The 225,252-nt window shown below is 42.5% G+C and overlaps 3 protein-coding genes and 2 pseudogenes across 3 annotated transcripts; 4 read left to right on the top strand and 1 right to left on the bottom strand.

The window, feature by feature from the left end:
* Positions 1–2,636: 2,636 nt before the first annotated feature.
* On the bottom strand, positions 2,637–105,131 carry LOC120022483 (phosphofurin acidic cluster sorting protein 2-like). The gene is made up of 24 exons (XM_038966407.1): positions 104,902–105,131; positions 50,865–50,952; positions 47,625–47,714; positions 47,164–47,289; positions 44,648–44,810; positions 43,455–43,546; positions 42,510–42,593; positions 39,334–39,393; positions 36,510–36,661; positions 35,951–36,044; positions 33,303–33,392; positions 24,857–25,008; positions 23,800–23,932; positions 23,492–23,596; positions 22,554–22,660; positions 22,173–22,327; positions 21,712–21,822; positions 18,629–18,731; positions 13,555–13,597; positions 12,147–12,189; positions 11,627–11,765; positions 10,702–10,925; positions 10,316–10,429; positions 2,637–5,426 (listed from the first exon to the last, which is right to left on the bottom strand). The coding sequence occupies exons 1-24, from the start codon at positions 105,129–105,131 to the stop codon at positions 5,308–5,310; spliced, it is 2,817 nt and encodes a 938-aa protein (XP_038822335.1). The 3' UTR covers positions 2,637–5,307.
* Positions 105,132–116,567: 11,436 nt separating this feature from the next.
* Positions 116,568–122,327, top strand: LOC120022490 (procathepsin L-like). The gene is made up of 6 exons (XM_038966420.1): positions 116,568–116,705; positions 117,346–117,516; positions 117,989–118,210; positions 118,447–118,612; positions 121,786–121,885; positions 122,237–122,327. The coding sequence occupies exons 1-6, from the start codon at positions 116,568–116,570 to the stop codon at positions 122,325–122,327; spliced, it is 888 nt and encodes a 295-aa protein (XP_038822348.1).
* Positions 122,328–130,709: 8,382 nt separating this feature from the next.
* On the top strand, positions 130,710–154,280 carry LOC120022495 (annotated as a pseudogene).
* A 10,260-nt stretch (positions 154,281–164,540) lies between these two features.
* On the top strand, positions 164,541–186,198 carry LOC120022501 (procathepsin L-like). The gene is made up of 9 exons (XM_038966445.1): positions 164,541–164,602; positions 174,535–174,661; positions 176,968–177,090; positions 183,744–183,902; positions 184,424–184,645; positions 184,882–185,010; positions 185,240–185,277; positions 185,573–185,686; positions 186,039–186,198. The coding sequence occupies exons 1-9, from the start codon at positions 164,541–164,543 to the stop codon at positions 186,133–186,135; spliced, it is 1,071 nt and encodes a 356-aa protein (XP_038822373.1). The 3' UTR covers positions 186,136–186,198.
* A 6,955-nt stretch (positions 186,199–193,153) lies between these two features.
* Positions 193,154–215,973, top strand: LOC120022508 (annotated as a pseudogene).
* Positions 215,974–225,252: the final 9,279 nt, after the last annotated feature.

Raw genomic sequence — 225,252 nt, forward strand, 5'->3', positions numbered from 1 at the left:
AAAAACAAGAGCTTTTACCTTGTATTCTTTAGTGGTTCATTTAAAAAAGAAAGAATACTGTCTGTCACATCATTTAAAATAATGTTTGTGCAAAAACATCTGCAAACTTTAACTATACTTAAAAGAGCTGTAAAGCTCAATGTTGGAGTTATTTGACTGTCCAGTTTTTCTTGGTATTACTTGGTGCCGCTTGACTTCCCAAAAGTAGTGCTATAATATACAGTTGAATTCGGGATGTTTACATCCACCTTAGCCAAATACATTTAAACTCAGTTTTTCACAATACCTGATATTTAATCCGAGTAAAAATTCCCTGTTTTAGGTCAGTTAGGATCACCACTTTATTTTAAGGATGTGAAATGTCAGAATAATAAAAGAGAGAAACTTTTATTCTTTCATCACAGTCCCAGTGGGTCAGAAGTTTACATACACTCAATTAGTATTTGGTAGCATTGCCTTTAAATTGTTTAACTTAGGTCAAACGTTTCAGGTAGCCTTCCACAAGCTTCCCACAATAAGTTGGGTGAATTTTGGCCCATTCCTCCTGACAGAGCTGGTGTAACTGAGTCATGTTTGTAGGCCTCCTTGCTCGCACACGCTTTTTCAGTTCTGCCCACAAATTTTCTATAGGATTGAGATCAGGGCTTTGTGATGGCCACTCCAATACTTTGACTTTGTTGTCCTTAAGCCATTTTGCCACAACTTTGGAAGTATGCTTTGGGTCATTGTCCATTTGGAAGACCCATTTGCGACCAAGCTTTAACTTCCTGACTGATAACTTGAGATGTTGTTTCAATATATCAACATCATTTACCTTCTTCATGATGCCATCTATTTTGTGACGTGCACCAGTCCCTCCTGCAGCAAAGCACCCCTACAACATGATGCTGCCACCCCCGTGCTTCACGGTTGGGATGGTGTTCTTTGGCTTGCAAGCCTCCCCCTTTTTCCTCCAAACATAACAATGGTCATTATGGCCAAACAGTTATATTTTTGTTTCATCAGACCAGAGGACATTTCTCCAAAAAGTACAATCTTTGTCCCCACATGCAGTTGCAAACTGTAGTCTGTCTTTTTTATGGCGGTTTTGGAGCAGTGGCTTCTCCCTTGTCGATATAGGACTTGTTTTACTGTGGATATAGATACTTTTGTACCTGTTTCCTCCAGCATCTTCACAAGGTCCTTTGCTGTTGTTCTGCAATTGATTTGCACTTTTCGCACCAAAGTACGTTCATCTCTAGGAGACAGAACTCGTCTCCTTCCTGAGCGGTATGACGGCTGCATGGTCGCATCGTGTTTATGCTAGCGTACTATTGTTTGTACAGATGAACGTGGTACCTTCAGGCATTTGGAAATTGCTCCCAAGGATGAACTAGACTTGTGGAGGTCTACAATTTTTTCTGAGGTCTTGGCTGATTTCTTTTGATTTTCCCATTATGTCAAGCAAAGAGGCACTGAGTTTGAAGGTAGGCCTTGAAATACATCCACAGGTACACCTCCAATTTACTAAAATTATGTCAATTAGCCTATCAGAAGCTTCTAAAGCCATGACATAATTCTCTGGAATCTTCCAAGCTGTTTAAAGGCACTTAGTGTATGTAAACTTCTGACCCACTGGAATTGTGATACAGTGAATTATAAGTGAAATAATCTGTCTGTAAACAATTGTTGGAAAAATTACTTGTGTCATGCACAAAGTAGATGTCCTAACCGACTTGCCAAAACTATAGTTTGTTCACAAGACATTTGTGGAGTGGTTGAAAAACTAGTTTTAAATGACTCCAACCTAAGTGTATGTAAACTTCCGACTTCAACTGTAAATATGTATTATGAAGTAGTGGAACATATTTATGTTTCAGTTATGTATAGATACACTACATGACCAAAAGTCTGTGGTCTCCTGCTCGTCGAACGTCTCATTACAAAATCATTGGCATCAATATGCAGTTGACCGGGGCAGCTCTAGCAGGGCAGAAATGTAAGGAAATGACTTGTTGGAAAGGTGGCATCCTATGACGGTGCCACGTTGAAAGTCACTGAGTACTTCAGTAAGGCCATTCTACTGCCAATGTTTGACTATGGCGATTGCTCGGCTGTGTGCTCGATTTTATACACCTGTCAGCAACGGGTGTGGCAGAAATAGCCAAATCCACTAATTTGAAGGGGTGGCCACATACTGTTGTATATATAGTGTCCATTTGTATCATGAAATAGTGGAACACTGTACAGTCAAATGAGTGGGATTGACCGAAGAACTTCCCCCTTTCCGAGGCAAAAACATGAGACACCTTGACCGTCAGAAATGCATGAAGAAAGGGTCAAATATACGGTAACATACACTGTTGTTAATACTCAGCTACCACGGTGAAGATGAACAAAAAATACGTCAAATGTAATACTATCCATGTAGTATCTAATCGCAAGAGAAGCCATAGTTTTCAAACGGTTGATATTGACAAATGGGGTTACACAGTACCTCTTCTGAGCGCATGCACACACAGACACACACTTAAAATCTCCAAAACACACTTTCATCCAAATGAAATGCATTTTCGTGTCAAGTCACAAACATACAAGGTCAAAAGATGGAGAGAGGCGAAATAACTAAGGAAGGAAGCTTTGACTTCCAGGTGTCCTGTATAGCCTCGACTGAAGAGGCACATTACGTTATTTCCCTCATAGGTCTATGAGAAAATACACCTCATGAAAAAAACATCAACACACAATACAACAACATTGCTGACATTAAAATCCTGGCAATTCCCTAAAAAACAATTAAGCCTGTGGCCCTTTTTGACTCAACATTATGAGTGGGTCTATCTTTAAAGAAAGTATAAAAACAGAGAACAGTGGACAGCTATTAGTTCATTCTTGAATACGGCACGTTAGTTTTATAAAGGGATTCTTGTCTTTCAGAATGGATAAAGTTAGAAAAAAGAACACCACTTCAAAGTCACTGGTAAATAGTTTAAGAACTGGGGAATTCTTCTACCCTTTTCACACTACTGTACCAAGCCAAACTGTACTGTGTTTAACTGTGTTTTTTTTTCTTCACATGGTCATTTTGAACACAGTTCCAACAACTATAGTGGATGCTTAACCAGGCCAGTGCAGTACAGCTTGGCTTGGGTCAACTCAGTAGTAATGTGAGAAGGGTATTACTGAAAACTGCACTGCTGAGCCCTTTGCAGAGAGTAGACTAATCAGGTGTGTTAGAGTAGGGCACTGGGAACAATACATTTGTTTCCTTGCCCTCCCTTTCTCTCACTCTTCTCTCTCCTATACACGTTTGTGTCCAGAAATTCTTGCATGCACCTAGGGCCCTCTTCACAAATTCACAAGTGAAGTCATTGCATTGAACTCGCCTAAGGATACATTCCACTCTCTGATGAATGTCTCTCGTTATACAGTGCCAAGTTTCTTGGTTACTGATTGTCCCAATTCTGTTTCCGTACAATGTGCTTCTAAATCAAAAAGGCAAGTATACTAGCTAGAAAGTAGTGTAGCAAAAACTTGAGTAAGTCACTTTTCTCAATGAAAAAAGAGAACAAAATACGTCTCTTCATAGCAAGAGGGGTTCCTCTGCAAATTTCACAGCAATTCCTCTCTTAGCATCCCACCTTTTCCCCTAAAAATCAGTAACACACACGGCCTCCCGGCACACACTGCGAACACACACCAACACACCCCTTCAATCCTCTTACATTATATACAGGACATTTACCCACATAGGATTTCACAGAAATAATAATATAGTAACAAAACAAAGTGCCAACAAAGCTGCCATTACAGGTGGCCATTATAAGTGTCTAACCACAATATACACTATTATACTTAAAAGGCAGCATACATTTTTTAACAAAACTTGTTTTTTTCCTTCTTTTTTTGCTGGTGTATAAAACAGTAACATTTGACGTTGACAACAACATCCATTTCATACTGGGAACACAGGTTTGTAACTGGACAGTTTCCACAGGAAAAGGACTAGGGGGTTTGTTTACGTTTTTTGCTTAGTCAGAGCAGCCGTGGCTGGGTTCCAATCTGGTGGATTACTCCCAGCCTTCCCCACTACCTTTGGTAACTTGGAGAGCCCACGGAGCTGAACAAGTTGGAGTTGGATTCATTTCAAACTTAGACTTAGAAATCTATTTCTAATAATTACATTTTGAAACATTGGGAACCAGCATATAAGGACCTATAATCTTCACTTCATGGAGCTATTACCATATTGATAGCCTCAATACCTAGTAAATATCAAAGGACAGAAAGGAGGGGAGTGATTTTTCAGAATGTATTCCAGCTTGTCTCTCTCTATGGGAGATGAGGACTGTTCAAAGGGAACAGAATTCTTTTTTCAGAATTGAACCCAGCCCCAGTCTCTCTATGGGAGATGAGGTTCATTTTAAAGGACAGATGGAAGGGAGTGATTTTTCAGAATGGAAACCAGCCCGTCTCTCTCTATGGGAGATGATAAGGGCTGTTCAGAGTTTAAGGAGAAGGGGGTAGCTGCAGCCCAATTTGTCGACCGGCGTATAGGTGAGTGGATGTGTCGAAAGGAAAGTAATGGGCGTGTGGAAAGGAGTGGGTGTGTCGAAAGCGCTCTGTTACAGGTTAGACGGTTTTGATCGTGCAGTTTTTGTCCGGTTCTTACCACACAACTATCGTACTGCGAGAGTTTGGACTTGAGTCGGATTCGTCCAGAGGATGAGTCTGAGTCGTATTTCGCTGTTAGTTAAACACAAATAATTGCAGATTTTAAGTTGTAAAACTGACGATTGTTTATTTTTTATTAAAAGTACTGATGATGGGTGTGCTATTGCTTGTATGCGTGTGCTCACTGTGACGGTCACCCTGATATTGGCTACTAATTAGCTACTTCCCACGCCGGGACAAGCACTTGGAAAGCGAGAGCAAGGACACTGTGTCCAGGTGTTGTTGCCCTTCATGCCATGCCCATTGAGTAGACTGTATGTATGTATCAATGTGAAATCTCGATGGTTATCAATATGAGTTATTTCTTGTGTAGGCTTCTATCCTACTTGAAATAAAATCATAAGATTTTGGCACGTTAGCTACCGCTGGCGACAACTTGACACAGCTGCCCAGTGGGAAGCACCTCTGGTCAGCAGGCACCTCGATACAAACTCGTATCAGCCATGCAAAACGGTCTTGAGTGGCAACAAATCTGCTCAATTAGCTGATTATCTTTCCAATCACCCACTCCTTTCGACACACCCACTCGCCCATACTCCGGTTGCCATATTGGGCTGCAGCTACCCATACTTGGGTTTAGGTGGCAGTGATATGTCACATGGCGGGCTTGGTGTAGCCGAAGATGCCAACAGGGAAGTGCTTGACGTGAGTGGGCCACTGGGCAGCCAGCTGGAAAAACTTGACATCATTCCACTCCACGCCGTCAATGGACACTATGGAGAGAGGGAGAGAGAGAGAAAGGAGAAAGAGACGCAAAAATGTTAATTTCAACCACTTGGTGGCGATATTGCACTTGTTAAAGACTCAAAGATTGAATTGAGGCTATTCAGGGAATTCACGTTAACCTATGTATGTATGTCTTCAGCACGTACTCCACAGTATGTGTTAAAACAGAATAAGTATGTAGTATACATGTATGATTGAACACGTGGGTGCATGCTTGCGTTGAAGGGATGCAGAGTGGGGTGTTTGGGTAGGCCTGTGGCAGTCATGACATTTCGTCAGCCCCGTTTATTGTCTAATTACTGTCGGTCTCACGGTAATTGACCGTTAATTAACATAAACAGGTTTAGCCTCCACGCATACAAGCCTCTGATGTGCGCCTTTGGAACATCTACATTTAATATACACCATCAAAATAAATCAATTTCGACTGAAACATTTTTCAAAGGAAACATTATTATATAAAGACAATGTATTTCAGAAGAAGAGAATGTATATGTCATCTGGCTATGCGCCATGCCATAGGTTGTAGGCTAGTTAATTTAGCATCCAAGATATGCATAGAAGTCCCGTGGCGTTATTTTATATTATATGATTTTATAGTAAGAAGAATATAATTGAACTTAGCTGAATAAAATAGAAAGGATATTTTTCTTATTCCGGAGCGAGTGCGCATATGAAGTGGCTATGTTGAGCGTAAAAGTGATAATTTGAAACAGGTCCTATATGCTAGATTTAGATTTACTTGACTACTTTAGTTGTGTTGATACAAACCTTAGAATGTCTTAGAAATCAAAACATATATGGACTGCATGATGCGACTATAGACTATCGATGATTTGAGAAAGTTGCAAAAAAGCTTCCGCTCTGTTCCTTGCCTCAGGCTGCACACGCTGCTCTCTCATCAAGTGCACTCGAATAGTAAATGGGGCAGCTTTCCACGGTTCATTTTTCAATCATGCCGGCTATTCCGGTTTTATAGTGGAGCATGTTCTTAATATGAGCAGCTGAGAAATAAATAGTGTAGCGGCTGGGATCCTCCTCTTTTTGGTGGCAACCATCAAAACTCTGCTTTCACACGGGATAGCATATCGAAATGTCTGGACTTATAGTACCAGTCAAAAGTTTGGACACACATACTCATTCAAGGGTCTTTATTTTTACTATTTTCTACATTGTAGAATAATAGTGAAGACATCAAAACTATGAAATAACACATATGGAATCATGTAGTAACCAAGAAAGTGTTAAACAAATCAAAATATATTTTAGATTTTAAATTCTTCAAACTTGCCACAGTTTTGCACACTCTCATTCTCTCAACCAGCTTCACCTGGAATTATTTTCCAACAGACTTGAAGGAGTTCCCACATATGCTGAGCACCTGTTGGCTGATTTCCCTTCACACTGTGGTCCAACTCATCCCATGTCACGTTCCTGACCGGTTTTCTGTTATTTTGTATGTGTTTGACGGTCAGGGCGTGAGTTTGGGTGGGTAGTCTATGTTATGTGTTTCTATGTTGGTTAAAGGGTGACCTGATATGGTTCTCAATTAGAGGCAGGTGGTTTTCATTTCCTCTGATTGAGAGCCATATTAAGGTAGGTGTTTTCACATTGTTTGTTGTGGGTGGTTGTCTCCTGTGTCTGTGTTTGTCGCGCCACACGGGACTGTCTCGGTTTGTTTGTACGTTCGTTCTTTTGTGTAGTCATTTTCCTGTTCGTGAGTCCTTCGTTTTATGTAAGTTCGCATGTCCAGGTCTGTCTACTCCGTTTTGTTATTTTGTTAGTTATTCAAGTTAGTTCGTTTTTTGTCTTGTCAAATAAATCATTATGAATTCACACCCCGCTGCACTTTGGTCCAATCCTTGCTACTCCTCTTCGGATGAAGAGAAGGAGGAAGCCCGTTACATCCCAAACCATCTCAATTGGGTTGAGGTCGGGTGATTGTGGAGGCCAGGTCATCTGATGCAGCACTCCATCACTCTCCTTCTTGGTCAAATAGCCCTTACACAGCCTGGAGGTGGTTTGGGTCATTGTCCTGTTGAAAAACAATTGATAGTCCCACTAAGTGCAAACCAGATGGGATGGCGTATCGCTGCAGAATGCTGTGGTAGCCATGCTGGTTAAGTGTGCCTTGAATTCTAAATAAATCACTGACAGTGATCCATTCACCTACTCTGCGTCTCACAAAGACAAATGACCGTTGTCAAATTTGGAATCATTTCCAGATTTCCACCGGTCTAATGTCCATTGCTCATGTTTCTTGGCCCAAGCTCTTCTTATTGGTGTTCTTTAGTAGTGGTTTCTTTGCAGCAATTCAACCATGAAGGCCTGATTCACGCAGTCTCCTTTGAACAGTTGATGTTGAGATGTGTCTGTTACTTGAACTCTGTGAAGCATTTATTTGGCCTGCAATATTTGAGGCTGGTAACTCTAATGAACTTATCCTCTGCAGCAGAGGTGATTCTGGGTCTTCCTTTCCTGTGGCGGTCCTCATGAGAGCCAGTTTCATCATAGCGCTTGATGGTTTTTGCGACTGCACTTGAAGAAACTTTCAACGTTCTTGGAAAATTTCCACATTGACTGACCTTCATGTCTTAAAGTAATGATGGACTGTCATTTCTCTTTGCTTATTTGAGCTGTTCTTGCCATAATATGGACTTGGTCTTTTACCAAATAGAGCTAGCTTCTGTATACCACCCTTACCATGTCACAACAACAACATTAAATTACAAAAAATCTACAAATTAACTTTTAACAAGGCACACCTGTTAATTTAAATGCATACCAGGTCACTACCTCATGAAGCTGGTTGAGAGAATACCAAGAGTGTGCAAAGCTGTCATCGAAGGCAAAGGGTGTGTAAGAATATTTCGAAGATAAATACACAATGCAGATAAATACACCTCTTGAGAGGTCAAGAGAGTACTAACGATCAATGGAAATAGTGTTTTTTCTGTAAGAGAGCATTATTGATCTATGGGTCAGAGACATGGGAGGAATTTGTCTAGGCATTGAGCCTGAAATATGATACTTATTATTTGGCCATTGGCCCAGTTTCATTGCAAGGAATTCTAATTGGTCAACCACAGGCTAAGGCTGGGTTATAAAACTACATCCTGTCCCTTTGTTCTGTGGAGAGAATCACTGGAGAGAATCACAGGAGAGAATCACAGAAGAGAATCACTGAGGACAGGGGAGCATGAACATCTACCATCTACCTCTCCGCATGATTTGTTCTCTTTGAATTAACCTATTTTCCTCCCCTGATTTTGTTTGGGGTTTGTGTTATTGAAGAGGAACATCAACTGCTAACAGGTGGCTAATTTGAAGAATCTCAAATATAAAATATATTTGGATTTGTTGAACACTTTTTTGGTTACTACATGATTCCATATGTGTTATTTCATAGTTTTGATGTTTTCACTATTATTCTACAATGTAGAAAATAGTAAAAATAAAGAAAACGCCCTGGAATGAGTAGGTGTGTCCAAACTTTTGACTGGTACTGTATATCCCACCATGCATCAACCACTATTTGAGGAGCATGCAGCCTCTCGCTGCGTGACAGGTGATATTCCGCCAAAACTCTGTATACCATGGGCTCTCCAACCCTGTTTCTGCAGCTACCCAATGTTTATTTTGGGAAACCCAGTGCTTAATTTGGGTGTTCGGGAACATTGATAGCAACATGTTTTCACAACGAAACATAATTCATTTAAACTGTTGACAGCCCCTCTTTCTGCACACTCGAGAAAGGAATAAAGGAGAGAGAGGAGATGGAAAAGCACGGTGGTGAGATATTCTGTAGCTAAAGGTCACGTGTTAGCCTATTAATTCTGAAAATATAAAACATTTCCTATTACTAGGCTATTCAAATTCAAATTCACTATAATTGTAGGCTAACTCTGTGTGCCGCCCTGCACAACCAATGAACCAACAGCATCGCCTAGGCCTATACGTTCTCTCCCAGACTCATGGATAGAAAGTCTGGAGCGTAGCATAAGGTAAGGTAACCAGTCCATCCAGTATGCATAATAATGCACAATAATAAAGTCCACATTCAAAGGAGATTACTAGAATTTGTTTAATTTTGGAGTATAGGCGAGACCAATTACAAAGACATCTTAAATCAATGTTGTTTTTATATATTTTTTTGCCTTGCATAATAGGCCTTTGCGGTAGGCTATGTGTTGTATGGCACAAGCATGTGCTCTAATAGGTGTTTGAGTGTTTTGAATGAATCGTCACCTTAGAAAGCGCTGTCCATTTTGTTATGCTAGACTTTGAAACAACATCCACAACAACCATGTTTTCCACTCAGTTTCAACCTGTTGTTGAACTTCTTTCTTCAATTGATCATCACAGTGAGGTGAGTTTTAAAAGCCCGATACTGTTTTGATGATAAGTGTTTGATGTGATTTTCGGTTTCTATTTGCATTGACGTCAGAATGGTTAGAGGGACAATAGAGCCCTGAGTACCAGGTCATTAGGACCTGATGGTCGTTAGCGAGTTGGGTACTACTACTAACACAATCTCCAGAGGAGATTACTGTGACTCAACGGTCACGTGGAATTTACTGCGGTCATGACTCATGACTGCAGGTCACCAGTGCTTGACTTGGACTGAAATAGGTAGGTGCCAGTACTCATTTTAGGTGCAGGTACATTTTATATTTAGGTGCAGGAGCTCCACAATACTTTTGAGCACATTTTTTATTCGAGGAATAGGAGCTCAAGCAGTAGAAAATGTGATGTGCCAGTACTCAGCTCTGGTGAGCTCCTGCCCAAGTCAAGCTCTGGCGGTCAACGCAACAACCCTATGTGTGGGTATGTGTTTATGCTTACGTGTGTGTGTGTGTGTTTGTTAGGCCTGTACCTCTCAGCATGGTGTGCTGGTGTTTGGCAGTGCAGATCAGCCTGCTGATGCCCTCGATCACCTGGCTCTTGGAGTCCACCTCCTTCTCCTTGGGCTTTTTACTCAGGAATATCACTGCTCATCAAAGCGTGGGGAAGAGAAGAGCGAGAGAGGACATCAGTGAAGTAAAGAGATCTTTTTTTAAATGTTTACTAAAGAGGTAAAGGTAAAGATGTCTTTTTCACGCCGACATCAACTATTTTACAACCATAAAAAGACGTCTTCTTCACCAGGCACAAATCTTCATATAGAAAAACATAACATGCTATGAGTCGTAAGGCAGCATTAACTCTTATCACGGGTAATAACGCATTCAACCCATTGGCTTTCAGTGAAGCGCCACCCACCTTTCTTGTTCTTCTCCTTCATGACGACGGTCATGGCCATGCCGGGAGGGGGTGTCAGCTCGCCCCCGTTGGGGATGCGGGACACCTGCAGCGAGCGGAAGTTGCTCTTCAGGGTATTCTTGATGCCCACATCGCGTTTCTCGCCCTCCTTCTTCTTGTCGGCGCCGTGACATGTCCAGTAGTCCACCTGGAGCCCCATCACCTCCCCGCCTGTCACCGGAGAGCTGCACGGCGGAGGGATATGGGAGAGAAACGTTTTAGGAACGTAAACAGGAACGTTTTGTAGGCATGAAAGGGAAGAAAAAGGCCCAAACTGCGAGGTTTAGTACCATCTGAACTTGTGTGGGGCTGTAGCCAGTTTATTTTATTATGTACAACTTACAGTTCAAGTCATAAAAAGGAAGAAGACAAAGTGTACAGTAGAGCTCCAGTGAAAGACAGTACGGAACACAGAACAGTGGTTATTTCCCTTCCCCTCACCCCACACAACATCTGGTCTGCAAGGAACATCTGGATGGAGTAAGGTCATTCATCTGGGAAGTATGCGGAGTGGCAGGAAAGTGGGGTGGGGTGGTGAAGGATGGCTATCCTCTCTCACTCGCTCCAGATTGGTACATCTTTGGCCTTTTAAATTAATAATATATAGTTTACGAATGCCTCATTAAATTAATAAAATATAGTTTACAAATGCCTCATGAGCATAGTTCAACTGCTCTACCCCATCGGAACCCAAAATATAATAAGAAACGTATTAATGTGGAAGGTGTGGTCTGTACCCTGTGAAATTGTTTTATTGGCTACTGTGGCCAATGGGCCTCTGTGGGGGTTGTAGCCATAGTTATAAGGTTGACCTTCAGATCAAATAATGGTTATGAGAGAAGGGAAGATAACTTAATTAACAAGACAGCTAAGGTACAGTACGTACCCGGCTCCGGCGAGGGTGGCTGAGACGGAGGGGGAGGGGGGCGGGGTGCAGGTCAGGTCCTTCATGTAGGTTGGTCCCGGCTGGGGGGGAGGGGAGGCCAGCATATTGATGCTCCCCATCACAGCATCATCAGAGTCCACTGAGGATTAGGGAGGAGGATTTGTTCACGTCTTTTCAGCAACCAGAAAAATACATCTCTATCTGGTTTAAATCGGGTTATCTAACCAGATAACAACCAAAATATGACGTCTGTCCCATGGCGTCTTGATCTCGCCATGAAAAAGTTGCTTTACCTGGTTGTTTCAGTGGTTGTAATCCAGTTATATGATGCCTTTTAACCAGAAAACCACTCTACAGGCAAAATATTACATGATTAAGACATCATACACACAGTATTTTGCCCGCTGGGCCCCTTCTCTCTGTCTTCCCTTCTTCCGTCCATCTTATTTAAAACAAAGGATTACCAAACAAGACAAAGCAAACGCACGGTCAAAGGAAAACAAAGAGTAGGATGTCTTACTTGAGGTCGAGAGGTTGTGCTCAACGATGCCCACTTTCACCAGCTGAGGGGGACAAAAACCCAGATTGAGATGTACATTTTGGTCATTTAACAGACACTCTTATCCAGAGCGACGTACAGTCAGTACATTTAACCAAGGTAGAATACATGACCAAAAGTGTGTGGACACCTGCTCGTCGAACATCTCATTCGTGCATTAGTGAGGTCGGGCACTGGTGTTGGGCAATTAGGCCTGGCTCGCAGTCCCCGTTCCAATTCATCCAAATCAAATCAAATTGTATTGGTCACATACACATGGTTAGCAGATGTTAAAGGTGTTCGATGGGGTTGGGGTCAGGGCTCTGTGCAGGCCAGTCAAGTTCTTCCACACCGATCTCGACAAACTATTTCTGTATGGACCTCGCTTTGTGCACGACGGCATTGTCATGTTGAAACAGGAAAGGGCCTTTACCCCCAACTGTTGCCACAAAGTTGGAAGCACAGAATCGTCTACACTGTCATTGTATGCAGTACAGTTAAGATTTCCCTTCACTGGAACTAAGGGGCCTCGCCCGAACCAGGTAAAACAGCCCCAGACCATTATTCCTCCTCCACCAAACCTTACAGTTGGCACTATGGTAGCATTCTCCTGGCATCTGCTAAACCCAGATTCATCTGTCAACTGCCAAATGGCGAAGGGTGATTCATCACTCCAGAGAACGCATTTCCACTGCTCCAGAGTCCAACAGCGGCAAGCTTTACACAATTCCAGCTGACGCTTGGCATTGCGCATAGTGATCTTAGGTTTGTGTGCGGCTGCTCAGCCATGGAAACCCATTTCATGAAGCTCCCGACGAACAGTTCTTGTGCTGACGTTGCTTCCAGAGGACAGACGATTTTTACGCGCCAAGCGCTTCAGCACTCGGTAGTCCCATTCTGTGAGCTTGTGTGGCCTACCACTTCGCGGGTGAACCGTTGTTGCTCCTAGATGTTTCTACTTCACAATAACAGCACTTACAGTTGACCAGGGCAGGTCTAGCAGAGCAGAAATAGACAAACAGACTTGTTGGAAAGGTGGCATCCTATGACGGTGCCACGTTGAAAGTCACTGAGCTCTTCAGTAAGGCCATTCTACTGCCAATGTTTGTCTATGGAGATTGCATGTTTGTGTGCCTGAATTGTATACACCTGTCAGCAACGGTGTGGCTGAAATAGCTGAATCCACTAATTTGAAGGGATGTCCACATACTTTTGCATATATAGTGGAAGTAAAAAACAAACATATCCCAGTCATATCCCAGTAAATAAAAATCTGTTCTCATTGTGCATTATCGTGACAGCTTCAAATAAATGACAATTGTCAGTCCAATTGGAGATGAGCGCTCAAAGATAACACTCACGTTATTTAGTTGCAAGTGAATATTCTTACCCCAATAAATGGCACAAACTTCTGACAGGAGTCCTCGTCAGGGCTGAGGGAGAGAGAATGGACAACAAATAATAATGTTAGTCTTGGATCCAGGATCAACACACTCCCTGTTTTGGATGTGGTGGTGTGATGGGTCTGAAGGAAGAATGAATTTGTGTGTGTGGCTAAGGGATGTCCAATCGGAATCGATGAGACATGGCGGCTCCCAAGTGGTTCTGGAAAACCCAGAACATTTTGGGAAAGAAGGTCATGCAGTGATGGGAATGCCAGGGAATGCTCCTTACAACCGACCCCTAAACGGGTGCGTTGTAAGCCTGCCGTGACGTGAGCAGTGGAGGAAGGGTGGAGTGAGTGAGGGGGCTAAAATTGTTGGTGACATTGAACGTGAACCTAATATACAGGGTGAGTTCTGCAATCCCGCTGGTTTTGGTTTCTCAGTACTTGAGGTTACTGATCGGCAAAAGAAAAAAATCAACAGACGAAAATTAACAAGGACGAAAATATACAGAACTACGGCACTCGAGGACCAGCGCCGTGCACATCCACTATACATTGTGGGGCAAATCCTAACTTCCATTTAGGTACATTTTCACTTAGTCATTCATTGATGACAATGGGAGAATAAGCTAAAAGTTGACTTAAGTGGAAGTTAGGATTCGCCCCTGTATTTGTAAACGGTTGCTTAATAGACAGAGGGTTAAAGTACTGTCAGCATATTTCATATGTTCGGTCCCAGTCAACTACTTCTGCGTGAAGTTGGTAGTGCTGCCTTCGTTTTACCAAAGCTCTCCTTGCCCATTTCTCACAAATCCCCCAAAATTTGCTCAAAAAGATGGACATGGCTGGTGCAAAACCAAAATAACCTGCAAAATGAGGCCAGAGAAGGTGAATTTTTTGGAGAGCATGGTGGAAAGAGCTGTGAGAAAAACATGTTAGGACAGCAAAGAGGCAGGACAAACAGAGCATGACAAGTTCGTCTCCCTCGCGAGACACACTCGAGAGTAGCATTGAGAGTTTTCTAGAGTTTTTAGAGATGGAAAAAGCATTGACTAAAATATTGAGTATACACATCTGAGACTTTGCACCCTTGCTTTTCAAAGAGAAAGAAGACAAGTAGGTACAAACATTGTACATTGAGCAAACTCAGTCGGGCCCTTGGTGTACAGTAGTTTCCCCTGCCTATCTGACCAGAATATTATCTAGGACAGGGCTCTCCAACCCTGTTCCTGGAGAGCTACGATCCTGTAGGTTTTCACTCTAACTCTTAGCCAGCGCACCTGATTCTAATAATTAGATGGTTGATGAATCAGTTTAGTTATAATTGGGGTTGGAGCAAAAACAGTCCAGGAAAATTGTTGTAGAGCCCTGATCTAGGATAATCTTCAAGTGCGTCTCAATATTCTAACGCGGCTTCCTCTCCTGGTCTCCTGTTCTTCAATGGCACTGATCTGAAAACACATGATAGATGAAAGCATTACTCCTCTCTGCAGAGTTCGGACTCGATCGGCTCTTTTCATGTTGTGACAATGCTCAGTGGACTCTGTCCCTGTCACCAAGGGGAGACCGGGAGAGACCGGGATTATCCAATCAAAAGTCACCCTTCGTGCCTATAATACAGTGCACTGCGCCTTTTATACGCCTGGTAATTGTTAAGGTGACCTTTAAATGTTTACGTGCTCATCCTCCCTGGTGGATATAAAGTGTGTGTGTATGTCATTACACTCTTAAAGGCCAGAATTGTTTCTGAGGTGGGTCAACAGTGACATCTGAGCAGAGTTTTGAAAATAACGGTCACTCAAAAACACGCAGGTGTGTGTATCGTGTGTGTGTGTGTGAGAGAGAGTGTCACGTGGCTGGTGTTCTCTACCACCGCACTATCCACTCTTCCTCCCGCCCTCCTTCCTCCACCTCTTCAAACCACCTAATTAGATCTCCACTGTCATCTCTCCTTCATTACACTCATCCTCCTCCTCATTTTTAATCTTGTTTCATCCCCTCTTTCCTGATCTCCTCCACATCTCTTTCTCTCTCTGAGGTAATAGGAAAGAACACATCAATGTCAACCTTTCTCTCTTAGATCTCATTGCGTCGAGTTTGCCCTACCGTTCCCAACTTTAAAGACCAAAGTACGTGGGAGACCTTAAAGGTAGAGTCAGCAATGTGACGTCATCAAACACAGCAGGGCGACTTCCCGATTACAGATTTCAACGATAACAGGGTTTCAATCCACCAAGACGGTCACTATTGGCTCTTCCCAATTTGTACGTTCGGCACTCCTTTGAGGCATGCCGACATCGGAAAGATCCAATAATGGCAGCCTTGGCAGATTTGACTTTTGTTGTTGACTTTTGTAAGCAGGAAGTCACCCTGCAGTGTACAGTATGATGATGTCATATTGCTGACTGTACCTTTAATAACCTTTTCTCAATAGGGGGGCGCCATTTCGACTTTGTAAAAAAACGTTCCCAAATTAAACTGCCTCGTACTCAATTCTTGCTCGTACAATATGCATATTATTATTACTATTGGATAGAAAACACTCTCTAGTTTCTAAAACCGTTTGAATTATATCTGTGAGTAAAACAGAACTCATTTTGCAGCAAACTTCCTGTCAGGAAGTGAGAAATCTGAAATCGGGCACTCTGTTCCAGGGTCAGTTTATTAATTTGCATGTAATCTATGGGTCGACATGCACTGCATACGCCTTCCCCTAGATGTCAGTAAGCAGTGAGAATTGGAATGGGGTGTCTAGGTAGATCTGAGGCCGTACAAAAGCTCTTGGAACCGGGTGTGCAGTCTTTTCAACGTTCGTCATGACGCAAGACAGACCTCAGGATTGCATTCTGAAAAGCTCTCGTTATAGGCGTTAGATATATCCGGCTCTGATTTTATTCGATATAGGTGTTAAAAACATCATAATGTAGTTATTTTAAACCGAGTTATATCAGTTTATATCAGTATATTGCGATTTTCGGTATTTTATTTGTGCTGCGTTATGGTGAGTTGGACACGTCTTCGCCACATGGCTAATGTTTGCTGCTAATTCCAAAGTTGAAGACGACAATCTACAACCAAGCAACGATTATTCTGGACAAAGGACAACTTGCACAAGATTCTGATGGAAGCTCATCAAATAGTAAGAACTATTTATGATGTTAATTCGTATTTCTGTTGAAAAATGTTAAACTATTATTCCGCCATTAATTTCGGTGCGGTCTCGCTTTAACGCACGCTGTATGTCGTAGTAACGTTAATTTTTAAAATCTAACACAGCGGTTGCATTAAGAACTAATGTATCTTTCATTTGCTGTCCAACCTGTATTTTTTAGTCAAGTTTATGATTAGTTATTGATTAGATTAGGTGCCTCTCCCAAGATTTCTCCCGACATTTTGTTTGCAGTTTGGCTACTATTCTCATTGTATAACCACGATTTGTGCCGCTAAATATGCACATTTTCGAACAAACCATAAATGTATTGTGTAATATGATGTTATAGGACTGTCATCTGATGAAGTTTTGAGAAGGTTAGTGAAAATTTTTATATCTTTTGCTGGTTTATTCGCTATCGCTAACGTGCATGAATCAATGCTGCTGTGTGGTTGGCTATTGTAGTAAGCTAATATAATGCTATATTGTGTTTTCGCTGTAAAACACTTAAAAAATCTCAAATATTGTCTGGATTCACAAGATGTTTGTCTTTCATTTGCTGTACGCTGTGTATTTTTCATAAATGTTTTATGATGAGTATTTAGGTAATTCACGTTGGTCTCTGTAGTTATTCTAGCTGCTTTGGTGAGATTTTGTGATGGTGGCTGCAATGTAAAACTATGATTTATACCTGAAATATGCACATTTTTCGAACAAAACATATGCTATACAATAAATATGTTATCAGACTGTCATCTGATGAAGTTGTTTCTTGGTTAGTGACTATTTATATCTTTATTTGGTCGAATTTGTGATAGCTACCTATGCAGTAAAAAAATGGTGGAGAAAAAAAAGTTGAGTCTTTTGCTATCGTGGTTAGCTAATAGAAATACATATTGTGTCTTCCCTGTAAAACATTTTAAAAATCAGAAATGATGGCTGGATTCACAAGATGTGTATCTTTCATCTGGTGTCTTGGACTTGTGATTTCATGATATTTAGATGCTAGTATTTACTTGTGGCGCTATGCTAAGCTATGCTAGTCAGCTTTTTTACTGATGAGGGTGCTCCCGGATCCGGGATGAGTACCAAGTAAAAGTTAATGCGGCTGTATCTTATCCAAAATCCACATATCCAAACCAAATCCAAACCAAAAGCCAACCAAGCCAGACAAACAAACAAGTGGTTAAGACAGTAAGACATGCAAAAATTCAAATCAACACGGGGGGTAGTCGGTGCAGGCCAGATATGAAGTTAAGACGAACAGCGAGTTATGTGTGGGTGGGTTAGGCATTAGACAACAAGGGGTCACAGGTTATATTGGTGGACAAAATGCAACACAGCAGGGGGGCGGGGTCAAACGGAAGGCTGCGGCCAGATACCTGATGTAAAAATCAAAATACAAGCTTCTCTTCCTTGAATGCAAATGAAAGAAAAAGGTAGAAAAACTCAGTGTGGTAAAATGGTTCACGTCGTTGTTGTTCCTTCGTCACGAGTTCATGACTTCTGTGTGAGTCAACTGTCGCCAAATATGTGCTGTCAAAGTGGAGTCGACATGTTGATATTCTGTTGGTGCTAATTTGAATAAGCGAATGTTGTCGATGAATGTCATTGCATGTGGTTGAAATTAGCAATACTGGTGTTGATTTATTCCAAAAATAAATTAATGAGAATGTAGCCACTAAATTGAATAATCTGAAGTGTAGAGGGAGCACTTGCTATACAATAGATCATCCAAATATAGTTTAATAGCATAATAGAATAATAGCATACAAAACTATCTACATACGTAATATCTACATTTTACCAGACATTTCATAAACACACGCACACATGCACACGCGTGCATTGGCACACATATCCCCCATTCATGCTGCACTCACATGCATGCACACGTTTGCTTGCACACACACACACACACCTTACCTTTTCTGTTTGTAGGTGAGCATGGCCTCAGAGATGGGACACTGGTGTGAGACACTGGCCCCAGCCAGGTACTGAGACACGCGGCCTGCCACATCAATGTTGTCTTGGGAAACCCAAAGTGGAGGGCACAACCTATCATGTTTTTGTTTTTACACCCTTTTTAAATCCCATGTATTACTATTATTATTATTTTATTATTAATGTATTGTATTATCATTCAACACCTACAGTAATGCAACAGTAGAAGCATCATAATATACTAATATTGTGTGTATGTGAGCATATTACACTTAAAGAAGTATTTCGGTAAAACCTCCTGCTATGAATACCCTGTACATAAATAATAACTTATATATTTTGTAATAATGTTTTTAATAAATAAATACAATATTATAATTATAACAAACTAGTACATTTTAAGAACATTTAGAAAGACTTAAGCAAATTTGAAGAAAAGGATGCCTAAATTTCGACTGTAGTACTCGTGCTGCTAAAACACTAGACCACTGTTACTCCAACTTCCGGGATGCATACAAGGCCCTCCCCCGCATTCCTTTCGGCAAATCTGACCACGACTCCATTTTTACCCTCCTTTCCTATAGGCAGAAACTCAAACAGGAAGTACTCGTGCTAAGGACTATTCAATGCTGGTCTGACCAATCGGAATCCACGCTTCAAGATTGTTTTGACCACGTGGACTGGGATATGTTCTGGGTAGCTTCCGGAAATAATATTGACGAATATACTGAAACAGTAACTGCCTTTATCAGGAAGTTTATAGGAGATGTTGTACCCACAGTGACAATTAAAATCTACCCTCGCCAGAAACCGTGGATAGATGGCAGCATTCGTGCAAAACTGAAAGCGCGAACCACCGCATTTAAACATGGCAAGGTGTCTGGGAATATGGAAGAATACAAACAGAGTAGTCATTCCCTCCGCATGGAAATCAAAACATCAGTGTAGAGACAAAGTGGAGTCGCAATTCAATGGCTCAGACACAAGACATATGTGGCAGGGTCTACAGACAATCACAGACTACAAAAGGAAAACTAGCCACGTCGCAGACACCGATGTCTTGCTTCCGGACAAGCTAAAACCAATGAGGAGATGGGAGAGGCCGGACTTGCAGTGCGTTGACGCGAGTGGTGTGGTCAGTACATAACACAGTGCCACCGACGCGGCCCGCTACCAAGGACAATGGGCTCTCCTTCTCAATGGCCGACGTGAGTAAGACATTTAAACGTGTTAACCCTCGCAAGGCTGCCGGCCCAGACGGCATCCCTAGCTGCCTCCTCAGAGCATGCGCAGACCAGCTGGTTGGTGTGTTTACCAACATATTCAATCTCTCCCCGTTCCAGTCTGCTGTCCCCACATGCTTTGAGATGGCCACCATTGTTCCTGTACCCAAGAATGCAAAGATAACTGAACTAAATGACTATCGCTCCGTAGCACTCACTTCTGTCATCATGAAGTGCTTTGAGAGGCTAGTCAAGGTTCATATCACCTCCATCTTACCTGTCACCCTAGACCCACTTCAATTTGCTTACCGCCCCAATATGTCCACAGACGATGCAATTGCCATCACACTGCACACTGCCCTATCCCATCTGGACAAGAGGAATACCTATGTAAGAATGCTGTTCATTGACTATAACTCAGCATTTAACACCATAGTACCCTTCAAGCTCATCATTAAGCTTGAGGCCCTGGGTCTGAACACCGCCCTGTGCAATTGGGCCCTGGACTTCCTGACGAGTCGCCCCCAGGTAGTGAAGGTAGGAAACAACACCACTTCGCTGATCCTCAACACTGGGGCCCCCACAAGAGTGCGTACTCAGCCCCCTCCTGTACTCCCTGTTCACCCATGACTGCGTGGCCAAGCACGCCTCCAACTCAACCATCAAGTTTGCAGACGACACAACAGTAGTAGGCTTGATTAACAACAACGATGAGACGGCCTACAGGGAGGAGGTGAGGGCTCTGGGAGTGTGGTGCCAGGAAAATAACCTCTCACTCAACGTCAACAAAACAAAGGAGATGATCGTGGGCTTCAGGAAACAGCAGAGGGAGCATCCCCCCATCCACATCGACAGGACAGCAGTAGAGAAGGTGGAAAGTTTTAAGTTCCTCGGCGTACACATCACTGACAAACTGAAATGGTCTACCCACACAGACAGTGTGGTGAAGAAGGCGCAACAACGTCTCTTTAACCTCAGGAGACTGAAGAAATGTGGCTTGTCACCTAAAACCCTCACAAACTTTTACAGATGCACAATTGAGAGCATCCTGTTGGGCTGTATCACCGCCTGGTACGGCAACTGTACCGCCCACAATCGCAGAACTCTCCAGAGGGTGGTGGGTCTGCACAACGCATCACTGGGGGCAAACTACCTGCCCTCCACAGCACCCGATGTCACAGGAAGGCCAAAAAGATAATCAAGGACAACAACCACCCGAGCCACTGCCTGTTAACTCCGCTATCATCCAGAAGGCGAGGTCAGTATAGGTGCATCAAAGCTGGGACCTAGAGACTGAAAAACAGCTTCTATCTCAAGGTCATCAGACTGTTAAATAGCCATCACTAGCACAGAGAGGCAGCTGCCTATATACACAGACTTGAAATCATTGGCCACTTTAATAAATGGAACACTAGTCACTTTAATAATGTCACTTTAACAATGTTTACATATCTTGCATTACTAATCTCAAATGTATATACTGTATTCTATACTATTCTACTGTATGCTCTGACATTGCTCATCCATATATTTATATATTCTTAATTCCATTCCTTACTCGTGTGTATTGGGTATATGTTGTGAAATTGTTAGATATTAATTTTATTTTCTGCACTGTCGGAACTAGAAGCACAAGCATTTCGCTACACCCGCAATAACATCTGCTAAACACGTGTATGTGACCAATAACATTTGATATGATGTGACGCATAATGCACCATAATGCTGATAGATGTTCCTAAACATCTATAACTGTATTTATGAAGCATTACGAGCAGATCCCTATCATACATGGCATTGTGGCTCATAGTAAGCGTTAGCTGCTCCAGTTCTCTGCTGTACCTGATGTTGGGGCCTCCAGTCTGCCAAACAAGTCCCTCCAGCCGGCGTCCATGAAGATGTTGTTGAACTTGCTGTCGAACGAAGACATGTGTTTGGCCAGAGGATGAGTGCCTGCAGAGGGAGGAGCAGACTGATTAGAAGGCCACAGGAAAACAAAACGGAGTCCAACTTTTCTAGTCTGTATGTTGTTAGCCTGCTATGATACCCAGGGTCCTATATGAGATCTGTTCCTGTAACTATTGTTTTGCGTGCAGTTTTCCGTTTGACGTCAATGTATGATTTATGGGAGTCTTGAGTTATGTGTGCAGAATTGTAAATAGGTCATTATTTTCTATTGTTTGTGGACTTTTCCAATGCATGAATGAGAGTTTAAATTTATCCCCTAAATCTACTGAATTGAAATGGAATTGACGACTAACCCGAACCTGGACTCCATGGCGATTGGCTGAATTGCTGCTTACCGACAGGGATGACCAGGAAGCGGATATAGCTGAGCCAATCAGGCGTCTTGTTGGCCAGCTGCTCCACGAAGCACCTGAGGATGGTGCTGAGGTAACTCTGGTCTCCGCCCACCGCCACTTTGATGGTGGGGGGTGTCTGGGCGTTGCAGTTACAGCTAGTCAGAGAGGTGGGGGGGAAACATTGAGAAACAGTAACTTGTTTCCACTTTATAACAATGTTATTACCCCTTTATTCTGCGCTGTAATGGAAAGTGCTACCAAAACGTTTCACATATCAAAAAATATACGGGCCTAATCATGACCATCATAAGATCCACTCACCTTGGTGACCACTGAATTAAAATTCACGTTAAAAAGTCTGCAAAGGAAGTGAGTTCTTACAATCTCTGGATCCTGGTGACGATGGTGTTGAAGGCTGCATGGACATCCGCACCAGAGATGGTGCACACGATAGGCTGGCTGTGCTCATGGAGAATCTCAGATAGATACTGCAGGGAGGGAGGGAGAGACAGAGGGCAGAGAGACAGAGAGAGAGACAGAGAGAGAGACAGAGAGAGACAGAGAGAGACAGAGAGAGACAGAGAGACAGAGAGAGACAGAGAGAGACAGAGAGAGAGAGCGAGACAGAGAGAGAGAGCGAGACAGAGAGAGAGAGACAGAGAGAGACAGAGAGAGACAGAGAGAGACAGAGAGAGAGAGCGAGAGAGAGAGACAGAGAGACAGAGACAGAGACAGAGACAGAGAGACAGAGAGAGAGAGAGAGAGAGAGAGAGAGAGAGAGAGAGAGAGAGAGAGAGAGAGAGAGAGAGAGAGAGAGACAGACAGAGGTGAGACGGGGCTTGGGATAAACTGAGCTAGTCAACCAGAAGCCGACTCAAAAGACCTCAGGTCTGCGTGTGTGAGTGTACATCCACGCACGTTTGTGTTTGTGAGGGCACATGCTCCAGAGTTGCATTATGTTTACATAAGCAATGGATTCCCCCTGATTGCTAAGCCTATCTCCAGCTAGGCTTAGAGATATGAATGTCTAAAAATACCTGGTCTGGCGCATGTTCCTAAAAGGAGTATGTTTGTTGAGTGCACAGCTGATGCAAATGCTACTGACAGAATGAGTAGCATAATACACTATATGTATATGGTAAGACGGTAATTTCATAGTATTTATACAATACTGTAATTACGATTTTGTATCTTTACAATTTATTAATTGAAAAAAAAGTGGATACCAACTGATTTGAATTATTTTATATGCCCAGATAGTACCCTTGTTTTTACCACATAATTAGGCACACAGACCCCCACACAGAGAAGTAGCCTACCTGGCCCTGCCAGTCTGTGGTGTTGATGAGGATGATGCTCTCTGGGAGCTGCTCGTCAGAGATAAGGATCTGGTTCAGCTGGTCGTACACTGACTTCCTGGGAACCTGGCGGAGGAAGAGGCAGAAGTCAAAGAGATGGTCTATCTGTATACACATATGTTGATCTTGTACACACACACACACACACACACACACACACACACACACACACACACACACACACACACACACACACACACACACACACACACACACACACACACACACACACTAGCTTACTTTACTATTGAGCACACACTCACACACACCTGGACAGCGATCCTGGATTCCGGCGATGTCTCGCTGTCAATGCTGCTAGTCCTGTCACTCTGGGCCTTGGAGTTCTGCCGGTCCTTCATGGACGTGCTCCTAGGACGCCTCTGCAGCTTGTTCTCTGTTTTACTGTGAACCACAAACAGGCACCGACCCAATGAAGCACTGAGCCACAACTGAGCTAGGTTGAGTCACCGCTGAGAAATCTTAATAAATAAAACAAAATCTCCATCAATTCTAAGTAGTAGATATGCCTACAGTAGAACTCCTCAGACAATCCTGGCCATCTAATCCTCCCCCGTGACTCTCCCCAGCAAAAGCTTTTCAAGCTTTTGTTCTGGAAGCATTTTGTGAGCACAAAATGTCTCCCACGCATTATCAATGTGGTTGCTGTAAGCCAGCTACACATTCATGGTTGAGTTAAATTATCCTTGCACAATAGAGAAATGTACAAAGACACGTGTGCAATGTCTGCACAAGGCAGATTGCTTACTCAATGGATCTGACTTTGATTCATCAGACGAGTAGAGCGTCGGTGGAAGTGGCGCCAGGGGACGTCCTTCTGCTGATTCGTTTGTTTATAGATAGGCGTAGCGGGGGAAATCACTGTATGGCGCTGAACAACCAGAGGTAGACCTGATCTCTCCCTCTCTTTCTCATTCCTTCTCTCCCCCCCTCTTCCCTTCTCTCTCTTCCTCCCCCTCTCTCATCCCATCAATTGTATTTAGGGCATGTGTCTTATCCAACTCAGGCCCTGGAAAGCTACTGGGTTTGCAGGCTTTGTTCCAGCCCGGCACTAACACACCAGTTTCAAATAATGAACTAGTCATGATCAATCTGGATCACAGTTAGTGGTATCAGGTGTATTAGTGCTGGGTTGGAATAAAGCATGCACACCCATCCTTGTTTAGTCAGAGTGTAATGGTTAATAAGCAGCACTGTGTGTGTGACTGTGTGTGTATGTGTGTGTGTGTGTGTGTGACTGTGTGTGTGCGTGCGTGACTGCAAACATGCGTGAATGCATAAATGTCATACATGCAAGTGAGCAGCTACCTGGGCGACATGAGTGTCTGAGACTCGGTCTTGCAGAGTTTGGCCACTGGGCCGGGCAGTTTGTCCGTGCTCAGGTCCCAGCTGGTGGGGGTGGGGTTGGGGTTAGCCTCCCCTGGCCCTGTGCCAGCCCTAGTCTCCTCATCCTCCGCGTCCTGGACATAATGGGAGAAATATAGTTCAAAATATATACAGGAATGTAGAGTACATACTAGGGTATTTCACCCATTCTGTAACGGCAGTCTAAGTCGTCCTCCTCCTCAGACGAGGAGAGGCGAGAAGGATCTGAGGACCAATGTGCAGCGTGGTAATTTTCCATTATTTAATTAACACTGTCATGACTGTCCTGATCAGGTCAGGTTACAGGAGACCACAACCCTACAGATTATCTCTCAACCCCAACAGATGAGGAGAGATCTAAGGGTCTGAAGATGTGGGGGTTTTATGACCCCTCACACCCATGGTAATTCTGAGGCCACAGAAAATATTCCCTCTCACTATGGAGAACCAGCCTCAGAACTTTAAACATGCAATAAAGGGACTTTGGAACAATGGTTTCCGTCAACTACAATGGTGGTCATAACGATAGATGGAATATGAAAATGTATGTCATTTTTGTTTTGTTATTAAAGGTTAATAGATGACGTTATTATGAAAACATTGTAACGTTAAGAGTTTTCCTCGTATATGCTTGATGTTTATACATTGATTTGGACATTTTCCACACAACATACAAAGAGAATGTTTCGGTAGAGATGAAATGTGAAGTTAGTTGTCTAAAATTGGATTTGAGTAAAATCTATACCTTGCCCCTTAAACCTGGTACGCCCAGAGAATTGCCCTGAAGGCGGTTACGCCCACTTCTGACCCGAGGGTATAAAACCTGTGAGTGCAGAATTAACAGATATGACTAAGTGACCCGAGCTGCAGCCAAAGGTCTAAAAGGTCAACGAATCCAAAACGCAACAAGTTGAAGACAAAGAAATCTTTTTCTACCCAAGCTACGGATGAGTAGCGTGTCTAAGCGGGTGTATTCAAGCCGAACCACCTAGCCTCCACTCCCCATCGAATCGTGGTATCTACACTCTTTCATCTCTACGCTGTGAGCTCTGAGCTACAGAGCTATCTGTCCTCCGAAGACCCCTTCCAGAGCGAGGACAAAGGAACAGGCCAGTAAAGCCAAAGGACACGGACATCGTGTCGTGAGGACACCTAGAGAGGTGCGCAGGAGAAGTGTGTCATTGAGCAGCTTGAACGGTCCACGCGGGAAAATCCACGGAGAACCTCCACAAGTAATTACATCATTATATTCTAACTCATAACAGCGTCAGTTTGGGGCAAGGCTAGGGTTAGAATGAGCATAGCTGACAATTTCACCCAAATGTATATTCCTCTTGTGTACTTTCTCTCTTTCTCTCTCTTTTAAATCCCCATTTTGGGTAACACGCGCCCTAGTGTGTTGGCCCGTTATACTAAGTTCTAATCAATAGCCTAGAATGTGTTTTTGTGTATGTGTATCTTTTATCATCATTTTAGCTTTTTAGTAAATAAACATTTAACTAAGACTGGTGTGGTGCGAATTCATTAGTGAGACCCGGGTCCGTGCAGAATCCCGGGCTATACGACGTTCAGAACGAGACTGTTAGAGGCAACTGGTTAATTAGCGGCTGTGGTAAAATCGATATTCTGATATTCTTTGAGTTAATTTGGGAAATAGAAACTCAATAAAAACTAGTTTTCCCATGGTGCCCCAGGTTAATGAGTTAATAATTGCTTGATTCAGTTAATCACGCAATTAGAAACTTGTAATCATTCGATGAGCAACAGTCGCCACATTAACTAATACAACGTCACGACAACACAAAACAAGACACTATACAAAATGACAAAACAAACTAACCGTCACAGTCCTAGCTGGTGCAGACAAAACACAAAGACAGGAAACAACCACCCACAATCCCCAACACAAAACAAGCCACCTATATATGATTCTCAATCAGGGACAACGATTGACAGCTGTCTCTGATTGAGAACCATATTAGGCTGGACACAGAAACAGACAAACTAGACACACAACCTAGAATGCCCACCCCAACTCACGCCCTGACCATAGTAAACAAATACAAAAACAAGGGAAAACAGGTCAGGAACGTGACAGAACCCCCCCCTCAAGGTGCGAACTCCGGGCGCACCCCTAAAACTCAAGGGGAGGGTCTGGGTGGGCATCTGTCCGCAGTGGCGGCTCCGGCGCAGGACGAGGACACCACTCCACCATTGTCTTTATCCCCCTCCTTAGCGTCCTTTGAGTGGCGACCCTCGCCCCCGACCCTGGTCTAGGAACCTTCCCAAAGGTCCCTCCTAAATAGAGGAGATAACTCAGGACAGAGAGGTAGCTCAGGACAGAGAGATAGCTCAGGACAGAGAGGTAGCTCAGGACAGAGAGGTAGCTCCGGACAGAGAGGTAGCTCCGGACAGTGGGGCAACTCCGGACAGAGAGGCAGCTCCGGACAGAGAGGCAGCTCTGGACTGAAGGGCAGCTCCGGACTAATGGCAGCTCCGGGCTGAGGGGCAGCTCATGACTGGAGGGCAGCTCATGACTGGAGGGCAGCTCATGACTGGAAGGCAGCTCATGACTGGAAGGCAGCTCATGACTGGAAGGCAGCTCATGACTGAAGGGCAGCTCATGACTGGAAGGCAGCTCATGACTGGAAGGCAGCTCATGACTGGAAGGCAGCTCATGACTGGAGGGCAGCTCATGACTGGAGGGCAGCTCATGACTGGAGGGCAGCTCATGACTGGCGGGCAGCTCATGACTGGCGGGCGGCTCTGGCGGCTCCTGACTGGCTGGCGGCTCTGGCGGCTCCTGACTGGCTGGCGGCTCTGGCGGCTCCTGACTGGCTGGCGGCTCTGGCGGCTCCTGACTGGCTGGCGGCTCTGGCGGCTCCTGACTGGCTGGCGGCTCTGGCGGCTCCTGACTGGCTGGCGGCTCCTGACTGGCTGGCGGCTCTGGCGACTCCTGACTGGCTGGCGGCTCTGGCGGCTCCTGACTGGCTGGCGGCTCCTGACTGGCTGGCGGCTCCTGACTGGCTGGCGGCTCCTGACTGGCTGGCGGCTCTGGCGGCTCCTGACTGGCTGGCGGCTCTGGCGGCTCCTGACTGGCTGGCGGCTCTGGCGGCTCCTGACTGGCTGGCGGCTCCTGACTGGCTGGCGGCTCTGGCGGCTCCTGACTGGCTGGCGGCTCTGGCGGCTCCTGACTGGCTGGCGGCTCCTGACTGGCTGGCGGCTCCTGACTGGCTGGCGGCTCTGGCGGCTCCTGACTGGCTGGCGGCTCCTGACTGGCTGGCGGCTCCTGACTGGCTGGCGGCTCTGGCGGCTCCTGACTGGCTGGCGGCTCTGGCGGCTCCTGACTGGCTGGCGGCTCTGGCGGCTCCTGACTGGCTGGCGGCTCTGGCGGCTCCTGACTGGCTGGCGGCTCTGGCGGCTCCTGACTGGCGGGCGGCTCTGGCGGCTCCTGACTGGCGGGCGGCTCTGGCGGCTCCTGACTGGCGGGCGGCTCTGGCGGCTCCTGACTGACGGACGGACGGCTCTGGCGGCTCCTGACTGACGGCTCTGGCGGCTCCTGACTGACGGACGGCTCTGGCGGCTCCTGACTGACGGCTCTGGCGGCTCCTGACTGACGGACGGCTCTAATGGCTCGGGACAGACGGGCGGCTCTGAAGGCTCGGGGCAGACGGATGGCTCAGATGGCGCTGGGCAGACGGATGGCTCAGATGGCGCTGGGCAGACGGATGGCTCAGATGGCGCTGGGCAGACGGATGGCTCAGATGGCGCTGGGCAGACGGATGGCTCAGATGGCGCTGGGCAGACGGATTGCTCAGATGGCGCTGGGCAGACGGATGGCTCAGATGGCGCTGGGCAGACGGATGGCTCAGACGGCGCTGGGCAGACGGATGGCTCAGACGGCGCTGGGCAGGCAGGCAGCTCAGACGGCGCTGGGCAGACGAGCAGTGCAGGCGGAGTTGGGCAGACGACCGACTCTGACCTGCTGAGGCGCACAGTAGGCCTGGTGCGTGGTGCCGGAACTGGTGGTACCGGACTGGAGACACGCACCTCAAGGCTAGTGCGGGGAGCAGGAACAGGGCACACTGGACTCTCAAAGCGCACTATAGGCCTGGTGTGTGGTACCGGCACTGGTGGTACCGGGCTGAGGGCACGCACCTCAGGGCGAGTGCGGGGAGAAGGAACAGTGCGTACAGGGCTCTGGAGACGCACAGGAGGCTTGATGCGTGGTGCCGGAACTGGAGGCACTGGGCTGGAGACACGCACCACAGGGAGAGTGCGTGGAGGAGGAACAGGGCTCTGGAGACGCACTAGAAGCCTGGTGCGTGGTGTAGGCGGTGTAGGCACTGGTGGTACTGGGCTGGGGCGGGAAGGTGGCGCCGGATATACCGGACCGTGCAGGCGTACTGGCTCCCTTGAGCACCGAGCCTGCCCAACCTTACCTGGTTGAATGCTCCCCGTAGCCCGTCCAGTGCGGGGAGGTGGAATAACCCGCACTGGGCTGTGTTGGCGAACCGGGGACACCATACGTAAGGCTGGTGCCATGTACACCGGCCCGAGGAGACGTACTGGAGGCCAGATATGTTGAGCCGGCTTCATGGCACTTGGCTCAATGCTCAATCTAGCCCGCCCAGTGCGGGGAGGTGGAATAACCCGCACCAGGCTATGCACACGTACAGGAGACACCGTGCGCTCTTCCGCATAACACGGTGTCTGCCCGTACTCCCGCTCTCCACGGTAAGCATGGGAAGTGGGCGCAGGTTTCCTACCTACCTTCACCACACAACCCTTTAGCCCCCCCCCAAGAAATTTTTGGGGTTTCTTCACGGGCTTCCAGCCACGCTTCCGTGCTGCCTCCTCATACCACCGCTCCTGGGCTTTAGCTGCCTCCATCTCTTCCCGAGAGCGGCGATATTCTCCAATGTGAGCCCAGTGTCCTTTACCCTCCAGAATTTCCTCCCATGTCCAGGATTCCTGTGTAGTGGGCCGCTGCTGCTCGTACTCACGCTGCTTGGTCCGAGTTTGGTGGGTGGTTCTGTAACGGCAGTCTAAGTCGTCCTCCTCCTCAGACGAGGAGAGGCGAGAAGGATCTGAGGACCAATTTGCAGCGTGGTAATTTTCCATTATTTAATTAACACAAAACAAGACACTATACAAAATGACAAAACAAACTAACCGTCACAGTCCTAGCTGGTGCAGACAAAACACAAAGACAGGAAACAACCACCCACAATCCCCAACACAAAACAAGCCACCTATATATGATTCTCAATCAGGGACAACGATTGACAGCTGTCTCTGATTGAGAACCATATTAGGCTGGACACAGAAACAGACAAACTAGACACACAACCTAGAATACCCACCCCAACTCACGCCCTGACCATACTAAACAAATACAAAAACAAGGGAAAACAGGTCAGGAACGTGACACATTCTTTGGATTTCCATCCGCTGCACCGTGTTCCCGCTGATTAATTAACACTTTACTTAACAGTCCTTTTCCAGTTGGTATTGTCAGTGGGAATTCACTGACACCAGAGACACAAGTCACGAAGGTTCACCCTGTGCGAGTTGAGAACACCTGTTTTACAGGTAAACTCAATTATCTGCATCCCATACGGCACCCTATTCCATTTATAGTGCACTACTTTTGACCGGATCCCTACAGGCCCTAAATGAGTACACTACACAGGGAATATGGTGCCATTTTGGGGTGCAGCCATTGAGATCATTGTTTTCTCAATAGGATCATTCCCAAGAGGTAGCAACCAAAACCAATACGTAACAGACGATGAAATGCACAAAGTACCTAGAAATCAGCTATTTCTGTGCAGGGTACCCGTTGTCGATGCATTTCAATGTGTTGTCATGGTGACCGTGAAAACATCACATAACGCCTGGCAGATGTCCGTGAACACATTCACATGAAGCTCAGTGTGTGCATGTAAGTATCATGTGTCAGTGTGTGCATGTAAGTATCATGAGTCAGTGTGTGGATGTGTGTGCATGTAAGTATCATGTGTCAGTGTGTGAATGTAAGTATCATGTGTCAGTGTGTGCATGTAAGTATCATGTGTCAGTGTGTGCATGTAAGTATCATGTATCAGAGTGTGTATATGTGTGCATGTGAGTATCATCTGTCAGTGTGTGGATGTGTGTGCATGTAAGTATCATGTGTCAGTGTGTGGATGTGTGTGCACGTAAGTATCATGTGTCAGTGTGTGGATGTGTGCGCATGTAAGTATCATGTCGCAGTGTGTGGATGTAAGTATCCTGTGTCAGTGTGTGGATGTGCATGCACGTAAGTATCATGTGTCAGTATGTGCATGTAAGTATCATGTGTCAGTGTGTGGATGTGTGTGCATGTAAGTATCATGCATCAGTGTGTGCATGCATGTATGTGCATGTAAGTATCATGTGCCAGTGCGTGGATGTGTGCGCATGTAAGTATCATGTGTCAGTGTGTGGATGTATGTGCATGTAAGTATCATGTGTCAGTGTGTGCATGTAAGTATCATGTGTCAATATGTGCATGTAAGTATCATGTGTCAGTGTGTGCATGTAAGTATCATGTGTCAGTGTGTGCATGTGTGTGCATGTAAGTATCATGTGTCAGTGTGTGCATGTAAGTATCATGTGTCAGTGTGTGGAGGTGTGTGCATGTAAGTATCATGTGTCAGTGTGTGGATGTGTGTGCATGTAAGTATCATGTGTCAGTGTGTGGATGTGTGTGCATGTAAGTATCATGTGTCAGTGTGTGGATGTGTGTGCATGTAAGTATCATGTGTCAGTGTGTGCATGTAGGTATCATGTGTCAGTGTGTGCATGTAAGTATCATGTGTCAGTGTGTGGATGTGTGTGCATGTAAGTATCATGTGTCAGTGTGTGGATGTATGTGCATGTAAGTATCATGTGTCAGTGTTTGCATGTAAGTATCATGTGTCAGTATGTGCAAGCAAGTATCATGTGTCAGTGTGTGCATGTAAGTATCATGTGTCAGTGTGTGGATGTGTGTGCATGTAAGTATCATGTGTCAGTGTGTGCATGTAATTAGCATGTGTCAGTGTGTGGATGTGTGTGCATGTAAGTATCATGTGTCAGTGTGTGCATGTAATTATCATGTGTCAGTGTGTGGATGTGTGTGCATGTGAGTATCATGTGCCAGTGTGTGCATGTGAGTATCATATGTCAGTGTGTGGATGTGTGTATCATGTGCCAGTGTGTGCATGTAAGTATCATCTGTCAGTGTGTGCATGTAAGTATCATGTGTCAGTGTGTGGATGTGTGTACATGTAAGTATCATGTGTTTGGCCACTGAAAATCTCAACCTTGGGCCCCAAACACAAACCTCCTCAGAATCCCTCCTTCCCTCCTTCTCTAAAGAAATGCGTTGTCAGGTGCCCCTCGTTGCCGGGGTTCCCGGGGTGAACGATTGCAGAGGAGGCAACGGAGCGTGAGAGACAACGATGAAGAATAACAAACACTGCTCTTCTCACGGACCAATACATACGCTGACGCCCTCTCTACAGCCAGCTGGACCTGGGCCTCAGAGTGGTGTCGGTGTGTTTATACATAATGTGTGTGTATGTGTGTGTATGAGTGCGCTCGTGTGTATGTGTGTGTGTGTACACAATGTCTGTGTGTGTGCGCGTACATGTATGCTTGTGTGCAATAATGGAGGTCTTTGTGGTAACAGTGTAAATGTACTCTTGTTCGCATCAAACTGGTCGAGTGGAAGATAAACAGATGGGAGCTGATTTATGATAATGGACAAAACAGCAGTGCAGAGAGAGAGAGAGAGAAGAGAGAGAAGTGAGAGAAGCAAAAATGTTTAAGAACCCCGGATCTATTTCCCCCATGTCTACCGTATTTTGTTCTGTCTACATTTTAGGAATGTTTACTGACAATTGCTGTTTCCATCAGGCCTGTCTTGAGTTTTTTATCCGACAGGTACATTACTTATAAAAATGGTTTGATGGAAACATGGTTAGTCAGAAAGAGAAGGAATGGGGGAAAAAAGACAGGTAGAGAGAACGACAGACATCAAATGAGAGAACAGGAGCGAGTTGTGGCAAAGAGACAGGCAAAATCAGAGACAAAGTGGAAAGCAAGAGAGAAGTACTAGAAAGTCCTGAAACAGATAGAGCAGCCCAACCACTGAGGAAGAGAGAAGAGCAAAAGAGACAAAGAAAGAGAGAAAGAGCACTTGGGAACAGCACAAAATATGTTAAGCCTACAGGGATCCTCCAGAGGTTACCCGGTGTAGAGTAAAGTTGTCCCTAGACACTGATCTTGGGTCAGTTTAACCCCACTTATGGTTAAGGTCAGAATTGGGGGAAGGGAAGCTGATATTAGAGCTGTACCTAGGGGCAGCTTTCCCACTCACCCCCGCAGGAGACTCCAATCCGGCGCTGTCGTCTGTATACTTGGTCCCTATTAGGACTTTGGCCCTGTCCGGGGTCAGCAGACCTCCACCCTAAAAGGAGCAGAACACAGGACGCAGTTACCAAAACCGCCTGCTAGGGGACGCCCTTGAGCATATCCTAATTCCATGTCTCGAATATAGAAAAATAAATCACATGAACTCTGTTCACAGTGAGTTTTCATATGCGCCAGCTGGCAGCGAAATAGCTGACTACTAACCCGTAGGTGGCTGGCTACCCCCTTAGCTGGCTCCTTTTTCTTGACACAAGCTACATCAGACTTTCAGGAACACACTGTGTTCATGACATTTCTATCTGCGACATTCCACAAGTTTGCTTACCTAAAGCTGGAATCCTTAATGGTGAAACTGTCACATTTCTTTGTGATATTACAACAACAAAGAAGTTACGGCAAACAAAGAACACTCTTTTCTTCCCCTATGACATCATTGCATGTGCAATAGAACAGTAAAATATGTACTGCCATTTTTTTTTGACCCACGTCTCGCCACGCTCCTCACCGCTTCGTCGACAAAACAAAAACAACAAGAATGGCGGTGGGTCAGACAGTGGAACTGTTTCCCCTACTGCGGAATCCGTCTTTAACGTGCGCAAATGTCAAACTCTGAAATGCCTTTATTGATACTTGGTGCTCACATATTTGATGAGACAATCAATGTTCTAGCTAGAATAGATCCATATTTTGTGGGAATGTTTGACTCGCTTGAATTAACGACAGTTCCTCCTCAGTACAAATCATTTCTGCAGGGCTTAGGACACCGTGCACGCAGAATCAATCTGGCCTTACTCAATGTCTGACACTCACACTAAGAAACCACCCACACAGTTACAAAGTGTCTGGTGCAGTACACAGTACTACCATACATACAATTCCGAGAATATCCAGGAATAACCATCTAAAATGCCTGGCATATGGATGCCACATATAATTGACTATTTAAAGGGTATAGCTACAAATGTACCTCATCTAAAATACCTGGCATATGGATGTCAAAAAGAATGTAATATTTATAGGGATAGTTCACCCAAGATACAAATGTACCTAAACTAAAATGCCTGGCATATATATGGACGCCACAAATCATTACTATTTAAAGGGATAGTTCATCCTTCGAAATGCCTGGGGCTTCATTTATCAATCACATGTAGCCACAAATCCGTGTGTAAACCATGCGTGAGATCATTTCCACACAAAGTGTGAGATTTATTTGCTTGAGAGTGTGTACATTTATGCACAGCCATGACAATGCGTACGCACAGTGCCAAGTGGTAGAAAAAGGGAACTGCTTGTCAAGCATAGAATTGGGAAAATACACTGAGTGTACAAAACATTCAAACGCATGCCATTCTGGTGCACATTAAAGTGCTATCCCAATGGGCACTTTTCAGCGGGAGCTTGCTGATCGGTATCTCACATCCCTGGAGGAGCCAATGTTTTGGACGCAATCATCAGCAAAACGAACTGTAACATACCATTTCCACACACCATCGCGCAACAGGTTGAAGTCGAGACGGGTTTCTTTGCCATCAATGGGTTCCCAAATACGAACGGAGCAATAGAGGGCGCCCACGTCGCACCGCCCCAAAACGAGTTCAACTAGGTGAACAGAAAAGGGCTTCCACTCTTAATGTGCAGGCGATAGGTTGTGTGACGCGTAAAAAACGCGGCTGAATGTCGTGGCCTGGTGGAACCCACGACTCGTTCATTCTGCAGAACAGCAACGTTGGTCTATACGCCTACAGGAGGGAGCTGTTGAGGATGGATGGCTTACTGGTGACTGTTGCCCACTCATTTGAAGTATATTTGCCATTGTTAAAGAAACTTGAGTTGTCCTCTTTTTGTAGCTATGTTTTTATTTGTTCTGGTCAAACCACAACTGAGCAAACTAAATAAAACCTTTTGGTTGTACTCTATTTCAGTCTAGGAGCAGATTTTTTTTCTTAGCTTGTTTTGGTTGGGCCGTTGTAGGCTATTTCATGGTACGGCGTTGTATATTACCTACTGGCATTAAAGGGATGATTTTGCTCATATATGGTTAATTTGGGGATGTTTCGAAACGCAAATAGCCAAGGTCGTGCACAAGCACCGAGGCTGAGAACATTTGGTATTTATCAACGGTTATCTCATACCGGTGTGTGTATGACGCTCGTAGGATTGTTTGATTTTCGATTTTTAGGAATAGTTTCTATGCAATATTGATAAGTGATGCCCCTGGCATATATATGGATGTCACAAATCACTACTATTTAAAGGGATAGTTCATCCAAGCTACAAATGTTCCTCATCTTATAGATGGCTAAATAGAGATAAACCTGGAGATCTAAATAGACAATGGATCTGGATAGTCAGCAACCTACCCATGTTTGCATAGCTTCAGAGCATTTGAGCGTTGTTGGGTTAAAAAAACAAATGGGAGCGGTAGGACACGTGTTAGCATTAGCATGCGAATCCAAATTATATTTAAAAGATAGTCCAGCAGAGTAACAAACAAAAACATTTGTGTGTGTTAGTGTGTGTGGCGTGGGATTGTTGTGACCTTATGCTCCAATGGCAACAAAGAGGAGTGAGTGTGTGTGTGTTCTTTCTTACGATGCAGGCCAGGTCCCTGGCCTGGCTCTTTTGACTGTGCAGACTCCCAATCTCAGTCTGGGAGCTCGAATGGGACATTCCCTCAAAGAAGGGCCTGGGTGACAACCACATAAAAAAAACATATTTGAAACTTTCAGAAAAAAGACATACTTGAGAGACTGTGCTGAGGTGGATAGTAGTGACACTAACTTGTGTACCCATTTAGGTGATGTTTTCATACTAGTCATTCAGCTGCAGTTGTCTCTCACGTTTCTCCCCTGCAGCGACATTCTTTTCTCTCTCTTTTGATTTGATGTACAGTAGCAATGCACAAATAAACTCCCCTTAACACTGAGGAAAATATGAGTCTTCACTTTGACTAAAGTGTGAACATTATATGGGGCCCTGTTTGAGTTTAGCTGTACTCACAACATTTTGTGCGGCCATATTTTAGTGTAGGTGTACTGGCGACATGATGTGGGGCCCTACTTGAGTTTGGGTTTATCTGTATTTGAGACATTTTGTGGGGCCTTACTTTAGTTAAGGTGTACAGCACCGATAACATTTTGCCAAACCTTACTTGAGTTTGGGTTTGGGCGTGCTGAGGACACTCTCGTTGTCCTCCATCTCAGGGCCGCTGTCACTCTGGTTGTAAACCTCCAGACTATCATAGAGCAGGTCCAGATCCTCCTCCACCTCCTGGGTCTGGTCCACTGGGTCCGAGTCCAGAACCTAGCAACAACAAATGGACAGTGAAATAATCAGTCAATCAGTCAATCTTTTATTCATCCATCCATCCACCAATAAAATCACTTCCAAAGAGCAAGTAATAGCACACTGGCAAGGAATAACTCCTTTGGCTGATGGAGTTGAAAGTTCAGAGTAGCACTGGTAACTCAGAAAATAGTTGTATACATACACCACCAGTTTATTAAATACACCACCCTGTTCACGAAAATGGTTCGCTCCTACAGACAGTGACAATAGCTTGCGATATAAATCAGGCAGACAGGCATCCAGTTACTGTTCCATTGAATGTTAGAATGGGCAAAACGAGTGACCTAAGCGACTTTGAGCGTGGTATGATCTTCGGTGCCAGGCGTGCCGGTTCCAGTAACTCAGAAACGTCCGGCCTCCTTGGTTTTTCACGCACAAGTGTCTAGGGTTTCCCGAGAATCACGCGACAAACAAATAACATCCAGTTAGCGGCAGTCATGTGGGCGAAAACAGCTCGTTGATGAGAGAGGTCGAAGGAGAACGGAAAGAATCATGCAAGCTAAGAGGCGGGCCACAAACAGGCAAATAACAGCGGAGTACAACAGTGGTGTGCAGAAAGGCATCTTGGAACGCACAACTCATCAGTCCTTGTCACGGATGGGCTATTGCAGCAGACGACCTCACCGGGTTCCATTCCTATCAGTTAAAAACAAGAAGAAGCGGCTCCAGTGGGAATGCGATCACCAACACTGGACAATTGAGGAGTGGAAAAACATCGCCTGGTCTGATGAATCCCAGTTCCTGTTGCATCATGCTGATGGCAGAGTCAGGATTTGGCATAAGCAGCATGAGTCCATGGCCCCATCCTGCCTAGTGTCAACGGTACAGGCTGGTGGCGGTGGTGTAATGGTGTGGGGAATGTTTTCCTAGCATAGGTTAGGTCCTTTGATACCAACTGCTCAATGTCTAAACTCTACACCTTGTAGAATCCATGCCACAAAGAATTCAGGAAGTTCTCGAGGCAAACAGGGGTTCGACCCGGTACTAGATGGTGTACCTAATAAACTGGCCACTGAGTTTATATATCTTTAGCCATATTGCTATTGTAACAACATGATGAATACATTTTCTCTACAATAGCAATTTGTTTTCTTTGGAAAAATGACAGGTCTCAAAGGAGGAAATTGTGATTTTTCCATATTTCCCTTTAGAATTGACAAACAGCTGGCGTTATTTGGAATACTGTAGTTAGACTTATGAAGCTATTGTAATGGAATATGCATACAGAACGCATATAACACAGATCATGTTCTTTCAACTAGGAGAGTATTTATATTATTTGTCAATTAGTTCTGAAATGATTTGGAGCACATAACAAAATTGATTTATTTTAGAGGCGCAAAACATTTTAATTAATTTCCACAGGCCATACATTACCGACTTGGTTGTCTCTGTGCCTTTTATGAATCATTACCGACTGAGATGAGACCAATTAAAAATATCGAAACATCAATTAAAAACTCACTGCTAAGCGATAATAAATCAGTGTTCTGTTGTATATCTTGAATTTAGTTTTTGTTGCAGGAAGAATAATTCATTTCCCCTCATATTCTCACTAGCTGAATATCTCAATTTATTTTGACTCAAATGACGCTCATAGTTTGTGATTGGCTTTTACAAACGAACCCAACGTCTTTATTGGTGCAGTAATAAACTAGTGCTGCCAATCAAGGGGTCCCACACCCCTGCTACTCTCATCAGTTCCAAGTGAAGTGACACTCAATGAGTAATTTACAAGTATGTAATTATGATTCAATATATTGGCAGGTGATGAAGCACAACTTTGGGTTAGGGAAGACGAACAATGTGAAACACTGGCTCTAATGGACAATACTTTTTCAAACGTTTTCAATTATTTATATATTCCGACGACAGGATGCATGACAAAGCTGTGACCGGGTTCAACCAATTGTTCCATAGAATGTCCTGTCAGTAAAATAGGTGTGTTGATCCAATCCTGCACATAACCAACCATTAATGAACCCAGCCAGCCCTGTACACGTTGAACCATGGGTTATGTCACAAATGGCACCCTACTCCCTACATAGTGAGAGATGGGCCCTGGTCTAAAGTAGTGCACTATACAGGGAATAAGGTGCAATTTGGGACATACAAATGATACTACAGTTGCCTTTCCTACTTAGGTCACTTCCTGCTTGAAGGAGAGGTAATATCGTTAAGGAGTTAGGTGATAAAGGAGAGCGGCGCTCTCAGGGCGAGACTGGTAGACAGTGAGCGAGGTTAGGCTAAAGAGACTACAGTGGGCCTACAGTAGCAAAAGCGCTTAAATCAATTAGATTGATCTGTAAACAGAAAGGGTCAAAGACAATACGCTTCATATATCTGGGACTTCATTAACAGATTGCATGGTATAATGGTATAGTTTTTTGGTTGGTAGAACCTTTTCATAAAATGGTTCTTCGAGGGTTCTTCGTTGGGTGATAGGGTTCTACATAGAACCAAAAATGGTTCTACCCGAAAACAAGAAAGGGTCCTCCTACAGGGACAGATGAAGAACACTTTATGAACCTTGTAGCATTCTACAAAAACATTGAAGCAGCGGCAGATGAATCCCTTGCAGCGTGTTATTCATATAAAACAGAACAGTTGAAGCGTGCAGTACTAACCTCATCCGTCACTTTGAATCTCTTCAACAGGGCCACAAACTTCTGTTTGAAATTGGGTTGCTGTAAAATGGGAGTGAGAGAGAGGGTGGAGGAGAGGGAGGGAGAGGAAGAGAGAGTTTGGTGTCAACAAGAGTACACCAAGAACTTGTCAGAATGATCATTTTTAGTATGATCCCCATTTGCTGACGCCATGACGTAAGCTAATCTTTCAGAGACGTCAGTGTAACCAACAAAGCTGTCTTCAAACTCATGTGATGACAGCTCTATAATACTGAGAGCTCAATAAATCACAGTGAAGTTAACACAATAGACTTCTGAGTCTAGTCTTCACCGCCAAATGTTATTACGCTCCGGAGTGAAGTTTCCCATAGGTAAAGATCTAGGAAAAGCTTCCCCTTCCCCTTCTCCAATCCTAACAATATTCATTCATTGGGAAAAAGCTAAACTGACCCAAAATCTATGTCTAGGGGCAATTTCACCCTAGTCCCATTAATATGCTTATCTGAAGAGTGCCAGCATCTGAAGAGCACTAGGATGCGCCATTAAAAGTCACTTAATGTTCACACGGCTTAGTGGCTTCGACCTCGGTGACCTTATGTGAGCATTATTCGCTGATTCACCAAAGGCACATTAGGTCATTGGAGAAAGCCAGACATGTCATTATTAACAACATCAAGGATTATTGATTGAAGCAAATACCCAGGCCTTGGGAAAAGTATTTGTTAAAGTCTGCGTTTATTTGTGATTTATGTTTGTGTGTGTATGTCTGTGTGTGTTACCAGCTCCCATGTGTTGGGTCTCAGTTTGTGCGTGTTGGTGCCTGCCTAATTTGTATCCTTAGTTGGTGTTTTAGTCTGCGTCATCTACACAGTGTTTTGGTCTAAAAGTGGAGGTTGAACTCATTCCAGGACAACTCTCCTGTCACTACTGCTTAGATAAGGATTTGGGAGACAGGAGACATCTTCTGTGCCATCCCTGAAGAGGACAAGACTGAGTAGCAGACCTAACACAGACACACCTTAAAGAGATTACGGTGGACTCTTGATGACTGCACCCATTTGCACTGGCTTGGAACATTCGAGACAGCACACACTAAACCTGAGCATAAAGTTATCAGGAGCAAGGAATTGGGACCGAAAAACTGTATTGCATTTAAATGTAGTTTGTACTTACAGTGCCTTCCGAAAGTATTCGCAACCCTTGACTTTTTCCACATTTTGTTGAGTTACAAATTGGGATTAAAATGGATTTAATGGTCTTTTTTTCTTTTTGACGATCTACACAAAATATTTGGTAATATTAAAGATTCATTTTTTAAAGATTAATGAAAAATATTACACTAATATATATTGATAAAATAATTAGAATCACCTTTGGTAGCGATTACAGCTGTGAGTATTTTTGGGTAAACCTCGAAGAGCTTTACACACTTAGATTGTACAATATTTGCCCATTATTCTTTTTTAAACCCTTCAAGCTCTGACAAGATGTTTTTTGGTAATTGACAGCCATTTTCAAGTCTTGCCATAGATTTTCATGCCGATTTAAGTCAAAACTGTAACTAGGCCACTCAGGAACATTTAATGTCGTATTGGTAAGCAACTCCAATGTATATTTGGCCTTGAGTTTCAGGTTATTGACCTGCTGAAAGGTGAATTTATCTCCCAGTGTCTGTTGGAAAGCAGACTGAACCAGGTTGTCCTCTAGGATTTTGCCTGTGCTTAGCTCTAATCCATTTATTTTTAACTCCTGAAAAAATTTGGTTCTTGCTGATGACAAGCATACCCATAACATACCCATAAGAGTGGTACTCAGTGATATATTGTGTTGGATATGCCCAAAACATAATGCATTGTACATAATGCATTGTATTCAAGACAAAAATGTAATTTATTTGCCACATTTTTTGCAAACAGGATGCATGTTTTGGAATATTTTGATTCTGTACAGACTTCCTTCTTTTCACTCTGTCATTTAGGTTAGTGTTGTAGAGTAACTACAATGTTGTTCATCCATCTTCAGTTTTCTCCTATCACAGCCATTAAACTCTGTAACTGTTTTAAAGCCACCATTGGCCTCATGGTGAAATCCCTGAGTGGTTTCTTTACTCTCCGGCAACTGAGTTAGGAAGGACGCATGTATCTTTGTAGTGACTGGGTGTATTGATACACCATCCAAAGCATAATTAATAACTTCACCATGCTCAAAGGGATATATATATATATTTTTATCCATCTACCAACAGGTGCCCTTTTTTGCGAGGCATGGGAATTTCTCCCTTGTCTTTGTTGTTGAATCTGTGCTTGAAATTCACTACTCGACTGAGGGACCTTACAGATAATTGTGTGGGTTACAGATATATATTTTTAAATATATATATTTTTAATATAACCTTTATTTAACTAGGCAAGTCAGTGAAGAACAAATTCTTATTTACAATGACGGCCTACCAAAAGGCAAAAGGCCTCTTGTTCAGGGGCAGAACGACAGATTTTTACCTTGTCAGCTCGGGGATTCAATATAGCAACCTTTCGGTTACTAGCCCAACGCTCTAACCACTAGGCTACCTGCCACCTCAGATATGGGGGTAATCATTCAAAAATGATATTAACCACTATTATTGCACACAGAGTGAGTCCATGCAACTTATGTGACTTGTTAAGCACATCTTTACTCCTGAACATATTTAGGCTTGCCATAACAAAGGGATTGAATACTTACTGACTGAAGACATTTCAGCTTTACATTTTTGTAAACGTTTCTAAAAACAAAATTTCACTTGTTGTGTGTAGATCAGTGGCACAAAATCTCAATTGAATACATTTTAATTTCAGGCTGTAACAACAAAATGTGGGAAAAGTCAAGGGGTGTGAATACTTTCTGAAAGGCACTCAAAAGGATTCGACAGTGCTGTTCTAAGTGAGTCAACATGCATAGTATGAAAAAGCATGGTATGAAAAACACATCATCATTGAAAACAATCCCCTTCCAAGAGTTTGTACCTGCAGACCCTGCCATCACATGGACAGGTGCTGTACCTCAGGGCTCTATGCTGGGGCTGTTCTCATTCTCTCTGCACTAAAATAAACTTACAAGCTCGGCTTGATGTGTATTTGAATGAATTTATCCAACCACATTGTAAAGTTGTTGATATAGGGAGGCCCCCCCATCCTTACCCTTGTCATGGATGTTGTTCGAATCATTTTCCTCCGGTTTTTCTTTGGCTTCCTTTGTACATCATCATCCTCGTCGTACAGGTCCTATGAAAGAGAGTTTTGTGTCTTAAAGATCAGTGTTTTACAACCCATGGGAATGTACCTTTTTGTTCCAGCCCAGCACTAACACACCTGCACATCAAGATGAGTTGAATCAGGTGTGTTAATGCTGGGCTAGAACAATAAAGTGCAGCACTGTGAGCTATAGATTGAGAAACACTAGGCCAATGACATTTTGGTCTATAACTACAACTAGAACCCAGGATAAATAGTATGCAGGGACTTACTGTATTGGTATTGCCGTGGAAATTCTTACACAGGGACACTCAAAGTCAATCTTAAATTAATCATTGTTTATTGTCAGCGCACTGGAGAGGTTCCAACTAACTCAATGCACCATAGTACTCAATCAGGAGCTCTGCCTGGGCAGACCCAGCAGTTGTCTTATATACGGCTATACATGGACAAGTTATATTTGCATGATTTAGCATAATTAATTCATCATTACCGTTTTGTTTCATTCATGTGACCAACCAATACTGTATCATAACATGTGACAGACGAACACCTCACGAGGCTTCTCCTCTCTAAGCTGAGACCTTGAAAATGAGATATCTTGCGTTTGTTCTCAAAACAAGGTCTGGACGTACTGCCAAATTGCAGCTACTGATAAGTGAGGATTTGTACAGTCAGCCACTTGCATGAGCACAGAAATTGGTTATTAGAACAGCACATGAATAGTAGACAGAAGTTTAGTTCAAAGAAAAGCACAAACATAGAAAGTCCCTTACATTCCATCCTCTTACACAACGACAGTATACAGTGTGTATTTTTGGGTGTCCATTACAGGTAATTAGAGCTGGAGATCTTCCCAAACAGCAAAGTGTAAGATGTGCTGTGTCTCACCACTGGTTGAACAGCATCGTCGCTAGCTTCCTGCTCCGAAGAGTAGCTGTCGTCGTCATCCTCTGAGTAGTTATCCATATCCGGGGAGCGATCTGGAGTCAAAGACAAGAACAAAAGTTGCATGTCAATTCTCCATTCACTCACTGGGAAACTCTGGAGAATTTAGCATTGATTTTAAATGTCTATGTTCCGTTGCTCCACTCAAAGGCTCTGAGCTAAAAGGAAGAGGTCAAGTAAGTTTAAATGCCTCTAATGTCACTCCATACTTCCTCAAGGATGGGAAAATAGAATGAATGAATGAGTTCAGTAACATTTTTCAAAAGATTTCATATAGCTTGCTGGGCATCTGGATAATATTGCATCCTTGACAGATGATTTTATTTTGGGGTGCGGGCCATCAGTTTCACAGTGAATTCCTTTACATTAGTGCAGCTGACATCTGTATCGTTTACTCAGCGTCCATTTTGGCTCTGGGAGCACGAGGATCCTGAGGGAGCATCATGTGCCAGGCTGTAACCGCCTTAACCACTGAAAATAATATCCTGCATTTTCCCTCAGTAACATTGGTCCTAATGTACTTAAGCTGTCATGGTTAGGGATTTAGGCACCGATAGTAACGATGGTCTGTGGACACAGGCAATATGTTGGAAGGACCCTTCCCATGGGGCGATTAGTGGGTCTGTGGTGGGCTTATTGCACTTCAGTAAATAGACTTTTAAGTAGTGAATGTATGGAAATCTCTAGAGTTACACAAGGACGAGTGAAACATTGAGACACTGAGAGGCTACACAGAATACGTTTCTTTCAAAAGCATTTTCTTTCGAAAAGTTAACATTTGTGAAAACGAGTTGTCAATATAGAAAGACGTCTATTAAAATGTGCAATTGCCAAGGAAATGGTTTCACTCACATGACTGTCAGGCTAAGTGCAATGTAAATATGCACTTATTATGCAATTAAAAGCCCTGTGATAGACTAGCGTCCAGTCCAACGGGTGTACTTGTACATCAAGCTGACTCATGCTACAAAAACAAGAGATAGGCTCCTGCCCCAAGGGCCGTTCTGACTCGGACAAGGATACTTTATGCAATTAAATAACATTATGCCAAAAACATCGGTTTTCAGGATGAATAGCTTTCCTCAGTGTGCGGGCCAAACAGTTGTGATGATAAGCACTGATTTCCAGGTCCCCACCTAAGGCTTTGGCCTTGGTCCCTGTCTGCCCGCTGCCGTCCTCATGGTCAATGGGCTGACTGGACAGGGAATACACACTGAGCTCGGCCGCACGCACCGGCACCTCCTTCACGTTGCTATGGAGACCCAGGATCTGGGCTCCATCTGTCGGGTGTTGCATCACCTAAACACAAGTCAAGACAGAGAAGTGTGTGAGCGACATACAAGTGTTGTTGCGTTCATTCATACAGAACAATGAGTACCTGAGTAAAATACATAATGCAGAAGCACACACGCACGCACACAGACATACACACACACACATAGACACACACACAGGCACACACACAGCCATAAACACAGACACACAGCCATAAACACAAGCGCACAAGCGCAGGCACACACACATTCATAAATTTGCACATACACACGCACGGTCAACTGAAGCACACAGTTTTTGTTAGAAACGGGGCAGCTTTATTTTCCTCCCCATGTTTTCTTCCTCATGTCTCACCCAATCGGATTTGTGCCTCTCACCTTGACACAGTTCGCTCTAAGCTCTAGGCTGTGTACCAAATCGCATACGGTGCCATTTGAGAGGCAGCCCTGGAGTTTCATTAACCATCAATCACTGCGGCAAGTTGCATCGAGAATGAAAGCCCCAAATGTTCTCCAATCACTGCGGTCATTCAAACCCAAGAGAAAGCCTGACAGCACTTTGTTCATACAGTCACATCTCTACATCTCATTCTCTCCGGCATGCTGTATTATTCAGTCGTTTGCGGAGGCGGAGTTTGAAACTAATTGCGAGTGTATTGCGGATGGGGACCTGAGGAAATGTAGCTATGGTAGTCCTGTAATGTAATTGGTGGAATGGGAAAGCATGCCTACATCCGGGGGCATTGTTTAATGTTGGCTGGTGGCTGTGCGGAATAGTTCATGGATGTGCATATAATGACATTGGCTGGTGTTCAGTCAATTTCAAATAGTGGGTTTCTGAATATCGCTTCTGTTCACTTTATGCATTCGGTTACAGTTCCTTGTTATGGCCGGTTAATAGGTTCCTTCTTGCTTTGCCAACTTTGAATTTAGCACAGACCTTGCTAAAAATGGATTCTGAATTGGAACTGGTAGAGCAGCCTGGTCTCATAGACTAGACGTAACATAATATACGTCAATCAAATTAGTATGATATGTTACATTTGGTATGGTTACATAAGACAGAAGGTTACTTAATGCAAAAACGAAAGGAGGGTGGTGGGTCAAGGTGGATGGGTAGGCCGTAGGCGTATAACGCAAACGTCTAGCAACCCAAAGGTTGCGTGTTAGAATTTCATCATGGACAACTTTAGCATTTTAGCTAATTAGAAACTTTGCACCTACTTACTACTTTTTGGCTACTATGCAGCTACATAACATGTTAGCTAACCCGTCCCCTAACCTTAACCCTTTAACTTAACTCCTAACTCTAATACTTTAACCAACCTCCTAACCTAACCTTAACCCTAACCCCTAGCCTAGCTATGATATACATGGAGTTTTCGAATTTACGTACAGAATAATATGAAATGCTCTGAGACCAGGTTAGGTGGAGTTGCTTATGCCTCCTGCAAACCAATAAAGCCAGGCTATGTGTTGAGGTATAAGTGTTTGTTGGGGTATGTGTTGAGGTATAGGCCATGCCAGAGTGCGAATTACACCTGTTTTGAGTGCACGCACTTAATAATAAAGACATAATTTAAACTGTAAAAATGTATTACCTTTTAATGTGACATGAACACAACCAGTCATGATATTTTCATCTGATTGTCAAACAAATCTCTTTAAAAAGTAGGAATGTTCGTCCACTCCAAAATAATTCCAGCATCCAAACTGCATACTCGCGCCATTTTATGAATGGAAATAGACATCTGTTACAAAACACCAAAAAAGTGTGCCTAATGATATTCCGCGATTGCCATTGATTAGGCCTACATTAATTGATGCGTCTTGCTGACAAATTGAGCTTTTTTGTAGCCTGAAAAGTTGGGACACCTGAAATGCATTGGAATAAAGGCTATTTTTCTCAAGGACGTATGGCAAACAAATGGCAAAAAATGAGGAAGTACAAAGGAAAATCTATGCGGAAAGGAGCTCATCTAAAGCCGAAATTCAGCACTACTGGATGGACAGCGCTGCTACAAAGAAATACTGTTATAAACCATGAAAAAAGAGGTGGGGGTGTTCATTTCATTGGAAGATTTTATTTTCATATTTACCACTGTAAAACCTATTTACCACTGCATTTTAAATGAATAGGAGAATTGTTAAATTAGCATTATTTAGAGACCCCCCAAAGTTTGACTTTTGTTGCATTTAGGGGAGCTAACATCTCATTCAGGGGAGCTAAGCCCCCCCTTGCCTCCCCCGTATTTCGCACCATCGGCCCTGTTTCCATAGTTACGGATGTATAACCCCATGACAAGCAACGTGCGTTTGACTTAATTTGCTGTTGTGATAAAAAACATTGGTCACAAATATTAAGCTGTTGTCTTTACCTCTGCCATATTTATGACACCCACAGCTAAGGTCTTATACCCCAGGATGGTACGGTTTTTATATCGCTTCCTCCTCTGCAGCATGATCTGCAATCGGTTGGCGTCCCTTTTGAGGAAGTGGGGATACTAGGGGGGACAGAAAAGGGCGTAACACACATTAGATGTTACAGGAGATTACATCACACCTTACATCATGTCTGTAGCCATGACAATGTTTTTCTTCAGTCAGTCATTTCTTTGATGCCTTCAGATCCGCCACCTCAGATAGGCTTTGAACGCCAACCTGAGGTGTAGGAAATACACAAAAACTAAAAAAGGGGGTATGATATGTTTACACAGGCACTGCCATTAATTTAGGAAAAAGTGCTGTACATCAACCATTGGCTAATGAAAATAAGTATTTCAGTCACATAACGGATCACTCTTTGATACTTTTGAAAGCCATGTTAACCTGGCCATACCTGGAGTGAGAAGGTTAGCTCAAGGTCAGTCTCCATCAGTCCGTCTGGGGGAAGGACATACTCGTTGGACCTCAAGATGCGCTTGGACCCCTGTGGCGGAAGATTTAAAGAGAGGTACAGAGAGAGATAGGGATCTAATGGCGAATGAAACAAAGACATTTGGTGGTAACACTTTGACTTTGCAATGTTCCTTTCCCTGAGAAACGTGTATAGAAACTAAATTCTAAAACGTACACATTCCTGTGTCAAAAAAGGAGTGTTTGCCAATGATGCCTAGAAGGTAGGGGCTAAAGTTTAGGGGTTGCTTCTGGACAGGGTCTTGGAGTTGCATGTTACCTCAGTAACCTACTGATCCAGCCAATTTAAAAGGTAGACTCAGCGATATGATGTAGATACAGAAAGTCAACAGTATAATGGATCAATTTCCGCAACAACTAAGAGTGCTGAAGCATGAGGCTCACCTTCTTTGGTGCCCTCGCTAGCACGCTGTGAACAGCGTGATGCAAACACGTGCACAGATACTGTGTGCGACTGTGAGAGAGCATCTCGCTCATCTCAATATCTCCGGTGCTGCTCGTGTCAACGTCATTTCGCTGAGTCTTTCCAAGCATGCTCTATCATCTCACCCCACTTCCAATACCAGCTTTCATCGTGTATCAGTGGCCGTGTCTGAATACCCAAACGTGCGTCCTAAAAAATAACATTTTATAGTATGTGGCATTTTGAAAATCAAGTATAATTTAAATGCCTGGATGTCATACTCATTTCGGTTTTGACAACAGCTGATCAATTAGATATGGGGATGAGCTACCGAAATCAATGAATAGCTGGGAAACAACACGTTCGCGAGCATGACGCAAAATATAACGTTTTATACCCTGTGCATTTTCGGACTCTGACATTGCTCGTTCTGATATTTCTTAATTTCTTTCTTTTTACTTTTTGCGTACGGGATCATCTCCCCATTCCTCTCAAGCTACAGGTGACTCTTCAATTGATGCATGTTTAGGCCTACGGTTAACTCAAGCTTACTCCAAATACGTTTTTCCAAATGCTAGCTTCTTAGCTAACAACAACACTCCGCTGTAGTGAACGGTCACTGGGTGGGGCTACAGACGATCCTTTTCAGTTCATATGCAAAGCCATAACTGATGGTGCATTTAAGACAACAGGGAACCCTGAAAAAAACATGCTCCGACTGGGAAAAATATTTTTGAACAGTCATCCAACTCAGATGAAATTCGGCATGCTAGTAGAGCTGAAGATCACTGACGTCACGATTTCCCCCAGTCTGAGCTCGTTTTGCTTCCGAGTTCCCGGTTGTACGTTGCGGCCGTAGCATACTACAGCATACTTTTTACTAAACAATACATAGTACGATTAATATGTATGCAGTTTAAGTAAGTAGTAGTCAAGCCAGAATTCGGACACGACCAGTGACATGCAGAACAAAATAGGGGGAAAAGCTTATTTTCTTTCTATCACGGTCAGTTAGCACTTTACTAACTCTCCATGCTGACTGTTTTGTTTTCTTGTGGGAGGCTAGGCTAGCTTCACATCCAAATTAACTGACTAGGAACGCAACAGGCTAATCGCTAACAAGACAACAGCACCAGTCAGCATCAAACTTCTAATGAGCTGTCGCACACAGCTGTACTACAATGGACCAGCAGACAGTTATCAGTGATGAAGCTTCACAAAACATTCAGTCTTTAGAGATGAAAGGGAGGAGGAAAGTATGTGAGGAAAACAAAACACATGGAAAAATCTGTATTCGGACCTGCATTCCTCATGGTGACTCAGCAAACAAAAAAAGGGCGCTAGCTACAAGACATTAATGCAAATTGATCCCAGAGTAGGAAGAACAGACATGTGGCTTCCAAGAGTAGCCCCATCGGCCCTGACAGACAACTACGTGCGTAGGTATGTGTTGACTTCAGACAAGTCTGCAACCAAAGCTATTGGCTAGCTCAATGACAATACAATTAACTAATTTCTGAATGCATTCAAAAATACTGAAAAGTCCAAAAACAAGTATGCATTAGCGGGTTTTAACATACGGAACCAAATCGCCAGTCTTCTGAATACTGTAGCTAGAGATACAGAGAGTGACCAAGAATAAACATTTTTTACACTATTTTTCCTCCTGTCAATGGGGAATAAAGAGCAGTCGAGACCCGTCTTTACTCCTGCCTACGCTGCAACTTTCGGTTATTTTGTGTTGCCGCTCAACATGCCGTCATCAAAGGATCAGATGTGGCCATTTTAAGTCCCTTTTCTGACAAGTAGCAGGCAGACAGGTGCTAGCTAGCCATTACAATTACCACTCGAGGAAATTAATAGACCTGAATGCTGTTCTCAGAAATATGCTGAAGTACCGAGTTACTTGAGAAGAGAGAAGCAGTGGGAAATATTGACTGACACTTCGGTCAATATATCTCTGTGTGCATCTGAAAGGTAAGCACGCCATGTACAGTGTATAGAATTATTGCAAAGATTTCTGATAATCTATGACCAGTGAATTTACCACCAGTAATTAGAGAGAACAGAAAGAACACAGTTCAACCACACGATGCTCTTTCTCTCTGACTGCATAGAACCCTGAGCAATACGCGAGCACTGGGCCGTACCGCGACCAAAGCGACTACTTTGGAATGCAGAGTGCCCCAAGTAACGGTCAGACATAACTGTCATATTTTTCCTTCCTCTCTGTTCCTATCCTGTTCCTATCGAACAAGATGTCACCTTGGTAACCGCTTGGGTAGTCCTCTGAGACTATTGAGCTTAGTGGAAGGAGAGATTCTGGAAGGTTGTCAGGTGTGAAAGGAAAAAGTATGTAGCTACGTCGCAATTCTGCCAAGATGCATGAAATAAAGGACGTAGAAAATATATGCAATGACTATAGAAATAGCTTGTAAGGAGGACCACAGAGAAGTGAAAAACACTTCCGATGTTGACCATGAGCTTTTGTTGGCCATTAGCTTTTGTTAGTTATTGCCATATTTGAGTAAATTGACGAGTAGTATTGACCTTGATATAGTCCTTTGATTTTTCTGTTCATTTCAGAAAATAGTGTCAGCCAATTGATGCAAACAGTTGTTACCAAACCATCCCATAACACGAGACTTCAACGGTCAACAGCAATCCAAGTTCCTGTGTTTTTATGGACACTCCATTTGATACTAATACAATCCGAAGCACATTACTTAAATCGTCATAATCTTCTTAAACTGGACTCACCTGTATTTTGACAGCTATCACCACAGAGCTAAGCTCTCGGTCCAGTTCTTTGAGGACGATCAGCTTCTTGAGGGTCAGGCTGCACAATCTGTGGTCAACAGGGGAGACGGGGAAGGGATTTAGTTTAGTTTCATTAATTTAGATAATTTCAAACATGCACAATGATACACAAACAGCGTCATATATGATACAGTGGTTAACTGATAGCATGTAAACAAAGCTATTGTAGGCATATTCCATTAGGGTCTTCGATGGAACATTTAGCGATGTTTGAACAAATCAATTCAAAAGGAAGTCTGCTTTACTGGTATGAATGGCAATACGCATAGTACTTTCAAAGCAAATGCAACATGTACACATACTGTAAAATTAATAATAGAGCTGAAGGAAGAAAACAGATGAAGTCATGGATCAAAATGTACAGCCGAGCGAGAATATAAAAAAGGTATAAATTCATATTTGACAACCCTTGTATTATGATAACTTGGGAAATTGAGAAAGACGCCAAAGAAATGATGAATACATACATATTTCATTATTTCACACACAAAACAAATTGGCAGTAGTAATGAAATAAAGTCATGACTGCCTATCATGACAAAACCGTTTGTATTTTTCACGATAATCACATCATTATCTTGATGCACCGCTTCATCCCTCTCAAGAGCTGCTGTCGTGAGGAAGGATGTATTTCATGTATTTCAAAAGGATAGAAAAACACGAGTGTTGAACAAAAGGTACTCGGCCCACTACATGAGATGAGTAGCGCTTTCATAGACATAATGTCTGTGGGCATAATTCTATTCAGACTAGGCATACTGTATTCACTGTGTGTGTGTGTGTGTGTGTCCATAGCGCACTTGTGATGGAGTTTTCAAAACAAATGGCCACTGGATTGATGCAAATAATCATGGTTCTGCCAGGTAGGAATAGGCTACTTTGTAGTTACCTTTTACTTACATTTCCATCTCCTCGACCATGGCTAGGCTACCATTAGCATCGTTAAAGGCTACACAAAGTGGTAGACATAGGCCCTACGCGCACTGCGGACACACAGACAGGGGCATTCCCATGCTGTTGTTTCCTCTTCAGAAAGTTGGTATATGTTTGGTAAATCGCACATTACTGTTTGAATAAATCACGATAATAAAAAAATAAAAAAGCTAATTCTGAAACGAAAACTAACGTGGCCAGGTCCATTTTAAGCCCTGGCACCCTTGCGACCATTTAAAAATGTGTGTAGCAATGCCAGGTAAAACGGTCGCAAATGCGACTGTTTTGGTCGCAGTATCAAACCCTGTATAGAGACCTAATTAGCTCTCCGTCATTAATCTAACAGCTCAAGGAGAAGATATGCTATTGGATGGTAGGCTTATTACAATATAGTACTGTTCATTAATAAATGGTTATGAATCCATATTTTGAATTTCCAAATGATAAAAAATGCCTCTAGTGCTTACGATTTTGAATGTATATATTGCTAATAAATCTTTATAAGGTTTTATTAAAAGTGGGTACTGGCAAAACTTTATCCAATAGACTTAGGCGCTCGTGCCAGATTGCTGACTATTGGTTAAAAAGCCCATATCCATAAGGAAATAGAAAAGACACTGTTTGTGAGTCTAGCAACATTAACACAACACAAAAAAACTGCAGGCAGTGAACCATTGAACCTCAAATGTATGAAAACAAGGTAGACAATAAAAAACATCTGCACACCATCTGCATGCTACGAAGAGATATCTTTTTAATTATTACAACATTTCAAAACGGCAATAGGTCTCCGTCAGGAGACCAGGAAACCAATGTACGCAGGCAGCCACATGAAAACATGACAGAAAAGTAGGGAAGAAAACGGATATTGTATTGTCAGTTCAGCTCTGAATACGAGTGCTGCTGTGAGCTTCATTCAAATCTCACAGTGGCCCTTAGCTCTTCGTTTTCCCCTCAGACTGTAAGTGCGCCCGAAATGGCAGCCTATTCTCTAAAGTGCACTATGGGCCCTGGTCAAAAGTAGTGCACTAAATGGGGAATAAGGGGCCATTTGGGATGTAGCCTCTATCGAAGTACTGCATTGCCAGAGTATGAGTCATACAGGAAGCCAGAGACAGCTCCTATTCTTCCATTCTAGTGCATTTGGAGGAGAAAGTAGAGCTGGGGTTGAATGAATGTGTTTTCTTTCCCCTTTTCACTCTCTCTCACACTCTCTGTGACGGGGTGGCAACCTTGGTCAGCAGAGTGGAAAAACATTCACTTTCCAATTCCCCATGCACACAGACACTTACTCAGAAACACATACACACGCAAAAAAAAAAATACAATGGAAATGCAAGCACTTTCAACAGACTTACACCAAAAAACACACATCCTCTGACCCCAATCCCCCCCACCACACACACACTGTCACGCCCTGACCTTAGAGAGCTTTTGGTCTCTATTTTGGTTTGGTCAGGGTGTGATTTGGGTGGGCATTCTATGTTCTTTTTTCTATGTTTTGTATTTCTTTGTTTGGCCGGGTATGATTCTCAATCAGGGACAGCTGACTATCGTTGTCTCTGATTGGGAACCATACTTAGGTAGCTTTTCCCCACCGATGCTTTGTGGGTATTTATTTTCTGTTTTGTGTCTCTGCACCTGACAGGACTGTTTCGGTTTCGTTCATTCTCTTTGTTATTTTTGTTATAGTGTTCAGTTTAAATAAAAAGCATGAACACTTACCACGCTGCGCTTTGGTCCGATTATTCCTCATCCGACGACACCCGTTACACACACATACACACAACCGAGGGGAAGTTGGGGTCACAGTCTCTGTCTTTGAGAATTTGGACTCGTCTGGAGTGTAGTTGACAGGCAAACACAAACAGGCCAATTCAACATCCAGCACTGACAGCACACACACACACACACACACAACAAGAGACATGCACATGCACACGCTCACAGGCAGACCATACAAACACAAATACACAAACGCACCCAAAGAGATGCACACAAACACACATGGACACAAAGGGGCTGGAATGTTCGGAAGCAGTCATGGAGAAAACTTTGCGCTAACTCAGCACAAAGCCAGACCACCTGATTGAAAACATTCTGTACCGGCCATTCATCGGCAGGACAGAGCCAGAGAGAGAGAGAGAGAGGGGGGAGGGGGGCTGGATCGACAGAGAGATGAAAAGAGAGGGTTGGGGGAGGGAGATTGAAATGTCTGGACATTCCAACACAGAGGGCAGTACACAAAAACTATCACAGTACCATAGAAAAAAGAAATGGACGAACATATTCAAGATAGATCAAGTGCAATATATTATACAAGAAATCGAACTGGATGGAATATGGGCAAAAATGCATCAAATGTTTTTTTTAATCTTCGACATAGAAATGCTACCAAAAACGATTTACTGAAACTTGTTACAAATGATGGAGTCAACGATGATTCACTAAACAATATTTTGAAAGAAGAAGCAAAGTATTTTAAGCATTTGTTTTTATTTTGGTCTCCTCCATCTCCAGTAACGGAAGTTAATTGTATGGATTTGTTTTCTATTAATAATGTAAAATTAACAGCTGTACAGAAAGACACATGACACGGCCAAATTACAGAGGAGGAAATTCTTGACGCAATTAAAGCCTTTAACTGTGGCCAAGCTTCCTGCCATCCAGGACCTCTATACCAGGCGGTGTCAGAGGAAGGCACTAAAAATTGTCATAGGCTGCCTAGTCATAGGCTGTTCTCTCTGCTACTGCACTGCAAGCGGTACCGGAGTGCCAAGTCCAGGTCCAAAAGGCATCTCAACAGCTACTACCCCCAAGCCTTAAGACTCCTGAACAGCTAATCAAATGGCGACCCAGACTATTTGCATTGCCCCCCCCTCTTTTACGCTGCTGCTATTCTCTGTTTATTATCTATGCATAGTCACTTTAACTCTACCTATATGTACATATTACCTCAATTACCTCGACTAACCAGTGCCCCCGCATATTGACTCTGTACCGGTACCCCTTGTAAATACAGTTGAAGTTGGAAGTTTACATACACTTAGGTTGGAGTCATTAAAACTCGTTTTTCAACCACTCCACAAATGTCCTGTTAACAAACTATAGTTTTGGCAAGTCGGTTAGGACATCTACTTTGTGCATGACACAAGTAATTTTTCCAACAACTGTTTAAGTACAGATTATTTCACTGTATCGCAATTCCAGTGGGTCAGAAGTTTACATACACTAAGTTGACTGTGCCTTTAAAAAGCTTGGAAAATTCCAGAAAATGATGGCATGGCTTTAGAAGCTTCTGATAGGCTAATTGACATCATTTGAGTAAATTGGAGGTGTACCTGTGGATGTATTTCAAGGCCTACCTTCAAACTCAGTGCCTCTTTGCTTGACATCATGGGAAAATCAAAAGAAATCAGCCAAGACCTCAGGAAAAAAATTGCAGACCTCCACAAGTCTGGTTTATCCTTTAAGGAATTTCCAAACGCCTGAAGGTACCACGTTCATCTGTACAAACAATAGTATGCACGTATAAACTCCATGGGACCACGCAGCCGTCATAACGCTCAGGAATGAAATGCGTTCTGTCTCCTAGAGATGAACGTACTTTGGTGCGAAAAGTGCAAATCAATCCCAGAACAACAAAAGACCTTGTGAAGATGCTGGAGGAAACAGGTACAAAAGTACCTATATTCACAGTAAAACGAGTCCTATATCGACATAACCTGAAAGGCTGCTCAGCAAGGAAGAAGCCACTGTTCCAAAACCGCCATAAAAAAGCCAGACTACGGTTTGCAACTGCACATGGGGACAAAGATCATACTTTTTGGAGAAATGTCCACTGGTCTGATGAAACAAAAATAGAACTGTTTGGCCATAATGACCATCGTTATGTTTGGAGGAAAAAGGGGAAGGCTTGCAAGCCGAAGAACACCATCCCAACCGTGAAGTACGGGGGTGGCAGCATCATGTTGTGGGGGTGCTTTGCTGCAGGAGGGACTGGTGCACTTCACAAAATAGATGGCATCATGAGGCAAGAAAAGTATGTGGATATATTGAAGCAACATCTCAAGACATCAGTCAGGAAGTTCAAGCTTGGTCGCAAATGGGTCTTCCAAATGGACAATGACCACAAGCATACTTCCAAAGTTGTGGCAAAATGGCTTAAGGATAACAAAGTCAAGGTATTGGAGTGGCCATCACAAAGCCCTGACCTCATTCATATAGAAAATTTGTGGGCGCAACTGAAAAAGCGTGTGCGAGCAAGGAGGCCTATAAACCTGACTCAGTTACACCCGCTCTGTCAGGAGGAATGGGCCAAAATTCACCCAACTTATTGTGGGAAGCTTGTGGAAGGCTAGCCAAAACGTTTGACCCACGTTAATCAATTTAAAGGCAATGCTACCCAATACTAATTGAGTGTATGTGCACTCCTGACCCACTGGGAATGTGTTGAAAGAAATAAAAGCTGAAATAAATCATTCTCTCTACTATTATTCTGACATTTCACATTCTTAAAATAAAGTGGTGATCATAACTGACCGAAGTCAGGGAATCTTTACTAGGATTAAATGTCAGGAATTGTGAACAACTGAGTTTAAATGTATTTGGCTAAGGTGTATGTAAACTTGAGATTGCCTGCAATGACAACAAGCTCAGTCCGATGATGCTGTGACACACCACCCCAGACCATGACACCATGACAGACCCTCCACCTCCAAATTGACCCCGCTCCAGAGACAGGCCTTGGTGTAACGCTCATTTCTTTGACGATAAACGCGAATCTGACCATTACCACGGGTGAGACAAAACCGCGACTCGTCAGTGAAGAGCACTTTTTGCCAGTACTGTCTGGTCCAGCGACGGTGGGTTTGTGCCCATAGGCAACGTTGATGCCGGTGATGTCTGGTGAGGACCTGCCTTACAACAGGCCTACAAGCCCTCAGTCCAGCCTCTCTCAGCCTATTGCAGACAGTTTGAGCACTGATGGAGGGATTCTGTGTTCCTGGTGTAACTCGGGCAGTTGTTGTTGCCATCTTGTACCTGTCCTGCAGGTGTGATGTTCGGATGTACCGATCCTGTGCAGGTGTTGTTACACGTGGTCTGACACTGCGAGGATGATCAGCTGTCCATCCTGTATCCCTGTAGCGCTGTCTTAGGCGTCTCACAGTACAGACATTGCAATTTATTGCCCTGGCCACATCTGCAGTCCTCATGGCTCCTTGCAGCATGCCTAAGGCAAGTTCACGCAGATGAGCAGGGACCCTGGGCATCTTTCTTTTTGTGTTTTTCAGAGTCAGTAGAAAGGCCTCTTTAGTGTCTTAAGTTTACATAACTGTGACCTTAATTGCCTACCATCTGTAAGCTGTTAGTGTCTTAACGACCGTTCCATAGGTGCATGTTAATTAATTGTTTATGGTTCATTGAACAAGCATGGGAAACAGTGTTTAAACCCTTTACAATGAAGATCTGTGAAGTTATTTGGATTTTTACAAATTATCTTTGAAAGACAGGGTCCTGAAAAAGGGACGTTTATTTTTTTGCTGAGTATATATATATATATACAGTCGTGGCCAAAAGTTTTGAGAATGACACAGAGTAATTTTCACAAAGTCTGCTGCCTCAGTTTGTATGATGTCAATTTGCATATAGTCCAGAATGTTATGAAGAGTGATCAGATGAATTGCAATTAATTGCAAAGTCCCTCTTTACCATGCAAATGAACTGAATCCCCCAAAAACATTTCCACTGCATTTCAGCCCTGCCACAAAAGGACCAGCTGACATCATGTCAGTGATTCTCTCGTTAACACAGGTGTGAGTGTTGACGAGGACAAGGCTGTCTCAGGATGGTAAATTGGTGGGTGAAGATATCTTGTCTAGTGGTGTGGGGGCTGTGCTTTGGCAAAGTGGGTGGGGTTATATCCTGCCTGTTTGGCCCTGTCCGGGGGTATCATCGGATGGGGCCACAGTGTCTCCTGACCCGTCCTGTCTCAGCCTCCAGTATTTATGCTGCAGTAGTTTGTGTCGGGGGGCTAGGGTCAGTCTGTTATATCTGGAGTATTTCTCCTGTCTTATCCGGTGTCCTGTGTGAATTTAAGTATGCTCTCTCTAATTCTCTCTTTCTCTCTTTCTTTCTCTCTCTCGGAGGACCTGAGCCCTAGGACCATGCCTCAGGACTACCTGGCATGATGACTCCTTGCTGTCCCCAGTCCACCTGGCCGTGCTGCTGCTCCAGTTTCAACTGTTCTGCCTGCGGCTATGGAACCCTGACCTGTTCACCGGACATGCTACCTGTCCCAGACCTGCTGTTTTCAACTCTCTGGAGACAGCAGGAGCGGTAGAGATACTCTCAATGATCGGCTATGAAAAGCCAACTGACATTTACTCCTGAGGTGCTAACTTGTTGCACCCTCGACAACTACTGTGATTATTATTATTTGACCATGCTGGTCATTTATGAACATTTGAACATCTTGGCCATGTTCTGTTATAATCTCCACCCGGCACAGCCAGAAGAGGACTGGCCACCCCTCATAGCCTGGTTCCTCTCTAGGTTTCTTCCTATGTTTTGGCCTCTCTAGGGAGTTTTTCGTAGCCACCGTGCATCTACACCTGCATTTCTTGCTGTTTGGGGTTTTAGGCTGGGTTTCTGTACAGAACTTTGATATATCAGCTGATGTAAGAAGGGCTATATAAATAAATTTGATTTGATATTGCTGCCAGTTAGATTGAACCTAAATCAACCATTTATCGGATCATCAAGAACTTCAAGCAAACATTTTACACAGTATCTGACCTATTTCTTTTTTATTTTATTTAACCTTTATTTAACTAGGCAAGTCAGTTAAGAACAAATTCTTATTTACAATGACGGCCTACCAAAAGGCAAAAGGCCTCTTGCGGGGACAGGGGCTGGGATTAAAAAATATATATAACTATAGGACAAAACACACATCACGACAAGAGAGACAACACAACACTACATGAAGAGAGACCTAAGACAACAACATAGCAAGGCAGCAACACAACAGGACAACAACATGGTAGCAACACAACATGGTAGCAGCACAAAACACGGTACAAACATTATTGGGCACAGACAACAGCACAAAGGGCAAGAAGGTAGAGACAACAATACATAACGCAAAGCAGCCACAACTGTCAGTAAGAGTGTTCATGATTGAGTCTTTGAATGAAGAGATTGAGATAAAAGTGTCCAGTTTTAGCGTTTGTTGCAGCTCGTTCCAGTTGTTAGCTGCAGTAAACTGAAAAGACGAGCGACCCAGGAACGTGTGTGCTTTCGGGACCTTTAACAGAATGTGATTGGCAGAACAGGTGTTATATGTGGAGGATGAGGGCTGCAGTAGATATCTCAGATAGGGGGGAGTGAGGCCTAAGAGGGTTTTATAAATAAGCATCAACCAGTGGGTCTTGCGACGGGTACACAGATATGACCAGTTTACATGACCTAAACAATGACCTTGACAATGACCTAAACAATTTTCAGGACAGACATCCCAGCTAATAAAGTTTTACAAATAACTAAAAAATGCTACTCACAGATGGCTAAATGCTCAACACTTTATATTAGACAGCAAGGCTCTTGATCCAAGAGGGGATTCTCTGCTGTTTCCGGAAAGCGAAGCTTGATTTTGGAAGAAGCTAACCACTTAGTTAGACAACTAGTTACTAAATGAGCAAAACTGCAGAGTATTTAGTATATTTTAGACAGTTAACTTAATAGTTATAAGATGTCCAGCTGGCAAACATTTATTTCTGAATTCCATACGGTAACTAGATCACCTGGTGCGTGTTGCACAACAGTGAGAGACAGTGACTCACCAATAGTGTTCGTACCATGTTTTGTGCCGCTACCATGTTGTGCTGCTGCCATGTTGTGTTGCTACCATGTTGTGCTGCTGCCATGTTGTGTTGCTACCATGTTGTTGTCATGTTGTGTTGCTACCATGCTGTGTTGGCATGTGTTGTTGCCATGCTATGTTGTTGTCTTAGGTCTCTCTTTATGTAGTGGTGTGTTGTCTCTCTTGTCATGATGTGTGTTTAGTCCTATATTTCTATTTAATGTATTTATAAAAGAAAATGTAACTTGGAGGACTGAGATTGAGGCCAATGCTGACCCCACATCAGCAGTGTGTAGCCCTTTCCTGCAATCAAATGACCTCGTGGCCTCATGGGTGGAATGTTATTCATATCTTTCATTATTTCATCATCAATAAACAATACAAATCCGGTGTTTCTGTGTCAAACTGTTCTGTTTTATTTCAGTCTTCTGCGATGTATATAAAGTGTAATATTGGGACGCAAACTCAAAACTGAATACATTTCAACTCTATATCGCACATGTTACAGGTGTCTTCTTTTTGTTAAGCCCGTAACCACGTGTGTGAGGTATAGACTTTTGTTTCAAAGTAGATTTGTTTAAGACTACCAAGAAACACTGTGTGACCCTGATTTAGCCCACTGCAGTAAAAGTTTGAGTCAGAACAACTGATAAAGATTAATATCAGGGTAGGGAGAGGTGATCCCACATCAGTTGTTATTGGCAGAACTACTAATAATGGCATACGGTTGTTAACTGGGGATAAGTTGTGGCATCAGGGCAGAAAGAAAGCCAGACATAAGGGCTTATCCCGGGTATTGATAGTGTCTCTGTCCCCGGGGAAACATTTGTGGGTTAATGGGAAAACTAAAAGCTGTACTTAATTACTGTGTGTGTGTGTGTGTGTGTGTGTGTGTGTGTGTGTGTGTGTGTGTGTGGCATATGTGAGTGAGAGAAATAATGAATTGAGAAACGCTGCTGTATTGAACCCCTTTCCGACTGAAGTGTACCACAAGGTTCTGTATTGAACCATCTTAGTTCTGCAATATACTGCACTGTAGTCTTATCTACCCTTTCTTATGCTATTATATTGCACTCTCACCTTTTCTTAACAGTAACAACACATCTAGGCTTCCTATTTGGAAAATGCTAATGGAATTACAACTTAATGAAAGATAATGGAAATGCAGCAGGCTTGAATTCGGCCCTTATGTCTCTGCAGTATGGCTGCACAGAGACAGTGACACTACCATAAAACCCAATACACACGGATAAAGTCGTGTGTTTCTGAAAATACGGACTTGTATGAAGCCATTAATGGAGTCCTTTAGTATTTAATTTTCCAATGCATTATATGTGGTTCTTGTCAATGTAGTATTTCCCCCAGCACTTGGCTCAGTGAATGAGTGATATCCCTGACCTTATGCAAACACATACTACCACACATACACCACAGACACAGACACGCACTCATATGCATACACACACACACACACACACACACACACACACACACACACACACACACACACACACACACACACACACACACACACACACACACACACCAACCCGCACCCACCCACACACACATTCATGAAAAACACCCTGGACTCTCGAAAGGACAGTGGCAGAATTGCTCCTCACTACTGTATTCCCCCCCCGAGTCGCACCACAGATGTATAGAAAAGAGAAAGGGCATTCAGAGCAGTCAGAACACAAGAGGCTGATTGAAGTGATCTGTCACAGACATATCCATGCAAGCTTTATAAAATAGAACACACACACACACACACACACACACACACACACACACACACACACACACACACACACACACACACACACACACACACACACACACACACACACACACACACACACACACACACACACACACACACACACACAGGGAGTCTTTATGTGGCCCATTCATACATTGTGCCCATATGTCATATTACTAGAGGGGGGTGCTATAAATAATGGAAGGATGTGAGGAGGTTTGTGATTGGCTGATGATACTGGAAGGAAGTGGAGAGGACGTGATTGGCTGATAATACTGAAGGATGTGGGGAGGAGGGTTGTGATTGGCTGAAAAAGCAGCTCGGAGTGTGTTTGCTGACTCTTCTCTGCACCCCAAGGGAGTCTCAAGGAGAAGTAAAACACAGAGTTAGAATATACTATATTCAGTGGAGGCTCCTTAGAGGAGGAAGGGGAGGACCATCCTCCTTAGCGAATTGCATAAAAATATAAATGGTAAAACATAGAAAAAGGTATCCTTTTTGGATAAAACCATGTCACCAAATAATTGATTAAAACACACTGTTTTGCAATGAAGGTCTACAGTAGCCTCAACAGCACTCTCCCTCTTACCACAGACTTTCCTGAAGCAATCAGGATGGAGAGCACCACAGATCTCCTCAGAGGGAGCTTCAATAGATTTATTCTTTCTTTCCCCTAATTGTCATCTGACCCTTTTTGTTGAAGTTAAGTTTTTAGGCTGCACCATGGTGTAGCCGGAGAACAGCTAGCTTCCGTCCTCCTCTTGGTACATTGACTTCAATAAAAACCTAGGAGGCTCATGGTTCTTACCCCCTTCCATAGACTTACACAGTAATTATGACAACTTCCAGAGGACGTCCTCCAACCTATCAGAGCTCTTGCAGCTTGAACTGACATGTTGTCCACCCAAACAAAGGATCAGAGAATGAATCAAAAAATGTGGTGAGTAGTTGACTCAAAGAGAGAGAAAGACAATAGTTGAAAAGTTTTCAACAAATTAATTAATTAATTGACTAGGATGTTACTTTAGCTAATATGGGGACAATGATGTAGGCTGTGTGTAGCGGTTATGATATGGTTTGGCTTGGAAAGTTTTTTTTGCCTGGTCACATACAGCCGTCATTGAAGTCCATAAACAAAGGAAAAAGGTGAGAGGAGGAGAGTGCATAGAAGCTAGAATGAATACAACATGGCTGCTATGATTATGGACGTATTCATTCCGCCGATTCCGTTGAAAAAATGTCTTAAACGGAAGTAAACGAAACTGGGATAAAAATACCTGAATTTGTCCAATAAAAACGAATGATTACATCCTAGATAAGCTAGATGCAGGCAAGAGTGTGCAAGACAGTATTGAATGTGTCACAGTCTGTCCATGTGTCACTGTCTGTCATCTCAAATGTTTCCCTCGACCTGTGTGCACCTACGTTGTAAACGATCATTCATAGGCTAGGTTGTAGCAACCTCATGATGGGTATAGGGGAAATGTGTGTATCATGTAGTAGACTAAACTACGATGTTACATTGAACTGGGTGAATGGAATATGAATGACAGTCATCCAACATGCTATAATAGAAATAATGAAACCATTTTTTGTCCTCCCTCATCATAAAATGCACTAACCGCCACTGACTGTATTAAGCTTACGTATGGTCAGAATATGGAGTAAAACACACACACACACACACACACACACACATACACACACACACACACACACACACACACACACACACACACACACACACACACACACACACACACACACACACACACACTTGTATTGGCAATCACTTGACAGAATGAAGCACACATATCATCACACAACTGTACTGAAAAAGAGGGGACAAATGTCAAGAGGACATCGTAGCTCCCAAAATATTATATAATTTCTTTCTATTATTTCTGCCTTTGATCATGACCCAATACATTGTCTGTGGAGTTGCTAATCTCTCTGTAAGGGCCTTGACACATTAGAGAGAGAAGCAGGTTGCTTCCTGACGAGTTGTTCAAGGCTTTAAGAAGATTAACTATGATTGGTCTAGCTCGTTCCATTTCAGTACCAAAACAGGGACACAAAAACACATGGCTCCTAATCTCCCCGCCTCCCGCCAGGAAGAGGATTGGACGTTGAATTGGTCGGATTCTACTTTTGGATGTCGGTGAAATCTGCGGCTAAAGGTTGTGTTATTGTCATGCCTTTATATTATGTTGTGGCTGTACAAGTGTATTTTACAATTATTTAATTAAATCAAAATGTCAAATCAACCCACCCGTGAGTGACAATTACCTCAGTGTTTCCCAAACCTTTACGATCGATCCCCTCCCACTTGCTGTGATTTCATGTGGTTACATTTGAATATTTCAAAGTTGGAAGCCGTCTAAGACTATTGGCTATAGACTGTCAATAGATTGACTACCTCCGATGACACAGCAAAAAACGAATTAGGAGTGTGCACCATATCCATTTTGATTACAAACTACTTTTCTCTCTCTCTCTGCTGTGCCCTACATTATGCCCACAGCCTTGGGGGTTGTGTAATCCTGTGGTCGTGCCACACAGACATGGCACAATATCAACAATCCTCAGCTTGTGACATTTACAGGGGGTGGCCATGACTCTTCAGGCTTTACGAGCTAATGTACTACTCAATTCCTTCCAAAGCAAGTCCAAACATGCTAGCTCTGACACATTAAGAGCAGCTTCATCACCTTTATGTCACACCCTGATCTGTTTCACCTGTCCTCGTTATTGTCTCCACCCCCTCCAGGTGTCGCTTGTTTTCCCCAGTGTATTTCTGTGCCAGTTCGTCTTGTATGTCCATGCCTACCAGCGGTTTTTTCCCCATTTTCCTGCTTTGCCCTTTCTCCTTTTTCTAGTCCTCCCGGTTTTGACCCTTGCCTGTTCTGGACTCTGTACCCGCCTGCCTGACCATTCTGCCTGCCCTAACCTCGAGCCTGCCTGCCACTCTGTTCCTCCTGGACTCTGATCTGGTTATGACCTTTTGCCTGTCCACGACCATTGACTTGCCTATTCCCTTTGGATTTATTAAACATCTTAAATTCCAAACATCTGCCTCCTGTTTCTGCATTTGGGTCTTGCATAGTGTCATGATACTTTATTGTTCGGGTTAACACTGGAGTGATAGATGTGCAGATGATGATGTGCAAGTAGAGATATTGGGGTGCAAAAGAGCAAAAAAAAGAACAATATGAGGATGAGGTAGTTGGGTGGGCTATTTACAGATGGGCTGTGTACAGGTGCAGTGATCGGTAAGCTGCTCTGACAGCTGATGTTTAAAGTTAGTGAGGGAGATATGAGTCTCCAGCTTCAGTGATTATTGCAATTCTTCCCAGTCATTGGCAGCAGATAACTGGAAAGAAAGGCGGCCAAAGTAGGAGTTGGCTTTGGGGATGACCAGTGAAATATACCTGCTGGAGCGCGTGCCCGGGTGGGTGTTGCTATGGTGACCAGTGAGCTGAGATAAGGCGGGGCTTTACCAAGCAAAGACTTACAGATGACCCGGAGCCAGTGGGTTTGGCGACAAATATGTAGCGAGGGCCGGCCAACGAGAGCATACAGGTCGCAGTGGTGGATAGTATATGGGGCTTTGGTGACAAAATGGATGGCATTGGGATAGACTACATCCAATTTGCTGAGTAGAGTGTTGGAGGCTATTTTGTAAATGACATCGCCGAAGTCAAGGATCGGTAGGATAGTCAGTATTACGAGGGTATGTTTGGCAACATGAGTGAAGGAGGCTTTGTTGCGAAATAGGAAGCCGATTCTAGATTTAATTTTGGATTGGAGATAGTTAATGTGAGTCTGGAAGGAGAGTTTACAGTCTAACCAGACACCTAGGTATTTGTAGTTATGAACATATTCTAAGTCAGAACCGTCCAGAGTAGTGATGCTAGTCGGGCGGGAAGGTGCGGGCAGCAATCGGTTGAAGAGCATGCATTTAGTTTTACTAGCATTTAAGAGCAGTTGGAGGCCACGGAAGGAGAGTTGTATGGCGCTGAAGCTCGTTTGGAGGTTTGCTAACACAGTGTCCAAAGAAGGGCCAGATATATACAGAATGGTGTCATCTGCGTAGAGGTGGATCAGAGAATCACCAGAGCAATAGCGACATCATTGCTATATACAGAGAAAAGAGTCGGCCCGAGAATTGAACCCTGTGGCACCCCCATAGAGACTGCCAGAGGTCCGGACAACAGGCCCTCCAATTTGACACACTGAACTCTATCTGAGAAGTAGTTGGTGAACCAGGCGAGGCAGTCATTTGAGAAATCAAGGCTATTGAGTCTGTCGATAAGAATGCGGTGATTGACAGAGTCGAAAGCCTTGGCCAGGTCGATGAAGACGGCTGCGCAGTACTGTCTTTTATCGATGGCGGTTATATCGTTTAGGACCTTGAGCGTGGCTGAGGTGCACCCATGACCAGCTCGGAAACCAGATTGCATAGTGTATAAGGTACGGTGGGATTCAAAATGGTCGGTGATCTGTTTGTTAAAACCTCTTAGCGCTAGGGGTCAGATTTTTTTTATTTTTTTCAAATAACGTACCAAACGTAAACGGACATTTTCTCTGGCCCAGATTGTAGAATATGCATATAATTTACAGATTAGGATAGAAAACACTCCAAAGTTTCACAATCTATGAAAAAATTGTCTGTGAGAAAAAGAATATTTATTCTGCAAGCGAAATCCTGAGAAAAAAAAAATATCACTTAATTAATTTAAATCATCTTTGTTTCCTTTCCCCTCTAACCTCCATTTAAAGGGGTATCAATCAGATTCTTTTTCCAATGGCTTCCTCAGGCTGTGACCAGGCTTTAGACATAGTTTCAGGCTTTTATTTTGAAAAATTAACGAGATTTTTCAGAAGTAGTCAGGTGTACTCTGAATATTTCCTGCGCGCCAGAGGGGAGCTCTGCATTTTCCTTTTGTCTCTTAATGAATAGGTTATGCTCCGGTTGAAATATTATCGATTATGTTTGTTAAAGACAACCTGAGGTTTGATTATAAAAAACATTTGGAATGTTTCTACGACCATTTCGGGTACTTTTGGGGATTTGTCAAACGGAACACGGCTTTTGTTTTCTCAAAATATTGCGCAAACCAAATGGCGGTGTTTTGTGATAAAAGTAATATTTATCGAACAAAAATAACATTTGTTGTGTAACTGGGAGTCTCGTGAGTGGAAACACCCGAAGATTATCAAAGGTAAGCGATTCATTTGATTGCTTTTCTTACTTTCGTGACCAAGCTAGCCAAGCTAATATAAGGCTAAACTGTTATAGCATTGAAAGCTACACTCACAAAAGCTTGGATTTCTTTAGCTGTAAAATATATTTTCAAAATCTGACACGATAGGTGGATTAACAACAAGCTAAGCTGTGTTTTGGTATATTTCACTTGTGATTGCATGATTATAAATATTTTTAGTAATATTTTTTAATCTGATACGTTTGGAAATTTCCGTCTTCCTTTCAGGACCGGAATGAGGCTGTAGTTTTTTTCATCATAACGCGCAACCCAAATGGCGTTTTTTTGTGATAAAAGTAATATTTATCGAACAAAAAGAAGATTTGTTGTGTAACTGGGAGTCTCGTGAGTGGAAACGTCCGAAGATTATCTAAGGTAAGCGATTAATTTTATTGCTTTTCACACTTTCGTGACCATGCTAATTTGGGGTTAGCTGATGTAGCATTGAAAGCTACACTCACAAAAGCTTGGATTTCTTTCGCTGTAAAATATATTTTCAAAATCTGACACCATAGGTGGATTAACAACAAGCTAAGCTGTGTTTTGGTATATTTCACTTGTGATTGCATGATTATAAATATTTTTAGGAATATTTTTGAATTTGGCGCCCTGCAATTCAGCGGTTGTTTAGGAAAGTGAACCCGTACTCGGTATCCGTAGATCAGAGAAGTTAACTTGGCTTTCGAAGACTTTAGAAAGGCAGGGCAGGATGGATATAGGTCTGTAACAGTTTGGGTCTAGAGTGTCTCCCCCTTTGAAGAGGGGGATGACCGCGGCAGCTTTCCAATCTTTAGGGATCTCAGACGATACGAAAGAGAGGTTGAACAGGCTAGTAATAGGGGTTGCAACAATTGCAGCGGATCATTTTAGAAAGAGAGGGTCCAGATTGTCTAGCCCAGCTGATTTGTAGGGGGTCCAGATTTGCAGCTCTTTCAGAACATCAGCTATCTGGATTTGGGTGAAGGAGAAGCGGGGGGGCTTGGGCAAGTTGCTGCCGGGGGTAGGGGTAGCCAGGTGAAAAGCATGGCCAACTGTAGAAAAATGAAATTCTCGATTATCGTACATTTATCGGTGGTCAAAGCTAGCCTTTGAATTCCTAACTGACTTTGTATATTGGTTCCTGACTTCCCGGAAAAGTTGCATATCGCGGGGGCTATTCGATGCTAATGCAGTACGCCACAGGATGTTTTTGTGCTGGTCAAGGGCAGTCAAGTCTGGAGTGAACCAAGGGCTATATCTGTTCTTAGTTCTACATTTCTTGAATGGGGCATGCTTATTTAAGATGGTGAGGAAAGCACTTTTAAAGAACAACCAGGCATCCTCTACTGACGGGATGACGTCAATATGCTTCCAGGATACCCGGGCCAGGTCGATTAGAAAGGCCTGCTCGCTGACGTGTTTTAGGGAGCATTTGACAGTGATGAGGGGTGGTCGTTTGACCGCAGACCCATTACGGACGCAGGCAATGAGGCAGTGATCGCTGAGATCCTGGTTGAAGACAGCAGAGGTGTATTTAGAGGGCAAGTTGGTCAGGATGATATCTATGAGGGTGCCCATGTTTACAGATATAGGGTTGTACCTGGTAGGTTCCTTGATCATTTGTGTGAGATTGAGGACATCTAGCTTAGATTGTAGGACGGCCAGGGTTTTAAGCATATCCCAGTTTAGGTCACCTAACAGTACGAACTCTGAAGACAATCAATTCACATATGGTGTCCAGGGCACAGCTGGGGGCTGAGGGGGGTCTATAACAAACGGCAACAGTGAGAGACTTATTTCTGGAAAGGTGGATTTTTAAAAGTAGAAGTAGAACTGTTAGGGCACAGACCTGGATAGTATGACAGAACTCTGCAGGCTTCTCTGCAGTAGATTCCAACTCCGCCCCATTTGGCAGTTCTATCTTGACGGAAAATGTTGTAGTTGGGGATGGAAATTTCAGCATTTTTGGTGGCCTTCCTAAGCCAGGATTCAAACACAGCTAGGACATCAGGGTTGGCGGAGTGTGCTAAAGCAGTGAATAAAACAAACTTAGGGGGCAGGCTTCTGATGTTAACATGCATGAAACCAAGGCTTTTATGGTTACAGAAGTCAACAATTGAGAGTGTCTGGGGAATAGGTGTAGTACTGGGGGCTACAGGGCCTGGGTTAACCTCTACATCACTAGAGGAACAGAGGAGGAGTAGGATAAAGGTATGGCTAAAGGCTATAAGAACTGGTCGTCTAGTGCGTTGGGAACAGAGAATAAGAGGAGCAGATTTCTGGGCATGGTAGAATAGATTCAGGGCATAACGTACAGACAGGGGTATGGTAGGATGTGAGTACAGTGGAGGTAAACCTAGGCATTGAGTGACGATGAGAGAGGTTGCATCTCTGGAGGCACCAGTTAAGCCAGGTGAGATCTACGCATGTGTGGGGAGTGGGACAAAAGAGCTATCTAAGGCATGTTGAGCGGGACTGGGGGCTCTACAGTGAAATAAAACAATAAAAACTAACCGAAACAGCAGTAGACAAGGCATACTGACATTAGAGAGAGGCATAAAGCAATCACAGGTGTTGATCGGGAGAGCTAAGAAAACAACGGGTAAATGGGGTGACAGGTAGCCTAGCGGTTAGAACGTTGGACTAGTAACAGAAAGGTTGCAAGATCGAATCCCCGAGCTGACAAGGTAAAAATCTGTCGTTCTGCCCCTGAACAAGGCAGTTAACCCACTGTTCCTAGGCCGTCAATGAAAATAAGAATTTGTTCTTAACTGACTTACCTAGTTAAAAAAATGGGTAAATGGCGATGATGGGCAGAGAGGGTCAGTTAGGTATACAAAGGACCTGAGTTTGAGGCTGGGGCCGACAGATAAACAAAATGAGGTACCGTGTCGGTGAACAGTCCAGCAGGCATCAGCTGCGTGGCCGAGTGATCATAGGGTCCAATGAACAGCAATAGGTGAGTCAGGGAGCCGTTCGGTAGTCGCTACTATGCTAGGCGAGCGGGAGACACGGAGTTCAGATAGCTAGTGGGCCGGGGCTAGCAGATGCGTCTTCTGCGACATTGCAACGGAAAAGCCTGTTGAAAATACATAGGACGATTACGTCAGCAGACCAGTTGTGATGGATCGGTGGGGCTCCCTGTCGACAATAAAAGGTCCAGGCCAATTGGCAAAAGAGGTATTGTAGCCCAAGAATTAGCTGGTATACTTTGTTGGCTAGCCAGGAGATGGGCCTAGCTCAAGGCTAACTGGTGTTTGCTTCGGGACAGAGGCGTTAGCCAACAATAGCCCCTTGGTTGCGTGTAATGGTCCAGAGCTTGCGGCAGGAATCCGGTGATGTGGTAAAGAAAAGCAGTCCGATATGCTCTGGGTTGATCTCGCGCTGTACAGACTGGCAGGTATTGACCGATATTACAGCAAACAATTGGTTTTACTACTAAACCTACAACGTTACTTGCTGCTGGCCACAAGAAAGTCTTGACAATATAGTTTCTATTGGGTATTTATTCAAGAGATACTTGAGCTATACTTAAAAATGCTAACAACGTAACCACAGGCATTTACTGCAATAAAAAACTGTTTATCCGCTAAAGCTACTAGCCTAGCTTTGCACATGAGAACAACAGTCATTAACAACAGAACCAATCAATTCCTTCCATTACAGTAACACTAGCGCTTAGCAATGACAGAGATTAATTGCATCCTTTGGGTTGTCACTCGGGTAGGCAAAATCACATGAGCCACACAAACCAAGAGAATGTGGTTCTATGCACTCAATGTATTGTAAGCCACTTTGGATAAAAGTATTTTAAATGGCATTTAAAAAAATATATGTTATGAATGGGGGGATGCTAATAATTTGCTAGTGATGGATGCTAATGGCTAAAAAGTGTAAATTATCTGGATTTGGGAGTGCAAATGGGGAGGCTGATAGAACTGTTTTTGTCTACTGCTGAACCACAAGCCTCGGATAGATTTAAATACATTTGAGATATTGGGAGTCAGAGCAATGATGAACAGTGCCTTCAGAAAGTATTCATACCACTTTACTTTTCCCACATCTTGTTGGCTTACAGCCTGAATTTAACCTTTTCACGTGTGAGTTCCAAATATCTCTAACGTTCGCCCCAGCGTGAGTATTTTTTATGTGCATGATGTCAGAATGTACTCACTGTTCTAAAATGTGATTGTTACGCAACAGGACAGTTAACCCGTGCTGACCTCAAATCAAGGCACGCTGCCTGCTAATTATCTATAGGCTATGTCTCAACTTGTCAATTTCAAATAATTTTCTAACAAGTTTGATTTTCTAACAACAGTTTGAATTTAGGTGTGCTCCGCCTCCTCTTTAACCTCTAACGAGTCACAAACCCGGATCCGGGATCCCCCCCATCAAAAGAGCTGACTAGCATAGCCTAGCCTAACGCCACAGGGATATCATATAACATAATTTTCATGAAATCACAAGTCCAATACAGCAAATGAAAGATAAACATCTTGTGAATCCAACCATCATTTCCGATTTTTAAAATGTTTTACAGCGAAAACACAATATGTATTTCTATTAGCTAACCACAATAGCAAAAGACTCAACCGCATATTTTCACCATTTTTCTACCGCATAGGTAGCTATCACAAAACCGACCAAATAGAGATATAATTAGTCACTAACCAAGAAACAACTTCATCAGATGACAGTCTTATAACATGTTTTACAATAAATCTATGTTTTGTTCGAAAATTTGCATATTTGAGGTAGAAATCATAGTTTTACATTGCAGCTACCATCAAAAATATCACCAAAGCAGGCAGAATAATTACAGAGAGCAACGTGAAATACATAAATACTCATCATAAAACATTTATGAAAAATACATGGTGTACAGCAAATGAAAGATAAACATCTTGTGAATCCAGCCAATATTTCCGATTTATTAAGTGTTTTACAGCGAAAACACAATATAGCATTATATTAGCTTACCACAATAGCCAAACACACAACCGCATTCATCAGCAGCAAAAGGTAGCGATCGCAAAAAAACAGCAAAAGATATAAAATTAATCACTAACCTTGACCAACTTCATCAGATGACAGTCTTATAACATCATGTTACACAATACATATATGTTTTGTTCGAAAATGTGCATATTTAGAGGTACAAATCTTGGTTTTACATTGTGAATACGTAGCAGAAATGCACAAAATTTTCCGGAGATATTTTGGACAGTCACCTAATCTAATCAAAGAACTCATCATAAACTTTACTAAAAAATACATGTTGGACAGCAAATGAAAGATACACTAGTTCTTAATGCAATCGCCGTGTTAGATTTTTAAAAATAACTTTACCATAACAAACAGCTTACGTTATAGCGAGACAGCGCCCGCAAAAAGGAAGGAAAATAGGACTAAACATTTTCCACAGAAATACGAAATAACATCATAAATGGTTCTTACTTTTGCTGAGCTTCCATCAGAATCTTGTACAAGGAGTCCTTTGTCCAGAATAAATCGTTGTTTGGTTTTAGAATGTCCTCGTCTCCTGACGAATTAGCAACCTTAGCTAGCCAAGTGGCGCGAAGATGTCCATCTTCACCTAACGCAGAGAACGGAAAACTCCAAAACTCCCGATAAACGTTGAATAATCTGATAAAACTATATTAAAAAAACATACATTACGATGATATTATCACATGTATCAAATAAAATCAAAGCCGGAGATATTAGCCATCTATACCGAACGCTTTTCAGAAGCCAATGCTGATGTCCTTCCCGCGCCTTGGTAGACAAAGGAAATTGTGGTCACGTCATTCCAAGAGCTCTTGTTCGACCTCAGATCAAGCTAGACACCCCATTCCACCTCCCACTGCCCGTTGGCATCTAGTGGAAGGCGTATGAAGTGCATGTATATCCATAGATTTCAAGCAATTGAATAGGAAGGCCCTGGAACAGAGCCTCGATTTCAGATTTTTCACTTCCTGTCAGGAAGTTTGCTGCAAAATTAGTTCTGTTTTACTCACAGATATAATTCAAACGGTTTTAGAAACTTGAGAGTGTTTTCTATCCAATAGTAATAATAATATGCATATTGTACGATCTAGAATAGAGTACGAGGCAGTTTAATTTGGGCACGATTTTTTACAAAGTGGAAACAGCGCCCCCATATTGACAAGAAGTTTTAATTCACTCAAGAAGTAGCCCAAGAAGTAGCCCAACAGTGAACTGTTGCAGACAATTTATGTTTGAGGATTTACTTCTCTCTTTGATGAGAGCCCAAGCACTTCCCTTGTGTTTCTCCTGATCAAGTATGAAGACATTGAGCATCTGTAGTCAGAACAGGCCTCGCACAAACTTTTTCCCATGGGTAAATTTTCTGGCTGGCGACCGCATTGCCTTCATTGTTGTTTTCCTTACAAATAATAACTTTGGACATGTGTGCGTGCGTTCCTATCAAAGTAAGTGCCTTATTTTCAGTATATCGTGTTGTCGTTTCTACTGCAGCATACCATATGTATGTATGGAGCAAAATGTATTTACTGTTGTATTCACGTTTTCAAGTACTGTTGACAAATCATGCATTCTGATTCTTGTATTGATTGTGGAGACGTGTGTAAAATACTTTTTTGAAGATTGTCCTCATTATGATGAGCTAATGCTAAGTTATTTGCCAGCTATGTGTAGCGCCATGTTTGTTGACATCATCCAATGCATTCTGGTTGTCACATAAGCGTATGTCAGACCAAAGATGTACTAAAAAATGAGGTGAAGGGATATTTCACTCGACTGACTTATAGTGCTTTCAAAACAACTGGGAAATTTGAGGTCAAATCATGACGTCAGTGATCTTCAGGTCGGAAAGTCGGAGCTCTAGAAAGAGGCCCAAGTCGGATGACGGTTCAAAAAGATTTAAACAAGTCGGAGCTCATTTTTTTCCAGAGTTCCCAATTGTCTTGAACACACTGAAGTCTGAGATTTCCGAGTTCCCAGTTGTTTTGAACATAGCATCAGATTGTAACTATGGTACCTCAGAGTTGCCAGCTCAGAATTCCCTTTCCATGGGGTTTTATTTTTTATTTAGCATATAAACTTCTCCGCCCCCCCCATTTATTGATTAATCCCGCATTATATGAATATTTCCTTCAAGTCATGTGTTCCGGTTCTTGTATCCACTAACAAGTACATAGAAAATGTGTATGCTGAAAAGTGGCCAAACTGAATATTTTTCAGAAAATGGGCGCAGCCATCTTTGACTTTGACTTTGTTTATTTGCGTCTTATAGTGAATGGCATTCTGGGATATGGGAGTTTTCACTTAACAAATATTTAAAAAACATCATAAAGAATTTAGCTGCTGTTAGCTTAGCTGACATGCATCTCATGACGCCGGAGAAGATGGCTGACGTTTTACATGCCCCTAACCAATAGTTTTTTTGTTCGTTTTTTTGCATTGTTTGTGACCTACTTTTTTACTTATTCTGTACATAATGTTGCTGCTACCATCTCTTACGGCCAAAAATAACTTCTGGACATCAGAACAGCGATTACTCACCACGAACTGGCAGAAGCTTTTTTTTTAACGAGTCCGACGAACCCGACGTGAAGGTCATACTGTTTTCCCAGGAACAGGCCGAAATCCCCGTCATTTGCGTGAAGAGAAGACGGAGAAAAAGAGGTCGGGCTGCCTTGTGAGAATTTGTAGGCGATCGAATAAACCCTCACTGCCTTCCGTTCTACTAGCTAGCATGCAATCATTGGACAATAAAATCGACGACCTACGAGGAAGATTAAACTACCAACGGGACATTAAAAACTGTAATATCTTATGCATTGCGGAATCGTGGCTGAACGACGACATTATCAACATACAGCTGGCTGGTAATACGCTGTATCAGCAGGATAGAACAGCTGCGCCTGGTAAGACAAGGGGGGTCGGACTATGTATATTTGTAAACAACAGCTGGTGCACAATATTGAAGGAAGTCTCAAGGTTTTGCTTGCCTGAGGTAGAATATCTCATGATAAGCTGTAGAATACACTATCTACCAAGAAAATATTCATAAGATAGTCTCGCTATTGTTATTTTACCGCTGCTCTTTAATTACTTCTTGCTTTTATATCTTATTCTTATTCTAATTTTTTTAACTGCATTGTTGGTTAGGGGCTTGTAAGTAAGCATTTCACTGTAAGGTCTACACCTGCTGTTTTCGGCGAATGTGACTAATAAAACTGTATTTTATTAGTTTTTTATTTTTACACTTCTCCCTTGTGCTCACCAGAGGTGTGGTATATTGTAAACAAGTCTAGCTATTAGGTCGCTAACTTACAGTTGAAGTTGGAAGTTTACATACACCTTAGCCAAATACATTTAAACTCAGTTTTTCACAACTTCTGACATTTAATCCCAGTAGAAATTCCCTGTTTTAGGTCAGTTAGGATCACCACTTTATTTTAAGAATGTGAAATGTCAGAATAATAGGAGAGAATGATTTATTTCAGCTTGTATTTCTTTCATCACATTCCCAGTGGGTCAGAAGTGCACATACATTCAATTAATATTTGGGAGCATTGCCTTTAAATTGTTTAACATGGGTCAAATGTTTCAGGTAGCCTCCCACAAGCTTCCCACAATAAGTTGGGTGAATTTTGGCCCATTCATTCTGACAGAGCTGGTGTAACGGAGTCAGGTTTGTAGGCCTCCTTGCTCGCTTTTTCAGTTCTGCCCACAAATTTTCTATAGGATTGAGGTCAGGGTTTTGTGATGGCCACTCCAATACCTTGACTTTGTTGTCCTTTAGCCATTTTGCCACAACTTTGGAAGTATGCTTGGGGTCATTGTCCATTTGGAAGACCCATTTGCGACCAAGCTTTAACTTCCTGACTGATGTCTTGAGATGTTGCTTCAATTATCCACATAATTTTCCTTCCACATGATGCCATCTATATTGTGAAGTGCACCAGTCCCTCCTGCAGCAAAGCACCCCCACAACATGCTTCACGGTTGGGATGGTGTTCTTTGGCTTGCAAGCATTCCCCCTTTTCCTCCAAACATAACGATGGTCATTATGGCCAAACAGTTATATTTTGGTTTCATCAGACCAGAGGACATTTCTCCAAAAAGTACCATCTTTGTCCCTATGTGCAGTTGCAAACCGTAGTCTATCTTTTTTATGGCGGTTTTGGAGCAGTGGCTTCTTCCTTGCTGAGCGGCCTTTCAGGTTATGTCGATATAGGACTTGTTTTACTGTGGATATAGATACTTTACGGATACAATTTGGATTTTTTGTCTGCCTGTTTTGACTGCGTTTGAGCCTGTGGATTACTGAAGAAAACGCGCGACCAAAACAGAGGTTTTTGGATATAAAGAGACTTTATCGAACAAAAGGAACATTTATTGAGTAAATGAATGTCTGCTGAGTGCAACCATATTGTAACGGTACTCGTCCTCGTCTAATGACGAGTATGAAAGATCGGACCAATGTGCAGCGTGGTAAGTGTCCATTTTAATGAAATCCAACTGAACATGAACACCCTAATTGACAAAATAACAAAAGAGAATGAACGAGACTGAAACAGTTCTGTATGGAAAAATCACAGACACAGAAAACAACTACCCACAACCCATAGTGGGAAAACAGGCTACCTAAGTATGATTCTCAATCAGAGACAACGATCGACAGCTGCCTCTGATTGAGAACCATACCAGGCCAAACACAGAAATACAAAACCTAGACTACAAAACATAGAATGCCCACCCCAACTCACACCCTGACCAAACTAAAATAAAGACATAAAAAAGGAACTAAGGTCAGAACGTGACACATATGAAGATCATCAAAGGTAAGGGATTCATTTTATCTCTATTTCTGACTTATGTAACTCTTCGACTTGGCTGGTTACTGTTTGTAATGATTTGTCTGCTGGGCTATGTTCTCAAATAATCGTAAGGTATGCTTTCGCCGTAAAGCATTTTTTAAATCTGACACCGTGGTTGGATTCACAAGAAGTTCATCTTTAAACCTATGTAAAATATGTTTGTTTTCTGAATTTTTATAATGAATATTTCTGTATTTGAATTTGGCGCCCAGCAGTTTCACTGGCTGTTGAAGAGGTGGGACGCTAACGTCTCACGTACCCAAGAGAGGTTAACAAGAAATTTGTGGAGTGGTTGAAAAACAAGTTTTAATGACTCCAACCTAAGTGTACGTAAACTTCAGACTTCAACTGTATGTTTGTTTTTTTGTTTTAACTGGATGTTGTCAGTGTGTTGTTTGGATGATATAGTTCACATTTATCTTTTACAATAAAAGGTGAAATTGAGGAATAAAGTTGTGATGACCTTTGTTTCCCATCAGTACAATTTTTTGTTGTTGATGCTTTTCAGACAACAATGTTGTTTAGACGTGTTTGTTGTATCATACGTTCTGTTGCTACTGTTCCAATCACATATTTGCAATGGTACGCTGCAGGGTCTACGCAACAATGATCACAAATATGTGATCGTACGCGTCAAAGGTCAAAACAAAGAAGGGAAGGGGGGGATTGTTTGGTTTCATAATACGACAGCGTTATCTGAATGCATGACAGGAATCTATGCTTTCAGGGGGAAACCATAACATGAACTTTGCAATGTTTCCTCCAACATCTTACAGTCACAGCAGCCTACCGAAGGATGAAGGACGTGCAATGGAAGAAAAAGCATGTTGTGGTATTGTAATTTGGTGGTACCTGCGACAACCAAACTTGATGGACAATGTTGATTGGCAGGTGAAATGATGTCCAATGAGGTTACAAGGTTAAAGTTGGAGGCAGAATCAGGTCAGCACCGTATTGTCCAATAAGGTTGCGGGGTGAGCCCAACATGCACACCCCACATGCACATCACAGAGTTTTTTTTCTCTCTTCGGGCACACGCTACAGAGGCTTAAAAACAATGGCGTGATGACATTGTACAAAACTGTACACAGTTTTCAGGGACCCGCTTTGGCTTGTTAGTGCTACTTTCTGAACTACTCTGGTTGAAATGATACAAATCCTTTAAAACGCATCTTTAACATTCCTCTTGCAACATTGAATCCCAGTTTAACCAAATAAAAGAGGTGAATAAGTGACATCTGTCACACTTGCATTGCAATATCAGTGAGTATTTAAGGTAATGATTATTTTGATATGGTAATCATTCTGTGGAAAAATCTAATATTATTTACGATAAGGTAGGTCAACTCTGTAGTGTCCAGCCAAGTGCCCTGAGACTTTAACTGACCCTTTTAACTGAGCCAGCCTTACTGACCCTATACTGACCTGGGGCGGCAGGTAGCCTAGTGGTTAAAGCATTGGACTAGTAACTGAAAGGTTGCAAGATTGAATCCCTGAGCCGACAAGGTAAAAATCTGTCGTTCTGCCCCTGAACAAGGCAGTTTAACCCACTGTTCCTAGGCCGTCATTGAAAATAAGAATTTGTTCTTAACTGACCTGCCTAGTTAAATAAAGGTCAAATAAAAATTCCTGCGGCGGTGAAACATTGTGTTCTGCACTGCTGAGACAAGTCCAGCTAAATGTGAATGAAACAACAAGAGCGGAGTCATCACGGACTGGGTGTGTGTATGTGTGTGTGTTTTGTGGCCGAGAGAGAGTTACCGCCACAGCCACTCTCTTTCAGGCCCATTCACTACTAACTCATGCCCGTGCCACCCCGAGGGCAGGAATTGAGTCAAACAGGAAGTGACACAAGCTAGGTCAAACTTTAGTGTAGCAGTCTTTAGTGTATTTGAATAGGGCTGGACTAAAACAAATTTCAAGCACAACATCTGCAGTGATAACATTAGTTATAGTGCTTGGCTGGGGGAGGAAGACAGCAGGAGTTGAATTCAGGTTTTATATAAATTCCTACAAGTCTGCTGTAGCACAGGAAATGCTTGAATGAACATCTTCAAGTAACTGACTGCCAGGCTTGATGGCTGGTTTCGTGGCGAGATGGGAGTGGGAAGAGCCACCATCTATCTAAGTCTGTGGTTTCCTACCTGCCTTTGTGCTCCATAAACACGCAATAAATACTGGACTCAGAGCCGAAGACATAGGGCCCAGTAACCCAGCACGAAATCGACAGCGCAGTTTTCATTAGGCACCAAATGGAAGAAAACAGACTGAAACAGGATGGAACTACCCAGACTCCTATAAGCAGCGCTAATTTTTATTGTCTGTTGCAAATCTCAAACGTTTTGCCTCAAAGAATATTGCCCTGGCTCTAACGGCTCGGATGGAATGATAACAAATGAGAGGGTTTGTATCTGTGGCCTTAGCCACCGGACCACAGACTAAGCACATCAATTCCACACCGCTGCTTCAGAATCAATCAAATCAATCAAATGTATTTATAAAGCCCTTCTTACATCAGCTGATGTCACAAAGTGCTGTACAGAAACCCAGCCCAAAACCCCAAACAACAAGCAATGCAGATGTAGAAGCACAGTGGCTAGGAAAAACTCCCTAGAAAGGCCAGAACCTAGGAAGAAACCTAGAGAGGAACCAGGCTCTGAGGGGTGGCCAGTCCTCTTCTGGCTGTGCCGGGTGGAGATTATAACAGAACATGGCCAAGATGTTCAAACGTTCATAGATGGCCAGCAGGGTCAGATAATAAAAATCACAGTGGTTGTCGAGGGTGCAACAGGTCAGCACCTCAGGAGTAAATGTAAGTTGGCTTTTCATAGCCGATCATTCAGAGTTAGAGACAGCAGGTGCAGTAGAGAGAGAGTCCAAAACAACAGGTCCGGGACAAGTAGCACGATGACAATGACATGAGTCTCCGGCCTAAAACCAGAGCCAAGCATTCGTATCGATCTGTCTGTTTCTGTCCCTTCATATAGGCATCAAAACTGATCAGAGGCCAGTTTTTAGTTAACAGATGATAGTATTGATCACTCAGCACTTCTAGCCTGACAATGTTTGGACAGCTGGGGAAATCTGTGTAGTTGTGTTGGTTGGGAAGTTTATCACGCACACACGGACGCACGCACACACGCACGCACACACGCACGCGCGCACACACACACACAGCATCACTAATGCCACTAATGGCTGGTCGGAACTCAAGAGTAAGTAAGCCCGGGATACTGGAATGCACTATTTCCCCATGCTTATCCTGCTTCCTGCCATCAGCACAGTGAGACAGAGCATTCCATAAGTCAGGCTCACCCCCCTGCAACCCCCGATGGACCTCTCACCCTGCCCTTCCTAGTGATTCAATAAAAACATGGACGACAGGATGTTTCATCCTGAATGGAGATGGGGGTGGCTTGTACATGGATTATTACTCTGTGGAGTTAAAAACCGGACATAGGCCTATCTCAAGTGATTCCCTGTATGTGTTCTTAGGTGCATCATGAAGCAGGGGGTGGCCATTCATATCCACACAGCTGATGTGGGAGGAGGATTTTGTTCCCATCAATCAGTACACCTGATTCAACTAATCAAAGTCTTTGAATGATTAGTTTAATCAGGGTGGTTACTAGGGATGCACGATATATCGGTGAGCATATCGGAATCGGCCGATATTAGCTAAAAATGCCAACATCGGCATCGGCCCGATGTCTATTTTAACGTCGATGTGCAAAACCGATGTCAAAGCTGACGTGCATACCTATATAACGTAAGTAGATGGCCTATTGACGCCACGAAAAATACAGCGCTACACAGAACAAAAGCGCACACTTCCAACAACCAAACAAGTTCAAGTTGAGCAGTCATTTGACAGAGTAAGAAAATTTCAGCGAGACAATTCAAAGGCGAAATTCATTAACGGCAAGATAATGGAATTTATTATGCTACTTGCTATGGGCGTCACAACTGACATTTGGACCAGCGATGTCAGTCCCATGAGCATGCTGAGTCTGACAGCACGGTGGGTCGACGAGGATTTCATACTGAGGAAAGCTGTATTACATGCTCAAGAATGTGCTGGTTCTCATACCGCTGCTGCCATTTCAATGGCATTTGAGAACATGTTTGAAACATGAACACACTCCTAGCGCCATTCGAACAACTGAATCGAGAAATAAGCTCAACTGCGTCTGCAGCAGACGTGATACCCTCTGTCATGGCATTGAAACGCCTGCTCAACAAAACTGCCGACACAGACCGTGGGGTTAAAACGTACAAAAGTACTCGAGGCTGTGAACAAGCGAATCGGTGGTATTCTCTCTGAGCCTCTTTACTGTGTCGCCACCATGCTCGATGCTAAGTACAAGGACCGCTACTTCGATGCAGACGAAAAACAGGGTTTACCTGAAATGTTACATACACAGCTGGACAAGATGGAAACGGACACAGTGACAGCGCGCACCGAGGAAGAGAGGCCACGGACAGACAGAGCTGAAACTTCACTGCATGGCATGTATGATGGGGACATACGTAAATGGCAACAAAATAACGTTTTGGTCAGTGTGGTGTGTAACCTTTATTTAACTAGGCAAGTCAGTTAAGAACAAATTCTTATTTTCAGTGACGGCCTACCCCGGCCGACGCTGGGCCAATTGTGCGCCGCCCTATGGGACTCCCAATCACAGCCGGATGTGATACAGCCTGATTCAAACCAGGTACTGCAGTGACGCCTCTTACACTGTGTGTTAGACCATTGTGTCACTCAGGAGCCCAATGTGTATTGTATGTTGACTTTGACATGCTGTGGCTTTCGGTTGCCTAGTTTGCTATTCATACACATATTTCATTAGGGATTATATTAAATATATATACATATAGCAATCAAAGAAAATATTTCAAAAATCTCTCAAATGAATACTATGCAACCATTCAAACAACTGCATTAGCATGAGCATTTAAAAAACAAACATATTTCACTTAGTCTAAGGTCGCGTCCTCTCCTTTAGCTGTTGAGTCTAAACTATATTCACTAACTGAGTCCGTGACACTTTCCCGGTAGATTTCGGCTGTAAGATCGTCCAAAATATGTTTACCTGGACTTTGATTTAGCTTTTCCAGTATTAGTAGCCATATTGTAACACTTTGTTTTCATAACACACAGATATGCATAACGCGCTGCGACATGTTCTTGCATAGATTTCCAGTGGCCACTCGACTGCTGTACGCGCGAGGTTAGCTCGAAAGTTTTTCACCCCACAGAGGGGCATCACATACCCTTGTAAAGCACAGCTCATTGGCTATCTAGCTAGCTAGGTTTCAAAACGATAGATGGTCATTGGATCAAGATACAGTCAATCAAGTGAACACCGCCCGTCTCATCGGCACGCAATGATGTCGTGTCTTCCTGGCTAAAATTGGCTTGCCATATGATATACTGATATAGCAAATATAACAAAGGCTGGATATACTGATATAGCAAAGGCTGGAGTGTCTGAGCAATAAATACGAACCTAACTTGACTGGTTGAAACAATGTTTAGCGTTCGATTTTCACAGATTTCTTTCTTTGCAAGTTGAACGAGTGGAAATACAAAATCGATGGATATTTTTAGGATATGAAAAAGGATTTTTCCTTTTTTATCTCTGGGACCCTTAGGATGACAAATCAGAACAAGATTTCAGAACGTAAGTACATAATTTACCTTCAGATGTGGATGTATCCAACCTGTCGCCGTGATAAAAGTGTTTTGTTGTTGTGCACTCTCCTCAAACAATAGCATGGTATTTTTTCACTGTAATAGCTACTGTAAATTGGACAATGCAGTTAGATTAACAATAATATAAATTCTCTGCCCATATAAGACACTTATATGTACCGGAAAATTGGTTGTTGTTTACAACCACGTTCTAGTCACATATGCATATTGAGCAACAACTGTCCCGTAGACGTGACACCGATCCATAAGAACTTCCACCCAAAAACGATATTTTGGTATTTGTTTCATTAGTCCATTGTTGATATAGTCTCAAAATGTTTTGCATGTCAGATACATGTTAAGATACTGTATCTCTCTTCCTATCTATCTCCCTATCCCATTCCCTCTCCCTCTCTCCCACCCTGTCTCTCTTCCTATATCTGTCCCCGTCTCTCTTCCTATCTCTCTCTATATCTCCCCTTGTCCCTCTTTGTATCTTTCTCTTTATATATATATATACATATTTTGCCAAAAGGATGTTGACATCCCTTCAAATTAGTGGATTTTGCTATTTAAGTCACACCCGTTGCTTACAGGTGTATAAAATTGAGCACACAGCCATGCAATCTCCATAGACAAACATTGGTAGTAGAATGGCCCATACTGAAGAGCTCAGTGACTTTCAACCTGGCACCGTCATTGGATACCACCTTTCCAACTAGTCAGTTCGTCAAATTTCTGCCCTGTTAGAGCTGCCCCGGTCAACTGTAAGTGTTGTTATTGTGAAGTGGAAATGTCTAAGAGCAACAAAGGCTCAGCCACGAAGTGGTAGGCCACATAAGCCACATAAGCTCACAGAACGGGACAGGTAAGTGCTGAAGCGCGTAGCGAGTAAAAATAGTCTGTCCTCGGTTGCAACACTAACTACCGAGTTCAAAACTGCCTCTAGATGCAATGTCAGCATAAGAACTGTTCGTCGAGAGCTTCATGAAATGGGGTTCCATGGCCAAGCAGCCGCACACAAGCCTAAGATCACCATGCACAATGCCAAGCATCGGCTGGAGTGGTGTAAAGCTCGCCGCCATTGGATGCCAGGAGAACGCTACCTGTCCCAATGCATAGTGTCATCTGTTAGGTTTGGCAGAGGAGGAATAATGGTCTGGGGCTGTTTTTAATGGTTCGGGCTAGGCCCCTTAGTTCCAGTAAAGGGAAATCTTAACGCCACAGTATACAATGACATTCTTTACAATTACAACTTTGTGGCAACAGTTTGGGGAAGGCCCTTTCCTGTTTCAGCATGACAATGCCCGCGTGCACAAAATGAGGTCCATACAGAAATGGCTTGTTAAGATCAGTGTGGAAGAACTTGACTGGCCTGCACAAGCCCTGACCTCAACCCCATCAAACACCTTTGGGATGAATTGGAACGCTGACTGCGAGCCAGGCCTGATCACCCAATATCAGTGCCTGACCTCACTAATGCTAGTGAATGAATGGAAGCAGGTCCACACAGTAATGTTCTAACATCTGGTGGAAAGCCTTCCCAGAAGAGTGGAGACTGTTATAGCAGCAAAGAGGGGACCAACTCCATATTAATGCCCATGATGACCAGGTGTCCATATACTTCTTGCTATGTAATGTATTTCAAAATACAGAAATACAGCTGGTATGATGCATTTTGAATCCTATGATGCAGAGTGTCTCATATGATGCGAGTCAATGAGTCAACGTAGTTTCCTTGCGTATTTCAACAAACATTTTAATGTATGATTTTCTTGTGTCAACGTGGCTAGTTGATTGAATTTGCAATGAGTCATAACCGTTCACAGGTAAGCCATTTTTCAATTCTGTATTTTTGGTGTAGTAGGACTACCAACAAAATATCTGTGAACTGAGGAACAACAGTTTTACTACAGTAAGTCCAACTTTATAGCGTTGAACGGCTGGTGCTCTATTGCTCTGCTGTAGTGGCTTTGAGGGGAGCTCACGCCCTGGTTTCACATTGCACCCAAATGTTAGCTTAGCTGTCTAGCACTCTGGCGTCGAAACAGCTGCAGAAAGAAACACATTCTACAGCAGGGGTTGTAAACCTCAGCTTATCCACACTAGACCAGACTATTTTCCTGACACACACACACACACACACACACACACACACACACACACACACACACACACACACACACACACACACACACACACACACACACACACACACACACACACACACACACACACACACACACACACACACACACACACACACACACACCTCCACATTCTAAAGCACAACAAAGATCCTGTAGGTGATTGCCATAGTTCTGTGCTAGTTTTTAGTTTTTGGAAAAGAGAGCATGTGCTTCTGATTTGGGGTGAGGCCTTTTTGGTAATTCCTCCAATAACAATATGAAGCTGGGCCTCTTTCACTTGGATACACATGCACGCACACACACGCCCTAAAAGCTGATTTGAAAAGAATACACAAGCGATTGTCCACTATAGCTCAGACAGCATAACAACAAAAAATTGCACAATGTGCATAATATGTTGGCATTTCTGATGACCAAGGACCAGATTTGGAAATATTCACCACAAAAACAGGCCACAAATAACAACACAATGTCAAAAGCATTGGCATTCAACAACGTGTGTGTATCGAATGCTAACTAGGTTAGCGTCAGGAGGGTGAATGCTCTGACCATGTTCCATTCCACACATTAAAGGGGCCTGAGGCAATGACATCAGAAACTCACAATTTACTCAAACCCGTGGGGTTCGGTTATCTGCCTTAAAGCCAGTAGTTGGCCTTCGGAGAGCACGGTATAAAAAACGAGCACAGTCGGGGTCCGTAAGCACTCCCTTTCAAATTGCAATTAATTCCGCACAAGGTCTGCCTACCATAGTAGTTTTAAATATTGAAGAGGAGTCAGAGCGAGACAGAGAAATACTTTTTTTTCTACTAGCACTGACTTTACTGATAGCTACCTTATTGAGGAATAATGTTCTTACTATGACTAGGATATGTGGTTGTCCCACCTAGCTATCTGAAGATGAATGTACTAACTTTAAGTCGCTCTGAATAGGAGCGTCAGGCTAAATGACAAAGATGTGAATGTAGAGAGAGAGATCAGCACCAGCTGAATACAGACATCAAATCCACTGACAGGGGATAAGGAATCAGGATCTTTAAATCGGGGATTTGCGCTCAGCGCCAGATCAAGTAATAGAGTAGATTTTCCTTTGGTTACAAAAGTGCCATGCTTTATTACTGAACTAAGTGGATTCTGTAGGTTGATGTTTTAAGCATTAAAATTGAAGGGAAAAATATTAAAGCTAAAGGGCAATGGCTCCAAAGTTCAACCCCTTTTTGGGGCAATGCTTTACAAAGACCTCCTTCCAGGTTAACTCACGGGCTGTGTCTCAAATGGCACCCTATTCCCTAGTAGGGCCCTGCTCAAAAGGAGTGCACTATATTGGGTATCGGGTGCCATTTGGGATCACCCCTGCTGTTTGCCTTTAACCAAAAAGAAAGTATGCAACAGTGGGCATGCTGGTTTTGATTAGCACCTTACAAAGGATGTTCCATATTCAACTCAGTTAATACCTTACCACCATTCGTTGTGAAACTTATTCCATTTTCCATAGGTTGCCATTGAGAATCACTTGATGTCGTACTATACAATAGACAATATAGGCCAAGGATTTTGTCTTAGTTGCGAGTATTAGTTGAGAAACCCATTCCATTTTCCATACAGGACGCATTTGAGAATTGCTGGTTATCGTACTATACATTAGCCTATACAGTATTTTTGTCACTTTCACTATTAAATAGATCACTCCATATCGTACAGCACATTCAGTTAACTCAAACCCCGTCCATCTTAAACGCAGCTAGCCCACTCAATGAGAAATAATGGGTCCTGCACCAATTAAACACCAATGAAACCACATGAATAATAGAGGCGCTATTGGCTGGCTAACCGGATTTCAGCACACACATTTAATTACTGTGGGTCCATCTATTCCTGGGTGGGTTCTCCGTCATTTATCTCTCCCTTCTGAGGAGAAACCGCGGTTGGGGTGTGCGTGTGAGTGGTATATCAGAGACATTGTTTAAAAAAATATATAATGTGTGTGTGTGTGTGTGTGTGTATGTATTAGGGCTGGGTGATATATTGAATTAATTCAATTCATTCAAATGTATGTTTTAGCGCAATGCTTCAGATGCCTGTATCGCGAGAATAAAGGTTTTTATACTTTTTTTTTTTTTGAGGTTTCCGTCTTTTTGATTTTGTCTCCTCCGCTCCTTCTATGCCGTGTGCACCTTTCCGTTTGCTATTTCAGCCACAACCATTGTTGACAGGTGTATAAAATCGAGCACAGATGGCGCCGGAGGAGATGGCCGCCAATTTACGGTCTCCTAACCAATTGTGCTATTATGTGGGTATTTTCGCGATATTTGTAAATTATTTTGTACATGATGTTTCTGCAACCGTATCTTACGGAAGAAAAGAGCTTCTGGATATCAGGACAGCGATCACTCACCTCGGATTAGACAAAGATTTTTTCAACAACAACAACAAAAAGGACTCACAGGATATTCTCCAAACACCCCACAGGGCAGACATCCCAATTATTCGCAAAAGGAAGCGACGCAGAAGACGAAGAGCCGGATGCCTCGTCCGGACCCGCAGAAAGCGAGTGGGAAAGCCGACGTTACCGTCAATACTACTCGCCGACGTGCAATCATTGGACAATACTAGACGAGGTACGATCACGAATATCCTCCCAACGGGACATCAAAAACTGTATTATCCTATGTTTCACGGAATCGTGGCTGAATGACGACATGGATATTCAGCTAGCTGGATATACGCTGCACAGGCAGGATAGAACAGCACACTCCGGGAAGACGAGGGGGGGGGGCTTTTGTAAACAACAGCTGGTGGATGAAATCTAAGGAAGTCTCTAGATTTTGATCGCCTGAAGTAGAGTATATTGTGATAAATTGCAGGCCACACTACTTGCCGAGAGAATTCTCAGCTATACTTTTCGTGGCTGTTTATTTACCACCACAAACAGATGCTGGCACTAAGACCGCACTCAGTCAGCTGTATAAGGAAATAAGCAAACAGGAAACCACTCACCCAGAGGCGGCGCTGCTAGTGGCCGGAGACTTTAATGCAGGGAAACTATAGTACGGAGAGGGTAGTGAGGTCTGCACAACTCATCACTGGGGGCAAACTACCTGCCCTCCAGGACACCTACACCACTCGATGTCACAGGAAGGCCAAAAAGATCATCAAGGACAACAACCACCCGAGCCACTGCCTGTTCACCCCGCTATCATCCAGAAGGCGAGGTCAGTACAGGTCCATCAAAGCTGGGACCGAGAGACTGAAAAACAGCTTCTATCTCAAGGCCATCAGACTGTTAAACAGCCACCACTAACATCGAGTGGCTGCTGCCAACATACTGACTCAACTCCAGCTCACTTTAATAATGGAAATTGATGGAAATTGATCAAAAATGTATCACTAGCCACTTTAAACAATGCCACTTAATATAATGTATATGTATATACTGTACTCTATATCATCTACTGCATCTTGCCATCTTTATGTAATACATGTATCACTAGCCACTTTAAACTATGCACTTTTATGTTTACATACCCTACATTACTCATCTCATATGTATATACTGTACTCGATACCATCTACTGCATCTTGCCTATGCCGTTCTGTACCATCACTCAGTCATATATCTTTATGTACATATTCTTTATCCTTTTACACTTGTGTGTATAAGTTAGTAGTTGTGGAATTGTTAGGTTAGATTACTCATTGGTTATTACTGCATTGTCGGAACTAGAAGCACAAGCATTTCGCTACACTCGCATTAACATCTGTTAACCATGTGTATGTGACAAATAAAATTTGATTTGATTTTGATCTGACTTAAATCAGTTCTACCAAATCTCTATCAACATGTTAAATGTACAACCAGAGGGAAAAAAATTCGAGATCACCTGTACTCCACACACAGAGACGCGTACAAAGCGCTCCCTCGCCCTCCATTTGGTAAATCCGACCACAACTCTATCCTCCTGATTCCTGCTTACAAGCTAAAAATTAAAGCAGGAAGCACCAGTGGCTCGGTCTATAAAAAAGTGGTCAGATGAAGCAGATACTCAACTACAGGACTGTTTTGCTATCACAGACTGGAACATGTTCCGGGATTCTTCCGATGACATTGAGGAATACACCACATCAGTAACTGGCTTTATCAATAAGTGTATTGAGGACGTCGTCCCCACAGTGACTGTATGTACATACCCCAACCAGAAGCCATGGATTACAGACAACATTCACACTGAGCTAAAGGGTAGAGCTGCCGCTTTCAAGGTGCGGGACTCTAACCCGGAAGCTTATAAGAAATCCCGCTATGCTCTGCGACGAACCATCAAACAGGCAAAGCGTCAATACAGGGCTAAGATTGAATCATACTACACCGGCTCCGACGCTTGTCGGACGTGGCAGAGCTTGTAAACTATTACAGACTACAAAGGGAAGCACAGCCGTGAGCTGCCCAGTGACACGAGCCTACCAGACGAGCTAAACCACTTCTATGCTCGCTTCGAGGCAAGCAACACTGAGGCATGCAAGAGAGCATCAGCTGTTCCGGACGACTGTGTGATCACGCTCTCCGTAGCCGACGTGAGTAAGACCTTTAAACAGGTCAACATACACAAGGCTGCGGGACCAGACGGATTACCAGGACGTGTGCTCCGGACATTCTCTGACCAACTGGCAAGTGTCTTCAATTACATTTTCAACATGTCCCTGAATGAGTCTGTAATACCAACATGCTTCAAGCAGACCACCATAGTCCCTGTGCCCAAGAACACAAAGGCAACCTGCCTAAATGACTACCGACCATTATCCCAGAAACCCTAGACCCACTCCAATTTGCATACCGCCCAAACAGATCCACAGATGATGCAATCTCTATTGCACTCCACACTGCCCTTTCCCACCTGGACAAAAGGAACACATATGTGAGAATGCTATTCATTGACTACAGCTCAGCGTTCAACACCATAGTACCCTCAAAGCTCATCACTAAGCTAAGGAACCTGGGACTAAACACCTCCCTCTGCAACTGGATCCTGGACTTTCTGATGGGCTGCCCCCAGGTGGTGAGGGTTGGTAGCAACACATCTGCCACGCTGATCCTGATCTGTACTCCCTTTTCACCCATGACTGCATGGCCAGGCACGACTGCAACACCATCATTAAGTTTGCAGACGACACAACAGTCACCGACAACGACGAGACAGCCTATAGGGAGGAGGTCAGAGACCTGGCCGGGTTGTGCCAGAATAACAACCTATCCCTCAACGTAACCAAGACCAAGGAGATGATTGTGGACTACAGGAAAAGGAGCACCGAGCACGTCCCCATTTTCATCGACGGGGCTGTAGTGGAGCAGGTTGAGAGCTTCAAATTCCTTGGTGTCCACATCAACAACAAACTAGAATGGTCCAAACATATCAAGACAGTCGTGAAGAGGGCACAACAAAGCCTATTCCCCCTCAGGAAACTAAAAAGATTTGGCATGGGTCCTGAGATCCTCAAAAGGTGCTACAGCTGCAACATCGAGAGCATCCTGACCGGTTGCATCACTGCCTAGTACGGCAATTGCTCGGCCTCCGACCGCAAGGCACTTCAGAGGGTAGTGCGTACGGCCCAGTACATCACTGGGGCAAAGCTGCCTGCCATCCAGGACCTCTACACCAGGCGGTGTCAGAGGAAGGCCCTAAAAATTGTCAAAGACCCCAGCCACCCCAGTCATAGACTGTTCTCTCTACTACCGCATGGCAAGCGGTACCAGAGTGCCAAGTCTAGGACAAAAAGGCTTCTCAACAGTTTTTACCCCCAAGCCATAAGACTCCTGAACAGGTAACCAAATGGTTACCCGGACTATTTGCATTGTGTGCCCCCCCCCAACCCCTCTTTTACACTGCTGCTAGTCTCTGTTTATCTTATATGCATAGTCACTTTAACTATACATTCATGTACATACTACCTCAATTGGCCCGACCAACAAGTGCTTCCGCACATTGGATAACCGGGCTATCTGCATTGTGTCCCACCACCCGCCAACCCCTCTTTTTACGCTACTGCTACTCTCTGTTCATCATATATGCATAGTCACTTTAACCATACCTACATGTACATACTACATCAATAAGCCTGACTAACCGGTGTCTGTATATAGCCTTGCTACTCTTATTTTCAAATGTCTTTTTACTGTTGTTTTATTTCTTTACTTACCTACACACACACACACACACACATACCTTTTTCGCACTATTGGTTAGAGCCTGTAAGTAAGCATTTCACTGTAAGGTCTACACCTGTTGTATTCGGCGCACGTGACAAATAAACTTTGATTTGACCATGCAATCTCCATAGACAAACATTGGCAGTAGAATGGCCTTACTGAAAAGCTCAGTGGCTCGTGAATACAGTATATCGTGAATCGCCCATAACTTTGAAAAGATCGAGATATGATTTTTAGGCCATATCTCCAAGCCTTAGTGTGTATGTGTGTGATGCACATGTGCACGTACGTGTATGTGGAGGTCCCTGACCTCCCATCTGTTCTAGAATGGGCCACCCATTCTCTTCCCCTTGCCTGAGATGAAAAGGTGGATTGGACCAAGATATGTGACAGAAGACAAGCCGAGCTCTTCCTTTTTAACATACAGACGTTTCAAATGTCTAGAATGTCCTTCTATGGATGAACAGATACTTGTCCCCCCAAAGATGGAGGAATTGAGGTCGGGTGAAGTTGCCCCTAGATGCTGATCTTGGGTTAGTTTTGCATTTTTCCCACTAATGGTTAATGTTGGGGGAGAGGAGGTGGATCCTTTAATAATAATAATTTTTTATTTATTATTAAATTAAATTAATCCTAGATCTGTCCCTATGCGAAACTTCCCTATGAAGGTCACAACTAACAGTTACTATATGAGAAAAGGCTAAATTGATTCCAATATTGGTCCAAACTCAAATGCCCACCTCTTTATATAAATGGAGTAATAATATACCTACTCATGTTATTATCTGTGTCAGTTACTAACACAACTATTATGTTTTTTGACTTGACACAAAAATGACTATCTACTAATACAATGCCGACATTCACCAATGCTTGCACATATACTTACACTACATATACTTTAAAACTTTATTTATAGATTTTCATATATAACAACAAAAACAGTACAACCCCAACCCCTCATTCTCCCATCCCCTCCCTCCCTCCCTCCCTCCCTCCCTCCCTCCCTCCCTCCCTCCCTCCCTCCCTCCCTCCCTCCCTCCCTCCCTCCCTCCCTCCCTCCCTCCCTCCCTCCCTCCCATCTATCCCCTCCCTCCCTCCCACCCTCCACTCCCTCCTAACCACCCACCCGCCAAGGCATCTATAAAAGTAAGTTAATAGGAAATAAAAACATAAACAAACAGTAATAGAAACAAAAACAATTTTTAAATAAGTTCAATAAAAATTCTTATCAGCACAAATGGCCACTAGAACAGACATGACTGCTTACCAAACTATGCAAATTACACTAAGTAAAAGACAGGCTCTCCACGTATTGTATTAATGGGGACCAGGTTAAGTCAAACTTTTGTCGGGACCCATGCACAGTGTACCTAACCTTCTCCAGAGGCAGAGATGACATCACCTCCTTAACCCACTGCATAAAGGAGGGCGGCTTTGCAGACTTCCAGTGAAAGAGGACAAGGCGGCAAGCTGGCAGTGAGCTAGCAGCGAGGTAGCATTCTGGTCTAGGGGAAGTACCCCAAAAATGGCAGTGACCGGGTTGGGGCTAACAGTTGTATTACACATATGTGAGAATGCCTCTGGGGTCCCAGAGGCCACTCAAAGATTGGCATGACCAAAACATGTGCCCCACAGTCGCTGGACTCTGGTGGCATCTCAAACACTTGGGGTCAACATTTGGGTATATTTTTTCCAATCTGTCATTTGAGTAATGGAGATGGTGCAAAACCTTAAACTTAAACTAGGTGTTTGTATGTCTATGTTGGCCTGATATTGTTCCCAATCAGAGACAGCTGTTTATCGTTGTCTCTGATTGGGGATCATATTTAGGTAGCCATTTTCCTCATTGTTAGTTGTGGGATCTTGTCTACAGTAAGTTGCCTTTGTGCAGTAGCGTCACGTTTCGTTTGTGCTTTTGTTGTTTTGTTGAGTGAGTTTCTCTTTATTGTGGAACTCTATGCACGCTGCGCCTTGGTCTCATCATTACAACGATCGTGACAGAAGATCCCACCAACAAAGGACCAAGCAGCGTGCCCAGGAGGAGGAAGTATCCTGGACTTGGGAAGAGATCCTGGATGAGAAGAGATCCTGGACTTGGGAGGAAATCCTGGCAGGACAGGATCGCCTTCCTTGGCGGGAGTCGCCTAGGAGCATGAGAGGACAGCAATGACGTCGGGGAGGTAGGCCACAGAAACCCCAACAATCTTTTTTGGGGGGGGGCACATGGAGCAGTTGGCGAAGTTGAGGGGTGAGTCAGAGACCTTCGAGGAGTTGTTGATCAAATTGGAGGAGAGTGAAGAGAGAGCGCTGTTGGTTTGGCGTAGTATGCACGCTGCACCTTGGTCTCATCATTACAACGATCGTGACAATAAATCCATTCCTTATGCAAAAGGATGATGTGTGGATACGCTCAATACTATGCTCAATACAGGTTTGCAGTGTGTGCAAACCTGGTCAAGAACTAAAGGAAACGTATGATCTCTGTAATTGCAAACAAAGGTTTCTGTACCAAATATTAAGTTCTGCTTTTCTGATGTATCAAATACTTATGTCATGCAATAAAATGCAAATTAATTACTTAAAAATCATACAATGTGATTTTCTGGATTTTTGTTTTAAATTCCGTCTCTTACAGTTGAAGTGTACCTATGATAAAAATTACAGACCTCTACATGCTTTGTAAGCAGGAAAACCTGCAAAATCGGCAGTGTATCAAATACTTGTTCTCCCCACTGTATGTCTTGCTCCCAAGCAGGTTTTGTATTTGCAAAGGAAGGCGGATTAATGTTCTGTATTATGTCGTATAATCTGGAGATTGTGCCCTTCAGATAAGGGTTAAGATCTAAGCACCTCTCAACTGGACACTTAGTAGGCTCGAGTGTTTGCAGGTATCTAAAAAAGTGTGTAATGGGAATATTATGGTCAACTCTCAGAGTATCGAATGAGACGAATGTGTTATCAACAAATAGGTCACAAAAAAACACCAGACCATTCCTATGCCAGAACTGGAATGCCGTGTCAATCTGTGACGCTGGGAAGAGATGATTAGATGTTAATGGAGAGAAGCCGCTTGCTTGTTTAAGGCTAAAGTGATTTTGGAATTCGGACCAGATTTTAAGGGAGTTCTTAACAATGGGGTTCAAAACATGGGTGCCAAGGTTCATGGGCATTGGGGAGCACAGGAGCAAGACCGGAGAAGTTGGAAGGATTGAATGTAACTCCATGATGGCCCAAGTTGGGCCATCATGGAGTCATTAAAACTCCTTTTTAAAACGTCATTAAAACTCGTTTTTCAACCACTCCACAAATGTCTTGTTAATAAACTATAGTTTTGGCAAGTCGGTTAGGACATCTACTTTGTGCATGACACAAGTAATTTTTCCAACAATTGTATACAGACAGATTATTTCACTTATAATTCACTGTATCACAATTCCAGTGGGTCAGAAGTTTACATACACTAAGTTGACTGTGCCTTTAAACAGCTTGGAAGATTCCAGAGAATTATGTCATGGCTTTAGAAGCTTCTGATAGGCTAATTGACATCATTTGAGTCAATTGGAGGTGTACCTGTGGATGTATTTCAAGGCCTACCTTCAAACTCGGTGCCCATTTGCTTGACATCATGGGAAAATCAAAAGAAATCAGCCAAGACTTCAGAAAAAAAGTCTGGTTCAGTCTTGGGAGCAATTTTCAAATGCCTGAAGGTACCATGTTCATCTGTACAAACAATAGTACGCAAGTATAAACACCATGGGACCACGCAGCCGTCATACCGCTCAGGAAGGAGATACGTTCTGTCTCCTAGAGATGAACGTACTTTGGTGCGAAAAGTGCAAGTCAATCCCAGAACAACAGCAAAGGACCTTGTGAAGATGCTGGAGGAAACAGGTGAAGATGCTGGAGGAAACAGGTACAAAAGTATCTATATCCACAGTAAAATGAGTTATATATCGACATGGCCTGAAGAAGCCACTGCTCCAAAACCGCCATAAAAAAGCCAGACTACGGTTTGCAACTGCACATTGGAACAAGGATTGTACTTTTTGGAGAAATGTCCTCTGGTCTGATGAAACAAAAATGGAACTGTTTGGCCATAATGACCATCGTTATGTTTGGAGGAAAAAGAGGGAAGCTTGCAAGCCAAAGAACACCATCCCAACCGTGAAGTACGGGGGTGGCAGCATCATGTTGTGGGGGTGCTTTGCTGCAGAAGGGACTGGTGCACTTCACAAATAGATGACATCGTGAGGAAGGAAAATTATGTGGATATATTGAAGCAACATCTCAAGACATCAGTCAGGAAGTTAAAGCTTGGTCGCAAATGGGTCTTCCAAATGGACAATGACCCCAAGCATACTTCCAAAGTTGTGGCAAAATGGCTTAAGGACAACAACGTCAAGGTATTGGAGTGGCCATCACAAAGCCCTGACCTCAATCCTATAGAAAATTTGTGGGCAGAACTGAAAAAGCGTGTGCGAGCAAGGATCCAATAAAACTGACTCAGTTACACCAGCTCTGTCAGGAGGAATGGGCCAAAATTCACCCAACTTATTGTGGGAAGCTTGTGGAAGGCTATCCGAAACGTTTGACCCAAGTTAAACAATTTAAAGGCAATGCTACCAAATACTAATTGAGTGTATGTAAACTTCTGACCCACTGGGAATGTGATAAAATAAATAAAAGCTGAAATATATCATTCTCTAGTATTATTTTGACATTTCACATTCTTTTTTTTTCAATTTAAAGTTTTATTAAGTTTTCAATCAACCAACCAAACACATTCCACATTCACAGATGTGACTTAAAAAAAAAAAAAAAATAATAATAATAATAAAAAATTGTTTTATATATGTATATATATATATATATATATATATATATATATATATATATATATATATATATATATACATACATACATACATACATACACACACAAATAATAATTATAACAAAATTTAAATTATAGAACTTGCAGCAGCACTATCAAGGTTCTTATTAGCTATTTCCAGCCTTAGCTGAGATGACGAGCCAATAATTAGTTTTTAGATTTTACAGCACCTTACACAACACGCATCTGCTCATCTCCCTGATTCCCCCATTCACTCTGTCCAATTTGAAATATAGTTGAGTAGTGGAGACCAGAGTCTATCAAACTTGGGCTGTCTCTTGTGGAGGTCATAAGTGAGCTTTTCAAGAGGGAGAAAGTCAACAATCTGGTCAATCCACATTTTAAATGTAGGAGAAGTATTAGAGGCCCACAATAGAAGAATACATTTCTTAGCAAAGTATGTAATGGTCATGAGCAAATTTTCTCTGTCAGGATCAAGAACAAAGTCCTGCTGGGCATTAAGAAGATAGAGACACGGGGTCATATCAAACTGTACATCTAGTATTTTCTGTGCAGCAGTATGTATAGATTGCCAAAATCTGGCAATCTCTCTACAGCTCCAAAATACATGCATATAGGTTCCACTTTCAGAGGTACATCTATTACAGTTAGGAGAAATGTCTGTTTTCATTTTATGGAGTCTCAGGGGAGTGTAATAAAATTTGTACAAAAATTTGTAATTAGATTCTTTCATTTTTACATTAGTAGAGGAGCAGTATACCCTGTCGCAAACCTCCGCCCATAACTCATCACTGATAGTCAGACCAAGGTCCTTTTCCCATATTATTTTCAAAGGAGTAAAGGAGGATCCTCCTTTCTCAGAAAGGAGTCTATAGATATAGGATATTTTGCCTTTAATGGATTGTGCTGTGACAAGAAGGGTTTCAACTTCATTCAACTGAGTTCTAAACCTCCTCTTGGAAGTAAATGAGGAGATGACATGTCTAATTTGTAGATATTTAAAAAAATGGGATCTTGGCACATTGAATTCATTGCAGAGCTCTTGAAAGGATTTCAGTGTAGTGGTCTTCTGATGAAATAGGTCTGAAAAGGTCCTGATTCCTAGAGTATGCCAAAGATTAAAGTTGGCATCTCTCAGGGCTTTTGGCAAGTCTGGGTTGCCTACTATAGGCGAGTGAGAACATATTTGGGAGGAGATGCCCAGGTATTTCTTACAGTCCCTCCACGCTCGTAGGGTACTGTAAATCACAAATGTTTTGGCTATGTTGCCCACTTCACTAAAGTTATCAATGAATATAGTTGAGCTTAGTGGCAATGAACCACAAGATTGGGCTTCTATCTGGCTCCACGTTGACTCTTGTCTGTTTGTGATCCATGTTAGCATGTTGCGGATTTGGGCAGACCAGTAGTACAATTGAAGGGAGGGAAGGGCAAGACCACCCTTAGATTCAGGTTTCGATAGAGTGGAAAGCTTGATCCTAGGTTTTTTATTGCCCCATATAAATTTGGTGATGCTTTGGTTAATTGTTTTGAAAAAGGATGCTGGGAGATAGCATGGGAGCATCTGAAATAAATAGTTCAGTCTAGGGAGGATGTTCATACGGATTACATTAATTCTTCCTACTAAGCTAATTGGGAGGGAGATCCAGGTTTGGAGGTTGTTCTTGATTTGATCCAGGAGTGGAAGATAATTCTCTTTGAAAAGCCTATTCAGATCTGGTGTTATGAATATCCCAAGGTATTGAAACCCCTGTGTCTTCCATTGGAATGGGCATAGTGTCTTCATAGAACTGGTGAGTGTAATATTGAGAGGGCAGACAGTGGATTTGTTAAAATTAATCTTATAACCTGAAAACGTGCCATACTGAGCAATTGTATCTAAAATGGGAGGAAGGGATTTCTCAGGGTTGGATATGTAGAGCAAGACATCATCCGCGTAAAGCGAAATCTTGTGCTGCAGGCCGCCTGCAGGAACACCCATAATACTTGGATTGCTCCTTATCAACTCTGCCAGAGGCTCCGCCCCCAACAAGTAGAGCAGGGGGGACAGCGAGCACCCTTGTCTTGTGCCCCGTCCCAAAGGGAATCTGTCAGAGTTCAGTCCGTTAGTAGTCACCATGGCATTTGGATGAGAGTATAGTGATTTGATCCATTTAATAAAGTTTGGGCCCATGTTGAACTTCTCTAAGACTGAGAACAGAAAGCTCCACTCCATCCTGTCGAACGCCTTCTCAGCATCCAGTGAAGCCAGCAGGACAGGGGTCTTCTGTGCGTTTACTTGATCAATAATATCAAAAAGACGGCGAATGTTATCAGAAGAGTATCTGTCTCTAATAAATCCCGTCTGGTTCGCTTTTATTATTTTGGGAAGAAGAGTGTTTAGTCTTTTGGCGAGCAATTTGGTAATTATTTTGTAGTCGAAATCCAACAAGCTTATGGGCCGGAAGGAGGAGCAGGATAGGGGGTCCTTGTCTTTTTTGAGCAACACAGTGTGTGCATTGAGTCTGGGAGAACTCCGTTTTTGCAAAAATCCTCCAGCATTGGCATAAAAATAGGGCTAAGCTGGGGCCAAAAAGCTTTGTAGAACTCTCTGGGGAATCCATCTGGGCCTGGGGACTTGTTAGGTGGCATGGAGGTAATTGCCTCCAGGATCTCCTCAGGAGTGAAGGGGGAGTTGAGATCTTCTTGGTCGGTCTCTGATAGTTTAGGTAGCGAGATTCCCTCTAGGAAGGAGTGGAGTTCTGCCTCCGTGTGTTTTCTCTCAGAGGTATATAGTTTGCAGTAAAAATCATGAAAAGTTAAATTGATCTTTTTTGGATCATATGTGACCTCATCCTCTGCTGTTCGGATAGCCATAATTGTACGCTCTGACTGCTCTTTTTTTAATTGATAAGCAAGCAATCTACTAGGCCTATTGCTATACTCATGGTATTTCTGTTTAGTAAAGAAAACTTTTTTTTTTATCTCCCGAGTATAGTCCAAATTCAGTTTGGCTTTGGCTGCTTTAAGTTGACTCCAGGAGGTGCTGTCTGGGGATTGTTTATGTACTTTTTCACAGCGTTCCAGCTCCCTCTCCAGATCTAGCCTGTGTGCTTCCATTGCTTTTTTCTTAGAGGAAGCATATGCAATTAGATGACCTCTTAGTGTGGCTTTAGCAGCGTCCCACATTGTGGCCGGAGAAACAGGAGAATCTTTGTTGTCTTGTGTGTAGTTGTCTATCCATGTAGTTACCAATGTATGGAATGCTTCGTTTGATAGCATGGAGGTGTTGAATTTCCAGCTCTTTGATCTCGGGATGTTTTTGCAGAGGTCAAAGCGGAGGTGGACAAAGGCGTGATCCGAAAGCGCTATGGGTCCGATTGTACACGTGGCTGAATTTATGAAACTCTTTGGGATAAAAATGTAATCTATACGGGAGTAGGTGTTATGGACATTAGAGTAGTATGTATAGTCCATAGCTGAGCTATTAGTCTCTCTCCAGATATCTATCAGTCCCATCTCTTTAGTAAGAGAGTTCAACATCTTTGCAGATCTAGGATTTGTGGTGGTGACTTGAGATGATTTGTCTAGGGTTGGGTTCAGGGTACAATTAAAATCTCCGGCCAACACTCCAAAGGAAACACAATGCTCATTGAACAGAGTTATCATTTTCGACATAAAAGCAGGAGTATCTGTGTTAGGGGCGTATATGTTTAAGATAGTAATTTGTTGCCCATACAGTGACCCAGTTATCAAAATAAATCTCCCCTCCGGATCAGATATGTTTTTGTCAATTATGAATGGAACATTCTTATGGATAAGTATTGCTGTACCTCTACTGTTGGATTTGAAAGATGAGAAATACACCTGTCCCACCCAAGCTCTGCGGAGTTTGGCATGTTCAGCATCACAGAGGTGTGTCTCTTGCAATAGCGCGATGTCTGCTTTTTCCTTTTTTAGAGCACATAGTATCTTTTTCCGTTTTATTGCATGGCCTAGACCGTGGCAGTTCCATGTCAATAGATTTAAGGTACTAGTCATCGTCATCGAACAGTAATCGAACTTTAGTGCAAGTCATCTCTGGGTAAAGGTGGATAGTAGTTACAGCTGCGTTCACATAAAAGGAAAATAAATGGTTTACATAAAATAACAATCTCTGAACACCCCAGCCGAGTTCCCAAACAACTCGACATATCCCGTTGGATCTATTACCTCCCCGCTCAGTCACAATTCTGTGTTCCAACAAAAAAAAAGACCGGGAACAGTTAGCAACGCACAACGTCTCCCCCTCCCCACCAAAGAAATGCCTCATCCTCTCCGCCCGCATTGAGTAACTGACAACGTAGCCCCCGTCCAGACCACATTAAAAAAGGGAGAAAATAAAATCAATAGCCCAGCCTACATACAGTAGGCCTAGGTTATAATATGGGGCCTATCCCTCTCAGCTAAAGGAACATAAATATAGATTGGACGGCTATAATGAAATTTAGCAGGGCGGTGGGTCTTTGGATATCGGCTATATGTTGTCTTACCTCCTTTAGTAATAACAGTAATCGCATTTAGTCAATGGTCCATTTCTCATTGACCGGGGTTGTCTTTCAAAAAACGTTTTGCCTCTTCGGGAGTTTTGAAGTGTTGCAGGGCTCCTTGGTGAAGAATCCTGAGCTCGTTTGGGTATTTGAATCCCCTAAAGATGCCTCGGTCAATGGAGCATTTCTTCACCTCGTCAAACTCTCGGCGCTTTCGGCGTATTCCAGCTGACAGGTCCTGGAGTAAGGTGAGTTTGGCGTTTCCCACTGTAATGGTGTTGGTTTTCGCCGCCTGTAGGACTCGTTCCTTGTCGGTGAATCTCAGGAAACGTATGGTGATTGGGCGCGGTGGTTGTCTGGCTGCTGGTGGGGGCCTCAGTGCTCGGTGAGCTCTCTCGAGTTCTATGGGCCTGTCGGTGGACAGGTGGAGCCACTCGGGAAGTTTGTCTTGCAGGTAGCGGATCAGTGGCATGTTTCCCTCTTCTTTTTCGCCCAGATTTAATAGAACACAATTATTCCTTCGCCCCCTGTTTTCCAGGTCCTCTGTTTTCTCTTCCAGCTGCTCTATTTTTTTTTTAGCATATGCTATTGTTTCCATGGCGTCTGTCAATAAGTTTTCCGTGGATAGGATTCGCCCCTCTGCCTCGTCCAGGCGCCCCGCGTTTATGGTTAACTTGTTGTTTATGTCAGGCAAAGCATTTTCCAGGATTGTCACCTTGCCCCCTATCGCACTGAGCTGAGCGTTAATGGCATCTAGTTTAGTGTTGAGTTCTGTACGTTGGGATCTCAGCTCAGAAAAGATGTCTTCGACAGAGTGCGAGGTTGGCATTCGTTGGGCCTCGGGGGGGGACGGGTCCTCTTTCTCCTGGCTAATGGCGCTAGCTTTTTCTGAAGCTAGCTGCTTCTTGGAGGCTTTTTCCGTCGCTAGTACTCGAGTCCGGGTAAAAATGTCACCTGTAGTGTTGCCTTTTGAAGCCGCCATGACTTTTTGACTAAAGCTAAATGAGTTTAAACTTGAAGTGGAGGTAAGATTAGGAATTGGAAACTACTTGTGCGGAGCTCCTAGTTCATGCGGCCATCTCGTTCAAGGGTCACGTGATCCCCACATTTCACATTCTTAAAATAAAGTGGTGATCCTAACTGACCTAAGACAGGGAATGTTTACTAGGATTAAATGTCGGGAATTGTGAAAAACTGAGTTGAAATGTATTTGGCTAAGGTGTATGTAAATTTCCGACTTCAATTGTAAATTGAAAAATGTATCTCTAAAAAACATATTTGGGGGAAAAGTTAAATAAAAGATGCATAAAATAAAGAACAAATTGGATCTAGAAAAGATGCTCAGCCAATCTTAAAGGACAAGCCTATATTAGAATTTCAAAAAAAGGCGTTATTAAAATCTATGCATTTTCGCGCTCCGTTTTTAAAAAATTAAGTAATTTTCCTCCAGCTGAATATCTTTGTTAGATCCCATTTGTTCTTCATTTCATGCACCGTGGTTTAGGGGTAGGCTACTGTGTATTACTGTGGATGTAACGGCTGTTGGAAGGAGAGGACCAAGGTGCAGCGTGGTACGTGTCCATATTTATTAAATGAACACTGAAATAACAAAATAACAAAGACAACGACCGAAACAGTTCTGGCTGGTGCAGACACGCAACAGAAAACAACTACCCCCAAAACACAGGTGGGATGAGGCTACCTAAGTATGGTTCTCAATCAGAGACAACGATAGACAGCTGCCTCTGAGAACCACACTCGGCCAAACACATAGAAATATAAAACATAGAACAAATCATAGAATGCCCACCCCAACTCACGCCCTGACCAAACCAAAATAGAGACATAACAAAGGAACTAAGGTCAGGGCGTGACAGTGGAGTAATGTACCCACAAGCCTGTAATGGGTTATAGAACGAATTCTGAGAACGAGAAAATGGCAGTGTGGATTTAGGACACTAGAGTAAAAAAAACATCTCGGTGAACACAATTACTTCCTTTCCTTTTCACCGTCTGCAGGGCACTTTCTGGCATAGCCACTGAAAATGTATGTGTACATGTGTTAGGCGAGTACGAGAACAAGACAAAGCTAATATGATACGATGATATGCATTTTTTAAATCGCTTTCAACTCTGCTCTGCCAAAGTAAATACTTTTTTTATTAAACTATACATGAAGAATTTGTGTGTGTTACATGGGGCTTACATTTCAAGATTGCAAGTTAAAGGGGATAGATTGAAAAAGATGATAAAGAACATTGAGGAAAAGGACATCAAATATATGAGAATGTATTTATGTATGAAGTATTTCTAAAACTCAAAGTCACTGCTGTAATGACAGAGGGCGTGCCATTTATCAACAGGTAAAACCTGGCAAGCCTGTTACCTCATACAATATACATTTAGCTAAGAGCAAAAACACAGGCACAATTTGTTCAAAAGTTAGGATCATGGATATTGAAATTGTCTTCAATTAGCCTGCAGAGCATAAATCATTTTCAGTTTCAATCACGAAATGTGGCAATGAAGCATATAGAGAGTTATGACCGTGGTTAGACCTACTGTATGTGTGTTCTGTACAATGTTACTTGACATTCGGTGAAATAAGAACATGCTATGACATGTTTATGACACTATTGTGACAGTGCAAATAAAGTGCTGTCAAATGTTGAGTGAATAGGCCTAAGCCTAATGTAAGTGGGTTGGACCAAAAAACAATGCTAAGTAGCCTATAAATACAAGAAGAGAGCTATTGGGTGTAATCATTAGCAAATTCTATTGTCATCATTGAGCCTGTGATTTCTGGGTTATTAGAGCAAATAGATTAGGCTGACATACTGTAGGTAACTGCCAAAATAAAGGAAACACCATCATAAAGTGTCTTAATGGTCAAATGCAATCATTTGTATCTCAATATCAAATCATTTCTGGGTAACAATGAAGTACCTTACTGTGATTGTTTTCAATTACAAATTCTCAAAAAGAAACAAAAAAAGCATCTTAGCAAAGAGCAATTTCTCAATCAAGAATTTTGCTAGGACTGTCTGGGAGCGGTCTGAGTGGAGAGGAGAAAACTGAAAATTAGCTGTTAATGGCAGAGAGATTTGGAACTCTCTGTTTAATAGGCCTATTAACTAATTTACTGCATGGCAATGTCACCAGGGGTGTAATCATTAGTCCAAACAGTAAACTGGAGCTTCCATTGGCCAAATTTAGGTAGGTCCTTCCCAGTTTCGTTCCATTTTCTTAGGTTTAAGAAACGTTTTGCAACAGAATCGGTGTGTAAGGAATACATCACAGGGAAAGCCAAAACTCCATCCCACCAAAACAGGCTTAAATGTCAGGCAGTTTTTCAAACAACTCTTACACTAAAAGGGTATTATAATCATGTTCACAATATTATTCCAACCTCAGTGTGGAAATATATATAAAACACAGAAAAATCATGTTTTTGACTGCACTGGCTCTTTAATAGGGTATTGGGCCACCATGAGCTGCCGGAACAGGTTCAATGTGGCTTGTCATAGATTCTGCAACACCATTCTTCCATGTGAAATTCCATAATTTGGTGTTTTGTTGGTGGTGGAGGAAAATGCTGCCTCAGACAGTGTTCAATAACAGGGGTGCATAAAGATGGCGGCCCCCATGCACTTACCACAAATTCCTTGTTTATCTAAGTTCGCAATATTGTACATTGCTCTCTGTCACTCTTTTTTTGGTATGGTCATTAGCAAAGTATAGCCTACATGATCCACTTTAATGAAGCTTCAAGATGCCGGCAATTTGAAAAAACTAAAAAGTATATTGTGCTGATTTATTGGCACATTGAACCATATCCCGCGCTGTAGTTAAACTCAGTTGATAGTGCAAAAACAATGACGTCATATCTGAATTATGACATTTTTACGCAGTTCGCAATTGGGCTGAGAAATGGTGACCGACACACACACACAGCCTATGCTCCTTTGAGACACCTATTTCAAAGTCACTGAAATCTCTTCTTCTAGCCATTGTAGCCAAAATAATGGGCAATGGGTATTTTTATACATGACCCTAAGCATGATGGGATGTTATTTACTTAATTAACTGAGGGACCACACCTGTGTGGAAGCACATGCTTTCAATATACTTTGTATTCCTCATTTACTCAAGTGTTTCCTTTATTTTGGCAGTTCCCTGTTGATTCGCGAGGCAGTTTCATTGCCTGGCAAACAGATTTTCTAGTTCCATATCAAGTCTGTTTTGCCATGCATGTCTGGAATGTAGGCTATGGGTGCGTGGAATTCATATCAAACGGTTTAACTCGGTGAAAAATAACTCCATGTAGCCTGGAATAACGGTTGTCTGCATCAAATAACGGGAAAGTGTCCCGTTGAAAGTCAAGAGGGGACTATGCAAGGAAAACGCTTTCTATGGAGAGCAAAACAGTAATACAAGTAGGCTATTATTAGACTAAAGTAGGCTATTATTATTAACAAGCTAGCAATTTAGCCTATGCAATTACATATTTTTTTGGTCCAGAAAACGTTTGTTCAGTCTGCGTATAGCCTAACCTTCTGTGGGAATAAGATAGCTTTATCGTCATGTTGTTCTTTGTTGTCGTACATTCTTAAAATAAACAAAGCAGACTACGAGAACAGACTTTGATTTGATAAATCCCGAGCAATTAAATGTCTAGTCCGAGTGACCTACATCAACAACAAACTCAACCAAATGTCATTCAGTTATGGATGTGTGAGGTTGTTGCTACAGACCATGGAACAGTTCTAAACATGTAGCCTAGCTATCTTGTAACAACCACTCCGAATTGGAAACACTACTACAGACGCCCACTCACAAAGAAAAAGGATTACATGTGTGCTGGGCAATGTAAGTAGCTTAGCCTACCTTGGAACACAACTCGGAGATGAACGGTCTATTTCCCACGTTGCAAAAAGGTTCATAGGCACGGGCATGGGACCATCTGACCCACCCGAATTCGAGCCCATGCCTCCTGATCCAACCGCGGCTCCAGGAGCAGTAGCCATAGGTGCCGGGGGTGGTCCACCGATCCCGCCGCCGCTGCCTGGATTCAGGAAAGCGGCCCGCACTCCTCCTCTCTCTACGGCCGCCGCCATCATCGCCTCTCCCCGGGTAGCAGCAGGCTATAGGCTGTGATGCTTGCTCGCGTAGCCACTCTCCGCTATATCACAGAAAGTTGTCAATGTAGCAGGCAGCTCAAGGATAGCAAATCGAGAGTGCTGAAACGGAGGCATTGGAACACAAATCTGGGCGGGGCGTTATTCAGCACACACACACACACACACACACACACACACACACACACACACACACACACACACACACACACACACACACACACACACACACACACACACACACACACACAAACGAGGCACGGTTCTACTATTGGACGCTAGGGGCGCCCGCAGACCATTTGATTTTTCAAAGGCGCGGACCATTGGTTGATTGTAAATAAAAAATCAGAGCTGAATATTGTTGGATTATCAAAATATTATTTCAATTGAATTAACCTCAATGTGATTGTAGCTAGTAGACAATTATTAGTCTGCATAATTATTGATTGGACATTTTATGACCATAGTAAGACACGTTATATATTATATAGGCTAATGATACAGTATATCAAATCCAATCAAATGTTGTTGGTCACATACACGTGTTTAGCAGATGTAGCGAAATGCTTGTGCTTCTAGCTCCCAACAGTGCAGTAATATCTAACAAGTAATATCTAACAGTTTCACAATATATACCCCAAAAACATACACATCTAAGTAAGGAATTGATTAAGATTAAGCTTCTTTAATCAGAACAACAGTTTTCAGCTGTGCTAACATAATTGCAAAACGGTTTTCTAATGATCAATTAGCCTTTTAAAATGATGAACTTGGATTAGCTAACAAAACGTGCCATTGGAACACAGGAGTGATGGTTTCTGATAATGGGCCTCTACGCCTATGTAGATATTCCATAAAAAGTCAGCTGTTTCCAGCTACAATAGTAATTTACAACATTAACAATGTCTAAACTGTATTTCTGATCAATTTGATGTTCTTTTAATGGACAAAAAACTTGCTTTTCTTTCAAAAACAAGGACATTTCTAAGTGGCCCCAAACTTTTGAACGGTAGTTCATGTCAGAGCGGTATTGGACTAAGATACAGTGGCATAGTATAAAGTACAGTATACACATGAGATGGGCGATACAATATTTACGAACAATTAAAGTGACACTTGATACCGTAGAATAGTATAGAGTACAGTTTACACATATGAGATGAGTAATGCAAGATACAGAGACATTAATAAAGTGGCTAGTGTTTAATTTCCTTGTGGCCAGTGATTCCTAATCTATGTCTATAGGCAGCAGCCTCTGATGTGCTGGAGATGGCTGTTTAACAGTCAGTGGTGTAGTATAGAATACAATACAGTATATATATATACATATATATATGTATGTATGTATGTATGGGTGATGCAATATGTAAACACAATTTAAAAGTGACTAAGATACCGTAGAATAGTGTGGTGCGGTTTATACATATGAGATGAGTAATGCTAGATATGGAAGATTATTAAAGTGGCTGGTGATCCATTTCTAAAAGTGGCCAGTGATTCCTAATCTATGTCTATAGGCAGCCACTGCTGATGTGCTAGTGATGGCTGTTTATCAGTCTGATGTCCTTGAGATAGAAGCTGTTTTTCAGTCTCTCGGTCCCAGTCTCTGTCAGGGATCATTCATTCACAATAAAAATTGCTGCAACAACCAATTATGTATTCATTAATACAAAATCCTACTCCTCTAAAAATGTTATTTTTTAGATATAAAAAAATCTGCTGTGTCACTTGCACATTCCATTAACAGTTGGAAAAAATATGCTTCTGTTACACTTCATTTGAAGGTCTGCTTGTAATCTGTTTATTACATAGTTTATTTTGTGTGTGCTTAATTTAGATTGGTATTTGCACTTTTGGGACTTTTCCATTGGATCCATTGTACTGGGAAAACTAAATTACTTTACATGTAGGCCTATTTGACCCAGTTCTGATCCCCAACTGTAATTTCTGTCAATATTCGTGCTGATGACTAATGAACAGCAGTGCTTGACTTGGTCCCAATTTACCCATAAGGAGCACCCACACTTTGTTTAGTGTGATGTAGTGCCCTCCAGTGGCAATCAAAGATACATTGACTGCTCCTACTAATGTATTTATATGTGATTATCAAATAAAATAAAATTGTATTTGTCACATGCGCTGAATACAACAGGTGTAGACCTTACAGTGAAATGCTTACTTACAAGCCATTAACCAACAATGAAGTTTTAAGAAAAATACCTAAGAAAATAAGAAATAAAAGTAACAAATAATTAAAGAGCAGCAGTAAAATAACAATTGTGACGCTATATACAGGGGGTACCGGTACAGAGTCAATGTGCGGGGGCACCGGTTAGTCAAGGTAATTGAAATAATATGTACATGTCGGTAGACTTATTAAAGTGACTATGCATAGATAATAAACAGAGTAGCGGCAGCGTAAAAGAGGGGTCTGGGTAACCATTTGATTAGCTGTTCAGGAGTCTTATGGCTTCGGGGTAGAAGCTGTTTAGAAGCCTCTTGGACCTAGACTTGGTGCTCCAGTACCGCTTGCCATGCGGTAGCAGAGAGAACAGTCTATGCCTAGGGTGGCTGGAGTCTTTGACAATTTTTAGGGCCTTCCTCTGACACCGCCGTTTATAGAGGTCCTGGATGGCAGGAAGCTTGGCCCCAGTGATGTACTGGGCCGTACCCACTACCCTTTGTAGTGCTTTGCGTTCGGAGGCCGTGGAGTTACCATAGCAGGCAGTGATGCAACGAGTCAGGAAGCTCTCGATGGTGCAGCTGTAGAACCTTTTGAGGATCTGAGGACCCGTGCCAAATCTTTTCAGTCTCCTGAGGGGGAATAGGTTTTGTCGTGCCCTCTTCACAACTGTCTTGGTATGCTTGATGTGGACATCAAGGGACTTAACTCTCAACCTGCTCCACTACAGCCCCGTCGATGAGAATAGGGGCGTGCTTGGTCCTCCTTTTCCTGTATTCCACAATCATCTCCTTTGTCTTGATCACGTTGAGGGAGAGGTTGTTGTCCTGGCGCCACACGGCCAGGTCTCTGACCTAATCCCTATAGGCTGTCTAGTCGTTGATTATAGCTTGTATAGGAACATTACATGCATGTCTTCTCCTCTGCTCATATCTGACATTTACAGTAAAGCATGCTAGTGTAGTTATAATGCACTGTAAGACTTGTCATAGGCATGGATATGACCCCTCAGAATGTCTTATTATCCTCTTATAACGATTCTGACTAAAATAACAGACATTGAGTCAGTTGAACATGTGCTACACAGAGAGACATATTATAAGCCTTGTGATAAGACATTAAAATTACAAGGGCTCACACATGGTTATGTCAATTAATAAAGCATTAAACCTGTTGGCTTTACTTTAAGTGTTAGTGCAGTTCTCAAAGGAAATCATATTTCTAAACCAAATATACTGGGTAGACAAGTGCACCAGCTCAGACCGTTCACCATCACTAATTGAATGAGAGACAAAACTGCCATCACCCTTTAGGTGGCATAACATTTTCTGGCCTATTCAGACAAAACATTGATTATCTCTTCCTCTGAGTGAGCGAGCCCGGGGCTGCGTTCACTACGTTTTTACACTCTCGAACGTTCAATTGAATGGAAACGGTGCTGTACCAAAGATGGTCTATTTTATTAACAGGATAGTCGATTGACCGCTCTAACAATGGAAATACATGTCCTCAAAGATGGAATGCAGGCAGGAGGAGGTGAGATTAGGTGGGACCATTCTAGCCAATGTGAGGGCAGATACGCATGTGAACAACAGGCCAGAGAGATAGATAGAGCACTCATCTTTGTAGCTGTGCCATTATAGCGTCTGTGACAGAATGGCACTACCCATTTTAAATTATTTTGTTTTCTTCTTCTTCATTGGATGATTGCTCCCAACTCATAGGAATCCTCATCCAGTTGACTACTATTGAAATCCTCAATCCTCAATAGGGAAACGTGTCGTTCAATACAAACCGTTCCGCCACGTAGAAAACATTCAAGCGAACTGAACCCACCTCAGTTTGGGAGACGGCAAATGTATGATATTCTCAGCCAGATTTAGCGCTCTCAACATGAAGAAAAATTAAAGAATTGAATAGAACTGAATGAGGACCCCTTTCTCTTGGTCACAGATGGATTAAATCACTTTTTGCTTAAAGCTGAAGTTGTATCAAGTGTGCACACATTTGAATGGTGTCTGCGCTGCTCAGTGGACGTTTAGGAGAAAATCCTCTGACAGTTAAATAAAGTAGTGCCAATATTAAACAGTCACTAAGGATGATCATATTTATTTTACAATTACAAGAAATCTAAAATCTTATAGTATGTCATCTATAATTTGATTGTAAATTGTATTTCGAAAGCATTTGTCATTTCAAGCCCTATTGCCCCACTTTTGTTAGATAGTATTTGTACTATGTACTTGAGTCCTCAAAAGTGAGTACACCTCACCAACTTGCTAAGCAATGTTCTATCTCTTCAGCAGTTTCTCAAAACATTGAGATGTCTATTTGATTATCTAACATCCCAACATAATCCAAAATGTAATCACCCTCAGTAAATGTAGTCAGTAGTTTAGGATACATGGTAGATTCAGAGCAATAGATATGGTTTCAGTTAATTGATAGAAAAAACTCAGAAGCGGAAGGATGTGCTGACCAACTGGCAAGTGTCTTCACTGACATTTTCAATCACTCCCTGTCTGATTCTGTAATATCAACATGTTTCAAGCAGACCACCATAGTCCCTGTGCACAAGAACACTAAGGTAACCTGCCTAAATGACTACCAACCTGTGGCACTCACGTCTGTAGCCATGAAATGCTTTGAAAGGCTGGTCGGTTTCAACTGTTCTGCCTGCGGCTATGGAACCCTGACCTGTTCACCGGACGTGCTACCTGTCCCAGACCTGCTGTTTTCAACTCTCTAGAGACAGCAGGAGGTGTAGAGATACTCTGAATGATCGGCTATGAAAAGCCAACTGACATTTACTCCTGAGGTGCTGACCTGTTGCACCCTCGACAACCCCTGTGATTATTATTATTTGACAATGCTGGCCATCTATGAACATTTGAACATCTTGGCCATGTTCTGTTGTAATCTCCACCCGGCACATCCAGAAGAGGACTGGCCACCCCTCATAGCCTGGTTCCTCTCTAGGTTTCTTCCTAGGTTCTGGATTTCTAGGGAGTTTTTCCTAGCCACTGTGCTTCTACATCTGCATTGCTTGCTGTTTGGAGTTTTAGGCTGGATTTCTGTACAAGACTTTGCGACATCAGCTGATGTAAGAAGGGCTTTATAAATACATTTGACTGATTGGTCATGGCTCACATCAACACCATTATCCCAGAAACCCTAGACCCACTCCATTTTGCATACCATTTTCCGCACTGACTGACCAGAAATTCCACAAATGAACTTTTAACAAGGCATACCTGTTAATTTAAATGCCTTCCTCATGAAGCTGGTTGAGAGAATGCCAAGAGTGTGCAAAGCTGTCATCAAGGCAAAGGGTGCCTTTGAAGAATCTCAAAAATAAAATATATTTTGATTTAACAGTTCTTTGGTTACTATATGATTACATACAGTTGAAGTCGGAAGTTTACATACACCTTAGACAAATACATTTAAACTAAGTTTTTCACAATTCCTGACATTTAATCCTAGTAAAAATTCCATGTCTTAGGTCAGTTAGGATCACCACTTTATTTTAAGAATGTGAAATGTCAGAATAATAGTAGAGAGAATGATTTATTTCAGCTTTTATTTCTTTCATCACATTCCCAGTGGGTCAGAAGTTTACATACACTCAATTAGTATTGGGTAGCAGTGCCTTTAAATTGTTAATGTGGGTCAAACGTTTTGGATAGCCTTCCACAAGCTTCCCACAATAAGTTGGGTGAATTTTGGCCCATTCCTCCTGACAGAGCTGGTGTAACTGAGTCAGGTTTATAGGCCTCCTTGTTCGCACACGCTTTTTCAGTTCTGCCCACACATTTTCTATGGGATTGAGGTCAGGGATTTGTGATGGCAACTCCAAAACCTTGACTTTGTTGTCCTTAAGCCATTTTACCACAACTTTGGAAGTATGCTTGGGGTCATTGTCCATTTGGAAGACCCATTTGCGACCAAGCTTTAACTTCCTGACTGATGTCTTGAGATGTTTCTTCAATATATCCACAAAATTTTCCTCTTCATGATGCCATCTATTTTGTGAAGTGCACCAGTCCCTCCTGCAGCAAAGCATCCCCACAACATGATGCTGCCACCCTCGTGCTTCACAGTTGGGAGGGTGTTCTTCGGCTTGCAAGCCTTCCCCTTTTTCCTCTAAACATAACGATGGTCATTATGACCAAACAGTTATATTTTTGTTTCATCAGACCAGAGGACATTTCTCCAAGAAGTACGATCTTTGTCCCCATGTGCAGTTGCAAACCATAGTCTGTCTTTTTTATGGCCGTTTTGGAGCAGTGGCTTCTTCCTTGCTGAGCAGCCTTTCAGGTTATGTCGATATAGGACTCGTTTTACTGTGGATATAGATTGTTTTGTATCTGTTTCCTCCAGCATCTTCACAAGGTCCTTTGCTGTTGTTCTGGGATTGATCTGCACTTTTCGCACCAAAGTACGTTCATCTCTAGAAGACAGAACGCTTCTCCTTTCTGAGCGGTATGACGGCTGCGTGGTCCCATGTTGTTTATACTTGCGTACTACTGTTTGTACAGATGAACGTGGTACCTTCAGGCGTTTGGAAATGGCTCCCAAGGATGAACCAGACTTGTGGAGGGAGGTCTACAACTTTTTTTCTGAGGTCTTGGCTGATTTCTTTTGATTTTCCCATGATGTCAAGCAAAGAGGCACTGAGTTTGAAGGTAGGCCTTGAAATACATCCACAGGTACACCTCCAATTGACTCAAATGATGTCAAATGATGTCAATTAGCCTATCAGAAGCTTCTAAAGCCATGCCATCATTTTCTGGAATTTTCCAAGCTGTTTAAAGGCACAGTCAACTTAGTGTATGTAAACGTCTGACCCACTGGAATTGTGATACAGTGAATTATAAGTGAAATAATCTGTAAACAATTGTTGGAAAAATGACTTGTGTCATTTTTTTGCCAAAACTATAGTTTGTTAACAAGAAATGTGTGGAGTGGTTGAAAAACGAGTTTTAATGACTCCAACCAAAGTGTATGTAAACTTCCGACTTCAACTGTATTACCTCAATTACTTCGACTAACCGGTGCACCCGCACATTGACTCTGTACCGGTAACCCCTGTATTTAGCCCCGCTATTGTTATTTACTGCTGCTCTTTACTTATTTGTTATTCTTATCATCTACTTTTTGTTGTTGTTGGTATTTTCTTAAAACTGCATTGTTGGTTAAGGGCTTGTAAGTAAGCATTTCACTTTAAGGTCTATACCTGTTGTATTCGACGCATGTAACAAATACAATTTGATTTTGTTGTTCCCTAGCTAGCACCACCATGTTGTCATTTGTGTGCCAATTTTTGAGTGAATGCCAAATATGTAAAATACACTGTATGTACAGGCTGCCAAATATATGCTTGCATTGTGCTTTAAGGGAACATACAGTAGGTTGCAGAATTATTGACAAAGATATAAAATAATATAAAATACTGAGCTATATTGTACGCCAAAACAATTTGGGAAATTATATTGTTTTCTACTAATTCAATTGGTCAGAGAAAAAGATTTTGTTTGACAAGTAATACAAACATTTCTCAAAAAGGTAGATGTCAAATTTATTGACACGTATTGACAAATTATTTTAAGGGCACAAGGCGAGACCCAAATGCAGACACAGGAGGCAGATGGTTGAGCTCTGATATTTATTGTAACAAAAGGGGTAGGCAAAAGACAGGTCGGGGACAGGCGAGAGTTCATTAACCAGATCAGAGTCCAAACAGTACCAGGCGATAGGCAGGCTCGAGGTCAGAACAGGCAGAGTGGTCAGGCAGGTGGATACGGCATCAGGACAGGCAAGGGTCAAAACCAGGAGGGCTAGGAAAAAAACAGAGACTGGGTAAAATAGGAGCTAGTAAAACCGCTGGTTGACTTGGCAAAACAAGACAAACTGGTACAGAGAGACAGGAAACACAGGGATAAATACACCGGGGACTAATGGGGAAAACACGTGACACCTGGAGGTGGGTGGAGACAATTACAAAGACAGGTGAAACAGATCAGGGCAAGACGATGATTGACCTTTTAATACCTTTCATTACCTAACCTGTATAACGACACTGAACCTTTTTCTAAAATGTTTTATGAGTTGGAAGGGAACAGTGCCAGCAAAATAGCCCCATAACGTCAAAGACCCACCACCATATTTTACTGTAGGTATGGGGTTATTTTCTGCTTATGCATTCTCATTTCGATGCCAAACCCATTTAAGGCACATTTAAGGAACTTGACAAATTCACTTTATTTTCTTGGAATTTCATTACCTTAACAGAAAGTTTCCTAAACGTTCAAACATGGTTACATTTAATTGAATGCTAGGAATGTTTTCCAACTGGTTTGACATTGGGAATGTTCTAAAATAGTTTAGAGAAGGTTAATATAGGCAATTTGAAATTATTTATATCAAATCAAATCAAGTTTATTTTATATAGCCCTTCGTACATCAGCTAATATCTCGAAGTGCTGTACAGAAACCCAGCCTAAAACCCCAAACAGCAAGCAATGCAGGTGTAGAAGCACGGTGGCTAGGAAAAACTCCCTAGAAAGGCCAAAACCTAGGAAGAAACCTAGAGAGGAACCAGGCTATGAGGGGTGGCCAGTCCTCTTCTGGCTGTGCCGGGTGGAGATTATAACAGAACATGGCCAAGATGTTCAAAATGTTCATAAGTGACAAGCATGGTCAAATAATAATCAGGAATAAATGTCAGTTGGCTTTTCATAGCCGATCATTAAGAGTTGAAAACAGCAGGTCTGGGACAGGTAGGGGTTCCATAACCGCAGGCAGAACAGTTGAAACTGGAATAGCAGCAAGGCTAGGTGGACTGGGGACAGCAAGGAGTCATCATGCCCGGTAGTCCTGACGTATGGTCCTAGGGCTCAGGTCCTCCGAGAGAGAGAAAGAAAGAGAGAAGGAGAGAATTAGAGAGAGCCAAGATTTTCAAAATGTTCATAAATGACAAGCATGGTCAAATAATAATCAGGAATAAATGTCAGTTGGTTTTTCATAGACGATCATTAAGAGTTGAAAGCAGCAGGTCTGGGACAGGTAGGGGTTCCATAACCGCAGGCAGAACAGTTGAAACTGGAACAGCAGCAAGGCCAGGTGGACTGGGGACAGCAAGGAGTCATCATGCCCGGTAGTCCTGACGTATGGTCCTAGGGCTCAGGTTCTCCGAGAGAGAGAAAGAAAGAGAGAAGGAGAGAATTAGAGAGAGCATACTTAAATTCACACAGGACACTGGATAAGACAGGAGAAGTACTCCAGATATAACCAACTGACCCTAGCCCCCCGACACATAAACTACTGCAGCATAAATACTGGAGGCTGAGACAGGAGGGGTCAGGAGACACTGTGGCCCCATCCGATGATACCCCCGGACAGGGCCAAACAGGAAGGATATAACCTTATACTTGTACTTTTGATACCTAAGTATATTTAAAACCAAATAATTTTACTCAAGTAGTATTTTACTGGGTGACTTTCACTTGAGTCATTTTCTATTAAGGTATCTTTACTTTTACTCAAGTATGAAATTTGGGTACTTTTTCCACCACTCCTCCATGCACAGAGAGGACACATGGACATGAATTTGCTTAGGCATTAATTGTGCAAACACATTCATTATTTATTGAGGCTCGGCATCAGTGTGATTCAAACCTATGATTTCGAGTCTCTAACCATGGAATTAGTCCACTGCGCCACCAGGATGGAGCAAGAATGCCATGTTTTTTAAATTAATACAAAGCTGTTCATTTTAGTCTGTTCAAACAGACCGTATTTCAAAGGAAACAAGCACTCATTAACATCAGGTGTGGCCAATTAATAGCCCCGGCCAACACACCCGAACACACTTAACAAGATAGAGGATAGAAAGTTTTGTTGACGCTGAGAAAGGAATGTATATGTTTTTAAATAACATTCCTAGAAAGTTCTTTGAACGTTACTACAGTTGTCTTGTGGTGTTTATGGAACATTTTCTTAATGTTCTGAGAACAGGAATGTTCTGAGAACACTTTAAATATAACCATGAGGAAATCTGCAGAAAATGTTTTGCTGAAGTACTGAAATTCCCACAGAAGAATGTTGTTTCTTAAAGTTCTCTGAACAATTTGATAACATTACTTTTAATAGAACCATGAGAAAACCGGTAGGACACATTATGCTGAAGCACTGAAATTCCCACAGAAGAACGTTGTTTCTTAACGTTCTCGGAACAACTTGAGAAAATTACTTTAAATAGAGCCATGAGGAAACCTGTAGGAAACGTTATGCTGAAGTACTGAAATTCCTACAGAAGAACGTTAATTCTTAAGCAAACCAGCAACACAATTACATTTTTTATTTGATTTAGGATAGCCAGGGGCACACTCCAACACTCAGACATAATTTACAAACTAAGCATTTGTGTTTAGTGAGTCCGCCAGACCAGAGGCAATAGGGATAACCAGTGATATTCTCTTGATAAGTGCATGAATTTAAACATTTTCCTGTCCTGCTAGCCATTCAAAATGTAATGAGTAAAAAGGACATTATTTTCTTTAGGAATGTAGTGAAGTAAAAGTTAAAGTTGTCAAAAATAGTAAAGTAAAGTGCAGATACCCTAAAATAACTACTTAAGTAGTACTTTAAAGTATTTTACTTAAGTACTTTATACCACTGGCTTGGAGTTCAAAACAGGTAACTCAAACTAAGCTAGTGTTATTAAAAGTGTTATTCAAACATTCAGTCAAAGTTTTAAGGAAATGATTAAATAACTTACTTTTTGTTCAAAACATTCACAACATTTAGAGAATGTTCTCAAAACGTTATTAAATTGCCTTCAAATAACCTAGAATTTCCATTCTCAGAACGTTAATAAAATCTCCCAGGAAAACTTTCAGGGAACCATTGTAAAATGTTCTCAGAACCTCTCTGCAACCAATAATTTAACATTCCCAGAACAGGCTAAATGTTCACTTCCGTTCTCAGATTTAAAAAAAAAGTTCAGTTTTACCAGTCAGGAAACGTATGCCTTCATTCCCAGAACCAATGGGAAACCATAAATGTACGTTCCCACAACTACCAAGGAACCAAGTGTGCTAGCTGGGTGAAAATGTGACCTAAGGGGTAGTTTAGGATGTGCGTATCACCCTTGTGTTAAGATTTGCCCCATAGAGATTAATCATGACATCAATAACTTGAAGGGCCTTTGACTTGTCTTTCTCGGGTGGATGAGGGCTTCAAGAAGGATGATCTGGGAGACAAACCAACGCCTCATCCGTCAACACAACCTGGAGGCAGGAATGGACAAGCACACCTTCACTCTGGGAATGAACCAGTTTGGAGACATGGTAAGACAACCCACAATTGTAATTGGACCAGCAATTGCATGAGCATGAAACATGAATTTAAGAAATAAACAAAATATAAATAGGAAAGAGAGAAGCTTTTACAGATTGTTTTACTAAGTCCCAGATAAAGGGGAAGTTCAGTATTTTACAACTTAATATTAAAGAGGAGCTGATTCAAATAAACAACTTCTCTGGTTGAAAAAGGCCTATGTGGCATCAATAATAGTCATAAACATATATTCTAGTGCCAAAATTGATAAAAATGTGTAAGTAGGATAACTTTGTCATAAAGTCAGTATTTTCCAAAACTGAGTTTTGTGAGATTTAACGCAACTTGAAATGTTATCACTACAGTGGTATATAGTAGGCCTACCTGTTTCTCCCATTGAAGACATTAGATTTCACAAAACATATATGGCTGGGTAATATTGTGGGAAATACTGTATATGCTGTATTGTAGATACGCAATGAATGATACTCCCTGCCCCCATTTGTCCAGACCACAGATGCAGATACATCTACACAATCATTGTTTTTACAATATTTAATCAATTTCTAGAATTAAAGTTGTCCTGACTAAAAAGGCCAATTTTTTTCTTTTTTTTTGCCGGGCAATTCTAATATTATATTGTTAATTCTGTGTTCCAGACAAATAAAGTACAATGCCTTGCTGACTGTTAATGCTGCTGAGGAGGAGAAACGCCTGGATGGGATCCCCCTCTCTAAGTGGAACTGCAGTCTCTCAGCAGCTCCCGAGACGTGGGACTGGCGTCCATATGGATATGTGACTCCAGTAAAGAACCAGGATGAAGAGCAGCCTCTTTCATTTGTTCTCTCTCACTTTTGGGCGAATCCTAACTTCCACTTAAGTCGACATTTCCCTTGGTCTCCCATTGACATCATGCATGACTAAGTAAACATTTGATTTAACTGGAAGTTAGTATTCACCCCTTCATTTTTCTGGTATTGTACAGATTGACACTGATATGGAAAGGATTAGAGGAGTGTGTATTCTAGGTGCCACTTATTAGACATGACATGAAAAGCCACTTTCTCTGCATTTAGAAAGGTGAGAACTGTTGAGGTAGTGGCCTGATATGATATGTAGGGACAGGAGTTTTTCCTGAGCACTTTACCAGGAAAAACATGCCGCCATAACTCTAGGGGATAACTTCAAAGCACAATAGGGGAAATAAAACGTTATTTTATACAGGGGCGTTGTGTACTTTGCTATGCATTTACTTCCAGGCAATAACTTCAAAGCAAAACAGTAGATATGACAACTATTTTATTTGATCTAGGGGCATTGTGGATCTTGCTATGAATTTGCTGCAGTCGGATCCCTGGAGGGCCAGTTGTTCAAGCAGACAGGCAAACTGTTGCCTCTGAGTGAGCAGAACCTGGTGGACTGCAGCGGAGACTATCACAATAATGGCTGTGGCGGTGGCTTGGCCATGAGGTGTTTTAGTTACGTCTCAGATCATGGGATTATGTCGGAGAGGAAATATCCTTACACTGCAGAGGTACAATACAATATGTTACCATTAGGGTTGCAAAATTCTGGTAACTTTCCCCCAAATTCTCAGGTTTTCCAGAAATCCCAGTTGGAAGATTCTTGGAATCAGGAGGGAATAACTATGAAACCAGGAATCCTCCAACTGGGATTTCTGTAAAAAGTGGGAATTTTGGAAAGAACATCGAATAGATGAGTGAAAAGCTCACTGTAAAGCTTGAGATTATCATAATAAACTGTTTTCAGGTGGGCCCTTGTGAATACCAGAATGCAACAAAGGAAGCCTGGTGCAAAGGCTTCAACAGAGTTCCTTCGCTGGATGAAAAAGTGTTTCGAGACACTTTGTATGAGGTTGGCCCTATCGCTGTGTCTGTGAACGCCACACATCCCTCCTTCAAGTTCTACAAAGATGGTGAGCTCGGTGTCACACCTATGATTAGATGTGAACAAGTATACGTGTACATTCATGTCAAGGGTACGCTCTCCAAAAATAGGTCATAGATGATCTCTTTTGAGATTGTAGTAGTTCGACTTTACTGCGTGGACTCTTCTGCAAACATATTACTACAATTTTGGTTGTGAACCATTAAGCAACAAATAGGTAAGAAGAGAAAATAGCCCTAGTCTTACCAATACCAATGAATGGTCATACAGTGACAGAACTAATACTTTACACATAGAGACACATTCAAAAATTAGTTTGCAAACACTTTTCTTGAAGAATCCAGGTATAACTTGTTATAACCATGTATGAGTCTTTATAATATTTATATTATATTATATTTATATATAATATATTTATATTATTATATTTTATATATATACATTTTCAACTGGTTATTTAGCCCGTATCACTATGAATTATTATAATGTAAAGGGGTCATCATCATCATCATGACAACTCTGTCACGGTCGTCTTGTGGTGAATGAGTGGACCAAGGCGCAGCGTGTGAAAAATACATCCTCTTTTTATTAATGAAGAAGATGAACACGGAACGAAACACTTTACAAACTAACAAAACAACAAACGACCGTGAAGCTACAAAAACGAAAGTGCACACACAAGCTACTAACGTTTAGACAGACAATTACCCACAATCACCTAAAGCCTATGGCTGCCTTAAATATGGCTCCCAATCAGAGACAACAATAAACAGCTGTCTCTGATTGAGAACCAAACCAGGCAACCATAGACTTTCCTAAACCTCTATACTGAACACAACCCCATACACTATACACAACCCCCTAAACAATACACACACCCTAAACTAGACAAAACACACAAACATCCCCCATGTCACACCCTGACCTAACTAAACTAATAAAGAAAATCAATATAACAGAGGCCAGGGTGTGACAGTACCCCCCCCCCCAAAGGTGCGGACTCCGGCCGCAAAACCTGACACAGAAGGGGAGGGTCCGGGTGGGCCTTCCTATGGTGACGGCTCGGGTGCGGGACGTGGACCCCCCTCCACCATAGTCACTAACCGCTTTGGTGGCGCCTCTGGAACGGCGAGTCCCGGACTGAATACCATCCCAGAGGGCGCCACTGGACTGAGGGGCAGCTCCGGACTGAGGGGCAGCTCCGGACTGAGGGGCAGCTCCGGACTGGCAGACGGCTCCGGCGGCTCCTGGCTGGCTGACGGCTCCGGCGGGTCATGGCTGGCTGACGGCTCCGGCGGGTCATGGCTGGCTGACGGCTCCGGCGGGTCATGGCTGGCTGACGGCTCCGGCGGGTCATGGCTGGCTGACGGCTCCGGCGGGTCATGGCTGGCTGACGGCTCCGGCGGGTCATGGCTGGCTGACGGCTCCGGCTGGTCATGGCTGGCTGACGGCTCCGGCGGGTCATGGCTGGCTGACGGCTCCGGCGGGTCATGGCTGGCTGACGGCTCCGGCGGGTCATGGCTGGCTGACGGCTCTGGCGGGTCATGGCTGGCTGACGGCTCCGGCGGGTCATGGCTGGCTGACGGCTCCGGCTGGTCATGGCTGGCTGACGGCTCCGGCTGGTCATGGCTGGCTGACGGCTCCGGCTGGTCATGGCTGGCTGAGGCGCACTGTAGGCCTGGTGCGTGGTGCCGGAACTGGTGGTACCGGACTGGAGACACGCACCTCAAGGCTAGTGCAGGGAGAAGGAACAGGGCATACTGGACCCTGGAGACGCACATTAGGCCTAGTGCGTGGTGCCGGAACTGGTGGTACCGGGCTGGGGACACGCATCTCAGGGCTAGTGCGGGGAGCAGGAACAGGGCACACTGGTCTCTCAAAGCGCACTATAGGCCTGGTGCGTGGTGCCGGAACTGGTGGTACCGGACTGAGGGCACGCACCTCAGGGCGAGTGCAGGGAGAAGGAACAGTGCGTACAGGGCTCTGGAGACGCACAGGAGGCTTGGTGCGTGGTGTAGGCACTGGTGGTAATGGGCTGGAGACACGCACCATAGGGCTAGTGCGTGGTATTGGCACAGTCTTCACCAGACTGCTAGCACGCACCTCAGGACGAGTATGAAGAGCTGACTCAGGTGACATCAAATCCCGCACACGCTCCTTCAAGCGGATGCGGTGCTTTATGCTCCACAACAGCAAATCCCTCTTCTCTCTCTCCTCCAATTTCCCCATTAATTCATCCACAGTCTCAGCTTCATTCCCATTGCTCACCTCCAATATCAGCCCGACTGTCTCTGGTTCTTTCTTCGGCTCCTCACGAGAAGCACGGGGAGCTGGCTCAAGTCTCCTACTTGACCCAGCTACACTCCCCGAGAGCCCCCCCCAAGACATTTTTGGGCTTGATTCTCAGGCTTCCAGCCTCGCTTCCGTGCTGCCTCCTCATATCGCCGCCTCTCGGCTTTAGCTGCCTCCAGCTCTTCACGAGGGCGGCGATATTCTCCAGGTTGTGCCCAGGGTCCCTTACCGTCCAGAATTTCCTCCCACGTCCAGAAATCCTGTGTATGCTCCTGCTGCTGCTTAACACGCTGCTTGGTCCTGGTTTGGTGGGTAATTCTGTCTCGGTCGTCTTGTGGTGAATGAGTGGACCAAGGCGCAGCGTGTGAAAAATACATCCTCTTTTTATTAATGAAGAAGATGAACACAAAACAAAACACTTTACAAACTAACAAAACAACAAACGACCGTGAAGCTACAAAAACAAAAGTGCACACACAAGCTACTAACATTTAGACATAGACAATTACCCACAGTCACCTAAAGCCTATGGCTGCCTTAAATATGGCTCCCAATCAGAGACAACAATAAACAGCTGTCTCTGATTGAGAACCAAACCAGGCAACCATAGACTTTCCTAAACCTCTATACTGAACACAACCCCATACACTATACACAACCCCCTAAACAATACACACACCCTAAACTAGACAAAACACACAAACATCCCCCATGTCACACCCTGACCTAACTAAACTAATAAAGAAAATCAATATAACAGAGGCCAGGGTGTGACAAACTCGCAATGCATTATAACTGCATAATGCATTATACCTGGATGCTTTAAGTAAAGTGTTACCATTACCTCTATTCAATTGTAAATAAATATATATGAATTCCACATGAACTCTTGTAGTGTTTCTTCTTTAGGAGTCCTCTACCAGCCTGACTGTTCAACAAGAACTAACCATGCTGTACTGGCTGTCGGGTATGGTAGTTCTTACCTGGACTACTGGATTGTGAAAAACAGGTCAGTGTTTACTTTGAAAGTATAAAGCCATCCAACAACTCAATATTAATGACATAAGGCAACATTTTTGAAACAGAAAATACAGTCAAACTCATCATAATCTGCCCGTGTGTTTTAATTTGACACTTTTCTTCAACAATTTGTGTTGTAAAAAGGCCACCGTTTACACATTATTCATCCAGCCAAATAATCCTATTATATATTTTATTATTTGAAGAAAAGTTCCAAATTCAATCATACTACCAGGTTGTAATGGATTTTAGTTCTATTCACACGTCATGTACATATCTAATGTAAACGTACACACACTCTCGGTACTAAGGATTCTTAATTTCTCCATTGGTTTTGCAGCTGGGGTACTGGTTGGGGAAGAGACATTCTCATGGCCAGAGGATACAACCAGTGTGGTATTGCCAGACGACCAGTCTACCCTATTATGTGATTTGTGCATGTTGACACACTTGGAATCCTAGCTAGAGATACATGTGTGTAATTTTGGGGTGTAATTCATACGTTTGTGTAGTTCATACATTGATCTCAATGCATGATTCCAATTTTAGTTTGATTAAGAGCACATTTAATTCATTTATAATAAAATAAATTCACAGCTAGGGTATCATAAGTTGTGTTGTAAAATCCTTAGTTGCTATATCCATTTTTGGACGTATAAATGAATGATACATAACCATTGGTTCTTGAAGAATATAACTTATAAATGCCCCATGAGCTAGTTCAACTGTCGTAACCCAAAAAACTTTTTTGTTTTACTCCAATGTTTGTAAACAATGTACTGTAAGTGTAACAAACACTGTATGGCCTCTAAACATGGTAAAAACTATCATTTTGATGTTGGTCAGTCCATAGCTCTGTCTATGAATTTGAGAATGGTTACATTTCTCCAGGCCCATCACTCAGCTTTTAAGGTATGTATTATATCATGCTGTATGCTCTCTCTCTCTGTGTCTCTCTCTGTGTGTGTCTCTCTCTGTGTGTCTCTCTTTGTGTGTCTCTCTCTGTGTGTCTCTCTCTGTGTGTGTGTCTCTCTCTCTCTCTCTGTGTGTGTGTGTCTCTCTCTCTCTCTCTCTCTCTCTCTCTGTCTCTCTCTCTCTCTCTCTCTCTCTCTCTCTCTGTCTCTCTCTCTCTCTCTCTCTCTCTCTCTCTCTCTCTCTCTCTCTCACTCTCTCTGTGTCTCTCTCTCTCTCACTCTCTCTGTCTCTCTCTCTCTCTCTCTCTCTCTCTCTGTGTCTCTCTCTCTCTCGCTTTCTCTCTCTCTCTCTCTCTTTCGCTCTCTCTCTCTTTCGCTCTCTCTCTCTCTCTCGCTCTCGCTCTCGCTCGCTGAAGAATTATCAATAGGGACTTGCTTCATAAAGTCAAATCTATCCTCAGGTAGACTCCTTTCACACATAGTGTGTGCGTGCATGCCTGTAGTAGCTGTGAACAAGACAATTCCTAAACACTACTAGGACGGCTTGGATTGAGTTCCAGTCAGTCATTTGACTCTCATGGTCTGCCAATAGATGGCAGAATTGTCCAGCAGTTGTGCTTTGTTGATTGAGGTTACACCATAGATGTCGATAGAGGGGGCTTCTTTGCATCTGTGCCATAATGGCTTATGTGACCTCATGGGCAGCGCCATTGAGGGCTCACTCCATTTCAAAGCAGTACATTTCTTCTACTCCTACTTCTATTAGAGAAACTGAAAGGGTGCATACTGCCACTCTTAGTGAGTTGTCTGAATAGGTATAAAGCAAAGGTTGGTGATTTACTGCCACCTGCAGATATGTAACCCATAGGAAGTCCCACCCAGTTGACTACTTCAAAATGGTGAAAGTCCTCAATGGTGCTACCAATGCTAAAATAGGCTTTGGGGTACTAGCGCTGTCTGTCTAAGTCTATGATTTACACTCAAAGCTTTACAATAGCACCACCAGTAGAGAGCGCCCTTTTACTTTTTGAATGACAGATCATCTACTGTACATAACACTGTGCTCAAACACTTGCATTTCTGTTTCAGTTCATCAAATCATATTTTTCACAGGTCAATGGAAATGACTATGCCCAAATGAATTGGGCTCCTGGATGGCACAGCGGTCTAATGCACTGTATCTCAGTGCAAGAGGTGTTACTACAGTCCCTGTTTCAAATCCAGGCTGTATCACATCTGGCTGTGATTGGGAGTCCCACAGGGCAGCGCAGATTTGGCCCAGCGTTGTCTGGGTTTGGCTGGGGTAGGTCCTCATTGTAAATAAGAATTTGTTCTTAACTGACTTATCTAGTTAACCCTTGTGTAGTCTTTACATTCTGTATACTCCCCTTGTCCTAAGGGTAAAAAATGACCTGCCTTCACTAAACCCCTAGAACAAAGCAGCTAAATTTAATTTAAAACCCCAAATCTATTTTGCGTGAAGAAACAACCTGTCATTGGTTAACTTCTTGTGAATAGGGGGGCGCTGTTTTCACTTTGGAAAAAATCGTGCCCAAATTAAACCGCCTCGTACTCTGTTCTAGATCATACAATATGCATATTATTATTACTATTGGATAGAAAACACTCTGAAGTTTCTAAAACTGTTTGAATTATATCTGTGAGTAAAACAGAACTCATTTGGCATCAAACTACCATACAGGAAGTGAAAAATCTGAAAACGAGGCTCTGTTTCAGGGCCTGCCTATTCAACTGGCTTTTATTTATCGATATGTATGCACTTCATACGCCTTCCACTAGATGTCAACAGGCAGTAGAAGGTTGAATGGGGTGTCTAGCTTGATGTGAGGCCGAATAAGAGCTTTTGGAGTGACAGGTTCGGTATTTTGTTTGTTTTCGACGGCGCGCGGGGGGCCTCGACATTGTCTTCTGAAAAGCGTTCGGTATACACGGCGAATTGCTCCGGCTCTGATTTTATTTGATACATATGAGAAAAACATCATAAAGTAGGATTTTTCAACCGAGTTTGATCAGTTTATTCAACGTTTATTGGGACTTTTGGAATTTTCCGTTCTTTGCGCCAAGAGATGATGGGCATGTTCGCGCCACAATGCTAGCCAAAGTTGCTAATTCGACAGAAGAAATGGACATTCTAAAACCAAACAACGATTAATTCTGGAAATAGGACTCCTTGCACAACATTCTGATGGAAGCTCAGCAAAAGTAAGACACAATTTATGATGTTATTTCGTATTTCTGTGTAATATGTTGACTCCAACTCGGCGGAGAATAGGTGAGCGCTATCTCACAATAATGCATTTTGTATGTTGTAGTAAAGTTATTTTTAAAAATCTAACACAGCGGTTGCATTAAGAACCAGTGTATCTTTCATTTGCTGTACAACATGTATTTTTTAGTAAAGTTTATGATGAGTTCTTTGATTAGGTGACTGTCCAAAATATCTCCGGAGATTTTGGTGAATTGTTGCTACGTATTCACAATGTATAACCACGATTTGCAGCTCTAAATATGCACATTTTCGAACAAAACATAAATGTATTGTATAACATGATGTTATAAGACTGTCATCTGATGAAGTTGTTCAAGGTTAGTGATTCATTTTATCTCTATTTTGTCGGTTTTGTGAAAGCTATGTTGGCGGGGAGTAAATGGCATTGTGTGTTTGGCTATTGTAGTGAGCTAATAGAAATATATATTGTGTTTTCGCTGTAAAACACTTAAAAAATTTGAAATATTGGCTGCATTCACAAGATGTTTATCTTTCATTTGCTGTACACCATGTATTTTTCATAAATGTTTTATGATGAGTATTTATGTATTTCACGTTGCTCTCTGTAATTATTCTGTCTGCTTTGGTGCTATTTGTGATGGTGGCTGCAATGTAAAACCAGTATTTGTAGCTATAAATATGCACATTTTCGAACAAAACATAAATGTATTGTATAACATGATGTTATAAGACTGTCATCTGATGAAGTTGTTCAAGGTTAGTGATGAATTATATCTCTATTTGTGGGTTTTGTGAAAGCTACCTATGCGGTGGAAACATGGTGAAAATATGCCGTTGTGTGTTTGGCTATCGTGGTTAGCTAATATAAATACATATTGTGTTTTCGCTGTAAAACATTTTAAAAATCGGAAATGATGGCTGGATTCACAAGATGTTTATCTTTCATTTGCTGTATTGGACTTGTGATTTCATGAAAATTATATTATATGATATTAAGAACCAAGGGAAACAATAACAGTCTTGAACTTTTTGGCAACATAGGGATATATTCTTATATACTGTACAATGAGGAATTCAACTACAAAATACTAGTCTTCTTCCATTTTTTAACTATTGCCCCACCCACAAGGTGTATAAACAACAACAATAAATAAGAATAAAATAAGATAATAGATACAAAACAAAAACGTGAAGAACATAAATCAATCAACTCTAATTAGCACATGTAGGACAGTATGCAAGTGTGTGTGCATGGACTTTGCAGATGTATATCTCACATGTGCAGCACTTTGGGGGGCAGAATTGGCATCTCCTCCTCTTGCCTGCCCAAGCTGCAGCCTCAGGTAGATCAGGACAAGATTCAGCACCCTGAACAGCTTTCACAAGCGCTGCATAGGCTGCTGTGTGGGGGAGGCGCTCCCTTCTTTGAATGTATGGGGTTACAAGTGCCTTTCCCAGCTGCTCCAGGAACACCCTTCATTTGTTCCGCTTCTCAGGCATCCAGGTAGGGTTGATCTTGTTTCTTATCATGAAGGCATTGTATGAGGACACATCAATGATGTTATGGAAGATGACCAGGGGCCAGCGGGCAGTCATCCTTCTGCAGCTGTAAGTTCCAATCATCTTGTCCAGGTTGTCCACGCCTCCTTTGTTGTGCTTGTAGTCCAGGATGATAGCTGGCTTCCTGTCCTCATAATCACTGATCTCAGCTGTTTTGTGCAGTGTGCTCAGGAGGACCACATTCTTGTTCCTCTTTGGGAGGTAAGAAACTAGAGTGGTGGTGGGGGTGAAGGCAAACTTTGATGAGAAGGCCTCTCTCCCTCTTGTTGCAAGGAGTCCAGGGGGGAGCTCAGGCTTGTTCTTTCTAACTGTGCCAACAATGGTGATCTTCCTCTTCAGGAGCTGCTGGCTGAGTTCATAAGAGGTGAAGAAATTGTCACACGTGACATTGTGCCCCCTCAGTCCATCTGTCACATCAAGCACATCCCGCATCCCGTGGTCTTCTCTGGGCCTCCATTGGTCGGCTTCCCTGTGTAGACTTGCAAATTCCAAGCGTAGCTAGATTGTGCGTCACAGGCCACCCATATCTTGATGCCACACTTTCCTGGCTTGCTGGGCATATATATTGTAGAGGCATGGCAGACACTCCACCCACTTCTCCCAGACCTCTCTTGTGGCCGCCAGTTTGTCTCTCACACTTCTTGCAGGTCTTGACTCATGGTTATCAAATCGTAGCATTCTTGAGAAAGTGTGAAAGACTTTCAATGGCATCGTGGCATGGAAAATCGCCCTTCCACTCTGTGCATCCCAGAGACTACATGTAGCTTCGCCTCGGGACTTATACACACCCGCTAAGATTAGCAGCCCTATGCAGGCACGTAGGTATATCTCATCCATCCTTTTCCAGTTGTCTTCATATTTACGGAAACCCTCCAAATTTGTCAACTCCAGGATGATTTTTTCGATGGCTGGTGTGATGAACATGTAGAATGTTGAGGCGATGTCCTGGACATGGGCAACTGCATGTCTTGTGGGAGCTGGGGTCATCCTTATGACATTTTGTGCTGCCATCCTACCCTGTTTGTCATATGGTGACAAGGACCATGTTATTTTGCTGTTCTTTAGCAAAAATGTTTCTCTTTCAGTTTGGGGGATTACTTCTTCATCTGAAGATGATGCATTGTGCACTGGGTTGTATTCTTCCCCATCTTCTTCTTCAGACACCTCCTCCTCTTCTAAATCATTGTTCTCTTGTTCCTCCTGGACATCTGAAAAAAATCTGATCTACGACCTGTTGGGCACTGAAACATGCACTCATGTTTCAGTGAGTGCAGACAGAGAACTTGGGTGACTGTCATCTACAGCCCATTTATAGCCTCTGACTGCATGCCTCATTAGTAAACAATGCTTTCGAGACATTTTTATTTTGTCTGAAATTGTGTTTATTTTGTCTGTGAACTTGAGTCATGTCTGGGGTCGTGGAGGGGAGATGATGCACATGCACAAGAAAGTTTTAGTTTTGTCTGAGTTCAATCAGTTGCACACATAATCTCAATTTCTCATTGCGTGCGTGCGTGCGTTTGTCTTTGTGGTTTTTGTGGTGTGTATAACTGCCGGGTCAAAAATGACCCTGAGACAATCGTTGTACCCTGGTGGTGTACATCTTTCATGGAAATATGAACAAAGGCGATGTTTCACTTCTTCTAATGTTGGGGTCACTCTAGGAAAAGTCATCACATTTCAAGTTGAACAAATATGATTTAGGGGGTTTTCTCTGCTGTTAAACATAGTGGCGGGTCATTTTTTTACCCTTAAGACGACACAAGGGTTCAATTAAGGTTAAAAAACATTGCACACCAGGGGCCTAATTGATAAACGTTTGGGTACACACAAAATATACCCTAAAACATGCGTGCACCAGTTTCCACGCAAAAGTTTTCATTTATAAAGACTGAACTTGATGTGAGAATGTGCTTATCCTCCTGCAAACTTTAGAACAGTTGTGCTCACAGTTTCTAGTGGTTGAAGACTTGCATTGCAAGAAGTCAAAAGTAGCCTAGTAGTACAAGTGGGGGATATAAGACACTTATTCAAAACAAAAGAACAGGTACGAGCAGCTGTCCACATACATTTGGTCATGTAGTGTATTTCATTTGGACACTGTCTTGGCCTAATTCCACTACTTCCAAAGTATACAGCAAATAAGGGCATTATTGTCACCGTAAAATGTGTGTGGTGGGTGTTTTTCAGGTGGAGTTATAATGTTCGTTCACGCGTGCACCGTTTTATGATAGATCTGATTTAGTGTTAAATTTACTGTTTGCAACAGTTAGAAATGAGGCCCAGGCCTTTGGCTTTCTACAACATGCTGGATGGGTGCATAAACAAAAACAGCTGCCCAATTCGAGTACCAGAGGTAATGTGTTAAACATACAATCTGCTATATTTACTTCATTCTAATAGTATTTCAATATGGATATATAATCCATTGATTCTGGAAGACTATCACTTATAAATGCCGAATGAGCTTAGTACAACTGTCTTACCCCATCATATCCCAAAAATCTGAGGTTGTTTTTCTCCGTTATTTGTAGGGGAGAGTGGGTAAGTAAGTTGAGCCAAAGGGGTAAGTTGAGCCACCCTTGTTTCTTGGAAACCATACACAAAATGTATCATTTGACCGAATATATTTCGGAAGAGGTCATCATTTCATGGAGTCTTTGAAGGAAGTGGTAAAGTAATTTGTGTTAAGAGGTTCCAAGATGCTTTTATCTAAACCAAAGTGGATAATTTTAAGATTGTTCTGTACACCAGTTTGGGTCTCTTTTATTTAACTAGGCAAGTCAGTTTTAAGAAGAAATTCTAATTTACAATGACGGCCTACCCTGGCCAAACCCTAATCTGGACGATGCTGGGCCAATTGTGCACCGCCCTATGGGACTCACAATCACAGCTAGTGATAAAGCCTGGAATTGAACCAGGGTCTGTAGTGACACCTCTAGCACTGAGATTTAGTGATATGACAGCAGCGCCACTCAGGAGCCCGGGAGTCTCTATGAGCTTCAATATGAGGTTCTAAACCTAGCATGAAAGTGCATCCTTGTGGCAGTGGCTGAGCCAATGTCAAGTTGAGCAAATTGAAGTGTTTTATTCCCAGGCGTAATACAAAGCATTATCGTTGGGATATGAGGCCTGGTCTATGTTAAACGTGCTTAAAAAGGGGTTAAGACGGTTCTAAAAGATGCTTAAATTTATTCAAGCGCACAAAAAGCAATTGTGATTGTGTTTAATTGTCTTTGGGAAAGAAAGATTGAAATGGTTTTTAAAAACTAGTGGCAATATTTCATTCAGTACAAACATTTTTGGTGGCTTAACTTACCCTGTCCTGTGGGTCAACTTACCCCATACCAGTGGTATGTTGTGCCAAGAGAAGACATTTTCTGGACAAGCTATATTTTCAAAACTGATTATTTCCAGGGATACACAACATCCTGAAATATATGTAGATATATTTGTAAGAACAAATATATATTTAATGTTGAATGTAAAAAATGGCTCCGAGCTGAAGCTGTATTTACCCAGCATGTCTGTCAAAACTGGTGCCATCAAAACCACTTTGGTTCTTAATACGGGAGACGTGTGCAGAATTTTAACAGTATGATTGCTCCCACCCACGATAGGCAGTGTACAGTTGCCAACGTGACTGACAGATCGCTGTGTTGAAACACACAAGCGATCCTACAAGCGATGACACAGGAGTTTGAATGCACACACACACACACACACACACACACACACACACAGGAGAAGAATGGCACAGGAGGACGTGTGAGATATGAGATGTATTGTTTCACACGTTGTCGAGCCTTTGAAACTATTGCTCTGGACACTGTTGCATGCTGGGAGGATGGAGACGTTCCTAAAAAACATCAGAGGGGATCTCCCAGGGAGTCAGCGGTTGGTTGGTGTGTGTGACTGTGTGTGTGTGTGTGTGTGTGTGTGTTTTGAGGCGGTCTACCACCTTGCAATTTACAAAACCAACTCTATGGTAAGCATTTGCCAGTTAATGATGGAGTCCGCAGAAATTTGGCACAAAATGTGGAAGGAAATACTACTTCATATACAGTAGTATTGAACAATGATTGATAATGGCCTGCGACCTCTGGCTGACATTGAGCTTCCCTGGAGGTCCATTAGTGCTAGAGGGCTGGTGAGCTGAGTGAGTTTGCCAGCTGGTCCAAAGGGCTTAACATCCTGTAGGGCCTAGCTGACTGTCAGCAAGACAATGTGTGAGAATCCTCCACTACGGTCTCCATATTAGGAACGGCTCATTCTCAGCTGGAGTTGCCTCTGATATGCCTCCTAATATAGACACCGTACTCCACAATTTCCTTAACAATCTGAGATGGTCTTTACATAAGGGGAATAGGAATAATACAGTTTTTCTCAGTCGCTTTGGTGCATTTTTCACATCATCCCTAACATGTGCAAAATAATAAGTGCATTTCTCAGAACAATTTGTACAAACTGCAATATACAATAGATATGTTTCTAAAGCTAGTCAGTCACTAAAAATCCTTAGTACATCTGTCAAAAGTAAATATTCATGCCAATGATCATGTCAGTGTCATCAGAATGATACGTCATTGAGTCATTGTTCACGAACAAGGTCGTCAAAATGTTTAGGCATGTTGTCAATGTAACTGTGTACTTTGACAGTATTACCTGATGTAAACTTAGGCTACAGTTTGGATGACAGTTACTGTATTGAAAATGCACAAAGCTGCACTTCTATGGCATATATCAATTTCAACAGTACTATTTACATATTACTGTATTGAAAGAGACTGGACAACCCAAGGGGCACAAAGGAAAAAAAAACTAAATTAGAAAGAAACACAGGAAACCACCCCTAAGGCACAACTTTGCCCGCAGCACTGTTGTGCTGTCTCTACACATCCAGACGTTCCTGTCTGTCGGCCCACATATTCTCATCCACATCACACTGGATATTTTCCCTTCCAATGCAACGTGGAAAGAATCTTTTGGAATGCCTTATCCATCCTCTGCAGGCGTCTACTGTGATGTCCTCACATGCTGCATCCATTGCAGCCAGCAGGGTCATCTGTGTGTGTGGCTGACGATCGTACACCTTCCACCTCCATGCTGAAAAGAACTCCTCAATTGGGTTAAGGAATGGTGAATAAGGTGGGAGGAATTCTATGAGCATCCTCGGGTGGGTCACAACCCATTGCCTTATGTTGTTTGATCGATGGAAACTCACATTATCACAAATGACCACATACTTTGGCAAATCCTCTCTAAACAGACCCCTCTCATCATCAGGGATGAGAGCCCTGTAGAGAGTCTCTAAAAAGTTGAGTAGATGCTGGGTGTTGTATGGCCCTATAAGGGGGATATGGGTTAGGACACCATGCTCCGAAATAGCAGCACACATGCTGATATTTCCTCCCCGTTGGCCTGGCAAATCCACAGTAGCTCTGTGACCGATGATATTCCGACCCCGCCTTCTGCATTTGGTCAGGTTGAAGCCAGCCTCATCCACGTATACAAAGTTGTGAGAGGGTTCACTTGATTCCAACTCCATTATACGCTATATCCCAGAACACACAGTTGAATTTGTTTTGGTAAGGAAGAGTGACATAAAATGTACATATATTGCATGTTCCTTCCACAGCAATGGAAATGTGTGCAGTTTATGCTTACTGTACTATGTATCACTATAAAATGTTGCTGTAAAGTAGTTACATAGATATATGTTTTACCTGTACATACTGGTACCGTAGCTCCTTAACTCTGTCCTCATTCCTTTGGAATGGTACACGGTACAGCTGTTTCATACTCATCTGGTTTCTATGCAGCACCCTGTCGATGGTTGAGATGCTAACCGTATGGATGTTTTCAAAGACATCGTTGTCTTCTATAATGGTCCTTTGTATTTCCCTGAGTCTCATGGCATTGTTTGCTCGGACCATGGTGCAAATAGTCTCCTCCTGTTGAGGTGTGAAAAGGCGTCCTCTGCCACCGGTTTGAGGTAATCTTGCAGTCCTATGTGGGGAAAAATGCAGTGATGCATCGCACACTTTCACATAGACAAAAACTATGCGAACACACATTTTACTGTAAAACATACAGGTGGGTGCATGTAAGGTGCAGTATGTATCTGTATAGAGTATATTTCTGTATGCTGTGAAATACAAGTGGACTACTGTAATATGAAGCATTGTAGGACGTATACAGTATACTGCTTATATACAGTAACAGTGCACTGTACATTGGTGGACATACCTGTTCTCTCTTCGAAACATTTGAACTATTGAGGACACGGTTGATCTCCCAATATTCAGCTGCACCCTTCGACCCGCCTCAGCCATTGTAAGGCCATGATTGACAACATGGTCTACAATAGTGGCACTTATGTCATCAGATATGCGCCTATGTCCTCTTCTGCCTCTTCCTCTGTTTTGCCTTCCACCACACATCCTTGCTCCTCTTCTTCCTCCTCTTGGCTGTTGACCCTGTTCGTTTCCTGGTCCATCCATTATTGGAAAATTGCAACTCTGTGTTGTGGTCTGTCTATATATGCTTGCCAATTGATTCTTCATGAGATGCACCTTTGAGCAATTTAGACAACTGGTTGATTGTTGGTTGAACTAACACTTTACATTCCTTCATGAGTGAGGGTCAATTTCACCTGCACGATTCATCAATTCACGTTTTTGTACAAAAGTTCTAATAGAAATGTGTAAAACTATGCTTGACAGTTTATGACAAATAGTTCAACAATTTTGCATGTAATGGCTTATGCAAGGAACTAATGCCTAGATGTTTTGAGGGGTAAGACTATTCAACAGAGAACCATCTACTATATTTTGATCAACATGACATGAGCAATTGATAATGTGGAAAAAAGCTGACACTTGTACATTATCAATTGAAATTTGTTCAAAGGAATAAGAAATTGCTTTAATGATGTGCACAAGTGACTAGATGATTTGGAATTTGTATAAGTAGTATCAAGAATTGCACTTTTGATCTAAGAAATGCACCAAAGCGACTGAGAAAAACTGTAATAGGAATATAATAGGAATAGATCATGCCTACAGTAGTTTGATTATGTCTAGTTCCTGATCAGTTCAAAGTTTACAAATCCTTTTTACCAATCAAAAATGGTCAAGGTCAACACGCTATTGATTTGGAATGGAATGACCATCAATTGCTTTTTATGGTGTATTAGAGTGTGTTCAATTCATTAACAGCAAGTATCACTTTAAAAAGTATTGATGTCATTCATCTGACGAAACCTTCCATTACTCTGCCCCTAGTTTATTTATTTATTTATTTATTTAACTAGGCTAGTCAGTTAAGAAGAAATTCTTATTTACAATGAAGGCCTACCCCAGCCAAACCCGGACGAAGCTGGGCCAATTGTTGGCCGCCCTATGGGACTCCCAATCACGGCCGGATGTGATGCTGCTTGGATTCAAACTAGGGACTGCAGTGCCACCTCTTGCACTGAGATGCAGTGCCTTAGACCGCTGCGCCACTCGGGAGACGATAATGTGCATGGCTAAAACAAACATCCATCCAAAGTTCTCTGTCCATCCTGGTCAAATGGGCGCTTTTGGCTTCTGAAATGGAGGTGATTGTCATAATTTCTTAAATATTCTAGATTAATGTTTGATCTGTGCTGATACGATCATCACTGTAAAGTACTGAGGCAACGACCACGACAGAGCAAAATCAATGAGAGGATGTCCTGTCACGCGGTTGGCCATTTTATAACTGTGGCGGGTTAGTACAGTCTAATTTGCTCGGAGATCCCTACACAATCCAATCAATGACTCAGCAGGCTCCTAAATTATGGTCTTTAGGGTTGAGGGAGTGGGAGGTTTGAAGATGAGCTTTAATTCAATATGCATTGCATAAGAGGGGTGGGTAGAAATGAGTAATGGGTTAGGAAGGGTGAGCTGAGGAAAGAATTTAGGGGATTAGGAGAGAATCTGGGAGGGAGGTAGGGGGAAGGTGCTGGATAATGCTCTGGACCTTGGTGACAGAATTGGCGGCCATTTAGGATTGAGTGTTCAGGGGAAAATACTACCTTATGAGGGAGAACACAGTAAAAGTTGAAGCATTAAGAATTAAATGTAGTTTTTCCTTTCTTGTCAAGTCATATGTATTTATACTTCTATGTACATTTTGTAAGACATTAACACTTCGACTATAGCCTATGACTATGAGATCATAAGAATGTCGTGTCATGTTAAAAAGGCACTATAATTTGCACTATAAAGCATTTGAAATCACAAGGAAGCTATCAATAATTCATAAACCCTCAAAACCCATTGGTGAAACAAAGATTTAAAAAATCTTTATTATAATATTCGCTATTACAGTCCTCAGATATATCATGATATATCATGATTCATCTTGATCAGCCAAGGGGCCAGGAAGCGGTCTAGAAGCACGGTTTCAACTGCTCCTACTGCCTTGCTTCGGTACTGGAGTTTAACTGACGCCCATCCCAGAAATACAATATCCATAGACGGCCACATAGAGAAATCCTATTTAAAAATTCTTAATAAGACACTTTACTCATCACCTTTGTACATAAAACATCCATTGAATCATTGGAAGAATTGGTGCTGAGGCCGATTTCTTTTTCATCACTCACGGCTGAAGCTATTTCAATTTGACAATAATCTAATGTCTGCCATGTTTTTGGATGTCTTGATGACGTCGTCGCTGCTTGCTCTGCTGCCTGTGCGCACTGAGTGCAAGTGCAAATGTGAATTTGGGCCGTGTAAACCGGATGCAACCGGGATATAGATGGTTCATGAATCGGTGTATGTGAACGTTAGTAGATTATGTTGAAAACAACGGTCGGGCATCTTGCACGCAGTCCCCAGCTATTTATACAGCAGTGTGATCAACTGTATAATTACAGTACAATGCAATGACTGGGCATACATGATGTCTCCTTTAACAGCGACTGTAATCTCAAAATAACTTATTTATGGTTCTATTGACCCCCCAAAAACATTTTTCATTGCTTCCGGGCCAATCCTTCAAGTGCATTTATTTTATTCAAGCTCAGAATATTTGATACATTGTAAGACATCAGAACTTGATAGACCAAATGAAATTGCTCATTTGCTACAAAATAATAACATTAAATGGAGCCCCACTGTCTTTTACCATGTATTGTAACAAAATGACTGATTCATGTTGCAAATTCAAATAGATGGTTGTGTTATTTTTTATCAGGACTTTCTAAAAACTCTACCCCTCTAACTTTTGTGTTCCCTGGTACTCTGAAGTGTAGTGTTCTTGCCCTGACATGCTTTCGTCCTTTGCTGTTAGCCCTGGAAGCTGATCTAAGGTCAGTTTAGCTTATTTCCCGAAGAATGTTAAGGCTAGGATTTGGGGAGGGTTAGCCGATTCTAGATCTGTGCTAAATGTGACCCTATTCAGGAAACTAGGCATATGTCGCAAGTCACAACTTCACAGGAGAGCCGTTTGAATGTAAAATATATATTTTTTATCAAAATGCGTTTTTTGGCGGAAATGCCTTCTTGAACATGTGAACTTTCATGTGCCTTAATAAAAAACTTGTATGCCATTTGTAAATACGAATACAATTGTTAAATGACGAGCCTTGTTGGTTAAGCCACAGATAAAGTTACCACCTTCCCACTAGCCATAATCGCCTTGGTCCGTACAATTGCCCTTATTTTAGCGCCCCCAAAAACGTAATACTTCCAGATCAACTGTAATGGCAATACCATTGTAAAGCACACTTTCTCCCCTTTCCAACAGAATCAATTACATTACCTAAACGCTGCCCGTTTCTGCATAATTCAAGCAGGCAATGAAGCCCGTCGGGCCTTTTTAAAAATTGCGGGTGGGGAAGCGAAACTAATGCGTGATATTGAGAAGGAGAGATGTTGTGTGGGAAAATTGCTTTTTTTCACTCGATCTGTCCAACTTATCACCTTATCGCCTCTAAAATGTAAATAAAACACTATAAAGAGTTTATATAATGTGTCATTACATACCTATTTGAAGGTTTGTGTCGAATTTCAATCGGGTTTTTAGGGCGGTGCTAAAGTGATCTTAGAAGTAAACAGCGGCTTTGAGAATGATGATCGCATGCAATGATGACGCAAAAAATGACTAGGTATCCTTCCCTTACCCCCGTCACTGTCCATTTCTTGTTTTTAAACGATGAGAGAAGTGCTACACCTGGTGGAGAGAGATTGTAAGACAGAAATAGCTTTATGAGTGCTGAACGTTACGACATGACATGTCACGGTGGGTCAGTTTTTCCAACTTTTCTCCAATACTATAGAGCCATTACCATGTCGATCAACGCTTGAATAGAAACGTAGTTCACACCACAGATTTTGAAGTCAACACAGTCGCTACAGTCCCATTAGTTTTCTTTGTAGCCTCGTTTGAATGTTGCGGTTGCGCACATTTGTACGGAATGGGGTGAGTTTACGTTAACGTTAGCTGGCTGGCTAACATTACGTGACGTGTGTACAACACCTGTTGAATATGGCCGGTGTCAGTAAACGTCTGCAAAAAAGCGTAATGAAATTGTTGCCAGCAGAGATGGTTAGGCTGTTTTTATGTTATCCAGAGGTAAACAAATCATCGGCCAGAGCGTCAAGTGTGTGCTCCGAGAGCGAAACGAGATAGGTGGGGCTTAAGCTTAAGAGGATGTGAACAATGTTGAATGGGTGTTAACAAAGAAGAGCTATTCACTAGATACCAAAACATTCAAAGGTAATTTTCTCAAAAGTGCCCATTGTTCCTCAAATGCAGTGTATGATATACCATTTTGTAGCTCTGAGTCTCTACTTTTATCCAATGTAAAAAACACCATTTCACATTTTGCTACATAAGACCGAATCCAGGTGGTGAGTCACAAATGGCAACTTCTAACTGGAGCCCCAGAGTTTAGGATACTACCTCAATGCTCCCTGCCCTGGCAGAACCCTTTCCGCAGAGGGTTCTACATGCAACCCAAAAGGGTTATACCTGGAACCAGAAAGGGTCCTGCCTTCTCCTATGGGGACAGCCGAATAACCCTTTTAGAACCTTTTTTTGTAAGAGTGTATAACTGCTTATAAATCTGTTATGACATGCTTATGACTGCGTTACCACCATCTCACCAAGAAGGTTCAGGTAATGTTTTCCCACAACAGCAGATGGATCTTAGTAGAATGAGGCCCTCTCACCTCATCTTCACAGTCTAAACACGAAGCCAATCCAAACACAAATAAAACCACGTAGTGTCAAGGGCCGTCCGCATCCATTAAAGTAACCTGTGCAGACTGCGAGGAAACGGACAGTAACGAAGGGTCCCATGCACAGTGCGAGGGTTTTCAGATGACCTGTGCAGATGCGGGAAAAGCGCAGGCAGGCAAAACTCACTGAAGCGTGAAGAAGAAGGATGTCATCTTTTGGAGCCGAGAGGCAATTACCCGTCTGGCTCCAGAACACCAGAACTGTCCTTCTGACCTGGTTGTGTGCTCAGAGTCTCATACTGTATATACACACACTTTTTCAGATGAGAGTCCAAAGCACTTCCTACGGGGAAGACCTGGTACATACAGAAAGCTTTTTGACAACCGGAAGGCCAAGGAGTTGATGGAGGAGGCCCTTTTGGATAAGATAAAAGATAAACAGACTGGTTAAAGTTATCAAAGCCGACTGAATTGTCCAGGGCAATGTCATACTTTGTGTAATTGAGTGTTGTGTCGACATTCTTCCAACATTTGTATAAATTGTTTGATATTTCATTGTCCCTGATACGTGTTTCAGAAATGCCAGACAAAATGTTTATACTGTATTTGAAATCCTTGTATCTTGATTTTATTTATTCTGACAACTATTGTGTCTTATGGGAGTCGGCAGTTCTTTTGAAAGGTAAAGCGACCGTAATTTTTTTGGAAAAATTATGTAGTGTTGACACATTGAAGACTCCTTGTCAAAATAATTTGGGATCTGTGAAAAATGTGTAACTTAAACCTGTTTATGGCCTACAATGACTTTAAATAGTGTCAGTAACATAATAAACTGGAACACATGAGTTAGCGAATCCCCAAAGACTGTATCCTCACTGTGCTTGTAGCATTACTCACACACACACGCACACACACACACATTTTTTTTATTTTTTTTTAGAGGGGATGTATATTGGTCTAAGGATAGAAACTATAACATCAAACTCTAATCGGTTTACCGCTAAACATACCCACATTTTATGGAGATTGAAATTGATTTCTTAGCCTGGATGCAAGGGATGAGACAATGAAAGTAATCGTTTTGTCTTGTGTGAAAAAATTTCAGTTTTTACACACTTATTTTGGTTTATTGCTGATTTACAGTTACGAGCTAGAAGACGTAAATAATAGAGGGATAGCGCCTTTTGGGCAAAGACAATGTGTGAGTTACTGGAACATTCATGGGTTTATAATGAGTTCTATTAGCTCTTTGACTGCAGTGGTTTCAGCAGGTGGGGGATTAGAGAGGGAATTGAAACATAACATTCATCTTACATGTACTTTTGTCACTCCCTGATGTGTTTCACCTGTCTTTGTGCTTGTTTCCACCCCCCACCAGGTGTCTCCCATCTCCCCTCCTTATCCCCTGTGTATTTATACCTGTGTTCTGTTTGTCTGTCGCCAGTTCGTTTTGTTCGTCAAGCCTACCAGCGTTTTTCCCCTTGATCCTGTCTTTTCTAAAGTTCCTGTTTTCTAGGTTTCCCCAGTTTTGACCATTCTGCCTGTGCTGACCCTGAGCCTGCCTGCCGTCCTGTACCTTGTCCCACCACACGGGATTATTGAGCTCTGCCTGCACCGACCCTGAGCCTGCCTGCCGTCCTGTACCTTGTCCCACCACACGGGATTATTGAGCTCTGCCTGCACCGACCCTGAGCCTGCCTGCTGTTCTGTACCGTTTGGACTCTGATCTGGATTACTGACCTCTGCCTGCCCTTGACCTGTCGTTTTGCCTGCCCCTGTTCTAGTAATAAACTTTTGTTACTTCGACATTGTCTGCATCTGGGTCTTCCCTAAAACGTGAGAACTTTAGAATGAAAAGACAGAAAGCCCCATTCTGTTTTACTCTGTTCAGCTTGAAGGGCTGATCTAGGACTTCCATACCCATGTAACCTTTTTCATTGTGATCTAAAAGGCGCTTAGCATTCCTACAAAACATGTATTTAAAATGTGGGGAGCAACATCAGACAAGGGTTTTGGGGGACCACCCCGATTGCTATTCAAATCTCTTTTGCCAAATTGCCATTCAAAGCTCATTTCATACATTTCTACAGTATCTAATTGGGCAATAAATTATGACACCACTAGACAAAAGTGTTGGGGAGAAACATTTAACGTTGAAATGTATGTGTGTGTGTCCCTAGACCCTTGCAGACCTGGATTTAAATAATATTTGAAGTAATTTCAGATACTTTATTATCACGTCTCAGGATATGAGTCAGATGCAGACACAGGAGGATAGTTCGATTCTCAGAATATTTATTATTACAAAGGGGCAGGCTAAAGGCAGGTCGAGGGCAGGCAGAGGTTCGTAAACCAGGTCAGAGTCAGGCAGGTACAGGACGGCAGGCAGGCTCAGGGTCAGAACCGGGTAGACTAGAAAACAAAAACTTGTACTGTATGCAAATGTGCTGTATGCATATTTCTTAAGAATTAGTGATCATGAAACTCTCATGAAGAGGAACTTGTTCTTTCATAACAGATGTTTAAATACAGGAACTTGGTTAACTATGACCCTTATGTACCGCCTACCTATAAATATCAATAGGCTAGTTAGAGTAAAGAGGAAGCCTAAAAACTATAAACCGTTACATTGCTTTCCTTTTCCCCTCACATCGAGGCAGGAGCATTCAAACCCAGGTAACGACTTTATGTAGTTTTACAGCTTTACATTACTCTGCTGTCTTCACAAGGTACTACTTAGAGTTTTTTTTACTCAGGCAAATAGCATACAATATAGCTCATCTTTATCAAGGGTGTCAATAATTCTGTGCATAATTAAAGCACATGCCTATATCAATATAACACATTAATATAACACATATTCTATGGAAAATATTACGAGCTAGACCATAGAAACCTTTATAGAGATGATGATTTAAACTAAATTCAGGCTTGGTTCCCTAAATTGAGGGCAGGCTACTCCAAGTCAAACAATCAAATTTGATTTGTCACATTCGCCGTGAAATGCTTACTTACAAGCCCTTAACCAACAACGCCGTTTTAAGAAAATATTTAAAAAAAAGTAGAGATCAGAATAACAAATAATTGAGCAGCAGTAAATAACTATATACAGGGGGTACCGGTACAGAGTCAATGTGCGGGGCACCGGTGTTGAGGTAATATGTAGGCAGAGTTATTCACCACATTTGGTGTGATGATTCTTAAATTTATTCCTTAGCCTATTATCAATTTTTTTGTATAATATATAATATACCTAACTCCAAAGGTAACATTTTCTTTGAAATTGTATGCCAAATCTGCTCTGTAGAAATCTTACCTTTGAATGACGGTGTCAGTAAATAGAAACGTAGATAAAATCAATATGCTCAGGAACAAAATGGCTTCGTGATTTGTGCAAATGTTCTCTATTTCATGAGAGTTAGTGATCATGAAATTCCGCTGCATTGCTTTCATATGCCCCATAACATTTTTTACTCAGGCAACTATTCACGTTTACAAATGATAGAGAAATGTAAGTGTAAATGCTAACTGTGTGTGTGTGTGTGTGTGTGTGTGTGTGTGTGTGTGTGTGTGTGTGTGTGTGTGTGTGTGTGTGTGTGTGTGTGTGTGTGTGTGTGTGTGTGTGTGTGTGTGTGTGTGTGTGTGTGTAGGATTCAGATGAAACTCCTACTAATGGCACTGTGTGCAGTGGTGTCCTCTTTCAAACAACCACTGGGCGCTGAGCTGGATGGCATCTGGGAGGAGTGGAAAACCCAACACGGCAAACAGTATTCCAAGGTTACTTAGAGCCTACGGCAAACACAGTACGCCAGTCATACAGGATGAGTTAATCCTAAATTTCACTTAAATATGCACTACGCAGAGATTACGCTGCAATTTCCCGGTTGCTAAAATTGTAATATTTTGCCTAAATTCAGTTTCAAATCCAAACAAGTCCAAATCCAAATACATGGTAACCAGATGGTAATGTGAGTGTAGTGAAATGCTTGTGCTTCTAGTTCTGACTGTGCAGTAATATTTAACAAGTAATCTAACAATTCACTCAAATCTAAAGGGATGGAATAAGAATATGTACATATAAATATATGGATGAGCGATGACGGAGAGACATAGGCAAGATGCAATAGATGGTATAAAATACAGTATATACATATGAGATGAGAAATGTAAGATATGTAAACATTATTTAAAGTGACTAGGGATCCATTTATTAAAGTGGCCAATGATTCCGAGCCTGTATGTGGGCAGCAGCCTCTCTGTGTTAGTGATGGCTGTTTAACAGTCTGATGGCCTTGAGATAGAAGCTGTTTTTCAGTCTCTCGGTCCCAGCTTTGATGCACCTGTACTGACATCGCCTTCTGGATGGTAGCGGGGTGAACCGGCAGTGGCTCGGGTGGTTGTTGTCCTTGATGATCTTTTTGGCCTTCCTCTGACATCGGGTGCTGTAGGTGTCCTGGAGGGGAGGTAGTTTGTTTGACAAAACAAGCAAGTATAGTGTAGATAATCATTGTACCATCTTAACCTCTGTGAAATATAACCAAAAATATTGTATTTTCAGCTGTTTGAAGCTGGTTTACATAACCAAAAGTAAAATATGCAAAAACGATATTTAATAAAGCGAAGCATAGAAATAGCACACATAGAACAGATCTACAGCTTCTTAGACTTTCAATGAGAATGACAGATCTATAACTCCATGTGAATTTGGTCGGATCACCCAAAAAGTTCCATATTGCAGCTTTAAGTCAAATTTTGTGCCCAGCTAGCACATAATGTTCTGAGAACCATATGTTTCTTAGAGCTTGGTGAGAGCATGGCTGTCTATGGTTATTTTGCATAAAACCTTCCCACAACGTTCTGGGAATGGAGCAGGATATTTACATTATCTAACTGGTTTGACATTGGGAATGTTCTCAAATTGTTCCGAGACTGTTAAGAAACAACGTTCTTCTGTGGGAATTTCAGTACTTCAGCAGAATTCTTCCTACAGGTTTCCATATGGTTCTATTTAAGGTAATGTTCTCAAATTGGTCAGAGAATGTTAAGAAAAAAAAAGTCTTCTATGGGAATTTTAGTACTTCACCATAACATTTTCTGCAGATGTCCTCATGGTTCTATTTAAAGTGTTCTCAGACCATTAATGTCCTCAGAACATTAAGAAAACTGTCCATAAAATCAACAAGAAAACTGTAGTAACATTCAAAGAAAGTTCTAAGAATGTTATTTAAAAAATATACATTCTGTTTTCAGTGTCAACAAAACTCTCTATCTTGTTAAGTGTGTTCAGGTGTGTTGGCCGAGCCCACTAATTGCCCACACTTGAACTTAAATTAGTTGTTGGTTCCTTTGAAATGGGGTCTGTTTGAACAGCTTTGTATGAATTTAAAAAAACATGGCATGCTTCCTCCATCCTGGTGGCGCAGTGGACTAATTCCATGGATAGGGACCAGCGATCATAGGTTTGAATCGCACTGATGCCGAGCCACAATAAAAATGTTTTGGTGTTTGCATGATTAATGCCTAAGCAAATAAATGTCCACGTTGCCTCTCTGTGCTTGGAGTTCAAAACAGTTAATCCAAACCAAGCTAGCAGTACTATTAAAAGTCGTATTGAAACATTCAGTGAAAGTTTAAAGGAAATTATTCTAAAACCTTCAAATAACTTTTACATTTCTTTCACATTTAGAGAATGTTCTCAAAACGTTATTTAATTACCTTCAAATAACTTTGAATTTCCGTTCTCATAACATTAATAAAACCACCCAGGAAAACTTTCAGGGAATCATAGTGAAACATCAGAACCTCTCTGCAACCCAAAAATGTACATTCCCAGAACAGGCACAATGTTCACTTCTGTTCTCAGAATCTTAAAAAAACATTACGTTTTACCAGTCTGTATGCCTTCATTCCCAGAACCAATGGGAAACCAAAAATGTACGTTCCCGCAACTTCCAAGGAACCAAGTGTGCTAGCTGGGTGAAAATGTGACTTAAGTGGAAGTTTAGCATGTGCATATCACCCTTGTGTTATGATTTGCCCCATAGAGATTAATCATGATGTCAATAACTTGTGGGGCCTTTGGCTTGTCTTTCTCAGGTGGATGAGGGCTTCAGAAGGATGATCTGGGAGACAAACCAAGGCCTCATCCATCAACACAACCTGGAGGCAGAAATAGGAAAGCACACTTTCACCCTGGGAATGAACCAGTTTGGAGACATGGTAAGACAACCCACAATTGTGTTTGGATCAGCAATTGGATGAGCATGAAACATGATTTTAAGAAATACAGTGGGGCAAAAAAGTATTTAGTCAGCCACCAATTGTGCAAGTTCTCCCACTTAAAAAGATGAGAGAGGCCTGTAATTTTCATCATAGGTACACTTCAACTATGACAGACAAAATGAGAAAAAAAAATCCAGAAAATCACATTGTAGGATCTTTAATGAATTTATTTGCAAATTATGGTGGAAAATAAGTATTTGGTCAATAACAAAAGTTTATCTCAATACTTTGTTATATACCCTTTGTTGGCAATGACAGAGGTCAAACGTTTTCTGTAAGTCTTCACAAGGTTTTCACACACTGTTGCTGGTATTTTGGCCCATTCCTCCAAACACACAAGGCTTACAGGTAACTTTTGAGATATTTTGTAGTCACGTTGTGCAAGTTGGAACCGGTGTTTTTCTGGATCAAACGCGCCAATTAAATGCACATTTTGGATATATATCGATGGAATTAATCGAACAAAATGACCATTTGTGATGTTTATGGGACATATTGGAGTGCCAGCAGAAGAAGCTCGTCAAAGGTAAGGCATGAATTATATCTTTATTTCTGCGTTTTGTGTCGTGCCTGGAAGGTTGAAATATGATGGTCTGTGATTGTTAGCTGGGGTGCTATCCTCAAATAATAGCATTGTTTGCTTTCGCCGTAAAGCATTTTTGAAATCTGACACATTGGCTGGATTCACAACAAGTGTAGCTTTAATTTGGTATATTGAATGTGTGATTTCATGAAAGTTAAATTTTTATAGTAATTTATTTGAATTTGGCGCTCTGCATTTTCACTGGATGTTGGCCAGGTGGGACGCTACCGTACCACATATCCCAGAGAGGTTAAACGAATGTGGTTTCTACTGACAATTGAGATGTACAAACTATGGCATAAGGGGACGACGAGCAGATAAGAGGCAATACGTAATTTTGATTAAGACATTACTGAGAGAGCTAGGACGGACGTATTCTCCCTGTACACCAAGTCAGAACCGTAGACAATGAAAGGTCTAACAATATTTGATGCTGACATTTCTCTAAAACAGGCTATAAGCTACATGTGTACCATCAAGTCAGAAAAGAAGGCTAAATTATGAGTGGAAAGGGGACCAAATTATTAGGGTGACGCACATGGGCTACTAACAGCTTACAACACAACATACACATAGTATTACTTTCTTAGCTACAGTATACATATCTCCCTGGCATATTACATCATTTTTACAGCAACATACAATACATTTTTGGACTCACCTTGTTGTGCTGTGCTCACATGAACAGGAAGGTGGTGCGGCGGTCCTTCGTGGGCAAATTTTGTCATCAAACTTTGTCATCAAAGTCTCTCATTCTCTGGATTTATGGTGCTTTCAAGACAACTGGGAACTTGGGAAAAAACAAGTTTGAATCATGACGTTAGTGATCTTCAGGTCAGAGCTCGAACTCCCAACTTGGAATACTGAGTTGGATGACTGTTCAAAATATATTTTCCCAGTCTGAGCTCGTTTTTTCAGAGTTCCCACTCACTGAAGTCTGAGATTTCCCAGTTCCGAGTTTCCAGTTGTTTTGAAAGCAGCAGAAGTCATGTTGGATTGACAACATGGCCAATGTTGAATGTTTATCCTTTTAAACTTGGAAAAGAGACCCTTTAACCAAGACTTGGAAATCCACTCCACTGAATAGCAGGCTTGCAGTTAGCCACTGATTCCTTCCAAACCACTCATTCTTGAATTTGCGATTTCCAAGTTTTTGTGAAATGTTTATGGCCAATGGCCGATGAGCACCGATACGTTTTATCTATAATTTCTCTTCATATGACAAGTATTGAAAAGGATTTGCCAGTAGATTGTCGGCTTGATTCATGATCAAATCAAATTTATTTATGAAGCCCTTCTTACATCAGCTGATATCTCAAAGTGCTGTACAGAAACCCAGCCTAAAATCCCAAACAGCAAGCAATGCAGGTGTAGAAGCACGTTGGCTTGGAAAAACTCCCTAGAAAAGCCAGAACCTAGGAAGAAACCTAGAGAGGAACCAGGCTATGAGGGGTGGCCAGTCCTCTTCTGGTTGTGCCGGGTGGAGATTATAACAGAACATGGCCAAGATGTTCAAATGTTCATAGATGACCAGCATGGTCAAATAATAATAATCACAGTGGTTGTCGAGGGTGCAACAGGTCAGCACCTCAAGAGTAAATGTCAGTTGGCTTTTCATAGCCGATCATTCAGAGTATCTCTACCGCTCCTGCTGTCTCTAGAGAGTTGAAAACAGCCGGTCTGGGACAGGTAGCACGTCCAGTGAACAGGTCAGCGTTCCATAGCCGCAGGCAGAACAGTTGAAACTGGAGCAGCAGCACGGCCAGGTGGACTGGGGACAGCAAGGAGTCATCAGGTCAGGTAGTCCTGAGGCATGGTCCTAGGGCTCAGGTCCTCTGAAAGAGAGAAAAAAAGAATTAGAGAGAGCATACTTAAATTCACACAGGACACCGGATAAGACAGGAGAAATACCCCAGATATAACAGATTGACCCTAGCCCCCCGACACAAACTACTGCAGCATAAATACTGGAGGCTGAGACAGGAGGGGTTGGGAGACACTCTGGCCCCGTCCGACGATACCCCATCGATTTTGAAAGTAGTATGTTGAAATGATCAGTTCAATCAAAGGTACTGTAGATATAACGTGGTTTCACATCATTTTATCTGTGGCCAATGACCTTGAGCCTTCTTGGATGGGCACTTCTAATGTAACTCTATGGCAGCACCCAAGAGGCTTCAATTTTTGAGCTCTCCCTGTAGATTTTGCGGTGACGCAGTGTCCCCATGAGTGACAGAACACTGAGCAAATCACAGCGCAATTAGAGAACATTAGCAACCCCTATGCTTGTAATTTTCGCAGCCTGCCCCACCACCACAGAAACCCCAGAGCTAGGCTGAAGCACCTGAATTTTGGAGCTGCCTTACTCAAGAAAGCAAAAAAGAGACGATCTTTGTAATGCGGCTTTATTATTATTTTCATTGTTTGCAAACTGATATGTGACACATATTAATGCCAAAATAACATGCAAAACAGGCACAAAAATAAATAAATAATAATATATATCCAGTGCATTTGAAAAGTATTCAGGCCAGAAAGGTATTTTTTCCACATTTTGTTTGTCAAGTTCTGACCTTAGTTCCTTTTTTATGTCTTTGTGTTAGGTTGGTCAGGGCGTGAGTTGGGGTGGGTAGTCTGTTCTTTTTTCTATGTTGTTATATTTCTGTGTTTGGCCTGGTATGGTTCTCAATCAGAGGCAGCTGTCGATCGTTGTCTCTGATTGAGAATCATACATAGTGTTTTCCCCATTTTGGTTGTGGGTGTTTATTTTCTGTGTAGTGTCTGTTCATCTTGCAGAACTGTTTTCTCATCGTTGTTATTTTGTGTAGTGTTCAGTTTTAAATTAAAATATGACGAACACTTACCACGCTGCATTTTGGTCTTCTTCTCCTTCACCAGACTAGAATCGTTACATTGTTACGTTACAGCCTTGTTCTAAAACTGATTACATCATTCCCCCCCTCATCAATCTACCCACAATACCCTATAATTACAAAGCAAAAACTGTTTTGTAGAAATGTTTACTAATTTATAAAAAATAATAAACTTAAATATTTCATTTGCCTAAGTATTCAGACCCTTTACTCTGTACTTTGTAGAACAGCCTCAAGTAGCAAGATGGCACCAGAAGGGAGGGCTGCCGTCTTATCGGCTCTTAACCAACCATGCTATTTTGTTTGTTTTTTTGCATTATTTGTAACTTGTTTTGTACATAATGCTGCTGCTACCGTTTCTTATGACTGAAAAGAGCTTCTGGACACCAGAACTGAGATTAATCACCTCAAATTGGACGAGTTCTTCTTCAATGAGTCGGACGTGAGGGATAGACTACAAACACCCGACCAGGTCCAGATCCCCGTGATTCGCTGGAAAAGGAAACGTAGGTTTCACGGAAAGAGATCAGGATGCCGTGTGAGGCGATGAGTGGCTAATCTGCCCTTGCCTTCCGTTCTGCTAGCTAATCTTCAATCGCTGGAAAATAAATGGGACGAACTGAAAGCATGTACACTACCGTTCAAAAGTTTGGGGTCACTTAGAAATGTCCTTGTTTTTTGAAAGAAAGCATATTTTTTGTTCATTAAGATAACATCAAATTGATCAGAAATACAGTGTAGACATTGTTATTGTTATAAATGACTATTGTAGCTGAAGCAATTACAACTGGCCTTCTTTAGACTAGTTGAGTATCTGGAGCATCAGCATTTGTGGGTTCGATTACAGGCTAAAAATATCCAGAAACAAATAACTTTCTTCTGAAACTCATCAGTCTATTCTTGTTCTGAGCAATGAAGGCTATTCCATGTGAGAAAGAAACTGAAGATCCCGTACAATGCTATGTACTACTCCCTTCACAGAACGGCGCAAACTGGCTCTAACCAGAATAGAAAGAGGAGTGGAAGGCCCCGGGGCACAACTGAGCAAGAGGACAAGTACATTCGAGTGTCTAGTTTGAGAAACAGACGCCTCACAAGTCCTTAACTGGCAGCTTCATTAAATAGTACCCTCAAGCACCAGTCTCAACGTCAACAGTGAAGAGGTGACTCCGGGATGCTGGCCTTTTAGGCAACATTGCAAATAAAAATACATATCTCAGACTGGCCAATAAAAAGACTAAGATAGGCAAAAGAACACAGACACTGGACAGAGATAGACCACCTTTACTCCACACACAGAGACGCGTACAAAGCTCTCCCTTCTCCCTTAAAGCAGGAAGTACCAGTGACTCGGTCTATAAAAAAGTGGTCAGATGAAGCAGATGCTAAACTACAGGACTGTTTTGCTAGCGCAGACTGGGATATGTTCCGGGATTCTTCCAATAGCATTGAGGAGTACACCACATCAGTCACTGGCTTTATCCATAAGTGCATCGAGGACGTCATCCCCACAGTGACTGTATGTACATACCCCAACCAGAAGCCATGGATTACAGGCAACATTCAAAATGAGCTGAAGGGTAGAGCTTCCGCTTTCAAGGAGCGGGACTCTAACCCGGAAGCTTATAAGAAATCCCGCTATGCCCTCCAATGAACCATCAAACAGGCAATGCATCAATACAGGACTGAGATCGAATCATACTACACCGGCTCCGATGCTCGTCGGATGTAGCAGGGCTTGCAAAATATTACAGACTACAAAGGGAAGCACAGCCGAGAGCTGCCTAGTGACACGAGCCTACCAGACGAGCTAAATAACTTCTGTGCTTGCTTCGAGGCAAGTAACACTGAAACATGCATGAGAGCATCAGCTCTTCCGGACAACTGTGTGATCACACTCTCCACAGCCGATGTGAGTAAGACCATTAAACAGGTCAACATTCACAAGGCCGCAGGGCCAGACGGATTACCAGGACGTGTACTCCGAGCATGCGCTAACCAACTGGCAAGTGTCTTCACTGACATTTTCAACCTCTCCCTGTCCGAGTCTGTAATACCAACATGTTTCAAGCAGACCACCATAGTCTCTGTGTTGAAGAACACTAAGGTAACCTGCCTAAATGACTACCGACCCGTAGCACTCACGTCTGTAGCCATGAAATGCTTTGAAAGGCTGGTCATGGCTCACATCAACACCATTATCCCAGAAACCCTAGACTCACTCCAATTTGCATACCGCACCAACAGATCCACAGATGATGCAATCTCTATTGCACTCCACACTGCCCTTTCCCACCTGTACAAAAGGAACACCTATGTGAGAATGCTATTCATTGACTACAGCTCAGCATTCAACACTATAGTGCCCTCAAAGCTCATCACTAAGCTAAAACCCTGGGACTAAACACCTCCTTCTGCAACTGAATCCTGGACTTTCTGACGGGCCGCCCCCAGGTGGTAAGGGTAGGTAACAACACATCCGCCACGCTGATCCTCAACACGGGAGCCCCTCAGGGGTGCGTGGTCAGTCCCATCCTGTACTCCCTGTTCACTCATGATTGCACGGCTAGGCACGACTCCAAAACCATCATTAAGTTTGCTGATGACACAACAGTGGTAGACCTGATCACCGACAACGATGAGACAGCCTATAGGGAGGAGGTCAGAGAACTGACCGTGTGGTGCAAGGATAACAACCTCTCACTCAACATGATCAAGACAAAGGAGATGATTGTGGACTACAGGAAAAGGAGAACCGAGTACGCCCCCATTCTCATCGATGGGGCTGTAGTGGAGCAGGTTGAGAGCTTCAAGTTCCTTAGGGTCCACATCACCAACAAACTAACATGGTCTAAGCACACTAATCCCTAATTCTTAACACTTCCAGGCTTATCTCTATGCCTTTAGTTGCCATACCAGAAAGTGAGAGCCTGTAAGTAAGCATTTCACTGTAAGGTCTACTACACCTGTTGTATTCGGCGCACGTGACAAATAAACGTTGATTTGATTTGATGCAACCCTTCAGGATGCTCTTGATTGTGCAGCTGTTAAACCTTTTGAGGATCTGAGGACCCATGCCAAATCTTTTCAATCCGCTGAAGGGATCAGTGTGGGATCAGTGTGCTAGAGCTTGAGAGGATATGCAGAGAAGAATGGGAGAAACTCCCCAAATACAGGTGTGCCAAGCTTGTAGCGTCGTACCCAAGAAGACTCGATGCTGTAATCGCTGCCAAAGGTGCTTCAAGAAAGGACTGAGTAAAGGGTCTGAATACTTATGTAAATGTGATTTACGTTTTTTTCCATGTTTAATACATTTGCAAAAATGTCAAAAAAACTGTTTTTGCTTCGACATTGTGGGATATTGTGTGTAGATTGATGAGGTCAAAACAACTATTTAATCCGTTTTAGAATAAGGCTGCAATGTAACAAAAGATGAAAAAAGTCAAGCGGTCTGAATACATTCTAAAGGGATTGTAGGTTATGAATGACACCCCCTGCCTCCATTTGTCCAGACCACAGAGATACTGTACAATGCAGACGTATCTACACATTCATTGTTTTTTACAATATTTAATCAGTTTCTAGAATTAGTGTTTTCCTGACTAAGATGGTGATCCATTAGGATGCCGATCCATTCTAGTGTTAATTCTGTGTTCCAGACGAATAAAGAGTACAACGCCTTGCTGACTGTTAATGCTGCTGAGGAGGAGAAACTCCTGGATGGGATCCCCCTCTCTAAGTGGAACTGCAGTTTCTCAGCAGCTCCTGAGACGTGGGACTGGCGGTCATATGGATATGTGACTCCGGTGAAGGACCAGGTTGAAGAGCAGCCTCTTTCATTTGTTCTCTCTCACTTTTGGGCGAATCCTAACTTCCACTTAAGTCGACATTTCCCTTGGTCTCCCATTGACATCATGCATGACTAAGTAAACATTTGACTTAACTGGAAGTTAGTATTCACCCCTTCATTTTTCTGGTATTGTACAGATTGACACTGATATGGAAAGGATTAGAGGAGTGTGTATTCTAGGTGCCACTTATTAGACATGACATGAAAAGCCACTTTCTCTGCATTTAGAAAGGTGACGAAACTGTATCTATGTTTCTTAGATACTGTTGAGGTAGTGGCCTGATATGATATGTAGGGACAGGAGTTTTTCCTGAGCACTTTACCAGGAAAAACATGCCGCCATACCTCTAGGGGATATCTTCAAAGAACAATAAGGGAAGTAAAATGGGTATTTTATCAAGCGGCATTGTGGATCTTGCTATGCATTTACGTCTAGTCAATAATTTCAACGCAAAACAGTAGATATGACAACTATTTCATTTGATCTAGGGGTCTTGTGGATCTTGCTATGCATTTGCTGCAGTCGGAGCCCTGGAGGGCCAGTTGTTCAAGCATTACATTTACATTTTAGTCATTTAGCAGACGCTCTTATCCAGAGCGACTTACAGTAGAGTGCATACATTTTTTATATTTTTTTTTACATTTCATTACATTACATTTCATTACATTTTACATACTGAGACAAGGATATCCCTACCGGCCAAACCCTCCCTAACCCAGACGACGCTATGCCAATTGTGCGTCGCCCCACGGACCTCCCGGTTGCGGCCGGCTGCGACAGAGCCTGGGCGCGAACCCAGCCCAGCCTGGGCGCGAACCCAGAGACTCTGGTGGCGCAGCTAGCACTGCGATGCAGTGCCCTAGACCACTGCGCCACCCGGGAGGTAAGCAGACAGGCAAACTGTTGCCTCTGAGTGAGCAGAACCTGGTGGACTGCAGCGGAGACTATCACAATAATGGCTGTGGCGGTGGCTTGGCCATGAGGTGTTTTAGTTACGTCTCAGATCATGGGATTATGTCGGAGAGGAAATATCCTTACACTGCAGAGGTACAATACAATATGTTACCATTAGGGTTGCAAAATTCTGGTAACTTTCTCCCAAATTCTCAGGTTTTCCAGAAATCCCAGTTGGAAGATTCTTGGAATCAGGAGGGAATAACCATGAAACCAGGAATCCTCCAACTGGGATTTCTGTAAAAAGTGGGAATTTTGGAAAGAACATAGAATAGATGAGTGAAAAGCTCACTGTAAAGCTTGAGATTATCATAATAAACTGTTTTCAGGTGGGCCCTTGTGAATACCAGAATGCAACAAAGGAAGCCTGGTGCACAGGCTTCAACAGAGTTCCTTCGCTGGATGAAAAGTGTTTTGAGACACTTTGTATGAGGTTGGCCCTATCGCTGTGTCTGTGAACGCCACACATCCCTCCTTCAAGTTCTACAAAGATGGTGAGCTCGGTGTCACACCTATGATTTGTTTTAAATGTAACCTTTATTTAACTAGGCAAGTCAGTTAAGAACAAATCCTTATTTACAATGACAGCCAGCAGGGAACAGTGGGTTAACTGCCTTGTTCAGGGTCAGAACAACAGATTTTTACCTTGTCAGCTCGGGGATTTGATCCAGCAACCTTTCGGTTACTGGCCTAATGTTCCAACCACTTGGCTACCTGCCGCCCCAAGTATACATGTACATTCCCGTCAAGGGTACACTTTCCAAAAATAGGTCATAGATGATCTCGTTTGAGATTGTAGTAGTTTGACATTATTGCGTGGACTTCTGCAAACATATTACTACAATTTTAGGTGTGAACCATTAAGCAACAAATAAGTAAGAAGAAAAAATAGCCCTAGTCTTACCAATACCAATGAATGGTCATACAGTGACAGAACTAATATTTTACACATAGAGACAAAAATTAAAATAAAAAATTTGTTTGCAAACACTTTTCTTGAAGAATCCAGGCATAACTTGTTATAACCATGTATGAGTCTTTATAATATTTATATTATATTTATATATTTTATATATATACTTTTTCAACTGGTTATTTAGCCCGTTTCACTATGAATTATTATAATGTAAAGGGGTCATCATCATCATCATGACAACTCGCAATGCATTATAACGGTATAATGCATTATACCTGGATGCTTTAAGTAAAGTGTTACCATTACCTCTATTAAATTGTAAATAAATACATATGAAATTGCACATGAACTCTTGTAGTGTTTCTTCTTTAGGAGTCCTCTACCAGCCTGACTGTTCAACAAGAACTAACCATGCTGTACTGGCTGTCGGGTATGGTAGTTCTTACCTGGACTACTGGATTGTGAAAAACAGGTCAGTGTTTACTTTGAAAGTTTAAAGCCATCCAACAACTCAATATTAATGACATAAGGCAACATTTTTGATGCAGAAAATACAGTCAAACTCATCATAATCTGCCCGTGTGTTGTAATTTGACACTTTTCTTCAACAATTTGTGTTGTAAAAAGGCCATCGTTTAAACATTATTCATCCAGCCAAATAATCCTATTATATATTTTATTTTTTGAAGAAAAGTTCCAAATTCAATCATACTACCAGGTTGTAATGGATTTTAGTTCTATTCACACGTCATGTACATATCTAATGTAAACGTACACACACTCTCGGTACTAAGGATTCTTTAATTTCTCCATTGGTTTTGCAGCTGGGGTACTGGTTGGGGAAGAGACGGGTACATTCTCATGGCCAGAGGATACAACCAGTGTGGTATTGCCAGACGCCCAGTCTACCCTATTATGTGATTTGTGCATGTTGACACACTTGGAATCCTAGCTAGAAATACAGTGCATTCAGAAAAAATTCAGACCCCTTGACTTTTTCAACATTTTGTCACGTTACAGACTTATTCTAAAATGTATTAAATATTTTTGTTTTCTCACCAATCTACACACAATACCCGGAAATTACAAAGTGTTAACAGGTTTTTAGAAATGTTTGAAAATGTATTATCAATAAAAAACAGAAGTTTTCAGACCCTTTTCTATAAGACTCAAAAATGATCTCAGGTGCATCCTGTTTCCATTAATCATTCGTGAGATATTTCTACACCTGGATTGGAGTCCACCTGTGGTCAATTCAATTGATTGGACAGGCACATACCTGTCTAAGATCCCACAGTTGACAGTGCACGTCAGAGCAATAACCAAGCCATGAGTTTGAAGGAATTGTCCGTAGAGCTCCGAGACAGGATTTTATTGAGGCACAGATCTGGGGAAGGGTATCAAAACATTTCTGTAGCTATGAAGGTCACCAAGAACACAGTGGCCTCCATCATTCTTAAATGGAAGAAGTTTGCAAATGTTTACCTTCGAACAGGTCAACAACGCTAAGCACACAGCCAAGACAACGCAGGAGTGGCTTCGGAACAAGTCTCTGAATGTCCTTGAGTGGCCCAACCAGAGCCCGGACTTGAACCCGATATAACACCTCTGGAGAGACCTGAAAATAGCTGTGCAGCGACGCTCCCGATCCAACCTGACAGAGCTTGAGAGGATCTGCAGAGAAGAATGGGAGAAACCAAATACAGGTGTGCCAAGATTGTAGCGTCATACCCAAGAAGACTCAAAGCTTTTAGTTTGATTAAGAGCACATTTATAATAAAATACATTCACAGCCAGGGTACCATAAATTGTGTTGTAAAATTCTTAGTTGCAATATCCATTTGTGGATGTATAAATTAATGATATATACCCATTGATTCTTGAAGAATATAACTTATAAATGCCTCATGTCGTACCCCATCAGAACCCAAAATATATATTTTTTACTCCAATGTTTATAAACAATGAAAGTGTAACAAACACTGTATAGCCTCAAAACATGCTTATCACTATAATGTTGATGTCATTGTTGGTCAGTCCTTGCATCTATAGCGCTGTCTATGAATTTGATGGTTACATTTCTCCAGGCCCATCACTCAGCGTTTAAGGTACAGTTGGTGTCGGAAGTTTATTAAAACTCATTTTTCAAACACTCCACAAATTTCTTGTTAACAAACTATAGTTTTGGCAAGTCAGTTAGAACATCTACTTTGTGCATGACACAAGTCATTTTTCCAACAATTGTTTACAGACATTCTATTTCACAACTGTCACAATTGCAGTGGGTCAGAAGTTTACATACACTAAGTTGACTGTGCCTTTAAACAGCTTGGAAAATTCCAGAAAATTATGTCATGGCTTTAGAAGCTTCTGATAGGCTAATTGACATAATTTGAGTCAATCGGAGGTGTACCTGTGGATGTATTTCAAGGCCTACCTTCAAACAGTGCCACTTTGCTTGACATCATGGGAAAATCAAAAGAAATCAGCCAAGACCTCAGAAAAATAATAGTAGACCTCCACAAGTCTGGTTCATCCTTGGGAGCAATTTACAAACGCCTGCATGTACCACGTTCATCTGTACAAACAATAGTACGCAAGTATAAACACCATGGGACCACGCAGCCGTCATTCCGCTCAGGAAGGAGACGCGTTCCGTCTCCTAGAGATGAACGTATTTTGGTGCGAAAAGTGCAAATCAATTGCAGAACAACAGCAAAGGACCTTGTGAAGATGCTGGAGGAAACAGGTACAAAAGTATCTATATCCACAGTTAAACGAGTCCTAAATCGACATAACCTGAAAGGCCGCTCAGCAAGGAAGAAGCCACTGCTCCAAACCCGTCATAAAAAAGCCAGACTACGGTTTGCAACTGCACATGGGGACAAATATCGTACTTTTTGGAGAAATGTACTCTGGTCTGATGAAACCAAAAATAGAACTGTTTGGCCATAATGACCATCGTTATGTTTGGAGGAAAAAGGGGGAGGCTTGCAAGCGGAAGAACACCATCCCAACCGTGAAGAACGGGGGTGGCAGCATCATGTTGTGGGGGTGCTTTGCTGCAGGAGGGACTGGTGCACTTCACAAAATAGATGGCATCATGAGGAGGAAAATTATGTGGATAATTTGAAACAACATCTCAAGACATCAGTCTGGAAGTTCAAGCTTGGTCACAAATGGGTCTTCCAAATGGACAATGACCCCAAGCATACTTCCAAATTTGTGGCAAGATGGCTTAAGGACAACAAAGTGAAGGTATTGAAGTGGCCATCACAAAGCCCTGATGTCAAACACATAGAACATTTGTGGGCAGAACTTTAAAAGCGTGTTCGAGCAAGGAGGCCTTAAAACCTGACTCAGTTACACCAGCTCTGTCAGGAGGAATGGGCCAAAATTCCCCTAACTTATTGTGGGATGCTTGTGGAAGGCTACCCAAAACGTTTGACCCAAGTTAAACAATTTAAAGGCAATGCTACCAAATACTAATTGAGTGTATGTAAACTTCTGAAATTGGAATTGTGAAAAATTGCATTTAAATGTATTTGGCTAAGGTGTATGTAAACTTCCGACTTCAACTGTATGTATTATATCATGCTGTGTGCTCTCCCTCTATGTCTCTGTCTCTCTCTCTGTCTCCATGTGTGTGTCTCTGTCTCTCTCTGTCTCAGTTCAATTAATCATCTTTTTCTAAGGTCAATGGAAATGACTAGCCCTAGCACACCAGGGGCCTAATTGATAAACGTTTGGGTACACACAAAATATACCCCAAACCATGCGTGCACCAGTTTTCACGCAAAAGTTTTCATTTATAAAGACTGAACTTGAAGTGAGAATGTGCTTATCCTCCTGCAAACTTTAGAACATTTGTGCTCACAGTTTCTAGTGGTTGAAGACTTGCATTGCAAGAAGGCAAAAGTAGCCTAGTAGTACAAGTGGGGAATATAAGACACTTATTGTCACGTTCCTGACCTGTTTTCTCTTGTTTTGTATGTGTTTATTGGTCAGGGCGTGAGTTTTGGGTGGGCAGTCTAGGTTTTCTATTTCTATGTTGGGTTTTTGTGTTCGGCCTGGTATGATTCTCAATCAGAGACAGGTGTGTATCGTTTGTCTCTGATTGAGAGTCATACTAAGGCAGCCAGGGTTTCACTGGTGTTTTGTGGGTGTTTGTTCCTGTGTCAGCGTTTGGGCCACACAGGACTGTTGCAGGTTAGTCACGTTTGTTATTTTGTTAATTTGTAGTGTTTGTTGGTTTGCCATTAAATAATGAACACTTACCAATCCGCATCTTGGTCCGATCCATGCTCCTCCTCGTCTGAGGAGGAGAACGACATTGACAGCCGTTACAGAAACACCCACCAAACCAGGACCAAGCGGATTGGAGAAGGACGGCAAGAACAAAAGCAATGGAGAGAAGAGGAATGGACATGGGAGGAGATCCTGGACGGCAAAGGACCCTGGACTCAGCCAGGGGAATATCGCCGTCCCAAAGCGGAGCTGGAGGCAGCGAAAGCGGAGAGGAGGTTTTATGAGGCAAAAGCAAGGCAGAGCGGCTGGAAGCCCGAGAGGCTCACCCCAAAATTTATTGGGGGGGGGCTAAAGGGGAGTGTGGCGAAGCCGGGTTGGATACCTGAGCCAACTCCCCGGGCTTACCGTGGAGTGAGAGGGCGTCGTACTGGTCAGACACCGTGTTATGCGGTAAAGCGCACGGTGTCCCCAGTACGCGTGCTTAGCCCAGTGCGGGCTATTCCACCTTGCCGCACTGGGAGGGCTAGGTTGGGCATCGAGCCGGATGTCATGAAGCCGGCCCAACGTATCTGGCCTCCAGTACGTCTCCTCGGGCCGGCGTACATGGCACCAGCCTTACAGGTGGTGTCCCCGGTTCGCCTGCATAGCCCAGTGCGGGCTATTCCACCTCGCCGCACTGGCAGGGCTACGGGGACCATTCAACCTGGTAGGGTTGGGCAGGCTCGGTGCTCAAGAGCACGTGTCCTCCTTCACGGTCCGGTATACCCGGTGCCACCTCCAAGTACCAGTCCACCGGTGGCAGCCCCCCGCACCAGGCTGTCTCTCCGGGTTCTCTCTCCAGCTGCTCCCACCTGTCCAGCGCTGTCAGAGCTTTCCTCCTCTCCAGCGCAGCCAGTGCCTATACCACGCACCAGGCTGTCTCTCCGTCTCCTCCCTACAGGTCTGCCAGTCTGCCCAGAACTGCCCGTCGGGACTGAGCCTGCAGAGCCGTCGTCCAGCCAGGACCAGCCAGAGCCGTCCAGCCAGGACCAGCCAGAGCCGTCCAGCCAGGACCAGCCAGAGCCGTCCAGCCAGGACCAGCCAGAGCCGTCCAGCCAGGACCAGCCAGAGCCGTCCAGCCAGGACCAGCCAGAGCCGTCCAGCCAGGATCCGCCAGAGCCGTCCGCCAGCCAGGATCCGCCAGAGCCAGCCGCCAGCCAGGATCCGCCAGAGCCAGCCGCCAGCCAGGATCCGCCAGAGCCAGCCGCCAGCCAGGATCCGCCAGAGCCAGCCGCCAGCCAGGATCCGCCAGCCGCCAGCCAGGATCCGCCAGCCGCCAGCCAGGATCCGCCAGCCGCCAGCCAGGATCCGCCAGCCGCCAGCCAGGATCCGCCAGCCGCCAGCCAGGATCCGCCAGCCGCCAGCCAGGATCCGCCAGCCGCCAGCCAGGATCCGCCAGCCGCCAGCCAGGATCCGCCAGCCGCCAGCCAGGATCCGCCAGCCGCCAGCCAGGATCCGCCAGCCGCCAGCCAGGATCCGCCAGAGCCAGCCGCCAGCCAGGACCCGCCAGAGCCAGCCGCCAGCCAGGACCCGCCAGAGCCAGCCGCCAGCCAGGACCCGCCAGAGCCAGCCGCCAGCCAGGACCCGCCAGAGCCAGCCGCCAGCCAGGACCCGCCAGAGCCAGCCGCCAGCCAGGACCCGCCAGAGCCAGCCGCCAGCCAGGACCCGCCAGAGCCAGCCGCCAGCCAGGACCCGCCAGAGCCAGCCGCCAGCCAGGACCCGCCAGAGTCCCTCAGCCAGGACCTGCCAGAGTCCCTCAGCCAGGACCTGCCAGAGTCCCTCAGCCCGGAGCTGCTGCCCCTTATCCCGATGCTGCCCCTTATCCCGATGCTGCCCCTTCATTTAGGTGGGTTTAGTTGGAGGGTGGTCATTGGGAGGGGGATACGGAGGCGGGGAGTGACTGTGGTGGGGTGGGGACCTCGCCCAGAGCCTGAGCCACCACCGTGGTCAGATGCCCACCCAGACCCTCCCCTAGACTTTGTGCTGGTGCGCCCGGAGTTTGCACCTTAAGGGAGGGGTTATGTCACGTTCCTGACCTGTTTTCTCTTGTTTTGTATGTGTTTATTGGTCAGGGTGTGAGTTTTGGGTGGGCAGTCTAGGTTTTCTATTTCTATGTTGGGTTTTTGTGTTCGGCCTGGTATGATTCTCAATCAGAGACAGGTGTGTATCGTTTGTCTCTGATTGAGAGTCATACTAAGGCAGCCAGGGTTTCACTGGTGTTTTGTGGGTGTTTGTTCCTGTGTCAGCGTTTGGGCCACACAGGACTGTTGCAGGTTAGTCACGTTTGTTATTTTGTTAATTTGTAGTGTTTGTTGGTTTGCCATTAAATAATGAACACTTACCAATCCGCATCTTGGTCCGATCCATGCTCCTCCTCGTCTGAGGAGGAGAACGACATTGACAGCCGTTACACTTATTCAAAACAAAAGAACAGGTAAGCCTAGTTAAATATAATAACAAAATGCAATCATCTAAAATAATTTGAAATAGGCATATATTTCAATGATCATTGCAGAATAAATTCCTCAACTTTTCTGACAGTGATGGTTTCATAGGCTACTAGCAAAATAGCCTATAGGCAGGCACTACAACAGGTTATAATAGGCTATCATTTGTCCCATCTTTCATTTAATTCGACCCACTTCCAAATAGTAAATAAAGTAGATAAGCTATTTCAAGCAGCCTATTTTGCTATATCCACTCCGATCCAAAGCACAGTTTAATGGTACAACAGACGGTTCACCTTTTCCATTGACGTTTGTAGGCTACGTCTGAAAACTGTAATGTGAAATGTGTTGCGTAGCAAAATATTTATTTTACAAACATAATACATAATACACAATGCATTATTATTCCCATACCATCATAAGAGAGAATCAGACAAATTATGTTACTGTTACATCCACTCCTGCCACGCCCTCTACTGCTCATCCTGTGTCTCCTTGACCTGCTGCCACTCCCCCAGTGCTCTCTCCCTCTCTTTGTGTGCGCGTGTGTGAGATTGTGTGGGCGGAGTAAGGTGTGCTGTAGTCAGAGCAGATCCCCACCAGCTGCAACCTGTTCCACAATCAAGACCTCTACAAAAACTCAGCCCTGTCACTTCCGTGCTGCTAGATCGCAGCCTCTGCTCAGTCAGTCTGCGTTTTAGCCATTGGCTCATGCATAGATCCTGTTTTCATGTTGTGCCTGTTTTTCCTTGCCTGATGCTGTTTTCTCTCCGCAGGAGATCCGTCCGCTCTGACTCTGGTCCCTGTCTCCTGTCCCACGTCTCGTCAGTCCTGCCACCCTGTCCAGAACCCCCACTTCACTGTTTCCTTGGATTTCGCTCCGGACCTGCCTACCCAGCCCCAACTCCCCTCGCTCCAGCCTCAGAACCTGGCGTCCTGCAACCCGCCAAGCTTCCCCTGACCTACACCCAATCTTTCCCCTGCTTTTCAATACCTTATACCAATCTCCTCGTCTGAGTCAGCCCTTGGGTTCACCTGCTCCAAGTAACAACTACCCTCTGCCTATTGGCTACCCAGCTTATTCAAGCCTGTTTCAAAATACAACACTGCCCCTTTAAGACAGAAAAAACTCTTTACTTGACTCGCTTTTCAAAGATGTCTACAGAAGTAGACGTTTTGTGTATCTTGTAGGAAGCAATCACTTCCCTATTGCCGACTACAAATGATTTATAACTGGGCTAACAACTCACTAACTAGCAAAGGATATGAACAAAATGTGCACACGTGGCTACATATATCATAACTATTGCAGAATAAATTCCTCATCGTTTCTGGCCATGATGAGTTCATATTCCCGAAGTAGCCATACAACAAATTACCATGCGCATCTCTCATTTATTTGGGCCTATAGGCTATTATAATTTATAGTTTTTGCTCTATGCAGATGACAGGGTGCGCGGTTTTTAACATACAGTAGAAATTAACAGGTGAACAGACAGCTGATCTTTTGCATTGAGGTATGTAGGCTACCACTGTAAGTAGGCTTACTGTAGTTATCCCAGAGTAGACAATGTTTCAGAACTCGTGGCCAGTGCAGCATATTTATGTTTGGGAGAAAGTGGATGCAAAACATTATTGCGTTCAAGCGATCTGTTTCCAGTTCAACAACAATTTAGATGGTCAGAAATGGTCAGATACAGAAAATGTTACTGAAAAAAAAAAAGTCTGCCAACATCAAGTTTATCATTCTACAACATCTATAAAAAAAGGTATGTGGACACCCCTTCAAAGTAGTGGATTCGGCTATTTAATACTCCATATTAATGCCCATGATTTTGGAATGAGAAGTTCGACGAGCAGGTGTCCACATACATTTGGTCATGTGGTGTATTTCCTTTGGACACTGTCTTGGCCTAATTCCACTACTTCCAAAGTATACAGCAAATAAGGGCATTATTGTCACCGTAAAATGTGTGTGATGGGTGTTTTTCAGGCGGAGTTATAATGTTCGTTCACGCGTGCACCGTTTTACGACAGATCTGATTTAGTGTTAAATTTACTGTTTGCAACAGTTAGAAATGAGGCCCAGGCCTTTGGCTTTCTACAAGATGCTGGATGGGTGCATAAACAAAAACAGCTGCCCAATTCGAGTACCAGAGGTAATGTGTTAAATGTACAATCTGCTATATTTACTTCATTCTAATAGTATTTCAATATGGATATATAATCCATTGATTCTGGAAGACTATCACTTATAAATGCCGAATGAGCTTAGTACAACTGTCTTACCCCATCATATCCCAAAAATCTGAGGTTGTTTTTCTCCGTTATTTGTAGGGGAGAGTGGGTAAGTAAGTTGAGCCAAAGGGGTAAGTTGAGCCACCCTTGTTTCTTGGAAACCATACACAAAATGTATCATTTGACCGAATATATTTCGGAAGAGGTCATCATTTCATGGAGTCTTTGAAGGAAGTGGTAAAGTAATTTGTGTTAAGAGGTTCCAAGATGCTTTTATCTAAACCAAAGTGGATAATTTTAAGATTGTTCTGTACACCAGTTTGGGTCTCTTTTATTTAACTAGGCAAGTCAGTTTTAAGAAGAAATTCTAATTTACAATGACGGCCTACCCTGGCCAAACCCTAATCTGGACGATGCTGGGCCAATTGTGCACCGCCCTATGGGACTCACAATCACAGCTAGTGATAAAGCCTGGAATTGAACCAGGGTCTGTAGTGACACCTCTAGCACTGAGATTTAGTGATATGACAGCAGCGCCACTCGGGAGCCCAGGAGTCTCTATGAGCTTCAATATGAGGTTCTAAACCTAGCATGAAAGTGCATCCTTGTGGCAGTGGCTGAGCCAATGTCAAGTTGAGCAAATTGAAGTGTTTTCTTCCCAGGCGTAATACAAAGCATTATCGTTGGGATATGAGGCCTGGTCTATGTTAAACGTGCTTAAAAAGGGGTTAAGACGGTTCTAAAAGATGCTTAAATTGATTCAAAGACACAAAAAGCAATTGTGATTGTGTTTAATTGTCTTTGGGAAAGAAAGATTGAAATGGTTTTAAAAAAGTAGTGGCAATATTTCATTCAGTACAAACATTTTTGGTGGCTTAACTTACCCTGTCCTGTGGGTCAACTTACCCCATACCAGTGGTATGTTGTGCCAAGAGAAGACATTTTCTGGACAAGCTATATTTTCAAAACTGATTATTTCCAGGGATACACAACATCCTGAAATATATGTAGATATATTTGTAAGAACAAATATATATTTAATGTTGAATGTAAAAAATGGCTCAACTTACCCCACTCTCCCCTAAAGCTTAAAAACGCTTTAATACTTTAGGGGAGATCTCATGGACTAACAGTCCTTGAATCCATAGTTCCATCTATGAATTGGAGAGGGGTTATATTTCTCCAGCTTCTACCAAAACAAGTGATGGTATAGCTGCCATTTGACTGAAAACCAAATGAAGGACTCTGCCTTTAACGTCATGGCTATAAGCTCTGTAATATGGCGACCGTATTGGACACTCTTTCACTGCTGTCTGGTGCCCCAAATCAATAAAAAGCAACTTCGCTGTCACAGTACAAGACAGATGCACCAATACACCAGGGACGCTAATTAGCATGAAATGTTAACCGTGTGCAGTCCAACACCAACACTATTGTGTGCTTAATGTAATTAATTCACACACATGCAACTTATTATAAATTTTTTGTACACTGCTTTAGGGGTTTCCATATGGAAGTGCTATGAATGTTTTATGAAGACTATATGTAAAGTGGAGCCCTTGGGTTGTGTCTCAAATGCCACCTATTCCCATTTTAGTACACTACTGTCGACTCGGGCCCATACGGGGCCTAAACCTATTTGGAATGCAACCTTGCCTTACTCTACAGTTTGTAATCGGTACTCCTGGGAGATAACCGAGCTGAAGCTGTATTTACCCAGCATGTCTGTCAAAACTGGTGCCATCAAAACCACTTTGGTTCTTAATACGGGAGACGTGTGCAGAATTTTAACAGTATGATTGCTCCCACCCACGATAGGCAGTGTACAGTTGCCAACGTGACTGACAGATCGCTGTGTCGAAACACACAAGCGATCCTACAAGCGATGACACAGGAGTTTGAATGCACACACACACATACAAACACAGGAGAAGAATGGCACAGGAGGACGTGTGAGATGTGAGATATATTGTTTCACACGTTGTCGAGCCTTTGAAACTATTGCTCTGGACACTGTTGCATGCTGGGAGGATGGAGACGTTCCTAAAAAACATCAGAGGGGATCTCCCAGGGAGTCAGCGGTTGGTTGGTGTGTGTGACTGTGTGTGTGTGTGTGTGTGTGTGTGTTTTGAGGCGGTCTACCACCATGCAATTTACAAAACCAACTCTATGGTAAGCATTTGCCAGTTAATGATGGAGTCCGCAGAAATTTGGCACAAAATGTGGAAGGAAATACTACTTTATATACAGTAGTATTGAACAATGATTGATAATGGCCTGCGACCTCCGGCTGACATTGAGCTTCCCTGGAGGTCCATTAGTGCTAGAGGGCTGGTGAGCTGAGTGAGTTTGCCAGCTGGTCCAAAGGGCTTAACATCCTGTAGGGCCTAGCTGACTGTCAGCAAGACAATGTGTGAGAATCCTCCACTACGGTCTCCATATTAGGAACGGCTCATTCTCAGCTGGAGTTGCCTCTGATATGCCTCCTAATATAGACACCGTACTCCACAATTTCCTTAACAATCTGAGATGGTCTTTACATAAGGGGAATAGGAATAATAATAGGAATATAATAGGAATAGATCATGCCTACAGTAGTTTGATTATGTCTAGTTCCTGATCAGTTCAAAGTTTACAAATCCTTTTTACCAATCAAAAAGGGTCAAGGTCAACACGCTATTGATTTGGAATGGAATGACCATCAATTCCTTTTTATGGTGTATTAGAGTGTGTTCAATTCATTGACAGCAAGTATCTCTTTAAAAAGTATTGATGTCATTCATCTGACGAAACCTTCCATTACTCTGCCCCTAGTTTATTTATTTATTTATTTAACTAGGCTAGTCAGTTAAGAAGAAATTCTTATTTACAATGAAGGCCTACCCCAGCCAAACCCGGACGAAGCTGGGCCAATTGTTGGCCGCCCTATGGGACTCCCAATCACGGCCGGATGTGATGCTGCTTGGATTCAAACTAGGGACTGCAGTGCCACCTCTTGCACTGAGATGCAGTGCCTTAGACTGCTGCGCCACTCGGGAGACGACAACGTGCATGGCTAAAACAAACATCCATCCAAAGTTCTCTGTCCATCCTGGTCAAATGGGCGCTTTTGGCTTCTGAAATGGAGGTGATTGCCATAATTTCTTAAATATTCTAGATTAATGTTTGATCTGTGCTGATACGATCATCACTGTAAAGTACTGAGGCAACGACCACGACAGAGCAAAATCAATGAGAGGATGTCCTGTCACGCGGTTGGCCATTTTATAACTGTGGCGGGTTGGTACAGTCTAATTTGCTCGGAGATCCCTACACAATCCAATCAATGACTCAGCAGGCTCCTAAATGATGGTCTTTAGGGTTGAGGGAGTGGGAGGTTTGAAGATGAGCTTTAATTCAATATGCATTGCATAAGAGGGGTGGGTAGAAATGAGTAATGGGTTAGGAAGGGTGAGCTGAGGAAAGAATTTAGGGGATTAGGAGAGAATCTGGGAGGCAGGTAGGGGGAAGGTGCTGGATAATGCTCTGGACCTTGGTGACAGAATTGGCGGCCATTTAGGATTGAGTGTTCAGGGGAAAATACTACCTTATGAGGGAGAACACAGTAAAAGTTGAAGCATTAAGAATTAAATGTAGTTTTTCCTCTCTTGACAAGTCATATGTATTTATACTTCTATGTACATTTTGTAAGACATTAACACTTCGACTATAGCCTATGACTATGAGATCATAAGAATGTCTTGTCATGTTAAATAGGGGGTGCTGTTTGCACTTTGTAATAATTTCGTTCCCAAATTAAACTGCCTCGTACTCAATTCTTGCTCGTACAATATGCATATTACTATTACTATTGGATAGAAAACACTCTCTAGTTTCTAAAACCGTTTGAATTATATCTGTGAGTAAAACAGAACTGGACTTAGAGCAATTTTCCTATGAGGATGTGAGAATGCTGAAATCTGCTGGCTGTTCTGAGATCTGTTTATAAATCTGCCTGTCTTCTATTGGTTGAGATGCACTGCATACGTCTTCCCCTGGGTGTCAGCGAATAGTGAGAATTGAAATGGTGTTGCTAGGCGGATCTGAGAGCTTATAAATGGGTTGGCAACGTGGGGTGCCCCCTTTCTTCTCTTCGCCCTGACGCAGAAAGGAGCTCTGGCTGTCGTTCTAGAACGCTCCGGTTATAGCCCTTAGATATATCCGGCTCTGTTTTTATTCGATATAGGTGTTAAAGACATCATAATGTTGTTATATTAAACCGAGTTATATCAGTTTATATCGGTATATTGCGATTTTCGGATATTTATTTGTGCTGCGTTTTAGTGAGTCGGACACGTCTTTGCCACATGGCTAATGTTTACTGCTAATTCGAATGTTGAAGAGGACAATCTACAACCAAGCAACGATTCTTTTGGACAAAGGACACCTTGCCCAAGATTCTGATGGAAGCTCATCAAATAGTAAGAACTATATATGATGTTAATTCGTTGTTCTGTTGAAAAATGTAGAACTCATATTCTGCCATTAATCTAGGTGCGGTCTCGCTTTAACGCACGCTGTATGTTGTAGTAACGTTAATTTTAAAAATCTAACACAGCGATTGCATTAAGAACTAATGTATCTTTCATTTGCTGTCCAACCTGTATTTTTTTAGTCAAGTTTATGATTAGTTATCGATTAGATTAGGTGCCTCTCCCAAGATTTCTCCCGACATATTGTTGGCAGCCTGGCTACTTTTCTCATTGTATAACCACGATTTGTGCCGCTAAATATGCACATTTTCGAACAAACTCTATATGTATTGTGTAATATGATGTTATAGGACTGTCATCTGATGAAGTTTTGAGAAGGTTAGTCAAAAATGTAATATCTTTTGCTGGTTTATTCGCTATCGCTAACATGCATGAATCAATGCTGCTGTGTGGTTGGCTATTGTAATAAGCTAATATAATGCTATATTGTGTTTTCGCTGTAAAACACTTAAAAAATCTGAAATATTGGCTGGATTCACAAGATCTTTGTCTTTCATTTGCTGTACGCTGTGTATTTTTCAGAAATGTTTTATGATGAGTATTTAGGTAATACACGATGGTCTCTGTAGTTATTCTAGTTGCTTTGGTGAGAGTTGTGATGGTGGCTGCAATGGTAAACTATGATTTATACCTGAAATATGCACATTTTTCTAACAAAACATATGCTATACAATAAATATGTTATCAGACTGTCATCTGATGAAATTGTTTCTTGGTTAGTGGCTATTTATATCTTTATTTGATCGAAATTGTGATAGCTACCTATGCAGGAAAAAAATGGTGGGAAAAAAAGTTGTGTCTTTTGCTATCGTGGTTAGCTAATAGATTTACATATTGTGTCTTCCCTGTAAAACATTTTAAAAATCAGAAATGATGGCTGGATTCACAAGATGTGTATCTTTCATCTGGTGTCTTGGACTTGTGATTTAATGATATTTAGATGCTAGTATTTACTTGTGACGCTATGCTAGGCTATGCTAGTCAGCTTTTTTACTGATGGGGGTGCTCCCGGATCCGGGTTTGTGAGGAAGTAGAGGTTAAAAAGGCACTATAATTTGCACTATAAAGCATTTGAATTCACAAGGAAGCTATCAATAATTCATAAACCCTCAAAACCCATTGGTGAAACAAAGATTTAAAAAATCTTTATTATAATATTCGCTATTACAGTCCTCAGATATATCATGATATATCATGATTCATCTTGATCAGCCAAGGGGCCAGGAAGCGGTCTAGAAGCACGGTTTCAACTGCTCCTACTGCCTTGCTTCGGTACTGGAGTTTAACTGACGCCCATCCCAGAAATACAATATCCATAGACGGCCACATAGAGAAATCCTATTTAAAAATTCTTAATAAGACACTTTACACATCACAATTGTACATAAAACATCCATTGAATCATTGGAAGAATTGGTGCTGAGGCCGATTTCTTTTTCATCACTCACGGCTGAAGCTATTTCAATTTTACAATAATCTAATGTCTGCCATGTTTTTGGATGTCTTGATGACGTCGTCGCTGCTTGCTCTGCTGCCTGTGCGCACTGAGTGCAAGTGCAAATGTGAATTTGGGCCGTGTAAACCGGATGCAACCCGGATATAGATGGTTCATGAATCGGTGTATGTGAACGTTAGTAGATTATGTTGAAAACAACGGTCGGGCATCTTGCACGCAGTCCCCAGCTATTTATACAGCAGTGTGATCAACTGTATAATTACAGTACAATGCAATGACTGGGCATACATGATGTCTCCTTTAACAGCGACTGTAATCTCAAAATAACTTATTTATGGTTCTATTGACCCCCCAAAAACATTTTTCATTGCTTCCGGGCCAATCCTTCAAGTGCATTTATTTTATTCAAGCTCAGAATATTTGATACATTTTAAGACATCAGCACTTGATAGACCAAATGAAATTGCTCATTTGCTACAAAATAATAACATTAAATGGAGCCCCACTGTCTTTTACCATGTATTGTAACAAAATGACTGATTCATGTTGCAAATTCAAATAGATGGTTGTGTTATTTTTTATCAGGACTTTCTAAAAACTCTACCCCTCTAACTTTTGTGTTCCCTGGTACTTTGAAGTGTAGTGTTCTTGCCCTGACATGCTTTCGTCCTTTGCTGTTAGCCCTGGAAGCTGATCTAAGGTCAGTTTAGCTTATTTCCCGAAGAATGTTAAGGCTAGGATTTGGGGAGGGTTAGCCGATTCTTGATCTGTGCTAAATGTGACCCGATTCAGGAAACTAGGCATATGTCGCAAGTCACAACTTCACAGGAGAGCCGTTTGAATGTAAAATATATATTTTTTATCATAATGCGTTTTTTGGCGGAAATGCCTTCTCGAACATGTGAACTTTCATGTGCCTTAATAAAAAACTTGTATGCCATCTGTAAATACGAATAAAATTGTTAAATGACGAGCCTTGTTGGTTAAGCCACAGATAAAGTTACCATCTTCCCACTAGCCATAATCGCCTTGGTCCGTACAATTGCCCTTATTTTAGCGCCCCCAAAAACGTAATACTTCCAGATCAACTGTAATGGCAATACCATTGTAAAGCACACTTTCTCCCCTTTCCAACAGAATCAATTACATTACCTAAACGTTGCCCGTTTCTGCATAATTCAAGCAGGCAATGAGGCCCGTCGGGACTTTTTAAAAATTGCGGGTGGGGAAGCGAAACTAATGCGTGATATTGAGAAGGAGAGATGTTGTGTGGGAAAATTGCTTTTTTTCACTCGATCTGTCCAACTTATCACCTTATCGCCTCTAAAATGTAAATAAAACACTATAAAGAGTTTATATAATGTGTCATTACATACCTATTTGAAGGTTTGTGTTGAATTTCAATCGGGTTTTTAGGGCGGTGCTAAAGTGATCTTAGAAGTAAACAGCGGCTTTGAGAATGATGATCGCATGCAATGATGACGCAAAAAATGACTAGGTATCCCTCCCTTACCCCCGTCACTGTCCATTTCTTGTTTTTAAACGATGAGAGAAGTGCTACACCTGGTGGAGAGAGATTGTAAGACAGAAATAGTTGCTTTATGAGTGCTGAACGTTACGACATGACACGTCACGATGTAACGGCGGGTCAGTTTTTCCAACTTTTCTCCAATACTATAGAGCCATTACCATGTCGATCAACGCTTGAATAGAATCGTAGTTCACACCACAGATTTTGAAGTCAACACAGTCGCTACAGTCCCATTAGTTTTCTTTGTAGCCTCGTTTGAATGTTGCGGTTGCGCACATTTGTACGGAATGGGGTGAGTTTACGTTAACGTTAGCTGGCTGGCTAACATTACGTGAGGTGTGTACAACACCTGTTGAATATGGCCGGTGTCAGTAAACGTCTGCAAAAAAGCGTAATGAAATTGTTGCCAGCAGAGATGGTTAGGCTGTTTTCATGTTATCCAGAGGTAAACAAATCATCGGCCAGAGCGTCAAGTGTGTTCTCCGAGAGCGAAACGAGATAGGTGGGGCTTAAGCTTAAGAGGATGTGAACAATGTTGAATGGGTGTTAACAAAGAAGAGCTCTTCACTAGATACCAAAACATTCAAAGGTAATTTTCTCAAAAGTGGCCATTGTTCCTCAAATGCAGTGTATGATATACCATTTTGTAGCTCTGAGTCTCTACTTTTATCCAATGTAAAAAACACCATTTCACATTTTGCTACATAAGACCGAATCCAGGTGGTGAGTCACAAATGGCAACTTCTAACTGGAGCCCCAGAGTTTAGGATACTACCTCAATGCTCCCTGCCCTGGCAGAAACCTTTCCGCAGAGGGTTCTACATGCAACCCAAAAGGGTTATACCTGGAACCAGAAAGGGTCCTGCCTTCTCCTATGGGGACAGCCGAATAACCCTTTTAGAACCTTTTTTTGTAAGAGTGTATAACTGCTTATAAATCTGTTATGACATGCTTATGACTGCGTTACCACCATCTCACCAAGAAGGTTCAGGTAATGTTTTCCCACAACAGCAGATGGATCTTAGTAGAATGAGGCCCTCTCACCTCTCATCTTCACAGTCTAAACACGAAGCCAATCCAAACACAAATAAAACCACGTAGTGTCAAGGGCCGTCCGCATCCATTAAAGTAACCTGTGCAGACTGCGAGGAAACGGAAGGAAACGAAGGGTCCCATGCACCGTGCGAGGGTTTTCAGATGACCTGTGCAGCTGCGGGAAAAGCGCAGGCAGGCAAAACTCACTGAAGCGTGAAGAAGAAGGATGTCATCTTTTGGAGCCGAGAGGCAATTACACGCCTTGCTCCAGAACACCAAAACTGTCCTTCTGACCTGGTTGTGTGCTCAGAGTCTCATACTGTATATACACACACTTTTTCAGATGAGAGTCCAAAGCACTTCCTACGGGGAAGACCTGGTACATACAGAAAGCTTTTTGACAACCGGAAGGCCAAGGAGTTGATGGAGGAGGCCCTTTTGGATAAGATAAAAGATAAACAGACTGGTTAAAGTTATCAAAGCCGACTGAATTGTCCAGGGCAATGTCATACTTTGTGTAATTGAGTGTTGTGTCGACATTCTTCCAACATTTGTATAAATTGTTTGATATTTCATTGTCCCTGATACGTGTTTCAGAAATGCCAGACAAAATGTTTATACTGTATTTGAAATCCTTGTATCTTGATTTTATTTATTCTGACAACTATTGTGTCTTATGGGAGTCGGCAGTTCTTTTGAAAGGTAAAGCGACCGTAATTTTTTTGGAAAAATGATGTAGTGTTGACACATTGAAGACTCCTTGTCAAAATAATTTGGGATCTGTGAAAAATGTGTAACTTAAACCTGTTTATGGCCTACAATGACTTTAAATAGTGTCAGTAACATAATAAACTGGAACACATGAGTTAGCGAATCCCCAAAGACTGTATCCTCACTGTGCTTGTAGCATTACTCACACACACACGCACACACACACACATTTTTTTTTTTTTTTTTTAGAGGGGATGTATATTGGTCTAAGGATAGAAACTATAACATCAAACTCTAATCGGTTTACCGCTAAAGATACCCACATTTTATGGAGATTGAAATTGATTTCTTAGCCTGGATGCAAGGGATGAGACAATGAAAGTAATCGTTTTGTCTTGTGTGAAAAAATTTCAGTTTTTACACACTTATTTTGGTTTATTGCTGATTTACAGTTACGAGCTAGAAGACGTAAATAATAGAGGGATAGCGCCTTTTGGGCAAAGACAATGTGTGAGTTACTGGAACATTCATGGGTTTATAATGAGTTCTATTAGCTCTTTGACTGCAGTGGTTTCAGCAGGTGGGGGATTAGAGAGGGAATTGAAACATAACATTCATCTTACATGTACTTTTGTCACTCCCTGATGTGTTTCACCTGTCTTTGTGCTTGTTTCCACCCCCCACCAGGTGTCTCCCATCTCCCCTCCTTATCCCCTGTGTATTTATACCTGTGTTCTGTTTGTCTGTCGCCAGTTCGTTTTGTTCGTCAAGCCTACCAGTGTTTTTCCCCTTGATCCTGTCTTTTCTAAAGTTCCTGTTTTCTAGGTTTCCCCAGTTTTGACCATTCTGCCTGTGCTGACCCTGAGCCTGCCTGCCGTCCTGTACCTTGTCCCACCACACGGGATTATTGAGCTCTGCCTGCACCGACCCTGAGCCTGCCTGCCGTCCTGTACCTTGTCCCACCACACGGGATTATTGAGCTCTGCCTGCACCGACCCTGAGCCTGCCTGCCGTCCTGTACCTTGTCCCACCACACGGGATTATTGAGCTCTGCCTGCACCGACCCTGAGCCTGCCTGCTGTTCTGTACCGTTTGGACTCTGATCTGGATTACTGACCTCTGCCTGCCCTTGACCTGTCGTTTTTCCTGCCCCTGTTCTAGTAATAAACTTTTGTTACTTCGACATTGTCTGCATCTGGGTCTTCCCTAAAACGTGAGAACTTTAGAATGAAAAGACAGAAAGCCCCATTCTGTTTTACTCTGTTCAGCTTGAAGGGCTGATCTAGGACTTCCATACCCATGTAACCTTTTTCATTGTGATCTAAAAGGCGCTTAGCATTCCTACAAAACATGTATTTAAAATGTGGGGAGCAACATCAGACAAGGGTTTTGGGGGACCACCCCGATTGCTATTCAAATCTCTTTTGCCAAATTGCCATTCAAAGCTCATTTCATACATTTCTACAGTATCTAATTGGGCAATAAATTATGACACCACTAGACAAAAGTGTTGGGGAGAAACATTTAACATTGAAATGTATGTGTGTGTGTCCCTAGACCCTTGCAGACCTGGATTTAAATAATATTTGAAGTAATTTCAGATACTTTATTATCACGTCTCAGGATATGAGTCAGATGCAGACACAGGAGGATAGTTCGATTCTCAGAATATTTATTATTACAAAGGGGCAGGCAAAATGCAGGTCGAAGGCAGGCAGAGGTTCGTAAACCAGGTCAGAGTCAGGCAGGTACAGGACGGCAGGCAGGCTCAGGGTCAGAACCGGGTAGACTAGAAAACAAAAACTTGTACTGAATGCAAATGTGCTGTATGCATATTTCTTAAGAATTAGTGATCATGAAACTCTCATGAAGAGGAACTTGTTCTTTCATAACAGATGTTTAAATACAGGAACTTGGTTAACTATGACCCTTATGTACCGCCTACCTATAAATATCAACAGGCTAGTTAGTAAAGAGGAAGCCTAAAAACTATAAACCGTTACATTGCTTTCATTTTCCCCTCACATCGAGGCAGGAGCATTCAAACCCAGGTAACGACTTTATGTAGTTTTACAGCTTTACATTACTCTGCTGTCTTCACAAGGTACTACTTAGAGTTTTTTTTACTCAGGCAAATAGCATACAATATAGCTCATCTTTATCAAGGGTGTCAATAATTCTGTGCATAATTAAAGCACATGCCTATATCAATATAACACATTAATATAACACATATTCTATGGAAAATATTACGAGCTAGACCATAGAAACCTTTATAGAGATGATGATTTAAACTAAATTCAGGCTTGGTTCCCTAAATTGAGGGCAGGCTACTCCAAGTCAAACAATCAAATTTGATTTGTCACATTCGCCGTGAAATGCTTACTTACAAGCCCTTAACCAACAACGCCGTTTTAAGAAAATATTTAAAAAAAAGTAGAGATCAGAATAACAAATAATTGAGCAGCAGTAAATAACTATATACAGGGGGTACCGGTACAGAGTCAATGTGCGGGGCACCGGTGTTGAGGTAATATGTAGGCAGAGTTATTCACCACATTTGGTGTGATGATTCTTAAATTTATTCCTTAGCCTATTATCAATTTTTTTGTATAATATATAATATACCTAACTCCAAAGGTAACATTTTCTTTGAAATTGTATGCCAAATCTGCTCTATAGAAATCTTACCTTTGAATGACGGTGTCAGTAAATAGAAACGTAGATAAAATCAATATGCTCAGGAACAAAATGGCTTCGTGATTTGTGCAAATGTTCTCTATTTCATGAGTGTTAGTGATCATGAAATTCCGCTGCATTGCTTTCATATGCCCCATAACATTTTTTACTCAGGCAACTATTCACGTTTACAAATGATAGAGAAATGTAAGTGTAAATGCTAACTGTGTGTGTGTGTCTGTGTGTGTGTGTCTGTGTGTGTGTGTGTGTGTGTGTGTGTGTGTGTGTGTGTGTGTGTGTGTGTGTGTGTGTGTGTGTGTAGGATTCAGATGAAACTCCTACTAATGGCACTGTGTGCAGTGGTGTCCTCTTTCAAACAACCACTGGGCGCTGAGCTGGATGGCATCTGGGAGGAGTGGAAAACCCAACACGGCAAACAGTATTCCAAGGTTACTTAGAGCCTACGGCAAACACAGTACGCCAGTCATACAGGATGAGTTAATCCTAAATTTCACTTAAATATGCACTACGCAGAGATTACGCTGCAATTTCCTGGTTGCTAAAATTGTAATATTTTGCCTAAATTCAGTTTCAAATCCAAACAAGTCCAAATCCAAATACATGGTAACCAGATGGTAATGTGAGTGTAGTGAAATGCTTGTGCTTCTAGTTCTGACTGTGCAGTAATATTTAACAAGTAATCTAACAATTCACTCAAATCTAAAGGGATGTACATATAAATATATGGATGAGCGATGACGGAGAGACATAGGCAAGATGCAATAGATGGTATAAAATACAGTATATACATATGAGATGAGAAATGTAAGATATGTAAACATTATTTAAAGTGACTAGGGATCCATTTATTAAAGTGGCCAATGATTCCGAGCCTGTATGTGGGCAGCAGCCTCTCTGTGTTAGTGATGGCTGTTTAACAGTCTGATGGCCTTGAGATAGAAGCTGTTTTTCAGTCTCTCGGTCCCAGCTTTGATGCACCTGTACTGACATCGCCTTCTGGATGGTAGCGGGGTGAACCGGCAGTGGCTCGGGTGGTTGTTGTCCTTGATGATCTTTTTGGCCTTCCTCTGACATCGGGTGCTGTAGGTGTCCTGGAGGGAAGGTAGTTTGTTTGACAAAACAAGCAAGTATAGTGTAGATAATCATTGTACCATCTTAACCTCTGTGAAATATAACCAAAAATATTGTATTTTCAGCTGTTTGAAGCTGGTTTACATAACCAAAAGTAAAATATGCAAAAACGATATTTAATAAAGCGAAGCATAGAAATAGCACACATAGAACAGATCTACAGCTTCTTAGACTTTCAATGAGAATGACAGATCTATAACTCCATGTGAATTTGGTCGGATCACCCAAAAAGTTCCATATTGCAGCTTTAAGTCAAATTTTGTGCCCAGCTAGCACATAATGTTCTGAGAACCATATGTTTCTTAGAGCTTGGTGAGAGCATGGCTGTCTATGGTTATTTTGCATAAAACCTTCCCACAACGTTCTGGGAATGGAGCAGGATATTTACATTATCTAACTGGTTTGACATTGGGAATGTTCTCAAATTGTTCCGAGACTGTTAAGAAACAACGTTCTTCTGTGGGAATTTCAGTACTTCAGCAGAATTCTTCCTACAGGTTTCCGTATGGTTCTATTTAAGGTAATGTTCTCAAATTGGTCAGAGAATGTTAAGAAAAAAAATGTCTTCTATGGGAATTTTAGTACTTCACCATAACATTTTCTGCAGATGTCCTCATGGTTCTATTTAAAGTGTTCTCAGACCATTAATGTCCTCAGAACATTAAGAAAACTGTCCATAAAATCAACAAGAAAACTGTAGTAACATTCAAAGAACGTTCTAAGAATGTTATTTAAAAAATATACGTTCTGTTTTCAGTGTCAACAAAACTCTCTATCTTGTTAAGTGTGTTCAGGTGTGTTGGCCGAGCCCACTAATTGCCCACACTTGAACTTAAATTAGTTGTTGGTTCCTTTGAAATGGGGTCTGTTTGAACAGCTTTGTATGAATTTAAAAAAACATGGCATGCTTCCTCCATCCTGGTGGCGCAGTGGACTAATTCCATGGATAGGGACCAGCGATCATAGGTTTGAATCGCACTGATGCCGAGCCACAATAAAAATGTTTTGGTGTTTGCATGATTAATGCCTAAGCAAATAAATGTCCACGTTGCCTCTCTGTGCTTGGAGTTCAAAACAGTTAATCCAAACCAAGCTAGCAGTACTATTAAAAGTCGTATTGAAACATTCAGTGAAAGTTTAAAGGAAATTATTCTAAAACCTTCAAATAACTTTTACATTTCTTTCACATTTAGAGAATGTTCTCAAAACGTTATTTAATTACCTTCAAATAACTTTGAATTTCCGTTCTCATAACATTAATAAAACCACCCAGGAAAACTTTCAGGGAATCATAGTGAAACATCAGAACCTCTCTGCAACCCAAAAATGTACATTCCCAGAACAGGCACAATGTTCACTTCTGTTCTCAGAATCTTAAAAAAACATTACGTTTTACCAGTCTGTATGCCTTCATTCCCAGAACCAATGGGAAACCAAAAATGTACGTTCCCGCAACTTCCAAGGAACCAAGTGTGCTAGCTGGGTGAACATGTGACTTAAGTGGAAGTTTAGCATGTGCATATCACCCTTGTGTTATGATTTGCCCCATAGAGATTAATCATGATGTCAATAACTTGTGGGGCCTTTGGCTTGTCTTTCTCAGGTGGATGAGGGCTTCAGAAGGATGATCTGGGAGACAAACCAAGGCCTCATCCGTCAACACAACCTGGAGGCAGAAATAGGAAAGCACACTTTCACCCTGGGAATGAACCAGTTTGGAGACATGGTAAGACAACCCACAATTGTGTTTGGATCAGCAATTGGATGAGCATGAAACATGATTTTAAGAAATACAGTGGGGCAAAAAAGTATTTAGTCAGCCACCAATTGTGCAAGTTCTCCCACTTAAAAAGATGAGAGAGGCCTGTAATTTTCATCATAGGTACACTTCAACTATGACAGACAAAATGAGAAAAAAAAATCCAGAAAATCACATTGTAGGATCTTTAATGAATTTATTTGCAAATTATGGTGGAAAATAAGTATTTGGTCAATAACAAAAGTTTATCTCAATACTTTGTTATATACCCTTTGTTGGCAATGACAGAGGTCAAACGTTTTCTGTAAGTCTTCACAAGGTTTTCACACACTGTTGCTGGTATTTTGGCCCATTCCTCCAAACACACAAGGCTTACAGGTAACTTTTGAGATATTTTGTAGTCACGTTGTGCAAGTTGGAACCGGTGTTTTTCTGGATCAAACGCGCCAATTAAATGCACATTTTGGATATATATCGATGGAATTAATCGAACAAAATGACCATTTGTGATGTTTATGGGACATATTGGAGTGCCAGCAGAAGAAGCTCGTCAAAGGTAAGGCATGAATTATATCTTTATTTCTGCGTTTTGTGTCGTGCCTGGAAGGTTGAAATATGATGGTCTGTGATTGTTAGCTGGGGTGCTATCCTCAAATAATAGCATTGTTTGCTTTCGCCGTAAAGCATTTTTGAAATCTGACACATTGGCTGGATTCACAACAAGTGTAGCTTTAATTTGGTATATTGAATGTGTGATTTCATGAAAGTTAAATTTTTATAGTAATTTATTTGAATTTGGCGCTCTGCATTTTCACTGGATGTTGGCCAGGTGGGACGCTACCGTACCACATATCCCAGAGAGGTTAAACGAATGTGGTTTCTACTGACAATTGAGATGTACAAACTATGGCATAAGGGGACGACGAGCAGATAAGAGGCAATACGTAATTTTGATTAAGACATTACTGAGAGAGCTAGGACGGACGTATTCTCCCTGTACACCAAGTCAGAACCGTAGACAATGAAAGGTCTAACAATATTTGATGCTGACATTTCTCTAAAACAGGCTATAAGCTACATGTGTACCATCAAGTCAGAAAAGAAGGCTAAATTATGAGTGGAAAGGGGACCAAATTATTAGGGTGACGCACATGGGCTACTAACAGCTTACAACACAACATACACATAGTATTACTTTCTTAGCTACAGTATACATATCTCCCTGGCATATTACATCATTTTTACAGCAACATACAATACATTTTTGGACTCACCTTGTTGTGCTGTGCTCACATGAACAGGAAGGTGGTGCGGCGGTCCTTCGTGGGCAAATTTTGTCATCAAACTTTGTCATCAAAGTCTCTCATTCTCTGGATTTATGGTGCTTTCAAGACAACTGGGAACTTGGAAAAAAACAAGTTTGAATCATGACGTTAGTGATCTTCAGGTCAGAGCTCGAACTCCCAACTTGGAATACTGAGTTGGATGACTGTTCAAAATATATTTTCCCAGTCTGAGCTCGTTTTTTCAGAGTTCCCACTCACTGAAGTCTGAGATTTCCCAGTTCCGAGTTTCCAGTTGTTTTGAAAGCAGCAGAAGTCATGTTGGATTGACAACATGGCCAATGTTGAATGTTTATCCTTTTAAACTTGGAAAAGAGACCCTTTAACCAAGACTTGGAAATCCACTCCACTGAATAGCAGGCTTGCAGTTAGCCACTGATTCCTTCCAAACCACTCATTCTTGAATTTGCGATTTCCAAGTTTTTGTGAAATGTTTATGGCCAATGGCCGATGAGCACCGATACGTTTTATCTATAATTTCTCTTCATATGACAAGTATTGAAAAGGATTTGCCAGTAGATTGTCGGCTTGATTCATGATCAAATCAAATTTATTTATGAAGCCCTTCTTACATCAGCTGATATCTCAAAGTGCTGTACAGAAACCCAGCCTAAAATCCCAAACAGCAAGCAATGCAGGTGTAGAAGCACGTTGGCTTGGAAAAACTCCCTAGAAAAGCCAGAACCTAGGAAGAAACCTAGAGAGGAACCAGGCTATGAGGGGTGGCCAGTCCTCTTCTGGTTGTGCCGGGTGGAGATTATAACAGAACATGGCCAAGATGTTCAAATGTTCATAGATGACCAGCATGGTCAAATAATAATAATCACAGTGGTTGTCGAGGGTGCAACAGGTCAGCACCTCAAGAGTAAATGTCAGTTGGCTTTTCATAGCCGATCATTCAGAGTATCTCTACCGCTCCTGCTGTCTCTAGAGAGTTGAAAACAGCCGGTCTGGGACAGGTAGCACGTCCGGTGAACAGGTCAGCGTTCCATAGCCGCAGGCAGAACAGTTGAAACTGGAGCAGCAGCACGGCCAGGTGGACTGGGGACAGCAAGGACTCATCAGGTCAGGTAGTCCTGAGGCATGGTCCTAGGGCTCAGGTTCTCTGAAAGAGAGAAAGAAAGAATTAGAGAGAGCATACTTAAATTCACACAGGACACCGGATAAGACAGGAGAAATACCCCAGATATAACAGATTGACCCTAGCCCCCCGACACAAACTACTGCAGCATAAATACTGGAGGCTGAGACAGGAGGGGTTGGGAGACACTCTGGCACCGTCCGACGATACCCCATCGATTTTGAAAGTAGTATGTTGAAATGATCAGTTCAATCAAAGGTACTGTAGATATAACGTGGTTTCACATCATTTTATCTGTGGCCAATGACCTTGAGCCTTCTTGGATGGGCACTTCTAATGTAACTCTATGGCAGCACCCAAGAGGCTTCAATTTTTGAGCTCTCCCTGTAGATTTTGCGGTGACGCAGTGTCCCCATGAGTGACAGAACACTGAGCAAATCACAGCGCAATTAGAGAACATTAGCAACCCCTATGCTTGTAATTTTCGCAGCCTGCCCCACCACCACAGAAACCCCAGAGCTAGGCTGAAGCACCTGAATTTTGGAGCTGCCTTACTCAAGAAAGCAAAAAAGAGATGATCTTTGTAATGCGGCTTTATTATTATTTTCATTGTTTGCAAACTGATATGTGACACATATTAATGCCAAAATAACATGCAAAACAGGCACAAAAATAAATAAATAATAATATATATCCAGTGCATTCGAAATGTATTCAGGCCAGAAAAGTATTTTTTCCACATTTTGTTTGTCACGTTCTGACCTTAGTTCCTTTTTTATGTCTTTGTGTTAGGTTGGTCAGGGCGTGAGTTGGGGTGGGTAGTCTGTTCTTTTTTCTATGTTGTTATATTTCTGTATTTGGCCTGGTATGGTTCTCAATCAGAGGCAGCTGTCGATCGTTGTCTCTGATTGAGAATCATACATAGGTAGCCTGTTTTCCCCATTTTGGTTGTGGGTGTTTATTTTCTGTGTAGTGTCTGTTCATCTTGCAGAACTGTTTTGTTTTCTCATCGTTGTTATTTTGTGTAGTGTTCAGTTTTAAATTAAAATATGACGAACACTTACCACGCTGCATTTTGGTCTTCTTCTCCTTCACCAGACTAGAATCGTTACATTGTTACGTTACAGCCTTGTTCTAAAACTGATTACATCATTTCCCCCCCTCATCAATCTACCCACAATACCCTATAATTACAAAGCAAAAACTGTTTTGTAGAAATGTTTAGTAATTTATAAAAATTAATACACTTAAATATTTCATTTGCCTAAGTATTCAGACCCTTTACTCAGTACTTTGTAGAACAGCCTCAAGTAGCAAGATGGCACCAGAAGGGAGGGCTGCCGTCTTATCGGCTCTTAACCAACCATGCTATTTTGTTTGTTTTTTTGCATTATTTGTAACTTGTTTTGTACATAATGCTGCTGCTACCGTTTCTTATGACTGAAAAGAGCTTCTGGACACCAGAACTGAGATTAATCACCTCAAATTGGACGAGTTCTTCTTCAATGAGTCGGACGTGAGGGATAGACTACAAACACCCGACCAGGTCCAGATCCCCGTGATTCGCTGGAAAAGGAAACGTAGGTTTCACGGAAAGAGATCAGGATGCCGTGTGAGGCGATGAGTGGCTAATCTGCCCTTGCCTTCCGTTCTGCTAGCTAATGTTCAATCGCTGGAAAATAAATGGGACGAACTGAAAGCATGTACACTACCGTTCAAAAGTTTGGGGTCACTTAGAAATGTCCTTGTTTTTTGAAAGAAAGCATATTTTTTGTCCATTAAAATAACATCAAATTGATCAGAAATACAGTGTAGACATTGTTATTGTTATAAATGACTATTGTAGCTGAAGCAATTACAACTGGCCTTCTTTAGACTAGTTGAGTATCTGGAGCATCAGCATTTGTGGGTTCGATTACAGGCTAAAAATGTCCAGAAACAAATAACTTTATTCTGAAACTCATCAGTCTATTCTTGTTCTGAGCAATGAAGGCTATTCCATGTGAGAAAGAAACTGAAGATCCCGTACAACGCTATGTACTACTCCCTTCACAGAACGGCGCAAACTGGCTCTAACCAGAATAGAAAGAGGAGTGGAAGGCCCCGGGGCACAACTGAGCAAGAGGACAAGTACATTCGAGTGTCTAGTTTGAGAAACAGACGCCTCACAAGTCCTTAACTGGCAGCTTCATTAAATAGTACCCTCAAGCACCAGTCTCAACGTCAACAGTGAAGAGGTGACTCCGGGATGCTGGCCTTTTAGGCAACATTGCAAATAAAAATACATATCTCAGACTGGCCAATAAAAAGACTAAGATAGGCAAAAGAACACAGACACTGGACAGAGATAGACCACCTTTACTCCACACACAGAGACGTGTACAAAGCTCTCCCTTGCCCTCCATTTGGCAAATCTGACCATAACTCTATCCTCCTGATTCCTGCTTACAAGCAAAAATTAAAGCAGGAAGTACCAGTGACTCTGTCTATAAAAAAGTGGTCAGATGAAGCAGATGCTAAACTACAGGACTGTTTTGCTAGCGCAGACTGGGATATGTTCCGGGATTCTTCCAATAGCATTGAGGAGTACACCACATCAGTCACTGGCTTTATCAATAAGTGCATCGAGGACGTCATCCCCACAGTGACTGTATGTACATACCCCAACCAGAAGCCATGGATTACAGGCAACATTCAAAATGAGCTGAAGGGTAGAGCTTCCGCTTTCAAGGAGCTTATAAGAAATCCCGCTATGCCCTCCAACGAACCATCAAACAGGCAATGCATCAATACAGGACTGAGATCGAATCATACTACATTTTTACATTTACATTTTAGTCATTTAGCAGACGCTCTTATCCAGAGCGACATACAGTAGAGTGCATACATTTTATTACATTTACATACTGAGACAAGGATATCCCTACCGGCCAAACCCTCCCTAACCCGGACGACGCTATGCCAATTGTAGGTCGCCCCACGGACCTCCCGGTTGCGGCCGGCTGCGACAGAGCCTGGGCGTGAACCCAGAGACTCTGGTGGCGCAGCTAGCACTGCGATGCAGTGCCCTAGACCACTGCGCCACCCGGGAGGCTCCGATGCTCGTCGGATGTAGCAGGGCTTGCAAAATATTACAGACTACAAAGGGAAGCACAGCCGAGAGCTGCCTAGTGACACGAGCCTACCAGACGAGCTAAATAACTTCTGTGCTTGCTTCGAGGCAAGTAACACTGAAACATGCATGAGAGCATCAGCTCTTCCGGACAACTGTGTAATCACACTCTCCACAGCCGATGTGAGTAAGACCATTAAACAGGTCAACATTCACAACGCCGCAGGGCCAGACGGATTACCAGGACGTGTACTCCGAGCATGCGCTAACCAACTGGCAAGTATCTTCACTGACATTTTCAACCTCTCCCTGTCCGAGTCTGTAATACCAACATGTTTCAAGCAGACCACCATAGTCTCTGTGCTGAAGAACACTAAGGTAACCTGCCTAAATGACTACCGACCCGTAGCACTCACGTCTGTAGCCATGAAATGCTTTGAAAGGCTGGTCATGGCTCACATCAACACCATTATCCCAGAAACCCTAGACTCACTCCAATTTGCATACCGCACCAACAGATCCACAGATGATGCAATCTCTATTGCACTCCACACTGCCCTTTCCCACCTGTACAAAAGGAACACCTATGTGAGAATGCTATTCATTGACTACAGCTCAGCATTCAACACCATAGTGCCCTCAAAGCTCATCACTAAGCTAAAACCCTGGGACTAAACACCTCCCTCTGCAACTGAATCCTGGACTTTCTGACGGGCCGCCCCCAGGTGGTAAGGGTAGGTAACAACACATCCGCCACGCTGATCCTCAACACGGGAGCCCCTCAGGGGTGCGTGGTCAGTCCCATCCTGTACTCCCTGTTCACTCATGATTGCACGGCTAGGCACGACTCCAAAACCATCATTAAGTTTGCTGATGACACAACAGTGGTAGACCTTTGTAGGTTATGAATGACACCCCCTGCCTCCATTTGTCCAGACCACAGAGATACAGTACAATGCAGACATATCTACACATTCATTGTTTTTTTACAATATTTAATCAGTTTCTAGAATTAATGTTTTCCTGACTAAGATGGTGATCCATTAGGATGCCGATCCATTCTAGTGTTAATTCTGTGTTCCAGACGAATAAAGAGTACAATGCCTTGTTGACTGTTAATGCTGCTGAGGAGGAGAAACTCCTGGATGGGATCCCCCTCTCTAAGTGGAACTGCAGTCTCTCAGCAGCTCCTGAGACGTGGGACTGGCGTCCATATGGATATGTGACTCCAGTGAAGGACCAGGTTGAAGAGCAGCCTCTTTCATTTGTTCTCTCTCACTTTTGGGCGAATCCTAACTTCCACTGAAGTCGAAATTTCCTTTCGTCTCCCATTGACATCATGCATGACTAAGTAAACATTTGACTTAACTGGAAGTTAGTATTCTCCCCTTCATTTTTCTGGTATTGTACAGATTGACACTGATATGGAAAGGATTAGAGGAGTGTGTATTCTAGGTGCCACTTATTAGACATGACATGAAAAGCCACTTTCTCTGCATTTAGAAAGGTGACGAAACTGTATCTATGTTTCTTAGATACTGTTGAGGTAGTGGCCTGATATGATATGTAGGGACAGGAGTTTTTCCTGAGCACTTTACCAGGAAAAACATGCCGCCATACCTCTAGGGGATATCTTCAAAGCACAATAGGGGAAATAAAATGGGTATTTTATCAAGCGGCATTGTGGATCTTGCTATGCATTTACGTCTAGTCAATAATTTCAACGCAAAACAGTAGATATGACAACTATTTTATTTGATCTAGGGGTCTTGTGGATCTTGTTATGCATTTGCTGCAGTCGGAGCCCTGGAGGGCCAGTTGTTCAAGCAGACAGGCAAACTGTTGCCTCTGAGTGAGCAGAACCTGGTGGACTGCAGCGGAGACTATCACAATAATGGCTGTGGCGGTGGCTTGGCCATGAGGTGTTTTAGTTACGTCTCAGATCATGGGATTATGTCGGAAAGGAAATATCCTTACACTGCAGAGGTACAATACAATATGTTACCATTAGGGTTGCAAAATTCTGGTAACTTTCCCCCAAATTCTCAGGTTTTCCAGAAATCCCAGTTGGAAGATTCTTGGAATCAGGAGGGAATAACCATGAAACCAGGAATCCTCTAACTGGGATTTCTGTAAAAAGTGGGAATTTTGGAAAGAACATCGAATAGATGAGTGAAAAGCTCACTGTAAAGCTTGAGATGATCATAATAAACTGTTTTCAGGTGGGCCCTTGTGAATACCAGAATGCAACAAAGGAAGCCTGGTGCAAAGGCTTCAACAGAGTTCCTTCGCTGGATGAAAAAGTGTTTCGAGACACTTTGTATGAGGTTGGCCCTATCGCTGTGTCTGTGGTCATAGATGATCTCTTTTGAGATTGTAGTAGTTCGACTTTACTGCGTGGACTCTTCTGCAAACGTATTACTACAATTTTAGTTGTGAACCATTAAGCAACAAATAGATAAGAAGAGAAAATAGCCCTAGTCTTACCAATACCAGGCAATGGTTAACAAGCTAGTTTGAGGAGTACAACGTTTCATTGTTGGCTAAGATTTATAGCCCAGATTGGTCATACAGTGACAGAACTCATACTTTACACATAGAGACACATTCAAAAATTAGTTTGCAAACACTTTTCTTGAAGAATCCAGGCATAACTTGTTATAACCATGTATGAGTCTTTATAATATTTATATTATATTTATATATTTTATATATATACATTTTCAACTGGTTATTTAGCCCGTGTCACTATGAATTATTATAATGTAAAGGGGTCATCATCATCATCATGACAACTCGCAATGCATTATAACGGTATAATGCATTATACCTGGATGCTTTAAGTAAAGTGTTACCATTACCTCTATTAAATTGTAAATAAATACATATGAAATTGCACATGAACTCTTGTAGTGTTTCTTCTTTAGGAGTCCTCTACCAGCCTGACTGTTCAACAAGAACTAACCATGCTGTACTGGCTGTCGGGTATGGTAGTTCTTACCTGGACTACTGGATTGTGAAAAACAGGTCAGTGTTTACTTTGAAAGTAGAAAGCCATCCAACAACTCAATATTAATGACATAAGGCAACCTTTTTGATGCAGAAAATACAGTCAAACTCATCATAATCTGCCCGTGTGTTTTAATTTGACACTTTTCTTCAACAATTTGTGTTGTAAAAAGGCCACCGTTTACACATTATTCATCCAGCCAAATAATCCTATTATATATTTTATTTTTTGAAGAAAAGTTCCAAATTCAATCATACTACCAGGTTGTAATGGATTTTAGTTCTATTCACACGTCATGTACATATCTAATGTAAACGTACACACACTCTCGGTACTAAGGATTCTTTAATTTCTCCATTGGTTTTGCAGCTGGGGTACTGGTTGGGGAAGAGACGGGTACATTCTCATGGCCAGAGGATACAACCAGTGTGGTATTGCCAGACGCCCAGTCTACCCTATTATGTGATTTGTGCATGTTGACACACTTGGAATCCTAGCTAGAAATACAGTGCATTCAGAAAAAATTCAGACCCCTTGACTTTTTCAACATTTTGTCACGTTACAGACTTATTCTAAAATGTATTAAATATTTTTGTTTTCTCACCAATCTACACACAATACCCGGAAATTACAAAGTGTTAACAGGTTTTTAGAAATGTTTGAAAATGTATTATCAATAAAAAACAGAAGTTTTCAGACCCTTTTCTATAAGACTCAAAAATGATCTCAGGTGCATCCTGTTTCCATTAATCATTCGTGAGATATTTCTACACCTGGATTGGAGTCCACCTGTGGTCAATTCAATTGATTGGACAGGCACATACCTGTCTAAGATCCCACAGTTGACAGTGCACGTCAGAGCAATAACCAAGCCATGAGTTTGAAGGAATTGTCCGTAGAGCTCCGAGACAGGATTTTATTGAGGCACAGATCTGGGGAAGGGTATCAAAACATTTCTGTAGCTATGAAGGTCACCAAGAACACAGTGGCCTCCATCATTCTTAAATGGAAGAAGTTTGCAAATGTTTACCTTCGAACAGGTCAACAACGCTAAGCACACAGCCAAGACAACGCAGGAGTGGCTTCGGAACAAGTCTCTGAATGTCCTTGAGTGGCCCAACCAGAGCCCGGACTTGAACCCGATATAACACCTCTGGAGAGACCTGAAAATAGCTGTGCAGCGACGCTCCCGATCCAACCTGACAGAGCTTGAGAGGATCTGCAGAGAAGAATGGGAGAAACCAAATACAGGTGTGCCAAGATTGTAGCGTCATACCCAAGAAGACTCAAAGCTTTTAGTTTGATTAAGAGCACATTTATAATAAAATACATTCACAGCCAGGGTACCATAAATTGTGTTGTAAAATTCTTAGTTGCAATATCCATTTGTGGATGTATAAATTAATGATATATACCCATTGATTCTTGAAGAATATAACTTATAAATGCCTCATGTCGTACCCCATCAGAACCCAAAATATATATTTTTTACTCCAATGTTTATAAACAATGAAAGTGTAACAAACACTGTATAGCCTCAAAACATGCTTATCACTATAATGTTGATGTCATTGTTGGTCAGTCCTTGCATCTATAGCGCTGTCTATGAATTTGATGGTTACATTTCTCCAGGCCCATCACTCAGCGTTTAAGGTACAGTTGGTGTCGGAAGTTTATTAAAACTCATTTTTCAAACACTCCACAAATTTCTTGTTAACAAACTATAGTTTTGGCAAGTCAGTTAGAACATCTACTTTGTGCATGACACAAGTCATTTTTCCAACAATTGTTTACAGACATTCTATTTCACAACTGTCACAATTGCAGTGGGTCAGAAGTTTACATACACTAAGTTGACTGTGCCTTTAAACAGCTTGGAAAATTCCAGAAAATTATGTCATGGCTTTAGAAGCTTCTGATAGGCTAATTGACATAATTTGAGTCAATCGGAGGTGTACCTGTGGATGTATTTCAAGGCCTACCTTCAAACAGTGCCACTTTGCTTGACATCATGGGAAAATCAAAAGAAATCAGCCAAGACCTCAGAAAAATAATAGTAGACCTCCACAAGTCTGGTTCATCCTTGGGAGCAATTTACAAACGCCTGCATGTACCACGTTCATCTGTACAAACAATAGTACGCAAGTATAAACACCATGGGACCACGCAGCCGTCATTCCGCTCAGGAAGGAGACGCGTTCTGTCTCCTAGAGATGAACGTACTTTGGTGCGAAAAGTGCAAATCAATTGCAGAACAACAGCAAAGGACCTTGTGAAGATGCTGGATGAAACAGGTACAAAAGTATCTATATCCACAGTTAAACAAGTCCTAAATCGACATAACCTGAAAGGCCGCTCAGCAAGGAAGAAGCCACTGCTCCAAACCCGCCATAAAAAAGCCAGACTACGGTTTGCAACTGCACATGGGGACAAATATCGTACTTTTTGGAGAAATGTACTCTGGTCTGATGAAACCAAAAATAGAACTGTTTGGCCATAATGACCATCGTTATGTTTGGAGGAAAAAGGGGGAGGCTTGCAAGCGGAAGAACACCATCCCAACCGTGAAGAACGGGGGTGGCAGCATCATGTTGTGGGGGTGCTTTGCTGCAGGAGGGACTGGTGCACTTCACAAAATAGATGGCATCATGAGGAAAGAAAATTATGTGGATAATTTGAAACAACATCTCAAGACATCAGTCTGGAAGTTCAAGCTTGGTCACAAATGGGTCTTCCAAATGAACAATGACAGAACTTTAAAAGCGTGTTCGAGCAAGGAGGCCTTTAAACCTGACTCAGTTACACCAGCTCTGTCAGGAGGAATGGGCCAAAATTCCCCTAACTTATTGTGGGATGCTTGTGGAAGGCTACCCAAAACGTTTGACCCAAGTTAAATAATTTAAAGGCAATGCTACCAAATACTAATTGAGTGTATGTAAACTTTTGAAATTGGAATTGTGAAAAATTGCGTTTAAATGTATTTGGCTAAGGTGTATGTAAACTTCCGACTTCAACTGTATGTATTATATCATGCTGTGTGCTCTCCCTCTGTGTCTCTGTCTCTCTCTCTGTCTCCATGTGTGTGTCTCTGTCTCTCTCTGTCTCAGTTCATCTAATCATCTTTTTCTAAGGTCAATGGAAATGACTAGCCCTAGCACACCAGGGGCCTAATTGATAAACGTGTGGGTGCACACAAAATATACCCCAAAACATGCGTGCACCAGTTTTCACGCAAAGGTTTTCATTTATAAAGACTGAACTTGAAGTGAGAATGTGCTTATCCTCCTGCAAACTTTAGAACATTTGTGCTCACAGTTTCTAGTGGTTGAAGACTTGCATTGCAAGAAGGCAAAAGTAGCCTAGTAGTACAAGTGGGGAATATAAGACACTTATTCAAAACAAAAGAACAGGTAAGCCTAGTTATAATATAATAACAAAATGCAATCATCTAAAATTGCTCATCCTGTGTCTCCTTGACCTGCTGCCACTCCCCCAGTGCTCTCTCCCTCTCTTTGTGTGCGCGTGTGTGAGATTGTGTGGGCGGAGTAAGGTGTGCTGTAGTCAGAGCAGATCCCCACCAGCTGCAACCTGTTCCACAATCAAGACCTCTACAAAAACTCAGCCCTGTCACTTCCGTGCTGCTAGATCGCAGCCTCTGCTCAGTCAGTCTGCGTTTTAGCCATTGGCTCATGCATAGATCCTGTTTTCATGTTGTGCCTGTTTTTCCTTGCCTGATGCTGTTTTCTCTCCGCAGGAGATCCGTCCGCTCTGACTCTGGTCCCTGTCTCCTGTCCCACGTCTCGTCAGTCCTGCCACCCTGTCCAGAACCCCCACTTCACTGTTTCCTTGGATTTCGCTCCGGACCTGCCTACCCAGCCCCAACTCCCCTCGCTCCAGCCTCAGAACCTGGCGTCCTGCAACCCGCCAAGCTTCCCCTGACCTACACCCAATCTTTCCCCTGCTTTTCAATACCTTATACCAATCTCCTCGTCTGAGTCAGCCCTTGGGTTCACCTGCTCCAAGTAACAACTACCCTCTGCCTATTGGCTACCCAGCTTATTCAAGCCTGTTTCAAAATACAACACTGCCCCTTTAAGACAGAAAAAACTCTTTACTTGACTCGCTTTTCAAAGATGTCTACAGAAGTAGACGTTTTGTGTATCTTGTAGGAAGCAATCACTTCCCTATTGCCGACTACAAATGATTTATAACTGGGCTAACAACTCACTAACTAGCAAAGGATATGAACAAAATGTGCACACGTGGCTACATATATCATAACTATTGCAGAATAAATTCCTCATCGTTTCTGGCCATGATGAGTTCATATTCCCGAAGTAGCCATACAACAAATTACCATGCGCATCTCTCATTTATTTGGGCCTATAGGCTATTATAATTTATAGTTTTTGCTCTATGCAGATGACAGGGTGCGCGGTTTTTAACATACAGTAGAAATTAACAGGTGAACAGACAGCTGATCTTTTGCATTGAGGTATGTAGGCTACCACTGTAAGTAGGCTTACTGTAGTTATCCCAGAGTAGACAATGTTTCAGAACTCGTGGCCAGTGCAGCATATTTATGTTTGGGAGAAAGTGGATGCAAAACATTATTGCGTTCAAGCGATCTGTTTCCAGTTCAACAACAATTTAGATGGTCAGAAATGGTCAGATACAGAAAATGTTACTGAAAAAAAAAAAGTCTGCCAACATCAAGTTTATCATTCTACAACATCTATAAAAAAAGGTATGTGGACACCCCTTCAAAGTAGTGGATTCGGCTATTTAATACTCCATATTAATGCCCATGATTTTGGAATGAGAAGTTCGACGAGCAGGTGTCCACATACATTTGGTCATGTGGTGTATTTCCTTTGGACACTGTCTTGGCCTAATTCCACTACTTCCAAAGTATACAGCAAATAAGGGCATTATTGTCACCGTAAAATGTGTGTGATGGGTGTTTTTCAGGCGGAGTTATAATGTTCGTTCACGCGTGCACCGTTTTACGACAGATCTGATTTAGTGTTAAATTTACTGTTTGCAACAGTTAGAAATGAGGCCCAGGCCTTTGGCTTTCTACAAGATGCTGGATGGGTGCATAAACAAAAACAGCTGCCCAATTCGAGTACCAGAGGTAATGTGTTAAATGTACAATCTGCTATATTTACTTCATTCTAATAGTATTTCAATATGGATATATAATCCATTGATTCTGGAAGACTATCACTTATAAATGCCGAATGAGCTTAGTACAACTGTCTTACCCCATCATATCCCAAAAATCTGAGGTTGTTTTTCTCCGTTATTTGTAGGGGAGAGTGGGTAAGTAAGTTGAGCCAAAGGGGTAAGTTGAGCCACCCTTGTTTCTTGGAAACCATACACAAAATGTATCATTTGACCGAATATATTTCGGAAGAGGTCATCATTTCATGGAGTCTTTGAAGGAAGTGGTAAAGTAATTTGTGTTAAGAGGTTCCAAGATGCTTTTATCTAAACCAAAGTGGATAATTTTAAGATTGTTCTGTACACCAGTTTGGGACTCTTTTATTTAACTAGGCAAGTCAGTTTTAAGAAGAAATTCTAATTTACAATGACGGCCTACCCTGGCCAAACCCTAATCTGGACGATGCTGGGCCAATTGTGCACCGCCCTATGGGACTCACAATCACAGCTAGTGATAAAGCCTGGAATTGAACCAGGGTCTGTAGTGACACCTCTAGCACTGAGATTTAGTGATATGACAGCAGCGCCACTCAGGAGCCCAGGAGTCTCTATGAGCTTCAATATGAGGTTCTAAACCTAGCATGAAAGTGCATCCTTGTGGCAGTGGCTGAGCCAATGTCAAGTTGAGCAAATTGAAGTGTTTTCTTCCCAGGCGTAATACAAAGCATTATCGTTGGGATATGAGGCCTGGTCTATGTTAAACGTGCTTAAAAAGGGGTTAAGACGGTTCTAAAAGATGCTTAAATTGATTCAAAGACACAAAAAGCAATTGTGATTGTGTTTAATTGTCTTTGGGAAAGAAAGATTGAAATGGTTTTAAAAAAGTAGTGGCAATATTTCATTCAGTACAAACATTTTTGGTGGCTTAACTTACCCTGTCCTGTGGGTCAACTTACCCCATACCAGTGGTATGTTGTGCCAAGAGAAGACATTTTCTGGACAAGCTATATTTTCAAAACTGATTATTTCCAGGGATACACAACATCCTGAAATATATGTAGATATATTTGTAAGAACAAATATATATTTAATGTTGAATGTAAAAAATGGCTCAACTTACCCCACTCTCCCCTAAAGCTTAAAAACGCTTTAATACTTTAGGGGAGATCTCATGGACTAACAGTCCTTGAATCCATAGTTCCATCTATGAATTGGAGAGGGGTTATATTTCTCCAGCTTCTACCAAAACAAGTGATGGTATAGCTGCCATTTGACTGAAAACCAAATGAAGGACTCTGCCTTTAACGTCATGGCTATAAGCTCTGTAATATGGCGACCGTATTGGACACTCTTTCACTGCTGTCTGGTGCCCCAAATCAATAAAAGCAACTTCGCTGTCACAGTACAAGACAGATGCACCAATACACCAGGGACGCTAATTAGCATGAAATGTTAACCGTGTGCAGTCCAACACCAACACTATTGTGTGCTTAATGTAATTAATTCACACACATGCAACTTATTATACATTTTTTGTACACTGCTTTAGGGGTTTCCATATGGAAGTGCTATGAATGTTTTATGAAGACTATATGTAAAGTGGAGCCCTTGGGTTGTGTCTCAAATGCCACCTATTCCCATTTTAGTACACTACTGTCGACTCGGGCCCATACGGGGCCTAAACCTATTTGGAATGCAACCTTGCCTTACTCTACAGTTTGTAATCGGTACTCCTGGGAGATAACCGAGCTGAAGCTGTATTTACCCAGCATGTCTGTCAAAACTGGTGCCATCAAAACCACTTTGGTTCTTAATACGGGAGACGTGTGCAGAATTTTAACAGTATGATTGCTCCCACCCACGATAGGCAGTGTACAGTTGCCAACGTGACTGACAGATCGCTGTGTCGAAACACACAAGCGATCCTACAAGCGATGACACAGGAGTTTGAATGCACACACACACATACAAACACAGGAGAAGAATGGCACAGGAGGACGTGTGAGATGTGAGATATATTGTTTCACACGTTGTCGAGCCTTTGAAACTATTGCTCTGGACACTGTTGCATGCTGGGAGGATGGAGACGTTCCTAAAAACATCAGAGGGGATCTCCCAGGGAGTCAGCGGTTGGTTGGTGTGTGTGACTGTGTGTGTGTGTGTGTGTGTGTGTTTTGAGGCGGTCTACCACCATGCAATTTACAAAACCAACTCTATGGTAAGCATTTGCCAGTTAATGATGGAGTCCGCAGAAATTTGGCACAAAATGTGGAAGGAAATACTACTTTATATACAGTAGTATTGAACAATGATTGATAATGGCCTGCGACCTCCGGCTGACATTGAGCTTCCCTGGAGGTCCATTAGTGCTAGAGGGCTGGTGAGCTGAGTGAGTTTGCCAGCTGGTCCAAAGGGCTTAACATCCTGTAGGGCCTAGCTGACTGTCAGCAAGACAATGTGTGAGAATCCTCCACTACGGTCTCCATATTAGGAACGGCTCATTCTCAGCTGGAGTTGCCTCTGATATGCCTCCTAATATAGACACCGTACTCCACAATTTCCTTAACAATCTGAGATGGTCTTTACATAAGGGGAATAGGAATAATAATAGGAATATAATAGGAATAGATCATGCCTACAGTAGTTTGATTATGTCTAGTTCCTGATCAGTTCAAAGTTTACAAATCCTTTTTACCAATCAAAAAGGGTCAAGGTCAACACGCTATTGATTTGGAATGGAATGACCATCAATTCCTTTTTATGGTGTATTAGAGTGTGTTCAATTCATTGACAGCAAGTATCTCTTTAAAAAGTATTGATGTCATTCATCTGACGAAACCTTCCATTACTCTGCCCCTAGTTTATTTATTTATTTATTTAACTAGGCTAGTCAGTTAAGAAGAAATTCTTATTTACAATGAAGGCCTACCCCAGCCAAACCCGGACGAAGCTGGGCCAATTGTTGGCCGCCCTATGGGACTCCCAATCACGGCCGGATGTGATGCTGCTTGGATTCAAACTAGGGACTGCAGTGCCACCTCTTGCACTGAGATGCAGTGCCTTAGACTGCTGCGCCACTCGGGAGACGACAACGTGCATGGCTAAAACAAACATCCATCCAAAGTTCTCTGTCCATCCTGGTCAAATGGGCGCTTTTGGCTTCTGAAATGGAGGTGATTGCCATAATTTCTTAAATATTCTAGATTAATGTTTGATCTGTGCTGATACGATCATCACTGTAAAGTACTGAGGCAACGACCACGACAGAGCAAAATCAATGAGAGGATGTCCTGTCACGCGGTTGGCCATTTTATAACTGTGGCGGGTTGGTACAGTCTAATTTGCTCGGAGATCCCTACACAATCCAATCAATGACTCAGCAGGCTCCTAAATGATGGTCTTTAGGGTTGAGGGAGTGGGAGGTTTGAAGATGAGCTTTAATTCAATATGCATTGCATAAGAGGGGTGGGTAGAAATGAGTAATGGGTTAGGAAGGGTGAGCTGAGGAAAGAATTTAGGGATTAGGAGAGAATCTGGGAGGCAGGTAGGGGGAAGGTGCTGGATAATGCTCTGGACCTTGGTGACAGAATTGGCGGCCATTTAGGATTGAGTGTTCAGGGGAAAATACTACCTTATGAGGGAGAAACACAGTAAAAGTTGAAGCATTAAGAATTAAATGTAGTTTTTCCTCTCTTGACAAGTCATATGTATTTATACTTCTATGTACATTTTGTAAGACATTAACACTTCGACTATAGCCTATGACTATGAGATCATAAGAATGTCGTGTCATGTTAAATAGGGGGGTGCTGTTTGCACTTTGTAATAATTTCGTTCCCAAATTAAACTGCCTCGTACTCAATTCTTGCTCGTACAATATGCATATTACTATTACTATTGGATAGAAAACACTCTCTAGTTTCTAAAACCGTTTGAATTATATCTGTGAGTAAAACAGAACTGGACTTAGAGCAATTTTCCTATGAGGATGTGAGAATGCTGAAATCTGCTGGCTGTTCTGAGATCTGTTTATAAATCTGCCTGTCTTCTATTGGTTGAGATGCACTGCATACGTCTTCCCCTGGGTGTCAGCGAATAGTGAGAATTGAAATGGTGTTGCTAGGCGGATCTGAGAGCTTATAAATGGGCTGGCAACGTGGGGTGCCCCCTTTCTTCTCTTCGCCCTGACGCAGAAAGGAGCTCTGGCTGTCGTTCTAGAACGCTCCGGTTATAGCCCTTAGATATATCCGGCTCTGTTTTTATTCGATATAGGTGTTAAAGACATCATAATGTTGTTATATTAAACCGAGTTATATCAGTTTATATCGGTATATTGCGATTTTCGGATATTTATTTGTGCTGCGTTTTAGTGAGTCGGACACGTCTTTGCCACATGGCTAATGTTTACTGCTAATTCGAATGTTGAAGAGGACAATCTACAACCAAGCAACGATTCTTTTGGACAAAGGACACCTTGCCCAAGATTCTGATGGAAGCTCATCAAATAGTAAGAACTATATATGATGTTAATTCGTTGTTCTGTTGAAAAATGTAGAACTCATATTCTGCCATTAATCTAGGTGCGGTCTCGCTTTAACGCACGCTGTATGTTGTAGTAACGTTAATTTTAAAAATCTAACACAGCGATTGCATTAAGAACTAATGTATCTTTCATTTGCTGTCCAACCTGTATTTTTTTAGTCAAGTTTATGATTAGTTATCGATTAGATTAGGTGCCTCTCCCAAGATTTCTCCCGACATATTGTTGGCAGCCTGGCTACTTTTCTCATTGTATAACCACGATTTGTGCCGCTAAATATGCACATTTTCGAACAAACTCTATATGTATTGTGTAATATGATGTTATAGGACTGTCATCTGATGAAGTTTTGAGAAGGTTAGTCAAAAATGTAATATCTTTTGCTGGTTTATTCGCTATCGCTAACATGCATGAATCAATGCTGCTGTGTGGTTGGCTATTGTAATAAGCTAATATAATGCTATATTGTGTTTTCGCTGTAAAACACTTAAAAAATCTGAAATATTGGCTGGATTCACAAGATCTTTGTCTTTCATTTGCTGTACGCTGTGTATTTTTCAGAAATGTTTTATGATGAGTATTTAGGTAATACACGATGGTCTCTGTAGTTATTCTAGTTGCTTTGGTGAGAGTTGTGATGGTGGCTGCAATGGTAAACTATGATTTATACCTGAAATATGCACATTTTTCTAACAAAACATATGCTATACAATAAATATGTTATCAGACTGTCATCTGATGAAATTGTTTCTTGGTTAGTGGCTATTTATATCTTTATTTGATCGAAATTGTGATAGCTACCTATGCAGGAAAAAAATGGTGGGAAAAAAAGTTGTGTCTTTTGCTATCGTGGTTAGCTAATAGATTTACATATTGTGTCTTCCCTGTAAAACATTTTAAAAATCAGAAATGATGGCTGGATTCACAAGATGTGTATCTTTCATCTGGTGTCTTGGACTTGTGATTTAATGATATTTAGATGCTAGTATTTACTTGTGACGCTATGCTAGGCTATGCTAGTCAGCTTTTTTACTGATGGGGGTGCTCCCGGATCCGGGTTTGTGAGGAAGTAGAGGTTAAAAAGGCACTATAATTTGCACTATAAAGCATTTGAATTCACAAGGAAGCTATCAATAATTCATAAACCCTCAAAACCCATTGGTGAAACAAAGATTTAAAAATCTTTATTATAATATTCGCTATTACAGTCCTCAGATATATCATGATATATCATGATTCATCTTGATCAGCCAAGGGGCCAGGAAGCGGTCTAGAAGCACGGTTTCAACTGCTCCTACTGCCTTGCTTCGGTACTGGAGTTTAACTGACGCCCATCCCAGAAATACAATATCCATAGACGGCCACATAGAGAAATCCTATTTAAAAATTCTTAATAAGACACTTTACACATCACAATTGTACATAAAACATCCATTGAATCATTGGAAGAATTGGTGCTGAGGCCGATTTCTTTTCATCACTCACGGCTGAAGCTATTTCAATTTTACAATAATCTAATGTCTGCATGTTTTTGGATGTCTTGATGACGTCGTCGCTGCTTGCTCTGCTGCCTGTGCGCACTGAGTGCAAGTGCAAATGTGAATTTGGGCCGTGTAAACCGGATGCAACCGGATATAGATGGTTCATGAATCGGTGTATGTGAACGTTAGTAGATTATGTTGAAAACAACGGTCGGGCATCTTGCACGCAGTCCCCAGCTATTTATACAGCAGTGTGATCAACTGTATAATTACAGTACAATGCAATGACTGGGCATACATGATGTCTCCTTTAACAGCGACTGTAATCTCAAAATAACTTATTTATGGTTCTATTGACCCCCCAAAAACATTTTTCATTGCTTCCGGGCCAATCCTTCAAGTGCATTTATTTTATTCAAGCTCAGAATATTTGATACATTTTAAGACATCAGCACTTGATAGACCAAATGAAATTGCTCATTTGCTACAAAATAATAACATTAAATGGAGCCCCACTGTCTTTTACCATGTATTGTAACAAAATGACTGATTCATGTTGCAAATTCAAATAGATGGTTGTGTTATTTTTATCAGGACTTCTAAAAACTCTACCCCTCTAACTTTTGTGTTCCCTGGTACTTTGAAGTGTAGTGTTCTTGCCCTGACATGCTTTCGTCCTTTGCTGTTAGCCCTGGAAGCTGATCTAAGGTCAGTTTAGCTTATTTCCCGAAGAATGTTAAGGCTAGGATTTGGGGAGGGTTAGCCGATTCTTGATCTGTGCTAATGTGACCCGATTCAGGAAACTAGCATATGTCGCAAGTCACAACTTCACAGGAGAGCCGTTTGAATGTAAAATATATATTTTTTATCATAATGCGTTTTTTTGGCGGAAATGCCTTCTCGAACATGTGAACTTTCATGTGCCTTAATAAAAAACTTGTATGCCATCTGTAAATACGAATAAAATTGTTAAATGACGAGCCTTGTTGGTTAAGCCACAGATAAAGTTACCATCTTCCCACTAGCCATAATCGCCTTGGTCCGTACAATTGCCCTTATTTTAGCGCCCCCAAAAACGTAATACTTCCAGATCAACTGTAATGGCAATACCATTGTAAAGCACACTTTCTCCCCTTTCCAACAGAATCAATTACATTACCTAAACGTTGCCCGTTTCTGCATAATTCAAGCAGGCAATGAGGCCCGTCGGGACTTTTTAAAAATTGCGGGTGGGGAAGCGAAACTAATGCGTGATATTGAGAAGGAGAGATGTTGTGTGGGAAAATTGCTTTTTTCACTCGATCTGTCCAACTTATCACCTTATCGCCTCTAAAATGTAAATAAAACACTATAAAGAGTTTATATAATGTGTCATTACATACCTATTTGAAGGTTTGTGTTGAATTTCAATCGGGTTTTTAGGGCGGTGCTAAAGTGATCTTAGAAGTAAACAGCGGCTTTGAGAATGATGATCGCATGCAATGATGACGCAAAAAATGACTAGGTATCCCTCCCTTACCCCCGTCACTGTCCATTTCTTGTTTTTTAAACGATGAGAGAAGTGCTACCACCTGGTGGAGAGAGATTGTAAGACAGAAATAGTTGCTTTATGAGTGCTGAACGTTACGGACATGACACGTCACGATGTAACGGCGGGTCAGTTTTTTCCAACTTTTCTCCAATACTATAGAGCCATTACCATGTCGATCAACGCTTGAATAGAATCGTAGTTCACACCACAGATTTTGAAGTCAACACAGTCGCTACAGTCCCATATTAGTTTTCTTTGTAGCCTCGTTGAATGTTGCGGTTTGCGCACATTTGTACGGAATGGGGTGAGTTTACGTTAACGTTAGCTGGCTGGCCTAACATTACGTGAGGTGTGTACAACACCTGTTGAATATGGCCGGTGTCAGTAAACGTCTGCAACAAAGCGTAATGAAATTGTTGCCAGCAGAGATGGTTAGGCTGTTTTCATGTTATCCAGAGGTAAACAAATCATCGGCCCAGAGCGTCAAGTGTGTTCTCCGAGAGCGAAACGAGATAGGTGGGGCTTAAGCTTAAGAGGATGTGAACAATGTTGAATGGTGTTAACAAAGAAGAGCTCTTCACTAGATACCAAAACATTCAAAGGTAATTTTCTCAAAAGTGGCCATTGTTCCTCAAATGCAGTGTATGATATACCATTTTGTAGCTCTGAGTCTCTACTTTTATCCAATGTAAAAAACACCATTTCACATTTTGCTACATAAGACCGAATCCAGGTGGTGAGTCACAAATGGCAACTTCTAACTGGAGCCCCAGAGTTTAGGATACTACCTCAATGCTCCCTGCCCTGGCAGAAACCTTTCCGCAGAGGGTTCTACATGCAACCCAAAGGGTTATACCTGGAACCAGAAAGGGTCCTGCCTTCTACTATGGGGACAGACCGAATAACCCTTTAGAACCTTTTTTTGTAAGAGTGTATAACTGCTTATAAATCTGTTATGACATGCTTATGACTGCGTTACCACCATCTCACCAAGAAGGTTCAGGTAATGTTTTCCCACAACCAGCAGATGGATCTTAGTAGAATGAGGCCCCTCCGCACCTCTCATCTTCACAGTCTAAACACGAAGCCAATCCAAACACAAATAAAACCACGTAGTGTCAAGGGCCGTCCGCATCCATTAAAGTAACCTGTGCAGACTGCGAGGAAACGGAAGGAAACGAAGGGTCCCATGCACCGTGCCGAGGGTTTTCAGATGACCTGTGCAGCTGCGGGAAAAGCGCAGGCAGGCAAAACTCACTGAAGCGTGAAGAAGAAGGATGTCATCTTTTGGAGCCGAGAGGCAATTACACGCCTTGCTCCAGAACACCAAAACTGTCCTTCTGACCTGGTTGTGTGCTCAGAGTCTCATACTGTATATACACACACTTTTTCAGATGAGAGTCCAAAGCACTTCCTACGGGAAGACCTGGTACATACAGAAAGCTTTTTGACAACCGGAAGGCCAAGGAGTTGATGGAGGAGGCCCTTTTGGATAAGATAAAAGATAAACAGACTGGTTAAAGTTATCAAAGCCGACTGAATTGTCCAGGGCAATGTCATACTTTGTGTAATTGAGTGTTGTGTCGACATTCTTCCAACATTTGTATAAATTGTTTGATATTTCATTGTCCCTGATACGTGTTTCAGAAATGCCAGACAAAATGTTTATACTGTATTTGAAATCCTTGTATCTTGATTTTATTTATTCTGACAACTATTGTGTCTTATGGGAGTCGGCAGTTCTTTTGAAAGGTAAAGCGACCGTAATTTTTTTGGAAAAATGATGTAGTGTTGACACATTGAAGACTCCTTGTCAAAATAATTTGGGATCTGTGAAAAATGTGTAACTTAAACCTGTTTATGGCCTACAATGACTTTAAATAGTGTCAGTAACATAATAACTGGAACACATGAGTTAGCGAATCCCCAAAGACTGTATCCTCACTGTGCTTGTAGCATTACTCACACACACACGCACACACACACACATTTTTTTTTTTTTTTTTAGAGGGGATGTATATTGGTCTAAGTGATAGAAACTATAACATCAAACTCTAATCGGTTTACCGCTAAAATACCCACATTTTATGGAGATTGAAATTGATTTCTTAGCCTGGATGCAAGGGATGAGACAATGAAAGTAATCGTTTTGTCTTGTGTGAAAAAATTTCAGTTTTACACACTTATTTTGGTTTATTGCTGATTTACAGTTACGAGCTAGAAGACGTAAATAATAGAGGGATAGCGCCTTTTGGGCAAAGACAATGTGTGAGTTACTGGAACATTCATGGGTTTATAATGAGTTCTATTAGCTCTTTGACTGCAGTGGTTTCAGCAGGTGGGGGATTAGAGAGGGAATTGAAACATAACATTCATCTTACATGTACTTTTGTCACTCCCTGATGTGTTTCACCTGTCTTTGTGCTTGTTTCCACCCCCCACCAGGTGTCTCCCATCTCCCTCACTTATCCCCTGTGTATTTATACCTGTGTTCTGTTGTCTGTCGCAGTTCGTTTTGTTCGTCTAAGCCTACCAGTGTTTTTCCCCCTTGATCCTGTCTTTCTAAAGTTCCTGTTTTCTAGTTTTCCCCCAGTTTTTGACCATTCTGCCTGTGATGACCCTGAGCCTGCCCTGCCGTCCTGTACCTTGTCCACCACACGGGATTATTGAGCTCTGCCTGCCAACCGACCCTGAGCTTGCGTGCCGTCCTGTACCTGTCCCACCACACGGGATTATTGAGCTCTGCCTGCACCGCCCCTGAGCCGCCTGCCGTCCTGTACCTTGTCCACCACACGGGATTATTGAGCTCTGCCTGCAACCGACCCTGAGCCTGCCTTGCTGTTCTGTACCGTTTTGGACTCTGATCTGGTATTACTGACCTCTGCCTGCCCTTGACCTGTCGTTTTTCCTGCCCCCTGTTCTAGTAATAAACTTTTGTTACTTCGACATTGTCTGCATCTGGGTCTTCCCTAAACGTGAGAACTTTAGAATGAAAAGACAGAAAGCCCCATTCTGTTTTACTCTGTTCAGCTTGAAGGGCTGATCTAGGACTTCCATACCCATGTAACCTTTTTCATTGTGATCTAAAAGGCGCTTAGCATTCCTACAAAACATGTATTTTAAAATGTGGGGAGCAACATCAGACAAGGGTTTTGGGGGACCACCCCGATTGCTATTCAAATCTCTTTTGCCAAATTGCCATTCAAAGCTCATTTCATACATTTCTACAGTATCTAATTGGGCAATAAATTATGACACCACTAGACAAAAGTGTTGGGGAGAAACATTTAACGTTGAAATGTATGTGTGTGTGTCCCTAGACCCTTGCAGACCTGGATTTAAATAATATTTGAAGTAATTTCAGATACTTTATTATCACGTCTCAGGATATGAGTCAGATGCAGACACAGGAGGATAGTTCGATTCTCAGAATATTTATTATTACAAAGGGGCAGGCTAAATGCAGGTCGAAGGCAGGCAGAGGTTCGTAAACCAGGTCAGAGTCAGGCAGGTACAGGACGGCAGGCAGGCTCAGGGTCAGAACCGGGTAGACTAGAAAACAAAAACTTGTACTGAATGCAAATGTGCTGTATGCATATTTCTTAAGAATTAGTGATCATGAAACTCTCATGAAGAGGAACTTGTTCTTTCATAACAGATGTTTAAATACAGGAACTTGGTTAACTATGACCCTTATGTACCGCCTACCTATAAATATCAACAGGCTAGTTAGTAAAGAGGAAGCCTAAAAACTATAAACCGTTACATTGCTTTCATTTCCCCTCACATCGAGGCAGGAGCATTCAAACCCAGGTAACGACTTTATGTAGTTTTACAGCTTTACATTACTCTGCTGTCTTCACAAGGTACTACTTAGAGTTGTTTTTTACTCAGGCAAATAGCATACAATATAGCTCATCTTTATCAAGGGTGTCAATAATTCTGTGCATAATTAAAGCACATGCCTATATCAATATAACACATTAATATAACACATATTCTATGGAAAATATTACGAGCTAGACCATAGAAACCTTTATAGAGATGATGATTTAAACTAAATTCAGGCTTGGTTCCCTAAATTGAGGGCAGGCTACTCCAAGTCAAACAATCAAATTTGATTTGTCACATTCGCCGTGAAATGCTTACTTACAAGCCCTTAACCAACAACGCCGTTTTAAGAAAATATTTAAAAAAAAGTAGAGATCAGAATAACAAATAATTGAGCAGCAGTAAATAACTATATACAGGGGGTACCGGTACAGAGTCAATGTGCGGGGCACCGGTGTTGAGGTAATATGTAGGCAGAGTTATTCACCACATTTGGTGTGATGATTCTTAAATTTATTCCTTAGCCTATTATCAATTTTTTTGTATAATATATAATATACCTAACTCCAAAGGTAACATTTTCTTTGAAATTGTATGCCAAATCTGCTCTGTAGAAATCTTACCTTTGAATGACGGTGTCAGTAAATAGAAACGTAGATAAAATCAATATGCTCAGGAACAAAATGGCTTCGTGATTTGTGCAAATGTTCTCTATTTCATGAGAGTTAGTGATCATGAAATTCCGCTGCATTGCTTTCATATGCCCCATAACATTTTTTACTCAGGCAACTATTCACGTTTACAAATGATAGAGAAATGTAAGTGTAAATGCTAACTGTGTGTGTGTGTGTGTGTGTGTGTGTGTGTGTGTGTGTGTGTGTGTGTGTGTGTGTGTGTGTGTGTGTGTGTGTGTGTGTGTGTGTGTGTGTGTGTGTGTGTGTGTGTGTGTGTGTGTGTAGGATTCAGATGAAACTCCTACTAATGGCACTGTGTGCAGTGGTGTCCTCTTTCAAACAACCACTGGGCGCTGAGCTGGATGGCATCTGGGAGGAGTGGAAAACCCAACACGGCAAACAGTATTCCAAGGTTACTTAGAGCCTACGGCAAACACAGTACGCCAGTCATACAGGATGAGTTAATCCTAAATTTCACTTAAATATGCACTACGCAGAGATTACGCTGCAATTTCCCGGTTGCTAAAATTGTAATATTTTGCCTAAATTCAGTTTCAAATCCAAACAAGTCCAAATCCAAATACATGGTAACCAGATGGTAATGTGAGTGTAGTGAAATGCTTGTGCTTCTAGTTCTGACTGTGCAGTAATATTTAACAAGTAATCTAACAATTCACTCAAATCTAAAGGGATGGAATAAGAATATGTACATATAAATATATGGATGAGCGATGACGGAGAGACATAGGCAAGATGCAATAGATGGTATAAAATACAGTATATACATATGAGATGAGAAATGTAAGATATGTAAACATTATTTAAAGTGACTAGGGATCCATTTATTAAAGTGGCCAATGATTCCGAGCCTGTATGTGGGCAGCAGCCTCTCTGTGTTAGTGATGGCTGTTTAACAGTCTGATGGCCTTGAGATAGAAGCTGTTTTTCAGTCTCTCGGTCCCAGCTTTGATGCACCTGTACTGACATCGCCTTCTGGATGGTAGCGGGGTGAACCGGCAGTGGCTCGGGTGGTTGTTGTCCTTGATGATCTTTTTGGCCTTCCTCTGACATCGGGTGCTGTAGGTGTCCTGGAGGGGAGGTAGTTTGTTTGACAAAACAAGCAAGTATAGTGTAGATAATCATTGTACCATCTTAACCTCTGTGAAATATAACCAAAAATATTGTATTTTCAGCTGTTTGAAGCTGGTTTACATAACCAAAAGTAAAATATGCAAAAACGATATTTAATAAAGCGAAGCATAGAAATAGCACACATAGAACAGATCTACAGCTTCTTAGACTTTCAATGAGAATGACAGATCTATAACTCCATGTGAATTTGGTCGGATCACCCAAAAAGTTCCATATTGCAGCTTTAAGTCAAATTTTGTGCCCAGCTAGCACATAATGTTCTGAGAACCATATGTTTCTTAGAGCTTGGTGAGAGCATGGCTGTCTATGGTTATTTTGCATAAAACCTTCCCACAACGTTCTGGGAATGGAGCAGGATATTTACATTATCTAACTGGTTTGACATTGGGAATGTTCTCAAATTGTTCCGAGACTGTTAAGAAACAACGTTCTTCTGTGGGAATTTCAGTACTTCAGCAGAATTCTTCCTACAGGTTTCCATATGGTTCTATTTAAGGTAATGTTCTCAAATTGGTCAGAGAATGTTAAGAAAAAAAAATGTCTTCTATGGGAATTTTAGTACTTCACCATAACATTTTCTGCAGATGTCCTCATGGTTCTATTTAAAGTGTTCTCAGACCATTAATGTCCTCAGAACATTAAGAAAACTGTCCATAAAATCAACAAGAAAACTGTAGTAACATTCAAAGAAAGTTCTAAGAATGTTATTTAAAAAATATACATTCTGTTTTCAGTGTCAACAAAACTCTCTATCTTGTTAAGTGTGTTCAGGTGTGTTGGCCGAGCCCACTAATTGCCCACACTTGAACTTAAATTAGTTGTTGGTTCCTTTGAAATGGGGTCTGTTTGAACAGCTTTGTATGAATTTAAAAAAACATGGCATGCTTCCTCCATCCTGGTGGCGCAGTGGACTAATTCCATGGATAGGGACCAGCGATCATAGGTTTGAATCGCACTGATGCCGAGCCACAATAAAAATGTTTTGGTGTTTGCATGATTAATGCCTAAGCAAATAAATGTCCACGTTGCCTCTCTGTGCTTGGAGTTCAAAACAGTTAATCCAAACCAAGCTAGCAGTACTATTAAAAGTCGTATTGAAACATTCAGTGAAAGTTTAAAGGAAATTATTCTAAAACCTTCAAATAACTTTTACATTTCTTTCACATTTAGAGAATGTTCTCAAAACGTTATTTAATTACCTTCAAATAACTTTGAATTTCCGTTCTCATAACATTAATAAAACCACCCAGGAAAACTTTCAGGGAATCATAGTGAAACATCAGAACCTCTCTGCAACCCAAAAATGTACATTCCCAGAACAGGCACAATGTTCACTTCTGTTCTCAGAATCTTAAAAAAACATTACGTTTTACCAGTCTGTATGCCTTCATTCCCAGAACCAATGGGAAACCAAAAATGTACGTTCCCGCAACTTCCAAGGAACCAAGTGTGCTAGCTGGGTGAAAATGTGACTTAAGTGGAAGTTTAGCATGTGCATATCACCCTTGTGTTATGATTTGCCCCATAGAGATTAATCATGATGTCAATAACTTGTGGGGCCTTTGGCTTGTCTTTCTCAGGTGGATGAGGGCTTCAGAAGGATGATCTGGGAGACAAACCAAGGCCTCATCCATCAACACAACCTGGAGGCAGAAATAGGAAAGCACACTTTCACCCTGGGAATGAACCAGTTTGGAGACATGGTAAGACAACCCACAATTGTGTTTGGATCAGCAATTGGATGAGCATGAAACATGATTTTAAGAAATACAGTGGGGCAAAAAAGTATTTAGTCAGCCACCAATTGTGCAAGTTCTCCCACTTAAAAAGATGAGAGAGGCCTGTAATTTTCATCATAGGTACACTTCAACTATGACAGACAAAATGAGAAAAAAAAATCCAGAAAATCACATTGTAGGATCTTTAATGAATTTATTTGCAAATTATGGTGGAAAATAAGTATTTGGTCAATAACAAAAGTTTATCTCAATACTTTGTTATATACCCTTTGTTGGCAATGACAGAGGTCAAACGTTTTCTGTAAGTCTTCACAAGGTTTTCACACACTGTTGCTGGTATTTTGGCCCATTCCTCCAAACACACAAGGCTTACAGGTAACTTTTGAGATATTTTGTAGTCACGTTGTGCAAGTTGGAACCGGTGTTTTTCTGGATCAAACGCGCCAATTAAATGCACATTTTGGATATATATCGATGGAATTAATCGAACAAAATGACCATTTGTGATGTTTATGGGACATATTGGAGTGCCAGCAGAAGAAGCTCGTCAAAGGTAAGGCATGAATTATATCTTTATTTCTGCGTTTTGTGTCGTGCCTGGAAGGTTGAAATATGATGGTCTGTGATTGTTAGCTGGGGTGCTATCCTCAAATAATAGCATTGTTTGCTTTCGCCGTAAAGCATTTTTGAAATCTGACACATTGGCTGGATTCACAACAAGTGTAGCTTTAATTTGGTATATTGAATGTGTGATTTCATGAAAGTTAAATTTTTATAGTAATTTATTTGAATTTGGCGCTCTGCATTTTCACTGGATGTTGGCCAGGTGGGACGCTACCGTACCACATATCCCAGAGAGGTTAAACGAATGTGGTTTCTACTGACAATTGAGATGTACAAACTATGGCATAAGGGGACGACGAGCAGATAAGAGGCAATACGTAATTTTGATTAAGACATTACTGAGAGAGCTAGGACGGACGTATTCTCCCTGTACACCAAGTCAGAACCGTAGACAATGAAAGGTCTAACAATATTTGATGCTGACATTTCTCTAAAACAGGCTATAAGCTACATGTGTACCATCAAGTCAGAAAAGAAGGCTAAATTATGAGTGGAAAGGGGACCAAATTATTAGGGTGACGCACATGGGCTACTAACAGCTTACAACACAACATACACATAGTATTACTTTCTTAGCTACAGTATACATATCTCCCTGGCATATTACATCATTTTTACAGCAACATACAATACATTTTTGGACTCACCTTGTTGTGCTGTGCTCACATGAACAGGAAGGTGGTGCGGCGGTCCTTCGTGGGCAAATTTTGTCATCAAACTTTGTCATCAAAGTCTCTCATTCTCTGGATTTATGGTGCTTTCAAGACAACTGGGAACTTGGGAAAAAACAAGTTTGAATCATGACGTTAGTGATCTTCAGGTCAGAGCTCGAACTCCCAACTTGGAATACTGAGTTGGATGACTGTTCAAAATATATTTTCCCAGTCTGAGCTCGTTTTTTCAGAGTTCCCACTCACTGAAGTCTGAGATTTCCCAGTTCCGAGTTTCCAGTTGTTTTGAAAGCAGCAGAAGTCATGTTGGATTGACAACATGGCCAATGTTGAATGTTTATCCTTTTAAACTTGGAAAAGAGACCCTTTAACCAAGACTTGGAAATCCACTCCACTGAATAGCAGGCTTGCAGTTAGCCACTGATTCCTTCCAAACCACTCATTCTTGAATTTGCGATTTCCAAGTTTTTGTGAAATGTTTATGGCCAATGGCCGATGAGCACCGATACGTTTTATCTATAATTTCTCTTCATATGACAAGTATTGAAAAGGATTTGCCAGTAGATTGTCGGCTTGATTCATGATCAAATCAAATTTATTTATGAAGCCCTTCTTACATCAGCTGATATCTCAAAGTGCTGTACAGAAACCCAGCCTAAAATCCCAAACAGCAAGCAATGCAGGTGTAGAAGCACGTTGGCTTGGAAAAACTCCCTAGAAAAGCCAGAACCTAGGAAGAAACCTAGAGAGGAACCAGGCTATGAGGGGTGGCCAGTCCTCTTCTGGTTGTGCCGGGTGGAGATTATAACAGAACATGGCCAAGATGTTCAAATGTTCATAGATGACCAGCATGGTCAAATAATAATAATCACAGTGGTTGTCGAGGGTGCAACAGGTCAGCACCTCAAGAGTAAATGTCAGTTGGCTTTTCATAGCCGATCATTCAGAGTATCTCTACCGCTCCTGCTGTCTCTAGAGAGTTGAAAACAGCCGGTCTGGGACAGGTAGCACGTCCAGTGAACAGGTCAGCGTTCCATAGCCGCAGGCAGAACAGTTGAAACTGGAGCAGCAGCACGGCCAGGTGGACTGGGGACAGCAAGGAGTCATCAGGTCAGGTAGTCCTGAGGCATGGTCCTAGGGCTCAGGTCCTCTGAAAGAGAGAAAAAAAGAATTAGAGAGAGCATACTTAAATTCACACAGGACACCGGATAAGACAGGAGAAATACCCCAGATATAACAGATTGACCCTAGCCCCCCGACACAAACTACTGCAGCATAAATACTGGAGGCTGAGACAGGAGGGGTTGGGAGACACTCTGGCCCCGTCCGACGATACCCCATCGATTTTGAAAGTAGTATGTTGAAATGATCAGTTCAATCAAAGGTACTGTAGATATAACGTGGTTTCACATCATTTTATCTGTGGCCAATGACCTTGAGCCTTCTTGGATGGGCACTTCTAATGTAACTCTATGGCAGCACCCAAGAGGCTTCAATTTTTGAGCTCTCCCTGTAGATTTTGCGGTGACGCAGTGTCCCCATGAGTGACAGAACACTGAGCAAATCACAGCGCAATTAGAGAACATTAGCAACCCCTATGCTTGTAATTTTCGCAGCCTGCCCCACCACCACAGAAACCCCAGAGCTAGGCTGAAGCACCTGAATTTTGGAGCTGCCTTACTCAAGAAAGCAAAAAAGAGACGATCTTTGTAATGCGGCTTTATTATTATTTTCATTGTTTGCAAACTGATATGTGACACATATTAATGCCAAAATAACATGCAAAACAGGCACAAAAATAAATAAATAATAATATATATCCAGTGCATTTGAAAAGTATTCAGGCCAGAAAGGTATTTTTTCCACATTTTGTTTGTCAAGTTCTGACCTTAGTTCCTTTTTTATGTCTTTGTGTTAGGTTGGTCAGGGCGTGAGTTGGGGTGGGTAGTCTGTTCTTTTTTCTATGTTGTTATATTTCTGTGTTTGGCCTGGTATGGTTCTCAATCAGAGGCAGCTGTCGATCGTTGTCTCTGATTGAGAATCATACATAGTGTTTTCCCCATTTTGGTTGTGGGTGTTTATTTTCTGTGTAGTGTCTGTTCATCTTGCAGAACTGTTTTCTCATCGTTGTTATTTTGTGTAGTGTTCAGTTTTAAATTAAAATATGACGAACACTTACCACGCTGCATTTTGGTCTTCTTCTCCTTCACCAGACTAGAATCGTTACATTGTTACGTTACAGCCTTGTTCTAAAACTGATTACATCATTCCCCCCCTCATCAATCTACCCACAATACCCTATAATTACAAAGCAAAAACTGTTTTGTAGAAATGTTTACTAATTTATAAAAAATAATAAACTTAAATATTTCATTTGCCTAAGTATTCAGACCCTTTACTCTGTACTTTGTAGAACAGCCTCAAGTAGCAAGATGGCACCAGAAGGGAGGGCTGCCGTCTTATCGGCTCTTAACCAACCATGCTATTTTGTTTGTTTTTTTGCATTATTTGTAACTTGTTTTGTACATAATGCTGCTGCTACCGTTTCTTATGACTGAAAAGAGCTTCTGGACACCAGAACTGAGATTAATCACCTCAAATTGGACGAGTTCTTCTTCAATGAGTCGGACGTGAGGGATAGACTACAAACACCCGACCAGGTCCAGATCCCCGTGATTCGCTGGAAAAGGAAACGTAGGTTTCACGGAAAGAGATCAGGATGCCGTGTGAGGCGATGAGTGGCTAATCTGCCCTTGCCTTCCGTTCTGCTAGCTAATCTTCAATCGCTGGAAAATAAATGGGACGAACTGAAAGCATGTACACTACCGTTCAAAAGTTTGGGGTCACTTAGAAATGTCCTTGTTTTTTGAAAGAAAGCATATTTTTTGTTCATTAAGATAACATCAAATTGATCAGAAATACAGTGTAGACATTGTTATTGTTATAAATGACTATTGTAGCTGAAGCAATTACAACTGGCCTTCTTTAGACTAGTTGAGTATCTGGAGCATCAGCATTTGTGGGTTCGATTACAGGCTAAAAATATCCAGAAACAAATAACTTTCTTCTGAAACTCATCAGTCTATTCTTGTTCTGAGCAATGAAGGCTATTCCATGTGAGAAAGAAACTGAAGATCCCGTACAATGCTATGTACTACTCCCTTCACAGAACGGCGCAAACTGGCTCTAACCAGAATAGAAAGAGGAGTGGAAGGCCCCGGGGCACAACTGAGCAAGAGGACAAGTACATTCGAGTGTCTAGTTTGAGAAACAGACGCCTCACAAGTCCTTAACTGGCAGCTTCATTAAATAGTACCCTCAAGCACCAGTCTCAACGTCAACAGTGAAGAGGTGACTCCGGGATGCTGGCCTTTTAGGCAACATTGCAAATAAAAATACATATCTCAGACTGGCCAATAAAAAGACTAAGATAGGCAAAAGAACACAGACACTGGACAGAGATAGACCACCTTTACTCCACACACAGAGACGCGTACAAAGCTCTCCCTTCTCCCTTAAAGCAGGAAGTACCAGTGACTCGGTCTATAAAAAAGTGGTCAGATGAAGCAGATGCTAAACTACAGGACTGTTTTGCTAGCGCAGACTGGGATATGTTCCGGGATTCTTCCAATAGCATTGAGGAGTACACCACATCAGTCACTGGCTTTATCCATAAGTGCATCGAGGACGTCATCCCCACAGTGACTGTATGTACATACCCCAACCAGAAGCCATGGATTACAGGCAACATTCAAAATGAGCTGAAGGGTAGAGCTTCCGCTTTCAAGGAGCGGGACTCTAACCCGGAAGCTTATAAGAAATCCCGCTATGCCCTCCAATGAACCATCAAACAGGCAATGCATCAATACAGGACTGAGATCGAATCATACTACACCGGCTCCGATGCTCGTCGGATGTAGCAGGGCTTGCAAAATATTACAGACTACAAAGGGAAGCACAGCCGAGAGCTGCCTAGTGACACGAGCCTACCAGACGAGCTAAATAACTTCTGTGCTTGCTTCGAGGCAAGTAACACTGAAACATGCATGAGAGCATCAGCTCTTCCGGACAACTGTGTGATCACACTCTCCACAGCCGATGTGAGTAAGACCATTAAACAGGTCAACATTCACAAGGCCGCAGGGCCAGACGGATTACCAGGACGTGTACTCCGAGCATGCGCTAACCAACTGGCAAGTGTCTTCACTGACATTTTCAACCTCTCCCTGTCCGAGTCTGTAATACCAACATGTTTCAAGCAGACCACCATAGTCTCTGTGTTGAAGAACACTAAGGTAACCTGCCTAAATGACTACCGACCCGTAGCACTCACGTCTGTAGCCATGAAATGCTTTGAAAGGCTGGTCATGGCTCACATCAACACCATTATCCCAGAAACCCTAGACTCACTCCAATTTGCATACCGCACCAACAGATCCACAGATGATGCAATCTCTATTGCACTCCACACTGCCCTTTCCCACCTGTACAAAAGGAACACCTATGTGAGAATGCTATTCATTGACTACAGCTCAGCATTCAACACTATAGTGCCCTCAAAGCTCATCACTAAGCTAAAACCCTGGGACTAAACACCTCCTTCTGCAACTGAATCCTGGACTTTCTGACGGGCCGCCCCCAGGTGGTAAGGGTAGGTAACAACACATCCGCCACGCTGATCCTCAACACGGGAGCCCCTCAGGGGTGCGTGGTCAGTCCCATCCTGTACTCCCTGTTCACTCATGATTGCACGGCTAGGCACGACTCCAAAACCATCATTAAGTTTGCTGATGACACAACAGTGGTAGACCTGATCACCGACAACGATGAGACAGCCTATAGGGAGGAGGTCAGAGAACTGACCGTGTGGTGCAAGGATAACAACCTCTCACTCAACATGATCAAGACAAAGGAGATGATTGTGGACTACAGGAAAAGGAGAACCGAGTACGCCCCCATTCTCATCGATGGGGCTGTAGTGGAGCAGGTTGAGAGCTTCAAGTTCCTTAGGGTCCACATCACCAACAAACTAACATGGTCTAAGCACACTAATCCCTAATTCTTAACACTTCCAGGCTTATCTCTATGCCTTTAGTTGCCATACCAGAAAGTGAGAGCCTGTAAGTAAGCATTTCACTGTAAGGTCTACTACACCTGTTGTATTCGGCGCACGTGACAAATAAACGTTGATTTGATTTGATGCAACCCTTCAGGATGCTCTTGATTGTGCAGCTGTTAAACCTTTTGAGGATCTGAGGACCCATGCCAAATCTTTTCAATCCGCTGAAGGGATCAGTGTGGGATCAGTGTGCTAGAGCTTGAGAGGATATGCAGAGAAGAATGGGAGAAACTCCCCAAATACAGGTGTGCCAAGCTTGTAGCGTCGTACCCAAGAAGACTCGATGCTGTAATCGCTGCCAAAGGTGCTTCAAGAAAGGACTGAGTAAAGGGTCTGAATACTTATGTAAATGTGATTTACGTTTTTTTCCATGTTTAATACATTTGCAAAAATGTCAAAAAAACTGTTTTTGCTTCGTACATTGTGGGATATTGTGTGTAGATTGATGAGGTCAAAACAACTATTTAATCCGTTTTAGAATAAGGCTGCAATGTAACAAAAGATGAAAAAAGTCAAGCGGTCTGAATACATTCTAAAGGGATTGTAGGTTATGAATGACACCCCCTGCCTCCATTTGTCCAGACCACAGAGATACTGTACAATGCAGACGTATCTACACATTCATTGTTTTTTACAATATTTAATCAGTTTCTAGAATTAGTGTTTTCCTGACTAAGATGGTGATCCATTAGGATGCCGATCCATTCTAGTGTTAATTCTGTGTTCCAGACGAATAAAGAGTACAACGCCTTGCTGACTGTTAATGCTGCTGAGGAGGAGAAACTCCTGGATGGGATCCCCCTCTCTAAGTGGAACTGCAGTTTCTCAGCAGCTCCTGAGACGTGGGACTGGCGGTCATATGGATATGTGACTCCGGTGAAGGACCAGGTTGAAGAGCAGCCTCTTTCATTTGTTCTCTCTCACTTTTGGGCGAATCCTAACTTCCACTTAAGTCGACATTTCCCTTGGTCTCCCATTGACATCATGCATGACTAAGTAAACATTTGACTTAACTGGAAGTTAGTATTCACCCCTTCATTTTTCTGGTATTGTACAGATTGACACTGATATGGAAAGGATTAGAGGAGTGTGTATTCTAGGTGCCACTTATTAGACATGACATGAAAAGCCACTTTCTCTGCATTTAGAAAGGTGACGAAACTGTATCTATGTTTCTTAGATACTGTTGAGGTAGTGGCCTGATATGATATGTAGGGACAGGAGTTTTTCCTGAGCACTTTACCAGGAAAAACATGCCGCCATACCTCTAGGGGATATCTTCAAAGAACAATAAGGGAAGTAAAATGGGTATTTTATCAAGCGGCATTGTGGATCTTGCTATGCATTTACGTCTAGTCAATAATTTCAACGCAAAACAGTAGATATGACAACTATTTCATTTGATCTAGGGGTCTTGTGGATCTTGCTATGCATTTGCTGCAGTCGGAGCCCTGGAGGGCCAGTTGTTCAAGCATTACATTTACATTTTAGTCATTTAGCAGACGCTCTTATCCAGAGCGACTTACAGTAGAGTGCATACATTTTTTATATTTTTTTTTACATTTCATTACATTACATTTCATTACATTTTACATACTGAGACAAGGATATCCCTACCGGCCAAACCCTCCCTAACCCAGACGACGCTATGCCAATTGTGCGTCGCCCCACGGACCTCCCGGTTGCGGCCGGCTGCGACAGAGCCTGGGCGCGAACCCAGCCCAGCCTGGGCGCGAACCCAGAGACTCTGGTGGCGCAGCTAGCACTGCGATGCAGTGCCCTAGACCACTGCGCCACCCGGGAGGTAAGCAGACAGGCAAACTGTTGCCTCTGAGTGAGCAGAACCTGGTGGACTGCAGCGGAGACTATCACAATAATGGCTGTGGCGGTGGCTTGGCCATGAGGTGTTTTAGTTACGTCTCAGATCATGGGATTATGTCGGAGAGGAAATATCCTTACACTGCAGAGGTACAATACAATATGTTACCATTAGGGTTGCAAAATTCTGGTAACTTTCTCCCAAATTCTCAGGTTTTCCAGAAATCCCAGTTGGAAGATTCTTGGAATCAGGAGGGAATAACCATGAAACCAGGAATCCTCCAACTGGGATTTCTGTAAAAAGTGGGAATTTTGGAAAGAACATAGAATAGATGAGTGAAAAGCTCACTGTAAAGCTTGAGATTATCATAATAAACTGTTTTCAGGTGGGCCCTTGTGAATACCAGAATGCAACAAAGGAAGCCTGGTGCACAGGCTTCAACAGAGTTCCTTCGCTGGATGAAAAAGTGTTTTGAGACACTTTGTATGAGGTTGGCCCTATCGCTGTGTCTGTGAACGCCACACATCCCTCCTTCAAGTTCTACAAAGATGGTGAGCTCGGTGTCACACCTATGATTTGTTTTAAATGTAACCTTTATTTAACTAGGCAAGTCAGTTAAGAACAAATCCTTATTTACAATGACAGCCAGCAGGGAACAGTGGGTTAACTGCCTTGTTCAGGGTCAGAACAACAGATTTTTACCTTGTCAGCTCGGGGATTTGATCCAGCAACCTTTCGGTTACTGGCCTAATGTTCCAACCACTTGGCTACCTGCCGCCCCAAGTATACATGTACATTCCCGTCAAGGGTACACTTTCCAAAAATAGGTCATAGATGATCTCGTTTGAGATTGTAGTAGTTTGACATTATTGCGTGGACTTCTGCAAACATATTACTACAATTTTAGGTGTGAACCATTAAGCAACAAATAAGTAAGAAGAAAAAATAGCCCTAGTCTTACCAATACCAATGAATGGTCATACAGTGACAGAACTAATATTTTACACATAGAGACAAAAATTAAAATAAAAAATTTGTTTGCAAACACTTTTCTTGAAGAATCCAGGCATAACTTGTTATAACCATGTATGAGTCTTTATAATATTTATATTATATTTATATATTTTATATATATACTTTTTCAACTGGTTATTTAGCCCGTTTCACTATGAATTATTATAATGTAAAGGGGTCATCATCATCATCATGACAACTCGCAATGCATTATAACGGTATAATGCATTATACCTGGATGCTTTAAGTAAAGTGTTACCATTACCTCTATTAAATTGTAAATAAATACATATGAAATTGCACATGAACTCTTGTAGTGTTTCTTCTTTAGGAGTCCTCTACCAGCCTGACTGTTCAACAAGAACTAACCATGCTGTACTGGCTGTCGGGTATGGTAGTTCTTACCTGGACTACTGGATTGTGAAAAACAGGTCAGTGTTTACTTTGAAAGTTTAAAGCCATCCAACAACTCAATATTAATGACATAAGGCAACATTTTTGATGCAGAAAATACAGTCAAACTCATCATAATCTGCCCGTGTGTTGTAATTTGACACTTTTCTTCAACAATTTGTGTTGTAAAAAGGCCATCGTTTAAACATTATTCATCCAGCCAAATAATCCTATTATATATTTTATTTTTTGAAGAAAAGTTCCAAATTCAATCATACTACCAGGTTGTAATGGATTTTAGTTCTATTCACACGTCATGTACATATCTAATGTAAACGTACACACACTCTCGGTACTAAGGATTCTTTAATTTCTCCATTGGTTTTGCAGCTGGGGTACTGGTTGGGGAAGAGACGGGTACATTCTCATGGCCAGAGGATACAACCAGTGTGGTATTGCCAGACGCCCAGTCTACCCTATTATGTGATTTGTGCATGTTGACACACTTGGAATCCTAGCTAGAAATACAGTGCATTCAGAAAAAATTCAGACCCCTTGACTTTTTCAACATTTTGTCACGTTACAGACTTATTCTAAAATGTATTAAATATTTTTGTTTTCTCACCAATCTACACACAATACCCGGAAATTACAAAGTGTTAACAGGTTTTTAGAAATGTTTGAAAATGTATTATCAATAAAAAACAGAAGTTTTCAGACCCTTTTCTATAAGACTCAAAAATGATCTCAGGTGCATCCTGTTTCCATTAATCATTCGTGAGATATTTCTACACCTGGATTGGAGTCCACCTGTGGTCAATTCAATTGATTGGACAGGCACATACCTGTCTAAGATCCCACAGTTGACAGTGCACGTCAGAGCAATAACCAAGCCATGAGTTTGAAGGAATTGTCCGTAGAGCTCCGAGACAGGATTTTATTGAGGCACAGATCTGGGGAAGGGTATCAAAACATTTCTGTAGCTATGAAGGTCACCAAGAACACAGTGGCCTCCATCATTCTTAAATGGAAGAAGTTTGCAAATGTTTACCTTCGAACAGGTCAACAACGCTAAGCACACAGCCAAGACAACGCAGGAGTGGCTTCGGAACAAGTCTCTGAATGTCCTTGAGTGGCCCAACCAGAGCCCGGACTTGAACCCGATATAACACCTCTGGAGAGACCTGAAAATAGCTGTGCAGCGACGCTCCCGATCCAACCTGACAGAGCTTGAGAGGATCTGCAGAGAAGAATGGGAGAAACCAAATACAGGTGTGCCAAGATTGTAGCGTCATACCCAAGAAGACTCAAAGCTTTTAGTTTGATTAAGAGCACATTTATAATAAAATACATTCACAGCCAGGGTACCATAAATTGTGTTGTAAAATTCTTAGTTGCAATATCCATTTGTGGATGTATAAATTAATGATATATACCCATTGATTCTTGAAGAATATAACTTATAAATGCCTCATGTCGTACCCCATCAGAACCCAAAATATATATTTTTTACTCCAATGTTTATAAACAATGAAAGTGTAACAAACACTGTATAGCCTCAAAACATGCTTATCACTATAATGTTGATGTCATTGTTGGTCAGTCCTTGCATCTATAGCGCTGTCTATGAATTTGATGGTTACATTTCTCCAGGCCCATCACTCAGCGTTTAAGGTACAGTTGGTGTCGGAAGTTTATTAAAACTCATTTTTCAAACACTCCACAAATTTCTTGTTAACAAACTATAGTTTTGGCAAGTCAGTTAGAACATCTACTTTGTGCATGACACAAGTCATTTTTCCAACAATTGTTTACAGACATTCTATTTCACAACTGTCACAATTGCAGTGGGTCAGAAGTTTACATACACTAAGTTGACTGTGCCTTTAAACAGCTTGGAAAATTCCAGAAAATTATGTCATGGCTTTAGAAGCTTCTGATAGGCTAATTGACATAATTTGAGTCAATCGGAGGTGTACCTGTGGATGTATTTCAAGGCCTACCTTCAAACAGTGCCACTTTGCTTGACATCATGGGAAAATCAAAAGAAATCAGCCAAGACCTCAGAAAAATAATAGTAGACCTCCACAAGTCTGGTTCATCCTTGGGAGCAATTTACAAACGCCTGCATGTACCACGTTCATCTGTACAAACAATAGTACGCAAGTATAAACACCATGGGACCACGCAGCCGTCATTCCGCTCAGGAAGGAGACGCGTTCCGTCTCCTAGAGATGAACGTATTTTGGTGCGAAAAGTGCAAATCAATTGCAGAACAACAGCAAAGGACCTTGTGAAGATGCTGGAGGAAACAGGTACAAAAGTATCTATATCCACAGTTAAACGAGTCCTAAATCGACATAACCTGAAAGGCCGCTCAGCAAGGAAGAAGCCACTGCTCCAAACCCGTCATAAAAAAGCCAGACTACGGTTTGCAACTGCACATGGGGACAAATATCGTACTTTTTGGAGAAATGTACTCTGGTCTGATGAAACCAAAAATAGAACTGTTTGGCCATAATGACCATCGTTATGTTTGGAGGAAAAAGGGGGAGGCTTGCAAGCGGAAGAACACCATCCCAACCGTGAAGAACGGGGGTGGCAGCATCATGTTGTGGGGGTGCTTTGCTGCAGGAGGGACTGGTGCACTTCACAAAATAGATGGCATCATGAGGAGGAAAATTATGTGGATAATTTGAAACAACATCTCAAGACATCAGTCTGGAAGTTCAAGCTTGGTCACAAATGGGTCTTCCAAATGGACAATGACCCCAAGCATACTTCCAAATTTGTGGCAAGATGGCTTAAGGACAACAAAGTGAAGGTATTGAAGTGGCCATCACAAAGCCCTGATGTCAAACACATAGAACATTTGTGGGCAGAACTTTAAAAGCGTGTTCGAGCAAGGAGGCCTTAAAACCTGACTCAGTTACACCAGCTCTGTCAGGAGGAATGGGCCAAAATTCCCCTAACTTATTGTGGGATGCTTGTGGAAGGCTACCCAAAACGTTTGACCCAAGTTAAACAATTTAAAGGCAATGCTACCAAATACTAATTGAGTGTATGTAAACTTCTGAAATTGGAATTGTGAAAAATTGCATTTAAATGTATTTGGCTAAGGTGTATGTAAACTTCCGACTTCAACTGTATGTATTATATCATGCTGTGTGCTCTCCCTCTATGTCTCTGTCTCTCTCTCTGTCTCCATGTGTGTGTCTCTGTCTCTCTCTGTCTCAGTTCAATTAATCATCTTTTTCTAAGGTCAATGGAAATGACTAGCCCTAGCACACCAGGGGCCTAATTGATAAACGTTTGGGTACACACAAAATATACCCCAAACCATGCGTGCACCAGTTTTCACGCAAAAGTTTTCATTTATAAAGACTGAACTTGAAGTGAGAATGTGCTTATCCTCCTGCAAACTTTAGAACATTTGTGCTCACAGTTTCTAGTGGTTGAAGACTTGCATTGCAAGAAGGCAAAAGTAGCCTAGTAGTACAAGTGGGGAATATAAGACACTTATTGTCACGTTCCTGACCTGTTTTCTCTTGTTTTGTATGTGTTTATTGGTCAGGGCGTGAGTTTTGGGTGGGCAGTCTAGGTTTTCTATTTCTATGTTGGGTTTTTGTGTTCGGCCTGGTATGATTCTCAATCAGAGACAGGTGTGTATCGTTTGTCTCTGATTGAGAGTCATACTAAGGCAGCCAGGGTTTCACTGGTGTTTTGTGGGTGTTTGTTCCTGTGTCAGCGTTTGGGCCACACAGGACTGTTGCAGGTTAGTCACGTTTGTTATTTTGTTAATTTGTAGTGTTTGTTGGTTTGCCATTAAATAATGAACACTTACCAATCCGCATCTTGGTCCGATCCATGCTCCTCCTCGTCTGAGGAGGAGAACGACATTGACAGCCGTTACAGAAACACCCACCAAACCAGGACCAAGCGGATTGGAGAAGGACGGCAAGAACAAAAGCAATGGAGAGAAGAGGAATGGACATGGGAGGAGATCCTGGACGGCAAAGGACCCTGGACTCAGCCAGGGGAATATCGCCGTCCCAAAGCGGAGCTGGAGGCAGCGAAAGCGGAGAGGAGGTTTTATGAGGCAAAAGCAAGGCAGAGCGGCTGGAAGCCCGAGAGGCTCACCCCAAAATTTATTGGGGGGGGGCTAAAGGGGAGTGTGGCGAAGCCGGGTTGGATACCTGAGCCAACTCCCCGGGCTTACCGTGGAGTGAGAGGGCGTCGTACTGGTCAGACACCGTGTTATGCGGTAAAGCGCACGGTGTCCCCAGTACGCGTGCTTAGCCCAGTGCGGGCTATTCCACCTTGCCGCACTGGGAGGGCTAGGTTGGGCATCGAGCCGGATGTCATGAAGCCGGCCCAACGTATCTGGCCTCCAGTACGTCTCCTCGGGCCGGCGTACATGGCACCAGCCTTACAGGTGGTGTCCCCGGTTCGCCTGCATAGCCCAGTGCGGGCTATTCCACCTCGCCGCACTGGCAGGGCTACGGGGACCATTCAACCTGGTAGGGTTGGGCAGGCTCGGTGCTCAAGAGCACGTGTCCTCCTTCACGGTCCGGTATACCCGGTGCCACCTCCAAGTACCAGTCCACCGGTGGCAGCCCCCCGCACCAGGCTGTCTCTCCGGGTTCTCTCTCCAGCTGCTCCCACCTGTCCAGCGCTGTCAGAGCTTTCCTCCTCTCCAGCGCAGCCAGTGCCTATACCACGCACCAGGCTGTCTCTCCGTCTCCTCCCTACAGGTCTGCCAGTCTGCCCAGAACTGCCCGTCGGGACTGAGCCTGCAGAGCCGTCGTCCAGCCAGGACCAGCCAGAGCCGTCCAGCCAGGACCAGCCAGAGCCGTCCAGCCAGGACCAGCCAGAGCCGTCCAGCCAGGACCAGCCAGAGCCGTCCAGCCAGGACCAGCCAGAGCCGTCCAGCCAGGACCAGCCAGAGCCGTCCAGCCAGGATCCGCCAGAGCCGTCCGCCAGCCAGGATCCGCCAGAGCCAGCCGCCAGCCAGGATCCGCCAGAGCCAGCCGCCAGCCAGGATCCGCCAGAGCCAGCCGCCAGCCAGGATCCGCCAGAGCCAGCCGCCAGCCAGGATCCGCCAGCCGCCAGCCAGGATCCGCCAGCCGCCAGCCAGGATCCGCCAGCCGCCAGCCAGGATCCGCCAGCCGCCAGCCAGGATCCGCCAGCCGCCAGCCAGGATCCGCCAGCCGCCAGCCAGGATCCGCCAGCCGCCAGCCAGGATCCGCCAGCCGCCAGCCAGGATCCGCCAGCCGCCAGCCAGGATCCGCCAGCCGCCAGCCAGGATCCGCCAGCCGCCAGCCAGGATCCGCCAGAGCCAGCCGCCAGCCAGGACCCGCCAGAGCCAGCCGCCAGCCAGGACCCGCCAGAGCCAGCCGCCAGCCAGGACCCGCCAGAGCCAGCCGCCAGCCAGGACCCGCCAGAGCCAGCCGCCAGCCAGGACCCGCCAGAGCCAGCCGCCAGCCAGGACCCGCCAGAGCCAGCCGCCAGCCAGGACCCGCCAGAGCCAGCCGCCAGCCAGGACCCGCCAGAGCCAGCCGCCAGCCAGGACCCGCCAGAGTCCCTCAGCCAGGACCTGCCAGAGTCCCTCAGCCAGGACCTGCCAGAGTCCCTCAGCCCGGAGCTGCTGCCCCTTATCCCGATGCTGCCCCTTATCCCGATGCTGCCCCTTCATTTAGGTGGGTTTAGTTGGAGGGTGGTCATTGGGAGGGGGATACGGAGGCGGGGAGTGACTGTGGTGGGGTGGGGACCTCGCCCAGAGCCTGAGCCACCACCGTGGTCAGATGCCCACCCAGACCCTCCCCTAGACTTTGTGCTGGTGCGCCCGGAGTTTGCACCTTAAGGGAGGGGTTATGTCACGTTCCTGACCTGTTTTCTCTTGTTTTGTATGTGTTTATTGGTCAGGGTGTGAGTTTTGGGTGGGCAGTCTAGGTTTTCTATTTCTATGTTGGGTTTTTGTGTTCGGCCTGGTATGATTCTCAATCAGAGACAGGTGTGTATCGTTTGTCTCTGATTGAGAGTCATACTAAGGCAGCCAGGGTTTCACTGGTGTTTTGTGGGTGTTTGTTCCTGTGTCAGCGTTTGGGCCACACAGGACTGTTGCAGGTTAGTCACGTTTGTTATTTTGTTAATTTGTAGTGTTTGTTGGTTTGCCATTAAATAATGAACACTTACCAATCCGCATCTTGGTCCGATCCATGCTCCTCCTCGTCTGAGGAGGAGAACGACATTGACAGCCGTTACACTTATTCAAAACAAAAGAACAGGTAAGCCTAGTTAAATATAATAACAAAATGCAATCATCTAAAATAATTTGAAATAGGCATATATTTCAATGATCATTGCAGAATAAATTCCTCAACTTTTCTGACAGTGATGGTTTCATAGGCTACTAGCAAAATAGCCTATAGGCAGGCACTACAACAGGTTATAATAGGCTATCATTTGTCCCATCTTTCATTTAATTCGACCCACTTCCAAATAGTAAATAAAGTAGATAAGCTATTTCAAGCAGCCTATTTTGCTATATCCACTCCGATCCAAAGCACAGTTTAATGGTACAACAGACGGTTCACCTTTTCCATTGACGTTTGTAGGCTACGTCTGAAAACTGTAATGTGAAATGTGTTGCGTAGCAAAATATTTATTTTACAAACATAATACATAATACACAATGCATTATTATTCCCATACCATCATAAGAGAGAATCAGACAAATTATGTTACTGTTACATCCACTCCTGCCACGCCCTCTACTGCTCATCCTGTGTCTCCTTGACCTGCTGCCACTCCCCCAGTGCTCTCTCCCTCTCTTTGTGTGCGCGTGTGTGAGATTGTGTGGGCGGAGTAAGGTGTGCTGTAGTCAGAGCAGATCCCCACCAGCTGCAACCTGTTCCACAATCAAGACCTCTACAAAAACTCAGCCCTGTCACTTCCGTGCTGCTAGATCGCAGCCTCTGCTCAGTCAGTCTGCGTTTTAGCCATTGGCTCATGCATAGATCCTGTTTTCATGTTGTGCCTGTTTTTCCTTGCCTGATGCTGTTTTCTCTCCGCAGGAGATCCGTCCGCTCTGACTCTGGTCCCTGTCTCCTGTCCCACGTCTCGTCAGTCCTGCCACCCTGTCCAGAACCCCCACTTCACTGTTTCCTTGGATTTCGCTCCGGACCTGCCTACCCAGCCCCAACTCCCCTCGCTCCAGCCTCAGAACCTGGCGTCCTGCAACCCGCCAAGCTTCCCCTGACCTACACCCAATCTTTCCCCTGCTTTTCAATACCTTATACCAATCTCCTCGTCTGAGTCAGCCCTTGGGTTCACCTGCTCCAAGTAACAACTACCCTCTGCCTATTGGCTACCCAGCTTATTCAAGCCTGTTTCAAAATACAACACTGCCCCTTTAAGACAGAAAAAACTCTTTACTTGACTCGCTTTTCAAAGATGTCTACAGAAGTAGACGTTTTGTGTATCTTGTAGGAAGCAATCACTTCCCTATTGCCGACTACAAATGATTTATAACTGGGCTAACAACTCACTAACTAGCAAAGGATATGAACAAAATGTGCACACGTGGCTACATATATCATAACTATTGCAGAATAAATTCCTCATCGTTTCTGGCCATGATGAGTTCATATTCCCGAAGTAGCCATACAACAAATTACCATGCGCATCTCTCATTTATTTGGGCCTATAGGCTATTATAATTTATAGTTTTTGCTCTATGCAGATGACAGGGTGCGCGGTTTTTAACATACAGTAGAAATTAACAGGTGAACAGACAGCTGATCTTTTGCATTGAGGTATGTAGGCTACCACTGTAAGTAGGCTTACTGTAGTTATCCCAGAGTAGACAATGTTTCAGAACTCGTGGCCAGTGCAGCATATTTATGTTTGGGAGAAAGTGGATGCAAAACATTATTGCGTTCAAGCGATCTGTTTCCAGTTCAACAACAATTTAGATGGTCAGAAATGGTCAGATACAGAAAATGTTACTGAAAAAAAAAAAAGTCTGCCAACATCAAGTTTATCATTCTACAACATCTATAAAAAAAGGTATGTGGACACCCCTTCAAAGTAGTGGATTCGGCTATTTAATACTCCATATTAATGCCCATGATTTTGGAATGAGAAGTTCGACGAGCAGGTGTCCACATACATTTGGTCATGTGGTGTATTTCCTTTGGACACTGTCTTGGCCTAATTCCACTACTTCCAAAGTATACAGCAAATAAGGGCATTATTGTCACCGTAAATGTGTGTGATGGGTGTTTTTCAGGCGGAGTTATAATGTTCGTTCACGCGTGCACCGTTTTACGACAGATCTGATTTAGTGTTAAATTTACTGTTTGCAACAGTTAGAAATGAGGCCCAGGCCTTTGGCTTTCTACAAGATGCTGGATGGGTGCATAAACAAAAACAGCTGCCCAATTCGAGTACCAGAGGTAATGTGTTAAATGTACAATCTGCTATATTTACTTCATTCTAATAGTATTTCAATATGGATATATAATCCATTGATTCTGGAAGACTATCACTTATAAATGCCGAATGAGCTTAGTACAACTGTCTTACCCCATCATATCCCAAAAATCTGAGGTTGTTTTTCTCCGTTATTTGTAGGGGAGAGTGGGTAAGTAAGTTGAGCCAAAGGGGTAAGTTGAGCCACCCTTGTTTCTTGGAAACCATACACAAAATGTATCATTTGACCGAATATATTTCGGAAGAGGTCATCATTTCATGGAGTCTTTGAAGGAAGTGGTAAAGTAATTTGTGTTAAGAGGTTCCAAGATGCTTTTATCTAAACCAAAGTGGATAATTTTAAGATTGTTCTGTACACCAGTTTGGGTCTCTTTTATTTAACTAGGCAAGTCAGTTTTAAGAAGAAATTCTAATTTACAATGACGGCCTACCCTGGCCAAACCCTAATCTGGACGATGCTGGGCCAATTGTGCACCGCCCTATGGGACTCACAATCACAGCTAGTGATAAAGCCTGGAATTGAACCAGGGTCTGTAGTGACACCTCTAGCACTGAGATTTAGTGATATGACAGCAGCGCCACTCGGGAGCCCAGGAGTCTCTATGAGCTTCAATATGAGGTTCTAAACCTAGCATGAAAGTGCATCCTTGTGGCAGTGGCTGAGCCAATGTCAAGTTGAGCAAATTGAAGTGTTTTCTTCCCAGGCGTAATACAAAGCATTATCGTTGGGATATGAGGCCTGGTCTATGTTAAACGTGCTTAAAAAGGGGTTAAGACGGTTCTAAAAGATGCTTAAATTGATTCAAAGACACAAAAAGCAATTGTGATTGTGTTTAATTGTCTTTGGGAAAGAAAGATTGAAATGGTTTTAAAAAAGTAGTGGCAATATTTCATTCAGTACAAACATTTTTGGTGGCTTAACTTACCCTGTCCTGTGGGTCAACTTACCCCATACCAGTGGTATGTTGTGCCAAGAGAAGACATTTTCTGGACAAGCTATATTTTCAAAACTGATTATTTCCAGGGATACACAACATCCTGAAATATATGTAGATATATTTGTAAGAACAAATATATATTAATGTTGAATGTAAAAAATGGCTCAACTTACCCCACTCTCCCCTAAAGCTTAAAAACGCTTTAATACTTTAGGGGAGATCTCATGGACTAACAGTCCTTGAATCCATAGTTCCATCTATGAATTGGAGAGGGGTATATTTCTCCAGCTTCTACCAAAACAAGTGATGGTATAGCTGCCATTTGACTGAAAACCAAATGAAGGACTCTGCCTTTAACGTCATGGCTATAAGCTCTGTAATATGGCGACCGTATT

Source organism: Salvelinus namaycush, chromosome 2 (genome assembly GCF_016432855.1).
Source record: "Salvelinus namaycush isolate Seneca chromosome 2, SaNama_1.0, whole genome shotgun sequence".
Classification (NCBI taxonomy): Eukaryota; Metazoa; Chordata; class Actinopteri; order Salmoniformes; family Salmonidae; genus Salvelinus; species Salvelinus namaycush.

What these genes read in the sequence shown, in the direction of transcription:
- LOC120022483 (XM_038966407.1), bottom strand. Translation starts at nt 105,131, where the DNA reads ATGGCGGCGGCCGTAGAGAGAGGAGGAGTGCGGGCCGCTTTCCTGAAT. An exon ending in GAACAACATCCATGACAAGG is followed by an intron (nt 39,394 to 42,509) that starts GTAAGGATGGGG and finishes CCCATTTTACAG; the next exon opens with CAACCCAATTTCAAACAGAA. An exon ending in AATCCAGGATCGCTGTCCAG is followed by an intron (nt 23,597 to 23,799) that starts GTGTGTGTGAGT and finishes TTCCTCCGCCAG; the next exon opens with GTTCCCAGGAAGTCAGTGTA.
- LOC120022490 (XM_038966420.1), top strand. Translation starts at nt 116,568, where the DNA reads ATGAGGGCTTCAAGAAGGATGATCTGGGAGACAAACCAACGCCTCATC. An exon ending in AAGAGCAGCCTCTTTCATTT is followed by an intron (nt 117,517 to 117,988) that starts GTTCTCTCTCAC and finishes TATTTGATCTAG; the next exon opens with GGGCATTGTGGATCTTGCTA. An exon ending in TACTGGATTGTGAAAAACAG is followed by an intron (nt 121,886 to 122,236) that starts GTCAGTGTTTAC and finishes TTGGTTTTGCAG; the next exon opens with CTGGGGTACTGGTTGGGGAA.
- LOC120022501 (XM_038966445.1), top strand. Translation starts at nt 164,541, where the DNA reads ATGGCCTGCGACCTCCGGCTGACATTGAGCTTCCCTGGAGGTCCATTA. An exon ending in ACGGCAAACAGTATTCCAAG is followed by an intron (nt 174,662 to 176,967) that starts GTTACTTAGAGC and finishes TGTCTTTCTCAG; the next exon opens with GTGGATGAGGGCTTCAGAAG. An exon ending in TGAACCAGTTTGGAGACATG is followed by an intron (nt 177,091 to 183,743) that starts GTAAGACAACCC and finishes TCTGTGTTCCAG; the next exon opens with ACGAATAAAGAGTACAATGC.